Below are 261,726 nucleotides of genomic sequence, written 5' to 3' on the forward strand. Positions count from 1 at the left end.
AGAAATAGGTTGACTGGTCAGAGCCGATCACAGTGAAAACAGCTTAACCTAAGCCTGTACACACTGAAATAAATAACAGATACAAAAACATATGGGCTTTTTAGGCGTCAGTGGTCGGCACAGTATCAGGGTAAAAGAAAAAAAAGATATCTGTTCAAATCTGCACAGAGACTGAGCACCCAGAGCACTTCTGAAAGCCAGCCGACTGTGCTGTCTGCACACGCTGAAGGTTAATGTTGCTGTCTGGCTGCCGTCCAGTCCTTCCTGCCCTGTAGCTGGTTTCAACCGTACAGGAACGTTATTACGCTTAAAACTAAAGCACCTCATTTTTTTTCTCTGGCTGGGGAAAATGAGCTTCCTCCTGCCGCACCCCGCCTAACTAACCCCTGTGGACATGGAAGGTTATTTTGCTGCTTTTGTTTTCCATGATAACTTCATTTATGCACAAAGCACTTGTAATTTACAGCCTCCATCTGTGCTCGACCCACTTTAAACAGAAAAGGAGGAAGCGTGTGCAGCGTTGTACTGAAATAACAGCTTCCTTCAAGGAAAAAAAATCACAAAACACACATTTTGAAAGGCAGTGTATAAAACCCAATCTTTAAAAAAAAACAAAAAAAAACATTCAGGCATAAAAAAAGAAATGTAAATTGGGGGTTTTATGTGCTTAAACCGCAGTGTTTGTTCCAGCTGCATGAAGATAGTGACTCTTTTTAAAGTCCCTCTACAATCATCTTTTGATCTATTGTAAAAGCGTTCCCAGTGGTCTTTTAATTCTGATCATGCCGTTTTTAGCGGGTTCCTACCGCGGCTCTGTGTTCCAGCAGAGATGGCTGTACCGACAGGTCTTAAAAGTGTAGGGTGCTCTTAGAAGAGGTTTATTAACAAATAAAAAAGGCTTTGAATCGGTATAGCACAACTACATGCATGGGCGACACCTCTGGTGAGAATCAGTACAGAAATCAAGCAAAATCTAGTTTTTATTTTGATAGTCCATTTTATTTTGATGGTTCAATTGCATATTGGCTAAATATTTTGTTAAAAAGCCAAACATTTAGGTCCAAACTAAATAGCTAAAAAGCTAAACATTCCATTTGGACTTAAATATTTATTCAACAGAAAATTTTTAAGTTACAAAGCCTAAATGCTTAGTTTGGAAATATATATTTAGGTCTAAATATTTAAATTAAATATCAAAATATTGATTTTAAATTTACTGTATTTAAATTCCAAATAGCCAAAGTGTATATATAAATGTAATCTAATATTTCATTTGCAAACTACATTTTTAATTTTATAAAATTAAATATTTCTTTTGCAGACTAAACATTTGGTTGGTAAACCAAGTATATGATAATAAAAGAAAAATTTAGCTTGCTAACTAAATATTTAGTTAGTAAGTGTAACATTTATAAATACATAAATTAAAATGTGAAAAAATGAATTTGAAAATTGAAACCCGTTTTTTTGTCCTTAAACAGGCTACATAACTAAAAGTATGGCTGTTAATATTTGTCTGTGTAACTTTACAAATGACACCCCATAGATGCGCACGCAAATTAAACACGCCTAGAACACAATTTTGATCTGCTTGGGTCTTTAAGGACTGCATGTTTAAATAAAACGTGCGATTTCATCAGAAGATTCTTCAGTGTAAGTCCCCTGTCCAGGCTTCCCAGTCCACCCGACTCAACTTTTCAGCGAGCTCTGCAGAAGCTTGATAATATCACAGTCTTTTCAATTGTTTCAAAGCAGGGAAACATGGAGAACATGCAGCGGAGACCCAGAGTCAGAAGAAAAGCCTCTAAGATTCTCTTGAGCTCACAGCTCTGCTCACCGAACTCAGGAAACACAGGGTTTAGAGTGGCTGATGGGCTCTGTGTGAGCCTCATCACTGCCTTCAAGCAGAATATACAGTGAAAATGAGGTATCCTGTCACAATAACAGGCAATCAAAGACTGATGTTCCACTGAATCATAGATGACTACCTCAACCCTGTGATCACTGCCAAACTCTTAAAGAAGTTAACATCTCTGAAAACCCACAGAAATCCAGTTGATCCTAAATAGTAGTCAAGCTCACACGCTGTGCACAATCTCTGATGCTTCTTCCAGATCTTTTATCATGATCACAGTGATGCATGCAGCTTTAAAGCACCACCAAACTGCTCTGCAACACAAACAGCCTCACACACATTCACTCGAGGGTTTCACAGATATAATTCCATATTGACGGCCAGAGGACAAAGGCTTGTATCCTGTCTGGAGGATGTGTTGGGTCGCCTGATGTCTTCTGAGCCTGTCTGAGAACAAACTGCTTATAAATCGACACGAGAGGCGAGTATTCTGCTCAAACAATCACCATGAAGGCAGAGAGTGAGAGAAAGAGGAGACTCAGATTTTATTTGCTCTGACACTGCAGATCCATGATTATATCCTGTATCTGACAAATTGGAATTCTTCAATAGTGTTGATTCTTTAGATGTCATAATAGCACTTTTCTGTCTGTATAAACCAGGAATAATGTTTTTTTAGGGATGCATCAATTCACTTTCCCCAACATTTGGTTCAAACCTCAACTTTTGGGTCACAGTTTTGTTTCAGTTCAATGGAGTAACATATGGTTTGTGGCATCCTTAGATGTCACCATCAAAATGTTGTTGATTCGGTTTAAATCTCGATTTTTGGGTCACGGTTTTGTTTCAGTTCAATATATGATTTATGTATTACAAAAAATCAAAAATTTGGAAAAATCTACTTCTTTTAATTTGCTAATGAGCAAGTAACAATGAAGTCAGTACACTAAGCCTTGTGTGATGTAATAAAACAATAAATAATAAATCCCTCTTAAAATTAGCATAATTCGAAAACGCATGCAAACATTTGCAGTAGGGATGCAACGATTCATTTTCCCCTCAATTCGGTTTAGACATGTTAGAAATCACAAAAAGCACCAGAGTGTATAAATGAGGGTGTTGAGATTAATTGTAGAAAGTTCAGGCAATTGAAAAAGTCTGTAAAAATACATAATCTTATATTGACATTGAGTTAAAATATTTGCAGACCCACTTTGTATTTTAAAAGCTTCAGACATTCATTTCTTAGCCGAAGCAGTAAAACTGCCTCCATGGAAGAAAGTGGTCTTCTTTAACTCTGGTTCAGCGACTTATAAAAATAATTATGATTTTATCCTCAGCAGAGCAGTAGCCGTTTCTAAGGTAGGTAAACCCTCACTGATTGCTTGAAAATCAGACTGTGCAGTGCAGATCAATAAAAAAAGAATAAAATGCAAATGAAAGCTGGGGGCTTCATTTTTATGCAGATCGTCTACCAGCTTGTGTGTTTGTACAGACGGTGCACAACCACACTCATGCAGATGACATGATGTGTGAGTGATTAATGGGGGTTTTATTTTTAAACCTTTAGACTGTCATGAGCTTCGAGCGCCGAATAAAGCTTTACTTTATGATGGGACGCACTTTTATTCAAACTTGCAGTGTGAAAAAAAATGGACTGAAATGAATTTAAGGGGGTGTTTTTTGTGTGTTTTGCACCTTCCTGTTTATCTGGTTCGCTTTTACCACGTTAACCAACAGACACTGAGGTCGTACAGCAAAGCCCCGCTAACTGAGTCAAGCAGAAACCCACAGAGAGGCATCATGTCAGTATCATGAAAACCATCTTCGGAGCAGCCTGTCAGGCAGCCTGAGGGATGCAGAGAATGTTAAAACTTTCAGGAGCAACATTAAAACCCCCTTTTTTGATTTAGCTCAGTTTCCGTTTATATTATGTGTTTTAACTCCCATTTTACTCATTTCATTTAATATTTTAATCCCATCCTTTTTGTTTTATTTTATCCTTGAAGCTCAAATTTAATGTGTCGTTTGTTGTCTGTGGGTTGATATTTAAATACTTTGAATTTGTCTACCACCTTTTCTGGTAGGTTGACGCGTTGAGAGTTTATAGTTTTTTTCTTTGTGATGTCAAATTTGACTCAAAATACAAGTATCTTCATGTGAATTAATTAAATGTGTGTACTGACTTATAAAGTAAAAATCTCACATCTCAAATGACCTACAGTGCACATGGTTGCCATGGCGATGGTGTGCAGAGGGTGCTCTCATGAACCACATAGTAATCAGGGGTCATGACCACATTAAAGTGTTAATTATATCTCAGTTTGACATATGCATTTTTTAGCCTAATTTTCTTGAATTAACCACAAAGTTTCATGCTAAACCAAATTTGTAGAACAGTCCTGAACTCTGTGTTTCAAATTGGTTCAAAGAGGCTGATTAGAGAGAGGAGGTACTCTGTAAAACACAGAATGACTGTTATGCAACATGCATGAGAGAACACAGAGAGACTGAATTTTCCTGAAAAGGTCCAAGTGATAAGTAAGTGCCATTAAGGCCGTGTCACACAGCCACTATGTGCATTTTGTGCATTTTCCACGTATGAAATTTCGGTCTTTCGTGATACACGCGTGGTATACGTTGTTCATAAGTGTTTGTTGCGTTTGTCATTCGTCAATGTGTTCAGATGTTGGTCAAGGGCTTCAGCCGATGGGTCTTTACATGAATTCAGTTTTGAACAGTTTTTGGTTGGTTGAGAAGTTTTGCTGTTTAACCCTTGTACTATCCTATGACCCCACCCTTACTTTGACGTGTTATCCCTATCATGACAAAGGTGGATAAAAGTGGAAAGATTTCATGTAATCCATGGACACCAGTGAAGATCACAAATCATTGAAGAAAAAAGGTTCAGCACGCTGTCTAGTGGGTCTAGATGACCCAACTCCCAATGTTAAAGTGCAAAGGATAGCACAAGGGTTAAGTGTATTTTATATAGTTTATACGCAATTATTACATAATTCTTACGCAATTGTGCATGATTTTGCAAGATGCACACACAAATATGTGGCTTTTTACAACTGTTCCACATATGTCCAAGAGACTACATACAAATATATCACCAATGTATAACTTTTACATCACGTAAATAGCGCACATATCACGTTAAAATTACAGAATTGACGCATTGACGAATCACAAATGCATTGCATTTACACGCTGCAATAATCACGCATGGTTCATGTCCTGCATAGATTTAAGTGTTCTTTGCGTGGTTTATTCGTACTTTTTCCATGATTTTAACATGGTTCATTCATCTTTGAAACTTTCATGTTAAGATCGCAACTTTTCTCACTTTTTTTCATATTCACGTATGACCAGTTTTCCTCAGTGCATCATTTGCAAAATGTATGTAGTGGCTTTGTGGCACAGCCTTTAAATAACGGTGTTTTCTTTCATTATATACTATGTGTGTAACGATGAATCATTTTAACAACAAGTCAATTCATAATATAATTTGTGGTTGACGATTCAATTCATTGTCGAATTTTGTTCGATTCACTGACCTAAAATTGATCCAGGACATCATTAGCCAAGAATTCAACACGATTTGATTGACAACTTGCCTCAGACAGATCTGATTGGATTGTAGGAATATAAATCAATGCATCGATTAAGTCGATTAACCGTATACTCTCAACGTCTGTAACGGGTTCTGAGATCTCTTAGTCCTTTGGCTCAATCCATTGAATTGAATATTTTTTTGCCACACCTTCAAATCCCCTCAACATTGACAAAAACTAAACCTCCTGTAGGATTTTCTCTCACTGCAACTGGTGTCTCACAAGACTCGACCACCGTGTTGTTGACCTTAAAATTGCATTCTTGTAAAAGTGCTTGTACAGTGATCCTTTGCTTATTTAAAAGCCATAGTGGGATACAAGTTGCTTCCAAATGTAAGGGGAAAAAATTGTGTGTTCTACGTTGAAAACAAAAACATCACTCATAATAATTTCATCCAGTCTAAATAATAAAGTTTTAAAAAGTCTCTAAGTAAACTGTTTGCACTTCAACATAATTATAGGAACATGAGCGCTGGAGCTTTGCTTGCTCGGTAACTGCTCTATTATTTAGCAGAGTTTTCAAAGTCCGATAGAAAGTGGATTTAACTCCATAAATAATGAAGAACTCTTGCCTGTAATGTTTGGATTTTCTCTGTTCACCTTGAAACAGAAAAATGTGGAGTGTTGTGTATTATTTAGCCTGATTTTCATGAGATAAATGAGCCGGGTGTTAGAGGATGTTGCATGCTCTGGCACTTCGCACTGTGTATGAACTAACCAAAAAAAGACGCTCTCAGTGAGTAAGCAGAGATTCGTCTGATGGCCTCTGCTCAAGAAAATGCAGTTTTCTTGCCGCAGTAAAAGACCCATTCAAATAAAAATGGTCTTTTGGGTGTTTTTTAACAAGTTCTTGAGGCATTTTTTTTTTTAAATTGCATTTCTGAGTATTTCTTTATTCAAATTGCTGTGAATCAGGAGCAGACGAAAAATATAACAAAATAGATAACAATAATAGACTGAATAGATGTACGCTTCACTACTGTAAGACATTCATGCTTATTTATCATCATGAAACATAGGCGGAATCCAGTATACATGTGAACAAATATTCAGATAACCATAAAGAACATGCTAACAAGTCGACTAAACTCTTTATATCACTTCAAATCACCAAATCCATTCAATTCTTTATCTTCTGTGTTCCTTTGGAACAACTCTGTCAAGCCCGGCGTACGACTGAGCAGCACTTCTTCTTCTGTGTTTGCGTCAGTAGCAACAATTGATACACAAACCAACAGTGCCCTCCAGCAGTTGACTTTTAATAAATCACAACTAAAAGTTACACCCTTCGCCAAACTATGCAAAAGCAAAGTACTCAACCAAATAACCAAAATACTCTGAAAATACTAGAAGGCCCTGGTCCTTTCTGTGTGGAGTCTCCTTGTGTATGTGCACTCTAAAAAGAGAATTTGGGCTGTAGTTGGAAAGATTAACTTTTTTACTTTGATCTAATTTAATTATTTGGTTTGATGAAAATAAATCATTTTTTTAAATTCAATCAACGTAAAAATGACATAGTTATTTTACTTTCATTCAACTTAATTCAATTAAGTTAGTGTAACTTCTGTGTGAAGCTGTCAATGTGTCATGACGTCATAAAGCAGCACAAGGAATTGTGGGATATCATCCCCTTTGCCTGTCTGGGCAGATTGGGGTTTAAGTGTGAGTTTTTGTCTATGATTTTTTGTTGTCTAGCTGTTTTACTCTGTTTTAACTATCTAACCTATTTTGTTTATTTCTTTCTGTACCATGAGCTAGAGCGAGGGAGAGGATGATGACCAACCCCCTTGTGCTGAAAGATGTATTATCTAATATTAAAGACAGAATTCACAATAGCTGAACTCCTGCCAAGTCGTGCAAGACATTGCTGGGTCATTCATGTCTTTAATATTGAAATAACAAGGCCAGTTGGCCTAAACTCTAGCATATGTGAGTTCAATATAAGCATCGAATGAAAACATTTTTTTCTTCTTAAGAGTATGTGAGTTTTCTCCGGTTTCCTCCCACAGTCCAAAAACATGCTTTGTAAATTCATTGGTGACTCTAAATTGCCCCTGGGTGTGCATGTGATTGTGTGATTGTGTGGCCCTGCAACAAACTGCCGTATTGTTCACGGAGTACCCCGCCTTTAGCCATCAGTTGGGTTACCTCCAGAATTCCGTTACCCCAAAAGGGATTCAGCAGGTTAAGAAACTGGATGGATAGAAAAGGGGGATTGGGTCGTCACACAAACACACACATGGCCAACTGCTCTGTCATAAAAACAACAAATCTCTTCCAATTTTTTTTTTCTAAACAGTGTTGCAACAGTGTCGTGCTGCAGTGTCAGGCTGACGTCTCCAGGTGTTTCATTGGAAATGTGTTTTTCACTTCAGGCTTTTCCCTTCGATTAACAAGTTCAAACTGACTGTTTCTGCTGCAGTTGGCACACTCAGAAGATGCGACACATTAGACTGCCTCTGAACTGAAAAGCTCAGAGGCAGCGGTCGGGATGGGGCTTCCTCTTAGAGGGAAGCAGCCCGAGAACAGCACTTGTCCTTGGGAACATAATCCAGGAGGAGCAAAGTTAAACAAGAAAGAAGAGGAAAACTGAATTTTGTGGATAATAAGAACATGAATTGGTCCTGAATGACTTTACATTACGCAGAGCCTTCTAGTGTGGTCTCTCAGAACAGCTGGAGGCTTCGACTGCAATGGAAGGAAATGCTTAAAAAGAGGACACAGATTCCCACACAAAGAGACTCGTGTTGTTCTTTATCAGATGTTCTGCTTGTGATCTGTGTGCATTATGGATGGCTCATCCTCTTGAGTTTGGGTTTCCTCATCTGTGGACTGCGCTGCATCCTCCTGAGATGATAGCCTGACACCCTTTCTGACTTCTCCGTGCTTCGTACCCCCCGCAGGAGATGCATGGATGAGCAGGCTTCGTCTGCTCTTGGGGTTTTCTCCATGCATGAGCAAAGTTTAGATTCACATACTTGACTGATTCCTGCTCTGCAATGAAAGCGAGAATCAGCCTATGGGAGTTTCCGTGCCTTTCTTTGAGGAGCTGATTGATTTTTTTACAAACATAAACTCGGGCCCTCAAAAGACTTGATGTGGGTTTATTTTTATAGATATCCTGGCCTGGAGCGCGGCTGTCTACATCTGCGCTCTCGTTTTGTCACTTGTGCATGTTGTTATGAAGCCTCTACCAAAACACATGCATGAATTGTAAACTTTACATCCAAATAATTTACATTGACTTACTACAATCAGGTAAAAACTATGGATAAAGATTCACAAAATGCATTATTAAAGAATTGGAAATACAACAATCTCCTTAAAATATGACCAGCATTAGCATTGAGGTACAACAGCAATATTATTTTCTATTTAATTTGTTTTCTAAACAGGGTTTGGCAGCTGAGCGGCATGGATTTGGCTCCAAGCTCCTTTATATTGGTGATGTGGGAATTAATCTTTCACAATAAAACACTGTTTGGCTGTCAGCTGATATAAAAGACTGCAAAGAGTCAAACTGTAAAAGCTCCAGGTCTGCATTTATCAAGGATTTACAGGGAAGAGCAGCTTTTTTTCCCACGTCCTGCAGAAATGCCTTGTGTGTGTGAGAGGGGGGACTGCAATCTTACATCGGAAGATGAAATGGTCACATCGCCCCCTGGTGGACAAACGTGAACAAAAAAACGGTTCTGACTCAGATTTGAGATAAATGACCAGCAGTCTGTGACAAAGTCGCATCTAGAGGAAACAAAAGTTAAAAACATTTTCTTTGTCTGAGCATTTTTAAGTAGAAACAGGCCTCTTGTTTGGGTTGAATTGACATGATGTCTCCTCTAATAGGTCTGTAAAGCTCACTGGATCAGAGAATTGACAGAAAATTAAATTAAAAATGTTAGGTTAAGATGCAAACATATTGACATGAGTGTTCAGTAAGAAAGCACCCTATTTATGGGGTGTGACTTTATTATATATATTCGATTATGAATACAATTTGCACTCTTTCAATAAAACAAGTTGTCATTAAAATAATGAATAACAATAGACGTGTTATTCTCAACATAAAGTTTTAAAAATTAGCTAAACGTTTCCCACCAAATTGTTTTTGAAATTCCAGTTAATTTGAAATGAGGAGGAAAAGCTCTTCTAGTGGAATGATGATGAACTACAGGGCAGAAAACATGGACCAAGTTGTAAACTAGTTTTTTTTTAGGAAGGTTTGGATCATACTAATGATGAAATGCGTGTCTTTAATATGATACGACTGGTTATATTGGGCTATCTATCGGCAGACACTTATTTCCTCAAAATAGAAAAAATAGACACTAAGTGCTGAAAACTTTTAGAAGTACACTGTCTTCTTCTGAATCAGAGCTGTTTTCTTGATTACTTGGTTTTCCAATAATTGGCCCTTTTTTTAAACAAAACCTAAAGGTTTTTTTTGTTTTTTCCAAGCCTCCGGTGTTATCTCTTCTTGCATAAAAATCAGTTGGTTCTTTGTCCCTCTAGATCAAATGTGATAAAAAAAAAATATTATATTGATTTTCCTGTTTTGCACTTCTCTGCATTCTGAAAGGATGCCTGGACTTTATAACTCCATCCATCCATCCATCCATCCATTCATTTTCTAAACCCGTTATATCCCTTTCGGGCTCATGGGGTTTGTTGGGCCTGTCCCGGCTACTGATGGACGAAGGGGGGGAACACCCTGGAGTCGTCACCAGTCTGACGCAGGGCCACATTCAACTCAATAAGCTACAATTTCTGGTTGGCTCGCCACAATCATCCAGTAAAAAACCTGTTTTTTTAATTTACTTTTGTTTGTTTTTTAGTTTTCTCTTCAGGTGACTACCACTGACAACCTAAAAGAAGACAGGGGCGAACCACTGCAGAGATGCCACGTCTTTCACTGTGGACATTATTTTCAAAGGGATTTCTTTGGTTTATTTTGGATATGTAACCCTTGTGCTATCCTAGGCACTTTAACATTGGGAGTTGGGTCATCTAGACCCACTAGACAGTGCGCTGAACCTTTTTTCTTCAATGATTTGAGCTTGTGAATGCTGCAGCGGCTGGGCTGGTTCAGAATTCTTTCAAGCAGCCATAAAATAAACCCGTAGAGGCTTTTGAAACTGACAAAGAAAAGAAAGAAGAAAATGAAACATGGTGTTTTCTAAAAGAAGGCCAACTGAGTCTCACAAAAACTTTATCTCAATAACGCAAGGCTCTGAGAACAAAGAGTGGGAGACAGAAGAAAAGTACTTGGTGTTAAAGCCCAGGCACAACATTTAAACACAAACATTCTCTCTCTCAAGCACAGTCGTGGAGGAGTAAGGATTTGGGCTTGCTGTATTTGCAGAAGTGAGATGTGACGTTATTTGTTTACAAAAGAATTATGACATTCCTCAAGTGGAACTGTGTCGTCCAACAATGTCATTTCCCAAAACACAAAAGGTCGACATCAGAACAGGGAAGATGCATGTCTGAAGAGACGTGTGCATTAGCAAATGTTTAAAAAAACTGAATGAAGCGAGTCAAAGTGAAACTTTAATATATTATTCTTTCAAGTTACTGCTGGTAAATTGAATTTACAAGATGCTGAATCCTTAAAAATATTCATCATTGCCCATTTTTTTATTTTTTAAACCATATGTGATTGCTTTGTTTGTTTCATAACTTAATGAATTAACCAACTACAAGTTAGGATTTTATCTGGTGTAACCCCTTGTGCTATCCTGGGCACTTTACCATTGGGAGTTGGGTCATCTAGACCCACTAGACAGTGCTCTGAATCTTTTTTCTTCAATGATTTGTGATCTTCACTGGTGTTCATGGATTACATGAAATCCTCTTCACCTTTATCCACCTTTGTCATGGTAGGAATCACACATCAAAATAAGGGTGGGGTCATCTAAGACAGCACAAGGGTTAATTCGTACCTCATTGCTTTTGCAAAGTACTGATATTCTATTGTTAAAGCTAAATATAAACATTAAGACATATTTCCTTGTCCAAATCTATAAAAACTAATTTAAAATGGATGCCAACTGATAATTTTTTGATTCCAAAAAGGGATTTTGAAGGATGAAAAATAAAAAATTAAAAGCCGACATCTCAGTGGATTAACTCAGCATCTCCAGGAAAATGGCCTAATTTACAGATCCAGCTCACATGTGGCAGACAGAAGATACACAGTGAGGTGGATCTTATCATAGATGGAGCTGCCGATTCAAACTACAAGATCCTTACATGCAAATACTTAACAGCACTCTTCCCTGAGATCAGGTCAAACCACAGAGAAGTTTCTTTTTTTCTTTTTTTTAGCAGATCTGGACACCGCATGATTTTCTTTTAACTCATGGGGGTTTTCTGAACTTCTGCTTCCACTGAACATTGGACTCTCACTTGAAGCAGAAACTTCAGAGATAAATTTGACCTGTTTTGGGAACACGTGAAGCCCCTGCGTCAGAATGGATGTGAACCAATTCATTTATCAGAAGGTGTAAAGAGCAATTTCCGACCGTCCTTTGGATCATCCGAAGCCTTCCCTGCTAAAGGAACAGCAGCCGGATGAAAGCCGTGCTTCCTCACAACACCCACCAATCCTCCTCTTGACCCCCTCAGCTGCAGCATCCTTTAACTCCTTCCCATGAGTCACTAAAGGACTTGGTGAAGTCTGGCTTTACAACAGGACTACATCATGCTTTTTTTTTTTAACCACAATTCGAACATTTTCAGTTGAGAGTCCTGCTTTGAAATGGACAAACTTCCTTACACGCCCTTACACTAATGGGTTTGCATCAGTTTTGTGGTCATTTTAAAACCAAGTAGTTTCCAACCGCGTTGGCAGAAACATTAGTTGCACTCAAAATCTTTTTTTATGCTTTTTCTCTTCCCCCGAGTCTCTGTGAGCCAAAATCTAAGAGCAAACCAAATATAATTACATAGTTAAGTTCTGGGGCTTGGCTCACACTTAATCAAGTATTTCAAACCCTATTTGGCCGTGTTTGACCCTCTCATTATTTTCTCAGCAATAAAAGCATGTATTTTATCATAACTGACAGTTATTTACATGTTCTATGAAAAAAGGAGGTCCTGAAGAGTTAAGTTTGTGGTGTACAGATGAGTTCTTTAAACAATAACCCTGTTATAATGTAATGCTAAGGTCATAAATACAACTGCCATTGGGATGGGGAGGCATCAGCAGAATCTTCCAGATTATAATATATCTGCTGTTTTTAATAGCGCTATGGCAACAAGGTAATTCCACCTTTGTGGGATCAAAAAAGTTTTAATTAATTCTATTCTATACCAAAAAAAATACAATGTAACCCTTGTGCTATCCTAGGCACTTTAACATTGGGAGTTGGGTCATCTAGACCCACTAGACAGTGTGTTGAACCTCAATTTCTCCAATGATTTGTGATCTTCACTGGTGTCCATGGATTACATGAAATCTTTCCACCTTTATCCACCTTTGTCATGGTAGAGAGAACACATCAAAATAAGGGTGGGGTCATCTAAGATAACACAAGGGTTAAAACAAAAAAGTTCAATTTTGGCTCTTGCCTCACAGCAAGAAGGCCCCTGGTTCGAGTCCCGGCTGGGGGACCTGAAACAGAATATCAATGGGGGACCTTCCTGTGTGGAGTTTGTAAGTTCTCGCCGTACATGCATGGGTTTTCTGCGGGGACTTTAGCTTCCTCCCACCGTCCAAAAACATGCTTCATAGGTTAATCGGTCACTCTAAATTGTCTGTAGGTGTGAATGTGAGTGTGCATGGGTGTGTGATATGTGTGATCCTGCGACAGATGGGCAACCTGTCCAGGGTGTTCCCTGCCTTCACCCATAAGTGGCCGGGATAGGCTCCGGCAGCCTCGTGACCCCAAAAGGGACAAACGGAAGAAGATGAATGAATGAATGAATGAATGAATGAATGAATGAATGAATGAATGAATGAATGAATGAATGAATGAATGAATGAATGAATGAATGCTCAATTTAACCCTTGTGCTATCCTATGACCCCACCCTTACATTGACGTGTTATTCCTACCATGACAAAGGTGGATAAAGGTGGAAAGATTTCATGTAATCCATGGACACCAGTGAAGATCACAAATCATTGAAGAAAAAAGGTTCAGCGCACTGTTTAGTGGGTCTAGATCAGTGTTTTTCAACTAGTGTGCCGCGGCACACTAGTGTGCCGCGGCACACTAGTGTGCCGTGGGAGATGGTCAAGTGTGCCGTGGGAAATTGCCCTCATTAACTGATCTAAAAACATTTTTCATCTCCAGGAAATCAGCTCTTTGTTCATCCAAATAGGCCCTGATAAAACACTGAGTAGTTAGGAATATAAAAGATCTTAAAATTACTATTTCTTTGTGTTTATTTAATTCTATTAAAGACGTTTTGATAAGAATGACTGTACCGCGATTTACCTGCAGCTATGACAGTTTGCGGAAAAGTCCCGTCCCTTTAACCGTCTCCGCCAATCATTCTCGAAGGCTTAATCACATGTCATCAGTCTGACCAATCAGAAGTGCTTAAAGTCTTCACTTCCTTGTTCTTAATTCTGCTGATAAAGTCGCTCAGTTCTAACAAAAATACCAGCTAAAGCTCGTCTTTAGCGGTGTAGCTTTCCACAGAGTCCGGTGTCAGACCGTGGAACAAGTGAATAATAATAAGCTCAGAGACGCTAGTCTTTCTGCAAGTTTTCACACTACATCTCCCATGATGCATTGGCTTAAAGGGCCAGTGTCCCAGCGCACAATGAGTTGTCCTTGTGAAACGTCATGAAACCACAACAAACAGTTTCTAAATTTTCTAATTTAACTTTCATTTCATCTCTTTGAAAAAACAGCCTCAACTTCCTGCTTTTCCGGCCACAATTGTCACAAAAATGCACGTGAGATTGCGGGCGGGGGGGGGGGGGGGGGGGGGGGGCTGTCCATCAATACAGACCATGAATTTCTGCTTTTTTTTTTTTTTTTGGATGCCGGTGTGCCGCGCGATTTTTGTCAGGGTTAAAGTGTGCCGTGGCTCAAAAAAGGTTGAAAAACACTGGTCTAGATGACCCAACTCCCAATGTTAAAGTGCCTAGGATAAGCACAAGGGTTAAGTGCTGTCTCTGTTACACTTGATGTTAAAAGGAATGTGTGGAAACTGGTTTTAAAGTTTTAGAACCAAATGTACTCACAGGTGTTTTAAAAAAATGTAATATATTCTGTGAGACAAGATGCATTTGTGTTTAACCCCAGACTCTAACCCATTGTTACTGTAGTTATTACAAATTACAGTAACAAGATTTTTTTTCAGGGATTTGTTAATATGCAATGAAATACCCTGACAACACTTAGCTTTGAATGTTGCTATGTTAACTATGATGGGCTTCCATTGTAATTTCTTTTTACAAATATTTTGCAAAAATAATAAATCTCTAAAATACATTAAAACTTGTGATTGCAATTATAGTATAGGTTTTGCGTGTGGTAACGTTTTACAGTTAAGTAAATATGTTGTGAAAGTAATTAAAATGATATAGTGTTTTTTTTTTTAAACTATATTTTGGTTTCCGTAGTTTGTTTGAACGCATCATCAAAAAACGTCACGTTAGGGAGAATATTCGTGATTTATGCCTCAGATTTGACTCGCAGGCATACAAACTTTTTATACTTACATAACCAAGCGAAATTTGCCTACGTTTCCTTTTCTTGGTACATGTTTGTTTTACTACTAGATTATAGGCAACCAAAAGCATTTTGAAAAAATGCAATAAAAATACAATCTTCCATATACCAATACCCTTACCATAAAATCTCATCCCACCTGTAGAAGTATTTTAGCGACACATATATGAAACAATGAATCACATTAGGAGTTGGATAAAATATTTATTCTGGTTTGATTTGTTGATTTAATGTAAGTTTTTATTTTTGTAAAAATTAAATTAAAATGGGTTTTTTTTTCAACCTGCAAGACAAAACATTGGGATGAAAAAACCCCATCCTGGTCTCAGTGAGGCTTAGAAGCTAAGCTAACCGCTTGCCGCTTCCTCCACATGTTGACTCGGTGTTCAGCAAACTTGCTTCCACCATTGCGGCATTTCGAGCTCAAGCCGGCCCGTCTGCTTCACTGACATGTCCTGACCGCGCGCGTCTACCAGCTTTTGTCACAGAAGATCTGCGGAAAGGAGAGGCTTCCGGATGTCCACAAAACACAAGCTCCGGGTAGTCTTGACAACAGCTGCCTCCCGCCGTTGTTGCTAACTCAAGTTCCTGCTCCGCCCGCAGATGAGGCAGCCCGCCGGTTGATTCAACCCAATGTCCATTTCTCCACCACGAGGACACGCGCAAAGGGGGACATCTCGCTGTTCATGTTTCGCCAAGAAGTCAGTGTGGCGTCTTTCATTCCATCCTGTTCGTATCTTTTCCAACACGAGAAGATGAACGTGTCCAGATATAACGTATACAGCCTTCTGGATTGGGTCTACGGCGGGGTGGACCCCAAGTTTGCGGGGAACGGGGGCCCCGAGTGCGCAGCCTTCCTGACGCCCCAGCAGCGCGCCGGGGAGAGCCTGGTGATCATCCTCATCTCCATGCTGGAGATCTGGGCGTCTCTAAGGAAGGTCAACCCCTCCAGGGACTTCAGGGCCACCGGGAATGACTGCACAAGGGCGAAGGAGGACAGCCTGGGGAAGAACCTGCTGCTGGTTGCCCTCTGCATGACTTTTGGGGTAGAGGTTGGCTTCAAGTTTGCCACCAAGACTCTGATCTATCTGCTGAACCCTTGCCATGTGGTCACCATGGTTCAGGTGAGTGTAGATCTGCACAGAGTGGAAAGGTCATCAGAGACCCATCGGCTCCATTAGATGTTGGTTTCCTGCATGTCGGTTAATCTAAACACTCTCCTCCTGCACTTCCGCTGTCAGAACTTTTAGTTTCCTGTTTGCTTCTGCTTCCTTAAATCAAGCTTCAGCTCTTGTTTTCACTGATCTCCAAGCCGTAGTGGAAACCCAGCATGTAACATTTTGCAGAAGCATTTGCGTGCGGAACCAAACTGTGGGAATTCCGTTGGTTTTGTGTGTGAATCTTTATGCCTCAGTCACAACTGACCCTATACGGCAGAGAAATGGGCAAATCTGTTCAGGTGGCCCACCTGAAATACCAAGATCGTAGACCTCTGGATAAACACGCAGGTCGTCAACGCTCGTGCACATTTATTCTATGGGCACACTGCGACTGAAGGACACTTAAACAATGGGTGAAGTAGGTCAGAGACAGGCGCGTCGTACAGATCTTTTGTTTTTTCTACCGTACCCCAAACTCTGTGCACTGCACAATAAAATAACATGATAAGTATGCGCCGCTTGCTCACAGTCAGACTGTTGGAAATGAGGAAATTAAACAGTCAGAGCATAGTTTGTGTTTGCGTCCTACGGGCACTTGCACATCACATGCACACCCCTTTTATGCAGCAGGTGCGCGCGGTCAGTAAAGAAGCAGTACACGAGCTTTACTAACACCTTGAGTAAAGGCACCAAATTACTCATGTGTCATTAGTGTGTGGAACTTGCATGAGCCCTACAAATTATCCATAATAGACTGCCACACCCAAATCACGCTATGAAGCCCAATTGACTCTGCTGCCAGACTGCCACACCATAGGCCCAAATTGCCTAGAGCGTCCCCTGAGAACACATATTTAAGATGACCCTCCGCTGGCCCGGACAGCCCAGAAACCGGCAGCACGGGTCGACCTCCGTGCGCATGTGACTAAGATTTTCGGCTTGTTTCAACAAACCTAACCCCTCCTTGCCCTTCACTGCAGCAAGAGCTGGGTATCATCTCAGCCTGTGATCATTTAAAGGGGCATAAAGTCACGCTGGTCTTTACATCCGCGGTGAAGAGCTCTCAAAGATCAAAGAGTAGACGGTAAAATGAAGTTTTATGGTGTTTTACACACACGCCATGCTGACTCTCCGCTTCCTGGAGCATGATCTCATGCTGAACGCTACAGGAAACGGTCATCTCTTCATCACCAAAGCAGAGGATGACTGTCAGGAAGTGTACGCGGCTGATGGTTGTCTTGGAGTGACTCACGCAGAGATGTTGGCGTTTTAATCATAAGGAAACTAAACAAAGTGGCTTTGTGCGTCCCGGCATGCACGTTTCAGGCACGTTTCAGGCACGTTGGCGTGAAGCAACTCTTTGGATCAGGAGCTCAGGAGAGCCGTGAAGAGCTGCAGGCGTTTCATACCTGTGATGGTGCCACAGGCTTGTCAGAGCTTGACTTTGGTTGTCAGGAAAACTCTTACCTGGCTTAAGGGGCTGCGGCGACGACCCCTATGGTCGGGTTGGGCAGTGGAATTAAGGGATCCCCACTTTACTGTTTCTTCAGAGCTGCAGTTATTACATCTTTGTCCAGTTCTGTTGTAAGGCTTATAGTGGGGAAACTGGGTGGGTCGAGGGAGTGGTGCTAAATGTGTTTTAATGTCCCGTTTTCTTTGTATGAATTTGTTTTTAAAGATGGCCTTTTTAATGTGTATTTTATCTGCTTTTATGCAAAGAAAAAGTGACGCCCTATTTTCCATGTGTTGAATGTTCTGATGCTAGAAGAAATATACTGAAGATAGAGTCATCTTATAGTTTAAATATTGGAAATATATTTTACACACACATTGTTTTCATCTGCAGATCCTGATGCTCAATTTTCGCTTTAGCTGGGTGCTGACTCAGCAAGAGTGTCCTCTGTGACCCAAATCTGTATTTGTTTGTTTTCAGTCTGTCGGTGCTCATTACATAACTACAGCCAGATGTAAATATGCCACATCCGAAGGAATGCCATATATTGAGCTGCCATTGATATGAGCCAATGAGTCATAACTGACAGACCCGGTAAGGTGGAATATATGACCGTTATCAGTCGGAGTTTTATCAGACGTCGGAAGGAAAAAGGCCGGCCAGCATCGCACCGGAGAGGGTTAGAGAGGCCCACCATCGCTGGAGAGAAGGATGAGTGACGAGTGAGTCCTTCAAGCCTGACAGGATGACTGGCTGTCATTTTTTTCCCAGAGGCCAAACAAACATATTTAGTGAGGCGGGGATGTGTGTGTGTGTGTGAGTGATCGGTTTACCTTCACGCATTTCCACCTGAGTGCAGCTGATGTGGGCGGAGCTCCGTCAACAAACAAAGAGACAGCCACATGTCATTCATTGTGAATGTCACAGTAAGATGAGCTGAGGTGCGCTCTCAAGAAGTCCCGCCAAGCTTTTGGCGTTCCCGTTAAAAACAATCTGTGCTGCATAAAAAAAAACCGAACCCAGATATCCTGTCCGATCTAATCCTCATAATAGGACTGTTGTGATTCGGAGCTGCACCATGACTCAACTCCGATAAGTGATTGGACTTGTCATTCCCATAGAAACGCTCCTACTGGCACTGCTGTCTACATGGAAAGGTTAAGTCCAGGGTAAAACTCTGGAGGATTCTTTCCTCACATCAACCTTTTTAAGGTCCGGAGATAGGCGAGAACACCAGAATCTTAAGATGTTTTTACGTAACTACTCGGTCATTGCCCTGGCAAAATGTTTGGCATCACTGTAATGCTGGAAGGTCCAGCCACATTTCCTCTTCAAAGTTCTCACTAATGAAAAAAGGTTTTTCCCCAAAATCCCATCACACATGACCCCATTTATCCTATCTGTAGTACGGATCATTTGTCTCGAAAAACATCCCCAAACCATGATGTTTCTACCCCCATGCTTCACAATGTGTATGGAATCCTTTGGATGTAACTCAGCATTCTTCCTCCTCCAAACATGCTGTGTGGCGTTTATATCAAAGAGTTCCATTTTGGTTTCATCTGATCACATGACCTTCTCCCAGTCCTCCTCTGGATCATGCAGATGGTCTCTGGAGAATTTTAGACGGACACGGACTGATTTAAGCAGGGAAACTTTTGGAGAACTGCAGATTTCATTTACGACAAAGTGGTGTGTTACTATGGAAACTTTTGTTAATCTGGTACCAGCTCTCATCAGGTCCTCGAACCCTGTGTAGTTCTGGACTTTTTCGTTCTCCAGATCATTTGCTCCCGACAGGCGAGATCTTTGATGCAGCTCCAGGTGGAGGGAGACTGTCAGTGATCTTCTATGACTTCTATTTTCTAATATTTGCTCACACAGTGGATCTCTTCTCATCGAGCTGCTTGTCGTCGTTGATTGGTTCATCCCAGTCTTGTTCAGGTCTACAGTCTTGTCCTTGGTGTCGTCAGAAAGCTCTTTGGTCTTGGTATGGTGGAGGGGTTGCAGTCCAACTGTTTAAGGGTGTGGACGGGCGTCATTTATTCAGTTCAAGCAGGTGACATTAACAGAGGTATCGAGGATAGAGAAGAGCTTTTAAAAAATCAACTGATGTGATTTCCTGGATTCTTTTTTTTTCATTCCGCCTCTCACAGTCGAAGTGGATTACAGACCAAACTCACCTTTCTAAGTGAGACAACTTACAGAACCTGTGACTGACAAATACTTTTCACCCCGCTGTATGGACATGTTAAGAGGTTCAAATATTTACCATCAGTAACATATCCGCCTTTCTGTTAAATATTGACTCATTTACTTTATCAGATTCATGAAGTAGAACTAGCAGAACTGAGAAGTGACTGAATGCTTCAAATAAGATGTAAAAAAACACAACATTTGTCTCTTTTTTAATCCACTTGGTAAATGGTAAATAGTGTACACTTACGTAGCGTTTCTCTACCCTGCTTTAAGGCCCAAAGCGTTTCAGTCACATTTCCATTCCACCATTAACACACACATTTACACACTCATGGCGGCTCTGCTGCCAAACACTTATAACCACCAGGAGCAACGTAGGGTCCAGTCTTGCCCAAGGACACTTCAACACGTAACCGGGAACTGAACCTGCGAACTTCTAATCAGAGGTCAACCGTTCCACCTATGCACCATGGCCACACCATGTAAAAATGAAACGGTGTCCTGTTAGGTTTTTTTTTAAGCTTAAAAATAAATTCCTCATTTTGGAACTTTTTAAAACCATCAGATTGATTTTAAGGAAAGGTTTTTGTTAAAGGCCTGTTTTTATTTATTTAACTTTAAAAATATTCTCACAAACATGAATAATAAGTTCAGCTTTTACGTCATCCTCCTTTTTCTGAACTACTTCAGTTCAAAGCAGAAAGGCTTCAGGAAACAGATGGTGGAATTTTGTTACCTTCACTGCAGCTTATTTAACATTGTGTCAATAAAGTAGACGGACTACACCTTGAGAGATTGTTGAATTTTCTGCTTGATGCAGAAGATTTCAACCAAAACTGAAATGTCCAGATTCATTTAATCGATTCCCAACATTCTCCCTATGGGAATGTAAGGGTACAAATCGATGCAGACTCTTGACATGTTGCTCTTTTTTCATTCTGTTGCAAACAGTGTTGAGCCATGTGCAGTTTTGAGCATTGCAACAGGAAAGGAAGTGAGGTTTTTTTTGTATGTGCAGATATCATCGTTGAACAGTGTGTCATGCAGAAAAACATCCTACTTAATTTAGCAGAACTCTAAAGACGTTTTTACTTTGACCTGTGTGGTCCTCACCATAGTTTCCTGGATAGTTTCCTGGATCGTGCAGAAGTGAAAACTTTCAAACTCTGGTGTGAGACACAGTGTTGTTGTCTCCTCACAAGTGAAATGAAATGAAAACAAACTGACTTGTCAGGAGACCGAGGTGGAAATAAACTAAGAGGGAGATGTGTACGGGGGGGGGGGGGGGGGGGGGGGGGGGTCAATTTTGGGAAATCGACAGCCCAAAGAGCAAATCTAAAGCAGAGAGTCTCATTGTGGAAAATGCGATGTAGTGAGGGCGTGAAGGCATCCATCAGTACCATATTTTTTGGTATTTAAAGTCCTTTGTTTCAAACATCGGCAGTGTGTCTTATGCATGAATTCTGGTTGTGCTGACTGACCTCAAAGCGATTTTCTGTGGCTCAAAAATGTGTCAAACGTTTTGGTAGGACTTTGGTAAACTGCGAAGCCGCACTGCTTGATAGATTGTTGGAGCATAGAGGTACAGCAGTGGGGAAACTCGTCCAGTGATACGGTTTGCGCAATGCACCTTATAGCCAAAAAAAAGTCGGTAAACTCCTTCCCCACATACCCCCCCCCCCCCCCCAGCTATGAGTCATTTTGACCTACGGTGGTTAATGTTGGGTTCAGTCTTGTTCTGGCACATGTCAAGACATTACAAGATTGTGATATTTGAAAAAACGAGGTTATTGCTGCTCTGTACAGCGGTATTGAACAATGACATGTTTTAATGCCTGTTTGATACATTTTTTAAAAAGTTACAAATACAATTCTGCATGTATGAACTGTATTAAAGCGGCATGTCAGCTTTGTATTCATGACCACGCAATTCACCCGTCTTCTGCTTTATACATCAACGTCTGACAAGATATTGACCAATAATGTCTGTTTGTTCAGGAGCTGTCCTCCTTGTTCCATTTCTTGTTCCACCTCCTAGCCCTTCTTTTCAGGAGGCTAAGGTTTGAGCCAATAAGGAAGATCTTGCGATTCAGCCTTAATTCCACCTCTTGGACCTTCATTACAGCTTAGTCATTATTGAAATAAAGGACTAATGAGGTAAGGATGGAGGGATTTACGAAAGAAGAGATACTTTCACTTCAGGAAATGCTTATAATTTACAGCCGCAAAGCAAATGAGTCTTCAAGTTACCTCTAGTGTTTAACACATGAGACCTTTGAAACGGATGACAAACTGGAAGTACTTCTTTTTTGTTTCTAAATGTATCATCATGCACTTTAATACAATCATCTCCACCCTGAAGGAGAGGTTGATCCCAACATATGAAGGCAGAAGTAAAAGTATCAAGCATTCATGTTCCCAATAGGAAGAATCCGCTGGCTCCAAGAAGCCAAAATCCTATAGACTTCTATAGAAAAATAAAATAATTACTCAGTCATTTTTGTCAGAATAACCATCCTTGCTCTGCAACATTTTTCAGCATGTTCTTACTAAGCTTTTTTTTGTCATTGTATTTTTTCTTTATTGCAAGTTATTCAAGTTATAAACAGGCCAATCATATGCCTTAATAATAGTATGTGGTGGCTGCTGGTCCCCACGTTGAACATTCGAAAAGTTTGATTGATTTTATTCTCCTGATCTCGCTTTCGTGGTCTAGGGGTGTGGACTTCCGACTGTCCAGTGTAGTTGCCATAGAAATGTTGACTCAGACCAACTCGGACCAATCACTGCTTACTGATATCAACTAGCCCCAACATGGCGGCGTTGTATTGCAGGAAAGTGGTGACTGAATATACTTAATTTAGTTGGAAGTCGAAGGAAGACATTTCCCATGGGTGACGTCACACTCACTCGGTCCTGGTCAGTCAACGGCATCAAGCTTAATGGAAGAAGTGAGAGTCCTCCAAATATCTGCCAATATGCTTTCACACGTACACAGCAGAAGACCTCATGGTGATAATCGTTTGAGTTCAGCTTGGATCTGTGCCAACAGGCAGCCCTGACTTTAAACTCTGACAGTCATTTCAGTAAAGAGTCTGTTTTCAGGCGTCACCGCTGAGGCTTTGAATTTATGACGTCTCAACTTTAACAACTAGTTGCAGCCTTGTGTGAATTATATGTCAATTTGGTTGTTTTCTTTTGTCTTTGAGTTCATTTTAAGTCTCCATAACTTGACATGCTATGTTTTGCTTTTTGTAAGAACGTTTCAGAATCAGAAATACTTTATTGATCCCACACGTGGGAAATGTGTTCGTTACCGTAGCAATAAAAAAAGAATAGTAGACATGAGAGAAAATAGAATATAAAAAAAAAACAAAAAATGTAACATGAATGTGAACAAATAAGGTGATATAATTTAAAGACTATCTACAAACAGGAAACAATGTGCAAAATGTGCAAAAGTCATCTTTTACCCTGCAAATTATTGTACAGTATTATTGTGTTTGGTAAGAAGGATTTCTGATATCGGGCTGTTTGGAGCGGAGCTGTCTGAGCCTCTCAGAGAAGGAGCTCCGCTATTTGCAACATTTGCAAATTTGCAACTTTTGCACCTCCAGGGTTGAGCTTTCGTCTTCTGTTCCTTTAAAGGAAATCATCTCCAGAGTTTACATAACTGACTGAACCAGCACAATTGGTGACTGACTGAATACTTTTTTGCCCCACTGCAAGTCTTCCATCATCAGAAAAAATGCCACAAGAACATGCTTAAAACGGCAAACACACCATTTTCATCAGATTGGGTGTTTAATGTCATTTATAATTCCAAAAGTCTGCTCAGATTTCAATTTTTTAGCCATTTTAGTTTATATTATAATGGAGCATAATGCAATAAAGATAGATTTTTTGGTGTAAATGACTGTGGTTACATCAAACATCCTGCAGCCTGTTTAAGAAGTTTATTTTTCTATTTTCTTAAAGATCCACACCAATAAAAAATGTGTTTTTAACATGTTCTTGTTGAATTTTTCTTATGATGGAGGATACACGTAAAATAATTTAAGATTAAAATTGCATTTCTGAGTATTTGTATAATCAAATTGTGATGAATCAGGAGCGGACGATAAAATGCAGTTGTAGATGCTACATACTTAAAACGCAGGTTATATATTCTCCTAATTGTTTATGGCCTTAAACTGATAAGATAAAAATAATCTAGTTTATGTTTAACTCTGTAATCTGAAAGCGTTGTTTATTGGTAAAGTGTAGCTTCATAAAAGCACAGCTCAGCAGTGTTTTTGACTTGGACTGGTAAAACCTGCATGCAGCTGTCACGGCTGCTGAGAACTGGTTGGATAACACACAAGTCAAAGTGAACACAGTCGACTGCCACGCCCAAGCGCTGATCTAACAGATCATTCCAGCAGATATGAGTCAGCATCCGCCGCCTGCACAGTTTTCATCTTGTTAGGCCCAGTTATTGGTGCTGCAAACCAGATGTGCGGTCCGCAAATGTTAGTGACGGGACATATGCTCCCATTCCCCCTTTAGGTTTAACTTTCAACAGTCCGGAGTGGTGCAGAAATAGGATCTCTTTGCCGTTGTGGCAGAGTGCATGCTTGGCATGCAGAAGTCTCCGGATCAAGTCCTGGCCTCTCCACTAGCTGGTCATGATATTATGTTGAGGCCAGGGTTATCCATTAATATTGTAGTGTAGTGCTGAACAGACAAGAACGTAGAAAGATTTGTTATCAACTGACTTTCTACAAGTACAGTAAATGATTGGGAGACTAGAAATCCTCCTCCTAAAACAGGGGTGGGGACCACATTCCTGCTTGTTTTTTTTACAACATACTGGCATGTTCCAATTGGCTGGACACACCTGATCCACCTGTGAGCGGGGCAAGAATATCTGAAAAAACATGCAGACACACCAGCCTTGAAACCTGGAGCTGCCCACCCCTGACCTTAAAGATCCTCACATGGGGATCATCCTCGATGGGGAAAGTTCCCCATACATCTGGGAAGCAGGATCGTTCCCCTGTAAGCATTGAAATGCTTGGTGACGTAAGATAAAAATCCTCAGAAAACATGTAGAACAACTAATCAAAAGTTTGGTTGGTTCCATTTTGGCAGCAGCTCATCCCCACATCCAGAAACATAGGCTCACTGAAGGTGTGTTTCCTCTGGAAATCACACTAGCTGAAGTGGGAAATGAGCATTTCTGTAGCTGCCACTATGGGAAGCGGTAATCTTCATCAAAACCTCGTGTAGTCGTGTTTGGGCTGCAAGCTCTGATGATATTTTCCTGGAACACACAGAAGGCAAAGAGAATCTGCTGCCGAAAATAAGACGCCAGTTTGCTCATCCAACTATTACAAATGTGTGGAGTCAGACTGCTGATAACAGTAATCCATCTCTGCGGTCTGCACGCTCCGATATCCCGACTCCTCACTCTCACCTGTCACCCGTGACAAATACATTTTATTTTAGAAAACTACGATTCCTGTTTTGATCTTCTAATAAACAATTTTACAATGACGTTACACAAAAACTGCAAAAAACCCACAAAGTTAAGTAGAATAGATAGTGTTGGATTGGCAGCACATGCGTTCAGTGGTATATTTTTCAGCAGGCTGTTCCTGCGTTAAAGGTCAGCCCATTTACGGCCTTTGATTGGTTTTTCTGCCTTTTTGCAGCAAATCCAATTGTTTTGCTGTCAGATGCTGTTATGAAAGCGATTCATGAATGAATGCTACCCTCTCTGTGCCTTCAAACAATATGCCAACTGCTTCCTTTGAAGTCATTGTGCTGTTTTTATTGTAAATTAAGAAAAGTGAAAAACTTTATTTGGTATTCCAAAAATCAACGGAAACGCAAAAAATTTTTTTTAACAATAAAGATATTCGTGAACTAGTAACTTTTGTTGTATGTGAATAGGATCCTGGGCTAACTAATACAACTACAGTTATATTTTAGGTTGTACAACCAGTAAGTCTCTGAAATTAATGTCTCCTTTACTGTTAGTATAGTATTTGCTGAAGTAAATAAAATACTTCCATCTTTGTCAACATGAATGATTTCAATAATTATTCTGTTTATTAGAATTTTTCAGACACATTTCCTTGTTCTTGGAGAGCTTTGTTTTTTTCAGAAAATCTGTGTTGACTGTATATCAGAAATGGAATGAGTGGCCCCTCCCCCCTGGTGTTTCAAACAGGAAGTACCTGCTGGCTCCAAAAAGCCAAAATCCCATAGACATCTATTGAGAAATAAACAGCTATTACTCAGTCATCCTATTGGTCAGAATACCAATGCGTGTTCAAGTAGTAGGGGTGTGGACTCCCAACAGGCTCACTCCTGAATTAATTGGTATGTGTGGTTCCCATAGAAATGTTGATTCCTACTGATTTAGACTAATCACTGCTTACCGATGTCTGGCTCCAACATAGCGGCGTCCGTGTGGCGTAAATATGGCTACTGAATTGACTTTGGTTGGAGCTGGAAGTAAGACATTTTCTATGGGTGATGTCACACTGATTCAGTCCAGTTCTCATATACACTCAATGGTTGAGTCTGAGAAAACCTAACTCCAAACTAAATGTGTTGGCTGTGTGATTACTCATTATTCAGCCAACACTGCTCTGCAAACCAAACCAACTTGGAAAATACAAGGTAAGGTTGTTACTGTTATAGTGAGCCACGGTCCTGAAAAAGCCGGGCTAGTGGAACAACCACGCTCCATACTGAGTGGTGTGTTTACGCCCCTTGGTCTTAAAAGTCCCAAACAGGATTTCTGCAGCATCCTAACAGAGATTTAATGAAGTTGTAGAGCTTTTTTGGGAACTAGATTAACATCTTTTTAGGAGTGCATGTCATCGTTACTACAGTCGTCTAAACTTTAGGACAAAAAAGAACAGTCTTCATTTGAGGGATTTTCTTGAGATGTTTATCACAAGGAGCAATTTTTGAACACTTTTGAAAGTGTGACTTCTGAATCAGAAAAGTGAGTACAATTTTATTTTATCACATCATTCATAAGGTTTAATAAGCGACTCGTCGCATTTCGGGCAGACACTCGGCAGAATTGCAGGTTACTCCCCTAGGGCGGGTCTGTTAATTAACCCACCTGCTTAGCGTCCTATTTAAGTCAGGTGTACAATTGTTCATTCGCTCTTACCTTCAGCGCTCATTCTTTGCCCCTCCCTCCTCCCCGGCTTCCACCTGTGGGCTCCGTTACGGGGGTTGTTACCCGAAAGTGTATGGAAAAATAATTGTCTCAAGGAATTGAACGGAGCCTTATGCCAAAACGAAGTTGTGAATCAAATTGTGAATGTCATCCTAAAGATGTTGTGAAAACCTAAAGATGTCGTGAAATAAATGTTCTTCTGCAAGAGTTGTCTGACTGAAATGTTTCTGGGGTTTCTGTACTACAATTTGGGTTCTGACAGTAAATCAAACTAACAGGATACAAGTTTTTAAAAGATGTTGATTCAAAATAAACAATCTCAGTCCCTCATTGAAACATGTCCTTTAAGATCATTTTCTTTGGGAGTTTGGCAGATTCTAAATTTTAATGCCTTACTTGCTAGTAACATCGAGAAAAGTCTACAATTCTCATAAAGAAATATCCAACATTTGCTGCTTTGAACTGCAACTGAATCCAAATCAATGTTCTTAGATTTGATGAAAAGGGACTGCAGATGTAAACAGAGTTGGACGCTAGCCTGTAATTGTCTTTGCACAGACCATAATAGATGTTGCTATTATTTAAGCTGAAATAACCCCTGCAGAAAGTCCACAGATGAACGGACACAAGAAATGCACCTGTGGAATGATGTAATAAAATCAAAGCACTTCTGCTTCCATTCGGCTTGTTTTACAATGAAGTGGCCGCTTTTCCTTTTCCTAAATGCAGTAGTGAAAGCAGGAAGCTCTTCATTATCGCAGCTGTAATGGTTTATTGTAATAACCCTCTGTGGTTTCTCGTCCACAGATCTTCCTGCTGGCCTGTCCGCCATGTCAGGCGGCAATGGTTGTGTTCAGGTGAGCATATTAACATATTATGTCATCTGAGACGAACCTTTTTACAGTCTTATGAAGCTTTTAAAGCCTATTTGCATTAATTATGCATTCACAATAAACCGTTGAAAGAATCGTCTACTGAAAGTAAATTCTCAGTGTAAAATAAAAATGCAAGCACTCTATTCTGCAAAGTGTTTTTTTTTTCTTTTTTTTTTACCAACAAGAAACTTTAGCTTTGGAAGCATATCAAGGTTCTGGAGTGGCCTGGCCAGTCTCCAGACCTCAACCCAATAGAAAATCTTGGGAGGGTGCTCGAACTCTGTGGTTCTCAGCGACAGCTCAGAAACCTGATGATCTAGAGAAGATCTGTGTGGAGGAGTGGGCCAAAATCCCTCCTGCAGTGTGTGCACACCTGGTGGAAAACTACAGGAAACGTTTAAGCAGGTGTTCGACTACCTATTTGCAGCAATAGCATACAAATAAATTATTTTAAAAATGATAGAGATTTCCAGTTTATTTTTAGATTATATCCCTCACAACGGACATGCACCTAAGAGGATAATGTCGGAACCCTCCCTGATTTTTTAAGAGGGAGAACTTGCTGAATCACAGAGTGTTCAAATACTTATTTACCTATTTACCTGTATGAGGACTGTAAGTGGCTCCTCCCCCCTGGCGTTCCAAACACAAAGTAGTGATGGGTCCAAGAGGCCAAACTCCCATAGATTTCTATAGAGAAATAAACAGCGTTTACTCAGTCATTCTATTGGTCAAAATAACCATTCTTGCTCGGCACCTTTTTTAACCTGGTCTTGTTCATCCTGATTTTATTTTTCATGATGTGTTTTCAGGTTATTCAAGTTATGCTTGTTATTCAAGTTATAAACTGACAAATCGGAGACCGTGATAAAAGCATGTGGTGCCTGCTGGGCCCACGTTTGATCTTTTTGATTGACAGCTTTAGTGGTTGGCATAGAGACGTTGACTCACTCAGACCAATCACTGCTTACTGACGTCATCTCGCTTCAGCGCAATGGCGTCCACATCGTGAAAAAAATGTCGATTCAATTGACTTCATTTGGGAAGAGCGGGAAGTAAACCATCTTTTTATGGTTGGCGTCACACTCCAGTTCCAGGTCCAGTTCTGATATACAGTCAGTGCTGAGAACTCTGGTTGCCATGGAAATAATGAATTTGAGTCGTGGTAATCATTGCCGAACATTCACATTATAATACAAAGCTAACTTAAAACTATAAAAGTAGCACTTAACAAGCACCAAATAAAAACCATCTTGCATTCAGAAACCAGCAGATTGTTCTGGAATGCTGCTTGGAGCTTTAATAATTATTTAAATATGATTGTTATTTTTACTCCTTTATAATTCATTAGTCTCTTCAAATGTTAAAATGATTTTTTTTTTGGCCAAAAAGGTTTACATCAGCTCAAACTCACAGCGAGAGCCGTCCGTGGTTTGCATCAACAAACATGTCAAGTTCTGACCCGATCAACAGTGAAAACCGATTTCATGATCTGAGGTTACACTGCATCATGACCCTGAACTGCAAGAGAGCACATGAACATAGCAGCAAGTGGCCATGGAAACGACGCATGCAGGATCCATTTCAACAGTAGAACCTTAGAAGCTGACTTTAAGGCAGACATTAGCTCAAACCTTCAGCGCTCGCATCAATTTTCATGCCATCTTTCTTTTTGCGCGGCAACAAGAACCAAAAGCCCCATAACTGATTTAATGAGCCATTTGCAGGTTCCCCCCGCCTGCCGTGTGCGCTCAAACTGGGATGGTTTAATCTTTGAGACAAGCAAAGGCTGCTGGCAGCCTCCAGCAGGTACAGACGGCGCCTCTGGGGACGCGGCTGCCTCATTCACTAAATTGGCCACAGCTACGTTTTCATTCACGGCAGTAATCCAGCTATTGACCCGGTTCTAAAGCTTCCAGTTCTGCTGGGATTTGACGCAAAAAAAGGATAATTCATTGACTTGTTTATGTTACAGAGCAGAGTCAGATCGGTGATTCCCCGCCGTGCTTTATGTTAAATTCACCTTTGGATTCATTCTGTTTGTACCAAAGCGTGGAGCATTTCTCGCATTTCTGCCTCGTTTAATGGTTCAACATGGAGGCTGTAGAATTACAGAATTGTAGAATCCGGTCCCCAGCCCGGAAAAAATACAGGGTTGTACAAGGAAGGGTATCTGGCATAAAACTGTCAGCCAAATAAACACCTGTGCTTATCAGTGAAAGCTGAGTCGCTGTGGCGACCCCTGAAGGGATATGGTGAAAGGTGAACAGCAACAGCTTTATCAAGCAACTGCTGGAGAACTACAGCAAAATAACAATAAATAATAGTAAGTAAATCAATACTATAAGTTTAAATTTAATTTAAATTCATGTTAAAGCACTATTTTACAACAGAGTTGTTGTCTTACAAACAAATATTTTTTTTAATTACGACTTGAAAGCCATAAATTTACAAGAAAAAAGTGACCACTATTAAATTACAAGAATAAAGTCGTAAATTTACGACTTTAAAACACGTAGATTTACGAGGAAAATAAGTCATAAATGAATGAGAAAAAACCCCAAAGTTGTCTGTTTATCGTAGCTTTGCCTGAAGATGAAAGATGTGGAACCTTTTGTAAAGCTTTATTTCCTGATAGGTTTCAAAAATGAAGAAATTCTGAACCTTTTGGCGACTCAAAATCAGATTATTGTCAGTGGAGCCGGCTTTCTAGGGTTCGGTGTCGGTAAAATGGAGTTTCATATGTAAAATAAGGAGCTCAGATACACGTTTGGGTGTAAAGAACCACTACTGTATTCTCCCTTTTCATTTACATAACCAGAAGTCCATTTGTCTCCTCACGTCATGAACCTGTCAGTGGAAGGAAAACGGTGTTGCGTACATCCCCTTCTCCAGATGAAATGTCCAGTTTCAACATAAAACAAAGATGAAAATAGTCTTTTATTTTAGCATGAAAATGTTGAAAATGCCAAAAACTGGTCCTCTTCGGGCGGAAGCGTCACAGACTTAGAGATCTTGTCTTTGGTGGAGGAAGAACGGATTAAAGTGGACAGCTGCAGGGACACCGATGGCTTCATCAAGGGGCTGCAGAGATCCTGCAAGCTACCCATTAATAAATAAAACATTAATAAATCGTAAATCAAACGAATGAGCTTCCAAACATTTGGAACGTTATCAATAAACATTCAGCTCACCTGTTCAATTGAGTTTAGTCGGTCGGCTCTGCTGCTGTGCGGCGTTCACCTGCTGCTCTGTATGCTCACCTCAACTTTAAATCGCGTAATATTGTTATTTATTATTTATTTTTTGGTGGCCCTAAAACTTAGTTGTATTCTTTAACCTGACTGTACCTGTTTACTTTTTTACCATAAGGATAATAAAATGCAAATAAACACAAATGTACTTTTGGAAAAAACTAAACATGTTGGTAAGTAAAGTTTATATTGAAAAACTGCTACAATGAACTTGAGTTGGTTATCAAAATGTGTGTAAAAGCAAATCTAAACAGTGAAAATATTAAAGGTTTTCCACCAAAGCATCCCATAACTGTCCATAAAAGATGTATAAAGGCCTTTGGGATCCATTAACAGATGGTTTCTCTTCATGCTGTTGGGGATGTTTTTATTTTACCCAAATAAGGAGCCAAACCCTGAATGGAGCCACCAGTCAGCAGATGTCTTCTGGATGCAAATGTTGGTTTTGCACGTTAAGAATATTTACATAAATTCTTTCTAAAGATAAAATTTTGGAAATGTGACAGGTCCTCACAAATAACGGTAGCTGACTCATTTGAATGGCAGTTGTGAAAGTTGGAGAAGACAGAACGTCTTGTTCAGTGGAGCCGCATTTTTACTTGTGGTGTAAAAACAGGTTTTCAGGTTTGAACTTTTTGTATGGAGTGATATTCATGCCACCACGTTGCAAACAAATATTAAAGATTTGCTTTTAAAAACTTTTTCTTTGCTTTCAAATTTATTTATTTATTTTTGGCTTTTGAAAAACTTTCTTTTTTTCAAAAATGTATTTTTGAAGAAAGTAGGAATTATTTTTAAAATGATTAAAAATGAAAATTTCTTCAGCCAAAGAGACAAAACCGAGGACTTAAAGAGCTGGTTCAGCTTCTGAGCTTCAGTAGAAGACACCATGTTAGATAAACATGAGGATTTGATTGGTTGGAATCTGGACCAATCCGCAGCTGTTTGATGGCAGCTTTGTCACACTAAACTGAAACTTATGAGAGCAAAATCAAAGATAGGAAAAAAGCCAGATGAGACACAACGCTTGCGAAAACGTTTGTGTTGCAAATGCACAAAAAAAATTTTTTGAAAGCAAAGAAAAAGGTTTTGAAAGCAAATATTTAATAGTTTAATTTGCAACTTAGAAAGTTTTGTTTCGATCTTTAGAGATGTATTTCTCTAAAAAAACAAGCTCAAAATGGTCTTCCTAATGTTGCTGAGTTCAAATATGTAGGTGGGCTGTTAGACTCCACGCCTAACTCTAAAAATCCTGTTAAAAAGATGGGCAACGTTCTGAAATTTTACATCGCCAACGTTTCTGGAAAAACACAGAGTTTGGACATCCTGATCAGGTACTCTGACGTCCACCTGGTGCATAAACTTCTGCAGGACGCCGCCCCCACCTCTTCTTAAGAACTCTACAGCCCCTCTCTCAACTCCTGGGCAGAAGCTCTGAATCCAGAGGTGACTGCAGTGTCCCTAAAAGAAAGTCCACTTCCTCTCAGCGGCCGGCCTTTCACTTTAGAGCTGTCAAGGAATGGAATGGGCTTCCAGGGAATCTCCAGAGCATAACAGAGCTCTGCAGCCAAAAACTGGATTCTGGAGTGTCAGTTCTGCTCACATTGACATTTCGAGGCGGGTATTTCGCCGTCAGATGTCGGTATTATTTGATCAGAGAACCAGACCATTGGTGTAACTGTTTTATTTGAAATTGTAAACGTGTTCAAAGTTGTTTTGTGTCGTTTCTTTTTTAAATTCGTAAATGTGTTTTCTTTTTAAACTTCTTTTAAATTGCTAAATGTTTGTAATGTTTAGCCATAATGTATTGTTTTGTAAAGGGACTACAGACGGAAATGAACGACTAAGCTACAATCTACGCTGATAAATTATAAACTAAACTAAAAGACACAACGAAGATTTAAAAAAGAAAAGTTTGCAGAATCTTAAAATGGATTAAAGGTTGAATTTCTGTCCCTTTAGCCGTGATAGACGCAGCAGGCTGCGGTCTGCTCCTCTGAAGGTGCTGCTGAAACGCCGTCATTCCTTCACATCCACGCCTGTTTGGCTCTTTTGCTGGTCGGTCGGGGGGGTTTGATCCAAAGTCTCCTTTGAATCAACGAACAAAGCGACGCGTAGATCCTCCACAGGGATGGAGGAGACCAAAAGCATCCAATGTTTGTGCTGCTGAAGAAGAATCAGAGATACTTTATTGATCCCACACGTGGGAAATTTGTTTGTCACCATAGCAACTGACAGCAGAGGGAAAAAAAGACTTAGAATTAAGTTTAAAAAAAAGCAAGAACAAGAAAATGTGGCATAAATACAGACATCAAGGTTTTATAAGCCGTGTTTTTCCCTCCCGGTGTCTTCACTTTGATGGTTCTTTAACCCCAGAACACTTTCGCTAAAAAAGGTTACACCGTCACTTTGACAGTGTCATTTTTCCTCGATAAAATAAAAAGTACTTGAATGAATGAAAAAACAAATCAAAACATGACAACACGTCATGAATTAGAGTGGTTCTCTTTTCTTTTCAACTGTGGTAACAAAATGAAAAAGAAAAACATAGGAAGTTCCTAAGAACATGCTCAGAAATGACTAAAAAAATTGGAATTTGAGAACAAAACTTTCCTAAAATAATAATAGAATGAAACTAGAAACTTTGTCTGTGGTCCTCCCATTCCTGGCACATGTGAGACTTCCCTGGTGAAGGCACAGACTCTTGACACGCCACGTATTGAAATTCATGTAAACAGTTTTGTTCGGGTGAAAACCCCCCGGCGATGGTTTAAAAGCAGATTAAAAGCAGAGGATGATTTCTTCGTATGCAAATCATTCAAAGAGAAAAGCACATGTTCATGAAGAAAACAAATCCAAAGTCATAAGACCTGAAGTTTGATGGTCATGAGGAGTTGACCGCTGCGTGCCACAGCATTAGGGGCAGCTGATGGGGTATTCCTGTCCTATATGCATCAACTCCAGCTAACATGGTAGCAACACGCGTGAGGTCTGACCGTGTTCATGCACAGCAGCCTCATTTTGATCCTGTGTGTTTTCAGGCTCCAGGTCCACATGCTGAACGGAGCTTTTCTGGCTTTGATGTTCCCGGTGGTCAACACCAGACTGGTGAGTGATGTCATTCAATCAACGCTTTCACAACACTGGATAGCATGCAATTATTAAGCCTTTCAGAGTAAACTATATCAATATAGGTGATAATATGTGACCTTTGGCACATTCAAGAATATTTTTTCATATAGTTATTTTCGCAGCTCATTTTCCTACCTGAAAGTAAGACGACTCGATCTCTGAGGCTCCGCCTTTCTGTCTCACTCAGAATTGCATGAACGGATCAAAAGACTGCTATGGGGTTGTTTTTTGTGAGGAATTAATATTATAAAACAAAGGTATGACACTTTAGGAAATGTGATTCTGCAATATACCATAATTAGGGCTAGATATCACCATTAAAACAATGGTTTAGTTCATTTTATTATTCCATACAATGTCGTTAAATCAGTTAGTTTATTTTCAAATTTCCTTTTAAAACCAAATTTATTTGGTTTTACTTTGTGAGACAAACTGAACAAAAGTGGAACTTTTATTGTTTATTTTTTCTTTTTGTCCCCAAAAAATACAATAAAGTAAAATCCTTTAATATGAAATCCTTTAATTGTGAATCTCTTCACAATTAAATTCTCTTCTCGTTAGTCCGTTTTACGCTGGTTTGGGTTCTGTTTCACAACGCGAATGGAAGCGACCACTTCCATTAAAAGGTTATGGTAAAGTCATGTGTATGCATGCTTCAGGCTTACGGCTCAAACTCTTGCTTTCACGTGTCGTGATGCCAGTTTCACTCGTAAATCGTAGAAAAAGACAGTAGAAGCCCCTCCCTGCTCGTCCAACAGTCCTTTTCCGTTTGTTAGGCAGGTTTTCCAACACTTGGTGCAAATGCAGATGAATTTGCTCGTCGTGGCCATACAGTCGAATGACATGGCACCCCTTCCATTTTTAAAGCTGCTGCAAACCGGACGTCACATTTGTTGCTCTGTTTATTATTTGAAAAGATCCCCAATAGATGCTGGGATCCCCTCAAGCAGATCACTTTGTAGAAAAAAATTAAATGGCAAAAAAGTAAAATCCATCCTTTGTGATAATGTCTTTCCGGTTTGGTATTTTGAGCTCAAACGGTTTTATGTGCTTCCTTCTTCAGCTGCCATTTGAAAAGGAGATCTACTACATCCAGCACTTCATGCTGTACTTAGTGCCTCTTTATCTTTTCAGGAAAGGAGGTGGGTGTCAATCACGTTCACACATTACTGATAGCAGGACGTTTCTCCACGCATTGACTTCTCCTCTGCTTTTAGATGCTGCAGGAGGTTCTTTAGTAATAGCACTAATGCATCTGTTTATTCAGAAGCGGAAATGGAAAAAGCAACGAACAAAAAGCGTACATGCTGTAATTGTTTGCTGCTTCTGTGTCATAAGCAAACACCTGCTTCCCTCTGTTTTTTTTTTTTTTTTTTTTTTTCTCTTTTTTGTTGTAATTGCTAGATGAAAAGGTCGGAAAGCACTCTGAGTCTGCAGTGCAAAGATCGAGAGGCCCTTAGAGGAAAAACATGGGCTTATCTAAACTGCAGTGGAGTCCTGCTGGCTTTACTTCCTGGCCTCCATCAGGCAGGATGGAGGTCTGGTTCATGTCACGGGGATGAAAACCAGAGAAAAAGTAGTAAAATAATTCCATCGGGAAGCAGCACACAATTAAATCACATTCCTCAAAATAGATTAGTTTAGTTGTAGGAAAACAAGAAAAGCTGCTTTGATAAACATTCTGAAATTTTTTACCTTAGCAGTAATCATTTGCGGCTTGACAGGAAAGATGGATGTCCTGCCTTTGCTCCTCTTTGACCCCAAACTGTTATTCTTTTGGTGCAGGTGTGTACAAGCCGGAGCCTTTGGGGGACATGTGGTGGGCGCTGCTGGCCTCTGGCATGCTGTTCTTCTACCATTTCACCTTCCTGCAAGTGCTTGGCCTGGTAAGATGGAGCCCTCTGCTGGACATCTGTTGGTATTGCAGCAGCTTCCCCTTTAAAGAGCTGCAGTCAGCAGAAACGAATCACGTTTTTTCTCAGACACACTTCACATGTTCATTTGAATAAAGACATACTCAGAAATGCCATTCTGAGCTTAATTATTTTTTTTATTTATGTGCTCCATCATGAAAAAAAAGCAAGAACATGTTAAAAACACCATTTTTATTGGAATGGGTCACTAATCACAAGCAAACGCGTTTGTGTGATGAAGTTAAATCAGGTTTTAATCCTAACAGTTGGAGGCATAATTACGCTTTAATGACCACAGTGATTCATGAGGCCACATATAAATATTCAGTGGGCAAAAAATGAAAACTGATTGATCATAATACAGGGATTAATCTTTGAATGCTGCGCATCAGAAAATGTTGCCGTTCATGTGTGAGGTGCTCTGAGGCGCCTCTTTTACCCCATTAGCAGCTGGGAAGCCAATTAAACTGCAGTAAAAAGAGAAAATCTGCAGCGCTAACAAGATATGAATCAGTCTGCAGTTGAATGAGTGTCTGCCGTTAAATAATGAGGAGACGGAATTCCTGAGTCATCTCCTCAGAATGGTTACAAACCCACATTGGGCCCACAAGCTGATCATAATAATAATAATAATAATAATAATGGATTGGATTTATCTGCGCTTTTCAAGACACCCAAAGCGCTAACATTGTGTCCATTATTCATTCACTCCTCATTCATACTTGGTGATGGTAAGCTATGGTTGTAGCCACAGCTGCCCTGGGGCAGACTGACAGAGGCGTGGCTGCCAGTTCGCGCCTACAGCCCCTCTGACCATCACCGGGATCATTCATGCACATTCACACACCAGTGGAGCCACACTGATCAGGTCAAGATCTAGGATTTTTAGTCATTGTGAAGAGCCTACTATATAAATAATTTTTACTTTCTCTGTTCTCCAGTGGACCGAGGTCAACCTTAACAACATGCTGTGTCCGGCCGTGTCCGACCCGTTCTACGGGCCGTGGTACCGCGTGTGGGCCACGGGCCACCAGACCCTCCTGACTCTGATCCACGGGAAGCTCCTCACGCTCCTGTCGCAGCACCGCGGCTCCGCCTGCAGCCACCTGCTGGACGCGCTGCGCCTGCGCAGCAAGAAGGTGGACTGAGCGTTGGACAGGCTCACCCCAACAGCCGATGTTATTTTGACTTTTACTTTTTTAAATTTTTTTATAAGCGAGCGTTTTTAATGCATCTTTTAGAACCATTTAAAAAGAGGGACCATTCGAGGCAAGAATGCGACTCCCTGTGTGACTGCGCTGCAGCTGGCTTGCACATTTGCTCATCTGCATTGTAAAGCTGGTAATTGCCGTGTCGGAGGCTGCTTGGGTATGGCGTGGCGGTTTCCCGCGCCGCCTCCCTCTGGAGCGCGTTTTGAAGCACACTGCAAACGCCAGCTGTGGTTTCAAAGTTAGTTTTTAATGTGAAATCCATGTCATGACTGAAGAAAAAAATGTTGAGATTTGTGAAAACATTTTAGCCGCTTCTTCTTCATCTTCGTCTTCGTCTTCTTCTTCCACCAGTTTGCTCAGAACATTCCAGACCTGATCATCAGGATCCTTTTCTCTTGCTTTCGTCTGTTATTTAAAGACTTTGCTGGGTTCAGCTGTCATTTGTCAGCTCTGGATACAATGTGTTGGAAATCACTCCACAAATTTATATATAAAAAAAAAACATTCAATGTTGTGCATGAATTCACTTTGTTTTATTTATTCATTTATGTTTGAAAGTAAAAAAAAAGAAAATAGGAAAAGCTTCATAACTGAGGGGTCCATATTACTGTAGCATATCCTTTACTGTAAAGCAGGAAGAAAAGGAATTTTTGTATTTCTGTCTGTTCATGTCCATGTGCTGTAATGACAATTAAAGGGATTTTCCTTTCATTGGGTCATCCTGCTTTTTTTTCCTGACTCAAAAGAAATTCTGAGGTCCAGAAGAATGAGCTGTTGGTTGAAAAGATCTTCACTCTATAAGCAGAAAAATGTATTTTTAAATTAAAGACATTTCGCCTCAGCTCCTCCTGCTGCTCCTTTCACAGTTTTATGCATTTTTACTTTTTTTTTAATCCGTTATCCCTTCAAGGTTTTGTAGTACTTTACTTCAATCTTTGAAAGGCCTACAGGTAACACAAAAGTACAGTTGCCTTTCTTTACCTGTGCCTTAACCCTTGTGCTATCCTAGGCACTTTAACGTTGGGAGTTGGGTCATCTAGACCCACTAGACAGTGCGCTGAACCTTTTTTCTTCAATGATTTGTGAACCTCACTGGTGTCCATGGATGACATGAAATCTTTCCACCTTTATCCACCTTTGTCATGGTAGGGAGAACACGTCAATGTAAGGGTGGGGTCATCTAAGATAGCACAAGGGTTAAAGAAAAAAAAAAACAGGTATAGGCCAAAGTGGTAGGTGGCACCAAATGTGTGAAAATGTGTTCTTTTTGAGGAAAAAGTTAAGTTTGGAGCTAAAATCATAATTCTGTCAAGAGTTCAGAGTGGAGGTGGTAGTTTTATGGTAGGTGGGTTCCTTTTTTTTTCTAGGGAGGGTCTCTAGCAGCTCAGTCCTGTTGTTGACCATGTTTTCCCCTTTATTTTCCATCTCATAACAGCTACTTCCAAACCAAATGAAACTTTATTTATAAAGTTATTTTCATTCATACATAACCTAAAGTGTGTTATGTAATAAAAACATTTTTCGATTAAAAAATTAAAAGCAAAAACGACATTCACACACAAAAATACAGTGGGACGAAGTATTTATTCAGCCACCAATTGTGCAAGTTCTCCCACGTAACCCTTGCGCTATCCTAGGCACTTTGACATTGGGACATTGGCAACAGTGCACTGAACCTTTTTTCTTCAATGATTTGTGAACCTCACTGGTGTCCATGGATTACATGAAATCTTTCCACCTTTGTCATGGTAGAGAGAACACGTCAATGTAAGGGTGGGGTCATCTAAGATAGCACAAGGGCTAAAAAGATGAGAGAGGCCTGTCATTTATATCATAGGTAAACCTCAACCACAAGAGACGAAACACACACCCATAAAACAAAACGACACGTTTAATCCTTGTGTTATCTTAGATGACCCCACCCTTACATTGACGTGTTCTCCCTACCATGACAAAGGTGGATAAAGGTGGAAAGATTTCATGTAATCCATGGACACCAGTGAGGTTCACAAATCATTGAAGAAAAAAGGTTCAGAGCACTGTCTAGTGGGTCTAGATGACCCAACTCCCAATGTTAAAGTGCCTAGGATAGCACAAGAGTTAAAGAATCAAGGTGCTCAAATGAACCTGATGTGACCAAAAAAAAAAAAAAAAGACTCAAGAGTTTTGATGTAGATGTAAGAAAATGACACATCAGCTCTTCATCGGCATTTGTTTTTATTGAATAAATGATTTTAAAAGGTAATAACAAGGTTTAAAACTACATTTTCTTCACAGCCATTGCTTACATACTTAAATAATCCATCTATATAGATTTGTTTTCCATCCATTCCCACATTTTCATTTCAATTTTTTTTGCATTTTGCCCATTTTATTTTTTTTTGTAAATTCCTCGTTTTTTTTTCGTTGTTTTTCCCTCCATCCAGAGCCATATTAGAAAAAAATGCCCATTTTAAGTTCCAATACACTTACAGAAATTCAACAGGAAAGGGTTGAGGGCCTAGCTCTACAGGGTGTGGATGGAAAATTCCTGGTTAACATTACTTCCATCATTTTTTTCTGAGAAAACTGAATTTCAGCACAAAAAAAAAAAAGATCCAAGTAAAAGTTGGTATGAGGAGTTACACCAGGTAACCCTCCCAGCCCATTGGAGCACTGCAACAAAAAAAAATGTCTTTTTGTACAGTGACACTTCTTAGAAGTCAAGTGTCTCAAATATTCTTAACATAGAAAACCCCTAAAATAATTTTGAAACTAGATCCAAAATATTCCTTTGAAAAGAATTTATTTTGATGTACAAAAACAGTCTTTTTTGTTGTTTTTCTTTTTTTATAACAAAAGCTTTAAACACCATTTTATTGAAGTTCTTATTCATCATTATCATTATTACTATTGATTATTTTTTTATTTTTTTTATTCATCCATCAGTGCGATTGTATACCAGTGCAGCTACTGGGTCCAGAGTAAAGAAAACAGGCTTATTCTTTTTTACTTTTAATGGCATAAAAAATAAGGGAAACAAAATTCATCTTGTATACAAAGTATAACTGCTGGTCTTTGGGGAAAAAAAAACATTTATAAACCCACAAAGCTAGGAGGCACAACATGGGATTTTCTTTTTAATTATGAAAATTAGAGCAATAATAATCCTAATAATAACAAAACAAGTAACAAGTTGCAACCGTAATTCGCCGCCTTGATGCCAAGTTTGACCTTAAGACGGCATCAATGAATGACGTCATTGAATTACAGGGTTGCGTAACAAGACAGGTAATAACTCGCACAAAAACCAAAAAAAAGAAAAAAAAGAACACAGATTTAGTCAATAGCAGGGTTGGTTTTTGGAAGGACAGGAAGCCGGACCAGAAGAAGAGCAGCATCTGGGCGTGGCCGCTGGCATATTTGGTTCAGTCAAAGGTAGAAGTCGAGCGCTCCACCGATAAACAAGAGCGAGCGCGCAGGAAATGCCCGACTCACACCTGGCAACAACCCAAACACAGCATCTGCTACAACAGTCTAAACCCGTCGCTCCTGTTATCCCATGAGGTATCGATGCTTTACAAACATGTGCAGAACCAGAACGGCATCCTGCGCGCTCTACCCTTAAAACGCTAGATCTCCTTCGTCATGGTATAACAAAAATTAAAAAAAAAACAAGAGGCTGTCTTGCTCGTTCAGAGGTTAAATGATTCAGCAGCGAAAAGGAAAACCTGTTCTGTAAACCAATATGAGCACACAGCGTCCCATCTCCAGACGAGGATCGCTACTACCGTCCCAGATTCTCACGTCGACAAACCCGGCCATGACTTTGGGCCACAGTGAAACCGAGGAAGAGGGGATAACATATGACTTCGTGTCCTTTCAAACCTGCAGGGCTGTTGACTGATAGAGAAGAAAAACAAAAACAAAACAAAAAAAACACCTGTTGAACAGATCTGCATATATCAAGGAGAGTAAAAGTGAACACATGTAGGACTTTCTCTCCATGCATCACTGTGAAACGACACCAACCATCAACAGTACATTCTGTAGCCCCCTGTGCCGTCCTTCCTCAATTCGAATTAAGAATGTCTGGTTTTCCCACAGGGAATTGATCCCAAAAAGTCCACCACGTCCCACTCCGAAGCAGAGCTTTTCCGCATCAAAGAGGCTGATCCGTCGGTATGAAAATGTGCCGTCATGACTCCTTTCACAGCGACGCCTTTGAGAGAAAATCCTACATCTTTAAGTATGATATGATTAATGAGTCCGCATGACCAGTCATGAGCTGTGACCACCCCAATATGAGGTCCGATAGCACCATAGTTGTCTTTTTTTTTTAAAATCTCTTAATGGTTAATAAGAGTGTCTAAGCCACAGATCAAGCATATATCATGGATAAAACCATAGGTCTCATACTCATACATACATGCAACACAATACATTGCATGTGTATACAAAGACATATGTAAAAGAGCATGGTCAATTTGGTTTTGCAGCAGAGATACTCAGGTTGTGCTGTATTTAATGGGCCAGGAAATCCACGCCCGACTGTCCCTCGTTGTGTAGTGTCCATTTATTGTCGTTTTCTTTCATTAGGTCCCCACGGATTGTGGGACCAGAACCAGCCAAGTCTAAGTTTGCGTGTTTAGCTTCAAGGAAGCGTTGCGGTCCTCACAACAATTGGCGAGGAACAGTCACAGCGCCATCTGCTGGCCCACCGCTAAATAAATAATTTACTTAAGGCAACACAACTGAAGTCTGGATCATTTCGGGTGACTGTGGATGGAGTGCCGAAAGCCCTTGACGTTTTTGCATAAAGAAAAAAGAACCTGTCAGTTAGTAAAGGCTGTTACCACGAACGGTGTTGGTCAAGTAACGAGAACCTCTCAAAAAAAAAATGAACCTCCAGTTACAGCACAGACAGAAGCTCCAATCGCTACGGTTCAAACATTCGTTAAAGTTGAACAAGCCTAACGTACAGCCGCTCAGGTGTCGATGGCTTTTTTTCCCCCTACACACACAAGTTCAGGCAAAACACTCCAAGCCGCAGTTTTCTCGCTGCGTTTCCTGCTGCGCAACAGCTGACAAAACGGACTAACAATCATAACATTCTCTGCTGTAAGCACACGGGCTTGGGGGAGGGAGGGGGTCAGGGTCAAGGAGGAGGTGGTGCTTCAACAACTAAATCCATCACTGCTTCTATGCACTTCAAAAATGACACGAGCACGCCGACACCATCACCACCTTTGTGCGTCTGGAAGGAATCGTCATTCCAAGAGACCGGCTTTTTTCTTTTCCTTCTTAGTTTTCTAGAAATCCATCATCACATTGTGGACGAGTGACAATGGTTAGCTTTAATCTGAAAAGGCAAGACGACACGCCCAAGAGGGACATGACACGGGCCAGGTGACCCAGACTAGACCGGCCGCTGAAATCCACCTCAGGTTACCAACCGCAAACACCTAAAACCACAAGTGTTGGAATCAAGAGAATATGGCTTAAGTGGTTTCAGTTTCTCCCTGTCAAGAGATTCCCTGCGAAAAAACTCCAAGAGTCCGCAGGTTTTGAACTGGGGGGAGAAAAAACGATTTAGTGATCCTGTAATTTCATCTGAGCTCCCCCAGTCAACCCGGACAATCAGAAAATGAACAAACTCTGGGATCTTTGATTGGTTACTTTAAGCTTGCCAAAGTTTCCCCTGCAAAAATACACACCAAAATTCTCAATTTTCCTTTTTTTTTTTTTTACCGGTCTTCATCCTGTATTAATATCTATATCCACACACAGAAACCATAGTGATAATCAAAACACCCCACCAGCCAAGACTGGTTTCAATCCTATCTACACTTTGAAGTATACATATTCCATAACATTGTTCCTACATGGAGACTACTAGAGTTAAAACACTACAACAAGTCCAAAATTCTTCTTTTTTTTTTTTTCTTTCTTTTTTTGAGAGTCATCCGAGCCACACAGCCTTTGAGAAACTGCAGTTTTCTTGCTACATTACAAGTTTGGATGGTTAAGAGATAGAAACTGAAGGAAAAGCTTCTTCTTCTTCTGTTAAAGTGTAGCCAGAGTACCAGACTAATCCAATAGAAAGACTTCTTTCCATCCACAGAATCAAACACCTAATTGGGTTTGCTGAAAATACACAACATTAATATTATTCCATGTTGGTTTAATGTTTTGGATATATGAATGGGAGGGGGTTATTGTCATACATATGCTGCAAAAACTTAACCACAGGCAAAGGAGAAGAAATGCATGGATTTCTTGCCATAATCAAATGATGCTCTGTTGCCACCCGTTGCCATGTCAACGTCTGGGAGACGGCCAGCATGGCAACGGAAACTATCATCATAAAATGGAACAGTAGTAGAAATAGCTAGACCAGGAGGGGGCGGGCTCTCCTGGGAAAAGGTCCTCGGAGAGGTCCAATGATTGGTCATGCGGCTCGCTGTCAGGAATAATGGTTGTAGGGGGGTAGAGGGTGCCCAATGCCGTTCTGGTAGTGATGGTGCTGGCGGTGGGCGATGTACTCTGCATAACCCATTGTCATCTTTTCGCTACGGTACCTGGGAAGGAAAAAAAAAGGAGTGTTTGTAAAACCACACTAGATCTAAACGGGTGATACATCGTATATATATTTCTGTTATTTAAAGTCCCCCTCCAATGAAAATGATATTTTGGGAGTTTTTAACACGGCATTTTTCATGATGATGGAGAACATCTAAGCTTAAAATTGCATTTCTGAGTATTTCATTCAAATCTTTGTAAAATCAGGAGCAGATGAAAAAATGCTATTTGAAAAGGAGCTTATAGACAAACTTGTAGACGGCTAAATCAATGTAATTTATGTCTTTGCTTTCCTTGTCTGAGCTGGAATGTGGCTCAAAACTGTACGACCGGATAGCTCCAATATCGCTCGCCATCTTTTGTTACAGCAGAAATGTTAGTTTGGGGGTGTGAGGGGCTGTAAGCTAGCAGGTAACAGTGTAAACAGAGAGCTCTCTGCAACAAAGAAGGGAAAGAACAATGGTGATTTTCTAATGAACTCCTGCTGTTCTGCAGAAACTGTCCTAGAAAATGTCAGATTTTCTCATTTTTGTTCAAAATGGCATAATCATAATCAAAAGACGACCGGGAACAGTAAAACCAAATCAAAACATGACTTGACGCCATTTACCAATTAACCATGAATGAAAAAGCTCCATTTTAGTCTCATCTGTCCAAAAACGCTCTCTTAGAACCAACAACAGTCTGGCTTTTTTACGCAGTGATGTCCTCTCCTGGGTTTCCAACCACAGCATCAGTGTCCATTCCATCAGCTTGAACCTGTTTGGAAGGTAACTGCACAAGCTTTTCCTGTCATGTTTTATTTGTTCTACTCTTTTTTTTATGGGGTGGGCTATAAACCCCTTGCTGATATAGTAAACAGTTGAGCAGCTTTAAGCATTCATATTTTTCTCACAAATGCCCAGACTCCTTTTCACACCTTTATGTTTTCCTCATGCTTCTTCATGATACAAATTCTATCCTCCATTTGAAAAGGCTGCAGGTGTGATTCCTATATTGTCCACACCTGTTACTAACCACAGCTGTGTCTCCATACAAATTGCAGGAGCATAACATGCTTGAAAAGCAACCAATGTTCCAATAATTTTGTCTGTTCCTTTTTTTATTTATATGAATTGTTGTCAGCTTTGGTTTCTCCTCTCTGGTTTTATTTTGTTCCAAACAAAAACAATAAATAAAAAAATGTTGTAACTGGAACTATTTTCTGAAAAGTGTTTCTGGCAGAAATGGCCGTGGCTGTAGCAGGAAGTGGCAGTGCTCTGCACTCTCCATCCATTACTAATGTAACTCAGAGAAGTTGTGTAAATCAGCCAAATCACATTCAGCATTTCTACGTAAGGTTTTTAAGCTCGATAAATCACTGAACAATCGTGGATTTTAGGAGGTTCAAGGTGAGTTCACTTCAATTCAGCCGTTAAGCACAAAGAGTTTGTCACACAGGGTTAACGTTTGTGTGCTGAAACTGAAAAACCACAGCTGATAAAAAGGTCCGGGTATCAGCAATGATTCAATTCACCAGAGCCCGGATCTATTCCAGTCACAATTTTCTTTTTTCTTTGAATCCACTCGATTTGATTTAATTGAAATTTGAATTTACACATTTTTGTATAGAAATACAATGATATGTATTGAAGATATTCATATAAATCTGATACAGTTCACATGCTATAAAATGTATCAGTGAAATTATAAACCAGACAGATTGTTAACACCATACAGTGTTGAATGATTTCTCAAACGGAGAAGCTCCGACCAAAATGCCATGTAGGGATCTGCCCCCTCCCCCCAGGTGTGCCAGGGTCAGACCCAAGCCCCGAGTCAAACACCGGCGCCCGGACGAGAGGCACGCCACCGCCGGACGGTCCGGATTCACATAATATTTACAAGATATATCAATCTTCTGATCATAAAAAACTGTACAAATAATGCAAAGATATTTTTTTAATGAATCTGCTGTGATAAAGCCGAGTAGCATCCACTCAAATTTCAAGCTTAAATTTGTCAAGGTTCATAAATATATAAATAAATAATTGGTCCATTTTGGAAAAGTATGATTTAAAATAAACTTCAATCATTTTTTATTTTTGCTTTAATGACCTTTCAAAATAAAAACTCTATAACTAATATTTTAGGTTAGAACAAACAAACAAACAAAAGAAGCCAAACAAAGAACAGCGTTCTAAATTGAAGGATCAGGATTATCATTTAAAGAATAAATGTCTCTTTACCTGGTTAACTTAATAGTCTTCCTGAAGTCATTTGTAATGGGAGCTTTGTAACCTCCCTTTCGTAATAAGGAATCTATGGTTTGAATGTGGTCCCAACCTGTGAAGACAAACGACAGAAAAAGCCTCCATCATCATCATCATCTATCAGCTCGTCTTCACCTCACGTCACATTTGGAGGGGAAGCGTGTTCTCACCTTGCTCCTTAGCGACCTCTGGTAGGTAGGTGGCGGTGCGTTTTGATCCTTTTTCATTAAAGAACTCTATCCGTATACCATGAACACCCACCTGAGAACCAGAAACAAAAACACCATGAAAGAACAGACTTAAGCACAGACATTCCTTCTATTCAAGTGAATCAAAATCCCTCTTTGACTGACTTTTAAGGCAGGGGTTTTCATGCCTATTTTCTGAATAACTTCAATTCAGAATAACAAAGTCATGCCTTCCTTTGATTCACATATTATTCAGATTTAATTCAGAGTTTAAAAGTTTTTTAATCTAAATTTTCAACCTAAGACTGAAGTTTTGCTTATAGTCCCACTCCGATCATCTTTTGATCTATTTTTAAAGTGTTTCCAGTGGTCTTAATTATGAATATGCCGTTTTTAGCCTAAATCAATAAACCTGAGTCATTTTCTAGGACAGTTTCTGCAGAGAGGCAGGAGTTCATCAGAAATTCACCTCTGAGTTGTGGGCGGGACTGTTGGCATGAAGCAATCCCACCCCCTTCCACTCCCAGTTGTTGAGAGCTCTGTGTTTACACTCTGCCACTAGCTTACAGCTCCCAAAAACCCCAACCAAATATTACCAGTGCAACAAAAATGTCTTTGTCTGCTACTGATACACAACGATTGAAATAAACAAATACTCAGAAATGCTATTTTAAGCTTAATTTTCTTTATACATGTCCTCCATAACCAGAAAAATGCCACAAAAACATGTTAAAAACACCAAACTCACATAATTCATCGGAGTGGGTCTTTAAGTATCGGCGTTTTCATAGGAGTGATGCTTGAAACGAATCATCGCGTTAGAAAACAGTTTCCTGCTGCAGGGATCCAATAAAAACAAAGCACTGCTGAATCCACTAACAGAATTATAACGAGTAAAAATGATGTTTAAACTGCTTCCGTTTGTTTTGGTTAAAACGCAGAAAATTAATGAAACTACCAGAAGCAGCCTCAATTTTCAATTGTTCGTATTGACAGAAATCTGTTGTGGCAGAAACACAACAAACACAATCCTATTGGAGTGCACACACAAGCCTTAAATAAGACAAATATTTAGAGAAAACTTTTCAATAATAAACAAAATTCACTTTTGCATCAATACATTTTCTGTAGGGCTGTCACTAACGATTATTTCAGTAGTCGATTAGTCAACGATTATTTTATGTTTTTCGATTAATCCACGGTTGCTTGCATAAAGCGATTGGCCAATTTTATTTTTTTTTTTACAAAAAGTAGTAGTGCTGGTATTCGGTCTGTGGAGGTTCGCGTCATGTAAGGTACTGCGTTTGGTGCGTTCACAGAAATTGAAACTTTACATATACAGTTCACGAATTTCAATTCCCCCTTGTAAAAGATAGAGAAAGTTTAAGGTCCCTGGTCTGCTAAATGCTAGCACCACAAACGCCATGGGTTCCTGATCCCTGCACTAAATCATCGTCTAAACTTCCCATAGAAATAGTAAGCAAAACATATTTTTATGAACATGGGTTTTACTTTTGCAATTAGTGAACGGTAAAATATTCTCCAATCATTTTCCTCCATTAGTTTGCAAAAGTGACTAAGGTGGTAGCCAGGGTGCAGCACCCCACTCATGTCTAAATCCATCCTCTTCATCCAACAGGTCTCATTCCTTTCAGAAACACAACAAGGATGCTCTGTGTAAGTGTTGCAGCCATCTCTGGTGTGCATTGGCTCCTCCTCAGTCTACAGTAAATGGCGTAGACCAGAGTTTCAGGCTTCCGCGCCCAGAATGCCCGTGATTGCGTGTTGCTACGCAGGTTTTTTAGTCCGGTCGCGAGCTCTACGTAAAAACAGGCATTCATTGATCGAGGGTGGACAGTTCAACCGGTTGAACATTTTCACGCAGAATCGCAGTAACGTGACCAATCGGGGACTCGGATTTAGTGCCGTGTGGGTGGCATCCGCTTCAAAACACGGAAGTGCCAGCCGTTGTAAACATGATCACGAGGGAGACAATAATGATTGCGGTTTGTGTCCGGGCGGATTAATACGAAACCAAGATGGAAATTTATAGGAACAGAGCTGTGAAAACAAAATGTCTGGAGCAACATTTCCAGGATTTGCATCACTTTGACTTTGCCTTCCGAGCCACTTCCTATTATTGGTGGCGGACGAGTGCTAAGAAACAGTAAATACACAAAAGAAGAAGAATCTTCTCCCCGTTGCTACCAGTGTGTCTGGCGCTTCTCCAATGTGAACACAACCGGCTCTATGCGCGTTCATGAGACCGAAATGGAAAAAAAAAGAAAAAAGAAAATAGACGCATCGACAATACCGAATTAGCGTTGACGCTTTTTAATAGTCGATTAGTCGACAACGTCGACTAATCGTTGACAGCCCTAATTTCCTGCATCCAGAATTACCAATTCATGGCTCCTCTTGGGGCGCTGATCCCAAGGAGACATGTTGACCAAACATGCTGGAATGCAGACAGTTGACAGTAACAGCTGGAAACAACAGACCCCTGAAAAGAAAGTAAACCCTACAGCTGCGTTTTAGGTCTACGGTCCTTTAGAGACACTGATGTCGAGCGAGGACTGCCTCGCAAATGATCACTTATTGTGGAATTGTAGGCTGTGAGCTAAAAAGTGATGAGATTCCTCGTGATTTTCCCTCCTTACAGTTACAGAGCTTCAGGGTTCTGTAGTTAACAGCTTTTTTTCAACCCAACTAGAACTATTCTTGACAATTCCATGACAAACAGTATATGTGCAACAAAAATTACAATTTTTCTTTGGAAAAGATTAAAATATTTGAGACCAACAGCTTTTCCCTTTAAATATATCCCCTAAAATTTGATTTTGGTAATATCTAATCATTCTTTTTTGATCCTTTTGAATGCTGCTGTTTTTTAATGCCATATAATTTTCTCTTTGAGTTGAAGTGCTGTTTATTGTCCTGCAGAAACCCAGCAGAAGCAGAAGAGCTTTGCTCCGCTTCCAGGCTGCCCCTCTTCAGAGCTCCTCTCACCTCCCAGTCAAGGTAATCACCGACATCTTCAAAGTTGGTGAGAAGAGACACTGAGCAGAAGAGTCGAGGCAGCTCATCCCTTGTCATAGGGGGGAAGCGGCTGTCTTTAAGGGCACTGCAGACACAAAGGACAAGAAAAAAAACAACACTGACTAGAACCAGAGAAAGCTGTTAAAGGCTCCAATGGCTGGGTTTTTATAAAAAATGTCTGGAACATTTTTTTAAAACAATGCTGTCATGTTTGCTGAAAACTAAAACTGCACATATAGACATTCATTCTACAAAATCCACATCCTTTAATGACTAAGCATGTATTTCCCATATGCATTTACTTTATCCATTAAACTGAATTCTATGTTTTAAAGACCCACTCCGACGAAAATTGTGTTTTAACATGTTCTTGTGGCATTTTCTCATGATGGAAGACATTTATAAAGAAAATTCAGCCTAGAATTGCATTTCTGAGTATTAATTTATTCAAATCGATATGAATTAGGAGCAGATGACAAACCGCAGTTTGAAAAGGGGATTATTTGTGATGCAGAAAATAGGCTGGGAGGGCCTCAGCAACAGGGAGGGGATGGAGGGCAGGGTTGCTCGTGTTAATGGTCCCACCCAAAACTCAGAGGAGGATTTCTAATGAACTGCTGCTGCTCTGCAGAAACTAGAAAACGACAGGATTTTTGATTTTGCCTACAAACGCCACAATTATAATTAAAGACCACTAAGAACGATTTTAACAACAGATCAAAAGCTGATCGGAGTGGGTCTATAATCGGACCTGAATTCTTTGCAGTCGCACTATTCTTTGGAGTGGTTGCTTACCTGGTAAGGGTGTACTCCCTGAGTCCTGAGTGCAGATTCATGGCAGAAAATGTACCTATACAACCCCTCAACCGTTTGTCTCTGCCTATTTTCCAAGTGACAAACAGTGGACTGAAAGACAGGAAGGAAAAGCAGATCAGCGACAACGGGCTTCTTGCAGTTAGAGATGAGACTCCACGGCAAACTCCTTTAACTCCTTGAACTATTGTTACCGTCTCTTCATCAAGTAGAGTTGAATTAACTTATTCTCTTGCATTTTTACGTAGCTACACAGGTTTTCTTGTTTTAATGGAGGTGAGTTTCGGTGAAAAGCTAAGAATCTTCTATATGAACTGTAAGTGATCACTATCTCATGACAGCATCTAACCCGTCTAAGTGCTGCACTGAAACAAGCATCCTTTCACGTTTAGACGTTAGAAACAGAAATGTAGACAGCAGAGAAGGAGGCTAAGTTGAATATAATTAGTGTGTTAAAACTATAAACAATCTTTTTCACCTAATACAACCGCTTTGAACAAATGTCTCGAGTTATTACTTTTGCCTCTCCTTTAATATTCCATTGGTTTAGACCACTGAAATATAACTAAAGTTTTGCTTTATTGAAGCTGCTTTTAACCAGTAGCTCACATAGACAAAGAATCTGAGCCTAATGTAATAGAAAACACAATTCATTGTTTATTTGAACACACTTTATCCCTTAAACATGCATTGAAATTGACTTAAAGTCATTTATGTTACCTAAAAGGACACTGGACAGATTTTAGCCTTTACCTAAAGAAGGACTGCAGAGGTTTCATCTGGTTATTTATCTTTTCCAAGACAAATGGGAGGCAGCAGGCCAGTAAGCTTTGCCTTTACGCTTAGAAACCTGCAGCAATACTTTCTACTTCCTGCCGTCTGAAAGATTTATTTTGAAAATAAAGATTAGAGGCGTTAGTGACTTTAAATTGGCTGTTTGATAAAAAAAAAAAAAAAAAAAACAATGTCACCAACAGCCTAAATACAGCAAATTTAGAGAGTAGTATGCAAGCATCACCAGAGGAAAAAATGACTTCTGACAATCTGAAGCTTGTTTTTTTTTTATGAACTCATGCTAAAGAAGACTGTGTCTGTGACGGATGCCCGAGTTGGTTTTAGTGCTTCAATAATTCAATCTGACAATGCCCCCCAGTGAAGGACGTGTCGAGGACACTGCAGACCACAACTACCAATGTCTCAGACCTGACACAGTTTTCACATGAGCTTTCAACACTTCTCACCGTGTGGAGTCGATCCAGTCGATCCAGCCCCGACTACTTAGACAAAAATGTTGTCTGGAGTGCTGTGGTTTTCCCACAGAAGTTGACACTAATGTGGTTCTTCAGTAGGGTGCTGCACCCTAACTGTGACATGAAGTTATCCAAAATTTATAACATTTCTGTTACTACTTCAATATCCATAAAGAAGTACTTAGCTTGTTGTACTTTACTTTAAAATCTGCCCTAAAGATAAAAGACCACAGTTCGTGCTTTTCTTATTCATGAACCCATAATTATGTTGTTACTATATTTTTAAACGTTTTAAATGATCAATAAAGCATTATTTGAATCAAACTTTCCTTTTATAATCAATCTGGCAGCTGATATATTCAACTTTGAGCTTCTTGAGTGTTAAAAAAAAGACTCGTGGAGACCCAGTTGGGGACAAAATGTTTTACTAGAGAGGCCGGAACAACCGTTGAGAACAAAAGCCTCCACATGACTAAGAAGTTACTAAGAAGATGTCATGTATGTTACACAGATGGCGTCACAAACACCGCATGCTCCGTTTGAACAACGTTCCAATCACGCTTAGCTAAAAAACCCAATTGCATTAGGAGAGCTTAGAACTGCCAAGGATTTATTTAGCAAGTACCACCTTTTCTTTGTTGGCCAATGCTAGACTCAGCTGAAATTGTACCCCTCTGACTTCGACGACGAACTTGCCGAACCCAGATGAACCCTGAAAGTCTAAATTACTTTTTTTTTTTTTTGACAAATACATCAGAAGGACTTTGATGAAACCTGCTTACTAAGTGTAATAAACTACAAACTGGATTAGCTTTTACTTTAATGCTAGTTCGGCTTTTAGCTAACACTGAGGATAGCTTTGCACGATTAAAAAAAACACCCGGCTTAATTATTAAGATTAATTTTAGGTTGTTTTTTTTTATATTTATCGTGTTATGTTTACGTGTAAATGATAAATTAAAAGAAATGTTTGATGTTATTTTCGGTTTTCCTTTAGAGTTTATGGTGGGTAACCGATGCTAAACATTATGCTAAATAAGCAAAGCAAGAATTGTTCAATGGAATATTAAAATAAAGTCAACTTCTTTGACAAATTCTGACAATAATTTCAAAAATAATACTACGCGTAAGTCTGTAACACATTTTGCAAATGTGTTTGCATTGTTAAATAACGTGGAGCGCTTGTTTAGTTGTAGGCCTGAGCCATTACTTCGACTAGGCCCGGTTTCTAACTTAGCCCATTTAGGGAGCTTTTTAAGTTAAATTCACGAAAGTTAAATATAGTTTGGATGTGACAGTTTGTGCTTCCGAGACTTTAGAAGAACCAGAACCCAATTAGAACATGTACAAATAAAACTAGAGTTAGCTTTGGCATGCAGCTAAATGACAAAAGACAGAACAAATACTCACTAGGGATCATTTGTAAACCTGGGTGTTCTCGGAGGTTGGTATCCGTACAGATGGCAATAAAGCACGTCAAAACAGAAGCAGCACATCTCCGCCGAGACCACCATTTTTCTGCCGCCACTTCCTGAACCTGGTCCCGGGCTGAGATTCGGGGAGAGGCCGGATGTATTGTAACCGGCCGGGGCTGGAGACAGCGCGTTCGTGCCACCGCCGCTGCTGCCACAGCCACTACTGCCGCCGCCGCCGCTAACGGTTCCCCCCAGGCCGTTGACTCGGCTCAAGTTCGCCGTAGATGCAACAGTCGCGGAGGAGCCAATCCCCAACTCCGAACCGCAATGTCCGCTTCCTGCCACCCCGCTTCCCGCCCCCACCCCGGCGGGACCCCCCGACCCGGGAGATCCCGACAGTTTCTGCTTCTTCACCCCGCAGCACCCGGCCGCCATCTTGGAACAATCTGCACCGACACACCGCTTCCGACCCATAACCGTCACCGCGGGAAGGGTGGGGTGGGGTGGGGTGGGGGGGAACGCCGAGCAGACGTAGAAATCCCACTGCGTTGATTACGTTCGACGGACAAAACTCCACTTTCACCGGTTTATTTATGTGTTTATTTGTTTATTCAGACGATGGCTGCTGTGATGGGAAACTGCAGTGTCACTGGAGCGTTGTCTTTAAAAACAGACGTGATTTCACTACACAAAAGCCCATAGCAGGAGGAGCCGGTCAGGCTCTGAGCCGCCGCCACAACAGCAAGGCCGAGCCTAAATCTGTACCCCCTTATCCAAAACGACCCCTAGTCCGCGGCCTTGAAAGCACACGAGTTCAGGGAAAACACGGTCCAAACAGGCCGCAGATGACAGCACCCGCGCGGTCCAGATGTGAAGCCAACAGCCGGTGCGCCGTAGCCCCGCCGCAGCGCGCCTCTCCAAGTGGAAGCCGGGAGCTGAGAGCTCGAGTGCGCAGGACCCATAAGCTTCACAGATTGCGCGCAGTGTCTCAGACGGCGTCGCTTCTCATTGCGCCATTCTAGCAACTGCCTCGCCAACTTCTAATTATACAACAGGCCCAGAACGCCAGAGTTCCGGTTCCAGACGCTGAGGCAAACGCACGGGAAATGGCATCTGACTATCTATGCGGAGTTGGTATGGCACCATGCAGCGCGTCATCTCTGTGCCGTTAGCCCACAATCTGCACCTGCATCGTGACTGTTGCGTTTCAAATAATAACCAAAAAGCAGATCTCAATCACATCCCTCCCCTCTCCTCAAACGCAGAGCTGAAAGTTTTCGGGGCAGGTCTGGTTGGAGGCTGTCATCCGTCGGTGGGGATGCACACAGAGGAGCATTCTAGTCCCCGAACCGGCAGAAATCCGCTGGGTTTGGAACCACTCCTTCCGCATCCGTCTGTCAGCTGCTACAGTTCTGTGCTGTCCGGGTTTGGGGGGAAAAAAAAGAAAAGCCCTGCGATCAGGCTGTGGGCATCGGTGTCGTGTGCACGCCGGAGCCGGATTCTGAAACGGCTCTGCGCTCAGCTGCTACACATTATGCGTTGCTTTCAGGGGTATCAAGTTTGCAATTGTGGAGAAATCTACGGTGCAGTGGAAGGATGCGCGCCCGTGACGTCCTCGTGCGTACGCTGCGTGCATGGAAAAAGTAATGGGTCCCGCACTTCGTGAAGTGGGGAGAGGAGCCGGTAGGGGTTTCACTGACTGTGAAATGCGCCTCTCAGAGCATTGCACCGCTCTGTGATTTAGAGCTTCGATTACGCGCAGACTTCCACGAGATCATCAGAAAGGACTTTCTGCTTAGAGGCCAAAAAAATCTGTGCCGGTCTCAGGGAATGTGCAGAGCTATGGCCTCATGACCACATCTCATCTGGAATCATGCTGGGGCTGGACATAAATATCTTGGAAATTATTCTGCGGTTGATGCTTTGTAGGATCAAATACCTCCACCATCTAGGGTGCAGAGCTAACACAGTGTACATTAGACCCACTCCAATAAAAAAATGTGTTTTTGGTCTTTTTAACATGTTCTCGTGACACTTTTCTGGTGATGGAGGACAAATATAAAGAAAATTAAGCTTTAGAATGAGCATTTCTGAGTATTTCTTTGTTCAAATCATTTGGATTCAATAGCAGGTGAAAAGAAAAATCCAGCTTGAAAATGATTGTATTTGTGACAGAAAATACACTGGGTGGGCCACAAGGTCCCTGCTCCGCTCCATTCCAATGCTGTTTTCAGCGGGAATGTGACACGTCTGGCCCACGGTGTTCACACTGGACTGTCCCTATGGAAGCGCTTGCAAATCTAATGAATCTTGCTCCAGGCTATTTCTCTCACTGTTCCAATATATCAAAGACTTAATGTCACATTTTGGTAAAGAAGAAATTATTCATTTCTTCTCTACAATCAAAGTTTAAACAGTTGTCACTTCCATAAAATGAAATGGGATTCCATTCAATCACCACTACCACTGCTGACTGGTCAAAGTTCAACTTGGTTTAACTTGCAACACTCATTCAATGGATCCATGTTTTGTATGTAGAGCCCAAAAACGGTTGTAGATTCCTGCTTCAGGTGAACGTGAGAGTTTTGAACACAGAAACTCAAGACGCGCATTTATATTAACTCTTTATTGGAAGCTGTCAGTTGAACACGTGTTGCCGAGGAAAATGGGAATGTAGCTTGATGCCTCAACTTAGACGACTACACCCATGTACATCTTTGTTTTCATCATCCGAGCTGGCATCTGCCTCAAAAACTGTACGACTCCAATATTTCTCGTCATTAATGTTGTTAGGTTGGGGTTTGTGAGAAGCTGTAAGCTAGTGGGACAGCGTGTAAACAGAGAACTCTCAGTAACTCAGAGGCCTCAGCTTCTCCCAGCTGAGGCGGTTAACTAAGGTGAAAGGTGAAACCATTGTTATCCCAACAGTATTTTGAGACAGTAATCCATGCCTTCATCACATCATGCTTGATTACTGTAACTCACTTTGTTTCGGGGTCAACTAGTCGTCCCTCTCACGTCTGCAGCTTGTTCAAAACACAAGAGGGACCACATCACACTAATTCTGGCTTCCCTTCACTGGCTGCCTGTTCATTTTATAGCTCACTTTAAGATCCTCTTTTTTTTTTTTAATCTTTGAGTGATCTCGCTCCGCCTTATCCCGCTGAGCTTCTCTATCCCTCCAGTCCAGTCCAACCGGTGTCTCAGGTCAGCTGCTCAGCTTCTCCTGCAGGCACCGAGGTCTAAAAGGAAATGCAGGGAGGAAAGACAGGAAAGATCCTTTTCTATCTGTGCTCCGAAGTCTTGGAACACTGCTGCTAAATATTAAAAGAGCGCTTTCCCTGTCTATTTTCAAAACTTAACTTAAGTTTAATTTTCATAGCCAACCTTTTAGTCATATATGAGATTTTGCTCTGTTATTTTACACTCAAGTTTTTTTTATGTTTTATGCTTTTATCCTCAATGTTTTCTTTAACTATGTTCTTACCTTCTCATTTTGTTTTTATGTTTTTATTCATAGCTTATTCATAAAATTTGTTTTTATTATGTTTAGCTTTTAATGTACTGCTCTTTCTTTAATTTTAATTGTGTTAAAACGCTTTATAAACAAAGTTTTTGATGATGTCTGTTCTAAATCTGAGATGTGTCTACATTTTCTTTGGCAGTTGTGTATAATTTAACTTAGAATTCCAATGTTTAGGAAGCAAGGTGAATTTTGAAATAAGAGAGATCCTTTAGATGTTTGGCACTTGAGCTGGTTAGAATATTAATGACTTTAGTGGTTTACCTGTGAAGGTCGATGGAGGATGAATAGTGATGTGGGCCTTTTTTTCTCTCTAGGTTTGAGTCAGGCCCTTTAATTCCAATGAAATAATGTCGTAAAGCCTTTGTATGCCCAGACATCTGAGGAAATACTTTTTAAAATAAATGTTACAAACAAAGTGCAGAAAGAAAGATTTGCGATCCACACCCGACCTTAACTCCATCAAAGACATTTACGATGAAAGCTTAAGGGAAAGTAACAGTCTAAGTGCAGAGATGAATAAATGCTCTCCTGAGAAAACAACAGTGGCAACATGACCCAACACTTTTTGCCCACACAGTGTAACTCTCAGTTTACCATTAAAGCTTTGAATGCAAAAAAAATTCAACTTCAGTTTGGATTAAACAGGCAAAAGATCATGTCTTTAGTGTTTTTAACATGTTTCTGTGGCATTTTTCTGATGATGGAGGAGAAATATAAAGAATTTTAGCTCAAAATTGCATTTCTAAGTATTTCTTTATTCAAATCATTATGAATCAATGATGCTGTTTGAAAAAGGTTGTGGCAAACATAGAAAATGGACTGGGCGGGCCACAGTCTCCCTGCTCTGCTCCAGTCAAATCAAACTTTATTTATAAAGCACTTTTCATATAAAACTATAACACAAAGTGCTTTACATTAAGACAAAACAAAATACATAATATAAAAACAAGCATGAAAAGTAAAATAAAAAAGCACAAAATTAAAAAAAATAGGGCCCCCCTCCCCTTACCAACAGACAACCCCCCCACTTCTTTCACACCTCCCACCCCCCTAACTGATGGGGAAAGACAATGAGATAGGCTGAGCACAAAAACAAGATGTTGGAATAATTGGAACTTCCCTCTCTGTGAACAGCTGCATGACCAGCCAAATGCAGCATCACAGGCGGGGACCGCTCCACCACAGCTAAGAGGTGATGCAGGTCCCCATCCAGAGCTGCAGTGGCTGAACAGCAGCCGACCCAGAGGGAGAGGTTCCAGCTGAAGCACCGGAAATAAAAATGAGAATAAAAATGAGAATGAAAAAGTAAACATATTGATAAAAACAATAAAACATAAAGTAAATTAAAATTAAAATAAAACCTTGAAATTCTAGTGTAAGTTCATAAAACAAGATCTTTCTCTTTCGGCTTTTCCCATCAGGGGTCGCCACAGCGAATCATCCTTTTCCACCTCACTCTGTCATGGACATCTTCTACCCTAACATTAGCCAACTTCATGTCCTCTGTTAAGACATCCATATATCTCCTCTTTGGCCGTCCTCTTGCCCTCCTGCCAGGCAGCTCCATCTCCAACATCCTTCTACCAATATATCCACTATCCCTCCTCTGAACATGTCCAAACCATCTCAGTCTGGCTTCTCTGACTTTGTCGCTAACACAGGCAACATGAGCCGTCCCTCTGATGTACTCGTTCCTTATCCTGTCTAACCTGGTCACTCCTAAGGAGAACCTCAACATCTTCATCTCCGCTACCTCCATCTCAGCCTCTTGTCTCTGTCTCACTGCTACCGTCTCTAACCCATAGAGCAGAGCTGGTCTCACCACTGTCTTGTACACCTTTCCTTTGAGTCTTGCTGGCACTCTTCTGTCACACAACACTCCTGACACTTTCCTCCACCCGCTCCAACCTGCCTGCACTCGCCTCTTCACCTCTTTTCCACACTCCCCATCACACTGAACTGTTGACCCCAAGTACTTAAACTCCTGCACCTTCTTCACCTCAGCCCCCTGTAACCTAACGCTTCTACCTTGATCCCTCTCGTTCAGACACATGTATTCTGTCTTACTACGACTGACCTTCATGCCTCTTCTTTCCAGAGCAAACCTCCACCTCTCTAGCTGTTCCTCCACCTGCTCTCTACTCTCACTGCAAATTACAATGTCATCCGCAAACATCATTGTCCAGGGAGATTCCTGTCTTACCTCGTCTGTCAGCCTGTCCATCAGCATAGCAAACAAAAAGGGACTCAAAGCTGATCCTTGGTGTAGTCCCACCTCCACCTTGAACTCCTCTGTCTGACCTACAGCACATCTCACCACCGTCATACTTCTCTCATACATGTCCTGAACTACTCTGACATACTTCTCTGCCACTCCAGACGACCTCATACAGTACCACAGCTCCTCCCTCGGCACCCTGTCATACGCCTTCTCTAAATCTACGAACACACAATGCAGCTCCTTCTGACCTTCTCTGTACTTTTCCATCAACATTCTCAAAGCAAAAATGGCATCAGTGGTGCTCTTACGGGGCATGAAACCATACTGCTGCTCACAGATCTCCACCTTCTTCCTAAGCCTGGCTTCCACTACTCTTTCCCACAGCTTCATTGTGTGGCTCATCAACTTTATTCCTCTATAGTTGCTGCAGTTCTGCGTGTCACCCTTGTTCTTAAAGATCGGTACCAGAACGCTTCTCCTCCATTCCTCAGGCATCTTCTCACTCTCTAAAATCCTATTGAACAACCTCGTTAGAAATTCCACTGCTGTCTCTCCTAAGCACTTCCATACCTCCACAGGTACGTCATCAGGACCAACGGCCTTTCCGCTCTTCATCCTTTTCAGAGCTTTCCTAACCTCATCCTTTCCAATCTCTGCTACTTCCTGCTCCACAACAACCACATCTTCCTCCCTTCTTTCCCTGTCATTTTCCACGTTCATCAGCTCCTCGAAATACTCCTTCCATCTTTTCTGTACACTCTCCTGGGTTGTTAGCACCTTTCCATCTCTGTCCTTAATCACCCTTATCTGTTGCACGTCCTTCCCATCTCTGTCTCTCTGTCTGGCTAGCCTGTACAAGTCCTTTTCTCCTTCCTTTGTGTCTAACCTGTCATATAGCTCATCGTAAGCTTTCTGTTTGGCCTTTGCCACCTCTCTTTTCACTCTACGCTGCGCTTCCTTGTACTCCTGTCTACCTTCCTCAGTCCTTTCTACATCCCACTTCCTTTTAGCCAACCTCTTCCTCTGGACGCAGTCCTGTACTTCCTCATTCCACCACCAAGTGTTTTTACCGTCTTTCCTCTTTCCAGATGACACACCTAGCACCTTCCTACCTGTTTCCCTGATAATTTCTGCTGTAGTTTCCCAGTCATCTGGAACCTCATCCTGACCACCCAGGACCTGCCTCAACTTCTGCCTAAATTCCTCACAAGTTTCTTCATTCTGTAGCTTCCACCACTTGGTCTTCTTTTCTGTTTTCCCTCTCTTCTTCTTCCTGACCTCCAGAGTCATCTTACACACCACCATGCGGTGCTGTCTGGCTACACTCTCTCCTACCACCACTTTGCAGTCACTAACCTCTCTCAAATGGCCTCGTCTACATAGGATGTAGTCCACCTGAGTACTCCTACCTCCACTTCTGTATGTCACTCTATGTTCCTCTCTCTTCTGGAAGTAAGTGTTGACTACAGCCATTTCCATCCTCTTCGCAAAGTCCACCACCATCTGTCCCTCCAGATTCCTTTCCTTCACACCAAACCTGCCCATCACCTCCTCATCACCTCTGTTGCCCTCACCAACATGCCCATTAAAGTCTGCTCCAATAACAACTCTCTCTCCTCTGGGAAAACTCTCTATGACCTCATCCAACTCACTCCAGAATCTCTCCTTCACTTCTAACTCACAGCCAACCTGTGGCGCATACCCACTGACTACATTCACCATCACCCCTTCAATTTCTAACTTTAGGCTCATCATCCTGTCTGAGACTCTTTTCACCTCTAGAACACTGTTTACAAACTCCCCCTTCAGAATCACTCCTACCCCGTTTCTCTTCCTATCAACACCATGATAGAACAGTTTGTATCCTCCTCCAATACTACGTGCCTTGCTGCCCTTCCACCTTGTCTCCTGCACACACAGTACATCTACCTTCCTTCTCTCCATCATGTCTGCCAGCTCTCTGCCTTTCCCTGTCATTGTGCCAACGTTAAGAGTCCCTATTCTCAAACCTATGTTCCTGCCTTTTCCCTTCTCTCTCTGGCCCCGGACCCTTCTGCCTCCCCTCTTTCTTCGACCAACAGTAGTCAAATTTCCACCGACACCCTGTTGGTTAACAGCATCGGTGGCGGTCGTTGTTAACCCGGGCCTCGACCGATCCGGTATGTCTAAAGTGTTGTGGATGATTCGCATGGTTATTTTGGCAATTTTTACGCCGGATGCCCTTCCTGACGCAACCCTCTCTATTTATCCGGGCTTGGGACCGGCACAGAGGCAACTGGCTTGCAACCCCTGTGGCTAGATTAAGTTCATAAAACAAGATACAATGGATAAATAAATACATATAACTAACTAACTAAATAAATAAATAAAAGTAGTAAAAAATTTGCTGAAAGCCAGGTTAAAAAGATGAGTCTTTAGCCTTTTCTTAAAAGCATTAATGCTCTCTGCGGCTCTCAGGTCCTCTGGCAGACTGTTCCATAAACGGGGGCCATAGTGTTGAAACGCAGCTTCTCCGTAGGTTTTGATTTTTACAATTGGAATGGTTAACAGACCGGTGCCAGAGGATCTTAGGGTTCATACTTTACTAAAAGATCTGATAAATAAGAAGGCGCAAGACCGTTAAGACATTTAAAAACTGTTAAAAGTATCTTAAAATCAATAATGAAGCATTTGGGGAGCCAATGCAGGGATTTTAAAATTGGGGTGATGTGAGCCCGCCTCCTGGTCTTTGTAAGAACTCGTGCAGCAGAATTTTGGAGAAGCTGAAGTTTCCCTAAGGTTAGTTTTTGGAAGACCAGCAAGCAGGGCGTTACAAGAATCAATATGACTCATTATAAAAGCATGCATTAGCATCTCCATATTAGCAAGAGAGAGTAGTGGGCGGACCCTAGCCAGAGTTCTAAGATGATAAAAAACAGTTTTAACCACCTGTTTCATATGTGGGATAAAAGTTAGCTTACAATCGAAAATAACGCACAGGTTGACTGTTTCTGAATGGCTTAATGAAAGTTCTTTTAACTTCAGAAACTGTTTATCTCTCTTGGCTTCAGGACCGATTACATTCTGATGCACCCACCAGTAAACATACAGATCATGTACGTCTTTGTTTTCCTCGTCTGACCTGGAATCTGGATCTAAACTGTATTTCTGGATAACTCTAATATTACTCACCATTTGTGTTGCATCGGTGGTGTTCGGTTGGCAATGTGAGGGGCTGTAAGCCAGCAGGAGAGTGTATAAACAGATTGGTGATGGGGATGGGGGCGGGGTTCTCTACGTCAGCAGTCTTAATCTGAGGATTTCGATAGCTGAAAGGTTTTTAGGGAACATGGTTAAAAATGTCAGGAGTTCATTCTTAAATTATTATTGATTGCATGATTGAGCCATTAAAAAGATCCAGATAGTTGGAATGCACTTCGTGGCTGATATAGTGGGTCAGTTACTGAAGCCCATAGCCGGCTTCTGTCTGTGACTTAGCAATGCTGGATCTCCTTAAAACCCTTTCATGCAACCACATAAATTCAGCCAATGCTGGTGTCATTGTAATTCAATCCAGCACATTCACATTAACGCTTGAAGCTCCGGCAGGAAAGGCTGAAGCGGGATAAATTTCCTGTCCTTCCAGCTGTAACAAGGTCAAGGGAGTAGACATGCAGCTAGTGAGGCTGTCATTTTGTGTTAACATAAATTAACATAACTGATGTCTTTACGAACGCATTTGTGGGGAATAAATCCAGTCTTTCATTTACCTGTGATCTGTTCTATTTACCAGAACAGGGACGATTCAGCGTTTTGTTCCCAGACCTTAAAAGGGAATTTTCTGCAGCAACAAGACCTCATTGACCTCTGAAACAATGGCTGAATAAAGAGACACGCATGAAGATGACTCAGATTTACATTTATGTTTACGTTTGTGGTGGCTATTTAAAAACAGCCACAAATGACAAACATTTGAGCCAAATTTGAACCCAGATGCAATTATTTCTGGTGTCTGTGTCTGGTCTAAACTCGTGGTGTTGAATTAGAATATGTTTGGGCACCGGACCCAAATGCAAACCTATCAGTCAAGGTCCAAAACTCAATTTTCCTTTAGGCCTTTGGGCTAAAACTTGCTGTGATCCATCTCCCTGTCTTTCGTCCTTATAGAATAAATGCCAGGAGCAAAGCCAGACTTGCTTATGATATTTAATCCATGTTTGGAATACATACAACAGCAGAAACTCCAGTTTGCAGCATCTGTAGGGGATAGGCAGACATCTGTGAAGGGTGGGGTGGATAAGATTCACCCGTTTATTTATTTATTTATTTTTGGTCATACTCATTTTTCCCGTATATAGGACAAAGGCCAATGTACAGCTGAGAAATGAATGGATAGTTAACAGTCTAATTACAGGAGAACATCTTTGCCTAACTGTCTGTAACACCCATTGCATTTCATTACATTGAGCTTTATGCATACATAGTCAGATGCTTAGCCTGCTTCCTTGCAGAAACCTTGTCATCACTGTAACTGGAATCCGTTTTTGCCCCTCCAGCTCCCACTGTAATGACCTTTCTCTTCCAGCCAGAACAGAATCATTTCCAGTATTCTATTGAGGGCAGGAGACTCATCTAATCAAGAGGGAGGTCAATGTAACCCACTCAGCCTCCTCTGTTATCGCATGCTTTAGGGGAAAAAGTTTTGTCTTCTTAAAATAGCTCAACCCCTTACTGAGTTTTTAAATCACACTCATGCTGACCTTATGCTCCCTCTCACTTAAAGACTCACTCTAATGAAAACAGTTATTTTGTATGTGTTTTTAACATGTTCTTGTAGCATTTTCTCATGATGAAGGACACAAATAAAGAATTTAAGATTAAAACTGCATTTCTGAGATTTTCTTTGATCAAATTGTTATGAGTCAGGAGCATATAAAACCCGCCATTTGAAAAAGCTCCCATTTGTGACGATACATCCACTTACAGACACATTGATTCACTAACGCCTTCATAGCTCCAAATTTCTAACTGTTTATGTTGCACCACTAATGTTAACTTGGCGTCGTGAGGGGCTGTAAGCTTGTAGGAAATTTTGTAAATGAAGGGATGATGGGTCCCCCATCCCCCAGCGCAACAGTTTTTAAAACAACAGTTTTTAAAAACATATACATATTGGCTGAAAAGTGCAGAATCACAATTAAATGCCCACTTGGAACAATTTTACAAAAGAATAAAAAAAAAGTTGGAGAGGGACTTTTATCTTATTCGGTTGTAGTGTTATTTATTTATTGATTTATTTACTTATTTATTCCGTTGGAAGCCTTGAAGTGCATTTCTTCTTTTGTCCTGCAGAGGGCAGTTATCCTGATGATTCGCTTAGTCCCATATTTAATAAGAAGGAGAAGAAGAAGAAGAAGGCGGAGCTGCTCGTTTGAAAGTGGCGGGCCGTAACCCTCATACTGGGCAAAGCATTCGGACAAAGGACAAAAGCTTAACTAACTATTTCTAATATACGGAAACATTTTTGGAGTACTTTTTACAAGTAGACGTTTAGCATTCAGGCGAAAGCGCTTGCTGTCAAAAAAAAAACCTCCACTCAATGCGGCTATAATTTGTTGTGACATCACGGAGCAAACTGGAAACGGTATGTAACGGAAAGCTTTCAGGTTAACCAAACGATAACGCAATAAATAAGGGAGCGATTATTAAATTAAATCACTTCTGAAAACTACAGTTGTAACTTAAAATGGGTTACTAGTTTGTTCTGCATCTTTGCTGGTGGGGGTTGTTTGGTAGCTAGTTATTGGTGGTGAATCATGTAGTCCCGATAAAACACATTTTTCATTTATGTTTACATTTACATACATTTTATTCGAAACTCTGAAAAAAGAGTGACACCACTCATGTAGCACTTGCGTCAGCCTAGCTAATAAACTCACTTAAATATCTGTTGTAAAAATTAGCATCATTTTGCTGTTAGTGCGCATGCGCCTGTGCCCAGATTTGTCCAACAAGCCAAAACTGGACTAGTTGCCTCTTTCGGAATCCATTTTAACAAACTTTTGCAGCCAAGTGGATCTAAGAAGACAGTGCTTCCTAATAAATCCACGTTTGAATTGAATTAAATAACATTTTTAATTTGGGGAAAGTATTCCAAACATCTGTAGATCTCTTTTTCCTCCAGGATTATCTTGTTTACTATTAACGTAGCCCTAATGTCCTTTGTCTGCAATCAAGGTCTATCTGTATGTTTGTTTTTGGTTTAGTTATTCTCAGGAGACCCACATCATGACAAACGAGGATGCAAAAGTGATCCCAGTGCGGGTCGCTTTGCGCTGTCGCCCGCTGGTACCAAAAGAAATCAATGAAGGATGCCAGTGCTGCCTCGCATTTGTCCCTGGGGAGCCACAGGTAGTATTTTTAACACCAATCTCTCTCTCTCTCTCTCTCTCTATATATATATATCTGTCCTTTGGGAAGTCATGCCAACCCCAATGAGTGTGTCAAAATAAAAGCAGCCCAACTGTTTTCAGGTGATTGTCGGCACAGAGAAGGCTTTCACCTACGACTATGTGTTCGATCCCACTGCTGAACAAGAAGAAGTCTTCAGTTCTGCTGTGTCGCCTTTACTGCGCGGGCTTTTCAGAGGTTAACACGATTTGATGGTTTTCCTTGAGGTGGAAACCTCAGTATTTTTGATTGACATCATGTTTGCAACATGTTTTTATTGTGTTTATTTGAAATGCTATTTCAATCCTGCTAAAATTGTTCTGGTAGGCTACCACGCAACGGTTCTGGCGTACGGCCAGACGGGATCTGGGAAGACCTACTCCATGGGGGGCACATACACGTCGGCTCAGGAGAACGACCCGTCAGTTGGAGTTATTCCCAGAGTGATCAAGAAGATCTTTGAGGAGAGGGAGAAGAAAACGGACTCTGAATTCTCCCTTTCAATATCCTATCTGGAGGTTTTTCTTCAACGTTGTCTTTTTACCTCAGGGATAACTGCAAAAAGTACAGATTTTGATAGACTCTGTAACATCTAACATTCACATTTTAAATTGTGGTTGTAGATCTACAATGAAGACATCCTGGACTTGTTGTGTTCCTCTAAAGACAAGCCTTCTATCAGCATCCGAGAAGACCCTAAGGATGGGATTAAGGTGACAACAGCACGGCTCCCCGTTGTCAGGATTTGTGTATTTAGTTGCAGTTTTGATCCTTCTGTTTCTTTTCTCAGATTGTCGGATTGACTGAGCGGCAGGTGTTTTCTGCACAAGAGATGGTGAACTGTCTGGAGCTCGGAAATGCTGCCCGCACCGTTGGCTCCACAGCCATGAACGCAGCGTCTTCACGTTCCCACGCAATCTTTACCATCACTCTGGAGCAGCGCAAAGGCTTGAACAAGTCAGTGGGGTTTCTGTGGACTCTTTACATTTTCGCTTCAGTCAGAAATGTTTGTGTAACTTCAGTGAACTTCAGATCTTATGGGTGTTTTTTTAAATGAAAACTGCATTTTGTCCTCACCTGCAAATTCCTCATCTGAAAGTCAACATTTGACTTGGTCTTGTTGTCATCACTAGTCACAGAAAGAGTTGATGTTTTGGAGAAGAAATGTTTCATTTCAGTGCTGATGTTGGGTTTTCAAATGCTTTTTTTTGGCTTAAATCTGAGCTCAGAGAGGCTTTAGTCTGTTTCACACAGCTCTGTGTGGACAGTAAAGTCAATTGTCTGTCTCAGGGTGGACTCCATCGTCTCCAAGTTACACCTGGTGGACCTCGCTGGTTCTGAGAGACAAAAGAAAACCAAAGCAGAAGGAGATCGTCTGAAAGAAGGTAAAAATGTTTATTCTGTTTCTTACTTCCATGGTGTACAAAGACCCACTCTGATGAAAATGGTGTTTTCAACATCTTCTTGTGGAGTTTTTCTCACGATGGAGGACATGTGTATAAAGAAAATTAAGCTTAAAATTGCATTTCTGAGTATTTCTATATTTCAGTTGTTGTGAATCAGGAGCAGATGAAAAAATGCCGTTTGAAAAGAGCTTATTTGTTATGTAGAAAACAGGCTTGATGAACCAAAAGCTCCCTGCTCCTCTCCATTCTGATGCATCCACTTACAGACGAATAGATCTGTGTAGATCTTTGTTTTCCAAAACTGGAGAGCTCCAGTATTGCTCAACATTTTTGTTGCAGCTGTAAGTTGGGGGTGTGAGGGGCTTTAAGCTAGCGGGAGAGATTGTAAACAGAGAGCTCTCAGTTGAGTTCTCATGGTGGCTCGGCGCTAACAGTCCCATCCACAACTCTGAGGTGAATTTCTAATGAACCACTGCCACTCTGCAGAAACTATGACCTAGAAAACTACACAGGTTTTTTTGATTTTGGCTAAAAATGACATTCATCATTTAAAAAATCTGGGAACGCTTTGAGAATAGAGGAAAAGATGATTAGAGTGGGACTTTAAAAGGATTCTTGCTGATTTCTGGAAAACCTTTGTGCATCAAATTGGTTGTTCTGAGGCGTTTCTGCTCCTCAGTGTTTTTTGTTTTCTTTAGTCAAACTGCTTCATCTGGAACTTTGATCACACTTTTTCTTCTTGTTTGGTTTGTCCCATGAAAACCAGTAGACTAGAAGAACCACTAACTTGTCCGCAAAGTTACTCATTCAGTGTGAGAGTTGTTGTCGTCTCTGTCATCCAGACTTTTTGAGGGTGTCTCTTTGGTTCCAGGCTTGTGTTTCTGAATGAAGCTTTCTCCCGGTTTGTCTGCAGGCATCAGCATCAACCGCGGTCTCTTATGTCTGGGGAATGTGATCAGCGCTTTGGGCGACGAAAGCAAGAAGAACACCTTTGTTCCTTACAGGGACTCCAAGCTCACCCGTCTCCTTCAAGGTAAACTTTGATTTAAAGGGTTAAAAAAAGCATTAAATCAGGAGAAAGTTTTGCCCTATGTGGAGTATTGTCTTGAGTTTTGGAGAAATACGTAGAAATGTTCACGGGAACCTCAATACCTACTTCAAAATAAGGGCACAATGATTATTTGGAAACTTGTGGGATTACACAAACTCATCATTTATCTGGTCTAACTTGTTGACATTTTTTTTTTTATTTAGGGAATCAAAAATCAGGTTGCACAGTGGGCAGTGGTTAGCACTCTCGCCTCACAGGTTTGAATCCCAGCTGGAGCCTTCTTTGTGGAGTTGCATGTTCTCCTTTTTTTTTTTTGAGCTCTCCAGTTTACATCCACAGATGATGCCAGTGAGGCTAATTTGTTTTTCTAAATTGCCCATAGGTGTGAATGTGAGTCTGTTGTTGTGTAACAGACTGGCGACCTGTTCAGCGTGTACCCCGCCTTCACCTAGCAGTAGCCGGGCTAGGCGGCGGCAGCCCTGGAGCCCTGAATGGGAGCCACTGGGTTCTGAAAATGAACGGATCACAAATCCGCTGCAAAGTTAGAAAACGTTTTGTACTGGATGGAGTTCAAGCTCTGTTCAACAGAGAGAATGGAGAGAATACAGCAGAATGAGTCCCTTAAACCTGTGAAACATTTAAATAAATAACTAAAAAATTCTTTTGGATAGCAATAAAAAGGGTTAGATTATGGAACAAATAAAGATAGAAAATAAAGTGGTATAAGAACAGCAAAGAGTTTAAACAAAATGTCAAAAGAGCACTTGTATAAAGGTGTAAAGATTGGGCAGTATCAGGAAATTTACTTCAAGATTTGGGAGGATCTATAGACAAAAACTAAAAGTGAAGTGGAACGCCATATGTTTTATGTCAACAGTCTGACTGCGAACCAAGTGTGAAAACAGAAAAAGAGCAGAGGGTGGGACTGGAGAAGTAAATTAATGTTTCTTCAGGGAAGCTGGAACTTGTAGTTATTATGAAGTTCTTCAATCAATGGTTACAGAACGAGTAATGACATCTATAAGGGGAATTTACTTCTTATTAGTTTTTTTGTAATGCTCTGAAAATGGACTTTAGTTGTTTATTTATACATATGTTTCCTTTTTCCTTGTTCTATTTTAGCTTTTTAATGTAATTCATAATTTCTAACATGCTTAAAACATGAAGTCTTCAGGTCTGACCTTTTATTTTGCAGGGATTTTTTTCTTCTTCAAATAAATAAAAATCTTTATTTGTAGTGTTGTCTGTATCAGCTGGTAAAACACCTGCCTAGCTAATGCAGAGGTGGTGTTAAAGCTACAGTGTTATTTTTAAATGTCTGTGTTCAGATTCTCTGGGAGGAAACAGCCACACCTTGATGATCGCATGCATCAGCCCCGCAGACTCCAACATGGAGGAGACCATCAACACGCTGAGGTATGCGGACAGAGCTCGCAAGATCAAGAACAAACCCATCGTGAACATCGACCCCAGAGCAGCGGAGATGAACCGACTGAAGCAGCAGGTACGGCGGCCTTTTGCATTCAGCCCGGAATGAAAGCACGTCAATGATGGAGGTGTTTCATGTTTGTCAAATGTGTTCACACTTTGTAGGTTCAAGAGCTGCAGGTGATGCTCCTGCATGCTCGAGGAGGGGTGGCTCCGGTGCTTTCTGGGTAAGAAATGAGCAACGTTTCCCCTAAATACGTGGCTGTTGGCAGAATTTAGATCTAAAAGCTGCATCTCACAGGTCGGAGCCAGAAGACAACGTGAGCAAACTCGTGGAAAGGAACCGCGCTCTGCAGGACGAGAACAGCAAGCTCAGCAGAGAGCTGGGCGAGGCGGCCGGGCAGACGGCTCTCATGTTTGAGAAGATCATCATGGTGAGCCAGACGTCCCTTCATCTGATGGGCACGCCACACTTACAGACTGTTTACACGCTTACAGACTGTTTACACGCTTACAGACTGTTTACACGCTTACAGACTGTTTACACGCTTACAGTCTGTTTACACACTTGCCCTATTCTGAAACACGTTTTCTGGATACACTACAACAGAGAAATGTTCCATCCAGAACACATTTTTTGCATTTTTTTAGGTCGAATACTAAGCCCAGTCATGTCCTGCTGTTTAGGATCAATTTCTTCTCCGTCCTGCCTGCCAGTTTGATGAGTTAAACTTAGCTTAACGTCTCATTTCTCCTGGAGTGTTTGCATGAAAGGTGACGAGAGATAACCACAAAACCAGAGCTTGATCTACTTCCTCCAAAGCTCGTTCTTTTCCACAAAATGATCGAATGGTGGGAGCTAGTAGCAGACAGTGGCATTGTTTTTGAACGATTTGTTTATTCAGGTTAGCACACATGGAAACGGTCAGAGACCAGCTGAACTGGAGCTACTTAGAGCTTCGAAATCATGACTTTGTTTCTTGTTCTAAGACTTGGTTGCTGTTTTTTTTTTTTTTTTCTATTCACAGAGCGAACAGGCAAATGAGAGGCTACAGAGCAAACTGGAAGAGCTGCAGCACCACGCAGCGTAAGTCTCCTGAAGAAGAGAGTCAACAGAATTTGTTCCGAGTTTCTATTAAGCTCCAGACTCACCGGGCATTTAGCCCATGGTGTTCTTACTGGACAAGCAGGGAGGGGCTTCTTCTTCTTCTACTGTTTACTAGCGCATGTCCGCCACCTGCAGTCAGATGTCACAGCGGTGCAAATCTTGCTCCAGACTATTTCTTCCAGCCGGGCACAAACCTCAATTATTCATTCCTCCTCCATGATCAATTTCCAAACAGTTGGCTCTTCCGTGAATTAAAGGGGAAGTAAAACGCCACTGGCAAGTCAGAATCCCTGATTGATCAAGGTTAAGCCTGGTTTAATAGTGTTTTGTAAACACCCCGAGAATGGTGGTGCAAACTTGCATTAATATGGAGGAAAGTGAGAGTTTGGAACATGAACGCCTAAAGCCTGTTTTGTTTTTTATAAAACTATTTGCAGATGTACAGTTGATCTTGAAAAAGTTTTAGCGACGCTGGAGGATCAGGAGTTGAAGGAGAACGTGGAAGTGATGAAGAACCTGCAGGACTTGATTTTGGAACTAAAGGTCAGCTCCCTTATCGTAAAAGAATTGGAATCTTTTTTTTCTTTCTTTTATTTAAAGCATCTTAATTTCTTGAAAATCATACAAATTCATTTGGATGCTTTTAAATGCGGGCCTTGTATTTTTCTTTTTTAGAATGAGAGTGAAGGCATGGCCGCCTCCATCAACGCCATGACTGCAGGGGAGGAACCTCCTGAGGCTTCTGGGAACGGCCCCAAGAATTCAGCCGACACGTCCCCGACAGTAACCGGAGGCTTTTCTCAGGACACTTTGGGGAATTTTTTCCCCCTTTTTTTTTTTCAAAAACAAAGAAAAAAAACCATCTCCATTTTCTCACCAGGATGCTGCAGCCATGAGAGATTCTCCAGAAGCCTTCACGGCCCATCACGCTCTGCGCCAGGCTCAGCTCTCCAAGGAGCTGATCGAGCTCAACAAAGTGCTGAGCCTGAAAGAAGCTTTTGTGAGGAAGATGTGTGAGAACGACAGTCAGCTGGAGCCCATGCAGTCCAACCACCAGGTGAACATTTTCCCTATCAATATGAAACATTCATCAAAAAATTAAGTTTTCTGTCTGAAAATGAAAGAATCCACCTTAAATGTTCAATTACAATCTTTCAGTTGTGTATAAAACAGAAGCCTTTGAAATAAAGAATACTAAATTACATATCTACAATAATCCAAAGTGGATTAATCCCTGATTTAATGAGCTAATGGACTCATTTTGACCTTCAGAAAAATGTCCAGACTCTGCAGTCGGCAGTGGATTCCTTGCAGAAAGAAAAGGAGGATCTCATTTTAGCACTTCAGTCTGCAAAGAAAGACACCAACCAGGCCAAGTACGGCACCATTTTGGCCTAAAATCCTTAAAGTTCTGGTGGTAATTTCCTGAACCTGAACCTCATTTCTCTCACCTCCAACTTTGCTCAGGCTGAGCGAGCAGCGGAGAAAGAGGCTGCAGGAGCTGGAGCATCAGCTTGTGGACATGAAGAAGAAGCTGCTGGACCAGTCGAAGCTCCTCAAACTCAAAGAGTCCTCCGTGCAGAAAGTCAGCAAGCTCATGCAGGAGATACAGGTACTCCACACCAGAGCGGCAGCTCATTCTGATCTCAGAGCAGAGATTTCGATACTTTTGGTGACAAGTTCTCCTCTGCTGGGCTTTCCCATCATTTCTCTGTGCAAAACATGCTTTTTTTTATTCCTTTATGGTTTCCTTAACCCCTCATTGACTTGGTTATCTTCAGGTTTACTACCTGTGGAGTACGTGTGAACGTCCAGTATTGTACAAATAAAAGCTAGATCTTCTCCAATGTTGTAACAAGTATCAAAATATTTGTAATCGGTTCCTGAAAACTCGAGTATGAATATTAGCAACGTCCAAGATCGCTGATTCGCACTCTTTTTTTTTTTTAATTTAGTAAAAAAAACACTTCAGGTTATTTAACTTCTGTAACTGTTGCTTTAAAATTGCAGAATAATGTTGGATTTTAATTATATAAACTAAACAAACCGACTGCACTACTGTCACAGGAAGGAAACACATTTTCAAAGTAAAAGTATCAAGTGTTGTTCAGAGAAGGGGGGGAAAAAGGAAATTGAAGTTTAGCTAACTAAATAAATAAGTCTTGAAAATTTGGTTTTGTTTTAAATCTAGTCGAAACTTTAAATGAAAAAATAAAATCAATATAAAATCGAAAACATTACAAAAATCTCTGGGGAAGTCATATGACTGTCTGCTACAGGTGGACGATGTCCCTGAACGCGTCTGTGTTCATTTAAGGTTAGGGAGTTTATTGGTGTTTAAACCAAAGAGGAAAAAAAACAGTTTATAAAACACGTGTCTTAGAATAAATGAATGTGTGTTTTGAATTGGCTTTTTTTGGGGGTCTTCATTTAATATCTGCTAGTTTCAACCATAAGGAGGAACAAACTGAAGAACATTTTCAGGATTTGTTCTAAAATAATACAAAACAACATCGACATTTTTTTTTTTTTTTTTCAGTAGCGTTAACCAGGAAGTTGACAGAAACTAGTGACATTGCTTAAATTCATAAAAATCATTTCTTTTCTTTTTTAAGTCTTTGTGTTTTTATCTTTCATGTTTTGTTGATTCTGATGTATTGTTCTAAAGAAATAGAAGGTAATAAAAAAATTTCTAGAGACGATGTTTAGAACTTTGCTCGAGGGTTAGAGAAACCTAAACTATCCAGTTGTTTTCCAGGCGATGAAGAGTCAGCGCACGCAGCTGATGAGGCAGATGAGGGAGGACTCGGAGAAGTTCCGGCTCTGGAAGAGCAAGAAGGACAGGGAGGTCCTGCAGCTGAAGGAAAAGGTTTGTGGAAATCAGTCAGGAGAAATCGCTCCTAACAGGATAAAAATATCCTTTCTTTTAATTTAGTCTCTCTCTCTCTCAAGTTTACCAGCTAAGAAGTGTTACTGAGTTTACTGCCCTATGCTGTGTTTTTAGAGAATTTACTAACATAAAATGCTGACTTTTTTTTTCTTCCAAGCATTCCAAATAATTAAACATGTTTTTTCTCAATGTCTTACAGGATCGAAAAAGGCAGTACGAAATGATCAAACTTGAGAGGGATTTCCAGAAACAAGCAAACGTCCTGCGCCGTAAAACTGAAGAGGTGACATTGGAGTCTTTGTGGCTTTAAGCCCATTTCTTTGCACTTTTTAAAAATGTTATGAACAAATTGTTCCTAACGTCACTGCAGGCGGCAGCAGCAAACAAGAGGCTGAAAGATGCTCTGCAGAAGAGAAGCGAGGTGGTGGAGAAGCGTAAAGACGCCATGAGCAAAGGGATTGAAAGCGTTGCAGCACGAGTGAAGGTACCCAGAAATCTTCAAGGGTTTGGAAGAAACTGACATCAGAAACAAATGAATGGGATAAAAAACGCACAGAGACCTAAGGGAAGGAGTGTGATTTCTGTCTCCAGACGTGGCTTCTGAACGAGGTGGAGGTGATGGTGAGCACAGAGGAGGCCCGGCGTCACCTCAGTGACCTGCTGGAGGACAGAAAGGTCCTGGCGGAGGAGATCACCCACCTCAAGCAGCAGATCGAGGCTGGTGAGAAACCCGCCCCCAAGATTAGGGTAAGGCGAGCAATAAATGCCGATTCCAAACCCAATAGCACGGCCCTGTTTGTGACATTTGGTTTGTGTGCATTCATGCCTGCAGCGCCGCACTCTCATCATCTCTGAACTGGAGAGCCAGGGGGCGCTAGAGACCCCTCTGACCAAACAGGTGGAGAACCTGGAGACTGAAATGGGCCTCAGGTGAGTCACAGAAGTTGGACAGGATTTCTGCAGAAACTAGAACTTGACTGCAAGACAAGTTAACCGAAGCTAGATTTAGTGTTTCCCACATTTCTCAATGCGAAAAAACCTCAAATTAGTTTTTTTTTCGTTTTCTTTTGGATTATTTATTAAAATGTAGCTTCTTAAAACCCCAATTTAAGAACATGAAGGCTAAAAAAGCTTTTTTGCACAAGTTTTCTTTGTGCATTTTTTATTTGGATCCCTTTTAGGGTTTGGTGATTTAAAATGTTTTCAAAATAAACCAACATTTGACAATTTTCTGTTGTCATGTCATGACTTTGTATTTGTAATTTGTTTGGCTCGTTGAGTCGAGTTTGGCTCGTTGTGCTGAAGTTCTCTGCTCCTTCCGGGTTACAGGAATAAACATTACATTAAAAACCAAATCAGAAGCAGAATTTAAAAATAAACTTCCTGTTTTTAATTTAAAAATGAGCAGAAACAGGTAAGCAAGTAGAACTGTTGATCAGGAAGCAGCTTGGTGCAGAACAAAGAACAGAAGTTCACTTGCAGGTAAATGAAGTTCATGCAGCATCTGACATTTTGTTTTTATTGCTGTAATATTACCTTTTGATGTCCATCACTAAGCATTCCCCGTTTGCTGTGCAACAACGATTTTATGTTTTTATGACAACCAAAGACTTTAATCTTTGCTATTTGATAAATAATATGTACTTGGGCATTAACAAATCAGGGGTGGGCAAACTACGGCCCACAGGCTGGATCCGGCCCGCCTCCATGTTTGGCCCACTGAACATTATCGGAGACCCATGTTTTTATTTTTTTGTCTGGCTACACGATTAAGACCCGCATAAAACATTTTATTCCACCTTCTGCACTCTGTGCTCCAACCTGAAACCCTGTAAAATCCCTGTCAAATAGAACAGAAGACAGTCTTCCCTTTCTACATCGTAGCTCATTCTTTTAGAGCAATTATGCTGCTTTTTTAAACTGTGCATCCTGTTCTGTGTCCTGATTGGCTGGAGACCCTGTCAATCAATCTCCTCCCTGTGTCTCCTGTACAGAAACATGGAGGTCTTCAGATCAGAAATCTGTGATCGATCAGATCTTTTTTTTCATTCTAAGATCCGAGACCTAATTTTTATGAAGGGTTGAGAATTTAAACGAAAGAAAAGTGTGAAAATGTTCATGTCTGTCTGAGAAAAGTGTAAAGAGTGGGCAGTGTGGAGTTTTACTGCCATAAACGTCTGTAATCAGACTCCGTGGATTTCACAGACCACAGGTTCTTTTTTGAATGTAACTCCTGCAATAAACAGGGAACTCTGTACTGATGAAAAGGTAGCGCTGATATCTGCTTAGCTGCAGCAGAAGACATAGAAATGGGCTTTTTTCATTATTACTGGATGAGAAACAGACGTGCAGGACACAGCTGCTCAGTTTTAGCACAAACTGTGAGACGTGATGAGCTGCAGCCCTCAAAGTCCCACCAGGAAAATGACGGGAGATGATCCACTATTGAGTGTTTTTTCTTTTTTATTTATCAGTAAATCTTTTCCTGACTTTTTGTGTTTGAAAATCACAGAGTTATTAGGTCATTTTTTATTTCATAAATAGTGTTATTTATCTTATTAAAAGAATCATGGATTAATAAAACTTTATCATAGGGCTTTACAATAAAAGAAGTTTTAAAGAAAAAGAGTTATTGTTTCCCTAACAAGAAAACATTTGGGGACTCCGCTCCAGGATCCATGTGGTGCTGGAAGATTTGTTGTTTTTCATTCTTCCAATCATTCAAACACCACATGAAGGCAGCATTTCTCTAAGTTTTACATGAGGTCCATCAAGCTGTTGGTGCAATTGGCTCTAAATTGAGAACAAAGTTTGAACCCAAAAAACTCTAAAATGTAATTTTCATTCCAAATGTTTTCATTCAGATTCCATGGTATTTCTTTCTCACTCCACGCATCTGCTCCTGGTCCGGCCCCTCTATCCAATTTTAGAACCCTATGTGGCCCGCCAGTCAAAATAATTGCCCACCCCCACTTTAAATAGTAAGAACTGAATTAGAACTGGAGACTATTTATTAAGAAATATAAGTAAAACATACTGAGGGGGGGTCATAAGTCTTTGGCTTCCTTTCAGTATTCCTTTGCTATATCGCGGCCCACCTTTAGCGTTCTCACTGTTTGTCGTTCTTTTTACCCCCCCAGTTGTTGTGCATGCGTTTTTGGTGTGCATGTTCTGCGTCCTTATTGGCTGTATACCTTGTCAATCAATCCCATCCCTAGGGAGGGTCTGTACAGAATCTGTTCAGTTTTACAAATAAACATTAAACATTGATTTTGAACAAATCTGTTGTTTACATTCTATGATTCTGGATGTATTTATCTATAAATGTTTGAATATTTAGAATTTTAACGAGAGAGAAGAGTGTGAAAATGTTCAAGTCTGTCTGAGAAAAGTGTAGAAAGTGTGTAAGGAGGAGTTTTACAGCCTGAAAACATCTGTAATAATTGGAAAATATAGATTACTACTTCATAGATTTACCTATTGCTGGTCATTTGTAGAAGGGATAAACTTGGGAACCCTGTAATCAAACTTTACTGGCCAATCATATTTAATCAAATCAGTGTGAGATGTCTGTTCTGTACACACATGATTAGGAACAGTTATAATGTCAATGTCGTCATTTTTTTAAAATCAGTTTTTGAATAAAGTCTCAAATAGACTTTCTATATGTATATATGGTTTTATTTTTATTGTCTTTTTACCCCTTAAAAAAAAAACGATTCAAATAAACCAATCAATCAATTCCGTGGAGACACCGCAGTGATGCGAAAACCAGGAGAAATGAATCCAAAACAAGAGACCCTTAAGATGCTTCATGTTGTAAATGTTCTTTGTCTGTGAGTCCCAGATCTGTTCAGGCTTTCTGCTGTCGTTGATCTTCCCAGAAACGCCCAGATTGCTGACCTGCAGCAGAAAGTTCTGGCAGCAGACGGAGAGGTCCGCCTGAAGCAGCGTATAGATGGAATCACAAGCATAGTGGATGCAAAGTGCGCTCTCCGGCTGCTGATGTCCGAGGTAAAGACTGTCGGAGGTCTCTCATGGGTTGATTCATGCTCGTCTGGTAGTTTTGATTCTAAGAACTTGTTCATTTTTCCCCCCGAAATGCTTCCCCTTTTACTTCCCCTTTTTAAAAAAAAAATCAGATTGTTGGTCCTGTGGATCTGAAATGATGGAGCGGTGATCCGGCCCCACCACACGTCTGCTGAAGTTTACCTCTTCATCTTCATCCAATAACCTCATTTTTTCTCATCGTCTGTTTTTTTTTTTTTTTTTAGCTTGTTTCTGCTAAAACGGCGTGTGCAAAGCTGGAAAGTGAGCTGAAACAAGAAAAGGGGAATGCTCAGGACTTGAGGAAGATGATGGTGGAGGACAGAAACTTGATGTCCACCATGGACATGGAGCATCAGCAGCAGCTGGTGGAGCTGGAGCAGAGGCACCAGGAGAAGGTGCCTTTCTCAGAAATCCGCTCTGCATCTCTCATCCTGACCTGTTATCACCCACAGCTCTGCTTGCTTCCTGCAGGTTCTCTACCTGCTGGACCAGCTGCAGAACAAGCCGATATGCGAAGAGTCTGAAGACGTGAAGCAGAGAGATGAGGGACGTTCAAAGGAGAGGGAGCTGCTGCAGCGCCTCAGTGTCCAGGTGAGGATGCAAAAAAGGAAACCGTTATTCCGCTGAAACCGAAGAAACAAATCTCACTGTGATGTCATTATAGGAGGAGGAGCTTGAGAAATTGCGGGCCTTAAGCGAGCAGAACCAGACACTCGTGGAGCAGAATGAGCAGTTCAGACAGGTTATCTCCAATTTCTTTTTACTTTTTTTTTTAAATGAATTTAAAAATGTGAAATGGTGACGTTCACAGCTGAGCCAGCGTTATTTGTGAAAAGGTCTAGAAGTGCAAACCCCTCGAAAATAGAAGATTTAAATGTGTAAACAGGTTAAAAATCTGCATAAGAAAATCCTAAAAGCTAAAAAGAAGGAACAGCAGCTTCTTCCTGAACTAGACATTAGTTTTAGTTTCCTCTGGTGTTTCTAACACCCTTGTACCCGCTACATGTTCCGGCTAACTGTTGTATAAAATCTGTGTCAATACAGGTTGTTGTGTTTTTGCAAGACAACTGTGTTTAGTGAAAATGCTATCTTGTTTTTAGCATCTGAGTACAAATAACTAAACTTTTCAATTCAAACAAACAAACCATTAACAACACTTTAAATTGGACCTCTAAAGATGTGTTATTTTTCAAAAATGGACTGCTTTAGGCTTAATTTTAAACCTACGCTAACATAAAATGGTGTTCAAAATTGAAAGGTTGCCCCCTAGTGGTTGGTAAAAGACTGCAGGCATTAGACAAGTAGCTTTACTTTTCCATCTAAGACGACTTCCAACTGAACTTTGTAGGTATTTTAATAAATCTTAGATCAGTGGTCTGTTTTATTTCACATTTATTTTCATTGAAGTTCTCAGATTTCAGAATATCATTTATCAGCTCGGTTTGTTTTCCAACATTATCTCTTTTTTCATCAGCAGTGTGTGTGTGTTTTCTCTCTTCAGAAACTCTCCTTGCTTCACTTGGCCAGCGGGAAAAAGGTTCTCCTGCCTGCTATGACAAATGAGGAAAACCAGGAGGATTCGTTCGAGTACGTTCCTCCTAAGGTGGGTTCCAAACACAAGTTCTTGACTCCAACTGACAGAAGACATCCCAGCTGGACTCTAAATGCAGAGATTCTGTTGACTCTGTCTTTCTGTCGTTGGATCACCTCCGACAAAAGCCCAAACAGAAGCGGCTCACCACGGCTAAAGCCCATCTGAGCACGGCCATCAGCGTGGCAGAGCTGATCTCTCCCAGTGAGGACGAGAACGAAGAGGAAGACGAGGAGTGGAGACCCGAGAAACCTGAAGCAAGAATCAGACCCTTTAGAAAAACCAAACCCTCCGGAGTGAGAAAAAAATAACACTATTTGTTTTTAGCTTGAAAAGTAAAACACAAAGATCAGCTTTATTTTAAAATTATGTCCGCTGATGGGTAATATGTTTTGTGTGTTTGCAGTGCGCATGTAAAGGTCGCTGCAGCAACAAGCAATGCCGCTGCCGCAAAGGAAAGATGACGTGTGGGGAGAACTGTCTGTGCGATCACCAAAAATGCCGGAACATGGACACCCTGACTGAGGTTTGGCTCCGATCCTGCTTTTCCAGGTTTAGCGCTGATGTTTGTGCAGGATTTGAAACAAAACCACTTGTTTCTCCGACTGTAGGATCTGAGCCAGACAGAAAGTGTTTCCAGAGACTCTCCGTCCCTGCCGGACCCCACGTCCAGCAGCCCTGAAAACAGCACCTTCTTCAAGCCTCCATCCTGCACCCCCACCAAGAAGGTAAGCCCCACACAGGCCAGGAGGGCCCCCGTTCTCTGTTCTGATTTCTGCTGGAGGAGGACATACTTCAAACATTGTTTTTAGGTGCTGAAGGAGTTTGGGGACAGGGGCCTCAGCACTGCAGACCTGAAGCTGATCCGGAAACCCATCATGGCAGACGAGGAGGAGGAGGCGGAGGACAGCGTGGCTGACGACGACGACAGAGACAGAACAACGGTCAGCTTCCTCAAGAAGAAGAAGAGGATCCTAACCAGCTTCCAAAACAGTTTTTTCTCTGGCTGTACTCCGATTAAAGAGGAATCCTAATCGGGTCGTCTGGTTTTGGTTTGGCACGTTGTCTGTCCCCTTTTTTGTGTTCGTGGTCACACACTGTAACATTCGGAAACACTCGTTTGTAGTGTAGTGACTAACAAATGAGCTGAACTATAGCGGTTTTTATGGAAGAGCCTGTACATAAATGTCCTTTTGAAAACGATCACTGTAAACGGATCAGCTGACAGTTATTGTTTGAAGAGCAGTTTTAAAATGTGATTTCGGTGTTAGAGATAAATAAAGTCTTAAAGTCAGATTTGATTTTCCCATTTTGTTTGTCGTTTTGTTTGTTTGCTTCTTAATGTTCATTAAAGGCTCTATATCATGCCTTTTCTTAAGCCTTTCATAGTAAACTATATCCATATAAATTATTAAATAGTTTGTTACCATAAGGAACACATTTTTTATCATGTTTATTTTCTAAACACATTTTTCTTGATCTTTTAGTCTCCGCCTTTCTCTCCTTGTGGGTGTGGCCCATTTCATGACGACATTTTAGTCAGCTTTAGCAGTGTGTCTGCGTTTCTCCCATGAAAACAAACTTCTAAACTTTTTGCAAAGATGGACATGCAGATTGTTCATATAAAAGGAAAGAGTTTTTTTTCCAAACACAGCTAGCTTTGTGGAGAAAGTGGGTGTGTGTGTTAGCCTGGGGGTGGTGCTGACAGCCCAGACTGTACCTGGAAGGGGCTGTTCCTCACTTTATGATATCACAATGTGAGGACCCTCACTATTGTGGATCACGAGGGTCTGAAACTCAGGGAGCAGATTTTAGAGGGAAACAAAAATGCATGAATGGATCGAAATATTGCTTTGTTTTTTTTTTTTGTTAGGAATAAATGTCAAAATACACTTAAAAGCTAAAAAAATGTGATTTTGCATGATATATGCCCTTTTAAAGTTCATAATTTATTTTAGTCTCTGTAAAAACTACAACATTCTTCCTCTTGTGTTTGTGGTTTGGTTATATACTATTTATTTCTATTAGCCTTCTACAGTACAACCAAACTCAGCTGCAGTTCATTCTTTTAGCAGTAGAGGACAGTTGGTAACTTTCTTTAAAGGTGGATGCAAATCACAGTTCATTTTAGCACTAAAATGGACATTTGTGATCAAAACAGGTTGATAGATGACTAAATTATTGACTGAATGTATTTTTGAGTTCTTTTTTTTTAACAACCTCAGCTAATCAGTACAGCAAACAGGACATTTAAAGATTGTAATTGCTTTTTAATGAGTAGAACCTAAAATGAATTAAGTTTTTTAAGCTGCAAATATGAATGAAACAAAAAAAGTCAATTCCGATTTGTCGGCTAATCAACATTCAAGTAAACCAAGTTTTGTGATGAGACAATAAATATTTGATTAAATCATTGTGTTTGATGACAAATGCATACAAACAAAAAGACATTGTAGTCTGTACTGGTAAAACAGTAACTTTTATGGATTATCATTCTTGCAATAAATTCTTGTATTTCTAAAGTAGGAAAAACATAAATATGAAGCATTTCCACACAACATGTCCTAAAGGTTTCCATTATGATGCCCTCATAACAGAAAGTTGTCTTCACTGCTAAAGAGACATAAAAACTAAAGGACAGAACTTCAAATCAACAATTAGGACTTCACAAAGTCTGGGGGAACAGAGCTCTGAATAGAAGCAGTTGTAAATATGTGTTGTTTAATACTGAATATTGTAATCCTAATCTCATTTCTGTAAAACAAGGTTGGATTATCAGAAACAACTGTTGATATCATCCCATAAGGACTTTGCACCATATAATGATAGCCACTCTTAGATATGTCATGTAAAAAAAAAAATTTCCTCAATGAATGACTTATCACTTTTACTGCTCTGTTTGCCTCTCATACATCTTTAAAATCTATTAAATAGGAACTCATTTCAAATAAAATTATATTTGTTTTATGTTTCTCACTGTGTGCATTTATTTTAAATGATTGTTTATTGTATATACATATATATATATATATATATATATATATATATATATATATATATATATATATATTTTGTGCTGCAAGCAATTAATAGACATTTGAAATTAAACAAACAAACAGTGCTGAGTGTGTAAAAAAGTCTGTTCCTCTGAGACAGGAGTCTGCAGCCCTGAACGCTTGAAGAGCCATTTGTGCTGCTTCCCCACAAAGCCACAAAGTCTCCCTTCACCCTTTTAGATATAATTTGTGTATTATTGTGACTATTGTGCTCAATATAAATGAACTGCTGTTTTTTGGCATAAATAAAACATAAACATGACCATTTGTGGTGCATCTCAGCTAGAAGTTCATAAATCTAACTAACAGAAATTAAATAGAGCTAATTAAGTGACCCTTACTGTATTTTATGAACCACAACTTGCTCTCAAAATCCTTGAATTTGTTCAAAAATTAAAAAATTTACCCCAAAAGTCGGCATGCCATGATTCTGGTCGCTTACTGGCCTTCGATTAATTTTCTCTGTGGAACATGATCCTCAAAAATCAGTTAAAATGCTTTAGTTTGACTTGTGAAACGTACAGTCCAACAACTATTTTTGAATAAGTTGAATAAAGTTTAAGTTAGTTTACTTCACTTTTTTTAACTTTACCTTCCGGCCTCCTTTTTACTTTACAGTTACTTTTTAAAATTGTTATTTTTTCTTTGGCCAGGGAGCCCCGTGGAGTGGTAAAAACTTAAAATAATAAAAGTGGAAGGTTATTTTTTCCCTTTAGCTGAAACTCCCACCTGATGTTCAGCATCCGTTTCACAGGAGGTTTTTCTTTTTTAAACATTTTGAGCAACAAAGTCTTTCCTTTGAAAGCGAACTCTCTAAGCAAAACCGGAGGTGTTTCATATTTTCGTGCCCTCAAATAAAGGTTGCAAACTGCAACAACAGCATTACCAACCATAAAAGAGTCAATCATTCCTGGAGTGAGATCATAGCGCAGCTCCCAACGCTGAGGGCCGCATGTGACAACGTGCATGACTGTTCAACAAATTGATGCGGTTATCTGATCTAAATTGCGGCTTTAACTGTCGTGACCTTAGTCACTGTCAATTCAAAGGAATAAGGAACAGCTTTATCTGCACAGAAGATTAATGCTGAGGGCATATTCTCTCAGGAGACACTGGACTCTGCACTCCGCTGTACCAACTCCTTGAACTCCTGAGATAAGATAGCCCAAGTTTATGAATTAAAAGCAACTTTTTGAAAGAGCAATCCATAAAACTCACTTGTAATGTTGCTTTTGCTTTTGCCAGATAATGTCTTCCTAGAGCAAATGTATATAGAAGAAGATGAAACTATTTTTTAGGAATACTTTATTTTGATCAGAGTGTGACTTCGGCCTTTGAATTTCAGGCTGAAGGAGCAGAAATGTCCACGCCAAGGATCAAAGCTCTTCTTTAACGTCTTAGGACCTGAAGTCCACATGCGTGGACATCACATTTTGGGTTTTATTACAGTAGTTCATTCTATTTTACTGAGGCCATGTGACTACAAAATAAAGAAGGCATATCAAACAAAAGCTCGGGTCTCAAAGACCCACTCTAACGAAAATGGTGTTTTTAACATGATCTTGTGTCATTTTTCTGATGATGGAAGACTAATGAAAAAAAAAGCTCAGAATTGTATTCTTTTCTTTATTCTAATTGCGGTAAATCAAGAACAGACAAAAGAAAGCTACAAACTAAACAAAATATTGGATAGCTCCAATGTTGTTCACCAATTTGTTACATCCCTAGCTTAGGGTTGTGAGGGGCTGTAAGCTAGGGATGATGGGAAATGAGCGCAGGCTTACACCGCGCCAACAGTCCCATCCACAAGCAAGAGGTGAATTTCTAATGAACTCCTGCCGCTCTGCAGAAACTATGTCCCAAAAAACAATACTTGTTATTTGATTGATGCTAAAAACGGCGAAATCAGAATTAAACGACCCCTGGGAACGCTTTTAAAATTGATCAAAAGATGATTAAAGTGGGACTTCAAGAGGATTAAAAAAGGACATGACTGTACGTTTATTTTTGGTCATTGGTGTCACGTGTTGATGTATCAAATCAGAGGAGTGGCAGATTGATCATTAAGGAAAAAATTACGTCCAGCTTCAGTGTTTTATAATCTATCTCTACTATGGGTGGATGCGCGGGTCCTCTCACCACCTTTAACTCAGTCTTCCTTCATTCTCAAATGGTGTCGTCCTCCTGTGTTGCTTCGTGCTCTTATTTCTGTTATTTAATCTGCATTGAAATAAATGTAAAACGCTTAAACTTCCTGAGCTGATTTCTCTGAAATGTGTAATGCTGCACACAAACGTTCTGAAACAGACAAAAGAGATGTTCTTGAAGCAGGCCCTACCCTCCATGAGTGGAATCAGGATGTTGGACAGAGGGGCAGGGCGCTGGGCCTGTTAAATATTGACTGCAGGTGTAATCATTAACCTTCCACCAACTCCTGGTCTCTTAAACTGGCGGCTCTGCCTTGGTGCCATTGCCTCGCTGTCACCCCTGACGTTTGCGTCGAAAAATGCTCTTTTTTTCCCGCTCGCCGTCACCGCTCGTCTCTGCCTCCTCTGGTCCGCTTTTCGTGTGTTGAACCTTGTCTCAAACCTGCGTGACCTTCACGTGTCACAGCACGCCGCCGCTCTCCGAACCTTTGGCCTGGTGTGTGAACTCCAGGGATCCACGCTGCACCTGGAGGTGAGTAAAAGAAAAACATCAAAATTAACATCTTATAATTAAAAAAAAAAATGTATTTATTTTCTATACCTTTGCATGAATTTGTGAATGCTCCTGACTCAAACTGTGGTTTGTACGATACTGTAAGAACCCAGCAAGAGCACATTTGAGCGGATGAAACAACCTCTATCCATCATTTTTTCACTTTTTCTTCTTTGCGGGCTAAAGTTCACAGTTAAAAAAACAAACAAAAACATACTGGAGGGCTTTTGACATTTTTTCTATCAGACCTGAATCCTAAAGGTACTGACAGTGAAGTTAAGCTTTTAGTAAACGTGAAAACAAGAATGAACAAAAAGCTGAGGCCTTGCAGGTACATAGGTCGGACACACCCTTATGCTCGCCCTCATGTTGACAGCTGCCATAAAATCTGTGTTATCTCTGCAGGCCTTGGCCCTTTGGCCGCGCTGGATGAGGAGCAATGATGCCGTTTATGCTTCAAGCTGTAAAAACTGGGAGGGGGAAATTGCCGGGGCAAAGTCGATCACCGAGAGGAGTCTCCTTGTGTGTTAAAAACGCCCAGAGTTAACCTCTGCTGTCTTTGGTCTCCCTTCCTGCAACAAGAAGTCCTCACAAGTCGGCCATGGCCTTGCTGGTGTTTGCTGGATGTAACAGCAACTCCATGTGGAAGCTGTGTCTGTTCCAGTGGAGGTGCTGTTACCTGCAGAGACCACCGAACCCCGCTGGATGCCCGGGATTGATTGGAAAGCGTGGCGACGTTGCAGAAAAGCGTTTGGGCACAAGGTGATGACCTATGAATTGACAGCCAGTTACTTCTAACACCTGCCTGTCAGTTCTGTAGGCCACTGCTGCGTTTGTCCCCCTGAGCACGCTCAGATGCATACAAGAGCATTACGGAGTTCCCGCAAGAATGCATTAAAACAGACTTTATGTAGGAATTTTTCTGTACATAAAGACTGAAAACGTTGGTTTGTGACTCTCTTATTTACACATTTATATCCTAAATTTCTGTCTCACAGGATTTAAAAAAAAATGTGTTGGATGTGTCTTGGGTGAAAATTGATGATGATTTATGATCACAGCAGACTCTGAAGTATATTTCAATAAATACAAAGTGAGCATCCACAGCTGTTTATTCCTCACTTGACCAGCTTTAAATCGCTTTGATGGGATTTCCTGACAATGAAGCCGCATTAAAAAACCCTCTGAGGGTAAACACATGGGAGTCCATCGCATTTTTTACAAAATGCAAGAAAAAACATCAATGTATGAAACAGCAAAACAAAAGACCTTCACAGAAGCAAATCTGTTTATGCAAAATTTACATTATTCATGCGAACCATCATAATCCATCAAGTTATGACTCAGCTATTAATAATTGACTCTTACCAAAGATGCTTCTGCATTGGAGGGATCAGACGAACTCAGGATGAATCATAAACTGAACAATGACTTTCATCAGTTAGATTTCCCGCTCATGATGTTCAGTCTTGAAATATTTAAGAATGCGCAAATAATTCACGACAGAGTCTTGAAAATGTTTATTTATTAGCCAAAACTGACTACGTTTGCACAAAGAGGTGATGGTTACCATCAAACTGCTGTTTGCTTGGTGAAGGGTTTATTAAAATATTATTCAATCAAGAGGATTTCCTATGCAGTTAACATAAACAGACAGCAAAAGGGATGAAGCTTATTCTGAAAGCATAGTTGATGAGTCCACCAGCTAAATGTGGCACAAAAAGCAACTTATATGTTTTGTACAACAAAGTGAAAGTATATTTAGCTCAAAACTTGAGTTCTTAGTTGTTCTGAGTTGTTAAGTGTTGTAAAATACTAAACGTCAGCAAATATTTTTGACTGTGAAGCACGATAGAGTCTTTGTTATTTGTAAAGGATATTTCTATCTGGGACCCTGGATGAGAGGCTTTTTCCCATTAAGAGATCTGTCTGTGAAAGAATGTTTGGAAAACTTAGTATCAAACTGTAATAAACACAAAGATGTCACTAACAAATAAATGGATTTAACTGCAGGTTTGGGTTTTCTTTTCTGTAAGTACCAGGTCTGCAAAACCAGCCTCAACCTATCAGTCCTATGAACACGTCAACTTTTATACGATGTTGGATTAACGATTGTTGTTCTGTCCCTTTACAGTATATAGGTCAGGGGTCTGCAACCTGAGAATCCGGGGCCTCGTGGGGCTCTTTGACCCCCTCCTTTTAATAATTTGGAAAGTAGCATATTTTTAGGACTACACATGGCATCAAGGGAAACAAAAGAGTCTGATAAGTCAAACTTTATTCAACTCATTCACAAACAGTTGAAGTTTAGTACATATGACTCCACCAGGCTCCTGACTACAGCATCCATAATGCCCCAACAATCCATCACGCGATGGAGCTTTGCAGTTTACTAAAGTTGGACTTTTTAACAGATTTTTGAGCTAGGTGTTTCACAGGAAATGAAATTGAGGAATTCCCACATGAAAGTCATGTCACACAGCCTCTGTGTACATTTTGCGCATTTTCCACGTAAGAAATTTCAGTCTTTCATGATATATGCCTGATCTACGTAATTCATGAGTGTTTCCTGCGTTCGTCATTCGTCTCTCAGAAGCTGATGATACATGGCCCCATTCATTCTTTCCTTTACACGGATCAGTCGTCCTGGTCCCTTTGCTGAAAAACAGCTCCATATCATGATGTTTCCACCCCCATGCTTTACAGTAGCTATGGTGTTCTCTGGATGCAACTCAGCATTATTTATCCTCCAAACACAACGAGTAGAGTTCTAACCAAAAGGTTCTATTGTGGTTTCATCTGACCATAGGACATTATCCCAATCCTCTTCTGGATCATCCAAATGCTCTCTAGCAAACTTTAGACGGGCCTGCACATGTACTGGCTTTAGCAGGGGGACACGTCTGGGGCTGCAGGATTTAAGTCCCTGGTGGTGTAGTGTGTTACTGATGGTAGCCTTTGTTACTGTGGTCCCAACTCTCTGCAGGTCAGTCACTAGGTCCCCCATTTGGGTCTGGATTTGTGCTCACCGTTCTTGTGATCATTTTGACTCCATAGGGTGAGATCTTGTGGGGAGCCCCAGATGGAGGGAGATTATCGTGGTTTTGTTTGATTTCCATTTCCGAATAATTAATGTCTTCACACCAAGCTGCTTACCTATTGCAGATTTATTCTTCCCAGCCTGGTGCAGGTAAACTATTTAGTTTCTGGTGTCCTTAGACAGCTCCTTGGTCTTAGCCATTGTGGAGTTTGGAGTGTTAAAGGTTGTGGACTGGTGTCCAGTTTCTGGATTTTCTTTTTCTTTTTCTTTTTCTCATTTTGTCTGTCATTGTTGTAAGATGAAAATTAAAGGCCTCTATCACCTTTTTAAAAGGGAGAACTTGCAGAATTGGTGGCTGACTAAATACTTTTTTGCCCCATTGTAAATTAGGGGAGAGGTTGAACTGGCCAGGAGCCTGCTGAAAACATTTTTACTGCATTTGCTGCATTTTCACACATAAATTAATACATATGAGTACTGAAAATTACCAATTTTCATAGGTTTTATCAATTTAAAATGCTTTAATGACATGGGACTTCAAATCAGAGGAAATATCTGAAGCCATATAAGGAGTTGAATCGGTATGATGATTGTATGATTATACTGAATATTCATAATTGTATTTTAAACTTATATCTGAAATCTGTTATGTCCTTTGCATTGTACTGTGGTTTTGTTACATTTTGTGCTGCATTCATAAGTATATGAATGCAGCACATACAAAACAGCACATAATAGTACAAATACACACACGCACACACACACACACACACACACAATTGTCGTTGTTAATTGTAACGACTGTCAGTTTTGCTACTACTTTACGTTGTGAAGTGTAATTTCATGTAAGTAAATTTGTTAATACTTAATAAAGCTTTTTTTTTTTTTTTTAAAGTCAACAGGAGGAGAAACTCCAATGCGTTATTTTGCTAGAGGAGAAATCACGTGGTTCCTCATGGGAGGAGAGCACTGCCATCTTGGTGAGGTGGAGTCACTCTTGCAGTGCATGCATGTGAACACATTTTTTGCAAAATACCAGTTCATTGTGCAGATTTCAACAGCCAAAATTGGATAAATTAGTCCACGAAGGAGGAAAGGATAACATTTTACAGGTAAGTACTATATTTTTTTATTTTAATGCTTCAGGGGCTTCATTAATAGTACACATGTTGACATGCATGATGGTGCAGGGCTATTATCAACATGCTGCATGATCTATGTATAATTTGCTGACGACATAAATGTAAACTTTATTTTGTTAAACCTATATACAGTATATATATATATATACGAACAATAACGATGTAATCAATATTGCCTCGAAGATCAGTCACCATTGCCAAATATAAAATATTGACATAGAAAATAAAGAATAGAGGGGGAAAAAGAAACAATGAACATAACACACAAATAAATAAAAACATAAGTAAAATAAAATAAAGGAACAGAAAAAATCTAAGTAGTCTAATACTAGTTAAGTTAGGGGTACTCGTGAAGTTTGTATTTCTGAACAAAACTAAGCAATTTCAAGCCATTCTTCTTTTTCATATAATGAAGTGATTGAAAGCAAAAACAGAGCTCTTTATTAAATGTTATAAAAGTGATTTGGTCTTCAAAACTTGACCTCACCAAGATGGCGGTGCTCTCCTCCCATGAGGAACCACGTGATGTCTCCTCTAGTGATATAACTCATTTGAAGGACCCTGAAGGACCCCGAGAACATCCGGCAACCCGAGAACATCCGGTACCTACACCAGCACCATACTATCTGTGGTACACAAAATTGATCACTCAAATGAATAAGTAGGGTAAATCTATTGTTTTTTGTTCTTTTAGGGTAAATCTAGTTTTGACTTTTGGACTTATTGTTGACCTATTATTTATTGACTTATTATTGATTTATTATTATCTATTATAATTACTATTATTGACTGTCTGTTGGGCTTTTCTAAATAATTTAAATTACATGTTTAAATTATTTTCAATAATTTATTTTATTTGTAAGAAGTCCTGCAACTATGCATGTTTCATTAAAGTTTAAGATATATATATATATATATATATATATATATATATATATATATATATATATATATATATATATATATATATATATATATATATATATATATATAAAAGCTACTTATATGCCACTTGTCATGTGGGCGCCGACGACCTCACCAAGATGGCGTCGCGCTCCGCCACCGGTGGCCAGGCTTCTCAAGCGGGCGTGTCTCCTCTAGCGATATAACTCATTGAGAAACTCTGCCACCTATTGGTGACGCGGAGGAGTGACTTCCCGTGGCGCAGAGAACGCGGTAAAACGTTCTTCCGGTTTGCAGCAACAGGAGGAGGAGGGCCGCATGGCATCCGACAGCAGCATGGCTGACGTGAACGGACGGGAGTCCGTTTCTCTAAACGGGGAGCCGGTCGTGAAACGAGCGCGGGAGCACGTGCAGCTGAGCACCTCGCTGCGGATCCCGAAGGAGCCGCAGAACAAAGTGACCGTGGTGCTCGGAGCTCAGTGGGGCGACGAAGGCAAAGGAAAAGTTGTGGACTTGCTCGCTATGGATGCCGATATCGTCTGCAGGTGCCAGGTACTCACATTTAGGGGCCAATTACGAAAAATCTGTTATTTTTAAAAACTGTGACGAACGGAACCAGTGAAGGTGCAATCCATTGCGTATTCATGAGGAGTTTCTGACGTCATAATAAGCTCATTGCACCCGGATGTGAAGGTGCTACAAGGTCCTGGTTCCACTTCAACGCGACCTTTGTTTTTCTGTCTCGGTGAGTGACGGGTCATGACTGAACGCGGGAAATGACCTCCACAAACACGCGGGGCTCTTCTGTTAGGGTTATATAAAACATCGACCGCCTCTCTTTTCCCATCTGCCCTTGCGTCTCCTCACGGTCACCTCATTGACGTGTTAATAAAAAGATATTTTTCCCCCTGAACTCTCCCGCCTTTTCTCCATCCTCAGATGAAGGTTGCGTTAGTGGGGGGATGTGAAACTGAAAACTGACCTCCCAGTCAGTCAGCTCCATTGTTGTGTGAAAGCTGCAGTGCAGGAAGCTGAGTGTTGTGTTCCTGTTCCTTGCAGGGAGGCAACAATGCAGGTCACACCGTGGTGGTGGACTCGGTGGAGTACGACTTCCACCTGCTGCCCAGTGGGGTCCTCAACAAGAAGGCCACTTCCTTCATTGGTAGGAGACAAAGCCCACCTTATTTGAGAAAACCTACCGGGATAAAAGGGGGTCTTAAACAATCCTGGATTTAGCCAGCCCCACTATGGGATGCAGGTAGAATACATAGATGCGTCCATCTATCAAATAGACATACAGTGGGGCAAAAAAGTATTCAGTCAGCCACCAGTGTGCAATTTCTCTCACTTCAAAAGATGAGAGGCCTGTAATTTTCACTACACCACCAGGGACTCAAACCCTGCAGTGACATGTCCCCCTGCTAAAACCAGTACATGTGCAGGCCCGTCTAAAGTTGCTAGAGAGCATTTGGATGATCCAGAAGAGGATTGGGAGAATGTACTATGGTCAGATGAAACCAAAATAGAACTTTTTGGTAAAAACTCTACTCATCGTGTTTGGAGGACAAAGAATGCTGAGTTGCATCCAAAGAACACCATACCTACTGTAAAGCATGGAGGTGGAAACATCATGCTTTGGGGCTGTTTTTCAGCAAAAAGGCCAGGACGGCAGATCCATATAAAAGAAAGAATGAATTGGGCCATGTATCGTGAGATTCTGAGTGAAAACCTCCTCCCATCAGCAGGGGTATTGAAGATGAAACGTGGCTGGATCTCAGAATGACAACAATCCCAAACACACTGCCCGGGTAACGAAGGAGTGGCTTTATAAGAAGCATTTCAAGGTCCTGGAATGGCCTAGCCAGTCTCCAGATCTCAACCCCATAGAAAATCTTTGAGGTAGTTGAAAGTCTGTGTTGCCAAGCAACAGCCCCAAAACATCACTGCTCTAGAGGAGATCTGCATGGAAGAATGGGCCAAAATACCAGCAACAGTTAGTGAAAACCTTGTGAAGACTTGGAGAAAACATTTGACTGCTGTCATCACCAACAAAGGGTTTATAACAAAGTATTGAGCTGAACTTTTGTTATGGACCAAATACTTCTTTTCTACCATAGTTTGATTTTCTGGATTATTGTTTCTCATTTTGTCTCTCATAGTTGAGGTTTATCTATAATTAAAATTACAGTCCTCTCTCATCTTAAGTAGGAGAACTTGCAGAATTGCACTTTTTTTGGTCTGCTCCTAATTCATGATTTGCACAAAGAAATACTCAGGCTATTTTAAGCTGGATTTTCTTTATAAATGTCTTGAGAAAAAGACCACAAGAACATGTTAAAAACACTAAAAAGCAGCATTTGCATCAGACAGACAGTTGTATTTCTAAACACGGCGGCTCTAAGTAAACCCGTCTGTGGTGACTCCTCATAGAAACGTGGTTGCATTTATGGATTGTTGGAAAAAAGTGTTAACGTCTTACACAAACATGCTCTTTGGCCGATTTGGCCTGCTTCGATTCTACAGTGGAGATCAACAGCGTCGCTTCAAAGCCTCTAAGAAAAACCTCATTAAATGTTGGTGGATTATTATTCCTGATCAGAACTAAACCTTTTCTTTGGGCTCTTGGTGTGATGAATGTTTACGTCGCCAACTTCTCACCCGAACAAAAGTTTGTTTTCTGCAGGATGGATAGAGGTTGACCTGGTGGCTCCGGCACAAACCCCTTATTATTCAGCACACGTTAAACACTGTCATTCCATTTATAGAGAGAAATCAATTTAAAGCAAAACGTGTGTGTTTGATAATGGATTAGAATTCTGAGGGCACAGAAATTTTATAACCAGGGAAGAAATCTGAACAAATGAAACACAAGCGGGAAAAGCCACAAAAATTCCTTTACCTTTAAACCTGAATCCATTTGGATCAATTTCTTAACTCCTGAACTCTTTAGGTAAAGATACATTTTATAAATGTAGCTTTTTAAAATAAAAGCTGGCAACATGATTTGATCAAACAAAAGCTGCAAGAGAAAAAAACAATATTTATAGAAACATAAATTAGTTGAGTTTTTATGCTGGATAAATTATTAAAGAAAAATATCTTTAAATAAAGAATTTTAAAGCCAAAAAATTAGATGTTTTTTAAAGCTTTTTTTTAATTCAAATTTTTTTTTGGATAAAATGTGAAAAGTTCCTAAAAATTATGATTTAACTGTGTTTATTTTTTTCTTAAACGTTCTTTTTGTCTGCAGTTTTCTGTAATTTTGCATGCAAATGTAATTATATTAATTGGTGGACTTTTTTCTTCAATGTAATAAGAGTAAACGAACGCTGGAGTCCCTCTGTAGCTCCTGAGAAAATCAGCTTTACAGGATCGGATCAAGAGAAGTGGCTTCAAACCACAACGCGCTAAACCAGTTCCTGCTTTTATTTTGAAAGATTCTTTACATAACACAGTCATGGATGGCGTTTGCATTTTGTTTGGAGAGTGAAAGCCTCATTTCTCGTATCAGGGAACGGAGTGGTGATCCACCTTCCAGGCCTGTTCGAAGAGGCAGAGAAGAACCTCCAGAAAGGCAAAGGTCAGGGGTCGCTTGTGGCTTCAGTCCCACAGATATCTGACTTCCTGTTTTGTATGCCGGTGACTAAGATGCTGACGATCCCAGCAGGAAAACATTCCCTGAGTTTTTGGTTTTGCTGCAGGATTACAGGGATGGGAGGAGAGGCTGAAGATCTCTGAGCGCGCCCACATCGGTGAGTCCAGCTCCTTTTCCTCTTGCTTTTGAAGACGGCGTGGTCTTCTGTTGACGGTCCCCTCTGTCCGCCCCCAGTGTTCAACTTCCATCAAGCTGTTGATGGAATTCAAGAGCAGCAGCGGCAGCAGCAGGAAGGGAAAAAGTACATCCTCCCCCTGAACCGTCTACATAGCATTAAAAAGAGAAAAGTTTCTTTGTTTTCATTGACTTTGTGGTTTGGCTTGAAGGTCATTCCTGCTTTTGAATCTGTCTTTCAGTTTGGGAACAACTAAGAAAGGCATCGGACCCGCGTACTCCTCCAAAGCAGCCCGGAACGGTCTGCGGGTCTGCGACCTCGTCTCCGACTTCAGCGTTTTTGAGGACAAGTGCGTGTCTTTCTCCTTTTCATCATACAGAAGTTAGCGTTTGCTCCCAGATCCTCCTGACATGTCCTCACAGGGGTGAGGCGTGAAAAAAGAATACATGTTGTAGACTTGATGCATTTTTTGTTTTTGCAAATCTCCACTGCTGGCAATTATTTAAAGGAACTTCTGTCTGTTTTAGTTCCTGTTTGATGTTAAAATACAGTCTGCAGCCTCCAACGCTTAAAGACCCGTTTGGGTCCATTTCTCACAAAGTCTCACTTTAGAAACACGAGACACTAGGATTTGTAGGATGTTACTGTCACTATCATGATAAACATCAACTATTGTTCTTGGCATAATGCAGCCGTCTTTGTGGGACATTAGCAGTGATGTTTAATCCTTTTTTTAACATTAAATTGTCAGATTTGCTTGTCTAGAACCCAGTTTTGCTTTTATTTTGCCAAGTTTTTTCAGTTTTGACTTTTTATGTTTTGTTTAATGGAAGTGATTTTTTATTTTAAGCAATAGTGGTGTTTCTTTTAAACTTTTTTTCCCCTTTTCAAACACTTTCATCACCTTTAGTTTTATTGAGCTTTTATTTTAGCTCACCTGAAAGTTTAGCCCTAAACTGTTTAAAGTTTGTCTTAAAGAAGGAATTACAGGAAGTTTTTTTTTTTTTAAAACACCTTGACTTGGTTTGTTTGTTAATTTTAAATGATTTTCTCGTGTTTTTATTTTGAGAGAACTTCAGATCTGATTTCCACCTTGGGTGTTAGTATTTCTTACACCAGCAGGTGGCGACACATGCCTGCAGTGAAGTGTTTGAAGACTGTCATCGTTCTTTATTTAAAACCAATTCCTGTAGACTTTTGTAATGAAAGGCTTAGACATGATGGAACCAAAGTTCTGGCTCTGTTCTGCAGGTACCGGAAGCTGGCAGAACATTACAAGAGGATGTATCCCAAACTGAACATCAACATTGAAGAAGAGCTGGAGCAGCTGAAGGTGAGGAAGCAGCCGTGTCCGTCTCACTGGACTCAGGGGTGCTGCAGCTCTGATGGGGTTGTTTTCTTTTTCTCTTTTGTTCTGAAAGTCAAACACAACCTGGACCTGCATAAAAGCTGTGGGTTTTTCTTGAAAAGGCTCAGGAAACTTTTCTTCTCCTGCAGGGATTTGCAGAGAGACTGCGTCCTCTGGTCACCGATGGCGTGTACTTCATGCACAAAGCTCTGACCGGACCCAGTAAGAAGATCCTGGTGGAGGGGGCCAACGCTGCTCTCCTGGATATCGACTTTGGTGAGGACACGGATGTTTTGCTGGTCGGGATAAAGTCTGTTTATTAAAACGCTTCTCCCCCTCAGGGACGTATCCGTTTGTGACGTCCTCAAACTGCACTGTGGGCGGGGTCTGCACCGGCCTCGGCGTGCCTCCCTCCTATGTTGGTCGAGTCTACGGCGTGGTCAAAGCGTACACGACCCGGGTGGGCGTGGGGGCCTTCCCCACAGAGCAGGATAATGTGAGTGAAAATGTGCAGCTTATGTCTTCACTGCAGGCTGGGAGTCCTCGACCCGGGTCCTGTTCACACCGGGTCCAGAGGTTCTGGAGAATCTGGGTCAAGCAGAGGCGTCACAGGCTGTTTCTGCACTTCGTCTTTGCTTTGGTTTTGCTGACATCCTCTTCACCCACTCTCACCACTGTGGCGTCTCTTTTCATGACAGCATCTCTGACTGCTCAGGACCATTTCAGGAATTTTTAAACAATTTTAGCTCGTGGGATTTTAATGATTAGTTTTTATCTCAAGTTTCATAGAAACAATGATGGTGGTGCGTTGAATTACACAGACAGTCAGTTTAGTGTACTAATTATTGTGTCCACACGCTGTTATAAGTAATAATTTGTGGCACTGAAATATTCCGTCTATACTAGTCTTAAAACTTGATAATTCAGCTAAAGACCTGAAACTTTAAAGACTTTAGATCTCACTTGGACTTAAAGGAAATGACATGTGCCCCTCTAACAAAAATGAAACAGAAAATAAAAGTGGCGCCACATCAAGTTTGAAATGACAATATTACATCCTGAACCCAAGTCTAACAAGTGCAACGAAACGTGAAGAGAACAAAAATATATTTCTGTTTACATAGTTTTTATTTACCAAAAAAAAAAGTCAGATTTTTCTTGTACTTTCTCTGAAATGTGCATCTGAAAGGATTCCTGTTTACAGACATGCAATGTAAACCTTGTAATACTTCACTATCGCTTTACTAACGTTCAGTTAGTATTACTACTAACATTACGGGAATGTAAAGTTAGTAGCAGTTTAGTTACACTTTACTAATTTAAACTTAATGACAGTATTACACTTTACTAAAGTCAAGTCAGTAACTCTTTACCAAACTTTCCATCTCAGGGCAAAGCTGTTTTTCTCTGGAGCTCCTTGTATTTACTTCAACTGTGTAAATGGTCAACAAGCTGCGGTAGTTCAGAGTATTGAAAGGTTAAACCATCAAGCATGACAGTGGAGAGGTGATGATATGGGCCCGCTTTGCCGCTGTAAAACATGGACTCCACGCTGTCATGAATCATATTTGTGTTTGACCACGTGAGATGGCGTGACGTCAAAGTTGGCTATTTAAAGGAGTAAACCTCGTTCATGGTTTTAGGTGAACTTGACACACCCCCCCCCCGTTTGCTCTGCAGGACATTGGGGAGCTGCTCCAGTCCCGGGGGAGAGAGTTTGGCGTGACAACGGGTCGGAGGAGGCGGTGCGGCTGGTTGGACCTGGTTTTGGTCCGATACGCCCACATGGTCAACGGGTTCTCTGCGTAAGGAATCGCCGCAACAGCTTTCGACCCTTCTGATCACTTTGACTTCAGGGTACGCTTTCCTTTTGCAGCATCGCTCTGACAAAGCTGGACATTTTGGACACTTTACCTGAGATCAAAGTGGGCGTGGCCTATAAGGTTGACGGGGAGCCTCTGCCAAGTTTTCCAGGTGGGCTGAAATCCTTAATTGGCCTAGAAAGGAAGTCAGTCGTAGGATAAAAACTCAGTGTGTTGCTCTCTGCAGCAAACATGGACGTGTTGACGCGGGTGGTGGTGGACTACGAGACGCTGCCCGGCTGGTGCTGCAGCACGGAGACAGCCAGGAGCTTCGAGGACCTTCCTCCACAGGCACAAAATTACATTCGGTTCATCGAGGACTTCCTGCAAGTGCCAGGTCAGTAATAAGTTCCTCCACATTAGAGGAGAAACTGGAGCCAAGCAGCTTGTGGCTCCGCCAGAGCTGTCAGTCACGCCGCGCTCTTTCTCATTTCAGTCAAGTGGGTCGGAGTCGGCAAGTCCAGAGAAAGCATGATCAAACTGTTTTAAGCGGCGGCGACTCCTGACCAATCACCCGAAGTAGAAAACGCCTCCATGGGGCCGAGGAGCTTCACCGGCACCACCTGTGGACCCATAGCTGCTGGTTCTGTGTCCCGTTTGCAGATGTTCTGCAGACATTGCTGAAACTTCTTCACGCCAATTCCATATTTAAGAGGGTGTTGATTTTAAACCTCGTAGAAAGGGGCCAATAATTCCCATAATCCTCCACTGTAAAGCACAGTTTTAGTCTGGCATCATTCTGTTTTCTACTCTCGAGCCGCTGATGAACAGACCTGAACCCTTTTTTTGAGAGGACTTCATGCTGACCCACAACATTTCCAGCTTTTGTAACTTTGTGAAGAAAAACACTTTTATTGTTTGATTAAAAAAATGAACGCATCTCTCTTGTTGGTTAGATTGTAAAAAAAAAAAAGTGGAAGTGAATGAAAAACTCGTTTTAAAAAACCCAGAAAGCAGCAGGGAGAGCTGATGGTTTGTGTAAAGACAAGATGATGTAAAGAGTCCATCTTTTCTCCAACCTTTAACGCCAGTAACACACTTCCTCATCTTGCTTCTATGAATAAAACGATACCTTCTGAAGTGTTTCCTCGTTTTGGTTTTTATTTTCACAGCATTGTTTTGAGTCTGAAATGTCTTTTCAGACATTTCAGAGGGGCGACAGTGGCTCAGGTGGTTGAGCGGGTCGTCCAATGACCGAAGGGTTGGCGGTTCGATCCCTGCTCCCACCAGCCAAAAAATGTCGTTGTGTCCTTGGGCAAGACTCTTCACCCTCCTTGCCTCCAGTGTGGCTCCACTGGTGTGTGATTGTGTATGGATGATCCCAGTGATGGTCAGAGGGGCCATAGGCGCAAAATGGCAGCCACGCCTCTGTCAATCTGCCCCAGGGCAGCTGTGGCTAAACCAGTAGCTTACCGTCACCAAGTATGAATGAGGAGTGAATGAATAATGGACACAATGTAAGCGCTTTGAGTGTCTTGAAAAGTGCAGATAAATCCAATCCTTTATTTTATTTATTTTTCTCCACATTTTGGTAAAAGAGATTCCTGCTGCTAAAAACAAAGGAGCTGGAGTTGAGAGTTGACTTCCTGCACAGCACAAAAAAAAAAACCCACATTCACTCCAGTGTGACACATCCAGCAGGAAGACAAGTTTTCTTATTCTGTGAGGCCATATCTGGTTTGGGTGTGTCATTCATCTCCACTGTTCATGTTTCAGCGTTACCAGAACTGATATCAATGCAATGTGCAGGAACTGCTTCCAAAAGCATTCTGGGAAGTTAATGTCCAATTATATTTGGTGTAAGAACAACACTGCCCATTGACCACAGTGAAGCATGGTGGTGGCAGTATCATGATTTGAGTCATTAGCTGAAATTGAGGCCTTTTTGATCAATCCATTCATCTTCAGAACCCACTGAATTCCTTTCAGGGATTCCAGTTACTGTTTAGTGAAGGTGGGGGCACATTTTCTTGCACACAGTCACACCTAGGGGGCAATTAAGCGTCACATTTATACCTATGAAGCATGTTTTTTAACTGTGTGAGGAGAAAACCCACACATGCCTTAGGGGAACATGCAAACTCCACACAGTAAGGTCCCAGTCGGGATTTGAACCAGAGCCTCCTCATTGTTAACCACTGCACCATCATGCGACCCTAGGCTTTTTTTAAGTCGGGCAGATATGAACAGTTCTACCTGTGAGTGTTTGCTTCATCATTTCTGACTTTTACTCAGGACTAGTCTAAAGCGGAATTTTATCAGGGGTGAACACATGGAAATGCTCATACAAAAAACACCATCAGACCACAGTTTGTGTATTTATTCACATTTATACAAACAAACCTTCGATTCCCAGCCTCCAGTTTAACAATTAAGAATAAAGTTAAGGAAAACGTGATTCTATTGAAATGTCAAACCTGCTCAAACTGTCCTACATTTTTTTCTCTGAAGATAATTGTTAAACTATTTCTTGAAACCAAAATTATGGAAAATGAATATTTTTGGAAGAAAAGTCATTAAACTGAGAGAAAAGGTTGTTTGTATCTATTTGTAAAGCTTTAAAAAAAGACAGAAGGTTAGGGTTTGTGAACATAAGGCAACAAGAAAGCAAGTCAGGAGTACAGATGAGCAGAAATTAAAGATTTGAATTTGTTCTAAAAATATTCTAAGCTCTAAACAATCTGATAATGAAAAGTTTGGCAAAACAACAAACATGCAAATATGTCAATAGAGCATGCATCAGAGAAGCAGCTCATCTGCAGCTCATTCTGCACCATAAATCTGGTTATAGTGAGATTTTATCTGGAGTTATTTGCAGTTGTGTGGAAGACGTTGCAAAATAAGGACCAAAAAGCCACAAAAACTAGTGCTTTACATCCCTCTGAGCCTTACCCACAGGGAAACATGGTGGTGGCAGTATCATGCTGTGCGGATGTTTTTTCTAATGCTTGGGTGGGGAAGACCCACAGACCTTAGGAATATGGATGGAGGTCAATTCAGAACAATCCTGGTCAAAACATTTTGAAATTTGCAAAAAATCGGAGTTTAGCTTTTAATAGGGTAGAAAAGCAACCAGTTCAGATTGAGGAACAGAAATCCTTTTTAGATTTTAAAGAAACATTTTTTTTAAAGAAATTTGTTGTTAGAACTATTTTACACCTCGTGGTCACATAAATCCCAACAACATACATTTAGATTTGATGTTTTAAGGGGGGAAAATGCAGAAAACAATGCTGATGGATCAGGAAAGTTCAAGAAAAAAGTCAAAAAGAACATTTTTGGTGATCTTGTCAGTGAAAATGTTTGTTGGTGCATCTCCTTCTCATTGAAGGTGCGCTACCTCTCATGAAAGAAGTTGCAGACGTTTGCTAACCACTCAATTTCCAGTACAAGAAGCTCCTGTGTCATCAAAAACGGCTGAAAGTGAGCTTCTCGTGAACACAAGAAAACCTAATTGATGCTAAAGTGCTCATAATAGCTGCATCCTGTAGCTTCCACAGCCCCCCCCCTTTTACTCGTCCTTCATCAGCAGGTTAATCAGTCAGATGGTTCATCATCCTCCCTTCTTCCCGTGTTTCTCCTTTCCAGATGTTTGTTCCTGGTTAGATCTTTCCCAGGTGGAGAGACGTTAACGTTTATCCAAACCGCAACACCGACTGAAGAACTGAAACGTCACAAAAAGTAAGGAAAAGCTGCATTTTCACTTTTTAATTCTTTTTGTTTTTCCATATACATAATGAGCCAGGAAGAAATTTGTGGTTCTAACACTTACAGAGAGAAGGTGAGTAAAAGATTTTGCTCTTTCATTTCTGTGTCATGATGCAGTCTGAGGAGAAGACACCTTTATGCTCTGCGCTTGGACGGTGTTCAGTCCAACTGAGAACCAACAGACAGAAGCTCTCACACAGATTGAGTTGAAGCCCCTAACTGTATTTAGTCTTAGTTTATTTGGTGAGTGCATCAAATAAACGGATTTCTGCTTCTCAGCATCTGCAGACCAGTAAAAGTGAGTGTTTTTGCAGCCAAGGAAGAAGGAGGCTAAATGTGAGGTTTATTTTTGTTGCTCTTTTCTGATTACATTTGATTGGAACATTGCTGCAGTTTTACCTGCATAAATCTTTATTCCTAAAGCTCAGGATGCATCAGCATATTTGTGCATAGTCTATAAACACATTAAAAGATGGTTGCCACCATGAACTAATCTGAAATGCTGAAAGAATGGCATTTTCTGGGCTTTAGACAGATTTTCTTTAACCAGTTTATGGCCTAAAAATGGATTAAAAAAACTTCCTTTCTGTGTATCTCTATATTCTTCTTTGTTTAGCGTAAAGCAGTAATATTAGAATTAAGCTAAAATTTTGAGCTTAGAAATATTTATTTTCTTAGCAATTTAAAAAATGACAAATCTATTGACATAACGTTAAGAATGTTTTTTTCAATTATACCCTCAATTTAATAATTTGTGGCCACACATTTTTATTTTGTGCACACGAGTGAACATTTTGTGACCACAAACCAATATTTTATCAGCATTTTGCATTGTGTCTTCAATTCTATTCAAATCAATTTTATTTTTTAATAACATTTTATCAGCTACTTTATTTCCTGTAGTTTTTAATGGAGGGGTATATTATTGGCTCCTTCAGTCTCTTTAAAATATTCAGCTTTAAGCTAAATTTTTGCATGATTCTTCTTAAGTTTAGCAAGTTTGATTAATAATTTTGTAAAAAAAAAAATTGTATTTGTTAACAGTAATTGTTAGTGGGCTCAAATATATTGAATTTGTGTTGGTAGGGAACAGGAAAAATAAAAAAATTAAAAAATGTTGGAAACTTTTTACAAAAGTGATTTTTTGAAAAGTTTAGGATATGATACTAATCCAGTATAGTCCAGTGAGATAACTGTAGCTGATTTCTTCTTTGGGCTTTTTTCTTTGTTCTAAACTGCACTTTTTGGTGCAACAGTAGTGCACTAAGTGTCTGATGTTGCAGCATCTTAATTCGCCAAAAACTGCTTTTCCCCAACACTGACGTGTACTCTTTTATTCTGAACCCGGAGCGGTAGCTCCCGGGTTCAGCCAAGTGTGCAGAGTCTGCAAACCAGCTGCAATTAAAGCTCAATGACTCTGAAGAATTGATCTCACGGCTTCAATGATTGCTGCGCAAATGTGTTATGTGTCCCGTCCCCTCCGCTCTTTAACGCACACAGATTAACACGTGAACAGAGAAGAAGCAACATCAGGGACAAAGACACTCCTCTGCTGTAGTGAATCCTCTGCAATGTTTTTTTTATTTGTGGTTAACCACCAGCAGCAGGTCGGACTGGAGTCCAGCTCCATCACACCCTCCACTTTCCTTCACTGGGGCTTTCTCTTTAATTCCCTCCCTCACTCTGCATAAAGCCAGTTTGATTGAATACATTTGCCTCTGTTGCGCTCAGCACTAAACTCTTACTGGATGCTTGCTGCTCTGGATTCTTGGGGGTTCTGCCTTTGAGGTAAGCACACATGGGCTGGGGTGTCTGCAGCACGGGTCAGTACCTTGGGCTGATGGATCTGGAGGGACTCTTAAGTGGTAATAAAAGAGGATCTTTCTGCTGCTGCAGCACTGTTGGTGCTTCATCTTTGTAGAGTTTCTCTTTCTCCTGTGTCTCAGCGTCTGCGCTGCAATCTGAGGTGTGTATGAAGTGGGAAAAATACAGAGCAGTTACTGCAAAGTTTATGGAATGTTGCTTGTTTCTATTTCAGTTTTCAGTTTTATGAATAAACACATGTAACGTTTATTTTTTGTGCTGCTTTTATGCTAATGATTGATGAGTTACATGTTAATTCTGAGACTCAGGTTAGTGTCGTTTTCTCTGTTGGGAATTTGAGGTGTTTCATTTTGTAAGTGCACAGGATCTTTGTGCATCCCAGTCGCTATAAAACAGTGGAGTGCAGGAGTCTAGTTGGCTGTCAGCGTGTGACAGTTTATTGCACTACTTTTGGATCAGGACCAACAGATCTGCTGACTTAAAGGCTGAAATGTCCAAACTTTAGAAGATCAGAGCTTTTGCTCCTCCTTGAAAAAATATGCAATCATGCAAACTGAGCTGCTGTTGGCAGGCATACAGATTCAATCAGTTTATTTCAAAGTGGGCCAAATGTCAACAAAAAATGTCAAAGAAATTTCCAAAAGAGGTCAAAAAGTTCAAATTGCAAAAAAAAAATAATGTCAACAAAACGGTTAAAAAATTTCAAAAAGATGTCATAAATGTAAAGAAAATGTTAAATTGATCTCAAAAATATTAAAAAGATCTCAAAATGTCAAAAACTGTCAACAATCAAACAAACTATGGAAAGATGTAGAGTGTTGAAACTATCAATAAAGGCATTTGTTTTGCTGCCGAAGATGCAGGGGAATGCAGAATTTCTACCATTTGCTGACTCAAATTTTGGTTGGTTTTTAGATGAAATAAGGATTGAAGTTTTAAACAGTAAAGGCTGTGAACGTCTTTGTACCCAGTGTCCCCTGCTGCAGAGAGTGAAGGGGACGGGCTCCCCAGCGGCTACGGATCCAGAGACAGGATCATCAGAGACCACAAAAGACAAAGGCGAGGGCATCTCAGGCCGACTGACAGGTGAGGTGTTACATCTGTCACAAAATTCACGGCGCGTGATATTTATGATTCCTAGTGTCATCTGTTTGAGGCCGGTCTCACTGATGCCTTTTCATTGGATGTTGCATTTTCTGTGTCAGTACAGTAATGCCAGAGTTGATTTAAGGCCCAGTTCTGCGAATAAAAGCGGGCCTTGTATCAGGCATGTGAGCTGTGCACGTTTGCTGTGGTTGCTGATGTTTCAGCTGCAGCAGCTGGGATCCGGGCCGCAGCACCGCCTGGGCTGACACAGGGAAGCAGCGGCCAACGCCTGGACCGGGTGGAGGTGCAGCCATGCGCTGCTCTACCCTGCTAGCCATCTTTGTGGGGGTGCTTCTGTACTTGGTGCTGGGAGCCGTGGTGTTCCGCACCTTGGAGATTCCCAATGAAAGAAAAATCCAGGAGGAATCTGAGAAGCAATTGTCCAGAGTGCGGGAGCACTTTCTGGGGAATTTCTCCTGCGTGGAGCCAGAGAGCCTGCTGGATTTTTTACAGGTACAGCAGATCCATTCCTTGCAGCAATCATCTTACCATTATTTTGAAATGTTAAGGAAAAGCTTTTGTTGCTTAATCTTCCCATCACTGACCTTTATTTTGTTAAAACAAAAAAGGAAAAGCCCAAATCTACCTGTTTTAAAGTTGTTCAGTCAGCTAATATGTTTTCATTTACCTCTGGATGTCTCACAGTCAGTTTATGGTTTATGATTTTAAATTGTTAAACTGTTATTTTATTTTCAAAGGAAACATTTGGGACTTCTTTATGACTTGCGTTTTCTTTTTTTCATTCAATCAAACCTTTAATCATCTATTAATATCTTTTCACCTGTAATGAGAGATGTCAAAAATCTCTTTTTTCCTTTACAGTAAAATTCCTTTGTGCTGTATTTACTTTTCTGACTTTACACATGAAGCACTTAGCGATTTGTTGTCACATGTTATTTTTAACTGAACAAACTCCGAACAGGTGCTGATTCTTCGGGGGTGACTCCTGTAGCTCTTATGGGAAGTCTGCATGCTATAAATATTCGTTTGATACATAACTGGGTTCCGCTCTGGTTTTGGCTGCCTGAATCTAACTTCAGATTTGTGGCGGTTAGAAAGGCACGCAAACTTTTGACGCACCTAAGCGCAAGCGTGCAACAGGTGTGATCCGAGTAGCCATGAAAGCAGATCCATCCATAAACTGATGGATATGTGAGGACATGCCTGTCTTCACTCCAAAATGGGCCTTGTAAATTACTGTTTTATTTTGCAAAATGATCCTCAGATGCTGACATTCACAAAGAGGTAAAAGTGACTTCAGGATAGTGATCCCTGCTGACCTTTGAAGGAAAGTGGATCTAAACAAGGGTTCTAAGGGAAAATGTTCTGTAATTCGTGATTGAAATACCGTATGTGTGTTTTGGTGAAACAAAGATGAGAAATTATAATTTTATGTTAAATATCTATTATATTTTATGAGTTTTCTATTCTAAATGACATTTTGCTGTTTCTCTTCTGCTGTTGATCCTTCCTCCAGTTTTCAGATTCTGCAGAAATCTTATACCTTGTGTGTAAATCAAGCTACATTCCAGCTCACCACTGGTCTTGTTCCCACTCTCTTCAAACAGCAGCTGTCTCTCCACCACCATACAATACATGGCTGCTTCAAATCCCACCGACTTCAATTCCTCTTGTCCAATTTCCAACCTACCGTTCCTTTCCAAAATACTTCAGAGATTTGCTGCATCTCAACTTTGTTCTCACCCAACCAAAAATAACCTTTATGAGCAATTCCAGTCTGATTTTTGTCCTCATTGCGGTGTGCAAGCTATCATTCAAATCTCTAAAGACTTTCTCCAAGTAGATTCTGGTTCACCTGCCCTCCTCATTTCTATTTACTTGAGAGCTACTATTGCCCACTCTATCCTTCTTCATTACTTTTCCTCCTTTGGTGTTACTCACACCCATTTACAGATGTATTCAGTCAGCTTCTAAACCCATTTTTGTCCCTTTCGGGGTCACCGGGTTGCTGGAGCCTATCCACTCTATGTACCCTGCCTAGCTACTTGTGGGCGAAGGCAGGGCCACAATCACACAGCCATACACACTCAGATTCAAACCTACCTGCAATTTAGAGTAACCAATTAACCTATAAAGCATATTTTTGGATGGTGGGAGGAAGCCGGAGTCCCCGAAGAAACCCAAGCATGCACGGGGAGAACATACACTCCACACAGAAAAGTCCCCTAATGGGGGGTGCAGCCCCTGCACTGTGCAGTGGTCAGACTCACAGCAAGAAGACCGGTGGAGGTCCCGGCTGGGGGACCTGAAACAGAATCACCAATGAGGGGGGCCTTCTGTGTGGAACTCCCATGTCTGCCCGTGCATTCATGGGTTTTCTCCAGGGTTTATAGATTATCTAGCTAAAAAAATTTAAAACCTAGCCCTGCTCCACCATTTCAGGTGTGCCCCAAGGCTCTCTCCTGGGGTCCCTTCTCTTCATCATTGATGGTAACATCATCTGAAAACTGAATTTCATTTTAGCTGTTCTGCAGATGACAAACAAGCCTCCTTCAACCCTCCTCCTCTATCAACTGAAGTAGAAAGAAAAATGAAATTCTGATTGTCACCAAAAAATCCTCACATTGTAAGTCAAAAGTCTCCGTTGATATTGTTTCTTACTCATTCTCCCTGTTCCTTAAAGCTGATAAAGCTATAATGGGTCTCATCTTTGACACCACCCTGTCATTAAATCTCACATCTCATAACACTCTTATACAAAAAGTAGGTGGAGGAACAAGCAACATTTATGAAAGTAACTTTTCCCAAAAAAAGTTGTTTTTACTTTATTGTATTATTTACTTTAACTTTAGGAATTAAAGGATAAATGACACTTCTTTCACTCAGCTGGATTTGACTGTTAGCATCAGCAGATAATTGTAATAAAAATGCTAACTATCAGCATTTAAAGATTTATAACAGTAAATGTCACTAACATAGTTCAGCTTTGACTTTGCAGCCCTTCAGTGCTCCCAGCAAACTGTCTGTTTGCTAAAACAGCGGTGATGTGTTTCTGGCTTAAACAACATTTACTTAACAAACATATTATCTGCATATATTATCTGCATGGGGGTTAGCACTCTCACCTCACAGCGAGAAAGCCTGAAATTTCGTCATTTTGGATTTCTTAAGAAAACCTTCTATCCTTGGCCTTATTTTGTCATTGTTCAGTCAATTCATTCAGAATGATTGAAAATAGACTGTAAAAAAGAATGTTTTTGTTTTATTAATATTATTATATTTTTCATTACATTATATCAATCAATCAATCAATCAATCAATCAATCAATCAATCAATCAATCAATCAATCAATCAATCAATCAATCAATCAATCAATCAATCAATCATTCAATCGTTCAATCAATCAATCAAAGTCACTTATAAAAGCAGGAGCAACCAAAGAGCTGAACATTCATTTAAATATAAATAAAATAACTAAGCAAAAAATAGATTAAAATAAACAATAATAATAAAGGAATAAAACAACAAAACATTTAAACTATGTTCTATCCACTAATTTATTTTTATTTTTAACTCTTATTCGAGTAATTGTTTTGAGGATTACTTTTCACTTTTATGTAGGGAATTTCATTTTAAAGTACAGCTGCTCTAACTTGCATGAAATTACTGGACATTCGACAGTCTCTGCTCGGTTGGCAGATTTTCACCCCATAAAAATTCCATTCCTGCATTGATAAACTCTGTTTTTATCTCTTCTAGTTAGATTTCCCTATTGACTTGCCTACAAACAGTTGTTTCAGGTGACATAATTGTAGTTTTTTCTTTATTTGGCACAGTTAAAAGAGTGTACAAAAGCTTGTTACATTGTCTGGTTTGACTACATTTATGTAAGACAGTGGAATTTGTTGGGAATTCTTATATCTCCTGATACATCAGCGATATTACAAAACTGTTTTAAATTGGAGATGTTAAAGAAAGCAAAAATACTTCCTCTGGACCTTTAATGGATTATCATTGTTTTTAGGATTTAAAAATGCATACTTTTAATTATTTTTATTTATATAGTGTATGAATCTATTTTTGGAGAGTCTTTAAACAACATTCATACCTTATGTTCCATTACAGAAAGTGGAGGAAGTCATCGAAGGTTTGGGGTCCTCTTCCAACGAAACCTCATTCACCAAATGGGATCTTGCAAGTGCTTTTTTCTTCTCAGGGACAATCATTACAACCATCGGTGGGCATCCAGTCACACTTTTCTCATAAGAATACGTGCATGTTAAGTTTCTTCTGATCAGTTTCTCAGTCTTTCTTTGCATGTCCAGGGTTTGGGAACATCTCGCCACAGACTGATGGAGGGAAGCTGTTCTGCATTTTCTATGCTCTGGTGGGAATCCCCATGTTTGGTATCCTTCTCGCTGGGGTCGGGGACCATCTTGGTACTGTGCTGAGGAAAGCTATTGCCAAAATTGAGCTTCTCTTCTTGGTCAGATCCATAGACAGAGATGAAATGTCTTTACGTTTACCAGAAATTAGGTTTTTTCGTGCCAGCTGATTGTGTCTTCTTTTGCTAACAGAAATGGAAGGTTAGTCCCACCATTGTGCGCGTGATCTCGGCCATTCTGTCCATACTGCTGGGTTGCCTGGTCTTTGTTGCAGTGCCTATCCTTGTTTTCCAAGAGGTGGAGGGCTGGACTCTTCTGGATTCTGCCTACTTTGTGGTTATAACTTTGACCACAGTCGGCTTTGGCGACTATGTTGCAGGTTGAAAATAACTCACCTATGTTTTATTGTCCTTTGTGCACCTATGATGTAAAAATATGGGACTTTGTCTCAGAGGTCACTGTATGTTTCAAACTGTGTTGAAAAACACACAAGGCCTTTTAAATCTCCACATTTGTGTCCACATTTGTCCTTGCGACAAAAAGCACAGTTGTCAAAACATAGAAAACTAGTTTTTTCTTGCTTTGTGATGAGATGGATTAATTAGGAAAACAAACGTTCCTTCATAATTACATTTCAGCTTAGATTAATAAATCACACAAGAACAATAACCTGTGAAAGTGTCAGTTGGAGCAAAATGCCAGCTGAGTCTCATTCATAGCTGTGTGTGGGGAGGAGGAGAACCGGTTACTGCAACAAAAACTGCTGACTGGACCGCTCTGAAAGGCATGCATGGGAATAAATTTATGTATCAGACCATCACAGCTGACACATTGGAGGAAAGCAGAAAGCCTTAATGTCGCTGCCAACAAAAACATTACAGTTTTTGTTCGGCCTTGCCCACAGGAACCATGGTAACCATGGCATTTGCTTTCAAAGCCCCCTTTTGGGGGGAATTTAAAAAAAAAATTGTATTATTGTAAAACATTGATCAGCATATTTGTAGCTGGTGTGACTTAATTGGTCATCCATAAATACAACTGTCTGTTGTAAATGCATTAAGCTCAGGAAGAGCAGACAAAGTCATTCATTATTCAAGAGGATGTTAATGTGAGAAAGTATTTATTGATCATATTATCTCTTTTACAGAAACACCTGTGTAAAGAACTGTTGGTGAAGGGATGGATGGATGGATGGATGGATGGATGGATGGATGGATGGATGGATGGATGGATGGATGGATAGATGGATGTATGGATGGATGGATGGATGGATGCATATGCGGATGGATGGATAAGTGAATGGATGAATGGATGAAAACATAGCTGGGTAAAATGCATGGATGGATAAGGAATTTTTAGGTGGGTGGATAGTTGAATAGACAGGTGGATGAATAGATTTCTAGGTGGATTAGCTGATAGAGGGATATATGAATGGATGAACCAGAACAAATTAACAAAGCAATGGATGGATGGGTAAATAGATGGTTGGATGGATGGATGGATGTACAGTAATTGATAGATGTAGAGTAATGGATGGATGGATGAATAGATGGATGAATAGATGGATGGATGTACAGTAATAGATGGATTGCCTCTATTTTCTGCTCTGTTAAAGGGGACTCTGGAATAGCAGGGAGCCAGCATTGGTACAAGCCTTTGGTGTGGTTCTGGATCCTGGTGGGTCTGGCATACTTTGCATCAATCCTCACAATGATCGGTAACTGGCTCCGTGTTCTGTCAAAGAAAACCAGAGCTGAGGTGCTTCCTTCATTCTTCCTTCCTTCCTCTTCATTCCCCACCTTCACGGCTGCTACTTGTACATCGGTATAACTGTGTCAAACCTTCCTTCCAGATGGAGGAGCTGCGTGCTCATGCCACCGACTGGACTCAGAATATCCAGAACATGTCTGTGGACTTTCGCATTCCGGGAAAAATTGACGACCCCTTCAAACGGCGCAGACGAAGGCGCCGTCATGGCCCTCGCAGCCATGGTCACAGTGTATCGGCGACAGGGGCCCCTGCGGGCCAGGATGAACAAGAGGGGAGTCAGACAGAGACTGGATCTTACACGTCAACCTCCTCTTATGAGTCTGGATCCGGATCAGAAACAGACTCTCAGGCGACTCAGACCGACAGAGTTCCCGAAGACAAACCAGCCGAGTCTAAAAAGGAGGAGCCTCCATCTGATCCTCAACTGTCTCACTACTTTGGGGAGAACCTTGCCTTTATTGACGAGTCCTCAGACGCTCAGAGTGCCAAACTGAAAACGGACTCTCGCCATGGTCCGAATCAACCCAACTCTCGCCCGACAAAGAGGAGACGCCACCGACGGCATGTTCAGCGAAGAGGCTCAAGGACCAGTGATCACAACAGGAAGCAACCAAACGGAAACCCCAAACTAGCTCCAGATCTCAAGCCTCAGGAAGAGACGAACATCAATGTGTGACACAACAGAAGAGGTCAGAGGAGCTCTTGCTGGTGCAATGTGGGTAACCATCCCCCTCGGACACTTGAGATGAAAACGTGTTGCTGATGCAGTTTTCATTGAATTATTCCTGCAGCATGTCAGTGTGTTTGCCTGAGTCAGACATAAAGCCATTCTTTTCATGATTCTGTGTGGAGGTACCGCCCTCCACTGGCCTAAGGCTGTATTGCACTTTCACTCTGTCAATTGTTTCCACTCTACCAACCTGATCAAGCCTCAAACCACAGCCACTCCAGAATCCTGCCAACACACCAACATATTCTAAATATTCTCTCACTAGAACCTTTTTTTGGTATGAAAAACATTTTTATTAAATGATGTATAGTGTTCAAGCATATCCTTCGCATTTTGTCTTCCAATTGCATTAATGTTGCTCCAATGCACATGTGGAATAAATAAAAAGTTTTAAACAAATGTTTTAAAGTGTTTTACACTGTTTTCTTTGTCATTATGTTCAAACAAATTTCCAAAGTTTTTGTTTTAGTCTTGCTAAATCAACCTTAAAACTCATTGTTGTCTATAGTTTGACTCATATAAAAGTTCCATTAAGTTTGTAAATATTGTATCTCCAATTCATTTTGAAATTTTTTTACATAAAAAACTTTTTTTTAAACTGAAGGTTTTAAAATTAAGCAATTTTAGCCAATTGTTGTTTGAAACTTTGCAGATATTTGTATTTTTAACGTTCCACTTAAGCATTTAACTAAAATCAGAGTCATGACAGATTGAAACACATTCAATCTGTTCAGTCACGGATCTGCTGCAACATGGATCATCGCAGTCCCGTTTCTTCATCTCATTCACTTTAGTCGTATGACATATGCTTTCATTTTTTTATTAGGAAAAGATCTCTTGGACAGGGGTCTGCAACTTTAAAAGCTAAAAGAGCCATTTGGACCAGTTTCTTAATTACCAAAACCCACAGAGGGCCAAAAAGTCCCACCTCACTAATTGGAAAAATTCACTTAATTCACATTTTTGTGAATGTAGCTACAGTTTAAAAATGTGCTACACTAAATTATAACAATTTTATAATTTTCTTTATAGAACAATTTAAAAAACTATTTAATTTTGACAGCAGCACGTAGAAGTTTCTTTCAAATCAAAATACACCCTGTGTCAAATAAGATCCTCCTGCAGCAGATTTACTTGAATAAAAGTGCCCGAAAATTGAGTCAAACATGATATTTTCTGTCATTATGACTTTGATGCGACTTCATTCCTTTTCTCCTTTTAATATTGAATATAAAAAGCATAACACTGAAGAATCCAATAAAAAAACATTGTAGGCCTTTGTGCTTTGAGCTTATCCCAACAATAAAGCAGTCTGACAGTAAAATAAAAATGTTACCATCATTTTACTCAGTTATCTGACATGTTAGTAATCAAAAAATAAATGAATAAAATTGATTAACTAAAACAAATGAAACAAAACTACAAAAAACGTTATTTATTCAAATCGTTTACTTTTTTTTTCAAAGCCACAGGTTGCAGGCCCCCGGTCTGGGATCAATCAATCACTTTATTTGGATAAGAGTCTAAATGTCTTAACTCAAAGACCCACTCCAATGAAAATGACATCTTTTTTTCTTTTTAACATATTTACGACACACCAATTGTCCCGCCCACAACTATGAGGTGAATTTCTAATCAACTACTGCCGCTCTGCAGAAACGATGTCCTGGAAAACCAAATGTTTTATTTTGGCTAAAAACAGCAAAATCATAATTAGTAGACCACTGGGAACTCTTTGAAAATAGATCAAAAGATGATCAAAGTGGGACTTTAAACCAAGTCCAGATGCCTTTTTTTAACTTTTTCTACTATGAAACCATCCTGGATGAGTGAGGGTCTTCACAGATTCATTCATTTTCCACCGTTTTATCCCTTTCGGGGTCACGGGGCTGCTGGAGCCTATCCCGGCCACTTGTGGGCGAAGACAGGGTACACCCTGGACAGTTCGGCAGTCTGTCGCAGGGCCACAATCACACACCCATTCACTCTCACACTCACACCTATAGGGACAATTTAGAGTTGCCAATTGACCCATGAAGCATGTTTTTGGACAGATGCTTTTTCACAGATACCTGCTGGAAATGTGTTTGTGCAGATTTGATGCCTTTTCTTTTCACTCTGAAGTTTTGATCTTGACTTCAACGTCAGTACAAGTTCTCCACACATTGACATTTTTGTTTGAACACAACAGCTTTCATCTTTTACTCTTCTTTCTTTTTTATATTTAATTGGATTAGGGAATTGGGTTTCTTTTTTTTGCTACAGGGCATGATGACTGTAATGCCTGGGATTTGAACCCCCAACCTACCAGTTTCTCCAAGCATAACTTAGACTTTTTAGGTGATCACCAGCTTACAAATGCTAGTCCATGTCATCTGGAGTTTGGCTTTACAGTCTTCCTGAGATTAAACTCAGGAATTGTAGCTTTCTCAATGCATGATTCAAAACAAGAAACAGACTATAATTCTGCTTTACTTACTGATATTCCATCAATAGTTTGATCTGCAGCACCTCTACAATGCTTGAACTCTTAATTCTTCAATATTTAAGGTTGTGTTGGTTCCTTTACACATCAATTTAGCATTTTATTCAATTTAATCTATAAATATTGACATGCTGTAGTCTGCAGTCTGTTGTTGGTGGTTTTTCAGGCTTAGTAAAAATAATGATTTTTTAAGTCCAGACATAAATCTTTTTTTTTCCAAACAGAAAACTCTTAAAATTTGCAGCTCAGTCCTATTCACTTACGCAGGAGTTCTGCAGATGATCCATGTAAGTGATACTCAGCTGGAAACTTTAGCTTTTTCCCTCTGAAACCGGCACCGGAGACAAACACCGCAGCAGCACATTGAGGCTAGAGCTCTATTTCCGTCCTTTATCCCCGCTTCAGAATAAACGAAGGTTTTAAGGCTGACTGAAGCTGCCACTATTCAAAAAGAAATCTTTTTTCTTTTACTTTGAGTTCAACCAGCAGATGGCAGACAAATTCAGTGTCCATTTTTCTGTACTGTGAAACATCAAATATGACCATCTGAAAATTGATTTGCCAGTTTATTTAAAACTATTTGCATTTTTGAAAACCAGGTGGTTTCAATTCAATCTTTTTGCTTGTATTTCATCAGGATTATGCTGTAAGAAGGCAAAATATAGGTTTTTGTTTTGGAAAAGCAAAGACACAGGCGCTTTGGAAATCTGACACTTTCCTGCAGGAAATGTCCAGAGATAACGTCTCGCACCAAGATCAGCAAGTCAGGAAGGAGACGATGTGCAACGGCAGTGGGTGACCTTTTCCTGGAGGACACACACTCAGCTGCTATAACGTCATCGGCACTGCTGCTGCAGCCTCCTTGTGCTGCCACTAGAGGATCAATGGTGGGCAGCAGTGGCTGTCTGCACACTCCTGACCTGGATCCAAAGAGAAAAAATGAACAATTATTTCACAATGTCTTGAGATATTGCTACAAATATCGGCTTCTATTGGATTTTTTTTTTTTAATTTGCCTGACACCTTTATAGGTTTTAAATAAACACATATACGGACACACCTTTAAAGCTAAGACTACAACTTTGTTGAACTAGTGAAACAAAAGCCATGTAGACAATGTGGCATATTTAAAGAAGATAACATTAAATAAAAATATTATTTTGCACCTTTTTTGATTGATTAGTTTTTACACTTCTGAAAATTAAGATTACCAATTCCAACATCTCCCTATCTATAGCAGTTCTAATGATTCTATATTTTAGTGTGTTTTGTTGTGTAATCTGTGACTCACTTCTGCAGCACTACTTTTGTGCACTACAGGCACAATGAGCTGCTGTTATTTATGAAGGCTCCACCAGCCCACACCTGTCTGAGGTCACGACCTGCGTCAGGAGCACCCACAGAGACCCCAGCTGGCGCACACGCGCCCCTGAAAACGCGGACCGAAACACCCCCGTTATATAACCCAATAAACGGCTCCAAACGCGTCAAAACTCTCGTAGGTCTTCCCGCCTCCGTCGAATAACGCAGTCTGCAGCAGAAGGCTGTGATGCAGCCCCGCAGAGTTGCAGTGTCTGCAGCAGAGACTCGGTGCCCTTGCTTCAAGGTCGCAGTGACACCACCGTCACCGAGCGGGACCGCGGAGCTCCAGAGAGGGGCAAGCGAGGGCTGAGTTACGCACTCAAACCGACACCAACGCGCCAACTCTTTCCCCTGGCTTGAGTTTTGTACATAAATCACCTGATGGCCCTTTTTTTTAAAGTAAGAACTTCTCTCCTCGCTGCCAGCTGTTACTAGGCACGCGGGGGCAGACTATTTTGAGATGCGGAAGGTTACAAACTTATCACAAAATAACCGGGTTGTCAAAAGCCGTTAAGTATAATAATAATTCGGCTTCTTGATAAAGCCATGAATACATTTATTACTATGAATTCATAACAATTTATTATTTATTTCTGGAACACCTCGTGTTTCTTGATATTGCCCCCCGTACGTCCCATTGTAGTGAGCTCTTAAGCCTTTCCTCCTTGGCCTTTTTCCAGGCGGCGGAGTGCCGGACTGAGCCGCCGGGTCAGTGTCATAAGACCGGCAGCGTGACTGCATTTTCCATGGAGGTGTGCTGAAAGACCGGCAGCCGGTTATCCTGAGAGACTCAACTGACACAGTTTCAAAGAATGTCCACTGGATTGTCAGTTCTTCGGCTGAATATTAAACCAAGTCTTTATCTAAAAATATCTCATTTTTTAGTGTTTGAGCTATCACTTCTGGCACAGCACTTATTCCAAAAATAAACCCTTGATGGATTTAAGTGAATATAAATCGAATAAACTTTTATTTGAAAGAGTTGCAGAGCTTTCATTTAACGCTGATGACGGTGGTAGAAGTGTTGACGGACGTAACGGAGAAACAGTGGACGCAAATTGAAGCAGAGGGAGGAGCAAAGGCACGAGTTCGAGCGACGTCATTACATTTGTCAAGCACGTGTGATGCAACGACGAAGATACCGGAAGTGGTGGTTTTCTGTTTAAAAAAACAAATCCAAAAATGACTAAATTATCGATTAAGTTATGCCATTTTGTAAAACTAGAAACCACGTAAAAGGTTAAAGACGCAGACTGCATTTTTTTCACGATAGCGCTTATTTTACTTTTGAAAATTAGCAAACGTATGGCTTTAGGTGCGAAAACTTTTATTTTGTAAATTCCTAGTAGCGGAAGTCATATTCGTAATCCGGTAGCAAAAACGCTAGCGTCGAACTACAGCTGTAGTTGTAGAAGCCAAAACGGGAACAGAACCGAACAGCCGGACAAGACGCTTTGTAGACGGTCAGTCGGTCTCATTTTTGAGAGCAGTGGCGTCGGGAGACTCATGTGAGAAATCCCCGCGGGACTCAGTCGATGCCATCGAACCCATTTTTTTCACCGAGCCCGGACTTTGCTGCCGTTAAATTAAGCTCAAAGCCAAATGCAACGGTTTGACGTTTGCCAGTAAGTCAGTGTCTTTACCTAGCCTGCATTTCGGATGCTGCACCCCAATGGGTTTATGCTGTTGTTAATCTGGGTTGGGGACGTGCCAGGGTCTGACCGGCCGCCTGATGTGCACGCACGACTCGCCTGGCAGAGCTGGAAGTTCGCCTGGAAATTAATGAAGCCGCGGGTGGGTCGCAAGCTGCGTGTATTTTGATAGAATTCGCTTATTCTAATAATTGCTTATTCTTCTCCAAGACGCCCCATACCCACGTGCCACCTCTTTACAGATACATGCATGTTTTTTTAATTAGTTAAAAAAAACATAATCATGTCCATTACCGAGATGCATCTTTACTCCATAAATACATTATATTTAGAGTTAATTGGAGAGATGCAGCAGAAGCTATCCTGTAAAAACCATGTCTGAAGGCGACAGTACATGTGTAAATATCCACACTTCTAAAACTACCAGAACTTCAGCTATCTCTATATTTCTCTTCATTGGTGTTTTAATCTCCACAGTTATTATTACTCTCCATTTTAACACAGTGAACTGTGTAAGTCAGCGTGCCTGCTGGACCTGGATAGGGATCACTGATCTAAAGGCATAATCCACTTTGGCAATTAACCTTTCACCAGTCCGAGATCAGTAGGCAAGGTCACCCCAGGGTGCTTTTCAGGCTGTCTCCACACAGCGCCACCTTGAAAAAGCCTCAACAATATAGGCTGTGATGCGTTACCAACTACAGGGACCGCCATGACCCCTAATCAAAACTCTTTAGGAGCCAGTTGAAGTCTTTTTCCTCAGATGAAATAATACTTTTCTGCTAGTCATGTCATTCAGAAATGGTTGCATTTGATATAAACTCTGGGTTTTGTCTCTGCAAAATGGTTTTCCCCATGTAAATGTTAATGTCTTTGTGGTTGGAGTTGATTTAAAACTGCATTGCCACTTTTTGACACTGTAGTCTAAATCCTGTTGTATTTGAACTTCCATTGGGAATCAGTATGAAAAGTTGTTGTCTTTTATCTCCAAACTTCTCTTTTGGGAGTTTGCGGCAGTGAGGGCTAAGCTTTCTCTGTCCGTCCTTCAAGCATTCCTGTGACTGTGACCTTTGGAGCGTGTCACGCCGTGTTCAAGGGGGAGGGTAGTCAAGCAGCGTGAAGATCCTCTACAGATACCCCGGGCTGCAGATCTCCCGACAGAACGCCACTTTTGTGCAAATGTATCCCAATCCTGAAAAGAAAAGAAAAAGAGAGCTGACAACTGTTTTTTCTTTGAGGCAAATACCTTTAAAGATGATTTATTACCTCCATTTCACCAAAAACCTTTGCTGGATTTGCAGGTGTCCTGCTGAAAGAATTCAACCCACAGCGAGTCGCTGAGCTGCCATTAGGAGTGTGAGACATCTACATTTAAAGCTCCATTACACCGAAGAGGTAGGTTGTTTTCACTTGACCTTTTATGGCCATGAAATGTTCCATTGTAATTCTACAGGCATAATGGATGTCCATATGCTTCATCCTGGGAGGCTTTTCATATATAATTTTTGCAGAAAAGATTAAATATGAAAAAAAAAACGCAATGAAAGAGAGCAAAGGGACCCCCCCACACACACAATTTTCATGTCAAATCCAAATTATGAAGAGTTTCTAGTTATATAATTGATTCCATAGATGTTTGTCTGCATCATAACAGTGAAAGATAAAAGTCTGAGCATAAATAAATAAAAACAACAGGGATGAGATTGTATATTTGAATTGGAGAATAATGAAAAGAAAGTGTTGTGAGGAAAATACTGAATCCATTTGTTTTTGACTAATTTTTAATATTATTTCCAATTCAAAATCAATTCGTCTTTTTAATATAAAAAGACGACTTTATATATTTAAAGATTTTAACTGAAAAAAAGATGAAACTTTAGGATTGTTATTTGAAGACTAACTGAAATATTGTTTCAAGAAACCAGTTTAAAGCAGAACTGATCTGTGGATTTGAATAATTCATATTTTCAAGATCAATTAAATTCATATTTTTATTTAGAACTATAAAAAAAATTAGCAGTTTGTAAATCAACAAGAAGAAATTAAAATTCATAGCTAGAATTTCTTTTTTTTTCATCAACTCAAATAATTTGATTTGATTATTCTCAAGCATTAGTTGTAGTCAATGCAATAAAAAAAATCACCCAGATTTGTCAAAATTATTACAAAAATTATGAAATGCATAGATAAAATAGACAAACAAAACAAAGGCACTTAAGTCACATTTGAGTAATTAAATATGGTGATCATTAACTAAAGTCATGGAGAGCCTGATGTATTGCTTGAAAAGAAGTGGGAAGAAGCAAGCTTTTATAATTCCACTGAGTTAATTCATTTCATAGTTATACATATTTTTCGTTATCTGTTTCTGATCTGACAGATTCTTTTTTTAAGTTTATTGATGATTGATTATCTCCAGAAAACATTCATTCATGATTTCAGTCAACTGTAACGTGAATCACACACCACAGAACAGATATGTAAGACTTATTGATCAATGTTACTGAGAATACAACTTCTTATTAATCCAGATATCATTGCTATCATTATTGATCTAAAAGTTTTGAATAGAATAAAACTTTATTGATCCCACAAAGGGGAATTTACTTTGTTACCAGATCTCTGTTAAAACAGCAGATGGTTAACACATATCTAAAATATACAACAATAATAATAATAGTAATTAGTTATAATTAAACAGTAATAATTTAGATTACTTAAAAGTACAATTATTTTGGGATATATTTTTATATTCTTTATTTTCTTTTGTAAACGCCTGGATCAAACCACTTTGAATGCATAAGGAGTTAGCTGCCGTTAGAGGGGACTGGCTGAGGGCCGGCCCACCCAAACAAGCAGCAGCAGCAGCAGCAGCCAGTCGAAGCTAGCTTGGGAACAGGTTCCTTATCAAACCCGGGCTATAGGGGGTACTCTAATGGTCTCAGCCCGACGGTAAGACACAGACTCGTACGACATAGACTAGTGACAAAAGATAAATGTCTGTAGTGTAGGAGGAAACTGTTGTTCAGACGGGATTAACGTTAGCTAGCTAGCCTAGTTAGCCAAATCTAGTTTAGCTAACATAAAGTTGTGTGGAAGGCGTGTAACGCTAATGTTCATTTACAGTACAGGTTTCTGCCAACCTCACCTGACTTTAACTCGCACTTGTGGCGTTTTAATGAGACAAGTGACAGACGACGTAGCGCCTGATTATTAGCTCTGGAGTCCAACATTTCTAGAGCCAGTCTTGTGGCGTGAAGCACAGATGTCGAGTCGAGGCGTCCAGCTGTGCACACATGGTGGCGGATGTGTGGGTGAGCCGTTCAAGTCGGTCCAAGCCGGCTAAAAGTTGAACCGGCTGCTTTTGCTTTGACCCCGTTTCTGCTCAAACAGAGCTGGTTTCCACTGAGGGCAAACTCCACGCGGGGTGGCTGCCAGCAACCGCGGATGTGTGTGTGTCTCCCCCCATAAAAAACCGTAAACACTTTAGAAAGAATCCTGTCTCCTATCTGCGGCTGAATCCGAGTTATCTAGCGGGATTTGCACGATGTAAAGAAAATCACAGGTGTTTGTGGCTCTTGACCTGTTTGATTTGACTCTAAACATGTCTGGTGAACGTGACATTTCTCCTAACTGAATCTGCTGTGACTGACTGAGTGTAAATGTAAGTTATAGCTTGGCTGAGATGTTTGCATTCTTCATGTCATAAACTGCTGTGTGTTCATTCCATATTTGGTCCATGATGTTCCCTGAACTGCAGCAGAACGTGCTCTTTTCAGCAGTTTGCTCATTCAAAGGATGATAATCTGACTTGGGAAAACATTTAGTACACGTTGGTGCTGAGCTGGTATATATCAGTTTATTTTTGATCGTGTTTCTTTTAGGAGAAGATGGTGGGAAGCGAGTTTACTTATCTGTTCCTTCAAGCTTGCGACTGGGCTGGTTGGTGATTATTTAACAGCGCTGGCTGTGACTTTGCTGTGTGTTTGCAAGTGAAGCTCACAAGTCACTCTGAGTCTTAACTGGATTGAAGGTATTTAGGAAGCACAGGTGATCTATGAAGTGACAGGAGCTCAGTCTTTCAAGTAAGACAGCGTTTATGTTCTTGTTGATTTGAAACCTGGAAGCTGACTCGGTGCTCGTAAATAAAAAAAACATTTTTCCTGAGTTTTTTTTTAATACGTGAAATGTTTGTAAATCACTGTTAGACGTTACAGATTATTGCGTCTTCTGTGGGTTTTTAATACAGGAATGTGTTATTTAGCCTAATTTAGCCAGGTTTTGAACATCTACCCACCTGTCTGTTTATCCTCCATCCTGGTAGAAACAGAGGTACACATTGCTCTGATGTCAATAAACTGTGTGTCATAGAGCCCTCTTAGCATAACTGTCTTATTTAAAGTGGATGTCATTTTTTAGGAAAAGGCAAAAGTGGCTTGTTGTGCATTTAGATGCACTTCAATCCCTCTCTGCAGTTACACAAAGACAACCTCATGCCTTTTGAACTTCTTCACTGAATTTCCTTACACAATAATGCATGCAATACAATTATTTATTTTTAATCAGAGTCCCTGGAATTAAACCGACCCCCCCCCCCCATCTTTGTCATCCCTGCAGTTGACTGCAGAACCTTTACCATCTCTCTACAACATCATTCCTGCCTCTTGATCGATGGGAGTGCCTGCTGTTTACGAGTATCTCGACCTTCATCCCGCCACCTTGACTGTTTTAACTCCCAGAAATATCATGCACAGACTTCAGACAATGTGAAGGATCTGAGGAGCGTGTGCTTATATTTTAGTCTTAAAAGGTTTCTGTTTGGAGATTTTAAGGTGCTTGCTGGTATAGTAGAAGTGTAGCTGTGCAGGAAATGAACCCAAAACTGAAGAAATGCTGGTGTGTGTTTTCTTTTTTTTACTTTTGTCTTTGGATCTCGGCCCGCTGTTGTTGAAATCCGTTCGGTTTTCACAGCCTGCCTCTGGCTAACTCCAATGATTCATCATTTTTTTAGTGTTGTGGGATAAAAGTTGAGTCATAACGCGTTAGCCGTTGGATTAAGGCAGGATTTACTCTCCTCAGACTGAATGGGCTGGTTGCTTTCTGGTGGCCTATTTGTTCTGAAAACTCAGTTTACGTTCAAATTAACTGGAGTCCGGCTCATTAAAGCAAAGCTGGTGTAAACACTTGAAAACAAAGCCTTATGCATAATCTGTAATCTACGCCTGTAGGGAATAGTCCGGTATTCGCTCACATTTTTCATCTCTGGTTTGTATTCTTGTCTTAAACACAATCTTAAAAGTCAGATTGTGTTTTTGCCTGCTTTGTTTATGTCAGCTGTGTTGATGGGAGGTCTTTTGAATGTCAAAAGGTCATCCATCTTTTCCACTATAGCAGTATTCATCCTGACCTTTTGCTCTGTTTTGTATGTCCGCCTCTCAGACGACATGTCTTCCCGGGAGCGTCGCTCAGACGTATACATAAAGGCCGAACCTAGTAGTCCAGAGGGCGGTGGCGGGGGTCGGACCAGCCCCGGCGGGGCTTCCTCGGATTCCTCTCAGAGCGGAGGCGGCGGAACACGAGGAGACGGTGCCAAGCGTTACTCGCCACCACTCTACACGCCGGCCCTGCGTTGTCATTTCAAAGACGAGGCCGGCGAAGGAGCAGAGGAGAGCTCCACCGGGAACGGAGCGGGGCGCTGCAAGTACGCCCTGAGCACGCTGCCCAAAAGGCTCTGCCTCGTATGTGGGGATGTGGCGTCCGGGTATCACTATGGAGTGGCGTCATGTGAAGCCTGCAAAGCTTTCTTCAAGAGAACCATTCAAGGTGTCAACAAATAGTCCTGCAGACTTGTTTTTTCTGTGAAACATTTGCATGCATGTTTTCAGATTTACAGATTATGTTAGGATTATGTAAGAATGCAAAGAAAAGGGTGTTTACAGTAAAAAGAGTAACTTGAATGTAGCCAGCCTTGATCTGGTGTAAGTAACTCAGCTTAATCTTCTTAATGTGTTTTTGAAAAACTATGCAGCAGTTATTGCTCAGCCTTATGATCAGGTGGAGTGTAAACTTTGAAGATGTTTTTGTTTCTTTCAGTTTCTTTGTATTCATATTTGCATTGTGGATTCATACGGTTCTGTTTGATCCTGAAGGTAACATCGAGTACAGCTGTCCAGCATCAAACGAGTGCGAAATCACCAAAAGGCGCAGAAAGGCGTGCCAAGCATGCCGCTTCACCAAGTGCCTCAAAGTAGGCATGCTCAAGGAGGGTGAGCCTGTGGAGAGTTCATTCTGCGCTTTTAAGAAAAAAACCAGCAGTATTCCTGAGTTTAGGTTACATTTCAGGCTAAATGTATCTGTTCTGTCTGCAGGAGTGCGTCTAGATAGGGTCAGAGGAGGACGGCAGAAGTACAAACGGCGCCCGGAAGTCGAGAACGCCACATACCAGAGTGCCCCTCTACCACTGACCAAGGAGAGCGAAAAAGGTAGCAATAAAAAAAACAGTCTTTGAGAAAAATGTACATGGTCGTGAGCAAGTTTCACTGTTGAGGTTTTGGTCACTGACTGACTTTTATTACCTTGTTATTATTTTTAAATATTTTGCTGTGATGAATCCAATCCATTTAGATTCATAACTGTTTTTTTAAGTTGAAAAAAGCGACAGTCTCAGCTGTAACAAAGTCACTGCTGTGATTTCCCAGGGGAGAGGCTTTCACTACTTTGCTAAATGAAGTGCAGAAAAAGTTTTGTAAGTGAAATAATTAGTGCTGTCATCCGATTCGTTTTTTTGTGCGATTTCTTTAATCGGGACCTGTATTTAATTCATCTATTTTTAACCGCAATTATTTTTCACCTAATAAAGCCTCATTTGAAGACATTTTCATTTCAATTCATGACATTATGGCAGAGTAAAAGATCAAATCCCAACTGAAAAACTTTTTTTATTAGGTTTTCCTATTAAATAACAGCTTTCCAACCTTTATTTTTAAGGTTGGAATAAAATACAAGGAATGTTTTTTTTATCAATCTCTGAACAGTTGAGAAAAAATTAAACCAAACACAACAACAAAGCATCAGAGTGCTCTAACATAACACTAAAAGAGAGGGAACACTTTTCTGAGCCATCCAGAAAATATTGACCACAAAGTTAATACCATAATAAACACACAGACCTTATTCCACAGTTTACCGTCCCATGGCCTCCACTTACCCCGTTAATTTATGACAGCTGTGGCGTTGTGGGTTTGTTTTGCGTTAGTTCTGTGAAGAACTACAAAGTCGCTCATTGACGTCGTCACAGCAGCAACAGGACGCGTTCCGCATAAACACAGCTGTACACGGACGCCAAGACTGGGAGCAATGGAAGAGGCGCTTTCATCTGCGTTCAACTAAAATGTTCACCCAAGTACATAGTTGGACCCTTGTCTTTTGTATAGAAGACAACAACAATAGGTATAGATTAAAAATTAGATAATTATATTAATGTCTGTAATTAATTAATGGCGATTAAGGCGATAATTTGACACCCCCTATAAATAATACAAAGTCCCATGTTCATGTGTTATTGTTTTTGGTTTAGACATTGAAAAATATTTATGTTATGATGATTTAAACAAAAAAAAAAGGCTCAATAACAAATCTGACTTCCCTTGCTGGGAGTGTGAAAGGTCACCAACATACCTCATAAATGTGTCTGTCTTTTGAAAACGGTGTCACAATTGGTGGCTGACGGCTGACTAAATACTTCTTTGCTCCACTACACATACATTCTGTAAGTTATAAGTTCAGGTGATGAGACTTTAACGTCGATGTGTCTGTGACAGCAGCTGCAAATGATCCATTATTTTGTGTTTTGTGATGCAGGTGCCTCCAGTATCATTGTGTCCCACCTCCTGGTGGCAGAACCCGAGAAGCTCTTCGCCATGCCGGACCCGCTGCAGCCCGACACGGCCCAGCGCACGCTCACCACCCTGTGTGACCTCGCTGATCGCGAGCTGGTGGTGATCATCGGCTGGGCCAAGCACATTCCAGGTGAGTGAGAGAAGAGGAGGAGAGGAACCAACTGTTCCTGCTTCGACATCACTCGGACCACAGCTTTGATCAGAACGAAGAAGCTGTGAGGACGAGGGGTGGTCAGAAGAATCCCTTTGTGAACCCATGATTCAATAAAAGACTAGTTTATTTTTTAATTTTTCACAGCAAAATCCGCCTTTTAAATGCAGCTGTTGTGGAGGCTCTGTGGACACAGGAGGGCAGCGCTCTTTATAAGTGTGCGACTGAGACTAAGCTAATGGCAGCCTCCAAAAACCACCCAACCATGTTAACTTATCTGGTAGATTGTTTTGAACAACTCTCTTTGGAGTCTGAACTTCTCTGTGAGTTTTAGTTTGCCTGATTTTTTATTTATTTTTTGATCGGTTGTGTATTTTAAGCGAGGTCCCCGATTCAGCGAGCTTGTTGCATGTGCCGTTGCATCTGATTTTGATCCTCGACTGCCTGATAGTTGTGTCAGAGCCGTTGCTCTCACTGCCTCCTGACTGTAATGAAAAATAGAAAATCTCTGGAGCGACTCATGGAGAGCCAGCCAAAAAAAAGAAAGAAGTCTGTTATGAAACTGTTAAGAAAGGAAGCGAACACACTGATTTCTGGCTACAAACTGAAAATATCAATAATATGCTATATTAATTGAGTACTTTTTAAAACATTTTAGTGGATTTTTTTGTATTATATGGTATTTAAGAACAAATAAAGAAAAATAATCATATTTAAATAAATACAAATATTTTATGCTGGGAGTAAATTTTCCTTCCACAGATATCTCCCGATAGTTTCCAGTATTTATGAGTTTTCTCTGTGTCTCGTCTGCAGGCTTCCTGTCCCTGTCTCTAGCAGATCAGATGTCGGTGCTGCAGTCGGTGTGGTTGGAGGTGCTGGTTCTGGGCGTGGCGTACCGCTCGCTCGGCTGCGAGGACGAGGTGGTGTTCGCGGAGGATTTTGTCCTGGATGAGGACATGTCTCGAGCGGCGGGACTCACCGAGTTGAACGCAGCAATCAGTCAGCTGGCTCGCCGTTTCCGCACACTAAACCTGGACCGCGAGGAGTTCGTCATGCTGAAGGCCATCGCTCTCACAAACTCAGGTACTGAAAACATGAACACAGCTGACTGACACTCAGTTGACCATTTTAATGATGACATGTCAAAGCCTTTCCAATGATTGGGCTAAAACAAAAGCTAGTAGTGTGTGTTTTGTAAGCACTCCCATTCACAATGCTCCACATTTACCTTCATCCTCCCATGATGCATTTCCCATGATCCAAAAATGGATCCGTCCTTCTTCAGCTGTATCTTTATACACATTTCAGCACATATCTGTGGTTTGTCATTATTCAGGACAGCTGTGGATCTTCTCAGGAGATAAAAGTGGATTTAAAAGCTATTACCTTATTCTTTAGAAAGGACGTACCTCACAAAAGGAGAAAACTGCTGCAGTCATTATAAAGCATGGCAGTGGAAGGTTCAGGGTTTAGGCTTTTAGGTCAGAAACAACAATTAAACGTCTCTTAGTTTGTTTTTTCATTGAAGGTCCAGATATAATAAAGTAAAGCTGAGCTTTCAAAGAAAACAGGGACAGACTCCATTTCCTTTTTTGTGTAAAACACCCCCCATCACAACTCCAGCGGCTTCAAGGCATCAAAATGCTGTTAAATCATCATAATCGAATGAATTCCACTTAAACTATTTTATTAAAGCTTAGTGTAACTGACCAGCTTGTTGCATTTCCACTGTTCCATACTCATCCTACCTGCTGGGTTCAGATTCTGTGAGAGAAGGAGGAATCCGTCAGTAGAACCTTCTCAGTAAGGTGTGCTTTCTGCCTTAAGCCGTCTAGAGTTATGGAGCAGCAGATGGAAGCGATGCTGCACCAGCGGTCTGGAGTAAAGCATCTCTGGAGCAGACCTCAGCTCAAGCTTGAACGGAGCCGGTTAGGTCGACGCACCAAAAAAAAATCGTACATATGTGCTACAAGCACCAAATTTGCCAGGGATTTACTTTAGGTTAAGTAAAGCACATTTACCACGAGAAAAATCCCATTTGTAAAGATGGCGGGCAACACACCCAACTGTTACAAACATATTTGATTTCTGTTTGCCCCAGTCTCAACAATGTGGGCTGGTTATGCACAAAAATGAAGAGGTCTTTTAACTTGAGGGGTAGCAGCAGAATACTATTATGTATCTTTGATATTTTCATGGCAAAGGTACTTTTCTGTGGAAGGAGTCCTAAGGTACATCCATAGCTAAATGCACCGGCTCCATTCCCTAAGAGCCACCAAACTCACAACACGAGAATGTTTATGCACTGTGTAATGAGCAGTGACTGTATATGAGTGACCCCTCCCTCCTGGCGTTCCAAACAGGAAGTACCCACTGGTTCCAAGAAGCCAAAATCCCATAGACTTCTATTGAGAAATAAACAGCTATGACTCAGTCATTGTATTGGTCATAATAACGGTTCTTGCTCTGATTCCTATGTTCTTGATAATCCTCATTATTCTTTCATGATATATATAGCAACTTATTCGATTTATAAACTGACCAATCAAATGCCCCGATAACAAATGGTGAAGATCTTGTAATTGTTCTTCAGTAGATGAGCGATCATTCTACTTGGATTGTAGTCACTTTATTGAAACACATTTTTCAAAGCTACTATTTTGAGTTTTTTTTTCCAGGCAGACAGTATTTAGAGCTTTTTCAGTCCTCTGCCTAACCCCCCTCCCCTGCTGTTGTCAGACTCCATTTACATCGAGGACATGGAGGCGGTGCAGAAGCTGCGGGACCTCCTCCACCAGGCCCTGCTGGAGCTGGAATGCCAGCGGCGCCCGGACGACCCCCAGCGGGCCGGACGCCTCCTCTTAACGCTGCCCCTCCTCCGACAGACTGCCGGCCGTGCGCTCACCACCTTCTACAGCATCAAGACCCGCGGCGGCGTCCCCATGCACAAACTCTTCCTGGAGATGCTGGAGGCCATGATGGACTCTCCTTAGAGCGCCGCGGCGGCTGAAGGAAAGGACGGCCTCAGAAACGCAGCAGAGATTTAGTCTTCAGGAGCGGATTCTACAACAAAACAAAGGCTGCTTTTACTTTAGAGAATCATATAGGGAAATCACTTTATTCCTTTTTACTCGATGTGAAGGAACGTGTTGGAACCTTTTTTAACTTGCTTTTTTAGTGGAAACGACGATCTGCCAAACGTCAGCAAAACGCTCCAAGACTCTGAGGTGGACACGTGTAACATAAAGGCCAGAACTCCCGTCAGCTTTATAAACATCATCGCAGCAGAACTCTGAGGATCACCTTTTAGAGAACGCAGGCATAGACTGCAACCACATGGCTTTGGAACTGTTAAAGGTCACGCCACAGCTGCGAGTGAAAGCCATAACCTCACCTCTGGCTGACATTTCTTTACTGTTTAGCAGCCCGCTGTTGGCTAATCATGTGAATGACTTGCAATATGTTTGAAGCAATACGGTGTGATGTTTCAGTCACATTTAAAATGTGGATAAAAGGCTTGATTGGTATGTTTGTGTTAGCTGATCCCCAGATACTGAATACTAGTCAAATCTGGTTTATGAAACCTTTTGAGATGAAAACCGTCTGCAATAGAGAGAAGGGGGACGGACTGATGAAAAAAAGAACGAGTTATAGGATGACATGAATATAAAAAAGAAAATGTGCGTCTGTAAATTTCTCTGTTGGGCTTTCCAGCGTCCGTCTTTGTCGGTGCGAGTTACAGGAACGGTCGCCGCTCTTTCACTGTAAAAGCTCATGCAGCCACAGCGGCGGACACAAAGCAACGTGCCTCATCAGCTCTTTTCTACTCCACTCCCCTCCTCCTCCTCCTCCTCCACCGGAGCCACAGACTGACCTCCAAGTGTCCGCTGAAGGACGCCGGCTCCCGTTTCACGCCTGTCCTGAAACGCGTCTGCGAGTGATGCATGGAGCGATTCGGCTCTGAAATCCCCCTGAGATCCCGCCTCCTGTGGACGCACATCCGTGGAACTTAAACTCTTAAAAGCCCCCGGACGGGCTCAGGGCTACAAGAAGCGCAACTTATGCAACTCAGCTGTTTTTGGATGTTGAAACTTTGACTGATAAAATCCTGAAAGTCCTCCTCATTGTGACCGTTTTCAAAGGTCGCGAGCGTCACGTGGAACCCGACGGAGGAAGGTCTCATCCCAGTGGCCAACGGGGCGTTTCTCTTTCAGCCATGTATAGTTCCATCTGAATAAACAATGCAATTTATAGTGGAAGCCGATGAAGCCAGCAGATGTGGTACTACGTCCCCATTACTGTGCTACTTGTGCAGCTTAGTGTGCTCGTGTGTGTAAAGACATGAAACTGGCTTCTCCATGCATTTCTAGGAAATAAGGGCATTTTCAGTCGACATTGTGACACTTTTCCTTCTTTCCGAGGCCGTTTGCTGTTTTAGGGATCAACATTGCATGACTTTATAGGTGTGGCAGCACAGTGAGGCTACAAACGGCTACCTCAGGAGGCGGCATGAGCCTGACGGATGGCTGTGAAGGTGTCGTACTCAAAAAAAGAAAAAAACACCCCTTCTTTCAGTTGGGTTGACCTGAGGCCGGTTCAGAGGTCCAGCTCTGTTGCAGTGACAGATGTTTGGCAGAATGGTTTTCCTCACTACATTTCTAAAACACCTGGTGGAAAACACCAGGGTGCTTTTATTTTGAAATTTCCATCAGTTAGATTATTTCTCCTTTTTGTTGGTACAGTGGGTTATGGTGGAGGGTCACTGCAGCATTAAAGGTCGAGTTATCCTGTCGTGTCGGTCCTATTACTAATGTGCACATTATTATAAATGAGCAATACAATAAATTTACCAAACTTCATATTTCCTTGTATAGCCACAGTGTACATTCATGCCAGTTATAATTATAAATAGCAACTAAATGTTATTTAGGAGTTTGAATCAATGTTTGTATTTTGAAAGAATATTTAAATGATTAAATTCTATTTTTTACCCAATTTACTGTTTGTTGACACTGCTTTATTTTTTGTATGTGATATCAGCTGTGAATTTCTGTTTTTGTTTGTATGTTTCGATGAAATGGTTTGATGTCTTTGTCTAAATATGTCCACATTAAATTCACTGTGACGTCAAAAAAAAAAAAGAATCGAAAATGGTAATTGTGATCTCTTAACACGTCTCTGATGCAAACCGAAAGGGATTGTGTGGGATTTGTGATGTGAAATAAACGGACACACCACTACATTTTTACGCCTATCATCTGTGTGGCTGTTTACACACACTGTTTCAGTGCATCAACTAATGAATGCAGCTAAGATTTTTAGTTCATATTAACCCTTGTGCTATCTTAGATGACCCCACCCTTACATTGACGTGTTCTTCCTACCATGACAAAGGTGGATAAAGGTGGAAAGATTTCATGTAATCCATGGACACCAGTGAAGATCACAAATCATTGAAGAAAAAAGGTTCAGAGCACTGTCTAGTGGGTCTAGATGACCCAACTCCCAATGTTAAAGTGCCTAGGATAGTACAAGGGTTAAACCCTAAGAAGTCAAATCCCTAAAAGTTTTCTAATTTTTTTACCCTATGTGAGACAGTTGTGTGCATTCTGTTTTGCAGATTCCTAAATTGTGTGCTTGCTGTTGAAGAAAACACAAAGTGTATCCCCACGCCCCCCTGCATTGATGAGTAATATTCCACCTTAGATGTTTGGAAAACAAGCAGATTAAAGCCGTCATTTTACATAATTTACCTTTGGTTTTTGATCAATTTTAATAGTTTAGTATTAAACAAGTCAAATACTCAAAGGTATGGTTGTTGTTTGATTTTGTGTCATTAAAAGTTAATCAAGTTGGAGGAAATCACATATTTTGTAACACCACTAGAAATTAAAGGTAAAACTTCTTCCAGTGAGGGGCATGCGCCACTAGTGGGCAGTATAATCTGTCTGCCCCATGTCAATTTTTAAAAATTTGGCTTTACAAGAAAAATATTTTTAAAAATGTATATATATATATAGATATCTATATATCTATATCTATATATATATCTATATCTATATATATATATATATATATATCTATATATATATATATATATATCTCATATCTATATCTATTTCATAAATGAAAGTTCTAAAACTATTGAGTGTAGCCCAGTTGAATTATTTTCATGTTTAATTGAAGGGCCTGGAGGTTCCCTGCTCTTTTCAATACGAGCTGTAATTCATTTTGTTTGGATCTAAAACAGGTAAACATAGAATAATTGAGTTTAGTCCTCAAAAACTCAATCACTAATAAAATGTATGAACTTCATGTCATGATCTGTCCTCCGTTTGAACATTCTGAAAGTCTTCATTCTGCTCCTAAATACTAGTTCTTTTAAAGAATACATAAGGTTTGAAATCTCCTTGAGTTTTTACTCAGAACCTTTAAAGACCCACTCCAATGAAAATAATGTTTTTAAAGCATTATTATGGCATTTTTCTGATGATGGAATACGTATAAAGTTTACTTTAAAATTGCACTTTTTTCATATTTCTTTATCCAAATAATTGTGTATCAGAAACAGACGCAAAAATGCAATATGAAAAAATAGATTTTTGATGCAGAACATATGCTGGGCCGGTCACAAGCTCCCTCCACTGCTCCATTCTGATGCATCCGCTTGTTGACGACTAGATCTTTGTACAGTGAGGGGGGGGGGGGGGGTAATCAGCCACTGATTGTGAAATTCTGCAAGTTAAAAAGGTGAGAAAGGCCTGTAATTTTCATTATAGGTATACCTCAACTATGAGAGACAAAATAAAACAAATCACGAGATCTGATCTGATATTTAAAGAATTTCTTTGTAAATTTTCATGGAAAATAGGTATTTAGTCACCTACAAAAAGCAAAATTTCTGGCTCACAGACCTGTAACTTCTTCTGTAAGAGGGTCATCTGTTCTCCACTCGTTACCTGTATTAATGTTACCTGTTTGAACTGGTTATCTATATCAAAGACACCTGTCCACAACCTCAAACAGTCACACTCCAAACTCCACTATGGCCAAGAACAAAGAGCAGTCTAAGGACACCAGAAACTGAATAGTTGACCTGCACCAGGCTGGGAAGACTGAATCTGCAATAAGTAAGCAGCTTGGTGTGAAAAAATCAACTGTGGGAGCAATTTTTAGGAAATGGAAGACATACAAGACCACTGATAATCTCCCTCAATCAGGGGGACCTAGTGACTGACCTGCAAAGAGCTGGGACCACACAAAGGCTACCATCAGCAACACACTACACCACCAGGGACTCAAACCCTGCAGTGCCAGACGTGTCCCCCTGCTAAAACCAGTACATGTGCAGGCCCGTCTATAGTTGCTAGAGAGCATTTGGATGATCCAGAAGACGATTTGGAGAATGTACTATGGTCAGATGAAACCAAAATAGAACTTTTTGGTAAAAACTCTACCCATCATTTTGGAGGACAAAGAATGCTGAGTTGCATCCAAAGAACACCATATCTACTGTATAACATGGGGGTGGAAACATCATGATATGGGGCCGTTTTTCAGCAAAAGGACCAGGACGACTGATCCGTGTAAAGGAAAGAATGAATGGGGCCATGTATCATCAGATTCTGAGTGAAAACCTCCTCCCATCAGCAGGGGCATTGAAGATGAAACGTGGCTGGATCTCTCAGAATTACAACAATCCCAAACACACTGCCCGGGTAACGAAGGAGTACGTTTGTAAGAAGCATTTCAATGTCCTGGAGCGGCCTAGCCAGACTCCTGATCTCAATCCCATAGAAAATCTTTGAGGTAGTTGAAAGTCTGTGTTGCCAAGCAACAGCCCCAAAACATCACTGCTATAGAGGAGATCTGCATGGAGGAATGGGCCAAAATACCAGCAACAGTTAGTGAAAACCTTGTGTAGACTTAGAGAAAACATTTGACTGCTGTCATCGCCAACAAAGGGTTTATAACAAAGTATTGAGCTGAACTTTTGTTGGTGACTAAATACCGGTACTTATTTTTCACCATAATTTACAAATAAATTCTGTAAAAATCAGACAATGTGATTTCTGGATTTTTTCTTTCATTTTGTTTCTCATAGTTGAGGTATACCTATGATGAAAATTAAAGGCCTCTTTATTGTTTTAAGTGGGAGAAGTTGCAGAATTGATGGATGACTAAATACTTTTTTGCCCCATTGTACGTCTTTGTTTTCCTCGTTTGAGCTAACATAGCTGGCTATTTTTGTTGCAACAGTAATATTTGGTAGGGGGTGTGAGCTAGCGAGAAAGTGTGTAAACAGAGAGCTCTCATAACAGGGAGGAGAAGTGGGGCTGTGTTGCTCCACACCCTGTAGTCTTGACCACAACCCAGAACTGAATTTCTGAATTTCTAATGAACTACTGCCACTCTGCAGAAACTATGTCCTAGAAAGTGAACTACTGCCACTCTGCAGAAACTATGTCCTAGAAAGTGAACTACTGCCACTCTGCAGAAACTATGTCCTATGTCCAGAGGTTTTGTGATTTTTTTTTTCTAAAAACAGCTCAATCCTAATTTAAATACCACTGGGAATGCTTTGAAATAGATCACGCAATGATCCGAGTGGGACTGTAATGGTATTTTAGCTTGGTGATTAAATGTTCTTGCAACAATTCGTATTGATGTCTGTCATTTTGCACGCAAACCATCAATACAAGATAAGCGATCATGAAAACAAAAATCAGATTTCTTAGATTTAATTGTAATCAGATTTTAGGAATAATGGTGAGAGTCCAGGAGAAAATAGTTGTAAGAAAAAAATATCACATTCTTACAACCATTGACAAAAAAAGCAAGTGAATCAAAAATCTCCACACCAACTATGAAAGAAATGTGGAAAAGGTTCATGTAAATGTGTCCAATCGGATTGTTGCAGTAATTCAGCTTTCAAATTGTTGAGTCAGCAGGCTCTGCTTAAGTATTCAAATGTTTTGGCATCCCCTCAGATTTATTTAAACCACTTTTAAGTAGTTCCGACTAGCGTTCGGATTAAAGAGCTGTGCAGCCAGTTAGCTTGAAGCTATTTTCAGTCTTTACAGTAAAGTGGGTCGATCCCGTAAACCCGTTTGACTGGAGGAGCCCGTTCCAGCTCCGTTAGGAGCAGAAACCTTAGGCACTCCCGTCCCTGAGGGCTGCTCCCGCGTGAGCCCACTACCAGCGTCTCCGCGCGACGCGATGCTCTTCATTAGATCCAGTCCCATCAGGCACTGCGGGCTGCTGCTACACAGACTTCTCCACGGTTCTTCTATCTCCAGAATGCCGATTCAGGTACCAAACCTGCCGCTGTACACTCTACACCCGTAGAGACCGCCATGTGCGGATCTTATTATTGGATTGAGACCGCGGGATTTGGTTTTATTCCGTTTGTAGCCTAACATGCTAACGTGGCTAACACCAGCCGCTATATCAGGCGGAGCAAAAAGGGAGTTTCCTCCATTTCCAACCAAAACGCAGAAGTTTTTAGTGAACATTTAAACAGAATTTAAGCATTACGTATTTTGGAAGATAGCTTCTAGATATTTATTTAATGTGTATCTTTGGCAGCTTGGCCAACCTTTACCTAAAAGGTCATTTTTACTTGCCCCAAATGACCACTCGGATTTTGACGATTTTCGAAAGCTGATTTTTTTTTTGGTTTATAATTTGCGCTTTTCAGTTCTGTGCCCTTTCTTTTTAAACAAATGTGATCGTATCTCTGAATGAACCTTTTCTGTTTTTTCGATTTTTTTTGCAACCTGTTATTGTTAAAGTTGGTTTTCATAATCCCAAACGTCATAATATCTGTGTAATGGCGTACGTACATTATAATAAATAGCGATCTCCTGGTTTGTTGTTGACAATGAAACGTAAAAAATGTATTTTTAAGATGAAATATGCATCAACATTAATATTAAAAAACCTACATGGAAAATGATTAAACTGTCTTTTCTGAATTAGGTGATCTTTTTGTGATTTTGTCGCCCTCAAGTGGTCCTTAGTAGAAGTGCACAATCTTGTTTAGAAAACGCATTATTATTATTATTATTATTATTATTATTTATTTTATTATATTTTATTTTACCAGGAAATTCCATTGAGACTGCATCTCTTCTTCAAGGAAGACCTGGGCCAAAGGGCATCAATACAAAATAAATACAGTTAAAAAACAACTGAAATAAAATACATTACAAAATACAGATGCAATTAAAATTGAAATGAACAGTAGGGCAATGACTAATAGGATTAATTAAAAAGTGGTACAGATAGGTCAAGGGTGACATGTGCATGTTTCTTTTAAAAGCTCAGAAAGTTTTGCTTTAAAACAATTCAATGGAATAAGGTCATAAGGTATAAGGAATAAGAAGGAATAAGGTTATTATTCAGTAGAAAATGCCCATCACATTTTTAAAATGTGTGACTAATAAAATGTCTTTGTTTTGTTTAATTTTTGTTGTGTTACTTATTTCTTCTTTTTGTCATATCTAATTTACAATGATTAAATTTGCAGATTTATATCTATGTACAAGTAAAAAGCAAATTCTAGCACACGTTTGAGATAAAAAAAAGAGAAAATCATTTTTCTTTTATCAAAGTAACATTAATGATGTAAATAAATTAGGTGATAATGTAAAAACAACAATTCAAATGTTGTAGGTACGCTGTTATTTTCTTATTGTTAGAATATATGCACTCATTGTGGATTCATTAACAGGTTGGTGAACAGCTTCCAGCTGTGGCAGTTGATGAGGGGGAGCCAGGAAAAAAGGTGTCCATGGATCAGCTCTTTAAGGGGAAAAAGGGAGTCCTCTTTGCTGTTCCTGGAGCTTTCACTCCGGGCTGCTCTAAGGTAAAGCGTCAGTTGACCCTGGTTGTTCTTGATTTGCATGCAGTGATCTTTTGCCCGCTCATGATTTCCTCTCTTGTTGCTCCAGACTCACCTCCCAGGTTTTGTGCAGGAAGCTCAGAGCTTAAAAAGTAAAGGCATACATGAAGTGGCGTGCATCTCAGTCAACGATGCATTCGTCATGGCTGCATGGGGGAAGGAGCACGGAGCAGAGGGCAAAGTATGGATTCCTGTCTGCATTATACAGTCTGTATTGATAAAGACTGGAGGTTGAGCTTGCTTCCTCTTCTCCATTTGCAGGTCCGAATGTTGGCTGATCCGACTGGAGCATTTACAAAAGTAACAACATTTGCCGTACAGCAAGCAAACACAGTTTAACGTTGTCATTTTGCCTTCTGATCCGCCTTTCCTTTCTGGTTTACAGGCTGTTGACCTGTTACTAGACAGTGACCAGATAGTGCAGGTGCTGGGAAACAAACGTTCAAAGAGGTAACATTCATTTGTCCTTCATGCTCCTGCAGTCCTGATCACGGCGCTTGTGGTTTTCAAGCTGAAGCTAACTGCGGTTCTGACCCGTGCCTCAGGTATGTGATGTTGGTGGAGGACGGAGTGGTGAAGAAGATCAACGTGGAGCCGGATGGCACCGGGCTGACCTGCAGTCTGGCCTCTAACATCATGTCGGAGCTGTAGCTCCAAATGAGCGCACTGAAGCAAACCGTTAACCAACAGCTACTGTAAAAGTTGCACAAGGAGCATGGCGCTGACTTGCTCAGACTTCTCTCTTTTCCCAAAGTTTAATGCAATTGTAATGTGATCGCTTGCGACAGAGCCGGAACGCAAGTCATACGCACAATTATGACACAGGGAGCTTTTTCTAGACTGTTCTTTTGTTTAATCCTAGCAAATAAAATTCTCTCTAAAAGCAATAATCTGCTGTTTTTTTTGGATATATTTTTCTAGCTAGTGTGTTTACAAAGGCTAGTAATTATCCAAAATTACTCAAGTGAAAGTAGAATTACTTTGACATAATATTAGTAAAGCAATCATCAAAATGACTGGGTAAAGTCATTTATCAGAAGTACTCAAGTTAGAACTTCTGTAGGGTTTTGGTCAAAAACCTTACTTAACCCTTGTGCTATCCTAGGCACTTTAACGTTGGGAGTTGGGTCATCTAGACCCACTAGACCAGGGGTGGCGAACAAGTTTGTCACCAAGAGCCAAATTTTTTCGCTGTGAGAGTCAAAGAGCCACACCACACACTGACCTGCCAAAACGTACACACACACGCAATTAAAGCCGTATTACTTTCCATAACACACTCATCTCCCTACAACAGAACAGCAAGTTTTGTACTGATGTTTATTTCAAGGAAAGAATCCACCTTCAATACACACATCAATGCAGCTTAGCCAGAGTAAACACAGAGACTACCCTGGAGGTCAGAGACCCCCTCCACACACTCTCTCTCTCATCTCTCTCACACACACACACTCTCTCTCTCTCTCTCATCTCTCTCACACACACACACACTCTCTCTCTCTCTTTATCTCACTCTTTTGTCTGCCTCTCTCTGACACACACAACCACACAGTGACAGGCGGTGAGGTTGATGCTGGAGTGGCACTGACTCCTCTGAAGTCAGATTTACGATGATAAAACTGAATATTTCACCATTTATCCAACAGCATTTAACTGGTAATTCTTTGTGTCTCAACATTCCTCTTTCAATGACCCTTACACCAACAAATACACAAACATCTGGACAGAGCATCCTTCTGGTGTCTGAGTCATTCATATTCACAATAAACACATTAAATACATTACATGTCAGTTGTGTGCAACTTAAATTAATTTTGACCTTCATTAGAATATCTTGCTTTTATATGTTTTTTTAATTTAAAATTGAATGACTGACATCTGCATCAAAGGCAAATAACCTATTTAATAGTAATACATTGCAATGAGTCAGTTCGTACTTAAAAGGAATAGTCCAACAAGTTCTGAGTTTAAATTTAACTGGCTGCATTATCCACGCCTCTCCTTCCTGCTCATGTTTAGGAACCTGGTAACTTCTTTTCTCACTCACTCAGCCAAACGGCATGCAACTCAAATCTGCTAACAGCTACCTGGCTCACGGTTTTACACTGAAAATGTCCTACTTCCCATGACTCTTAGGGGCTGAAGGCGGGGCTAACCCCGAGTTCTCCACACCATAGATATGTGTGCGGGGTGGGCGGATTGGGCGGTTTTTCGCTGGGTCTGGCGGTTTTCTCGTGACTTTTGGGCTGGAAAACTGTGTCACTATCTGGCAACACTGATCAGCTCCTTTACCTGAGTGTCGGTCAGAACGGACCGATGTCTGTTCTCCTAATTATAACAGGGCCTTCTTTCAAAGAGATTTCTGCTCATTTATCTCTGGTTCTCTCGCTGCCTCATCAGTGACCAGCAGGGATCTCAGGCAGTCAGTCTCTGCATTAAAGGATCCATGAGAAAAGTGATCTGCGGTCGTTTCCGTCCAGTTGCGCAAGCAGCGTCACGTTCTGCGCCTCGTTCATTCTGATTGCAGCTTTCTGCTGTGAGCTCCACAAAGAAGGAAAGTGGGATGATGGCCGTTTAGAATGAGCACTTTGAAAAGCTTCAACTTGTTAATGAAGGAGACAATTTGTGTCAGATGATCAGGAAGAGTTTTTAATTTTCTCCGGGACACGTTCTGTTCCTTTCTGCCATGACCAATGTTACTGCTTCCTAAAGCTCATAATAATAAACATCGTGACTTTCCATTATGTTCAGTAAAAAAGAAAGAATCTTCCCGTTCTTCCGGACACGTCCTGTGTTTATCTTTATACTCTGAATTTCACCATTTTGACCATGAGGGTAACGGTCTGCAAGCACATCAAATCTATATCTGTGTTTCGACAGTGGGCGTAACCCGCGCAAATGATTGGCGGTCACGTATGTGTCGGGAGCAAAATCAAACACATACACACACACTGCCAAATCACTTTTATTATTAATTATTATTTATTTTTAATACCATCTGATGGTTGGAACATGGTTTAAGAGGGAAAAAAATATGAAATGAGGCACAGTATATATAAAATATGATGAGACGCAAAGAGCCGCACGCTCATTGGCCAAGAGCCGCATGCGGCTATGGAGTTATTTCAGTCTCAATAATCAGAAATGCACACAACCGGTTTTACAAATACACACGCTCCGATTCACAAATGTCATTTTATGCAAACGTGAAAAATAAATTCGGAAATACACACCCTGTGTTTCACAAACACACAGATTATGTTTCACAAATGCACACTAAATGTTTTACAAATGCACAATAAGTGTTTCTCACAAATGTGCACACTGTTTTTCACATAAACATTTTAGGAATTCACAATAAATGTATCAGAAATGCACAGTAAGTGCTTCACAAACGTGACTTTTAGGTACACATGTGATGTGAACTCACAGATCATTCGAACTGCAGACTGTGCATTCAAAATCCCGTTCTCGTTTGTGAATCTCCCCGTGTGTGTGAGAGATTTTTCTACGGTGAATATTGAGACTCATCTGACGGAGCGGGTCAACTAATGTCACCATTGGCTAGTGAATCTGTCAATCAAACTCATCGGCAAAGCAGGCGGGTTCGCTTTTAGCCAATCGAATGGCCCCTTACACTCTTCACTCTCAACTGACGAGGGAGGGAGCTGTTCAGCACGGCAGTTGGGAGGACGCGGGCGGCAAACATGGCGGAGAGGTCTTCAGAACGGGAACAGTCTCAGCCCGTAAGTAATGCACTTATTTTATCATTCCCTCGTTGTACATCTTGTAATGTTATTGAATACTAAGTTGAAGCGGTCTCCTTAGCCAAGTGACATGTGTGAATGCTTTATGAACACTGCAGCCGAGTCGTTTGCAGAGTACCCCCACCGCAAATTAGCTTAGCTTAGCCTGTGCGGTCATATTTTTTATGAAAGCGGGGGAGGACTTATGATGGTTTTGTCAAGTTTTATACTTGGCATACCAGCTCTTCACACAACACGAGTAACTACAACCAACCAGGGGCCTCGAAACTAGCCGGCTTTCGACTCAAATTGTGTCTGCCTGCCCTGTGTGAGTGTGAGGGAAGTTTAAGCTAGCGCGTCGGTTCAAGCTAGATATACAGCCAATCTGTAGGTTCTTAACATGATTCATAAGGAGCCAAGGGGAAAACATGCCGGATTTACAGCAGCACAGAAAGTTTAATAAAAAGTATTGATTTAGAGACGGGGATTTGTTTAAACACTGATGCTATGCTAACTAGCTAGTAAGTTAGCTGTCCCGTGTGCTGCCTTTATGTAAACGCGATCCGGGTTAAAGTTAGACAGTCTTTTCACAACCCAGACTTTAAGACGGGGTGGATATGTGCAACAAAGTTAATTCATATGACATTCATGAAAACGGCATTTTTTTAAACATAACATACATGAATCCACTGAGAATGAAAGAAGCCTCATTAACGTTTCTAACGTTAGAACCCGTATTCATTGTGATGACCAGCCCTATGAGATTGTGTCAGAGTGACAGCCACTAAATTCCCCGTATCTTTACTTCCAATGACAAAATGACAAGAATCCCAAACATTGTGTTTTTAGGCTGTTTTGTAGTCAATAAGTAGTCACAGAAAGGGCGGATGGGAGAAATCTGCTGTCAACAGTGATTTGAGTAGAAGTTACTGTAAGTATTACACACAGGCTTCCTGTGATCAGTGTCTTGTCTCTGATATTTTTTTAAAGCTGTTCTTTACTACAAGCTCAAGTTATCATAGCAAGAGTGTTTTAAAAAATTCCCCTTTCTAATATTTGAAAATTATGTAATTTAATCTCAGACAGCTAAATGATCCATCCATGTTTGTTGTGTTTTTATTTATTCTCTAAAAATTGCTGAAGCGTGACATCCTAAATACCTTTCTATTCTATTCTATTTCATATTTTATCATCCTATTGTATTACTGTTTTACCTGTCAATTGGGAATTTAGCATTTTTGCCCCTGTAAATATCTGTCAGTTGAAAGTATTTGTACTTGTATTCCATAGATCTTGTACCTGAGAAGATAGCAGAGAACAACTGTGCAGACACCCACTTGGCCTTCTTCAGTGACGCTGTGAACGTTTATGGCTTACCTCTGAGGTATTCATGTTTTTCATAAAGAAATCTTTTATTCACATATCAGGCAGTATAAGTACTTGGTTTTTTGTACAAAAATAAAATAACTTTTTTTAGACTCCTCTGAAAACAAAGCCAACTCTAAAACTTTCCCCTCGTGAATAACATTTTACCCCCCCTTAACAGTCTCTCTCACCTCATTTTTTTCCCCAGTGATACATGTAACCCACTCCTGCAATTTATCTAACCTAGAAATTCTACTTATTGGCATCATACATAAGAACATTACATTTTAAGTTGATGTGTACCGTATTGGCGATGCATTTGTAATTATGTGTTTGAGACATGATTTTCATGTTATTGTCAGGGTGAGAGGAGATCACGGAGGAGAAAACGTGGGCATAGCCGAGTTAATGCTCACAGTACGTACAACTGACACAAACGGCTTCATTGTGGGAAAAGTGTACACACAATCAACGGTGAGTTGAACCTAGTTTTAGATGCTTTAATATATACATAAAAGTGAATGATGTATTAAAAATAAATCTGACAATATAATATTTCTTTTTGCTTTTTTCCAAATACAGGATTGAGCTCCTCTGGTGTGATGTCTTCATGACTGTTACTGGTTTATATTACAACATCCTGCACTCTCCTGAGGACCAAGACTTGCTCAATATCAGTAACATCACGTATTCTGCTGCCATTACATCTTCCTACCACGCATTCAGGCCAGTTTGGATGTCTTTAGTGACGCGTGGGACAGCCATCCAATCATGACACCAAATCAGCTGTGGCATTTGGGCTTGACCCAGAACCCTGTTTCTGATCCCCGGGTAAGTGCTTTATTTCAGTGTTTTTCAACCTTTGTTCTCTTGTTCCACGGTCTGACACCGGACTCTGTGGAAAGTTACACCGCTAAAGACAAGCTTTAGCTGGTATTTTTGTTATAACTGAGCGACTTTATCAGCAGAATTAAAAACAAGGAAGTGAAAACTTTAACCACTTCTCATTGGTCAGACTGATGACATGTGATTAAGCCTTCAAGAATGATTGGTGGAGACAGTTAAAGGGGCGGGACTTTTCCTTACAAGGTTATAGCTGCAGCTAAATCACGGTACCGTCAACCTTATCAAAATGTATTTTATAGAATTAAATAAACACAAAGAAAAAGTCATTTTAAGATCTTTTATATTCCTAACTACTCAGTGTTTTATCAGTGCCTGTTTGGATTAACAAAGAGCTGATTTCCTGGAGATGGAAAATGATTTCAGATCAGTGAAGTAGGGCAATTCCCCACGGCACACTTGACCATCTCCCGCGGCACACACACTGGTTGAAAAACCCTGCTTTATTTAATCTCACTGTACTGGACAACTGATTTGTGTGCAGTTCGACTAAAGTGGAAAGTATCAAGAACAGTATGATGAAATCACAATGACTACAAGGAATTTTCATCAAAAATGAATGAAAAGTCTTATTGTTGTGTGGTGCAAACTATTTCCCTAAATTGTTTGGTTTTTTAAATCAAGTAGGAAGAATAGCACATCTGCAAGTTCAAAATGCATCACAATGTTTGGCATTATGAGCCATCAGCTGTACTAATCTCACTACTTTGTTAAGAGTCACTTATTTGCAAATTATAAACAGTTATGGAGATATTAGGTCTGCCTGCTAGAAACAATATAAGTCATTATTAGTGGGTCTCTGTTCCTACATAATCTAAAACATTAAAAAAAACAGTGCTGTTCATAAACAGTATCTTTTTTTTTTTTTTTTTTTTTGTCAGGGTATGCTGGTTCCAGAGATTGAATGGGAGGAGAGTGGATCCATGGCTGAACCTCATCCTGGGATCAATGTCCTGGAATGGGACAGTCACCTTTTGGGTCCACAAATGTTGGAACTGCAAGACGACATCAATCCATTGTTTAATTCAGACCGTGTGGGAGTGGACCTACATCTTTACTGTCCCGTTTGTTTAGAACTTAATTTAGGCGACATAATTACATACAGAAGAAGAGAGACTGAGGGGAGTAAGACAGAGTTCAAATCAATACTGCTGTATTGTTCAAGGGACTTCATTGTATGTAAGGAAGTTATGAAAATTAGTTCCACTTTAAATAAAATTCAAATCAGTAGAGATCCCACATTTGCTTAAATTTTGATGTTTTAATCTGTCCATGTTTTCACTGAATTTTACTCTGCAATAAAGGGTGAATGTTTGCACTTTGTTGTTCTATGACCATCTTTTGTTGTGTAGTATTTAACCAGCTATAAAACCCAGAGAGATGAGGATCTTTTTTGCAAGGGTGACCTGGCCAAGAGGTGTATATGTATATGGTTACAATATAAAATCAATGACATTTGAGTTATTAAAAAAATAAAATTAAGGTCCATCAAAGTGACTTTGGGCTGAGCAGGGGAGGTGTATATTGGGCGTCTGTGATTGACAGTGAGATGAACTTGAGGTAATGTAGTCCCACTGCGTGGTACGGAGCAAAGTGATGCCAGTTTCTCCACAAAACCTTCTGTGGAAGTTAAAGATTTTTCTCCTCCACCTTCAGATGATCACGACCGAAGGGAACTGTGTCTGAGTGTTGAAATGACGCTAGCATGAAAGCTAAGAGAATAACGTACAAACAATCCCGAGTGAAACATTCATTTTAAATCTCATGACCAGTACAGAGTTCGATGGATTCTATGTCAACTGCATTCAACCACTGTTGCCTTGCTCCCAGGTCCACTGAAAAGTTGCACAAGCCAGTAATTTTTGACAACCCAAGGCAAATAAACCGACAAGCCATGCTAAGGCTAACACGCTAACGACCGACTGGTACAGAATCAAATATGGGCGGAGCTTTTGCCACCTGCAGAAAGCGTAGAGAAAGTGTAAGGGGCCATTCGATTGGCTAAAAGCGAACCCGCCTGCTTTGCCGATGAGTTTGATTGACAGATTCACTAGCCAATGGTGACATTAGTTGACCCGCTCCGTCAGATGAGTCTCAATATTCACCGTAGAAAAATCTCTCACACACACGGGGAGATTCACAAACGAGAACGGGATTTTGAATGCACAGTCTGCAATTCGAATGATCTGTGAGTTCACATCACATGTGTAACTAAAAATCACGTTTGTGAAGCACTTACTGTGTATTTCTGATACATTTATTGTGAATTTCTAAAATGTTTTTGTGAAAAACAGTGTGCACATTTGTGAGAAACACTTATTGTGCATTTGTAAAACATTTAGTGTGCATTTGTGAAACACAATCTGTGTGTTTGTGAAACACAGGGTGTGTATTTCCGAATTTATTTTTCACGTTTGCATAAAATGACATTTGTGAATCGGAGCGTGTGTATTTGTAAAACCGGTTGTGTGCATTTCTGATTATTGAGACTGAAATAACTCCATATGCGGCTCGCGAGCCGCGTGTTCGCCACCCCTGCACTAGACAGTGCGCTGAACCTTTTTCTTCAATGATTTGTGATCTTCACTGGTGTCCATGATTACATGAAATCCTATTCCCCTTTATCCACCTTTGTCATGGTAGGGAGAACACGTCAATGTAAGGGTGGAGTCATCTAAGATAGCACACGGGTTGAAGAGAAATAAATTAAAACAAACATCCTCTTGTTTACATTCTTTGAAATGCTGCAAACACACATGGGCGGACATTTATGATGAAGCTTTATTTTTCTTTATCGGAGGAAAAACTTGCATCACATCACTGCTGCTAGAGAAACATTAAAAGATAGTTGTCTCTGAGATTTCCCCGCACGCACAGACTGTTAAAGTTTGTTGCACTGATGGCTTTACAGTGAAAGTTGAATTATTTACAAACCCCCCCCCCCCATCTTTTCACTTTAATGCAGTTATCTGCCATTGGTGTGTATCTCTGCAAAAACTGAATCTTAAGATGGCAAAAAGACCCGTGTTTCAAGATACTACTACTACTAAATGTCCCTTCTGGGATTAATAAAGTTGATCTTGAATAAAATGTATTATTTTCTTTCTTGCAAGAAAAATAACATGTCTCTGTGAGTAGAATTTTATCTCTTAAAATAAGAATTCCTAAGAATTTTTCTTACCCCATTTGCATGGCCTATTTAAAGAAAAATGTCGAAATGTCAAGAATTTCTGACTTATTTCTAGGGGGCCTGTTTCTGCAATGGTGATGCAAACGTTTCAAAGTTATAATTAGTCTGTAACAGCCCAGTGTTTCGTGAGAACTGGTTTGTCATCACGAATACAAGAGAAAAAGTCAAAAAGTAGTAGAATTACACCAAAAAAATACTTGAGTAAATATATTTTACTACCCACTTCTGGTCAGGAGTGAATTGATTTGGCTGATCTCCAACTTGTTCCTACAAGCTAATTTATTGCAACTTGCAGAAAATTCAACATAATGTACTTTTCCTGCTAAAAAGCACATCAAAAGCCTTTATAGGATATAATTATTGTTTTTCAGAAAACAAAGACATGATTACAAACAGCACTAGAGACGCAAACGTTAGGTATATTTGACAGGAAGTGGAAAATGTCGACATTCAATGCTGTGTTGGCTCAGGTGCTTCACCAGCCATCATGACCACATTCTACAGAGGAACCATCGAGAGCATCCTCTCCAGCTGCATCACTGTGTGGGGGGGCAGCTGTACACACAGCAACAGGAAAGCCCTGCAGCGCATAGTCAACACAGCCACGAGAATCATTGGAACACCACTCCTCTCCCTGCAGGACTTATACATCACCCGCCTCACCCGCAAAACACTAACAATAACCAAGGATGCACACCACCCTGCACACAACCTGTTCAGCCTTCTGCCCTCAGGGAGGAGGTACAGGAGCCTCTGCTCCCAGACCACTAGACTCAGAAACAGTTTCACACACCAGGCCATCAGGATGCTAAACACCCTCTCCCCTCTCCACCTACCCACCACCCATATCCCCCCATGAACAGTGCTCAAACGAACCCCCCCGCCTTGAGACACCGCCTTAAGTGCACTCGCACTTTTATAGCAAATTGCCTATGTTGTATATTGTAAATTGTATCTTTTTCTTTCTTTTTACTTATTTATTTTAAACGTATACTTTGTTTTTATTTTTCTTCCCCTGAACAGACACAAGAGAGTAAGAAACGGATTTTCGATTCATTGCATGTGATGCACATGTGAAGAATTGACAATAAAGTTGACTTTGACTTTTGACTTTGACTTTTGTGTTCAAAGGCAAAACAAGGCTGAAAAATCAACATCAGATGTGTCTGTAACTCGTGCTATCCTAGGCACTTTACCATTGGGAGTTGGGTCACCTAGACCCACTAGACAGTGCTGTGAACCTTTTTTCTTCAATGATTTGTGATCTTCACTGGTGTCCATGGTTTACATGAAATCTTTCCACCTTTGTCATGGTAGGGAGAACACTTCAATGTAAGGGTGGGGTCATCTAAGATAGCACAAGGGTTAACAGCCTGCTGTTAAAGACCTTTTTTAAGTCTAGGGGTGTCTAGAGGGGCATAACATAGAAGTAGCCGTTTTTCCCATTTTTAATTTACAAAACAAAAGTTTTTTCATCATACAAAGATTAACAAAAGGAATAAAAACCAACCAACAGGAACTAAAAGTGAAGCAAAAAAATAAAAAAGGACTTCAGGGTGAACCAAGGCCAAAATAACAAACCAATCTTACCTGAACCAAAGGAAAAGGGAAAACAAAGACAAACACTAATCTCCCTGGACTAACAAACATGAGAAAAGGAGTACTAAAGAAGATGGCAGTTCACCCCTACAGCTTCACTTAAAACATAACTACAAACTAAAAGACAACAGAGTGGACCTGAACACAAATCGACAAAGTTTAAAACAACCTACAAAGGACCACAAAAAACTACAACATGCGATAAAGTACAACAAAACAGGTGTCAAAGAGCACCAAGCTACAGTGGAGACACATTGGCACAGGGCTCCCTTCTCACAGACTGGAGGGCCACACTGTGCTTTTGAAGGCTGCCTTCATCAGTTTGGGTCCAACAGGAGCCACGCCTTCATGCACCACACCTGAAAATAATCAGACACAGGCAGACACAAAGATCCACAAAAACAACCAAGTCCCACTCTGATACAAAAAAATACACAAAAAACAGAACAGACAGAACAAAAAGAAATCCAAACCAAAATATGGCCACAGTTGTAACACTGCTCAACCAAACAGTGGAGCACATTTAGAAAACATATTATTAAAATCTTTGATTGTGTGCATAACTTCCCCAAGGCAATAGGCAGCAGAAAAAAAAAAACACTTTCTTAACCATATATATTCCTTTTGGAGTCACAGGGTTGCTGGAGCCTGTCCCAGCTGCTGTGGGGGAAGGCGGGGTGCATCATGGACAGGTCGCCAGTCTGTCACAGAGCACTCAATCAACTTTGAAAAAGTTCTATTTCAAAAATGAAAACCATATGCATATTGTTTTTGGCATTTACAAGTTTTCCAGAGTGTGACTGAAATCAAAAGACAAATGTTTCCACTGAGGGAAAGACAGAAAAGGTACACACATGACGTCATTTTCAAATTGATTAATTAGAAATTCACCTCTGAGTTGATGCTAATGTGACCCTCTGTTGAAATCCCCTCATCCCTTCATTTGCAAGCTCTGCTTCTAACTTACAGCCCCTAATTAAGATTGGCAACAAAAATGGAGAGCAGTATCAGAGCTGTCCAGCTGAACAGTTTAGATCCAGATTCCAGTTCAGACAAGGAAAGCAAAGACGTTCATGGATCTATTTGTCTGTAAGAGGATGTATCAGAATAGAGTGGAGCAGGGAGACCACAGCCATTTTAGTTTCTGCGTCACTGAAGAGAGCTTTTTCAAACACCTTTTTTTTTTGTCTGCTCTTGCATGATTTATATAAATAAGTAAACACAGTTTAAATCTTTATTCTTTTATATACGTCCTGCATCACCAGAAAAATGCTCCAAAAACACGTTAAAAACTCCAAAAACACCTATTTCATTGAGTGGGTCTTTAAAGTGCCAAAACAATTTTGAGTACTTTTTAAAAATAGTAATTTCTTTTGCTAATATATTAGCATTCTGCAGTGTTACTGACCTTTAATTACTATAGACATTGCTGTACCAAAAGTTTCATGATCTCTTATTTTAACTTTAAGAATTTCATTCTGAGTAATTCTTGTACTAATACTTGATTCTATTTTAGATCATATTTTTATTCAAAAATATTTTTTATCTTATTCATTCCCACCCTCAACTTCACTGTATTTTATTTGTACATTTTGACACATTAATTATGTATTCATTAGTCACACAAATATAAAAGAATTAAAGAAAAACAAAACAAAACAAAAAAGCATCAATGAAGTCATGATTGTCCGTAACACATTGTCACACAAGGCTTCTCATTTTCTAATGTATATATTTCCAAAGTTTTCCGTTTATTTATTTTTTTATTTAATACATTTTTTTTTAAATAAAGCTTCTCCATTCATGCTTTTAACTTCTCCTCCCCTCGCAGAACGTGCAACGCCCACTTTTACGTGATGACGCACCCGCGTTGCATTGTGGTCACCGGTGCTTAGCTTGAAACAGAAAGTCTCAGAGCTACGGGTTTTCATCCACTTTATCCGTATAGTTGTGACCGGGCAGCGAACGGTAGGATCGCATTAAGCCTTTTTGTTCTTTTAAATATTCTCTTATGTCTAAGTTTTGAATTACAATAAGCAATAAGAAGCTGGAATGTTTGCAATGTCGATACAGAGCTACATTAGGCTAGCATAAGCGCCTCAAATCCCCGGCCACAGGTCACTCTTAAGCGCTAATTTTAAACATTCTCTCTCTAAGAGGTTTAGTAAAGGTGAACAATAATTTGAAAATATAATAGGCTCAGTGTACGATAAATAAATGAAGTTGAAATAATGTATTTTTGAGCTTTTGCAGTTCAGATGTTTGTTGCTAAACCCGTTAGCTTGGACTCGTCTGGCGCGCAATTCAACACGGGGTACGGAGGGGCGGGGCTGGGGTTCAGTTATCTGACTCCGTTCGGTTAAACAAAGATCAAACGTTCTAGCAGAACCACAGGCACTTGTTTATGCTCTTTAGTCTCTTTTATTTCGTTCATGTGATACCAATCAGTATTTTCAAATTAAGTTTCTAATTTTTAATACCAGAATTGCATTAGGAGGACACGGTGACGGTTATTGCACCCAACCTTTGGTTAGCTAAGCTACGATCTATCTGCTGAGACGGGAAACTATTAAAAATCATAAGCGATCGCTATTCACTGAAGCCATCTCATCATTCTGATTTTTATGGATATTTAAAATAGATCTAAATTTCTTATAATTCAATATCTTAACCAAAATAACGCCCTAAACTAATATAGCGTCTTTTTAAAATTATCTTTCACAGCCATGTCGTCAACATCCCAAAAACACAAAGACTTTGTGGCTGAGCCCATGGGGGAGAAACCGGTGATGGCTCTAGCAGGAATCGGAGAAGTTCTGGGCAAAAGACTGGAGGAAAAAGGCTTTGATAAGGTATTTTTCTCCCTTTTCACACCTGAAGCGCTCTGTTGGCTAATGTACTCCCAGTACCGAGTACCAGCAGGATTCCTGTGGCTGTTGCACAATCATCTGCAGGGTTTGGGGGCAGCACTTTTTTTGGGTCTAAGCCGAACTGACTGGAAGTCATTTTCCGTGTGCTCTCCTCCGCAGGCGTACGTCGTCCTCGGCCAGTTTCTGGTGCTAAAGAAAGACGAGGAGCTCTTCCGGGACTGGCTGAAAGACACCTGCGGTGCAAATGCCAAGCAGCAGGGTGACTGCTATGGCTGCCTCAAAGAATGGTGTGACGCCTTCCTATAAACCTTCAGTCTTCTGTTTTCCCACCCTTGAGTTCCAAAATGTACAGCTTATCGGTGATTTGGACGTAATTCATCTGTGAGATCTGGCACTGAATACACTCTTTGAGCGTCTTGATTTACACTCTAAATAGTCATTTGGTCTCCTGGCTGCCAATTCTTGCATTTCCCACGTAACCTATGAATTTTGCAATCAAAGTTCAATTGCAATCACAAGCACGACTGTGACCGTAGATTTAAATGTGTAGCCTCAATAATGTAATTACACTTGTTTGACTTGCTAACCTTTTCACTTTCAGTTTTATCTCGCCTCGGATTGTTCTGTTCAAGGTAGAGCTTTTATCGCGGTGTGCTCGCCTGATGCTAAATCACTGAAATGGGCTTTCAAGATCTGTTTGAATGTTTTTAGGAAAACACTCGTTTGGGTGGAGATACTCGATCGACAGTAAAGGTCGTCAGAGGATTTGAGTTCAAACCTGTTCTCTGTACTGTAAATAACACGTTTTGTTTTTCCTGTGTGAAGGGATTTTGTTGTTTGAAAATGTAGCCGCTAAGTCATACAAGCTAAAGCTGGAGTGAGTTGAAAGCAGCTGTTAAAGGAAACCTCAGTCTGATTGGCTTCTAACTTCGTTTGACCCTGAAGCAAACGGGGAGTGCCGGTGCAAAACCCCTAAACGCTCGAGGCCATCTCAGACTGTCTTTATTTATTGCTGAAGTTGTCTTTTAAACAAGAGTGGCCTTAATGTGTGCTGGTGTGATCGCTTAAGGTCGATTCATTTTTAAATAGCTGTTAAACAATCTTTCATTCATGTCAGCAAACCAGCTGAGTTCAAACGACTGTTCTGTCATTTAACAGGAAATGCTTTTATATTGCTTTTATTATGAAACAATAAAAAGCGAGTTTGTGTCCTTTCGTGTGATTTGACTTTTTGTCTTAATGGAATGAAGTGACACAGGAGGCGGGACACCCTTGGGTGGCAGGTTTTTACTCTTTCTGCTTCTATGATGTCTGCAGGGTACATGGTTTTATGTCTTAAACAGTCCAGGACGAGGGTTAACAGAGTCATGAGTCCACATACACGTCCTTATTCATCTGAATGAAAGGTAATAGAATTGGAGAAATCTCACATCTGAACAGTTAACTCTAACACAGCCTGTAAAATAGCTCAAACTCTGAAGGGAAATGAGAAAATAAGCCACTCAACAGACGGCTAATCATGTAAGGAATGGGTTACCGTGTGCTTGAACTATAAAATCTGAATTCTTATTTTTAACAGTGGTTGGGTGCTTTTTGCTTAACCTGTAGCACCTGAACGCACACACGTCTACCTCCACACAAGTAAAGAAAGTGAGCAAAAAGCAGACGTCTTAATCAAACCCTGAAAGAAATCAGCCAATCCTCTATGTATAGGAAACAGAAAATATGAAATGCAGTGACAATCACAGAAAAAATACAAAAAATACCCCTTATTTTTCACATTAAATGACCTTAATTGTGCCTCTCATTGATCAGATCTGACTTGTTTGGGTGTTTTTATGAGAGCCAGACTTCCTGACCTGTCAGCAGCTGAACTGTGTAGCACCTCTGTCACTCACGGACCTCCTATGGAAACATGAAGTATCTTATTACTGCTGGAATAACTATGATCCTGGAAAATGAGACAAAAGCCGTTTAATCCCCAATATGCATTTTCAATTTAGTCAAATTTGAAGGTTCTTAAAGTTTTTGTTCTCTTTCATCTAAGTGTTCACAGCTCAAGACGATGTATGTCGTGTACTGTACATCGGCAGCTTTAATGCAAGGTTACTATAGTACATTGATGTCTTATCTCGATTGGAAGTACATGTACACACTGTACATACATAGTACATACTGTACAGCTGTACTCTTAATCCCAACAATCCCTGATGTGTCTCAAAGCAGAGCGCAGAAGAACTTCTTCTCCCTGAAGGGGTTCTCTGAGGTGGGCACGGGCGTGATCAAGGGGTCGTCGCAGGCGTGGGCGTCGCAGTACGCCATCAGGTCGGCCGCCGCCTTTGACACCTACGGGGGAGACAGTCGATGCTTGTTCATGAGATCCAGCCATGTCTTTGAGCTTCATATATCAGGGACAATTTTGTTATGATAGGTCAAAATAAAAAAGATCTTATAGCTGAGAGCAAAGTGGTGTCGAGAAAAGCCAATGTTAAAAAATCAAAATATAAATAATAAAAAAGTCACTATGTTAATATTTGAAAAACATCTGGGTAATTCAGTCCCAAAGTTTTACTCTGTTGCCTTAACCTGTAGCTAATTTGTCTTAAAACAGAAACAAAAATGTTTTTATAACCCTAAATTCAAACTGTCTAACAAGTTTTTTTGTGCTTGTGTGATTATTAGAAACTAAATGAAATTACAGAGGGAAAAAAAATGTTTGCATAAGTGAAGTATTAACAATACAAGAATATGTATTTTCTGTCTTTTGGTTGCTCATTTAAGGGGCACCACATGAAATCCTCCACCTCTTTCTAACCCCATCTTCATCCTTGTCCTCATTCCCACCAACCACCCTCATTACATCCATCAACCTCCTTCCTGGTAGCTCCAACCTCAGCATCCATTTACCCACATCCTCCCTATGTGTCCAACCATCTCCACCTGCTTCCCTCCATTTAGCTCCATCTACCATGATCTGTTCCTCTGATGGACTTATTCCTGATCGTAGCTCAGCGTCTTCATCTCTACTTCCTCCAGCTCTGCCTCCTGTCTCTCATCCAACAACATGGCTGCTTTCACCACAGTCTTCCACACCTTTCCTTTCATTCTTGCTGACACTCTTTGGTCACACATCACACCTGAATCCTTCCTCCACCTGTTCCAACCTGCTTCTACACACCTCTTCACCTCTTTTCCTCACTGTTTGTCTGGACTGTTGACCCCACCTGTAAGTATTTCAAGTCCTCCACCTTCTCCACCTCTCCTCCTAGTAGCTTCACACACTTAAGTGAACTCGAATAGTTGTAAAATTTTTCAAATTGTTTATGATTTCAGCTTAAATTGGTTGAACACATTGTGTTTTTAAAAAAACAAAATTTAGTCAACCATTCTCTTAATCATGAGGTGTGTTCCTGCTGTCCAAATTCCAAACTGAAGCGTTTTTGTCTTCATGACAATAAAGGGTAAATATCCTGATATCAGCAGAAAGCTGAAACATAAATACAGCTGAAGCATCTTTGAACACCAGGCTAAATTAAAAAAAAGTTTTGTTTCATCTGTGTGAAGCACATTTTCCCTGAAGCTCTGGATCTGTTCAGTTTTTCTCCTTTTTCTTCATGGTTTGGTTTCTCCCATGAAGTTCACTTTGGCTCAAAAACCACTTTTGTTAGTGTGATCTGCATGTCTTTGATAGCCGTTAGCATCACTCCTCTCTTTAGTTGTCATCAGTCCACAGAGGTTCAGTCCTGTAGACCTTCTGAATAAACTGTGCAGCTGTTGTCATGGAAACGTCAAATTGCAGAGAGAGGCTCTCATCATTTTTACCTTCAACCCGTTCATCTGGAGTTCCTTTCTAATCTTCATAGGAAACTCTCTTCTCCTGTTCCTGTGCTCCATGTTCAACACAGCATGTCAGCAAACAGCCTCTAAATAAACACACTGATCACAGGATGGAAGATCCCTGTGATTGGAGGACACACCTCAGTGTGACCTCATTTTCAGTCTTTTCTAGTTATTAAAAAAATGTATTTAACTAATTATTACTTTTGTTGATTTCAAATGTTCATGCCGAATGACGCTAATTCGCGACACAATTCCAGGACTCCACTTAACCCTTGTGCTATCCTAGGCACAAGTTGGGTCATCTAGACCCACCACACAGTGCTCTGAACTTTTTTTCTTCAATGATATGTGAACCTCACTGGTGTCCATGGATTACATGAAATCGTTCCACCTTTATCCACCTTTGTCATGGTAGGGAGAACACGTCAATGTAAGGGTGGGGACATCTAAGATAGCACAAGAGTTAATTTAGCATCACTTTCCATGAAAAAAAAGGAAGAATTTTTTTATGTAACTGGAAATAAAGTCAGGCATGGAGGGGTTAATCCAGCGAACATTGTGAGCGGTTTTGAATCAACAGAAGGGTGTTATCACCTTGTGAGGAAATCTTAAAGTTTCTGTATTAACACATCACGTGTGAGGTCAGGAGTCATCTTTAAGGTCATTGTTAGATGTTGTAGTTTAAGTGGGTTCAGAATAAAAATAAATGACTAAATCATCCAACATTTAAAATCTATAAATTAGTTTGAAACAGGAAAACATACTTCAATTATTCATCTGCTGTAGATATTGATTGATTCCATCAATATTATCAGGGTTTTTCTTTTTTTTTTGGCAAAACCCTGAAGAACCCAAGAACAATTTCTTATAGACTTTTAAATACATTTTTTTTCTTTGTGAATTTTGGTAGCAGTAATTAACAGCAGTCAATAAAATAAAATAGAATAAAAAAAACAACAGCCAAATTTGACCACTGTGGAATCTCCAGGGCTGTCATTAAACCCAAAATTGCAAAATATAACCAAAACTCTGTGGCTCAGATAGAAGCCCAGGCTGTTTTCATAGATGCCTTCAACACCAGCAGATGACCTGGCTACTTTAACCACCACAGACTGAAAAAATGTCACATCTTACCATAAGAAACTTTTCAAAACAAATCTAAAATGACGTCTTTAACCCACCTAAAAGGTTTCTGAAATCATCTACTTCAAAAGTGGATCGACACAAAGGATGCAACTGATGAGGTCCAAGTTCTTGTAAATCTCCAAGTTCTTACATCTCAAAGCTGCTTGAATTTATGCTGCTTCAGCACATTTTCCTTCCGCTTTCCATTCATGTGCTCGACGACAGATCTGTGAACAACCAGCTTTCTTAACACAAACCATTTACCCTCATTGCACAGAATGTCTGAGATCATTTTCTGCAGTCTGCAGTCTTCCTCATGGCGGTGTGACCCACTGATGCACAGCAACGGACTAATTAAAGAGCCGGAACACATTTACAGGAGTTTTGAGTTAATTATCTAATTGGAGTAGCACCAGAAGTCTCCAACACTAAAACATTTTTGAAATATTCAAGCTCTCTGAGAAAATGCATGTTAATAAGTCAGGGTGTGATCAGAACATTTGAGGGTTTTGCTCAGGCAAAGAATAATGTGAGGTGATACCATTCAAGGACAAAATCAAACCAAGACCATCTGGAAATGTTTCCATTGAAGATGGAACTGAATGAAAAGGCTAAGTTTACACATAAAAAAGGGACTTTTGTTCGAGACGTTCAGCTCGCCTTACTTTTATCCTGCAGAAACTGGCCTCGATCTTCAGCTGCTCCACCAGCTTCCTGGCTTGGCCCACACTCATGGTGCTGTTCACTGGGGTGTCTCCTTTCATCCTGGCCACAAAGACATCAGCAATCACCATCATGAAGGACACGCATGCTTTTCAAATCCATGCCTCTTTAAAAAAAAAAAAAAAATCGATCTAATGGTTTAGCCAACATTTCTAGATTTGTAGGAGGAAAATTCATTTTTTTCGCTAATAAAACCCCCAAAAATATAAAATGACGAGTACAATAAAACATAAAACAACACGTCTGTCAAAAGCTCATCAGACTATTTTATTTAGGTGCTTATTTCCACTAAACCTGCAAAGCGAGCTTGAATTTTAGTCTCTAGTAATAAAGAATGAATATGTGTCAGCAGAGACCTAATCATTTTATGTAACGTGTGGAAACATGCTGTGCATTTTTCTGGATAAACGAAAGAAATAGGGCCGGTTCTATTCAGCAGGGCCCACCATGAGCTCGAAAAGCAACAGAAATCTCTCTTTTATACTGAACCACTGCAGCCATCCAGACATTCATGGAACCATGACTCAATATTCACATGATGTAATCAGTAAACCAATCTGTCACAAACTGAAATTATTCCGGTAAACTATCAAGATAGAGAAGAAGAGGGGGAAGAAAGCAGAGCAGAAAAGCAAATCTATTTCATTCTGGACCTTTCCTCATTGTCTTCCTCCGTCTCTCCCCATCCATCCACCCCCTTTTCTCCTTACCCGTATTAGATTCCTCTTCAGGTGCTGTCTTCCCCCCTCTTCACTCTTTCCCCGTCTTTTTCCACCTCGCCGCGTCCCTCTCTGAGCTTGTGTTTGGTGGTATCAGCAGCTGGACCCCACCCCTCACAGACAGCCTGGATGGTACCCTGTTCTGTACAGTCCAGTGCACTGAAATTCTACCACAATGAGCACTAGATTTGTGGTGGATGGATGGGATCACCCCTTTGACAGCAAATGGTATCTGCCAGTTGAAGGGAGGGAGAGACGGTTCCCCCATGTGGATGGGATGTACCATATCTGGATTTGGGAAATTGGGGTCAATTAGACTGTTTCAGGTTTCAACCTCTGACATAAACCAGAATACTTGGGCAGGTTACATGTTCAAGGCTGAAAGGTTATTTAGATGTAAGGAAATGAGCACCATGGGTTTGGATTATGGGGTGGCTGAGATATACATCCTCTCCTCTGTTGCTATGGGGACTGCTGCAGCCCTGACTTAGAGCTTTACATCCCTCTCATAATGTTGAGATGTAAGCCTCACTTTAAATGTTAAATTCTATAAATTATTAATCTAATTCTGTGAATATAAAAGTGGCAGATACATGAAAAGTCATTTTATATTGATTGAGCAGCGGCCTCGGTGATGCTGTCCGACCAAACACCCTATGGAGGAAAAGGCAGCTCAGACATGTTGCTTAGCTGCTTCTGTAACTTTCGACGCTGCGTTAAAATGATTTTTATTTTTTCAGTTTAGTGACGGATTCGCTAAAATACGACCAAACACGGTAGTATTTATAAAGGCAAAAGATAGCTCCGAAACAACACGAGAAACGATAACGCGACGCCACACATGCTAAGCTAACCCTCTCTCGGCTTGAATGGCGTTTTGCTGCTCTAACGGAGGCTTCGCGTTTTAGCAGTTTGTCCAACTTGCTTTCCGTATTTCTTAATCACAAAAAATACCGTTAAGTATTAAGTCATTTTTTCCTGGAAGTTTAACAGAAACGATAACATTTATAAACTGTAGAACTAAGTAGACAGAAACAGTTTAGAAATGTTAGAAAATGATACAAAAATATACATAAATAAAAACTCTTAGTGATCTGCAACATGTTTGAGGGCTTTCTGGGATCACAGGTTTGAAAATTGATTTATGTCAAGCAATCGGGGAAAAAAAATCCCACTGAAATAGCCATTCAGGTTGATTTCTCACTGACAACCCAGTAAAAACCACACTCTTACTTTACCGTTGAGAAAAATAAGACACTGATTTGTGTTTATGTAATTGTTGCAATTGTTCCTTTTTATTATTATTATAGAACTATGGCTTTTTTTGGTGCAAGATTAAAACATAATTATATAAAGAACATAGCCTTTTTGTCCAAAATATGAAATAGTTAATAACTTTTGATAGCAGAGGTTCTTATGAATTTCTTTCAAAATAAAAAACGCCCTGTGTCACATTCCATCATCTCAATGCAGCAATAAAGGGCCATTTTAAAAAAATATTTTTCTAATCATAAAGTGCACTTCATCTCTTTAAATTAATTAAACATCTAAAAAAATCCGCTTTATAATCCAGCACACCCTAATTCTGGTTGTGGTCAGTAACCTCCAGTTGATTTTTTGTAGTAAACGGCGCTCAAAAATCTGTTAATGTTTTTGTTTAAGTTATGACACATGTTTTACTGATGTTCAACGTTTTGTTAATGAGTTTAGCATATTTTAAATCACTTAATTTTTCTATTTTTTTACTTTTCAAAATGTAAACCATTTTCTTTTTTTTTTTTAACCAGAGCTGCTATAGACGGGTCAAAGAGCTACATGTGGCTCTGAAGTCACGGGCTCCATTCCCCTGATACACAGATATATAATCTCTGGATGATAAATTGGGAGTTTCTTAGAAAACGAAAAGATCAAAAGGGAAAGATGGTTCATTCACTCATATACATCCTTATATAAATGTCAAGGATGCCATACATACATACATTTCCACACAAGTGGAGTCATAAATAGACATATTTGCATTTATACCCACATTACATGTCACATTGAATCCATTCAATGTGACATTTGTCAAAATTATTTAATTGTTTGCTTGAAAGTGAGTGGGAGGAAGCCAACTTTACAGAATATTAATATTCTTACTATGAATTCCCTTCAAAGGAGAAGAAGACCTGATGCATGTTAAGGACTCCCTCTGCTGGATGTTGCTGACAGATTAGCCTTGATGCTGTGCATAAAAAAAAAAACCCATCAGATTTTATAGCAGTTGGAGATAAAACTATACAGGCTTTTTGCTTCATTTCCAGTAAAATTGTTGCAGGTCCACAGAAACAGGTTGCATAAAAACACTCCAGGCTTCTTCGCAAATCTCTTATTTTTTGCTGCAAGTTGTGTAATGCATCAGATCAATAAAAAAGGCACAGATTAGTCACACAGTATTTTATTTTATCAGAACAAATACATTTAAATTTCCACTGACAATTATATTTATAAAGGTATAGTTAATTACATTTCCTTGCATTTTTCTCCAAACCTAATTAGATTTTAATTAAGCTGAAGATAATTACACTACCTCGGCACACGGGGACAGACGAGTCTGGGAACATTAAAGTGGAGAAACCATACATTTAATATGTTTAAAAATAAAATTTGAATTATCACTTGAAAGATGTCAAACTGTTTCATATGAACTAGAGCAGTGCCGAGGCTTGTGGTCAATGTCAATAAATATTGAAATGTTGTAGGATGAAAGAGTTTTGTTTCAAGCCATTTGGGTCATTGATTTCCCGATGGGACTCAATGGCTGACAGAGCAGCTGGGTTTCAGGCTCAAATAACAAATAAGTGTTAATATTGAAAAGCAAAATGCATCCAGCATATCGACAAGAGGAGTTTAAAATACGTGTTGCTATTTTTGGTCAGGCCAGTGCGGACAGTTCATTTTATAAATATGTATATGTATATATAAATATGTAGAGTAGAGGTTTAAAATCAGAAACATGTTGGTAATATAATAGGAGGATTTATGATCTAGATTCCTCTATAAAAAACAAATGAAATAAAATGACTAGTCAGCAAAATCAGTGAATTCTAGTTGCAACTGCAGACAGATGTTGAGATTGCTTAACCTTCCTCTCCCTCAGATCAATCTTCCCCTCGAGCACAGCATCACTTTGCTGCGAATCCAGGATTATGTAATAGTCAGGATGAGCAAAGCAGAGGTATCTGAACCATTGATTGGGATTGTTCTTTTTTTTCAACAGTAGTCCAACAGCTCGAAACTTTCCAAACATACACTTCATTAAGAGTGGGAGTGATCATCAAAAAAATTCAAAACTAACTACTCAGGTCACCTCAACTAATCAAAAATGTATATTTTTTGCTGCTTTTTGAGATAGAAAGACATTTGCATCTTCCTTTAAAATTTAAAAAACTTTAAAAAGAATGTTTTTTTCAAATTATTTTTTCATGCAATTTATTTTTAAATTTAATTATTTTCTTAATTCTTAAGATGAAAACGTTACAACACAATACAAGATTGTTTTAAACACACACACACACACACACACACACACAAACAAGATTTAAGCAGAAAAGCATTCCCAGAAATATTTTACAAAAAAATAAGTCTTCAATTTTTCCTACATTTTTGGAAGTGGAATCATCATTTTGTCTGAATTGTTTTTTTAATCGTCAGTTTGTATAATTCATGAATCAAATACATTTATAAATACTTAGATCCCACTGTAAGAATCCCATATAGTAAAAAAGCAAAATCAATTCAATTCTTAAATAAATATGTCTTTTACAAATAGCATAGAAATGTTAAAAGAAGTTTTCACTTTGAGCTTTCACTCAAAGTGAAACTTTCCTGTGAGGTAAAAAAAAGTCTTGGCATTTTCAACTGTTAACCCTTAAATGCTAATATTTAAAGTTTTATGTATAAACTTTTATCCAAAGTAAAAAACAAAAAAACAATTATCTTTATCACGTTTTTATTTGTAAAGCTAAAATGCCCAAACTTATCCTTAAATAAGCTTTAAAAAAGCCAACATGCTAATGGCTATGCTACTTAAATGAATAGCCCACAGAGTTCATATTATCATAACTTCGAAGAAATATAAGATGAAGGCTTTTTTGTGTGTTAGACTTTTGTGTGTTAGATTTTTTTTTCACTTTTACTCATTGATTCATTTACTTTTGTTGCAGTTGTTGCTGTTTTTACAATTTGTACAATTTAAAAAAAAAAAAAAATGACAACGGCATCGGGCAAGGAATCGAGCATTTGCAGTTGACCACATATTTTTTGTATATATTTTATTTTTATTATTGTGATTATTATTATTATTGTTATTATTATTATTAGTAGTGTTTAATATTTATTTATTTATTATGAACCTCATTTTCGATAATAGTTTCAATAATCATTGTAATTATAATTTTTTTAATTTAATATTCTTAATTATTTAATATGAATGTCATTTTTTATGTCCTTTTTTGATGTTATATAGATTATTTCTGAATGTCGTTTTTTGCTGCCACAGATATATGAAATTTTCCCCATTGTGGGATTAATAAAGTCATCATCTATCTATCTATTCACAAACTGGCAGTGACAACAGTGGATGCTTGTAATTAAATCTCAAACAAAGTTACCAAAAAAAAACATGCACAAACGTGTTTTTTTTAAGGTTGTTTTCAGACTGGAAAAATCTATTGGTCCGGACCGAGTCCACTTAATTTTTGTCTGGATCGAGTCCAGAACCTTGCATTTAAACTGTATTCAGACTACCGTCAACTGGAGATTGTCACAAAACCATGTGACTAGAGATGTGACTAAAAAAAATTTGATTTAAAACAGGTGGATTTTAGCTGGAAGTCTGCAACATTGCAGTTCAAATCAGAATTTCTCCAAGTTTTGATTTTTATATTGGAAGAAAACATGGTCATGATTTTTATCTGTAGTCATGCTGACTTTGTGTTGCACAAATGTCTAACTGACCTTCAGCAACGGTTTGGTTGAGATTTGCAAACAATCTGGGGACTACAGATTAAAATTAACCTTTGGTTAATTCTGGCTTTTTAAAAACATGTTTAATCATGTGTATTTTGAAATTGCGCGTATCCCTAAACTATCATTAGCTGCCTCGGATCCACCAAACGCCAGATTCTCAGTTTTGTCTCTTTTTGGTCATAATTTACCTTTATTGTTTGCTAACCTTTTACAAGCATCAGGGGAAACATGTAGCATCCCTCTTTCTTCATCACGCTTGAAGAGGAAGACTCTGAAATGATGGTTGGACAATGAATTGAAGTATCCAAGCCCACTCTGTTTCGGTTCAGTTTAGTTTGCTCAGGCTTTAATTCAGCTCAAAAATGATGGACAGAAGTCTTTGTGATATAGCAGCATTGTGTTTGTCACAGTGTACCTCAAAGATTTCTGAAGAGTACAGTCAGTACATGAAGGTAAAAACATCTAAATACATAGATTTTACAATATGAAAAGATTACAACTGAGAAAGAGTCAGTTATGGAAATGGAAGTGGGAACAGCGAGGCATCACAGGTCCAATAACATTAGTTTCTAGGTCTCTGGAAGAGGGGGACAGGAAAACAGCACAGCATTACTATAATTCATCATACCTGAAGAGTTCTCACTTTTTTAAAGGTAGAAAGGAAGCGGTCTTTTTCATTTGAGCTAGCTAGCTCATTCTCTAAGAATCAACATCCCTAAATTCAATATTTGGTACAGGAAATGACACTATGGCTATGTCCAAATTCCCTCACCACTCCCTAACCTCTAAAAGACCATATAGGGCAGTACTATATAGTGCCCTGGATTTGAATGTGAATGTGATTTGGACACATGCTTGCTAATCACCCTTCCAGTCTCAGGGCGAACACTCTACCACAAGGCCACTGAGCTTGTTTGCTGACGTAAAAAACAACAAATAATAACATTTTACTCATACTTTATGAATCCACTGTGCTCTGATGTTCAAAATTTGGATGATTTATTGAAAATAAACTAAAATAGTTTTTTCACAAACAACAGTTTGTTTGCATTGTGGTCTATATTTGCTAATCTAGTGAGCCTCACACCACTGGATTTTGGAATTGTAGGTTTGGACCCAATATAGTACACTAAGCAGGGAGTAGTAGGGAGTTCGGACACAACCAATGTTTTAAAATGAGTTCCTGTTCATAAGCAAAGCATAAATATACACAGTTTTCAAAAAGTTTATCATACAAACACCGACTTCAGCTTTTCAAGTTCAACACACTAACAGAAGACTTGTACACACACACACACCGACACACACACACAAACGAAACACACGCTGGCCCTTCGCTTCTTCAAGGGACATTTTGAATTCCCTTTGGAGGTTTTCCAGTACAAATGTCTGAGGTCAGCAGTCACAGCACTGCGATGAGAGTCTGCACAGCGTGGCCTTGAAGAAATCGCTCCGGCAGTCTTTTTGCATATAAAGTCTGTAGAAAAATCCATAAGCCACAGGCCTTCTTCACATGTTTAATGCTACACTTTCTGCAGCCTGGAAGGTTCGGGTGGAGGACGGGAGCAGCTTGTTTGGCCGCACTTTTTCTTCTTCAGCTGATAGAATGGCGAGAGGTAAAAACGGGTTCACGGCATGAGGACCTCAGTTTCCTGAGGTCTGATAAAAGCGGAGGTGTTAACTGAAGATCCACCGTGTCCCAGTGGAGCATGCCATTCTATCAGACAGCCTTGTACCATAAAAAAGCCATGTAACAATGAAAAAAAACCAAACAAAAAAACAAACAGAATCACCTCTTTACCCAACATAATGAAGAATTATAAAAATATAAAGTCCATATCAAAGTTTTCAGCCAAAAATCCAACAAGCAAATCAGGTCACCAAGTCTTGACAGCAACAGAGGAGCGTCTTAACAAGGCAAAGCTCAAGGCATTTTGGTTTTAGAGGAAACTTAGCAAGAAGTTGTGTTTGTGTGGACAAAGGGGCAATAAAAACAGATTACAGGGGTTGGTGGCTTCATGGATTCAAAATGTGTTTTTAAGCTCAATCAATGCTTTTCTGTTTAACGCCTGATGTTTATGCACTGATATGAGTACTGTTACCAATTAGTACACACAGTATAATAAGAGTCACTGCTTTTTTCCTCAGACAGACTAAGAAAAAAGACAGAGTTTCCTAAAAATTATTTTCTTCAGTTTTAAATTTTCAAAAGCTATAAAAGTTGTCAGGTCAGGCTGACTCAAAATGGTTGCTGAAAACAAAGGCTTGAACTTCGTGGACATGGGGACCTTTAGGGTCCTCCATTAATCCCTGCTTTTAGTATAAAATCAAAATAAATGCTTGTCCAGCAGGTTTTTAATTGAGCGACAATTTTAGAAGACTATCATCCCTTATTTATACAACACCAAATATCAGTCCTATAAAAATAAGGGCAAAAAAGAAAATAAAAAGCCTGTGGACAGTACTGATTACCATCACGTTCACATCGCCCTTGGCAACGCGCTTTCAAGATTTCTGTCTATGTAAACGCGTAAGTGTGCGTTTCGGGCTTTCCTGTTCCAAACCCTCATGCAAAGCTTTGAAGATCTTTAAGACCATTTTGGAGATTTATGTACAACTTGTGTTGGAAGTTAAACCAGGTTGAACTTTGTCCAATCAGGGACTCGCATTTGGTAGTTACGATCGGATGGGGTCCCTTTGAATTCACGGTAGTGGCAGTTGTTTGAAAATTGATAATGGAGGAGAAATGAATAATTCCATCTTATTGACAAACATAAATAGTTACAGGTATTAAAAATATGAAACAGCTTCATAACAAACTCACTAGTATGGGTTAATCTAAAATGCGTTTGTGGCATCACTTTAAAAAAAAAGTGCAAACTAAAGAACTTATATCTGCTTGAATTTGCTATTAAGTCTTAGTAGTGTGTCTAAACTTCAAATGTTGCAGCAGGCTGATCAGCCACTTGTGGGCAAAGTAGTTCTGTAATCATGCACAAATTCCACCATGTTTGTCCACTTCAGAGTCGCTCTGCAGGACAGTCTCATCTCAGATGTGATGTAGAAAGAGGGGCTCACAGTGAATCACATAACCACACCAAAAAAACGACTCATTTTAGAAATGATGCATAGGCATTAGCGACACAGTTAACCATGTGGCCTCATCATGGAGTTTGGAGAGAATCATTTTATCAGTAATACCAAAAAGGTTTTGGCCTTGGAAAGGTGTAAACATACAAGTGAAATTTTTTGACTGCAGAAAAGCAAATTTAAAAACACAATTGTACTAAGTCTGAAGTGCAACCACATTTAATATTAGGATGTTTCTAAACCAATAAAAAAACAAAAACTTAAATAATTAGATGTATGGCTCTGTGTCCAGCAACAATTGAACCTTCTGCACAGGAGTGCATGACTTTTATAGCACTACAAAACACTAGATGTCACTCACGGGCATTCATTTTTACTCTTATTATTATTTATTATTTTCTTCTCTTCTTCTGTTTTCATGGAGGTAATGCCTTTATGTCTTGCAATGAAAAGTTTGAAAACTAGAGGAACTGGAGACAAAAGAAAGTAGTCCCTTCTTCAAAATAAAATACTTTTTTTTTACATAAATAAAACAGTTTCCGTGTGGTTTAAATAACTTATCTGCCTTTGAGGGTAGATTGTTTATGTATCACAACTATAACTTACTCAGTTGGGTCGCCTTTCAGCCAATTAGTCGATTCAAGCTTTAGGCTCAGACAGGTATTTTGTGACCCACTCCGATGGAAATAGTGCTTTTAACATGTTCTTGTGGCATTTTTCTGACGATAGAGGACATGTAGAAATAAGATTAAGCTTAAAATTGCATTTCTGAGTATGTCTTCATTTCAATTGTTGTGACTCAAGGGCAGATGAAAAAATTATGCTTGATGCGAAAAAATTACAATAGGCAGGTCACAAGCTCCCTACCCGAGAGTTCGGCAATGGGAATGGGTAGGGGGGCGGGGTTGCTCTGTGCGAACACACTCAGAGGGGGATTTCTAATGAACTACTGTTACTCTGCAGAAACTATGTCCAACAAAACAACAGATTTTTTCTTTGATTTCGGCTAAAAATGGCATACCGTATACCTTCCAAAAGTAACCCCGCCGGCCCAGTGTTTATTAGAGACAGGCGTCTATTGGAAATCGGTGTTTATCCCTCCACCTTGCTTCATTTTAAAAAATGTGCACAAACGGGAGGGGGTGTCTTATAACTGGTAGGAGATTTTCTGATCCAACAATAGTCCAACTGTCAGGTTTGTCAAGCCATTTCACTCTTTTTTGACAGTTGGTTTGGTAACATTTGAATCAATTTAAGATGGCAACAAGAAGAAGCTGTCTTAAATCAGCTCAGCAGAAAAGATTGGATCATGAAGCCACAACCATTGTTTTATTAGGTATGTGAACAATCAAAAGGTTAGCGATAACCACAAATTACTAAAAGGGTGGCTTAAAGTGCTTACCTGCAAACACAATGCTGCCAAATAAATCAACAAAAGTCAATGAGAGGAATATTGAGAGATGTTACTCCATGGCCGCAACCAGCCTTAGACTCTTGGTCGCTCTAAATGGAAAACCATTGATTAGCAGACAGAAATCTCTGACCTCACCAATCAAATTCTGAAAATTGTGAAAATTCTAAAAAAAAAATCAAGCCTGAATTAGCAGGCACAGTGACGAGAATTTGCTCTTCTCACATCAACTAAGTAAATTGACTTTTGTTGGATATTCCCAATCTACCAATCAAAAGAACACACCTCTAAAATGCACATATTTAGGCTTATATAAATGAAAAAAAGGCAAATTTTAAAAAAGTGCCTACACTGGTCAGTTGAGCAACTGCAGCATTATGCAAATTCTAATTACCTCAAAATTTCGGAACACAGAACCATAAATCTAATATTAGATTACAAAATCCTATCTTTTTTTTATAAACAAAATAAAGTAAATTTTGAACCAAAGAGTTTCATCAGGTTGATTGTTGCGGTTTTATGTTAAATCAAGTGACAGTGTGCTCTTCCAAAGATCAAATATTAACCAAAGCAGCAGAAATGCTGCACTCTAACTTTAAGAAGAATTTTCTGAAAATTAATTTAAAAACTTGTTTTGTCATTTAAACTCAGCAGTGTTTTATAGAGAATGAATTAATTCATCCAAATATTCACATAAATATCTTACCAGGGTTTATACCATGGTCCGGGTGAATTGTCAAATCTGATTGGCTGCTGGTTGTGCATTAAAAAGTGATAACGCACAGGAATAATGCACACCTACAAAAGAAGTTCCGGTCACATAGCTTAAATGTTCTATATCACTGCGCTGGCTTCTTTAAAACAAACTTCATCTGGACAAAAACAAGCGGTAAAAGGTGAACTTTCTCTCTGAACTGATGCTTTATTTAACACATTGTGATGACCAGCAAATATATCGGCTTCCTTTGCCGCTGCAGTCGAGGTCTGCACCGGCTCAGCCAGCTAAGCGGCGCGTTGTCACGGTAAAATAACAAAAACGTAACAAATAGTGCCATTAACTTTTACTAATGACATATGCTCTTATATTAATGAGTCTGCAGAGCATAATTAAAACCATTTCTTCTGTGATAGGCAGGTTTATCTTGCTGCACATTTCCTAAATCATAAAACAAAACAGCACATTATTTGCATATATATTTATACATGGAAGAGTAACTAAAGTCTGTTCTCGTTTCTGATAATAAGTGGAAGCGTGGCGAGTAAAGTGCTTTGCGAGGATCTGTGTGCTGCTACATTTGGTAAAAACGACAGTGTTGTTGTGGATGAAGAGATGGATGAACCGTTGCGTTCACATTCTGCATGCTTTTATGATCCATTGCAAAAAAAGCAGCCTTTCTGTGTATGTCTGAGAATGTAAACAATAGAAGTTAGACGGAAGAGGTATTTGAGAAAACACAAAAAAAGAAAATTCTGTGTAATGTTTGAGCTATACAAAATTTTGGCACATACCATTTTAGTATAAACGGTACACAGTATGGAAAACAGGCTGTCTAAGATTTACAGCTAAAACAAATGGACCATCCAGTCCCAGATTTCATGTTTCACAGTATTCAAAGTGCTCTTTTTGTTCAACACACCAGTGTTTGCTAGGTTGACTGTTTCTAATCACTTAATTTTTTTTAAATGTAACGCACACACTTTTTTCATGCCACAGTTATGCTACGATGACCCCTCTCAAACCTGTGTCTCCACACCATTTAGTCTAGGCATCAAGATCCGAGGAGTCAAGCCGGAGTTGAGGTCCCTCTCGAACTCCAAAAGCTGACCCATGAAATTAAGGTTGGGCGACACAACAGGGCGCCGGCTCCTCACGTATTTGTAGGCGTCGGTCATGGTCATGAGGGTATGTTTCATAAGGTAGGCAATGACGATGGTTGCAGAGCGGGACACGCCCGCCTGGCAGTGCACCAGCACTCCCTGTCCACTCTGATACGCCTCCTCTGTGGATACAAGAAAACACATCAGGCCAGTTCTCGATTTGAGGAGAAAAAAATTGACTTTGCTTCATGTTTTTTAAAATTTGTGACTGAGCAAATCAGCAATGGACATTGGGTACTGTACATTTTTTGTAGAATTACTTGGGATTCAACTGAACCGCACCCTGTTGTGGATTTAACCTGGACCTACTCAGGAGCAATGTGTTTAAAAAAAAAGGCTCAAATAATCTTTTTTTTCTCATTAACAACTGGTTCTCCGTTAGCTGTCATTTTCTGCTAACAACCTCTAGCCCTTGTGCTATCCTATGGGGTCAAGATGACCATCGACGTGTTATCCCTACCATGACAAAGGTAGATAAAGGTGGAGAGGATTTCATGTAATCCATGGAAACCAGTGAAGATCACAAATCATTGAAGAAAAAATTTTCAGCGCACTGTCTAGTGGGTCTAGATGACCCAACTCCCAATGTTAAAGTGCCTTGGATAGCACAAGGGCTAGAGGGCACTGTTGGTGTGTGTAGCATTATTTGCTACTGACAGAAGATGCAGAAGAAGCACCATCCAAAACAAACATGGAGGAGAATCTGATGTCCTCCTTTATGATATCACTTTATGATATTTTTCTTATTTGCATCGAGACTTAATCATTATTGTTTTTATTTTTTCCTTATACTGACTAAAACAGAACAGCAAGTCATCAAACTGGGTTACAGAGACACGGAAGTACCGCTGAAAGCGCCGTCATTCAGATACAGATCCTGCAGTAGACCGAAAAAGAAAAAAAAAAAAGACTGGAGACGAGACCAGACATGGAGACGTTTTTACCTATGCTTTTGTGGAGCTCTTAGAAATTAAAAAATCTGATCTTTCACAGTCATCCGTGGCTTCCATTCATTGTAAATGAGATACAGCCAGTGATGGCGCTAAAAACCTAATGATAGCTTCTCCCTCAAGTGGCGGGAGTTTTTGATTTATGAAGACATTTTAGACAAGCATTGAGCATCAAATTTGATGTGCGTCGAAAAAGAGGCAGCGGACACAAATCTGACGTATGAATTGTCTTCATCATTAATGCAGCATTACGCCAGGCTTGGCGTAAAAGTGCCACTTATATAAGATTTTTTTTCTTTTTAACCAAACAATTTTTGAGAGCGGCGATTTATACTTTGGAGCGACTTATACTCAGAAAAAAACGGTAAATGTGTAATAACAAAATGTAGCTTCAGCAGTTTATGGCCCTAGAGTAAATATTGCAGGGCCCCCTAGAACCACTTTGTTTAACATTACAGTAAATGTAAAAATGTTCTTTCACAAAACTAGGTCCCTACTATTTCATTTAGACAAGAACAGATGAAATCTTTTTCTTTGTTTCTGGTTTTAGTTTTCCAGCATAGGTCATACATGATCTGATGATGGATTAGCTCGTTTTTACTGAACTCGTTTGCTTGAAAGTTTTCGTTTGGTTGTTTATCGTCTCCATACCTATTTTCCTTCAATGACAAACCCACAGTTTATTCCATAAAAGCATATTCAGAATTTTCGAACTAAATTGTGCAATAAAAACTAGAAGTTGTGGTAAAGTTTAAACCTTTTTCCTTTGACTGATGGTTGGGTTACCTTTGAATACTTATCAATTAAAAACCTTAACTAAGGCTCCATAAGATTTGATGAAACTCTTTCTTTTTAAAAAAAACAAAGCAAAAACTTAGAGGTTGTGAAACACATTAACTTTGAATACATGGGTAAGACTCAGATCATGCCCATTAAAAAAAAAGTGGAAAATTCTGAGGTTTTGAGTTGCCAGCAGTTGACATAAAGATGTAAGTTAAAATAGTAACTCCCAACCATTCAATGAATCTGTCACTTTTTAGTCTCTAATCTGAATTTCATCATCATTTGTTCAAGTTCTGACCATGATATTAAAGGAAAAATGAAGAAATAAAGTCACATTATAGCTCTATGTTTACTCAGATTTGTGCATAGGGATGTTCTTTTTCATGCTTCTTGAGATGCATGGAACTGATGCCATTTACACCTTGTAGTTTACTCAAGTGGAAATAGTCCATGAACTGGACCATTTATACTCAAGTGAACCACAACCAAGTTTATTTACTTGTAGACAGAGCGATTTCTTCTCAAATAAATCGGGGCTCACTTGTTTGCTTCACACCAGAGGTCAGGTGAGCTTTCACATCCTAAAGGAAAGAGGACAATCCAACAAAAAGCACCTTTTGTGGATCTAACACTCTTAGTTACTAAATGACTCAAAAGAAACCAAAAAGAAATGTTATAATGTGAATAATGTGTCAGTTAGGACATGGTCAACTGCTGCTGGACCAAAGCTCAGCTCAGGACATAGATAAAGAATATTAAAATTTTTGAGTATTTCTTTATTCAAGTTGTGGTGAATGAGGAGCAGACAGAAAAATGCTGTTTAAAAAAGCTTGTAGTTGTTGCGTAAAATCTACAATCGGTGGGGTACAAGCTCCCTGTTTCTATTCTATTCAGATTCATCCACTTGTAGATGACTAGATCCTGGTGCATCTTGGTTTTTCCTCGTCCGAGCTATCATTTGTCTCAAAACTGTATGGCTGGATAGCGCCAATAATGCTCGCCATTTTCGTTGCACAGCTAATGGTAGGTTAGGTGTGTGAGGGGCTGTAAGCTTGCGGGAGAGTGTGTAAACAAAGGGTGGATGGGACGTGTAAGGAGGCTCACTTCATGCCAACGATCCTGCCTACAACTCAGAGGCTAATATCTGATGAACTCCTGAAAAAACATTGTCCTAGAAAATGACAAGTTTAATTTTGGCTAAAAACGGCATAATCATAATTCAAAGACCACAGGGAGCACTTTGAAAAAAGATCAAAAGAGGATCAGAGTGGGTCTTTAATGGTACGTCACAAATAAGCAACATAGGACGTGAAGGGGTTAATGGTTGGGGTCCCAATGACCAAAAGAAAAAGAACATGCAGAAAACGTTAACTTATAAAACTGACGACATTATTGTATGATCTGCTTTAAATGTAGGACATTATCAATATGAGTTTCTCTAACCCAAATAAGTATTAATACCCCTTCCATACTCAGAATTCTTTCTTACCGATGAACTCAAAAACCTCCTCAAAGTACTGCCGCAGGTTTTGCTTGCTGTTGTCGGTGGCTGGGAGCCTTTTGTAGCGCAGTCCAGAGTTGATGTGGTAGAGCGGTAGGTGTGTTGTCACGTTGACCACATAGCCGATGTTGAGTCGCAACAGCAAGTCCAGGTCCTGAGCATCCCTCTCATTTCCCAGGAACAGGAAGGGCAGTATCGGACTGATGACCGCGTTCTCTGCATCAGGAGTCATCACGGTCTCATCGGACAACGAAGCTGGCAAAGACGAGGAAAGAGGAAGGGAGAGGCGCACTGTAGGAAAACAAAGAAAAAATAACCAAGTGATGTTTTCAAAAATGCCATAAAAACTAAATCAGAAAACCTTTACATTTTGATAGATTAGACATAATATCATTTAGCAACAAAAAGAAACTAGCTAACTATCAAACAAACAAACAAACGTGACATGTAAGGGGATTAAACAATTGCTAGACTAGTGACATTACTCTACATCAGAGGTGCCCAAATTCAGGCCTCGAGGGCCAGTCTCCTGTTAGTTTTCAAAAACCCTGCCTTATCTGCTGCTGATTACCTGGATCAGGTGTGTCTAGCCACATTGGAGCTTCAATGGCAGGTTGGTTGTAAAAAATGTAGGACACCGGCCCTCGAAGCCTGGATTTGGGCACCCCTGGTCTACATTAACCCTCTACAAATAGAACTTACTCCGATTGTTCTCTTCATCTTGCTCCCGGTTCAGGGAGTTCAGGGCCAGGTGAAGTGACTGAGCCGATGGTAACGAGTGTCCTCCATCCCTGTCTCTCTGCCAAGGCTTGGGTTTGATAAGTGTGCTCGGAGCGGAGGGTGGGGGAGAAAATGAAACGGGTGATGGCAGGGACACTGAGCGGGGGGATGGAGATCTGTGATATGGCGTTGTTTCATCTTGGTCAGGGCCATCGCTAAAGCCTGCTTCTTCCCCTTTTGTCAAAAGCCTCTTGAGCGAACTGCGCCCTTCGTCATACCTCAATCCAAACCTGGAGCCCACAAAATCAATTGTTGACATTTTGCCTTGCTGAAACTGCCTTCGGCCAGCCAGGTCTATAAAATGCTTCTGTGCATAATCTTGGAGGTTCTGACAGTCCAGGAGGACTGGGCTTGTCCCGTTGCTACCGCCCTGGCTCTGGACTGCACAGCTCTTTCCAAGTCCTGCTCCTAAACCTGAATTGGTCTTTTGGCCTTTAGATTGGGTCATCTTGTTGGCGAGTTCTTCGGGCCATTTACTGCGTGCACTGTAGTCATCACCGTTGGGGTGGAACATAGCCATTGGATGAGGGGCTCCAATGCTTCTTCCTGGGGGTTTGCCACGACGAGGGTTGTATGTCACCACTATGGGGTCACTGCTGCAGTAGCTGCAGGTGGAACTGCCTGTCTGAGAGGCTTTGGGGTTGCAACCTGTGACGCAGCTCTGTATTGCCCGCAGTGGGGCTGTGGAGGACAAAGGAGTGCAAGGTAAGCATCCTCCTACTAATTTTTTGCGAAGGACTGCAGGACTCTCAAAGTTTCTGGCCTCACCTGAACAAGAGGCACATCGGAGAGGTTTGAACAGGTTTGCTCGACAGTCGGACACAGTGCTGTTGGACGAAGATGTGTTGGATGTGGATGTGGTGGAAAGACACCCACCCAGATTTCTTAGGCTCATTTCCTTGCTGCCTCCTCTAACTGCTTCAACATTAGGACCACAGGAAAATGAGGTGGAGGTGCTTCCTCCCCGCCCTCGGAAACTAGAGGAATCTCCTTTACATGCCCCGCATCTCACCAGCCTCAAGCAACCACAAATAAAAGGATGCCTACAGTCAATGGTGCAAGTGTGGTCAGGGCTGGGGAACCCTCCAGCATTGGAGGAGCAAGGGGAGAGGGGAAGCCCATGAAAAATATGAGGGCGCTGATCCCTGGAGCGAGGCCGCTGAGCCTGCTGGGTCGAGGCTGGGACATGTGAGGACTGGGCGGAAAAAGACGAAGGATGGTTTGAGTTTAAGATGGCAGCATGGGGCACAGGGACTGAGTTGTGCTGGAAGGGCAGACTGTGGCTGTTATGGCTCTGATGGGCAGTTCCCAGCTTGGACGTCTTCTTGTGACTCAAAGAGGGAATTTTCTGCTCGCTTCTGTTTTGAAAGCTAGCGTTTTCCTTTTCTTTTTCACCTCGGAAATTATACTGCTGTGCCTGAGCGGGAACAAACTGAAGGACCCCTCCTGGGCCGGACGACAGCTGGCGTATTCGCTGTGACTTGTGTTCCACTCCCCTTGGCCTCTCTGTGCTTTCAGTTCTTCTTTCACACTGTCCTTGATCCAGCTGACTGAAGACACCTTTCCCTTTGCCACCCTTTAAACTTCCACCACGCCCTAACGAGTTGCTGGGTACTCCTCTCCCACCTTTGTCCACTTTCACCTTGATATCAATGGTATGTGTGTGGGAGGGCAGCCGTGGGCCCAGCGTTACTGTGCCATTGCTGTGGCAGTGGCTTGGGATGTGTCTAACAACTGGCGGGATGACGGGGTGTTCGCCCTTGCACTTTTGCACTCGGGAGGACCTGCGCTTGCATTCCACACTTTGAGACTTGTAGGAGGGTAAATAACACTGGGACTGAGACGGTTGGACATGAGGATGATGAGAACTGTGTCCATTAGAAGAGGAGGTAATGTGAGACGGGTGTTGGGAGATGGTTTCCGGGGATGCTTCACAAAAAGCTAGGTTTTTTGGGCGCTGAATGACCACTATGCGCTCGTCAAGAGGGAGGGGAGGCATCTGGGTTTATGCAAAGCTGTCCAATGAGACAAAAACACAGAAAAGTAAAAAAAAATATTAGGATCAAATGCTGAAAGTTTGAGACTCACTTTGTCAGTTTTAGAGGAAAAATCTTTTCATGACTATTCATGAAATTCTTTGAAAAAGAATTTTATTTCATGAAATTCTTTCATATTTCTACAAGTCACTATTAAAGCCATCTTGTGAATAACAAACAAAAATGTTAGAACCATAATAATGTGTCACACATTGAATGTATATGAGAAATGGACTGAGGGACCCCTCCCCCTTAGCAACACAAATAGGAAGTACCTGCTGGTTCTAACAAGTCAAAATCAAATTTCGTATGTCTGAATTCCTCCCCAACTAAAAAACTATATAGTTTAGGATTATCTAGTGGCCTGGATTTTAAAAGAAATTTGAACACTATACTCACTACTATTTTATAATGACAAATATGACATCACGAATTTACAAAGTAAAAAGTAATAAGTACGAGCATTTTACATTTATGAATCCACTTTGTTCTGATGATGAAAATGTGGATGGTTTGTGAAAAAATGAATGAAAATCCTTATTTATATTACAAAACTGTTCCACGCAATGAATTGTGGTCTACTGTAATCTAGTGTAATTAATCAATTAACTGTAATAGACTTTGCCACAACGCAACATGGCTGATTTGTTTTGTTTGTTTTTCCTTCAAGCTATGCTAAAATTGTGGGTACCCTAGAAATTTCCCAGAAGTCTCAGCAGTATTTTTAGGGCCCTTGATTTTGGAATTGTACATTCAGAAAGCACAACAAAATGGTGAATGCACTGTATAGTGCACTATGTAGTGAGTGGTGAAGGAATTTAGCCTTTAACTGAGAATTAATTTTTCAAATTAATAATTCTTGGTCTGCTACCTGTTTTTAAAATGTTCTTGTTTTTTTCACATTAATTTTTTAGTATTGTAAATTTAATGAATGTGTGGTTCCCACTGGCCCCCACACGGAACATTCAAAAATTTTAACAGATTTTAATGCAGCCTACTTTCAACTGGTAGGAGTGTGGACAAGCTCACTCCCTATTGGCGAAAAGGGTTGCCACAAAAACGTTAACTCGGACCAACTTGGACTAATTACTGACTTACTGATGATTTCTGGTTCCAACATGGCAACATCCATAGTATGAAAAAATGGCGACTGAATTGACTTCATTTTGTCGGAGCTGGAAGTAAGTCATTTTCTTTGAGTAATGTCACACTCACTCAGTCCAGTTCTTGTATACAGTCAAATGCGTCACATAGTTCTTCTGAATATTTGCTGTAGCAAGGAGGTAAACACTCCAAAAACAAGGAGGTGCATGATGCACTGGAATGGATTTGCATCCTTTTCCTCATGCATTCAACACCTGTTAACACCACGGCCGCAGGTCAGACAGTTAAAAACTCGTCTGATTTCAAAGGAATTTGGTAAAACAAGTGTTTGCCTAGCAGACCATCATCTGACCCTGATGACCACACTGGCTCTTTCTGCATAGAGATTTGGAACTTTAGTCTAATCAATCGTCATTTTTACAAATGTATTCGTGGGAAATAACACTGTAGCATAAAGTACTACAGCAATGTGTGGCAAATATACATTTATTTATTCTAAAATAAATGTATATTTGTACTGCTGACTTTGCAGTTACCAGCAGTTACAGTTACAGTTACAGTGACAGTTACAGTGGCAATTTGTCTTTTTGTAGACTTTTCTGTTCAGAGGAGGCGTATGAGTTTCTGAAATAAAAACCCGGATATAATCCAAATTAACCAGGTGCTTTAGGGCTAATTAGAGACCAACACTTGTTCAGGCCATGGTATGAACAGAAGGTCACCACATACACAGTAACACAACTCAGCTGGAGAGGAAATCTTCACACCATGACTCAGCAGAAAGACATCACACAGGTTTAACCGTAGTATAAAAAAGTCCAAGCACTGTAATAAAACGTCTGTAATTAAATTATTTTAAAAATATAAACATGTGTCCATATTTGATCATAAAGTATAATGTTCATGTTACTTTGTTGTTGCATTAAGGGTTCACTCTGAATCATAGATGGTTTTGAGAATCCACCCTCACATGCTGGTAAATACAGTTTCTGCTTAAATGTCCTTTTACTTTAGGTTTACAGCAAAAAAGAAGTTTTGTTTGAAAGAACGCGACAGTAAGATGTTTTTGTATTTTGGGGGTTTTTAAAGAATAGTATATTGACGAAAACATTTGGTCTCAATCCTGCCAACAGAAATGTGCCTGACTTTCTGTTGAAACTGTAAAAACTTTCCATATTTCTTGAAATAATTTGGTCTTTTTTATTTCAAAGAACCCCTGTTAGATTTTGACAGTTTAAACTCAGAAAATGCCTGATTTTTCAATCTGGATTTGAGTTTATCTCAAAGGAGCTGTTACAGTCTCACTCCAATCAACTTTTGATCCGTTTTCAAAGCGTTCCCAGTGATCTTTTAATAATGATGATTCTGTTTTTAGACAAAAAACAAAAACCTGTGTTGTATTTTCCACGTCACAAATAGCTCTTTTTCAAATTACATTTTTGTGTCTCCACCTGATTTACAACGATTGGAATAAAGGTTTACCGGTACTCAGAAATACAAATTTAAGCTTAATTTACATCTATATATCTAGATATATAAATATATCTAGATATATATATCTATAGGATTATATGAGCTGATACTGTGTTTTGTAGATGAAAATTCAAATAGATTAATGAAAACCAGTCTTTCTGTATTCAAATAGAGCTAAAATTTTGAACTAATTAACCAAAACTATTTGATCCATTCCTATAGACTGTCCATTGCAAGTGCTGATTGATTATTGGGTGTGTCACAAAGAGTATTAATTTGTTTTAAACCAATTTGAAACCAGAGTTTCAGCTTTGTACCTTCTTTATTGTAGCCAAATGTGGTGTTTTCACACCCTGGCCTTTGCAAACAACAAGCTGATAGGAGCAGAGTAAACGAGGAAACGGGAATACCTCCATAGAGGGAAAGGCTACAAAAGTTTTTTTTGCAAAACTTATTTTGTCATTAAAGACCCACTCCAAAGAAGATCAAGTTTTAGTTTTAATAACATGTTCTTCTGGCATTTCTATAATGATGGAGGACTTTTATAAAGTAAAATTAATCGTAACCCTTGTGCTATCCTAGGCACTTTAACATTGGGAGTTGGGTCATCAAGACCCACTAGACAGTGCGCTGAACCTTTTTTCTTCAATTATTTGTGATCTTCACTGGTTTCCATAGATTACATGAAATCATTTTCACCTTTATCCACCTTTGTCATGGTAGGAATAACATGTCAATGTAAGGGTTGGGTCATAGGATAGCACAATGGTTAAAATCGCATGAGGAGCAGATGAATAATGGCTTGTAGTTAAGTAAAATCTACACTGGCTTCCTGCTCTGCTCCAATCTGATGCATCCACTTGTAGACGAATAGATCCATGTACGTCTTTGTTTTTTTTTGGTCTGAGGTGGCATCTGGGTCTAAATTCTACGGCTGGATAGATGGTGTGAGGGGCTGTAAGCTGGCGGGAGAGAGTGTAAACAAAGTGATGATGGGAAATGAGGACAGGCTCACTCCGCACAAACAGCCCACCCACTACTCAGGTGAATTTTTGATTATCCCCTGTTGTTCTGCAGACACTATGTCCTTGAAAACAGCACAGGTTTCTTGATTTTGGGTAAAACCAGCATACTCATAGTTAAAAGACCACTGGGAACGCACTGAATATACACGATGATAATAAAAGACAGTTGGAGTGGGACATTTTCTTTGATGCGAATGGGGACGGACTTGGTCGTGTTACAAGCCACCAAGCAGTAATTGGGGAAAACTGACCGGACCCCAGGTACTTTCATTTGAACCCAACTACAAACAGGAAGTCAGAAGGAAAAACTGGTCTAAACTCGTATGGTGGAATTTGACCAGATGGGAAACATTTGACATCAATTTCAAAATGTGTGCATCTTGTTCTGTGGCTTTATGTGATCTTTTCCTTAGTAAATCTGTGCATGTTGTTCTTTTCATTCAGTCTTACAATTGCTAATAAACAACAAAGACAAATTTCTGCAAAAAGAGACTGGCATGGTAGTCAGATTGAAACCTTTATAAATGTAAAGGTGTTTCATACTTTATCCATATCAGCCGTATTTTAAATAAGAAAAACATAACTGAAGAATTTAAGGGTACTTTTAATGGAGATTTCTTAAGCTGGAATCTTTTCTTTCAGTCTGCTGGGGTGGATTTTCCTTTAACAGGAATATTTTCAAAGCTACACTTTGAAAGTCAGTGAGGGGGAGCACAGGAAGGATCAGATAGTCATGACAACACTGGCTCATGGAAACAACAGCGGGCAGAATACAGGGATCCAGATTATAGCAGTGTAAAGCACAGACATACAGAGGAGGGAAGAACACGTCAAAACAATCTCGGGATGTCTTCAGTCCCACAACGACACGATTACCAACCCATGGAGAGAGCAAAGCACGCTCCAGCGTCCCCATGCTTAAATCCGTGCACAGATTCTGGTGATGGTGTCCTCAGCTCTCTTTTTTTTGTTCCCTTTTCCAGCCTTGCCTGTGGTGGAGGGGGTGGGGGTTACATTGACCCAGTTTAATCATGGTGGAAGTCACTATCACTCTGATCACTTTTCGCTCATACACAGAGTGGGCCACAAAAATGCAGACATTTCCACAATCCTGCAGACTGGTTAACTTTAACGTGACATTTATGCGTCAAGCAAACAAAGGAAAGCGGGCAGCATTACAGTGCATTATGGGTATAATATTCAAGCTCCTCATTTCTCCTCATTTTCCTCTGTGATGTGCATGGTCCCTATTAAAAACTATCAAAACAGTTTTTTTAATCTCACACTTGGGCAATCTAAACCTACAAAAATTATAATTCATAAACTTATTCTCTTTTTTATAAGAAAAAAACCTTTTCGAGCAGTGGTCTCCAATATTTTTCAGGCCACAGACCGGTTTAACGTCAGACAACATTTTCACAGATCGGTCTTTATGAGGCTAAAGTTGGCGTGCAATTTTTTTTAAGTGTCATGTTTCCCTTTTGAAGGTAAAGTCCATCTTCATCTTCTGTGAAAAATCATCAGCTGCTTTAAACTTTCTAGATTGCGTGTAGCAACCAATAAAATGTCATAAAGATTTTCAATCCACCCATAACAAACAAACAAAAGAAATTGAACGCCAACTTCTGCGTCGTCAAACTTTTCAGATGCGGTAGATAAATAATTTGTCTGATGTGCAATGTCACAACAGAAACACTGGGGTGACCGTGCTTTTTCCATTTCTGACCCTCAGTTATGGAATAACATTCCTGCAGAACTGCGCGTGATATCTGACCATAACAACTTTAAATGTCAATTAAAAACCCACCTTTTTAGAATCACTTTATGGCTTTGAAGTCTGTGTCATTTTATTTTACATTTTTTTAATTTGTTTCTTTGCATTCTTATTTATCTTTTATGTATTTTATTGCTGACTGCTATTAGTAATTTCATGCTGTTTTCAATTTTCAACCCATTTGGCTAATTTTAAATTTTCTCCTGAATAAACTTGAATCCACCTTTTGACCAACTTTATTATGACTTTATTAGCAACATTAACATGAGTATTCTGCATTATTATCAAAGTCTGTGGGAACAACTGTCACAATAAATCCATATGTAGAGTCAAGACTCCTGGTTTTTGTCTGTGAAATTCAGCTTTCTTTTATTTTGTAGTCAAAGGCTCTTCTTTGTTTCCTCGCTGAGTCTTTTTTGTGAAAAAAATGTTCCAAATACGTTTGTCTTTTTCTAACTTTGCTTGGTGGTTTTCATTTAGCGGTCGGTGCAGCCACTTTAAGAAAGTAATGGATGGATTTGTGACCTAGCGGCTTGACATAGGGACAGAATGAGTTGGAAAGAACCCAGTAGTTTTTCAAAATAAAACTTCTCTCAGAGTGAGATTATGAATATAATGTGGGACGTGTTTTTTCTCTGTGGCCCGGTACCAACCGTCCCACGGATCAGTACCAGTCTGGTGAACGATAGTTGGGCACCACTATTTCAGATAATAAAAATTGTATTCTCATTTAAGGTTTATAATTCACCAAAGAGAGATTCTCTGAAAATCATATGCGGAAAAAACAACAACCCTTTAATAAGTCTAATCACATGTCTGATTAGAAAATGAATTAGAATTGTGTAAATGGTTCACTGTGCTTTTAGGAAGCCACTCCAGCTGGCAGTTCTCAATGAAATCAATAAACAAATGAAAACAAACTGTGCGCCACCTGATCTGCCTGGGCACCGGCGTGTTTGCATCACACCGCTTCATGCTGCGGCGTCTGCCAAACCGCAGAGTGTCAGATGAGGACGCTCAGATGATCAAACAGTCGCCTTCTCAGTTTTATCTGACAGTTTTTCTGCCACTTTTTAACAGTACAAGATGCCAAATACCAGATCTTCTCAGAGGTGGCGGCTAAATAAAGAAAATACACAATTACAACATTTTAAAGACTCTGAACTTAAGGAAAATCATTGAAAAGTGGGAGTGGGAATTCTATTTGAATATTAAAGGATGGTCATGCCTTTTTGTGGAATAATAGAGGATAATTATAATGATTTGGGAAAACAAAATGTTGGTTTGTGCAGTGGAAGCCTGCAGAGGCGATCATAACGCCTCCTCTCTACTCACCAGCAGAGATAACAGCCTCAACAAGCTGCAGGAAAAAAAACAAAAAAAAAACACCCCACCATTTTATTCATAAACACCTGATCATAAATCATTGTTGTACACTCAACAGCAAAAGCGATTACACACAAAAACGAGGCTGAGAGAAGTCTGGTCTCCCTGCAGGAATCAGGTCCTGCTCTCTGTGAGCAGGCTGGTGTTTCTGAAAACATGTGGTTATCTTCAGCTGCGCAGAATTGATGGCGATGCCTCCGCCCGCTTTTATGCGGCTCCTTCATCAAGAGGCACCTGACAGCCGAACGCCCACGCAGCAGAGTGGACATTGCCGGAGCAGAGCCCAGGCAAGATGCTCAACCCCCTGCTGCGTCAAATTGTTCGAGGAGGGAGAATCTATTCTTCTGTTGCAGGGGGGGGGAAAGAAGCCGTCCTGCAACAGGAAGGGGTTCCCATGTGAGTGGATGGCAGGAAAATGAGTCATGAGTCACTTGTTTCCAGCGGCCGATGAGCCGGCTGTGGATCATCAGCATCTCCTCGCTTTTATATTTGTGCTCAGGTTTGAGGTTGAGTGAGAGATCTGCTCTCTTTGATCTAATTCAGACTCACATAAACAAAAAGAAGCAGCGTGTTAGGGGTTTCATTAAAATTAGCTGAAGCCTTCAGTGATCAAACGCTTCTCTGATGATGCTGCAGTTCAGGTCTAGTCTGAACAGTGATGGGGTGGTTTCAGTTCAAACGCACTCAGATTTAAAAAGAAAATGTATTTTTATGTATTTTTGATGCCTATACCAAAAAATATTTAGATTATTTTGCTGTTTTTATATTTTAGTTTACATTAACAGGAATGATAATCATTTTTTATGGAAATTTACAATCCTTTCAAGGTAGCAGAGTGTTTTTGCAACAAGGAAAATACCACAAAAACTGTTAAGAAAACAACAAAAAACCTGTGTAAGTGAAAAAGTGTTCAGATATTGACATAAAAGAAAAACCCAGTTCAGGAAAATGTGTGGTTTAGATTTTCCAGAATTAAAAAGGCTAGGATTGCAAGTTTCAAACTGAAAAAACTTGCAACTAAAAAAAACTACACTTGGCTGACCTTCACAGCTCAGGGTTACTTGTGAGGAAAACAGAAACTCAGCACAGCTTCAGGGTGAGCCTTGACACTCCTGTCACATCCCTTGGGGGGGAATGTTAATTGTGACCACGGCTGGGGTGGTGCAGATAAACGGAGACAGCAGGGAGGAATGCATTTCCTGCAGTGTACTTATAACAGCATTGAAAAAAGATGCATTAAAAATTCCTCAAATGAAATAAAAAACATAAAATAAATTGATGTTCATTGTCAAACAACAGAGGATCCAGTTTAAACAAGGATTAAATAAGTTATTTACATATCTTGCAAATCCTAATCTTGATCAATTTGTATCTAATTTGTTAACACCTTATTTTTTTTTTAAGAAACGGAACATCTTTGAAAAATCAGGAGGTCTTATTTCTATGAAAATCCCTCCACTGAAACATTGGTCGTCCTCTGGAACCTCCACCTTGCTGGTTTTACTGCTTCCTCTGTCAGGATCAGGAGAATCCAAGTCAGGATTAACTAAACAATCCTGCTCCAGGCCATCATTGGGGCAGGATCAGTTTGGAAACAACCACAGTGGAAGATCGTAAGGACCACAATATGCCACTTAAAAAAAAAGAAAGAAAAACTGCCATTGTGACATAGACACAATGGTAGACCTCTTTCTAGCCTGTGACAGACGTAGGGCTGGGCGATATGGCCTTAAAATAAAATCTCATCTCTTATAAAAAAAATTTTTATTCGATTTCCGATTTTTTTCACGCTCCCCCCCACACACACACACACACTTAGGGAAACCAATAAGAACAAACGGCAGACAACTTAAAGGAAATTTTGCTTTTATTTACGCAAGCGCAAGACAAAAGTAACACCCATTTATGGGATGAATAATAAATAAATGAACACACTCTTGGAATCAAAGTTAAGTTTAAGATTTTTCTTCTCACTCCTTTTTGGGCTTGTGTTGTTTATAAAAATTTTTTTAGTATAATTCTCTTGTTTTATATAATTGTTGTCTTGTTTTTGTCTCATTTTGTTATTCTACACTTTCACGTGTCCAAAATAAAAAGGTTACTTACTTAAAGTCCCAGCTGTGTTTTGAGTACCACTTTGTAGTCTAGACTAAAAGAAGACAGACATTCACCTTGAGAGTAGCAACATTTTCTAAAGGATTAACAATACAGCTCATATCTGGGGTCTAAGGTTTTAATTAAATCAAGAAACCCTGTCTTCTCCACAGAGAAGATGATGAAGTAGCAGGAGTCGCGGTCAACCCGCCCCGCCTCCGGACAAAAAATCCTCTGGCGGCCGCGTCGCAAATGAATACCGGTATAGGTAATAATTACAACGCAGTATTCTTTAATAACAGATAACAGTAACAACTAACTATCTAAATAATTAACTAACTATATATAAGTTGTAGAATGAGTATGTGTGTCTGGGTGCTGACTGTGTAAAGAGGACTGAGCACGTGCCATGCTAGAGCGAGTGAGAGCCTTTGACTGTGATGGGCTTTAGGCAAATGTTGCAGCATGGGGTGTCTTCCTCCACGTCTGTGGCAGCAAACCCATACCAGTTCCAAACAACAGAGGATTTTATTCCTTTCTTGGGAACAAACTTCCCACTCTCACTGGTCGCCATATTGCCACTTGCTGTTTCGTGTGTGCTATGATGTTGTTGTTTGGCGCTTGCCATACTGCCATGTGAAACTAATGCTACGGAAGCTCTGGGGTGCCAAAAATGCAACATTACACAAAAACTCGATTTAGTTATTTTTGAAATCGCCCGTAACAAAAAATTAATTCATTCAATCGATTTTGTGCCCGGGCCTAGACAGACGTCCATCGTATTTTGGCTGACAGATTGTCTGGACTTGTTTCTGAATGGTCTGAAAGAAGTTTTGCTGCTTATGCACATGGAATATTTCATCTGGAGCACCTCAAGGTTTAAATCTAGGACTCTTCTACTTTTTCTTATATCCTTCCTTTGGTGAAGATAAAGAGTCATTAATAATCTATGAAAAGTGAAAAACAGCCTCTGAGAGGAAGAGTAATAATCTTTTAAGGTATTGTTCTTACTACTGCTGGACGTGGGACATTCCGTAGATTCATAGTGGCCTATAACGATACCTATCACAGGTGCCCAGGTGGTAAAGAGCCAGTTAGCTGTTTGTGGATGCTCACATCCCCACCTGTGAGGCACTACTACGTCATTTTACCTACAGACTCATGGAGCGCCTGGACAAGTCTAAAAATGCAATTATAAAGTCTTTGACTGATCCCCGAAGAAGCTCATGCTGCTACACCTCTGCCCTGAGGAAGCACTGGACACAGAGATTATACTCTGTTTGAATGGTTGTAAATTGTAGTTCTCTTTTTGTATGTTCTGTTTGTCTGTCTTCTTTTATGGACCGCATCTCAGTCTGAAACAAATTGAATTTATTATCACTACTTCAGTAGTGTGATCCACGTTACATTCAAATGTAAGTAATGCCTTTTAGTTTTAACATGACTTTTTAAAGTTATAAAACCAATGTTGTTACAACATTTTTTTCCAACTGGCATCTTGTGAGCGACAGGTCTTAGTGGACACTTGTACAACACATAAGTGTAAGTAAGGGCGAATTAAGTGAGACATAGGCATGTTGTAGGCACTTTGTTTTGACCCCCCAAATACTGTACAAATCACAAGAGGCCCATTAGTACTGTTCACGTGATAAGTGGATATTTCTTAACAGACAGTTAGAGATGAAGAAATTACAATAACAAACTAAAATAAGAATGTAGTTTGTATGGACATTCTATGGGCGTCTATACTGGCACTGACATGATAACTACACACTCCGTGTGTGCAGCTTTGCAAGCCCTAAGGGGCCAGAACGTGCACTTTACTAACGAATAGAGTGTGGCGTAAGGGCACCGTGCGACAGCATCACCCATACGTCTAAAGTCCGATCAGCTGCAGTGCACCGTCATGTAAAAAAAGCATCTTGGCCACATTAAAGCGCTCTCCTTCACCCTGCCATGTTGCCTCATCACACTTTGTTTCTCGAAAGAATTGGTGTTTTTTTCCCCATACAAGCACCTTTCAGGCTCCTGAACCGTTTAAAAATATTGGAGAAGCTATATTAAGCAATATTGAAAATAAACAGCATTTTATTTACTCAATCATACTCTTAGATCATTGTTGGTTCAGGCACATTCAGTCTATCTTTTTTTTCTTATACTGAAAAATATTTTGTTGTGGAAATCAGACAATGTTGACTATTCCTTTTAAGAAAAAAGAAACATTTTAAGTTACCACAATAAAAGCACTCTGAATTTTCTTGGGTAAAAGCAACTTGTAAATGAACAGTTGCAGTGCTTAACATTGTGATCATTAAATAAAAGGAATTTGACCATTTTATTTCAATGATTGGCATATTAATGTTCAGGTAGAGTTTTTTCTAAGTCATACCCTTAAAAAACGAAAAGTGTTTCGGTAAAATGTAAAGATATGCAGATATTGGTTGTGCATCAGCAGACTCTTGCTGATACACACCCCTACATGTGACTATCTTGTTTTGACCTAGCATGCCCCCCCAAAATAGCAGAGATTATTGCTGCCCCAGAGGATGCATTTAAAGAGGTCAAACAAAACCGAGTGATTTAGCCAGTGACTAGCACCAAGAACTTCAGAGGATGTTTTTTTATAAACTAAACCCATTAAACATCTGGCATCTAAACGAACATCTCTAACCCCAGTACATGATAAATTTCGGACGATAATCTAAACTCTTGTTTTTTTGCTATAAATCTATTGTATCAGCTTGTTCACAAGTCTGTTTATTGGCTTCTGCTTAACGACGGAATTAAAATTCTGGTCCTGCCTTCAGGAGCCCAACCCAACAATATCAGGTTCCTCCTGATATCGCAGGTTTGATCCAGCCCAATATCCTTTCTAGCAGCGCTCATTAGATAAAAATCTGCTGATGGTCCTGAGCTTCCACAGGGAAGGAGACATCTTTTCTAGCAGGACTTTATGACAGCTGGCTGATAACACCCCCCCCCCCCCCCCCACTCTATGAACAGCAACAATAACTAAACATGACTTACAAGCAAGCAGGATGTTTATGCATCAACATAAAGCATCTAAGTTGATTTGAGGCAATATAAACTTGCACAGAAGGAGAACTGTTAAATCTGCCACAGACATCACACCAAGCAGACGTCAATTTCAGATGCACTTAGAGTAACTTTGACACGCCACATAAAGAAAAGGATTTGATGTTTAGCAGCATGTGCTGACCCAGGTGACTTGGTAGTTTGTGAGCTGATTTGTCAACAGCGAGGGTGCAATGAGAATTTCTTTTAGCTATAAAAAGTAACTTCTCTGTCAAAACAGACTTTTTTTCACTTGCATGTAAACCCTGGTGCGGTTTATTGATGTGAACGCATAGAGGGTATCCAGCAAAGTAAATAAAGGGAATAGAAAATTCTAGGGATGTAAAGGATATAGATGCGTATTAAAAATTTGATGTAGTTTATAAGCTATGGACATCACGGGCATGTGATGCGCTTTCAAGAATGCGCCAAGTACACATTCTTGAACATGCATGTAGCCCACAGTGTTTACACTGGACAAACGGAAGGGGCTTCTTCTTTTTCTACTATTGACTAGCGCGCGTCTGCCATGAACAGTTGGAAGAGGCTTGGGGCAAAATATCAAAGCGGTGGAAATCTCGTAAATCTTGCTCCAGACTTTTTCTTTTTCAGCTCTATTCCAATATATGAAAGACTTGGTGTCACATAATTCCAGCTAAGCTCAAAAAGCAGTTATTAATTTCTCCTTCATGATCAATTTTCAAATAGTTGACACTTCCGTGAATTCAAAAGGATGCCATCCCTATGTCACTATAAAATCCGAGTCCACGATTGGTCAAAGTTTGGCCTGGTTTAGCCCTTGCAATGTGCATCAGCTGGCCACGCGTTTTTCATGAAGAGCCTGAAAACGATTGTAGAAACTTGTCTAGCTATGAGTGAACGTTAGAGTACTGAATGCGGAAGTCTGAAACGCACCTTTAAGTACGTTCAATTTGTACATTTCATTAAAAGTGGCCAATTGAATGCACCTTTCAGAGGGCAGTATGAACGTAGCTTAAGAGTAACAGCTGTGTTGGTTGAAAGCAACAGATACAAAGGAAATTATGTTGGTAAAAAGGTAGAAAATTGATTAGGAAGTACCGGTAAATAATAAATTTCTGGCAAACTGTCAGTTTCTCTTCCTGTTGTGTTTCTACTGTCTTTATGTTTTTATGAACATGTGATGCAAACAAAAAGATGTCCAATCACAAGGTCGCTTCGATCAAGTCAGGTAAATCCCAACTGGCTGAAGGTGAACCACAGTGAGGGATGTGTTTTAAAAATATGATGACCCCTTTTTTCACAGCACTGCAAACCATACCTGAACAAATTAACGTGACACGTTGTTTTATACACAAAGAACAAAACAGTCTAACGGACCCAAAATGTCAAGTTTTCAAGCTGTTTGTAACTTAAAATAAAAAGTGGCCATAAGAAAAACAAGAGTTTCTCTGCTAAAGGGCACTTTCATTTCTGAGGGTTTCGAGCAAAAAATCAGTGTAATGTGTGTGATGGTGATTACATGATTTCAACCAATACTTTCCACTCTGAAGAGTGCAGTGTGAAACTGAAGCAAATCAAATGAAGGAGTAACTTTGTGGACCATTCTCCAATTAATCAAACTCAGTTATCTTGGTCTGAAAGCACCAATGGCAACTAGAGGTCACAGACGACCCAGGTAGGTTAAACTGCAGGGTTACACGCAGGTCTAAACCAAAGAATGTCCTTTAATATGCATGTGAAAGCACCTGAAGAAATTAGTAGTTTTTAATATTCTTTTTATTGGCAAGTCGACTATTCAAGAATTCACCACTACTAGTCTCAAAAAATAAAGTTCGTAAATTGTGCTAAATTTGGCCGTTTTCTCAATAGTTTTTAGTTTTGAAGGCAGAAACACTTGCTATTTGATGCAGTTCAAACAGAATAAAATGTTAAATGTTTTTACATTACCTTCCCATTGAAACTGAACTAAAACCATATTTTTGTCCGTCTAAGCCTTTTGTTGGAATTTGCTCTTCACCAGAACGTCTCATCAGAGCTCACACCCCAGCCTACGTCAGAATAATCACATCACACAACCTCCCCAGTCAGCAGAGAAACTTCTGCGCACACTGTCCAATCAGAGAGTGGCGCCGTTTCTGCTCCCTTTCACCCTTCAGTCAATCTGATTATGGACAAAGATGGAACGGACCACATCTGCCACTAGGAGGAAGACTGAAAAATGGACACGGTTATGATTCAGCAGAATAACCTTTTAACCACGAGCAGACCAATACTGAAAAACAACATATTTCATCTGTGAAGTTTCATCAGGAGCCTGAAACCTGAAAAACCCTAATAGGAAAGTAAGAATAGAAGGAGACCAAAGCAGCTCAGATTTGGATTTGTGCCTGGTTGAGATTTGAGCTTTCTGTTGGGTATAGATGAAAGAAACGCTGTAATCTGCTATGAATATATTTAAATGAAATCTCCTTAAAGGCACACTGACTTGATGGCTTTGAAGCTGCAGTCAGCATCACTTCAATTACTTATCTACGTTGATGTTCAGGAGCTTCGAAACCTTAGGTGTCTTAGGATTTGGTGTTGAGCTGGCCTTTGCCCCCCAGAAAAGAACCACTACAACATAAAAAGAATGACATGTTGACACAAAGCTGCTCTACTCGTAGAAGAGTCAGAAACAGGATCTGTTCATGCTAGTAGAACAACAGTGTGCTTGTGTTTCCCCTCTGGGTATTTTATTTTATTTTTTTCCGCCTGCTCATCTTTTCCCTGGATGACAACAAAGGAGTATGTGTGACAACAAGAGAGCTGGACGCCCTGCAGAGCCTCTGTCAGCATCCGAGCAGGCCTGCAGCATCAACACTTACAACAACTTAATGACTTCATCATTATTCACGGAGGGAGGGAGTTTTCAGTCTAAAAGCTCATTTTGATGCATCCATTTACTGTTGAAAACCAGTGTCGACATTCAAGATGCGTCTCACCGATCAGCATTGTTGCTCTTCCTTAAGAAAACACTGGCCGGCTCTGCTATCGGGGGACAAACTAAATGCAATTTCAACCTAAAGGTAAAGATTAGTACTTGATGGAGATTTCCTTAATCAAATGTGTTAAATCCATCAGTTGACTGTGAGGACCAAAGGGATGCAGGGCCCTATGACGTAATTGGAAAACGGTCTACCTGCATGTTTTAGTGTTTGGCCATTTCCAGAATCAATCGGTGGCGCCCGCAGCAGTGCTGCATTACTGCTTCTTGTCTGAGCTCCAGGCATAGTTGGAGTTTTCCTACAGTCTTCCAGGGATTTGAACCATTTTCTTAGCAGAGGGATTTGATGGTGACATCAGAATACTCTGCAGAAACACGTTCCTATTCATTACCCTATTTTTCTGAGTATAAGTAACATTTCTTTCTGCAACTTAAGCTATGGACACACCAGGCATGTGACGAGGGTTCAAGAACCTGCGAAACGTGGGTTCCTGAACGCACATTTAGCCCATGGTGTTCACACTGCAGGCAGGCGGCTTCTTCTTTTTCTACCATTTACTGTCGCATGTTTGCCATCTACAGTTGGTAGAGGCTTGGTATGAAATGTCAAAGTGGTAGAAATCTCATGAAACTTTCTCCAGACTTTTTTCTTTCGCCGCTCTACTCTGATAAATGAAAGACTTGGTGTCATATCATTTCAGCCGGGCACAAACCACAATTACTAGTCTCTCCTCCATGATCAATTTTCAATCTAATGGCACTTCCGTAAATTAAAGGGGACGCCATCCATACGTCACTGCCAAATCCAAGTCCCTGATTGGTCAAAGTTCAACCTGGTTTACTCTTGCAATGTGCATTCAGCGGATGAGAGTTTTGTTCGTAGAGCCCAAAAATGGTTGTAGAAACTCGCGTAGCTTTGTGTGAACTCAAGAGTACTGAGAACAGGGAAGCCTGAAACATAAATGTACGCCGGCTGGTCACTTGAACGCGGGTTGCTGAGGACGGTGTGAACATAGCTTAAGCCAGGCTTGATGGCGTTGTTTCAAAGTGACGGAGGATAAAGAATTCGACAAATTGAGTGATTTGAAGTGATATAAAGAGTTTGGTTGACATGCTAGTATGTTCTACATGGTTATCTGAATAATTGTTCCCATTTTGCGCTAATATACTAGATTCCTCCTGTGTTTCATGCAGCTAAATGAGAATCAAGGAGTTAAAGCAGTGAAGCGTACAGATATTCAGTCTATTATTGTCATCTATTCTATTATTATGACTTGCTTTTCAAGATCAAATAGCAATTTTTTGCTCCTGTATTTTGTTCATTCAATTTCTCCCAAAAGAGATACATATGATTTTTCTTCTTCTTTATCATGCATTTTTTGACTGCTGCAACTTATAGTCAGAAAACTATATGGTTCATCTGCTGATTCCCTCTAATGCGCTGCTTTTGATGAGTAAGTTTGTTTTGACAGTGAGGTCTAAGTTTATTCCACGATCCCATCCTTGACTGCACTGCGCCTGTCCGACGTTTGCTCACAGCTCGGGAGTCGGATCCCGCTCTGAACCTGCCATCAGCACTGGAAAGGACTGCCTGAGGCTTTTATGTAAGCCAACCCTATAGGCAGGTTCAGACGGAGCAGCACGGCAGAATGATGGCTCTCAACGGGGTGATCAATCCAAATGATCCAGTCCCATTAAAGACTCATATTAGCAAAATAAAATAGTGCCAGCAGGAAGTGCATGAAGCCGGCCTGTGCCTGCATCACTTGACCTCAGGGCTGCAGGGGTTGCAGTGTTTAAAACACAGTTTGAGTTGATTCTACGTCTTCACTTGTTTTGCTTTTGGTTGTTGCGTTTCAAGATGAGTAAATCAGCAAGAAATAACGTCTTTCTGCTTTGTTGTTTATGAGTCTATTCTGCAAGCCAGCCATGGAAAATCCAATAAGTCCTATTTTTAGATTCGCTAGGTGGCGCACTGCCTAAATTCTCAGATAAAGCATCTTCATAACAGTGTTAAGATTTCTGTTTAGGTTCTAAACTTTAGAACCTCAACCCATGAGGAGGATAGGGCAGACGTGCACGCCGGGATCTGCAGGCGTCCCTGCAGATCCCGGCGTGGATGCTCTGCCTTCACATGGCTGCATGTTTACCTCTGACTCTCCCACGCAGTCAGAGGCGCACGCATCCATGCGGCAGCGGCTTTGAGCAGGTCTGCTCCAACTGACCGTCACGGGCTGCGGGTGGACAAACAGAAACACTTACATCAAGGCAGGCAGTTCCGAGGCGCGTTCACCATTCCTGCGCGGACGGACTAGTGCTCGCGTGGTGACCCGAACCGACGTGTTGGTCCGGGAGTGAAGCGGCTTCCGCGTCTGCTGGTTTCGTAGAATAAAACAAAAACAAAACAAAACACTGGGAGGTTAAAGAGGAGCCGCAGCTCTCAGCGGACGGACACACAGACGGATGTCATCAGGAGCGCTGCCGTCACAAGTGTGTGTCACTCCGAGGAGGCGGGCTCTATTGTCTTCACTCCGACGATGACATCATCACAGACCAATGGCTACGTGCATGAGACGGAGGGCTCAGGCGCGAGCACGCAGCACGTGCGAGCTGGTGGGGGAGGTGGGAAAAACAATCAGCAAAACAAACATCAGAAGAAACTAAAAAATGACCCTCCACCAGGTGTTCTAATAATTCAAATAAAAATTGCCATAAAAAAATAATCTCGTGAAACAAAATTTATTGTACAATAAAAAGAGAACGAAAACGAATATTCTCTTCTTGACTACAGGATTTTTCATCCATCCACCCATCCATCCATCCATCCATCCATCCATCCATCCATCCCGGCCACTGTTGGACAGGGTGGATTGCTCCAATATTGCTCACCATGTTTGTTGCACCTGTAATGTTAAGTTGGGGTTGTGAGTGGCTGTGAATAGATGGATGACGGGAAGTAGGAGTGGGCTTTTCCTCGTCTTCAGAAACAGTTAGTAGACTGTGTTTTATTGCATAACATGAAGTACTCTCAGACTTACAGAAGTGCAGCAGAGGATTGGATGCATCTGAGTGTATTTCTCTGTTCTCTGTCAAAGCTCGTTCAGGTTTTATTTTTCATCTGCTCTCTAAGCTGACAGTAAGCTCCTTAAACCACACAATGACATTTCCGCCAAGTTTTTAACCTTTCATTTTTGAGATGTTGTTTGACAAACATTCACTGTAGAAAACTAATTTATCTCTCTTGAAGTTTGATTGACAGAAGCTGTTTTCATAAATCTTCTCAAGACAACACATCAGATATGCCGGATCTGTCTTTCTTTAAAAACTATCTGCATCCCTTTGGCTGTATTAATAATAGTAATCAAAATAAAGAAATATGAATAATTAAAATGCATTTTAACATATTCATGTTGTAGATTAATCTGTCCTTTAGGAAATTGCAACCAGTAATTTCACATGAATCAGGAGCACAAAGAAGTCTCATTGGTCCCTCTGTCAGCAAAGGAATTCATCCTCTCTGCTGTAAAATCACACGGAAGAATAAAGCTGCCAGTTCCACCATCATTTTAGTTGTTAATGCAATTTTATTCTTCACATTCACTGTAAAATTTTATAACAGCACATGTTCAGCTTAAACAGAAGTTGAACTGTCAGAATAAGCTGAAGATTGCCTGGATTTGTCTTCATTCTTGACCTTCTCTGCTCCATCTAGTGCCTCTTGAATAATATTTCCCCGGCTATGCCTGTTTTTGTATAGAAAAAAATCACTCCATTAGATTTCCTATTAAAAAAAAACTTTATTCATTAAACCTATGCCACCTAATTATATCAACTGACAAGCCCTTTGTTTTTATTTATCTTTTGCATTTTGCGAACAAAAACATGTGGCTTGAAACATGTTAAAAAATGTTCAAGCAGAAAGATGCATCAGCTGTCATCACTGGGATTACTTTGCAACAACCACATTTGTCAGTCTCAACTGTAACTTTAAAGGGTGATTTTTTTTATAGCTCCCTAAACTACAAATACATAGTTGATAGTTTCAGCCCTTAATGCCCAACCACTGATGTGAAATTTGCATCCATCCATCCATCCATCCATCCATCCATCCATCCATCCATCCATCCATCCATCCATCCATCCATCCATCCATCCATCCATCCATCCATCCATCCATCCATCCATCAGAACCAGATGATTCTCTTTTAAGGTCACGAGGTTGCTGGAGCCAATCCATCTACTGATGGGCGATAGCAGGATACACCCTGAATAAGTCACCAGTCTGCTGCAGGGCCCTTGTGCTATCCTAGGCACTTTAACATTGGGAGTGGGGTCATCTAGACCCCACAAGACAGTGCGCTGACCCTTTTTCTTCAATGATCCTCTTCACCTGTATATCCACCTTAGTCATGGTAGGGATAACACGTCAATGCAAGGGTGGGGTCATAGGATACTCACACCTAGGGACAATTTAGAGAGCCAGGAGAAAATGCAAGGAGAACGTGCAAACTCCACACAGAAAGGTCCCAACTGGAGTTTGAATCAGGGCCTCCTCATTGTAAGGTGACTACACCACCATACAAATGATTTCATCCACATGTTTGGATTCACATTTCAAGCCTAGAGAGATTATTTTTTTAATTAAAAAAATATACTAAAAAAATGTAAATAAACTCTCAGGCTAAACTGTTAGAAGAAGTTTTATTGTTGCAAAATAGATTTCAGCTTAACTGAAAACTGGCTTTTTTTTAAATTGAAGTTCCAAGATTTCATATATTTTCAATTGTGAAACATGTGAAAGTTGGAGTCAAAACATCTTGTTTTTTCCTTGGGACTAGATGTTATTGTTCTGACAAGTGTTTTTGGTATAACTTAAAAAAATGAGTAGAGAAAAAGAAAAATGTTGCTTTTCTTGGAGTCAAGACCACAATTTTTCCAGGAAAATTACAGATTTTTAATGAAATATTTCACAAGCATAATGATTTGCAACAATTGTTCAATCATACAGAAAAAACTCTTAAAAGTGGAATATTTATCATAAGAAGACTTAAAATTTCAATATAAATTTGTCTTTTGTTTACAAGAAAAGAATGCACTTAATGATTTTCAAATTAATGGGAACAATAATTTAAGTGATGATGAAAAATAAATGTAAAAAGTTACGAAAGAAAAGTATATACTAATGAAATAAAATCAAATTATACAATTTATAATAAACATTTTTATCCACCTCCCATGCATGATGATAAAATACAACTTAGCTATAGAAAGAGTTAAATGACATTACATTTAAATGAAGAGACACATTTTGAGTAGTTTTAGGCTTTTTTTTAATCACAGCTTTTTTTTTAAAACAATCCCTAACAGTAATTTAAAGCAGAATCTTTAGAATTTTAATATTGAGGACAAAGTGAAACCTTTATTTCACAGTTTTTACCACCTGATGTCCTTCAAGCTCCACAAACTCCTGAGAGATTTTTTCCCATCTCATTTACTAAACTGTGGGTTAATCTGTGCCTCTGCTTTATTTTTTCGTTCTTATTGCTTCTTAGGGGTTGAAAGATGACCCAGCATGGGTTTGGCAACAAGAGCTAAACCCATTTAGCTTTCATTTGTTTCCGTGTATTAAGACCATGCCTCATTTCTTGCTTAATACAGCAAAACAGCAGAGCTGGAAAATATGGACGCTAACAATTAATGCAATATTTGTAAGCTTTCAGGTATAAAATGCATTTCCAAATGAGCTTTTGCAACAAAAAAAACAAAAAAAATCACGCATTTGGGGAAACTGAGATTTTAATAAACAAATCTTGTTGAATTGTTTCTATAAGGAGTTTGTTTGAAAGGCTCTGCAATAGCATTTTTTTAAAACATCATATTTAAATAGGCATGAACAGTATGCTCCATCATGGTTAGTCCTAGACCTTCATTATAAAAGCAATACATAATCTGAAAAGTATAAAAAAAAGTCTTTAACACAGAAAGTTATCACCCTCCAAACAGAAAGTTCTCACAAAAAGTAATAATCTTTCTTGCTCCACCAGGGGTTCATTCACCCAGTTAATGTGTTTGCAATTAGTATATCTTATGCCTGCAATAAAAAAGACAGTTATTAGGACATAGATGTCTCTGCAGCAGTGAATGTGATGAGATTGTTTTTATATACAAAACCATTTTCCCTTCTCTTTTATGCATTTTTCTGCTGTTTCTTCGCTTTTGCTGTGCTCAGCAACAACCAAGACGAGAGCTCAACCACACCCCTCACTGATTATGTAGTGTAAAGTACTGCTTTATTTTATTTATTTTTAGCAACAAAACATCTTTTATGAAGGTGAGCTCCAATGGATGCAATGCTCTGATACTTTACCAACCTCTTTTACTCTTTTACAAATCTTCAAATGAACCAACAACACATTTTTTGATGAATTTGATTAAATTGAGCTTTTCTGGACAAAAATTTACAGCAATATTAAACATTAAATGGAGGGGGAGGGGGATTTCAGGTTTTCTGCCCTTAATGGTTCCCTGTGTAACAGGATGAATTGCCTCAGGTGTAGCAGGGAGGATAAGTGCAGGCAGCGGCCCCATGGGACGCTTTTAAAAGGCCAAGGTGTCCACAGGCTGACATGGGCATCATTCGGCCACTGGGACCGCCCACTTCTTGGTTGGACACTTCCGGGTAGCTTTGCAGGTAATGTAGCAGTGGTAACCTGTCTACAGGACGTTGTTCGCTAGCATCATGACTCTATACTGTTGTTTTTATCTCTGGATAACTTCAGGCATTGAACTGAGCTTAATTATAACCCCTGATGTTGAGTGCTGAGTAGGTACCAAAACCTACAATACCTTTTTTTAGACTTTATTGACAAACAACATAATACAAAAACAGGGTGAATTTCTCAGGGGGAATTGAAATGTGTACAAATTGCAGAAAAAGAAAAAAAACAATATTTGATTTTGATTTGAAATGGTTTATTTCAAACAATCAAAGCAAGAATAATGCACAAAACATAACAATTAGCAGTTATAAATTCATACAAAGACGTGTCAAACTTAGGATAATTAGACATTATTTATATACATACATACATATACAATATCCTTTGGGGTTTTTCGGCCTACAATAAATGTTCGGGGGCCTGACACTGAAGATGACGTCACGCTACGGTGCCAAACTACCTAGTGTCGAGATCAGCTTTGGCTCCATATTTTCATTTCACGTTTCCTTTTGTAACCTAAAATTCTTTTCACACATAACTAATAATGGCATTTTGAATTTCAAGAAATGTGTGACATAATTGTTTGTCACATCAAATGTATATTATACTTCAATGCATTGAAGTAACGTATCTTCATACTGATAATACGCAGACAAATTGGCAATGTAAATGTATTTTTCCAAGGTGAGTAAATGAAGCACTGTATGAAAAATAATATATTTATTTATGGTGTGCAGTTTGGTGAATTAGCCTAAATGTCAGTTTCCTTTTTTTTCTTTCAGAAAAATACATGATCGTATTGATAACTTTAATCAAAGACCTCCTGTTCTAAACATTAATCAAACACCTCACAATGGAATTACAGAACCTCATCATATTAAACAGTAATCATTGCATTGTTTATGTTTCCCTTTTAAAACATGTTGAAAACATTAATACACTAAGTGCAAAAAAAGCACGGACTTTACTTTTTTGTTAAAATTTATACTTTTTATTCAAGTTTAATCAAAACAAACAAACAACCAAAAAACCAAAGCATTAACGCAATCCTAAAACAGATGCTGAAGTGTTAAACCAAATCTCTGCTTGTCTCCACAACAGGCCACAGACTGTTGTGGCAGCTCCTCAAAATCTCATGAACCTGGGCTTGAAACCTGACCAAGTGCAGGTTGCCCTGACGGTTGTAATACAGCTGCTCATCTAAAACACCAGGAAAAGAGAACATTATAGTATCTGTGTCATGACTAATAATTATACTGGTAATACATTTACCTTCAAAACAGTGGCATCTACGTGTTACAAACGTGAATTGAATAGAAGTCTCACACACATCAAGTCACAATGGTACTTACTTTTAATTGTGTAATTCTTTGATGTTCTTTGAATGGTAGCCTTTCTGCTATCAGGATTTATGAATTGAGTGTGAGGCTACAGTAAGTCCCTTGTGATATACAGTATACCGGTAGTGGGAAATTTTGATGTAAAAGTCATCCATGTTTCTCACGAAAACCGGCATTTGCGTGTAAACAATCGTACCACAATTTGTCCGGACCAATCGTTATCTTAGACGTCATTGGACCAACGTACAGCCAATCAAATAGTGTGACGTCATCATTGGTCGCAGGCCCCCGAACAGTTTTGGTTCCTACACCGTCGCGATCTCGTCCCTCCCAGGTGATGAACAGAGTCTGTCTGTTAAGTCGACGATGCAAGCCCTGCACAAGCCTTTATGCCATCCTTTATTTTGGCTAATGCTTGTCTTCAATCGCCAGGGACTTACTGACGCTCTCAGTCAGAAAGAAACAGCTGCTGCTTTACTTATCCCTTGTGCTATCTTAGATGACCCCACACTTACATTGACGTGTTATTCCTACCATGACAAAGGTGGATAAAGGTGGAAAGATTTCATGTGATCCATGGACACCAGTGAAGATCACAAATCATTGAAGAAAAAAGGTTCAGTGCACTGTCTAGTGGGTCTAGATGGCCCAACTCTCAACGTTAAAGTGCCTAGGATAGCACAAAGGTTACACTGATTTTCCTGACAACTTAAATTTCCTGTCACTGCTTGTGTGTGCCTGATCACTTAGACTACTGAAGAGGGTTCTACTGGGGTGCTCGCCAGCTGCTATAGCCAAAGGAGAGGTAAGGAGGCGTAAGGAGGACTGATTTTTGTAGCTGATCTGTATGTAATGAGTGGATGAATGTGTGTATGCGGTGAGTGAGTTTTCTTGTATTGTAGGCTTTGATTTTTTTTTATGTTGATGACCGCAGCTCGGGGAACTGATGGGAATCGCCCCTTTAGGATTGCCTTTTGCCTGTTTTCCCTTTCTTTATATATGATTCTTTTTCGTGGGAATTTTATTAATCCTTCTTTGTTTGCCCCCCTCCCTCAGGGCTGAGGACCCAGGTGTCAGTTTTGCGCTTAAGGTGGAGGCCTTCCCTGGTTTGGAGTGACGCGTCCTTGAGTTTAATGGTTACCGAGAGTGTGTGTGATCTACATCACGTAAGTGGGGTGATTTATACTTTTGTGTTCTTTGGGAGCTTCCACCTCCCTTAGCCAGTCTGGTCCTCAGCATACTGAACTTTTTTCTTCATTTTAGGTGTGAATGTTAACTGTTCATTAATAGTTAATGAACTTTTTTAGAGTTTAGCTTTAAATAATAAGTTGACGTTTCCATAAACAAAACCACTGAAGGGAAGCATTGATAGATGAAGACTTTGTATGGTATTATAAATCGGAACCATTTATTTCCACTATTTATACATTAAACGTGCATACCAATAAAGTAAAATAGATCATAGAAATAACTCTACTGTAATACAGTTACAACTAATATGGCTATACAGACTCCAGCTTACTTACAAAAAAAACTGCAGTATCACCCACTGTGGGACACAAGGAGACACTGGAAGAAATGAATAACAAATATTTTGCATTTGCAGGTCCAATGATGTGATTGTGCTGTGATAAAGAATCTCCCTGTTCTTATGTTTAAAATGTAAATATTAAAAATTTTGAAAAACAGTTGGTTAGCATAGAGGAGTAAACTTCTTTTTCATACCGATACAGACTATTTTACCATTTTGTACCATTTGTGAAATCAAAGACAAAGTTGTGCTTCACAGACTCGTTGTGCACACTCATTTTACACACACACACACATCAAGTTCATTATTTTGTAATCAAAGAATTTTGTACAGCTTAAAGCAGGAGCTCTGGTTCAGGATAATTTCTGATGAGAAAAAAACAAAATCAAATTTTTTTTTTGTCTGATGGAGAACGCTTTGTTGAGAGGGGAGCCAGGCAGTGAAGAAAGTATGATACAGCTGTGATTCACGTGTACAGGAACACATCTACAGTTCAAAAACCTTGTCAAAATATTACAGCACTAAAAAAAAAAAAGAGTTCACCAAGAAGCTGTTCATCTGATACCGTGCAAAATTAAAAAGAAAAAAAAAAACATCTTATACAAAACTCCCACGCACATAGTTCATCATGTACATGATCACAATGAATAATTCATGTTTAAATTTAACACGCAATATCACATTTTTTGTAACCTTTCATCTTCTCGTGTATGTAAATACATAGGGTCACACCATGCACCGTATTTAATTGTATTCCACTTTAACATTATCCACCAAATGCAAAGGTTGTTCATCTAAAAACATCAATATTGCACTTTGAGCAAAAAAAGGTGAATTTGTCAAAAATGGATTTGATGCGAATTATACAGATAAAAAATACATGTCTGTAACAGTATTAAGAAATGTGAAAACAAAGCCGAAAAGTTACAAATTTGAATGGCTGAAGCTAGAATTTCACAGTTAAACAGTGGTAACAAAATTGCAAGTCCTTGGATTCATTGTCAGTGAGATATTGTGCAGTATTAGTAGTAAGTAATGATACAAATAGTTACAAACCTTTGAGAAAATAGACATAAACAGAGAAAAACATGTTCAACAGAGTGTAAAAACAAGGAGAAAAGTCACGTCTGTGCTTTTCTCTTGGTCTCAGAAGCCAGGCACATGGCAGTATGCCTCCAAGGAGGCCAGCAGGATGTAGATGAACCAGAGGGAGAGGAACAGGAAGAAGGTGAGGAGCTTGGCTGTCCGTGGGCCCCCAAGCTCTCCACCTGACACGCTGGAACGTCTGCGGTAGAGCAGGACCATCACACACACCAGAGCCATGATGGTGAAGAGGGTGACTGAGAAGGCCAGGGAGCCTGGGTTCACTTTGAATGCCTTTCCTTTGGTGTGCCAGTAAATGGCTGCAATGGTCCACGCCACCCCAATGCCCAGGAACACGTTCACGGCGTTGCTGCCCGTCACATTCCCGATCGAGGCATCGGCATATTGGTCCTGGATGGCAGCCACCTTACTTGCAAATGTGTCTGTAACAGGAGCAGGGGGGTTGTTAAAATATCCATCCATCCATTTTTAGAACCCCACTGAACCCCTTTTGGGGTCTCAGGGTTGCTAGAGCCAGCCCAGCTACAGTTGGGTGAAAGTGAGGTACACCGTAACCCTTGTGCTATCCTAGGCACTTTAACATTGGGAGTTGGGTCATCTAGACCCACTAGACAGTGCGCTGAACCTTTTTTCTTCAATGATTGTGATCTTCACTGGTGTCCATGGATTACATGAAATCTTTCCACCTTTATCCACTTTTGTCATGGTAGGAATAACACGTCAAAGTAAAGGTGGGGTCATCTAAGATAGCACAAGGGTTCAACAGGTAACTAACTTATTGCAGCGCCACAAACACACACACACACACACACACACACATCCCCACTTCTGCAATCGCATGCACACCTGGGTACAACTAATGCTACGTTCACACCGGGCTTGGAAACACATTCTGATGAAGAGTCTATATAAATGCTCATAAATGCACATGTCAGGCTGTCATGTTCATAACGCTCATGTTTACACATCACTACGCACGTGTTTAAGTCAATTTCTAGGCTCTACGTACAAAACGTGTGGCCATTGGATTCGCGCTGAAAGTTAAACCAGGTTGAATTGGGACCAATCAGGGACTTGGATTTTATAGTGATGTATGGGCAGCATCCATTTCAATACATGGTTGTGCCAATTGATATTGGAGTCATTATGTGACACCAAGTCTTTCATATAAGAACAGTTTCTTTCCCTCTGCAGTCAGACTCATGAACACTTTTTAATTCCTCCCCCCTTAAATGTACATGTCCAGTTACCAGTCCAATAAATAGAAGTACAATAGTGCAAAAGGTGCAAACAGAGGATGAAGAAGGTGCAGGTAATGGTCTGACTATTGTGGTTTTTTCTTTTGCTTACTGTTGTTTTATTTTTTTATTCTGAAGTATTTTATGTGGCACATTGGCACCGCAGCAAATTCCTAGTCTGTGAAACTGCTTTGTTCACTGACAATGGCAATAAAAACTCCTTGAATCCTTGAATATTGGAATAGAGCTGTGAAAGAAAATGCCTAGGGCAAGATTTGCAAGATTTGCACTACTTTAACATTTTGCACCAACCCTCCTCTAACTGTGAGTACAAACGCTAGTATCGGGTAGCAACAGACCACCGTGGACTTAATAAAGAGTACCTACAAATGCCCGTGTTCAGCGCATTCTTGAACGCGGCACATACGTAGCATCAGAGTTACCAAATGCCCTACGAAGCCTGTTTTTAGGCTGTGTTAGGAGCCTGGAGTGCCCGGAGAAAACCAACTCATGCACGAGGAGAACATGCGAGCCCTACACAGACAGGAGTGTTGAAGATCACAATCACAAAGGTTACAGGAAATGCTTGCAATTCAAAGACGAACTCTGATGAAAATCGTATTTGCGGTGTTTTTCACATGTTCACAGCATTTTTCTGATGATGTTCACCATTTTTGTTGCACCTGTAATGTTAGGTTGGGGTTGTGACGGGCTGTAAGCCAGCAGCAGAGAGTGCAAACAGATGGGTGACGGTAGGTGGGGGCATGCTCTGCATCGATGGTCCTGCCCACAACTTGAAGGTGACTATATAATGTACTACTGCTGCTCTGCAGAAACTTTGTCCTATTAAACAACTTGGGTTTATTGATTTAGGCTAAAAACGGCATAAAGACAACTGGGAACGCTTTTACAAAAGATCAAAAGATGATCGGAGTGAGAAAAAGTTTAAAGATTATCTATCATCTGTAAGAACATTTTCTTTTGTGGCGTTTTCACTTCTCCACAGTTTCTCACAGCTTTAACTGGGTTGGGAGCTGTAGACTGTGAAGGCCACAGCATTAAATTCAAAGTACCTTCAAACTCTTCAAAGGATTCAGACTGTGGCGGCATACTGATGGGCCCACTGTCATCCAGGGAACAATCACTTTCATCGTGATAGAAATGCCTCCTTAGTATGGTTGGGCTTTGCTCCGAACAGCTTCTGACTTTAACTAACTGTTCATTGTAAGCAGACAAGTAAGTCTGAAGGTTGCCAAAGGTCTGTTAATGAAGACATGATGTCGAGTCTGTTTAGTGTTGTTTACATGTATTTATTTTACAACACAGCTCAATTTAAAACTGGTTCATACTGTAAATGTGTTGCATCTGGCAGGTCTGCTGGTACAAGAACAACTTTCTTTCTGTTCAGGAGAGATAAAAACTCCTGAGTGATCTATTTTGCTGAACTACAACAAAATAAAAATACAGCATTCTAGGGACAAAAAATGACTGCAGCACATTTTGAGTAGAAAACAAACTTGTCTTATTTTGATTCTGTGAGTATTAAAAAAGATTTCCGACACATTTTGTTTGACAATAATTAAATTGTGATGGCCAAGAGGATGTGGTATATTTCTTAGACTCCACTTCAGCACATGCTGCAGTGAATAGTTTCCCAAATCAATCTCTATGTATTTACTTTGTAACTGTGAAAAATGGAGGAGACATACTGTCATGATCCGTGGCTTCTGAAAGCATGTGATTCTTACACAATTCATAATGTGTAAGATTATGTGTTTATGTGTGCATGTATAAATCATGCAGAAGCTTAAATGCGTCTATAGCCAAGCTTAAACCTGTCAAGACTTAATTTATATTCTTTCTCTGGTAGTTTTAGGGATGTAGTGAAATAGGAATACAGGTTTCTGCTGGAGACTTGTTATTGTGTGAGACAAGAGCTGTAGGGAAAATTCTCCTGACATCCCAGGAGGACTAAAAAGGTCACACAAGCCTCCCCATTCAGCTTCACAAGCAAACCCCAGAGGTAAACTGGGGCAAATCTACTGTTAGAGCCGACCTGCTGCAAAACACCCACCTGGAATGGAGGTGCCCAGAGCCACGAACACCACAGCGGTGACAGAGTCTTTGAGGCCGACGGTGCAGCCAAAGTGTGAGGCCAAGTCTCCGGTCACAGCTGTGAGAGCGCCAATGAGGGAGATGGAGACAAAGAAGCAGGCCCAGCCATTCCAGTACTCAGTCGGAGGGACAAAAGCAAAGAGAACTTTCCAGAAAACCGTCAGGAAGTGCATGATGTAATCAAAGCAGGACGGCAGTCGTTCTTCACCGCTCTCCTCCTCATCATCGTCACCTGAAAATAAAGTATTTTGTTTTGAACAACGCTATATTTTTTTCTTTATTCATACAGTAAAAATTTTAAGATGTGTTTTTCTTGTTGAAATTTATTTTTGCTTAGAGCTTCCAAAACCAATTTGATTCACTAGAACCTCCAGATCGATTTAATTTAAGATTTATTTTTCCAATTCTTTCGATCCACTTGATTCTATTCGATTTTGAATTTACACAGTATACACATTTCAGGCTCATATTTGTGTACAAATACATTAATAATCTATAAAGGTTTTAAATATATTTATATTAATCTGATGCAGTTCACACACTGTAAAATGTATGAGTGAAAAAATAAACCAGTGAGATTGTTAACACCAAACGTATTACATGATTTCTCAAATGGAGACGCTCCAACAAAAATGTGCAGATCTTTAACATTGTAAAGGCTCTAAAGTGGCTCACATTACAACATACAGTGGTGGACAAAATTGTTGGTACCCCTCAGTTAAAGACCGAAAGTCCACAATGCTCACTGAAATGACTTGAAATGCTCAAAAGTAACAATAAGTTAAAATGTATTGAAAATTAAATAATCAAAATCAGCCATTACTTCTGAGTTGTTAATTAACAGAATTATTTGAAAAAAAAAACTAATGAAATAGTGCTGGACAAAAATGATGATACCCATAACTTAATATTTTGTTGCACAATCTTTTGAGGCAATCCCTGCTATGAAACGGTTTCTGTATTTGTCAATGAGCCTTCCGCACCTGTCCACAGGTGTTTTGGCCCACTCCTCATAAGCAAACTGCTCCAGTTGTCTCAGGTTTGACGGGTGTCTTCTCCAAATGGCATGTTTCAGCTCCGTCCACAGATGTTCAATGGGATTCAGATCTGGGCTCATAGAAGGCCACTTCAGAATAGTCCAACGCTTTTCTCTTAGCCATTCTTGAATGTTTTTGGCTGTGTGTTTTGGATCGTTGTCATGTTGGAAGACCCCTGACCTGCGACTGAGACCAAGCTTTCTGACACTAGGCAGCACATTTCTATCCAGAATGCCTTGATAATCTTGAGATTTCATTTTACCTTGCACAATTTCAAGACACCCTGTGCCAGATGCAGCAGAGCAGCCCCAAAACAGAACTGAGCCTCCTCCATGTTTCACAGTAGGGACAGTGTTCTTTTGGTTGTATGCTTAATTTTTGAGTCTACGAACATAGAGCTGATGTGCCTTACCAAAAAGCTCCAGTTTTGTCTCATCTGTTCCCAGAAGCTTTGTGGCTTCTCAACATGCATTTTTGCAAATTCCAGTCTGGCCTGTTTATGATTTACTTTCAACAGTGGTGTCCTCCTTGAACGTCTCCCATGAAGTCCACTCTGGCTCAAACAACAACGAATGGTGCGATCTGACACTGATGTACCTTGATCTAGGAGTTCACCTCTAATGTCTTTGGAGGTTGTTCTGGGCTCTTTGGATACAGTTCCAACTATCCGTCTCCTCAATTTGTCATCAATTTTCCTCTTCCGGCCACGTCCAGGGAGGTTGGCTACTGTCCCGTGGGTCTTAAACTTCTGAATAATATGTGCCACTGTCGTCACAGGAACTTCAAGCTGTTTATAGATGGTTTTATAGCCTTTACCTTTAAGATGTTTGTCTATAATTTTGCTTCTAATGTCCTGGGACAATTCTCTCCTTCGCTTTCTGTTGTCCATGTTCAGTGTGGTACACACCTTTTCCCCAAACAGCAACGTGACTATTTGTCTCCCTTGAAATAGGCAGTCTGACTGATTTTGGGTTTGAAAACAGCTGTGATATCAATTAAAGGACATACCTGAGTTCATCATGACCCCCTGGGCAATTAGTTCTCAGTCTTTTATGGAGGTACCATCATTTTTATCATGTCCCATTTCATTAATTTGTTTTTTTAAATACTTCTGTTAATCAACAACTCAAACGTAATGGCTGATTTTGATTTTGAACAAATTTTAATTTATTGTTACTTTTGAACGTTTCAAGTCATTTCAGTGAGCATTGTGGACTTTCTTTCTTTAACTGAGGGGTACCAACAATTTTGTCCACCACTGTAAATGTTCAGCCTCTCCTGGAGGGCGTTTCAGTTTGGCCACTAGGTGGGGCTAGCGCAGTGCTTTAAACCACTTTTTTTTACCTTTAAAATGTTTCCGTTTAGAGATTGGAAAATACATGCCTGTGAATATATACAGCTATTCATTTAGTCAGTAATGTATGTTTGAACGAGTGTTAGCATTAGCTGTCCAATGGAAGGTTCCAGTATACGTTACCATCAAGCTAGTGGACTTTGGCTTTCGATGCTATTAGGCGTTAGATCACCGGAAAAAGAAAGACATGAAAGACAGATCTCTAATTTTATGGATCCATCATTGATCAATCAAGCTTGGATCAATTCCGATTGATTAATCGATTTTCTCAATCCAGCCCTATTTTTGCTAATTAGAATTTATTCAAAAAAGATGCCGTCACAGTCGATCATATTATGATGATATCCAAAACAATTTATAGATCCCAATGATACATATTAAAAATAGTTTTGAAATGTTTTTTACATGTTGTTTCTGAATTTTGACTTTATGTTGTTAAAGCTCGTCTCTTGCCTTATTCTTGAGGTTTGCATCATGTAAGTCTTGAAAAGGCAGGAAACCATCATGTCCACATTTGTAAGCGTGAGCGTATTCTCTCTTTTTAAAAGTCAAGCCAGAGTTTCAAGAAAAGAGTTTGGATTTGTCCTTCTCAAAAACAGCAGAAGCTGCGAAAGAGAGGTAATTCATTTATTTTTAAGCAGTAACAGAGGGTTAGCTCCAGGACAAATCTTTGATTTTTTTTTTTTTTGTGTCTCAGGTAGATAAAACTGACAAAGACAAAATCACAGAAAACCCTTTCGTTGTATTCCCCTAAGAAGGAAACAAAGAAACCACTACAAACTGTTCTTTTAAATATTAAAAGAACAGTTTGCATGTTCTCCACAGCTACATTTTGCTCAATGACAGTTTAATGGTGACTGTTTTGACATAAATGACCCCTAAAAACCTGACCTATAATTCCTAAGCAGGAGTTAATCTCATTAGAAATTGAGAACATGGTGGCATTACAAGCCAAACAGACCCTTTTATCCACTGTTGACTGACGTACAGTGCTGCTGTCAGCTTTTATTGCTCCCAGAAGTGCACAGATTGTAAACAAATAACCATTTTAAATGATCACATCAGTAGAAAATGCCCCACTTTCTACTAATGTGTACATTTGCATGCAAATGTGAAAGACTTTAAACAGATCGAGAAGGAACCAAAGCGAGCAGGAGTTTAGTGGACGGCACACGGACGGTATTTTTGCGTCTGTGCTGCTTCACGCACTGCTGCAGATCTAAAAGGTTCACCAAGCCAAGCAAATTAGCCTCAAAAGGGCAAAACAGAAAGGTCAAAGCAGGACATGACACCCGCATCAATTGCTTAGGAGCTTTAATTGTTTCGGCCAGTTCCCTTTCTATGGAGAGCCTTAGGAGGAATTCACCACTTCATGCATTTTTTATGGACTGTCTGGATTAAACAGATGCAGCAAATAAGCCCAGAATCACCAAATATAGTTAAATGAGGCTTTTAAAAAGCTCAGTCTTTCCCTCTATGATGCTGTTAGCCTTTTCAAATAAAATTGGCAGACTTTTTTTTATTTTTATTGAGACACACCTGATACTTAGGCCTACCAGGCAACTGGTGGAGCAGGTCCAGGCAGCCTGTCCAGGTCTGCCTTTAAAGAGCTGAACAGACGAGACATGAATGCATGCTGCAGCTCACCTGCACTGACAGTGACAGCACTAACAAACTGCTCCCTCCAGCTGCTGCTGCCCACCACCAGAGCCAGGTTGGTCTTCTTGATCAGCTTGTCCACTGTGCTCTGCAGACGAAAGACAGGGAAACCGAGGGCGCATGTAGTTACTGTGGAGACTGAAGCTGGAATTCCAGATTCAATATAGCAGCTTTTTCTTCTCCGACTGTGGGGCAAATAGACTCCCAAAAACAGATGGGAGGCAGCTTGAATCACTGTTATCCCTCAGGTATGAGGCTTTTTTTCTACCACCTTAAAGCTGTTTTACAACAACCAATTAACAACAGGAAACTGTTTTTGTAGGATCATTTTGCACCTTAAAGGTGCTTAAATTGACTTAGAGAGAAATGTGACCCAATTTTCCCTCTCTCCTGAGGAGGACTGCAACACAAACCTGTGGAGACAGAGTTTTCCAATAATTTCTGCACATTAAAAAATAAGAGACTTTCAAATTGTTTTCATTATGCAGTTTGATTTTTCTTTTCATTTTAAGTTTTTCTGCTTGTTCTGCAGCAATCGTGTGCATTTTTATTCAATTATTTCCAAAGAAATAATTGCTTTAATGATGCAAATATCAGCAAATGTTTAAATATTTAGTCTGGATAAAAAGCTGAATTGTAAACTATATTGACAGAGGCTTTAGTTGAACAAGCTTAACACTTACTCTAACACATAATTTAACAAACATCTTTGAAAAAGTTAAATATTTATGTTGAAGACTCAAAGAGAAATTACTATGACGAAACGAAAACTGGGTCAAGATTTTATTCCTAGAATGACTCAAGTTTTGAGTGTAATTCTGTGTGATCCCCTGGAATCAGTTTGTAAGAAATGTTACATTAAGAAGCAATCATAGACATTGTTGCTTATAAAAAGATGCTAGACAGTGAAGCACAACAGACAAAATGAAACACTGACTGAAAAATAAGGAAAATAGTTGCTTAAAAAGTTCTTTCTCTTTGAGAAAATCACTCAAAGAGTAAAAAAAATATGCTCCATCACTTTTAAAAAAAGAAAAAAAGCCAATTTTTAGCTACCAAGATGTTAGGAATCTGAAATTTCCGTTTAAGTTCTGAAATGAAGTGGGCTGTCTTAGCAACATGAGCCTGAAACATATACCGTAAATAAATGAATGCATAAATATGTAGAATATGTTTAAGACAGACATTTATTGATAATTGATAACTCTTCTTTAATAAACAAATTGTGATTTTGTGAACAGATTGAACCATATTTACAACAAGCAGTTTGTTTTGTTTTTTTTGGTTAAAAAGGTTAAAAAAAGATTAATTTGCCACTTATAATATTAAAATAAAACTTTAGAACTTTGTTCTTTTAGATTAATAAATTAGATTTAACAACAATAGTGCCCAAAGATTCCAAAGTATACAAGTTTGGTTAGACAAATACACTGATATTTCAAAGGCTAACTTGAATGGAACTATCTAGAGCAACAATCATGAATTGATTGCAATTAAACAAACCTTTAGATTAGAAAAGGTCTAACAGATATCATCAACATAAAATGACACATCTCTGCTTGATTACTGTAATAATCTTCTGAAAAACGTAAATCATGTATCTATGAAGAACTTCTTTCTGTCAAGCGAGAGTGCTAACCATGACACCGCTGTGCACCCCAGGAGGTAACATATAAAAATTAAACAAAGCAGGACCCAGAGATGATCCCTGTGGAACACCAGAATGATTAGAGAGTTGGGGGAGCAGAAAATAGCGATAAAGAGCCGTTATAGAAAGAACTCATGAGCACGGTTTAGTGTTTTCTATTGCTCAGATGTGAAGAATTAACTCAGTTTTTTGTTTCATCATATAAAAAAACCTCAATAATGTAAAAGTTTGGATTTAAGGCAAAAAGCTGCTTTTCCTGTTACCTTGAACTCATAGGACTCCTCAATGACCACCTCCAGTTTAGTGTGCTCCCCCAGGATGGGGCAACCCATCTTTGACACGTCCTCCGGCCCCACCGCCGTCTTGTTGTCATTGGTGTCTCCTGCACAGCGGAACAGATGGAAAAACTGTCAAGCCTTCCACCAAAATGCAGAGGAAGACAGCTGCTGGCTAATGGGATCGAGAATTGAATTACAATGTAAACCAGCCTTCCAGGCGTGATGCAATCTGCTGGTCTCACTCGATTTCTTTTTGAATTAATCTCCTTTGAGTGGCATGGCAGCCTCCTATAATTGCAAGTTCTCCCCCAGAGATTCAACTGACAACCTTGGCTGGTAACATGAGCAAAGCATCATTTATAGTCATTAGCAATGTATTTTTAAAAGGTACAGTTACATTTTAAAGGACAATGAATTACAGCAGTAAAAGAATGTGGGCACAAACTGTTTGTTTGGGAATCTTTTATAAAGATTAATAAGAAATTTTTTTAGAAAATAATATACTGCTTAACTAGAAAGAAATATGCGATCATGAAAAAAAACATTATTTTTGGAAACATCCAAGTGATATTACTAATAATAAATCAGCTCACCATGTCTCTGTCCCACTTCCAGCAGAATGGGCTCCTCCAGTACTACTGTGAAGATCTTGTTTTTCTCGTACTCCTCATCATCAATGATCTTCACATTTAGCAGCTTCCTGATGGTAGAAGAGTGACAATATAAAGAGAGGGTGGAACTAAGTACACCACCAAGAAAAGAAATTACAAAATAAAGTAACCAGAGACCCTGCATGAACTTGTTTCATTTAATAAAACTATCCCGTTAGGTGAGATGACAAGCTTAATTAATAAAAATGAAGAAAACAAATTATGTAATTTATGTTTACACACCCGTCCACTAGAGGGCAGTCTTCTCCATCCTTCAAATTAAAATACTGAATCAACATCCAGCTTAGAAATGGACCTCTGGGCTTCTATGAGACCATACAGGTTCAGTCAGACTCTGAATTCTCTTTGAGTTTTGCAGTCTGATCGCTGCAACACCGCATCAAGCTGCAGCGTCAAACAGTGAACGGCAGATTTCCTTCAGCTCTCCTCCACTGCCACAATCAGCATCTCTAACCCCCCTCTCTTCCTCCGTCTCCCTAATGATATGTGGGTGGTTGTCTATTTCCGTCTACACGTATACTCTCAGGATTCGACAACATGCAGGGAGAGCATTTGCGAGCAGAAATGTATTTTAAACGCCGATGATACGTCATTCCATGTCTAATGTCAGGAGGAGTCATACCAGTGGGAGCAAAGTGAATAGCGGCACAGCCTGGAGTCCTCGCAATGTAGTTTTGAAACAAAGGAGCTTGTGCTTTTGCTCAGCTGACTTTGAAGCTTTCTGGTCGCTTCTTTAAATAAAAAAAATGCGAAGATGGAGTTGTTTGTGAAGCTGTAGCCTTCGAAGATGAACACTAAATATACACATTTGTCAAAATCCTCAGAAAATGAAATAAAAGGCTTTCATACAACCTCAAAGAATTTGACTCAAATGTAAAATGTAGGTAATTTTCAAAATGTTACATTTTATGCATATTTGTGGAGAAGGAAAATGCAGCTCGAAAAAAAAAAAACATTTTGAAAACGTGAAGATTTGGCACAGAGGAAAGTTCCCAGGAAAACAAAACAAAACAAAACAAAAAAGGTCATTGAGCTGCACAAGCTAACAAACTACAGGAAATAGAATACCATATTTTGCAAATCTCATATTTCTTCAAGTTGTAATCATTGACTGTAAATGAGAACTGGACCAAGTGAGTGTGATGTTGTTAATAGAAATTGGTTTACTTCCAGCTCCAACCAAATGAAGTCAATTCAGTCGCCATTTTTTTTTTACGGTGGTCACCATGATGGAGCCAGATTGCGTCAGTAAGCAGTTATTGCAAGTCGGTCTGAGCCAACGTTTCTATGACAACAACTCCCACCAATCAGAAGTGAGCTCGTTGGATGTCCACACTCCTACTACTTAAAAGCGGACTTGAGGGAATCTGTCAATCAAAGTTTTCGAACATTTGACATGAGAGTGCACGTTTTTATTGAAGCATTTCATTAGTCAGCTTCTAACTTGAAAAACTTGTAGAAAAAAATATCATGAAAAAATTAGGAAAGAATGGTTATTCTGACAAATAGAATGACTGAGTAATAGCTGTTTATTTCTCCATTGAAGTCTATGGGAATTTGGATTCCTGGAACCAGTGGGTACTTTCCTGTTTGGAACGCCAGCGAGGAGAAGTCACTCAGTCCAGTTATCATATTCAGTCAATGGGTTTAATGTATGATTAACCTTCTTTTTAACCTGTTACCAGGCAGTGGTCCACTTGTGGGCTCCTTGACCTTTGGGATGGTTTGGTTTTGGTTGGGAAAACTCCACTAAACTCACATCATCGTTTTGTTCATCACTGAGCTGAAAAAACAACTCACAGCTACCTGCTAGTTTGGGAAAAACACCTACTATTAAGAAAAACAGTATGAAGGAGAAACCCTGACTGGTTCTACTGATTTTCTGACAAGTGCTTTCCTCTCCTTCACCTCCTCTCTACCCTTCAATTATTTCTGATTTGTGTTCTTAAGATTCACACTGTAAGCTGCTGTTCCTTTGTGTTTTACTCTAAATGCAGAGCGCTGAAGCCACCTTCTCACTGTGATTTTCCCACTGATGGTTAAAATTAGTGGGTATTGTAGAAAAATGTCTCCCTTCCTTGTTGGGTTTGATTTCACACACTGAATGATCCTATATAACCATTCATTTCATATGTGATACACACATTTCTGAGGCCCATATCTCATTAGCATGATCCAAACTTTCCTAAAAACCTTTTGTATATAACTTAGTCCATGCTTTCTGCCCTGTAGTTTATCATCATTCCACTAGAGGCAGTAGAGGGGCTTTGTTTGCTCATTTAAGAATGGCAGCCTTCACGGAATCTCAAACACTTTTGGCGGGAAACGTTCTGTTAAAGGTTATAATAACTTTTCTATTTTTAAAAAAAAACTACTTGCTGCATTGAAAAACAGCAAAATTTGTTAAGTAATTCTATATAATACAGTAACACCATGTTAAAAAAGTGTGGATCAAATTTGAGACAGTTGGTAGAAAAGGTGCTCTTTTTCCAGAACATTCATGTCAACATTTTTGCATCTTAAACTAATATTGCTGTGAGCAATGCCTCATGCCGGACGCCCTTCTTGACACAACCCTGTGTTTTCAAGGCACAGGGAGACTGAGATATGCAGCAGCGCGACGGGTCTTGCCTCAGAACTCACACTGGATTTTTAGCTCATTACACTCCCAGGGAATAGAACCAAGGTTTCCTGCGTGCAAAACGGTTTTGTGGGAAAAATCATCTTAATTATAGGATGTGGTGTGCTTTCCAGGGTTACCGGTAAATATGTTCGTTAACCAACAGCACATCTTCAAATCGGACTAGAAGCTGTCAGCGCTTTGATTTTATCTAAACTAGACTATAAGTGAGATTGTCCACCTGTCTAATGATCTGGACTCTCTCAGGAAATAAACTCTTGTTCAAACCAAACAGCTCAGTGTGAAAGCATCTTTGGATTTGAATGTAACGTTGTTGTTTTTTTAAATAAATTCCCCTCCTCCCAGGATGCTTTCAGGTTAATTTTCATTGCGTCTTGTTGATTTTTCTTGACTTCTTAAAGATACTTTTGAGATTTAAAGCAGGACACACCCACGAAAGAGTAAAAAACATCACTATCATAATATTACCTTATTGGACCTAACAATAAGGGAAACTTTCCTCTAAGGCCTCATTTAGATGTAATTTTGCATTAATATTGAATTTTGATTTGTTTACTGTAATTACGAAGCTGTCTCTGAAGATATGGTTACATCAGATTTGGCCATTATATTTGCACAAGAACTGGAACACTGAGGAGGGAAAACGCATGATCTGTGCCAGATGAAAGACAAAAAATATTTTGACTAATTCTCCTTTAAAAAATACTGAACCAGAATGCAAAAGCAGTGTATGTTAATCTAAGAAGTAGAATCTGAGATTATTTATAAATGCCAATACTAATCTCTCCTTGTGTTTTAATTAAATCTTGAGTCAATTCTCTGAATATATGCTGCTTCACTTTTTCGACCATACTGTTTTAATGTCCCTCATACTTGAGTTAAATCTGGACTAATGTCTAGATGTGTAGATTCACTCCAATGAAAATAGCATTTTTGATGTTTTTAACATGTTTTTGGAGCATTTTTCTCATGATGGAGGACATATATAAAAAAATTTAGCTAAAATGAAATGCTCAGAAATGCTATTTTTAGGTTAACGTGGTTTATACACGTTTGTGGGGTTAAATTCGTAAAAAAATCAGATTGTGAATTTCAAAAATTGACATCAGAAAATTGGAGGAAAAAAAACATTAAATTTGAAAGAAGTTCTTGTTTTTTTGTTATCATCATTTGTAATTAATAAACGCTGGAAGATAATCTCATGTCACTAATAGTAACCAGTTATTGCTCATTCAAACCATGTCCTTTACTCCTTCTTTTACTGTTGGACGTAGCTGTTGCACAAGTTTGCTTCTTCCCCCAAATGGCTGCATCACTTTAGTTTGTCTCCATTTTTTGAGGCAGTAATCAGACCTCTAACAGCGTTTAGAACACTTGTTTTTCTTCCTGTCTTTCAGATGCTGGCAATCTTGTTTCATAGTTGTTGCTTGTAGTTGGGATGTGTTAAAGGAAACAGAAGTGTGTGCGTGGCTGGTTTGCTTTAGTTTATTTCTTCAAAGCTCCTTGTTCTTCTGTGTAAAACCTTTTTGAAAATACAGTTTCATCTGATATTTGTTCCCAGTGGTTCTTTATTAATGATTGCGGTATGTTGTTGCCAGCCAAAAAAAACACAAAACGTGTTATTCCTTGGACTTAGAAACTCTGAGTTGTGGACCGAACTGTTAGCTGGGAGTGAGCCTTCCTTCATTTCCCATCATCCCTTTGTTAAGACTTTCTCTCATTAGCTGAAAGCCCCTCACACCCCCAAACTAACATTATTGATGCATCAAAATGGGGAGCAATATTGGAGCTCTTCATTCATACAGTTTAGATCCAGATTCCAGCACAGACAAGGACAAAAATGTAAATGGATATAGTCATCTACAAGTGGATGCATCAGAATGGAGTGAAGCAGGGAGCTAGTAGTCTGCTGATTTTAGATTTTACGTAACTACAAGCTTTTTCCAACAGCACTTTTTGTCTGCTCCTGCACGACGATTTGAGTAAAGAAATGCTTTAAAAAAAACATTTTTAATCTTAATTTTCTTATATTTCCATTATGAGTAGGACATATTTAGAAATGCAACAAGAACGTGTTCAAAAACACTAAAAACATCGTTTTAATTAGAGTGGATCTTTTAGCATCCAAAACAAGCAAAGACAATAAACAAAACAAAAATGCAGACTGGAGACCATCCTAAATGATGCTGTGCTTTGATGCATCATAATCTGAATTATTTCTTATTTTAAAAAAGTGTTTCAGGATCATTTTAAACTCACAAGCTTCTTCTAACCCGTATAGTGCCACATCTGGAGGGAAGAAGCTGTTTAACATCTGTTGCTAAAACAGCTGCTCTGAATGCCCTCAGTAGGCCTGCTATTGGATTTTTTCTCTTTTCCTCAAAGTGCATTGAAGTGGTTAAAAACAAAAAAAACAAAGCCTTACTTTTCTCTTTGAGTCCAAAAGCCTTCAAGCTGCTCACAAGTCTGAAAATGACAGACTTTTAAGACTCCACTTATTTATGCTGCAAGACAGGAAATTTAGTTCACTGCATGAGAGCGTATCCAGAATAAGAGGTTGGTCAAAGTTTTATGACTTAACCCTGGACTGCTGTTTTGTTAGAGGGCCATCGAGTCTGCAAGTGTATATCTTCTGTGCTGAGGTGTCCCTGAGCCTGACATCGAATCTCTGTCAGCTCCAGGGAGGCTGTGGGGAGGCCAAGTGCACCATGAACACAGCAGCTTCACTGCACAGAAATGTGCTTCTGACTTCTTCAAGGGTAAAACAAGGACAAGAAAATGTCAGCTCCTTGTTGTTTTTGGTGTTTTTAAAATGTTCTTCTGGCATTTTTCTGACAATGGAGGACATATATATGAAGAAAATTAAACTCAAAATTACCTCTCTGAGTATTTCTTTTTTCAAATTGTTGTGAATCAGGAGAAGAAGAAAATATAGAGTTTGAAAAAGATCGTAGATCTGAAGTCAAGGCTACTACAGTAAGCCACAAGCTCCCTGCTCCGTTTCATTCTGATGCATCCACTTACAGACAAATAGATCCATATACGTCTTTGTTTTCCTCGTCTGAGCTGGAATCTGGATCTAAACTGTACGGCTGGATAGCTCCCATATTGCTCGTCATTTTTGTTGCACCACTGATGCTAAGTTGGGGGTGTGAGAGGCTGCAAGGTGGCAAGAGGGCATGTAACTGAAGAACGCCCGGCAACAGAGAGGGGAAGGTGGGGCAGGGCTGCTCAGCGTCAACTGTCTCGCAACCTAGAGGCAAATTTCTAATAAACTACTGTCGCTCTGCAGAAAGTATGTCCAGAAACTATGTCCATGAAAGGACACAGGGAGTAGATTTTTGGCTTAAAAAAATGCATATTCCTAATTAAAAGATCACTGGGAAGGCTTTTACAATACATCAAAAGATGATAAGAGTGGGACTCTTCAAAAAATTATGTTGGTTTACGAGATTTATTATGCTCTAAAAAATGTTCACAGTGGAATAAAGAACGATTTCGTCATCATAGTTTTAGGCAGTGGTGGTGTGGGGGAAGGGGGGCATAAAGGCTTGAAATTACTGGTTGCTGCAACAGAAACATTTAAGTCCGCAGAAATGCCGAGCTGGATGCAAATTCATTTAGATGTTAAAACAAATACAAAAAAAGGGTAAAATGATTGCAGGTGCGATGTTTGGTGTTAACTAGGCCTTCACAATAAATCGCAATTTTATCGTCGTCCCGATATCAAGCTGTGCAATCTGCATATTGCAGAAGACGACGAAAATTGCAATAAATGGTTACCTTAAATGTGTCAAGACAATCTTTTGGCACCTTGAAGTATTTAACGAATCAAATAAATCCATTTACGCATTTGACCAATCAGATGAAGCCCTTTTATGTTAGATGTTTGCCTGTTATGTAGACAAGGGTCATTTGGAGTAAGGTTTAAGTTATGTTGACTCTTATTTAAATCAAACTGTTGCAGTGAAATGGAAAGGATACTTTTTGGTTGTTTTGTTCTTTGTTCATGTATCGCAAATTACATTGTTATCGCAATATTGATCACTAATATCACAAGTTTCTCTCATATTGTGCAGCTGTAGTGTTAAAGAAATAAAGTAAAAAACTGACCATTTTTCTTTGTTTTTGCATGTCTATAAATGCTCTCAGACTTTTTTTGTAGGTCCACAGAGGGTTAATGGTGTATTCCAATGGGCTGGACTGCAACAACGAATTGAAAACGGTTATGAGGGAGTTTCCGAAATGTCCTAAAACATTGGGAGGTCCTTAGTTCCACACGTGAGTCGTGTGCTTGTACAGCTATCCCATAAATGTCATATGAGTGTGGTGCATGTGTGCGGAACAGTTATGCCCAGAGGTGCAGTGCTGTTTGAAAGTGCTGGAGTGCACCTACATGCACATGTGCACTACCCACTCTGCACAAGCACATGCACAAAGCCCGGCTTTGAATGCCACAAACTCACCCTTAAATAAGGCGCTATAAAGACCAGCAGTCCAGTGTGAGTAATATATGCAGTCTTTCAGTCACAAGAAAAATAGAAAGGTTTAATGTTTTTTTTTTATTGCTTGAAAGCCGTTATAAATAAATTGAACACACTGAACTAAAGATTTTCACAGCTGGTGTACCTCTATTCTCCCAGAGGAACTTACAGAATGTATTGTTTTAACCTATGCATTGTTTTAAGTGGAAGCTTTGACATTAATAGGTTTGGTTGAGAATAAAACACTGAAAACTGTCAGTAAATTTGCTTTCTCACTGCACTCTTGATGGCAGACCTGGAAATATGAAATAGCTACTATAGCTGCTCAGTTATTTATTGCTTAAACCAAACATTAAATTAAAAAGGAATAAAAACCTGTTCCAGCTGTTCTGCTCACCGTCAATGATCGATAAGTGTGTTCACCTCTTGACGACTCCATGTTCACTGACAAAACAGTTTTCTGCTTGCCCAGTTCTAACAGTAAAATATGTCTAACACAAAAGACTTTCAGCTCTCATCTGTTTGCTCAGCTGTTGGACAGGACAAGTAAAAAAAGAAAAAAAAGTACTGCAGTTTTAGTATCAATAACAATAATAAACCTGTTTCAAATACGTATATTGGTTGAACCTTTCATTTGTAAGGGACGTCCATACTGCTGTTCTCATTGGCCACCCTTCCAAAGTCTTCTTCCCCCCTCCCGGCCCCCCATTTAACATTTTTCTTTGTGGTTAACCCTCCCAAATCCTACGCACTGCTGAAAGAGCCCGTAAGTGCTCTTCACAGGATAAGTGTGTGATACTTACATGTTCCTTGTTCAGCATGACTGTTAGAAATGAGGAAATTAGACTATCAGGGCTTAGTTTGTGTGGGGGTCCTACGGGGATCTTACACGGACCTATATATATATATCTTGAACACCCCGTGCGTGCAGCATTTGCCGACAGTCAATACAAGACACTACACGTACCTCATTAACAACTGGAGTGCAGTGTGAGGGCACTGTACGACAACATTGTGTAACTTATATTATTATTAAAAAATACTTCACAATACAATTACCACTCTCACGACAATGGTACGTTCCATTTTTATGATGTCCCTCAAGGTCGCCAAGCCACAAGGGACCTGCAGGACACACCTGCGCTCCCCTTAAGATGCTGCCGCTCTTGTCTACGACCCTCCACGGGCCTGGACAACCCAAAAAGCCCACAGCACCTGTATGGGTCACCCCCCCCTTCCCTAAGCTCTTAAAACATTCCAGGTTCTGCCACGAATCCCAGCCTTTGTTATTTTTCCAAGTCAATCAAATTCAGAGCTAAACCTGCATTTTTGTATGGCTAGCCTGAACTACGGAGTGCCTCACACTGTCGCTGCTTAAATGAAACAAACCCTCCTGTTTGATTGGTGAGCTGAAACTGCTGTTTTGAATTATTTCTTTTCAGTGGGTTGAAACGATCCGGCTGCAGGTGTGAAGACAGAATCCAGTTTTTTTTTTTTTTCAGCTTCACATTCCCAGGTCCTTGGTAAGTCCCTTGAATCAATTTTTAGCTCAACTAGTGCACATGGCCACACATTTTGAGGCACTGACAAAAACAAGCTTATGCTACACAACTAAGACTTTGTGCAGATCTTTTTTCTAATCTATGAACACAAAGCGCAAAATGGTTTTCAATGTCAGCCTGTTTATTTTGGCTCAGAGGTTTGTGTCAGTACATCACCGTACCGCTGCACCAAATTTAGAAAGTAAATTATTACTCATCTGCACTCGGAGATTTGAAACTGTTCCTCTTGGCTTTGTGTCAAACTCTGGAAAACTTCCTCCCAAATATCTCTTCAGATTATGGAAACAGAAACAAAAGACTCTCAAAGCAACAGACACTGTAACTAACACACATGCGGGCGGGGGTGCCTGGAGACCTGCTGCCAAGTGTCAGCTCTTTGTCTTGTTTACCCAGAAAGGCACTTGGATAAGGAAAGCCAATACTGTGTGAAAGATGAACTTTGGCAGCCTGCGGAGCAGCCAGGAGCACAGACAGCACTTTAAGTGTCAGAAAGTTCACAAGCTCAAAGCTGGAAAGCCTGAAAAGAAATATTTGCTGGACTTTGACGAGCATCCGTCTACAGGGCTCACAGAACGATTCAAATTCAATAGTGCCATGAAAATTTAATTCTCACTTCAGGTTCTGAGTAAAGGGAAACACAGCACAAAATAAGTGATTTGAATCAATTTAGATTATAAGTTTATGATTCTATTGAATATAATTTGATTAAAAATTGATTGGTTTGGCTGATTTCTGTCTAAAATCTACTTGTGTTTTATTATGCAAAACAGTTTTTACATAACTAGGAATATAAATTAAAAAAAGCTTTCATTAGTTCATTTATAATTTAATACATGGAAACAATAGAAGGAAAAGCTGTTTTTTGACTCAAGAAAATACAATAAATGTCTTTTAAAAATGCATCTATTAGACAGTATTGTACATTTATTTAATTAAAATTTATTTGATTTTCCCCCTTGAAATTTACAACAAATGTGTTAAATTTATATTACTTGAAATAAAAAGACATTTACCCTCTTAAAGACCCACTACGATCATCCTATGATCTTTTACAAGAGTGTTACCAGTGGTCTTTCACAAATCTAATGTCATTTTCTGGGTTAAAGTTTCTGCAGAGCGGCAGGAGTTCACTTCTGAGTTGAGGGAGAAGTCCCTATTTCCCATCATCCACCTGTTTATACTCTCTCCCGCTGGTATATACCGGTAACCTAACATTACCGGTGCAACAGGAATATCAAAGCTATCCAGCAGTACAGTTTTGCGTCAGATGCCAGCTCAGATGAGGAAAACGAAGATGTAGATGGATCTGGCCATCTATAGTGGATGCATCAGAATGGAGCAGGGAGCATTTGGCTCCACCCAGCCTATTTTCAACATCAAAACTACAAGCTTTTTCCAACAATATTCTTTTGTCTGGTCCTGATTCACAACAATTTGAATGAAGAAATATTCAGAAATGCAATTTTCAGCTTAATTTTCTTTATATGTGTCCTCCAACAGCAGAAAAATGCCAAAGAACATGTTAAAAACACAATTTTCATCAGAGTGGGACATTCTGCCTGGAGTTCATGTGCTTTTTTTCTTCAGGCCATGCCATTTAATCCAAGGAGTGCCCAAGAAGCTGAGCAAAGCTAAGATGCTGCATTTTCATCTTCCATGTTTCTGTCCTTTTGTGGCAACAAAGTGCCATTTCCTGTTGGAAGCTGCTCACCACTGTCTTTACTTTCTCGTTGTTAAAAAAAAAAAGCCTCCACATCAAGTGTGCAGATGTTTCTGTCGCTGTGGGCTGGCGTCACTCTGATCAGCCAGCTTTTGGCTCAGAATTTAGCGGACTTTTTCATCTTCTCTTGAGAGCAGATATTAGTTTCCTTCTTCTCATCTAACATTCTCATAAACTGGTGACTAATCATCTCCAGCTTCAGTGCGTCTCTGCAGAGAATGTTCACAGCTCTATTCACTCCTTTACATCAAATTTATATCAAAAAGGCCCTTATCTGTCTCAAATGGATACAACTTCTAAATTAAACCCAGTTGATGGTGTGAATAGCAGCGAAATGCTAAAATCAAAATGGCTAAACAGACAACCTTAACTCCACGACAAATAGAGAAACCAGGAGAGCTGATTTCTCTTTGACACCATGTATTCACCTGCCTTCCCTCCCACTCAGCCAGCCCGCACATAACACCTACACACAGCCCCTGAAATACTCCTGCAGCAGACAGATCCCTCTGACATGGTTCGTCCTTTGTCTTCCTTTTGTGAGCGTATAATCGTTCTAGTGGATCGGTCTCTGACTAGTTTTTGAGGGCATTTTTCAAAGCGTTGTGGGTAACTGTTAGGGTCCATTCTTGAAGCAGGCAGATGGCAAACACATCCTCATCACCCCGCCACAAAAGAGCAAGAGTAAAGCTGGAAAACGTTGCTCTCTCTCTGTGCTCCCTCTGAGCACTCCGCCTCCTTGATCATCTCATCTATCTGCCTCTCTGCTGGAGCATCCATGAACTCTTTGGTTAAAACAATGGCACGAGCTGCATCTCATGCACCATATTTCACAAACCATGCCTCCGGTTAGATGGTTGCTCTTTTGGGCATCCTCCCTACATGCACCTTCTTTATATTTTGTCGCCTCACATGACAACCTCAGCAAAAACCTCCGACTGACTTTCAGCTCCAGTTCATTCAGAGTCTTCTTTTGCATCAGACTCAATGTGTCACCGTCTTCTACACAATTATATCCTGTCATCCTCCAACGTCATCTCCTGGAAGATCTAAACTTCTTTGAGTAAAGGTGACTCATAACAATAGTCTTCATCCATTACCAGAATAGAACATGCACAGCAATCTAGCAGGACTGTTTGACATAACCAGTGTGTGGGCTGTAATAATTAAGCCAGTTAAGAGAAGCTACAAGAAAGCATAGAGAAGGGATCTTACATAGTTTCATCGTTCTGGAACTCCAGCTTCCCCGACACGTCTTCGTAGTCCTCCCCGGCTTTGGCCGTGCCTTCCACAGTGTGGTACGGCACGGCCACCTTCCCCCTCGCCCCGGATGTCCGGTGAACCTTAACCTGCATGTTGCCCACGCTCTCGCTGACCCTCATGGACTTGCTCTCAAAGGTGAATATGCCGGCGTGGTCGTCGTCGTAGATTGTCACCGTGGCGACAGGGTCTTTCCCCAGGGCTGCTTTTGGAGGGATGTGGGAGGAGATGCCCACCATGCTGTTGCTGGAGGTGATGGAGCTTGGCTCCAGGATGGACACCTCGGCTCGGTGAACGATGCGCGGGTTGCTCAGGCGGACGTAGAAATGCTCGTCTTCTTCGAAAATGTCATCGTCGATGACGCCCACCGTGAACTCTTTGGTGGTTTCACCTGGCTTGAAGACCAGAGTGCCCTCAGCAAACTCATAATCGGAGCCGGCGTTGGCAGTTCCATCCTCCGTCCGGTAATCCACCTGTGTGGCACAGGGAGTCAAACTTCATCAAATATTCAGTGTGGAGTCATGATAAAATGCAGAACTGTTAATATTTTATGCTTAAAACGCTTTAAAGTTTATTATAAATTCAACCTCACAGTTTTATGACTTATTCTCTCACCTTAACAGTGCAGCCACTTTCTCCTCCATGCCGGCTCACTGAAAGCTTCAATGAGCCACAGTTCTCGAAGCACTGATAGTGAGAGGGGTCAAACTGCAGGTAGATGGTATTGGGATCCTCCTCCTGGCCGCTGGCTTCATGACAGCTCACCACCTTCCTGGCCTGGTCAGCAGCATGCTTCTTCAGGATATTTCCGGCCCCGATCATCATGCGTGTGGCCTGAATGCGATAGAAGGCGCGACTCTTCTGCTGCTGGACCAGCACCTGGTAGTTGGCCATCTCAATCAGCTGTTCCATGTCTTTCTCCGGATGTTTCTGTTTTAACTCTTTCAAGGTGCGAGCCATGTCCCGACGGGCCTCTTCCTCTTGGTCCTGCTCTGGGCTCATCCCTCCACCTTCCTCCACCCCTTCCAACATCCCATCCAGAGCCTCTTTGGGGTGAACATGGGAGTTTGCACCCTCCCCATCCATCTCCAAGTCCATCTTAGTGAACATGGCGTCTCCTTCTGATTCGATGATGATGCCACGGGTTTTGTCAGCACGATACCTCTTGTTGACATACTTGTAGAAGAGCAGGCGGCGATCTGCGATCCAAGCTTGCACCACACAGAGGGGGAAGAAGAGGAAGGTGAGGACTGCCTCCCAAACTTCCACCTCTCCAGGGGAGAACACAGACAGGATGAGGTACAGCCAGATGTAGGCAAATATGCTCCAGGCGGCAGTGACAAAAAACACCCGCAGGTGCTTTATCTTACGAGTTTCACTTTCTGGCACCACGTAGACACAGATAGCAATTATGATGAACATGTTGAAAGCAGCGCTGCCCACAATTGTGCTGGGCCCCAGAGCTCCAGCTTCGAAGTTGTGACCCACCACTTCAATGACAGAGAGGAGGATCTCTGGTGCCGATGAGCCCAGAGCCATCAGGGTCAGGTTGGACACAGTCTCGTTCCAGATTCTCACAGTTGTGGTTGTCGTCTCACCATTTGGCTTCTTGATGGTGATCTCCTTTTCCTGAGAAGTGATGACTTCAATCGATGACATGAAACGATCCGCGATGATGGACATGCCCAGGAACATGTATATTAGAGCTGCAAAGTAAACAATGGCACGCGCCACCTTATCACCCACAGCGGGATTCTGGGGGTTCCACATTGGCAGCACCACACCGTCGGAACAGTTATCCTCACTTGAACAGTTGCTCGGGGCGCTGCTGTTGCCTTCATGTGTGCTGCCGGCGTGGGAAAATCTAGTTGCTCCCGGGAGAAGGATCAGCAAAAGGGAGATGAGCAAATAAGGGTTGACAGGTTGAGGGTATTTTAAGATGCGCTTGAGCGGAATCATGGCTGAGTGACGATGTAGGGTCTGGAGATTAAACTGTGTTGCATTTGAAGGGTCACCTCTGAAAAACAGGAGAAAAAGAAGATCAGGTGTTGCCTTCCCTACAAAAACATTAGGGAAACAGAGGTTAATACCACAAACAAGCAAAGAGTCATGCTGTTATACATGCAAATGATGTGGGATCTGAGGGTTCGGTCGATTTGAGTTTGTGGAGCCAGAAATATTGGCACCTACGTATGGTTGAGTCACAGCCGTTGAGCAATGTGGTTCAACTCCCACACATGTGGTCATTGTGTGCTGCGCAGCGCTAAAAATGTTACCTCTGCACCTGTGGAATAGAGGGAGGACTCCACTAATAATAATGATTTCGGGGGGGGGGGCAAATTTAACATGTTCCCAAAAAAACTACAATTCTCACTTCTAAAATGCTGTAAAAACTTTTGTTTTGGCACTCCGAATGAGGCCCAACAACGGACAACTTAAATGAATTCCTCCTCAAGCTTTGCTGGCTGCAAACAATCCAGACTCCAACAGGTAATAAATCCAAAAACTTAGTTGTTGAAATTGCAGGACAATCCACATCTGACAAAAGGCGTTGTGTAAACAGCAGGGAAGACGTGATAATGCTCCATGTCCAGCTCTCATTGACATGCAGCAGAGCAGAGCTACATCTGACCTGCAGAAATGAGACAGAACGCTTTTTGCTGCTGCGTTGTTTCAGTGGCATTAAAGTCCAACAGATGAAGGAATCAACTTTTTGTGTTCTCATGAATAAATGATTAAGGAAGAAATTTGCTCGACAGCCTATCAGGCGACAACATCAGCACCACGGACAGCGACACAAGCAGCCCAACAGAAATATATGACCCACTCCAGGGTATAGATAGATGCTGCTGCAAATTGCACGGCAGTTGGCTATAAAGTGAGAAAAATAAAACCCAAGCACTGTCATTTGGCACACAGCCCTGTACAAATGTGTGAGTGGGTGATGTTTCTATGGCAAAAGTGGGCTCTCCAAGTGGTGGAAAAGCAGGAACGAAACATCTCCTTTGCTGTCCAACACTTGGTGAAATCACCAGGCAGCAGCAGACATTTGAACCACGTTTGCTTCCTTTAAGTATAATCAAATTCTCCACAGTTTGTTCTTTCATAATGTCGACCTTAAGTCTACAAGCTTAAGACACCTCTCAAAACACAACCTCTAAGCAGAAATTCGGCTGACCTACATTATGGGATAATGATATAGTTATAAAGCATGTTCCTGTTTGCTGAGCAGAGGTCGAAGGTTAACAATAAACACTTGTCTCCCCATAAAAGAGGCCAGTAAATGAAATTTCATTAAGGATCTAAAAAACAATGTGATGTTTGTTGTTCATGAAAATGGGACGTTTTGAATTTTTGCAGTCAAGATATTAGATAGATATTATCTCCAAAAATTACATATAATACTCTATTTTTTTATATTGTAAACCATAATTACTCACCTGTGTGCAGCTGTGTGTGAGTCAGCCCGGTGTGGATGTTGTGACCTCAGGAGAGTAACTGAACTCTCACATTGCTCTGTGGGAAAATGGTTATCACTAATTACCCATGCATACGCAGAATGTAGTTTTAACAACTTATTCATATGTTTTTGAATCAATCCACAGAACATTTAGCATCGGGGCTTAAAACGTGAATCAGACAAATAATAAGGCTTCAGAAACTCGTTTAAAGATGCTGGTTCCTGGATTTGGTGCGTTCGGTGCGCACACCGATCTCAGATACTCACAGAAAGCCCGGAGTCTCAGCTGGATGGTGGTCACAGCGTGCCCCCCTTGCACCAGATTAACAGAGGAAGACACCCCCTGTGCCATCCACACAGCAGGCTGGCGCCGTGCTCCCTGCTTGTTGCGCGAAATGACACGTATGTTTTCTGACCGCCAATAACAAACTCAGTCCGGTCACTTATCCTGACTGGACCTCCTCTGTGGGATCAGCGCGACGCCTCTCCTCAAAGCAGGGCAGGTTTTCCCCCAAAGCCTCAAAGCCTCACAGCTCCAGATCCGTGCAGCTGTGGTGCGTAAAATAATAAAATAATTGGCTGTCTCTATCTTGATTCGACCCGCTCGAATCAGCCACAAATTCCTCACATCTATAAATCAATAAAATTACTGAAGGTGCTCCTTTAGTGCCAGAAAAGAAAAAGCTGAGCACAGAAATGGCACTGCTCCTCAGTTTGAGGTGTGGAACGCAAAGAAGCAAGGACTGCAAATGAGAGTAGGCGGGAATGAATTGAGAGCGGGCAGCGCGCGGATCAGGACAAAGATGGACATCAAGCCCAGGAATCAGGCGAACGGGGAGAAAAGGAGCGTGCTGCTGCGCAAACGTGAGTCCCGTCCTGCTCCTGCGGTGTGGGCAGCGTTGGCACAACGCGCGATGAGCGGGAGGGAAAAACAGTAACACTGCAGAAACAGGGGAGGAGACGTTCAGAAGCAGCGCTGTGCGCACGGCTGGTCCTCCTGACTGCGCATCAGGACTCCAGCATGAATGAAGGCTCCAAATGCTGAGAATGTCACTTACTCCTTAGGATGCAGGAGATCCCAGATGTTGGAGCCCTGAGGTCTGCTGGGGGGGTGCAGGTTGTGGTCTTGAGGGATACATTTAGAAAGGGGGAAAAACGCTCCTCAGTCTCACCCCATAAACAGAGTATGCATTTATGCATGATTTGGTTTATAAAAGTAGATTTCATAAATTAGGTCATGGAAATAAATGACTAAAATTACAGATGGAGATTTCTTGCCTTTCGTGTTATTTAAACAGATTCACAAAAATTGATTAAAGATAACCTCAGCAAAAAAAGAAATTAAAAAGCACAACCTCCCGACAAAGCTCACCCATCAACATGCTGAGAAGAAAACATCAAGAGGTTTTGGGGAAATTACTCCTGCTGCACACAGAGTACATAAAAACATCTCCAAAAGCCTCCTGCCTTCAAGCAGCATGGAGGAAACGGAGGTAATGGTGGACCCAAATCCATTTTGCTTGGCAAAAGCAAGGTTAAAAACAAACGTGACCCTGAAACATGATTGTGTGTCTGAACACACTTTGTGTGTGTCAAGTGTGTCACACAGTGTCTGACAAACTCAAAACGAGAGCTCTTGCAAGTACTGAGGGCATTTAATTAACACCAAACAGATACATTGACAAGCAACTAAAATCTCTGCTGACATGTCTTCACCTAAAAATACTAAACAAGAAAAACTTCTTCAAAGGAGCTTCAATCAGGTCTCCAAAGAAGCAGACCTAATATTCCAACAATGGTTAATCAACTCCTCTTAATTTTGGAAATTTAACTTGAAAGCTTCAGGCTGAATGAGACAGCTCCAGAATTAACTGATGTTAAAATAAAATATTTATTTAAAACAAATAAATTGCAAAATTTCACTAATTATCTTCTCATTTGAAGATACTGTAATGTATTTTTGGAAAATGAACAGGCACCAAAACAAAACTGTCAGTCAAATATTCTGTTAGTTACAAACATGAGTTGAGTTTGTAATGTTCATCATAGATACACTTAAATGCAGATCTCCTCTTGAGCCATGATATTTTTGGGGCTGTCGCTGCGGAAACATGGACTTCCTTCATAGATTCTCTTTTGGAGTTAGGTCCAGAGATTGGCTAGACCACTCACAAATCCTGAAATTCTTTTTCCATAACCACGTCTTTGCCTGGGCGATGTGTTTGGGATAATTGTCATACTGGAAGATCCATGTTTCATCCTTAAAATTCTCACTGTTGAATTGAAGGAGGATACCACATCACCATACTAGGATCCCTTCGTTCTTTCTTTAATACCGATCAGGCGCCCTGTCCTTTATGCAGAAAAACTGCCCCACATCATGATGCTTCCACTCCCATGATTCACAGTAAGAATAATAATGGATTAGATTTATCTGTGCTTTTTCTTGTTGCTCAAAGCGCTTACATTGTGTCCATTATTCTTTCACTCCTCATTCATACTTGGTGATAGTACAGTAGCTACTGTTGTGGCCACAGCTGCCCTGGGGCAGACTGACAGAGGCGTGGCTGCCAGTTTGCGCCTATGGCCCCTCTGACCATCAGCAGGACATTCATACACATTCACACACATTCACACACCAGTGGAGCCACACTGGAGGCAAGGAGGGTGAAGTGTCTTGCCCAAGGACATAACAGCAGCTGGCTGGGGGGAGCGGGGATCGAACCGCCGACCCTTCGGTCATTGGACGACCTGCTCTACCACCTGAGCCCCTGAAGCGGTACAGTGGGTCTTGCCTTTTTGGCATGTTGGTTGAATCATCCGTATGGTCTCTAGAGAACTTTAGACGACCTGGATGTGTGCTGGTTCAGGAAGGAGGACCTTTGGTGAGCTGCAGGATTTGAATCTATGATGACGTTATGTGTTACTTTAGTGACCGTGACCTTTGTCAAAGTGGTTCTAGCTTTTTTCAAGTTATTGATCTGCTCCCCTGTATAGTTCTGGGTTGTTTCCTGTTCTTACAATAATTTGTTTCCACCGGGTGGGATCTTGGGTGGAGGCAGATTGTCAGTGATCTTGTGTTTCTTCTAATTTTTAATAATTTCTCCAACAGTTGATCTCTTCTCACCAAGCTGCTTCCTACATTTGTTCATTCCAGTCTTGGTCAGGTTTACAATTTTGTCTCTGGTTTCCAGTGACAGCTCTTTGATCTTTGGTCATGGTGGACAGGTTGCAGCCTGACTGTTTAAGAGTGTGGACATGTGCCTTTTATACAAATAACCAGTTCTAACAAGTGACTTAATATGGGTTACCAGTGGAGGATAGAGGAAAGAAGAAATAGCAGGTCTGTGAGGACAAGGAATTAAATCCTTATCTTCTGCTCTATTATACAAACAAATGATTAAAAAATCAAGCGATGTGACTTCCTAGATCCTACGTTCTGTGTCTCATAGCTAAAATGTATTGATAATAAACACTACAGACCAAGCTCGTGTTCCTAAGTTGGACAACTTGTAAAAGTGAGATCAGTTCTTTTAAACGCTTAACAGAAGGATGAGCATCAATGGAGGTAATAAAAATAGACTAGCAGAATGTTTTATTGGGCTAGATTGTATTTTAGAACACTATAGAGACGAATTTGGTCATAAGGGTCATTATAGTATGATGAGAAAGCTGACTGCACTATAACAACTACATTGAGAGATTTATCGGTACTCCACTAGTTGCCAGACCAGTTGAGAGTCAGTTTGAAAATGTTGGTGCAAAATTGTTTTTGCTTCTTTTTCTGCATGAAGCAAATTCAATAAATCCATAAAAATATAAGTTCAGGACCCTTTAAAGATTGGCTTGAAGGAAAAAGACATCTGATTTTCATTGCTTCTTTTTTATATTTCTGCTCTTTCATCAATGTTTTGTGACACAATTCATATTATTAATTTAAGTGCTGCACTTCCTGATATACACTTGTGTCAAGGTCAATATAAAAACAGTGCAAATGTAAATACGTATCATAATCAGTTTATGTACAGCTTCCAGCCATTCACTTTAGTATATCAATGAAACCAAGTAGCAACCAGTTCCATTTGTGAGCAATTATTCAGGATGAAATAAATTGTCAAAATTAATCAGTTAAATATATATTTTCCTTTAAGATACACAATAGCCCAAAACATGAGAAATGACGGAGAAAAAAAATTATGTTGAGTGCAAAGAAATGCACAAAATCCTCATCCTGCTGCTCCATTTCTGCATGTGAGAAATCTCTCTCTGCTAGTAAATTGTTGATTAAAGATGAATGATTTATTTGTGAAAACACATGCTCTGAGCAGGAAAATCCAAAATTAAAGAGAGTGGGGGATTATCAGCTGTTTGTACAGGGGCTTGACATTTACATGCATTGTGTTTGTGTGTTCTGCTGTCACATGAAGGGCTTACCTCCTCATAAAGCTGATCAATGACTTATGATCAATTATCTGTTCAAAACATTGGAGAAGATAAGAGAGAGAGTGCACAGATGTGAGCTCCTTCAGGAACATACACAAGAGGCTGAAAGTAGTAATCAAATGAAAAATTAGCTGTTTGCTGTTCAAAATAACTAGATAAGCTAATGCTTGCTAGTTAGAAGATACAGCATATGAACTCTCTGTTTGGAGAGTTGAGGAGCCTCCTGTCAATAATTGATCGCAAATTTGCCTCTTGTCCATACAATTACCCGTCACTCATTTGTTTAGTTGCCTTCCCGCTAGCATACAGCCCCTCACACCCTCAACCTAACATTGTGCAACAAAATGGCGAGCAATATTGGAGCTATCCAGTTGTACAGTTTTGATCCAGATGCCAGCTCAGACGAGGAAAACAAAGACATACGTGTATTTGTTCACAAGCGGATGCATCAGAATGGACCGGGGCAGGGTGATTGTGGCACACCCATCTTATTTTCTTATTTTTTGTACTTGTCCTGTCCAGCTTCTGAGAAAACAGATAAGAGCTGGAAAGGACCCAGCCAGGATTGGAACCAGGGCCATCACACTGTGAGGTGAAAACACTAGTGCCACTGTGCAGCCCACATGACAAAGACAAACACAGAGAAATACAGGAACATCTTGAATAAGAACAAGGAGGTTAGTATAAATGCTGTTTAATAGTTAAATTTAGTAGGAGACTGAACTCTAGTTGAACAATTAATGAATCAGTTAGCATTAAATGGTAAATGGCGTATACTTATATAGCGCCTTTCTTCCTACAAGGACAAAGCGCTTTACAGTCACAGACCCATTCACCCAGTCACACACACATTCACACACACAGTCACACACTGGTGGTCGCTCCGCTGCCAAACACAGGCGCCCGCCTACCACCAGAGGCAAGGTGGGGTTCAGTGTCTTGCCCAAGGACACTTCGACTCATGGGCGTGCAAGGCGGGAATCGAACCTGCAACCTTACGATCATGGGACGACCGCCCTACCGCTGCACCACGGCCGCCCCAAAAAAAATGTTTAGGTATGTAAACTGGTCATCTAGTGGTAATCTTGATTGAAATTTGTGCACCAAGTTTGATTAGGGCCACAAAGGAAATTTTCTTTACTTTACATAATGTTTTTTTTTTTTTTTTGCTAATCTATTAGTTACTATAATACATTGAAAGGAATTAAATCATCCCTGCAACAGACTGGCAACCTGTCCAGGGCGTCCCCTGCCTTCGCCCATAAGTGGCCGGGGTTGGCCCCGGCAGCCCCGTGACCCCGAAAGGGACAAACGGAATAGAAAATGAAAGAATGAATGAATTAAATCATGAAACATGTTTATAATTCTAAACAGACTGGGAATAAGGCTCACAGGTTAAAGAGACTAAATACAACCCAGAGGAATGAAAGAAACTTGGAATATAGTGCTGGATAAAAGGTAGAAAACTGTCATAAGTTTAATAGAGATGCAGTAAATTAATAGCATTAGGAGGATCCAGACAAATGGTGGGGAAAAAAGACAGTAAAATATCTACTGATTTGACAAAAGTAATTACATTTGATGAAGGCAAGTGCCAAGTTGAATTCTTTCCATCGTTTGTCACAATTTAATCATTGTTTACAGAACAAATGTAACCTTTATCATGTCAGAAAAATAGATACCGGTAAAAGGTTAAAAAATGACAGGAACAAACATAGCTGCACGGTAGTGTGCTGGTTAAATTGTTGCTCATAGCCAAATATTTGGTTCTGGTTCAGGCCTCTTTGTTTGGAATGCAATGTCCTTCCTGTGCGTGAGGGTTTTCTCCAGGCATTCTTTAGCTATGTATAAAAGTACCAGTATATATATGACACGCATTCAAGAACATGCTAAAGGCCCATAGTGTTTTTAGCCCATGGTGTTCACACTAATCAAGCAGGGAGGGGCTTCTTCTTTTGCTACTGTTTACTAGCGCACGTCCACAACCTACAGTTGGAAGAAGCTTGGCGTGAAAAGTTGAAGTGTTTCAAACCTCGTAAATCTTACTCCAGGCTTTTAACTGGATGGGTTGCCAACAAGAATTAAAGTCCTGCCCCAGACGCCTGGCCCAAGCCCCCTGCACCAGACTCTGTGCCCGAGCCGCCCGCCGTTTGCTGGCCGGACACACCAGGTCGGACAGCGTGGCCTCCCGGCCGTCCTCCGGACCCGCTTCGCCAAACAGTGCGGTTTCCCATGTTGGCCCTTAACTGTTCGTCTTTCGGGCCCCCTCCTCCTTGACTATGTGGAACCTCTGTGCGGTTCCTTGGGGGAGGGGGGTAATGTAAGGGTTTCAGTTGCTTTTCCTTTGTGTTTTGGTCCTTTGTTGTTCTCTCTTGGTTGAGTCAACTTCCTGTTTTATTTTACATCCTCCTCTCTGCACCTGGGTACTTCCTCATTCCCTCTTCCGTAACACGTAGAGCCTTAAAACGGTCGTAAAAACATGTATAGCTGACTTTTCATTGGAATTGGCTGCTTAAACATGTGTTGCTGAGGGCGGTGTGAATGTAGCCTTAGTGTTTCAAACATTTCAAAGGTTAATTTAGGACTCTAATTTCCTTCTTGAGTGTGTATGACCCTTTAGTGGTCAGCAGACCTGTCCAGTGTGCACTCATTCTTTACCACAGGACAGGGATTTCAGCAATAACCCCATGATCCCAGTGAGAACAAAGTGGGTACAGATGTTTGACAAAATTACTTTCACTAATTAGAGTGACTGAAAATGTGAACATTTAAAATACAGGAGAGAAAACATACCAAAAAACCCAATATGCAATGAACATGTCTGTTCAGATTCTCCTTCATTCAAGTTGATTTAATCAAAGTACATGTTTAAAAACCAATCAACTTTACATGGTTTGTTTTTCATTATTGAAGTTGCTGCATGTCTTCTCAAAAAGTCTTATTTCTTTTCAACAAATAATTGATTACATTTTATTTAAAATAATATTTCTGATTTTAGAAATTCTTCTGAGGAAATTCATCCCTGCACCTCTCAGCTAATGTGAGAAAATATGATTGGCTGCCATGTGCAGCAGAATCTTTTGAATTTTCAAACAAATTAAGCCTTTTATAAAATAAAATTCTTTGAGAAATTGTATGGAGAAGAAAACACATACATAACAACTGCAGCTGCATGATGGAGCAGACACTAAGATAGACAAAGATTTTCCACAGCGTCAGGAAAGAAAGGTTTTTTTAGTGACATTAAATGCGGTAAATGGAAGATGGTAATGACATGGTTTTAAGTGCCCATAACTTTTTCTGATTATGTTAACGCTTTGTAGCACTGTCGAGTTATTTCTTTTCATTTTCAATGCTGCCCAACTCGAATGGCTCAGGAGACGACGGAGGACGCTGGACACTTCCACTCATTTTAACTTCTTTTTATTTTCAACAAAGATGATGAGAGTTTGACAACCTTGAAAGAAAACAGAAAATAATTAAACAGATATCAGAAATGTTTGTCAGAAATGTACTGTTATTTTAAACTTTTGCAAATATTGTACCATTTAATTATTTCACTTGCTGAATAATGTTCCCACAAATATCAGACTATAAATGAAATAGAAATAAACATACCAATGGCGTCACCAAAGTCATCCAAGCATTGAAACGTTTGTTGCTCAGCTCACCATGACTGCCAGACAAAACCCCCACCTGCACACTGTCACCTATTTAAATACCTCTTCCCATCTACCTACCTGGTAGATTAGGATTCACGTTTTCCTTATACTGCCCCCTGCAGCTATGGAGTTGATCCTACCTGGAACAATCCTCCAAATCAATGTTCAGGAGCAAAATAAAGAAAATAGACAATAAGGCGGAATAAACAAATCTTAACAAGCACTGAGCCATTTAATGTTAGGATAACGTTGATACAAAATCAATATTAGCAGAAAATTGCAAGAAAATATAAATATTGCGTTTACCCAGTGAACACTTCTGCTATTGGGTCTGTTTCGATTCCATGATCGGATACCCTTAATGTGAAAGAAGGGGTATTATAAAACCCCAGAGGCAAATCATTATTTATTCAAAATAAGGAGAAACTTGGTGTTCAGCCTCCAGCACAGTGTTTCCCCGTATTTGTGGGGATTAGGGACCAGAGACCCCTGCAAATACAAAGAACCCCCCCCCCCAACGTCATGGCCGAAGAAATGTCCGTAACCGATCCTTACTCTTCAAAAACCTTCTGAAGCGTTTCTGATGCTTTGTGAAACTTTCATTGAAGAACATTGGAATATTGCTCAACATATACAGTTTTTTTTTGTCTGTTATTCAGAGCAAAAGACTGTACTATTGCAAACTTCGTAACGCACATTTGGAGTGTCAACGATCCAGGAACCGGTGGAAATAGCTATTAAATATTATTTAGCAGCCCGCAAGGAAGCCGGCGGGCCTGGGTGCTCTTCATCTCTGCTCCCCACCTCCCCGCAGCACCTCTTTGGATGTAAAAGTCTCAAACAAGCGTCCTGAGATACGTTTTTGTAAACTGAAGGAGTGGCGTGACTGAAAACAAATCTGCAAACTGGTGAAAAAGCAAATAGCGCAACATGAATTCGCAGGGAAACAATGTACTTCAATATTGCATATCTGTGAGTGATCAACTTGTGTTTACAAATGTCAGCCCATTAGTATCAAAACAAAGGGAAGTTCCTTTTAAATTTATTTGATTCATATTTTTAATTTAATATCTTAAAAAATACTCTGACTTAATGTCAAAAGTCAGTGAAAAGTGCAGGATCCTGAGTGGCATCAGAAACTATTGATACAGTTAAAGGGTTTATATCATGCAAAATCAACTTTTATTTTAGCTTTTTAAGTGTGTTATAAGGTTCATTTTCCAAAACAACAACAACAACAACCCCAAAGCTGCATTTTGATCCATTCACTCATCTCTGGGTATTCTTCTAAAAACCTGCTGTCTGAGCACGTGCACCGGCACGATATGCACATCCATCTCTGCAAAGGTTTGGATGTTGTTTGTTTTCTTGGGCAAAGTGCAGACCCAGCAGAAGCCTGCTCTAAGATGTCATAAAATGACACAAGGAGCGAAAGGCAGTGCCTGTTGGGCAAAAGTAGGGTACACCCTGGTACCACAGTCTGCTGCAGAGCCACACACTCACATTCCCAACTATGGGACAATTTATGCCACCAATTAATCTATGAAGCATGCAAACATCACACAGAAAGGACCCAGCTGGGATTTGAACCAGGTCCCTCTTGCTGTGAGATAAAAATGATGACGGCTATACCATTGTGTAGCCCACTTTGATTAATTAACCTAACTAACTTTAACACCAGGGATGTTGCCAACAACACCTAAATAACACACGCTCTTTGACGTACCATAAATCTTTGGCAGTTCAGTCAATCAACGTGAATCAACGTGAAACGTCTTTTCATATTAATTCTGCACCGACAGGCAACACTTCCGTAAAAGGTAATGCATGCCAGCACAAGGCTGCTGTTCTTTTCTGGAATTACACTAATTGGGTCTACGGTTGTCCAAAGAATGTCAACACTGGAGCTAAAGCTCTGCTGTTAAAGGGTTAAACAATGACTATCAGTGACCGACAGCTCTCTACAGCTTTGTTTACTCTACCCAACTATTTAGATTTTCCACACAAATGATGAGATTCCCCTTAATCGTGAGGCGACTCTGTCTCAGTTGAAAAATACAGACTTGGTAACACTGAAGACCCCAACTTTTGATGTATTTGAAGCTGTGAGCAGGTAAATGAAAAATCTGCTGCTACTCTACGGGGCTTTCACTTTTTGTAGTTCATATTTCGGCATGTCCCATCAGGGGTCGTCACAGCAAATCAACTTCCACTGATTTGCACAGGTGGTTTGACAGAGGTTTTAATGCCAGATGCCCTTCATGAACATCCTTGTATTTTTTCCGGGCTGACGACCAGCACAGGGGGATCCAGACTTCTCAAGTTAGAGAGTATTGTGAATGGTCTTGTCTACAGAACCCACATTGGATGAAGCTCATTGTGCTCCTGGGAAGCAAACCCTGGTTTCCTGCACACCAGTCTTACACCAAACCAACTGAGCCATCCATTCACTTAAAGCCTATGATTTGAACCCATACTGCTTTTCTTATGTATTAAATCAGGGTCAGCCTGTCATTTCCTGCAATTCAGGGTCCTCAGTTTAATATCAGCAAAAAAAATCAAGGCAGAAAAATTTAAAGCTAAAAAATCAAGGCAGACATCCATTTCTCATTAATTAAGCCAACAATAGCTGCATTTACATGAACCAAAGTAACCTGAATGAATGCCTGATCGGAAGAAAAATGCCTCATGTACACGCCGTTTGGAATAGTCTGCCCCGATCAGACTCGTTCAGATCAGAATTTCTTTCCGATCGAGATACGTGGGTTATTCCGACTATTGATCCGATCTAGGGTCATGTAAACAGTTTATTCCGATCGTGTGTCACTACTGCTCTGGGTTTACGTCGTGCATAGACGTTGTGGTGCTCCAGAGAAAGTTTTGGAGTGCAAACAGGACCGACCGGCTGCTCCGTGAGTGTGAACCGTGTCTGTGAGCAGAACACATAGCTTTGTGTTTGCGGGCGGGGGGTGCGCTTTGTCTCTGGGTGCCGCACTCAGAAGCAGAAATGCTGCTCAGACCTTAGAAACCGTTCAAACAATCTACGTGGATTTGTGTTTTCAGTCGTGTCCCGACAAAATAAAGGCTGATGTTATTCCCACATATTTACGTGCAGCCAAGCTGCAAATTGTGGCATTTCCTGCATGGATTTTATGTTTATCCAAGGCTAAATGTTGTTAGCGAGTGTTAGCCTTCTCCTTACCTTCTTCCTGCTCCGTTCCACCATAAAAAAAGCATGACCCCACGGAATGAAAATAAAATGATGAGCGTTATAATAACCAAAACATTAATAAAAGCACATTTAGAAGATCATTTCGTATATAAAATTCCTTTTTTAATGAACTAACAAATCTATCAGTGTGTATTTTAATTCAGGCATATTTATATGTTCTGACTTTTTTCAAATATTTAATCTCTAACAGAACTTTTTATACATTTTTACATTTCAGCAGTTTTGAAATAAGTTTGAAAATGAAAGGTATTTGAAGTTTAATGAATCGTTTTAACAACGATTCGATTTGATTTGATATTTTTGGTTGCCAAGTTGATTCACCTTAAATTTGAGCTAATTTTAAATAATCTGATTTGATCCATTTCACTGACCCAAAATTAATCCAGAACTCTTCTTCTTTCTCTTTCGGCTTTTCCCATCAGGGGTCGCCACAGCGAATCATCCTTTTCCACCTCACTCTATCATGAACATCTTCTACCCTAACGTTAGCCAACTTCATGTCCTCTGTTAAGACATCCATATATCTCCTCTTTGGCCGTCCTCTTGCCCTCCGGCCAGGCAGCTCCATCTCCAACATCCTTCTACCAATATATCCACTATCCCTCCTCTGAACATGTCCAAACCATCTCAGTCTGGCTTCTCTGACTTTGTCGCTAACACAGGCAACATGAGCCGTCCCTCTGATGTACTCGTTCCTTATCCTGTCTAACCTGGTCACTCCTAAGGAGAACCTCAACATCTTCATCTCCGCTACCTCCATCTCAGCCTCTTGTCTCTGTCTCACTGCTACCGTCTCTAACCCATAGAGCAGAGCTGGTCTCACCACTGTCTTGTACACCTTTCCTTTGAGTCTTGCTGGCACTCTTCTGTCACACAACACTCCTGACACTTTCCTCCACCCGCTCCAACCTGCTTGCACTCGCCTCTTCACCTCTTTTCCACAATCCCCATCACACTGAACTGTTGACCCCAAGTACTTAAACTCCTGCACCTTCTTCACCTCAGCCCCCTGTAACCTAACGCTTCTACCTTGATCCCTCTCGTTCAGACACATGTATTCTGTCTTACTACGACTGACCTTCATGCCTCTTCTTTCCAGAGCAAACCTCCACCTCTCTAGCTGTTCCTCCACCTGCTCTCTACTCTCACTGCAAATTACAATGTCATCCGCAAACATCATTGTCCAGGGAGATTCCTGTCTTACCTCGTCTGTCAGCCTGTCCATCAGCATAGCAAACAAAAAAGGACTCAAAGCTGATCCTTGGTGTAGTCCCACCTCCACCTTGAACTCCTCTGTCTGACCTACAGCACATCTCACCACCGTCATACTTCTCTCATACATGTCCTGAACTACTCTGACATACTTCTCTGCCACTCCAGACAATCTCATACAGTACCACAGCTCCTCCCTCGGCACCCTGTCATACGCCTTCTCTAAATCTACGAACACACAATGCAGCTCCTTCTGACCTTCTCTGTACTTTTCCATCAACATTCTCAAAGCAAAAATGGCATCAGTGGTGCTCTTACGGGGCATGAAACCATACTGCTGCTCACAAATCTCCACCTTCTTCCTAAGCCTGGCTTCCACTACTCTTTCCCACAGCTTCATTGTGTGGCTCATCAACTTTATTCCTCTATAGTTGCTGCAGTTCTGCATGTCACCCTTGTTCTTAAAGATCGGGACCAGAACGCTTCTCCTCCATTCCTCAGGCATCTTCTCACTCTCTAAAATCCTATTGAACAACCTCGTTAGAAATTCCACTGCTGTCTCTCCTAAGCACTTCCATACCTCCACAGGTACGTCATCAGGACCAACGGCCTTTCCGCTCTTCATCCTTTTCAGAGCCTTCCTAACCTCATCCTTTCCAATCTCTGCTACTTCCTGCTCCACAACAACCACATCTTCCTCCCTTCTTTCCCTGTCATTTTCCACGTTCATCAGCTCCTCAAAATACTCCTTCCATCTTTTCTGTACACTCTCTTGGGTTGTTAGCACCTTTCCATCTCTGTCCTTAATCACCCTTATCTGTTGCACGTCCTTCCCATCTCTGTCTCTCTGTCTGGCTAGCCTGTACAAGTCCTTCTCTCCTTCCTTTGTGTCTAACCTGTCATAAAGCTCATCGTAAGCTTTCTGTTTGGCCTTTGCCACCTCTCTCTTCACTCTACGCTGCACTTCCTTGTACTCCTGTCTACCTTCCTCAGTCCTTTCTACATCCCACTTCCTTTTAGCCAACCTCTTCCTCTGGACGCATTCCTGTACTTCCTCATTCCACCACCAAGTCTCTTTACCGTCTTTCCTCTTTCCAGATGACACACCTAGCACCTTCCTACCTGTTTCCCTGATAATCTCTGCTGTAGTTTCCCAGTCCTCTGGAAGCTCATCCTGACCACCCAGGACCTGCCTCAACTTCTGCCTAAATTCCTCACAAGTTTCTTCATTCTGTAGCTTCCACCACTTGGTCTTCTTTTCTGTTTTCCCTATCTTCTTCTTCCTGACCTCCAGAGTCATCTTACACACCACCATGCGGTGCTGTCTGGCTACACTCTCTCCTACCACCACTTTGCAGTCATTAACCTCTCTCAAATGACCTCGTCTACATAGGATGTAGTCCACCTGAGTACTCCTACCTCCACTTCTGTATGTCACTCTATGTTCCTCTCTCTTCTGGAAGTAAGTGTTGACTACAGCCATTTCCATCCTCTTCGCAAAGTCCACCACCATCTGTCCCTCCAGATTCCTTTCCTTCACACCAAACCTGCCCATCACCTCCTCATCACCTCTGTTGCCCTCACCAACATGCCCATTAAAGTCTGCTCCAATAACAACTCTCTCTCCTCTGGGAAAACTCTCTATGACCTCATCCAACTCACTCCAGAATCTCTCCCTCACTTCTAACTCACAGCCAACCTGTGGCGCATACCCACTGACTACATTCACCATCACCCCTTCAATTTCTAACTTTAGGCTCATCATCCTGTCTGAGACTCTTTTCACCTCTAGAACACTGTTTACAAACTCCCCCTTCAGAATCACTCCTACCCCGTTTCTCTTCCTATCAACACCATGATAGAAAAATTTGTATCCTCCTCCAATACTACGTGCCTTGCTGCCCTTCCACCTTGTCTCCTGCACACACAGTACATCTACCTTCCTTCTCTCCATCATGTCTGCCAGCTCTCTGCCTTTCCCTGTCATTGTGCCAACGTTAATAGTCCCTATTCTCAAACCTATGTTCCTGCCTTTTCCCTTCTCTCTCTGGCAACGGACCCTTCTGCCTCCCCTCTTTCTTCCACCAACAGTAGTCAAATTTCCACCGACACCCTGTAGGTTAACAGCATCGGTGGCGGTCGTTGTTAACCCGGGCCTCCACCGATCCGGTATGTCTAAAGTGTTGTGGATGATTCGCATGGTTATTTTGGCAATTTTTACGCCGGATGCCCTTCCTGACGCAACCCTCTCTATTTATCCGGGCTTGGGACCGGCACAGAAGTTACTGGCTTGCAACCCCTGTGGCTAGATTACAACCCCTGTGGCTAGATTCCAAAATTAATCCAGAACATCGTTAGTTAAAAATTCCACCAGTGTGACTCAGAGATAAATACCTGGTACAGAACAGTGCAGGTGAAGTTTTCCAGATTCCTTGTATTTCTTCAAGATAATCAAGAACATTCTAGCACACTGTATGGTCACATGTCTTTGCTAAATTCAAAGTGTTTCCACATATTGGACTGGAATGATGGACTGCTGCATCACGTGTTTGTTGTCTGCTGTGATGCACTTGGTTGTTTTTTACATTATAGTAAAATTTTGATTTGATTACTGATTTATTTCATTTTGAAATGTTTTAATCATTGGTATTGGCCAATTCGATTCGATTCTGCCTCAGACAGATCGATCTGCTTTCACCCTAGAAATGGAAATCGATTAATCATTTTATTGATTGATTGTACCACACCTTCAATGTATCATTAGATCAAGCAATTTTTGGTTCAATTTTCCACAATTCTGCATCACTACTCTAAATACAGTGAACACAACCATACTTTATGTGTCAAATCTAAAATCTAAAATGGAAATGATCTGACTTCATAGCATTCACGGTCGTTCAATACAACTTACTTCTGACTCACAAAAAATATTTTTTGAATTAGAAGGAAAAGACAGATAAGGGAACCACGAACTTCACAACATAGGAACTTAAAACAAATTTAATAAATATTCTGCATCACAGTCAGTGTATTGTGGAATGAACTACATATGAACTAAAACAATGCCCAAACACTCGTCAGTTTAAGAATAAATAAAAAATAAATTATTTTTAATCTTTACATCCAAACTTAGTAGATAATAGTGATGTGGTCAGTCTGTTGTTGTTTTTACATCATGCTCAGACTAGACTAGACTAGAATAGATAATGCTGATTGTTGCAGAAAATACTTTTTTTAAAGTTACCTTCATCACAAGCAGGATAGAATTAAATGTTCTTTTAAGATTTTCATGATTGTGGCTTTTGCATCATTTCTGGCAGCACATTTGGTAGACAGGTGGCTGGTTACCATGGTTACCTATATTAGATTAGATTAAAACCAAATTTAGCTTTAATTATTTCAAATAAATAAAAAAAACTGTGAAAAATTATACTGAAAATAAAGGACTGTATGAGCTCTTTTTTTGGACATCATTACTTTAAAACACAGACTGACGACTTGTCCAGGGTGTACCCCACCTTCACCCAACAGTAGCTGGGATAGGCTCCAGCAATCCCATTAACCAAAAAGGGACATAGAAGGTTAAGAAAATTGATGAATTGATTATTTTACTAATTAGCCTTGATAGATCTTAAGACAGTTTGCAGCCATCAGTTGTCACATTGAAATGTGGCTGTTGTTTACTCAGTTGTCATTGCAAAACCCCTCCCACACATGGATCTACACCTGCTTTAGATCTTCAAGAACTGTACCAATGCATTTCTTTGCATGCCCTTTAATTCTTTTTCTATGTTTTACTGACAGAAATTTAAAGTCTAAGCTGACACGTCTATTAAAATAATTTGGGTGCCTTAATGCAAAACGCTGCTGAAAAGGCAGAAAATCCTGTGTTCATGCATATTTTAAGCTTGACAGTGGAAGAAGGCTGTATTAGGAGAAACTTTTAAACAGACAAAACTAGGCCTAATTTTGACATAACAGAAGTCCACAACAGGCAACAGACTGGTGATCTGCTGAGGGTGTACCCTGCCTTTGCCTGATAGTAGCTGGGTTGGCTCCAGAAAGGAATACAACAGGTTCTGAAAATGAATAAATGGATGGATGGATGGATGGATGGATGGATTGATGAAATTCCACACTGCCAACGTCTGTTTAAGACTGAGACATGTTTTCGTGACAACAACAACAAAAAAGTAAAAACCTGAGCTGTTAAAGCAAACTATAAAATTGTTTTCCTTTTGATTTTACAAATCTCCAAAGGAAGGATCAGACCAGAGTTCTGCAGCTGGACTGGAGTCATTTGGTTTTACTGCTCCTTGGTTGCCTCTTTATGGATGTAATAAACAAGCAGCCCAGGAGCTTTGTGGAAACTGGGAAGAGAAATAATATTAGAGTTGAGATGTGGGGGACGGAAAGTTCCAGAAGAAGAGCTCAACACCACAAAGAGGAGCAGCACACTCCTCTGGAAGGAAAAGTGTTTCTATCCGAAGGCTGAAACCGGGGGAATCTAGTGGAGATGCTTCTTTTTCAAAGCTATGGCTTTGAATCTCTGGCACACAAGTACATTATTTTTCATATGTGTTTTTTTTTTTTTTTTTGGGGGGGGGGGCTGTATTAAAATAGAACAGCTGTCAGCAAGGGTAATTTTTTTTTAAATTTGCTTATGTGAAACAAAATTTAAAATGTTGAAGTGTGAACATTTTAGCCAATGACTTTCTTTTCTTTTCATAGGTAAAAAACCTCAGGACCTTATCTTAACGATTCATGTTGTGTGATTAGAATGGCTTTACACAGTAGCCTGTGTGGTCCTGTGATGAACTGATGGGGTGTCCTGCTGGGGTGTACCCAGTCAGTGGATGGATGCAGTTGCTGTATGAGGGGATACGATTGTTCAATTCTTACTGTAATGGTGGGAAAAGCAGTTTATCCAACCACAAGTAGAAAAGGGTGTCTACGGTCTAATAACCAAAGCTGTGATGGGTAATGAGAAGAACATTCTGCGGTCCGACATATGCAGTCCCTCATCTCCCTTTACCAGACGCAAGTTAGGATAAATGAATGAATAGAACTCCATTAATCCCACAATGTGGAAATTGTTACCACAGCTCTCTAAAAACACCAGATAATGAATAATACTAACCATAAATAACACAATCAAAAATAAGTATCTAGAAACTAGGTGTAATAGCTGACGGGAGGAAAGATCTGTGAAGGCGCTCCTTCCTGCAGTGAGGTGTTAAAGTCTTTGAAGGAGTTCATCGGCGTCAGTGCACCCAAAGTCTCATGTTGAGGATGAGAAGGAGGATTGTCCATGATGGACTACAGTTTCTGTTGCGGAGTCCTAAAAACTCTGGAAGACCCCAGTCTCCTATATAATCTACACAGATATTGCATGCTGTCTGGCTGTGGTCATGAGGTAGATTATTCAACCCCTGATGGGAAAGCTGCAGGTTTGTTTGTCGCCTGGCCTTGCCATGTGTCGAAGTGTTCTTGTGCAAGATATTGAACCCCAAATTGCTCATGGTGGTTAGAGGTTGCAGCCGTGCGTGGGAGCATTGCTAGCATTGTGTGAATGGGACTGTAGGAGCTAAAGGCCTAGAAACTATTTAACTAAGTTCTAGCTCCTTTGATACACTGAGATGTGCGACGCCAGAGTTGATTGACGCGCCAAGCGGGCTTTTGTTTCCTTATACGACGAAGAAAAATGAGTCTTTTACTCCGATCAACTTTGCATTACTTTGTTTCTTTTATTAATTTACACTACTGAACGGATTGGACTACTCTTTTGCTTCATTTCCCGCACAAGCGGTCAAAAACCATTTCTCCATCTGGCTCATGCACACCTGTGTGTGGTCAGATCATCAACCAATATATCATTGACAGCAAAACATGAAAAACAGCGACACCCACAGGACATGTTTCTCAATATGGCTCCTACACACCGGCCCCTAAATTGTTATACAATTGAATAACAATTTACAAATACCTCACAAAAAGGAGCCAAACATAGTTCACACTTCTTGTAACAAACAAAGTTTTGATATGGGCGTGTTGATTACATTAGATTTAGTTTGTAGTTTCACAGATCGTACAAGTCCCCTTTTGTCTGAATAAACTTCCAAGACTTTGCCAAGTAACCAGGAACCACGGGGAGCTGATGAGTCCATGATTACAACTATATCCCCGACTAACAAATTCCTCTTCCTTTGATTCCATTTCTGTCTCTCTTGGAGTAAAGGCAAATATTCCCGTATCCACCTTTTCCAGAAAAGATCAGCAAGATATTGTACTTGCTTCCAGCGTTTTCTAACATACTGGTCCTGCGGGTCAAATATTCCAGGGGGTAGAGCAGGTTTCCTCATGAGAAGAAGAAGATGGTTTGGTGTAAGAGGTTCCAAGTCATTTGGATCATCAGACATCTTCGTGAGTGGACGATCATTTAGAATTGCTTCTATTTCACAGAGTACTGTGGACAGTCCATCATCATCCAGTTGCTGCTGCTGTAGAACTGAACAAAGAACCTTACGAATTAGGCGGATTAAACGCTCCCATACGCCTCCAAAATGTGAAGCTCCTGGTGGGTTAAAACTCCACTGTATTCCGGCTTGTGTCATAACTTTTGCAATTTTGTCTTGGTTTATTGCAGACAACGCTCTTTTTAGTTCTTTATTGGCACCGATGAAATTTGTGCCATTATCAGATCTTAGTTGCTTCACTTGTCCTGGGAGCCGGTTTAGCTCGTGCTGGTTTGCGGCGCCTTCCGTCCGTGAAACCAGGGTTCGACTCCGGGCTGCTCCCTGTTCCCTTCTCTACCTCTGTGCCGGTTCCAAGCCCGGTTTGAGAAGGTTGCGTCAGGAAGGGCATCCGGCGTAAAACATTGCCAAATTTACCATGCGACTTGTTCGCTGTGGCGACCCCTGATGGGAGAAGCCGAAAGTGGAAGAAGAAGTTGCTTCACTTGTCCTCTTCTGCTAATGAAGCGACGCAAAGCATTTATGCATGAATCTGTATCCAGAGACGTTGCAACCTCCAAATGCACGGCTCGGCTAGCCATACAAGTGAAGATGACCCCATAGCGTTTACAGGTTCCTCTTCCTCTTTTCACTTCCACTGGACCAAAGTAATCAACACCTGTGTTGGTGAATGGAGGCAGATCAGGAAGGATTCGTTCTTTTGGAAGATCAGACATTTTTTGTGTCACTGATCTCCCATGAAACCGTCGACAAAATAGACACTCTGAAATTACTCGCCTCACCGCAGAGTTGGCATTTGTAATCCAAAATCTTTGTCATACTTTGGAGAGTGTATAAGCCCGACCGCCATGACCAAGACGTTGATGTATGTGTTTCAGAATGAGCATAGAGATATGCTGGTCCTTAGAAAGGAAGAGGATGCTTGCTTTCTTCGGGCATTGCTCCTTTGCACAGTCTTCCACCTACTCTCAGAAGTCCATCATCCATGATGGGATCTAATTTGTAGATCGAACTTTGTTTACTCACACTTGAGTTTGACATCAGTGCATGAATTTCTTTCATAAATCGCTGCTGCTGACAATAGCGTATGATGGCCAATTCAGCTTCCTTCACATCACTCAGTGTTAAGAAGTCAACCTTGCCAAATGTTGCGTCTGTTGCAGGTGTGACATTTTTCTGCTTTGTCCTTGTGGTTTCATCCTGTACGGTTTTCAACTGCTTTCTCTGTCGACCCTTTTCCAACAGTATGGATTTCAGTCTAAGGATCCAGGCAACCGCAGTCGTTAACTTGCTCCAGTCTGAGAAATATGCAATCAACTTCTCTGTAGGGTTAGAAGCATCACAGCCACTGATTGCATTTACAGTTTCTTCTTTTCTGACCTCTTTGTCATTAGGATCAACTGAAAACTCCGTGAATGATGTTGGCTCTTCACATTCATGTGTCCAAAGAAATTCAGGTCCTTTAAGCCATACGCTGTCCTTTAGGAAGCTTGAAGCCTTCATTCCTCTTGAGGCTTTGTCAGCTGGATTATCTTTGGAGCAAACGTGTCTCCATTGTGAGGGTTCAGATGCTTCTCTTATAGAAGAGATTCTGTTTGCTACGAACGTGTGAAAGCGCTTGTTTTCATTCAACACGGAAGTACTGTCAGTCCAAAATACAGAACTTTCCAGTGAGATCTCTAGTTCTGTTTTTAGCATTGCATCCAGTCTAACAGCAAGAACAGCTGCTGTTAGTTCTAATCTGGGAATTGTTATAGGTTTTAAAGGTGTTACTCTGGCTTTGCCAAGCAAAATGGCTACGTGAATGTGATCATTCTGGTTTACCAGTCTGATGTAGGTTACTGTCCCATATCCACATTCACTGGCATCTGCAAAATGGTGCAATTGTGCACATTTGATTTTTCCAAATCCCACTGGCTTGATGCACCTTCTCACTTCAAATGTGGACAGTAGAGCTAATTCTTCAAGCCATTTTTTCCACTGGGACCGAAGGTCTTGTGGTAAAGTGTCATCCCATCCACATTTTCTTCTGCATAACTCCTGTTGAATCATCTTGGCACACAATGTGACTGGTGCAAGAAAACCTAAAGGGTCGTAGATCGAGCAGGTGACTGACAAAACACCACGTCTGGTGAGGGGCTTTTCTTTTATCTCCATTTTAAACATGAACACATCAGTCTCTGCACACCATTGCAGTCCCAAAGCCCTTTCTACTGGAAGTTTATCACAATCTAAATCCAGCTTCTTCAGGTCCTTGGCTCTTTGACTAGAAGTGATAGCTTCCAAAACGGCTCGACTGTTACTGATCCACTTCTCCAAAATGAACCCTCCTTTGGCGCACATAAAAATGAGATCCTTCATCATTTTTACTGCCGTCTCCTCCGTGGGCGAGCTCTTCAAGCAGTCATCAACATAGAAGTTTTTCTTGACTGTTTGACAAACCTCTGATTTGAATTCAGATTTGTTGTCATCTGCTGTTTTCTGGAGAGCGAAGCATGCACAGCTTGGTGATGAAACGGCACCAAACAGATGCACAGTCATCCTATACTCTTCAGGCTCTTTAGCAAAATCTCCACCTGGCCACCATAGAAATCGCAGAAAGTCTCTATGTTCTTCCATTACCTTCACTTGGTGGAACATTGCCTGGATATCACCCATGAAAGCCACAGGTTCCTGTCTGAATCTTGTAAGAACTCCCAGCAATGAACTTGTTAGATTGGGGCCTTGCATGAGCTCTCCATTTAATGACACTCCTTTGAAGGTGGCTCCACAATCGAAAACAACTCGCAGGGATTTTTTCCTTGGATGTTGAACACCATGATGAGGGATGTACCAGACCTTTCCTTCCCTCCCCTTTATCTGCTGTTTAGGGACCCTTTCAGCATAAGATTTCTTGAAAAGTTCATTCATGTATCTTGAATACTCCTCTTGCCAAGCTTTATCATGAATAAATCTCTTCTTTAAACTTTGAAGTCTTTGCTTAGCCACACTGTAGTTGTTTGGAAAATGAACCTCAGGATTTCTAAAGGGTAAGTTCATGCAGTACTGTCCGCCAATCAACATTACTGAATTTTCCAATGTATTTAGAAACTTTACATCTTCTCTTGACATCTCTTTGTCTTTTGAAACCTTTTCATTAAACTCATAGCTGTACTGACTGGACAGCAATTCCTCAAGTTTATTCACAGAGATCCTGTTCACTGTAGCAGAGTGGGGGCACTCCTCCAAAACACCACTGTTTCCATTCAGTGGACCATTGACTACCCATCCCAACACTGTCTTAACGGCATATGGTCCATTTCCATTGCTGTTAATAACTTCCCAAGGCTCCAGTAGCTGGGGGGCGTTGGTACCTATTAATAGGTCGACTTCTGCATTTATTTTTGGCATGTGAATTTTAGACAAGTGAGGATGTTTCTTCAGATGTTCAGATGTTGCCATGCTCTCAGTTGAAACTGGCATTTTCCTTTGTGTCAATACTTCTGGCAGAGGATAAAAATTATGGTCTTCTACACCAGACACTTCTAGACCAATCAAAGAGTAGGCTGGAACAACAGTCTCCTGTCCCATTGTACGCAAGAGAAATGAAGTTCTTCTACCAGTAACATTCAGCTTTTGCATAAGATGTTCTGAGCAAAAAGTTGCTGAACTCCCAGGGTCCAAAAATGCGTGTGTTTTGATGACACAATTTCCCTTTTTTGCCTTGATCTTCACAGGAAGTATAGATAGGGCACAGTAATCCACTCCGGCCCCTGTATGTCCACATGTTGTCTGTAAGGTTGGTTTATTCTCTATGGACTCCTTTGACTGCTCTGCAGCTAGGGGCTGTCTTTTAATGTTGAGCACGGTAGGGTGCATTTGACTACAGGCCTCACATTTTAGCCGCTGCTCGCAGATGCGACTCACGTGACCAGTGCTTAAACATGCAAAACAGAATTGTCTTTCTTTAAGCCACTGAATCTTGTCTTTATGTTTCATTATTGTAAAGGCTTTGCAGTTTTCCAATAGATGGCCTTTTGCACAAAAAACACAGTTAGGAAACTCTTTGTTGTTGCTGGGTTTTTTAAATACACCTGATGTTACTGTAGTGGCCACAGTGTTTCCTTTGAATCCAAATTTAGGAAATGACTTGGGTCTTATAAAGGATTTTGCATGAGAATTGTTTGATAAAGGATCTTGTATGTTGCCAAATAGAGGATCTGAAAGAATTTTTACATGTCGTTCAATGAAAGCGACAAGATCAATGAAATGAGCTCTGTTGTTGGTTCTTTCCATAACTTCATGTGCTGTGACTCTCCAATGTTCTCTCATTTTGTATGGCAACTTTGAGATTATAGCTTTCATGTTTGCAGGCATGTCAAGTTCTTGCATGTGCTGAAGCTCCGTCATAACATTACAACAGGAACGAAGGAATAAAGAAAATGCTTTTAGAGCTTTAACATCCTCAGCTTTTATTGTTTGCCAAGCCAACGCCTTTTCATTGTAAGCTGTTGCTATTCTATAAGGATTTCCAAAGTGGTACTGAAGAAGATCCTTGGCCACTGCATAGCCATGTTCAGGAGTCATATGTTGACAGCTACGCACCAGTTCTTGTGGTTGTCCCCTTGTAAACTGTTCCAAGTAGTATAAGCAATCGGCTTTTCCTGTTTTTGCTTCCACTCCTTGCTCAAAAGCCTTGATAAAACTTCTATATTCCAGAGGATCCCCTTCGAAGATGGAAATAGTTCGTGGTGGTAGAGATGTTGAAAGCTGCTGTTGCACAAGTGCTGATGTTATTTCATTTTGCTTCTCCATTATGTTAATTATGCGGTCATTTGGTGAGTTCCCAGTCTGTTCTTGTTGGTTATTGCTGGAATAATGGTAGTTAGTTAATTGCCTTGTGTGATCACTTAAAACTAGAACTGATGAATGAGATTGAGTTTGTTGAACCGTTTTTTGCTTGTTGTGCTCTGGTTGTAGACTTATGCTGTGTTGATACTTGACAGCTGACTCCATTTGTTTGGTTTCCTTTGGTATTGCATCCATAGTCGGTTGTTGTCCCTTTGAAGTATTTTGATAGGCTAATTTCCATGTTTCTGGTTTGTATTCCTCCGCTGAAGGATTTAATGGTGTTTTAGACTCCATTTGATGCCTTTGCTTCTCAAAGTAAGAATTCATTCCATCGGCTTCATTTTCATACTCTTCATCTGCAGCTCGCAGTACAGCAAGCTTAGCTGTGTAAGCTGCTATTTCAGCCTCCAAGTCCAGTTCTTCCTTTTTCCTCTTGATTTGCAGTTCTTGTTCCTTCAGAGCATGTCTTTGTTTTAGTGCAGCCATACGAGCAATCAATGCAGCTTTGTCTGCTTGAGCTTTAATTCTTGAAGATGATGTTCCGCTTGATTTACTTCTCAGACTAGGCTTACTTTCAACATTAGAAATACTGTCATTTGGACCAATGTCATCTTCAGCATTCTCATTTTTAAACACATTTTCCTCATTCACAGAAATCCATGTTGTACCCTCAGAAATACATTCATTATTGAACAACATTTTGGCTTTAAACCATGTTTCATGTTTTTCACATTCATCGGATGGCAATAAACCCAACAAAGATTCATGCATACATGTGGCATCATTACAAACCTCAACAAGTTTATCAAGAGCTATTTGAACCTTTGTTTTATCACCTTTAACCATTAAACTTTGCAGTGATTTCCTAATGTTGCTTGCTTTATTTAATTTCAGTTTTCTGTTATTTTGTAGCCTGTCCAGTTTATCAGCGAGAGCTTTTGCTGTCAGTCTAACCACTCGCTTTTCAGCATGTATTTCACTGCCAGTCAAACTATTAGTTCTGTTCGCGGTGCACGCTGCAGTTCCCACTGTTACGTCTGACGTTGCGTCGCGCGTCTCCATGCCAACGCAGTCTTTTATTCAACAAGTTTTAAAGCGCTTATTGAGCAGTCTCGTCAATCAGTCAACCAATGCATTGGATTTTATGTTCAGTTATGTGTGCACACTTTTTAAATGGCCATTGAAGGTGTAGCGCTACTCATACCTCTGGGTTTTAGAAGTGTTGGGCGCCGAAGGCAGAGCTGAACTTCACGGACTGCTTCAGTTGTCGGCTCTCTTCCTTGTCCAAATCCACGAATTATTCCAAATGTCCACTCCAATATCCCGATCGGATTCCAACAGAATCGTAGGCTGCCCTGGGTCTTGCTGATCTTCTCGCTGTCAGCACTGGGTCCAGCTGGTTCGATCACTCAAACAATCCAGCGATGCTCCGAACTGGCTTCCGAATCCCGAGATTTCCATCAATCCATCCAAAGAAAGGAGAGGTTTTTGACTAATAAGTGTAGGAGCTAAAGGCCTAGAAACTATTTAACTAAGTTCTAGCTCCTTTGATACACTGAGATGTGCGACGCCAGAGTTGATTGACGCGCCAAGCGGACTTTTGTTTCCTTATACGACGAAGAAAAATGAGTCTTTTACTCCGATCAACTTTGCATTACTTTGTTTCTTTTATTAATTTACACTACTGAACGGATTGGACTACTCTTTTGCTTCATTTCCCGCACAAGCGGTCAAAAACTACGGAGCCCGTGTCCTGACATTAAGATATAAAAATATATCTTGTTCCCACAGATTAATATCTTGTTCCCACAGGTTATTATGTCGTTCGCACAAAATACTATTCCGTTCCCACAAGATACTATTGCGTTCCCTCAAAATACTATTCCGTTCCCTCGAAATGATTAACTCGTGCGAACGCAATAATTATGTCATTCGAACGCAATAATTAATCCGTTCGAACGCAATAATTATTCACGTCATAAGTCATTCACGCGGATATGCTCTCTGTACGCCGGCAAAAGCCGCTTTCAGCGGTAACTTCCGTGTTTCTGTGACCCATATTCGTTCAAAAAAGGAATATGAAAAAAAAAAAAGATCACTTTATTACCGTCTCAATGAATATAAGAAAAATATCAAAAGATTTATGATAACTAGGCTGCTTTGTCATACGATAGGTCCTGCTAGGCTACTACTAGCTCCGCCGCAGAGCTCTCTGATCATGTATGCCGGCATTTGGGCAACTGGCTGGTCTGTTGTCAGACAGCTGATATTGTAGTTTAGGGTCGAATAGGAATAATAATATTCAGGACTTGTCTTTTATTAACTTTAGCAGTCAGTATCTTTACATTCGAAGGCTATTAGGCTACATGCTAACTGACTAGCCGATCATTTCCTGTTATTAATTTACGTCATAGATTTACAGCAGATACCTTCACATTTCTGTCTGTGTGTGTCTCATTACATTGCATTGAAGACACGGAGGATGTTTAGAGAACAGATTTATTTATTTCAAAAAGCACAAAAGCATCCATCGTATTCACGTTCATTCATGATGATGATCAATCACTGGCCAATCATTGGTCTTGTTGTTAGACCTTGGTCACAGGGACACGGTGATTGGCCAGTGATTGGCAGCACAGCACGCTGGGAAACGGGACGTACTGCTATTGTTGTTATGCTACAAGCTAAAGGTAAGTGCTTTAGGCGAAGCATCCAGCTTAATATGATATTTTCAGATTTTCATCGAGAAAATAACAGATCGACCATTCTTGCTTTTATTTTTACCCCTATTGAATGCTCACAGAGACACGGAAGTAGCGGCAGGAAGCGGCTTTTGCAGCAAGATGACTGAGGGCGTACCAGATCATCATCATGTGAATGAACGTGAATACGATGGATGCTTTTGTGCTTTTTGAAATAAATAAATCTGTTCTCTAAACATCCTCCGTGTCTTCAATGCAATGTAATGAGACACACACAGACAGAAATGTGAAGGTATCTGCTGTAAATCTATGACGTAAATTAATAACATGAAATGATCGGCTAGTCAGTTAGCATGTAGCCTAATAGCCTTCGTATGTAAAGATACTGACTGCTAAAGTTAATAAAAGACAAGTCCTGAATATTATTATTCCTATTAGACCCTAAACTACAATATCAGCTGTCTGACAACAGACCAGCCAGTTGCCCAAATGCCGGCATACATGATCAGAGAGCTCTGCGGCGGAGCTAGTAGTAGCCTAGCAGGAGCTATCGTATGACAAAGCAGCCTAGTTATCATAAATCTTTTGATATTTTTCTTATATTCATTGAGACGGTAATAAAGTGATCATTTTTGTTTTTCATGTTCCTTTTTTGAACGAATATGGGTCACAGAGACACGGAAGTTACCGCTGAAAGCGGCTTTTGCCGGCGTACAGAGAGCATATCTGCGTGAATGACTTATGACGTGAATAATTATTGCGTTCGAACGGATTAATTATTGCGTTCGAACGACATAATTATTGCGTTCGCACGAGTTAATCATTTCGAGGGAACGGAATAGTATTTTGAGGGAACGCAATAGTATCTTGTGGGAACGGAAAAGTATCTTTTGGGAACGGAATAGTATTTCGTGCGAACGACATAATAACCTGTGGGAACAAGATATTAATCTGTGGGAACAAGATATATTTTTATATCTTAATGTCAGGACACGGGCTCCGTAAAAAACCATTTCTCCATCTGGCTCATGCACACCTGTGTGTGGTCAGATCATCAACCAATTGACAGCAAAACATGAAAAACAGCGACACCCACAGGACATGTTTCTCAATATGGCTCCTACAGGGACAGTGACTGTAAAACAGTTAATCTAGTTAGAATAGCTCTCTAAATATGGTCAATAAATACAAACATCCATTATTTGGTTTCTCTTATTATAAATGGGTCTACAAGAAAAGAAATACCCCAAACAGGCTACATAAACGTATTTGAGTCATAAAAACAAGAACTCAATTTTAACAAAGATGTTTTTACTGTGACATGGGTATTTGACTAACACAGGTGTTTCTTTTGCCAATTTTGTTGGTAAGATAGCTAAAGTGCCTGTTTTATTTTGTGTTTGGCTTTGAGCACACCACAGCTGTGCCCTAATATGAATAATATTTCTCAAAATATCAACCCCTTTGATGCAATCCAATTATCTATGACCACATGCAAATGTCAGTAATTCAATTTAAGAGCCAGTCACCTTACATCTGAGATGTGGTATTAGGTGCCTTTGCACACATAACAAGCTTGTGTTTGGAGGTGTTCAAAAAATGAATATTGCACTGCACTCCATAGGAAAAGTCAACAAAAACAACAACAGTTGAAAGAGAAAAATCTGAAATGAAGTAAAGTTGAAATTGCAAATGGTGCACTGGGATTGAGTAGCTGTGTGTTCTGCAAAAGTAGCTTCTCGGTTCAGTTTTTCACACTTGTTTAAAAGGATGCTTAAGACTGGACGCATTCATGTCTCAGTGTCTATGTGTGCACAAACGCACACTTGTGCTCTGGCACTGTTTTAAATGTGATGCAACTAAAACAAATTTAGCTTTACATCAGTAAGTCAATCCAAGTTTATTATTCAAACAGCCATTAACACATGACGTAACTTAATGCATGAGCAGCACCACCTTTCCATAGCACGCCTTCGTGTTGGGAGTAGACGGTCAGATGTTGCAGGTGAACTTGCCTCAAAGTGTCATCAGCAGACTCACATCAAGACACAGAACTACTGGCAGCGTTTGTGACAGATCCAGGAGTGGCGCTCCGCCAGTGACAGACCACAACCATGACCAATACCTAAGGACTTTAACTGCGCCGTAGACATTGGGCCTCGCCAAATTTCCAACTGTGTGTGAGCCTGGTCGGGCCATGCTTTACAACACTTACTGTGGACCCTCCCTTCTCCTGGGTGCCCTCCTCCTGGGCGGGGATGGCTGGCCCCTGCCTTGCTCTCTCCTGAACCAACCGTGGACCGGGTGGGTGGCTGCCTGGAGCGCGGGGCGGCTCTCCCTTGGGGGAACCTGACTCATACCTGGGGTTGGGGTGGGGGGGTTCCCAGAACTCCTGGGTGGTGATGAGGTGCTCGTCTGGGGCTCTAGGTGCTCTTCTAGGTCCTGCATTGGGCCCTCCCGGCGCAGTGGGGGGGACTGCTCTCCTGGTTGGGCTGGAGCTGCACTCTCTGTCCCCCCATGCCTCCCTGCTCTCTGGCTCTGGGGGCCCCTGTAGTGGTCCTGCTGGCCCTGGCCTGGGTGGCGGATGTGGTCGCCCGGGGGGCGGTTGTTCTCTATCTGCTGCAGTGCGGGCGTTGGGGGGTTCTGGCTGCCGCTGCTGCAGCAGCGGGGGTCTTGGTGTGTGGATGACTGGGCACTCTCCCTCCTTCTTTTTACATTTCATCATCCATTTTAGAAGAACATGAAAACTCACTTGAGCACAGGTGTTAGCTCACCGTTGCACAAAAACTTTGCGTGATTGAATGAAATATTTCACACTAGTTGGTTTGAATGCATAAGTATTAGTGTATGAACATTATTTGTATTGTGTACATGTGAACATGTGAACATTTTTTGGAGCAAACAGGTATGTTTATAACATTTGAGTGTGTGTGCGTGGACAGTGTGTGTGTGTTGAGTCTAACCATCCAGAAACTTGTTGCTTTATCCTGCTTCATGGTTTCAACCCCCCCCCCCCCCCTTCCACAATCACCCTCCTACCCCCCCCCCCCCCCCCCCCCCCCAACATCCCTCTCTCTTCTTCCATCCTTTCCTTTTCCGTCCGGCCCAACACAAAAGATTTTCAAACGATTAAAATGAATAAAGTTTGTTCTTGATTACAAAAGGGGTTTATTCAGACATACCTCTGGTATATCAGAAGATTCATAACCCCTGTTGCTAAAGGAAAATATGTCCAACACAAGAGGCCTTCAGCTCTCATCTGTTTTCCCAGCTGTTGGACAGGACAAGTTTTAAATAAATAAATAAATAAATAAATAAATAAATAAATAAATAAATAAATAAATAAATAAATAAACAAATGAAATAAAATAAAACAAAATTCCGACCAAATGGAAAAGCACTCGCGCACATGACAACATCCTTAACTTATTGTGAGTAGTATAAAACTGGTCAAAGTTGTCATCCAAGAAATAATTGGATACAACTTTTTACCATTTGAGGAATGCCCCATGTAGTGCTGATCCAGAATCATGTTTAAATAGGTTTCTTGTATTTTTGTTTTTGAATATTTTTCGGTCAGATTAATGAGTAATGGATCTTAAAAGGGCGGCAGTGGCTCAGGCGGTTGAGCGGGTCGTCCAATGATCGAAGGGTCAGCGGTGTCCTTGGGCAAGACACTTCACCCTCCTTGCCTCCAGTGTGGCTCCACTGGTGTGTGAATGCGTATGAATGATCCCGGTGATGGTCAGAGGGGCGGTAGGCGCGAACTGGCAGCCACGCCTCTGTCAGTCTGCCCCAGGGCAGCTGTGGCTACATCAGTAGCTACTGTACCATGGCCAAGTATGAATGAGGAGTGATTGAATAATGGACACAATGTAAGCGCTTTGAGTGACTTGAAAAGCGCAAATAAATCCAATCCATTATTATTATTATTAAAAGTAGGTTAAGCTGCTAAACAAAGCTTTGCTTTATAGACACTTTTACAGAAAAATCATACTATCCAGGTGAAGTTTTAGTTTCGTCTTCACTGATTCTCACTCTCCCATTTTTTTGCTAGTCTGTGGTGGATGGATTATGACAAAACAATGGACAACACTATTTCCATTCCATTTTAGAATCACAACGTGCCAAATCAAATGCAACCAGCTCAATTTTAACAGCTTTTAACATGTAGGCAATGTTCGGCCAACAGGCAGCAACCCAAGCAAACAAAAAAACATGACTTTCCCCTTTAGAGTTCAATTTGCAGCCTGTTGGAAAAATGTGGAGACAAAGTGTGTAACGGGAAATGTAAAATTCTGATTTTAAAGTGTTTTGCCCACAAAGCTGCTCCAATTGTGCAAATGGTTTTTTATGATTTTCACAACAATTGTTAATGCCTAGGGGTGTAATGATTAATTTTAACAAAGATTCAATTTGATATCTGTGGATGCCGATTTGATTCACTTTTGATTTTGGTTCATTTTAAACGATCCAATTCACTGACCTGAAATAAATCCAGAGTATCTTTTTAGCCAAAACTTCAGCCAGTGTGACTCAGAGAGAAAAACCTGGTACTGAACAGTGCAGGTGAAGTTTTCCAGATTCCTTGGATTTCTTGCAAGATGCTCAAGTGTGTTAAGATGCACTTGGTCATTTTTTACCTAAACCTACGGTGTCTCAATAAATCATATTCCCCCAATATTGATTATCATTACCATTATTGATCTATCTCATTTTGAAACTTTTTTTGGTATTTGTCGATTCTTTTCTGCCTCAGACACATCAATCTGGTCAGATTGTAGGAAAAGGAATCTATTAATTGCTACTCTCTTATTAATGTCTGATAACACAAAAAGGACTTTAGACTTCCAAATGAGAGAATCGTCTTACATTTTTGTTGGAAGGATCTTTTTTTTTTTTTTTTTTTGTTTCCCTTTTTGAGGGTCAAGCTAACCCCAACTCTTGCATGCAGATCTTAACTGTCATACTAGCTGTATTCATTCAGCACCATGACATGAACTATGAAATAACAATTCTAGAATCAAGATAATATATTATTTGTTATGGCTTCAAAAATTGGTATTTGAAGTTTAGCCATATAAAGAGGGCTTATGAGATATTTAAATGTCATTGTTTCCCCACCTAAACTGTGTCCATACAGTTTTTTATTTATGGTAAAAATTTCATCTGCTATATTTTTGTAGTATTCTTTTGTTTTTGACATGAGGATACAGTTTAAACAAATTGTTTTTAAAGAGGCTGTAGCCATCTTTTTCTGCATTTATTACCCACACATCACATTTATGAATAATATATGTTTCTTCTACAGGCAAAGCTGGATAATTGATTTGAGCTGGGTCTGCATGGTTGCAAAACCTTCAACACCCCCCTGAGACAACTAAATATTAATGCTAAAAGAATTAGCTATACTGTACCAAACTTTCACTTATTTGTTTGAGGTTGAAAATTTGTGATGCAGAAGTTTTCACAACAGGTAAAGAGGAAAAATCCAAAATATCCACTTCATTTTGTGTTTTTTTTCATTTGGTCCATGCAGATTCTAACGTGGCCAATCTAACGTGTAAAACATTTAATTGTGTTCTAAAGTTCAAAGCTAAGATTGGTTACATTTTATGCTTTCAGTCATCAGTTATCTTTACACTCGCATTACGCTTTTTGCTAAAACCAAAAGCTGACATTAAGACAAATACAGGTCAGATAAATGTAACTTGTTCCTAAACACATCAACCAGTTCATATTTTCAGGAAAAAGTATAGAATATTTAGTAAACTAAAAACTCCACTTCTTCTGGACTTTTTAAACAGCTACAGCTGGATAATGTATTAATTGGTGGTTTTCCTTTTAATAAAACTGCCCAAAAATGTCTGCCAGACTATTTTTTTTGCTTTTTTATAATATTGTTAGATGCTACTTAGGAAATATACAGTGAATGGATTCAAAAAACAGGAGACGAGTATTTGCTGTGTGAATAGAGACTAAAAAAGGAACTGTGGAGGGGTTTGTTTCTGTTGCTGTGGCAACTGTTACTGCTTCTGTGCGTCTGTGTCTGTTAAAGACTTGTTCAAGACTGTATCCATGCTGAGCTGTTCTTTGGCAAACGCATATCTTTTCAAATAAACTGAATTAATACGTCCGTTTAGTTATTCTCAGGAGTTTTGCAGCTGAGTTGTGCTGCAGTCGTTTTTTGTATTTGACACAACAAAGCAACGTAGGACCTGCTGAGCTGGACACTCTGTCTTTACTGTTTCATTTGGATTCTTGGAGGCTTTGCTGCATCATCTTTGATAAGAGTGACCTGTGTTTGGCAGAATCCCTGTGATAGATGCTTTATCTGTTTCCAAAACATGAGGCTTTGCAGTTAAATGCATCAAATCCCTACCAGTGTTGCTCTTAGATTTCTTTCTTGGAATATGAAATATATGCAGCTGCTAAATAAGACATTATCCAAGCATCAGAAGGTCAGGGGTCAGAGAATTGTTCTTTCTACGTTGGATAATCTCCACACCTGCAGGTCTCTTGATCTTTATGGCCAACAGTTTCCTACAAAAAGCTGAAACTATAGTGTGACACAAAAAAAGGAAAGAGGTAAATAGCTCGGGGTTAAAGGGTTATCTTTTCAATTTCCAACCATAAAATCGCTTCTGTAAATCAAACTGCAAACAAAAAGAAGGAGAGTTCTTTCTAGATCTACCAGTGTGGATACTTCATCTCCAGTTCACACGCTAGAAATAAAATAAAAAAATTATCTGGCATGTGCAGAAAAATAATTGCTTTATATGAAACTGATTAGACAACCATCTGCTGGTGCCGCTGCCTCTCATGTGTTGCCATCTTGTGGAGGATTTTAAATTTGTTAGTCTTTATGTGTGAAACCACCTGGCAGCACAGATGCACAGGAATCTGAAATAGAGATAGTTTGATGAAAACTCATTTTGGCTCGCCTAAAGTCTAGCAAACATTGACAGTTTTCCAAGTATATAATTATGAAGCCCATTAAGATAACTGTTGGGATATTGGGCTATATAAATATAAATAGATTGAAATTGAATTTTATGTCTTGCAAAAACTTTAGTTTTGATCATTGTTTTCTTTTCTTTTTTTTTTGCAGAATTGTTTTTAATAAAAGTTTATATTAATGTTCTCAAATATTTCTGCATATAAACAAATCAATCAATTACATTTCTACCAAAAATGTTGGAACGTGTCTTGAAACTTAAAATTTCTCAACAGATTCTGCATGTGATGCATCATAAATGAAGCTCATCAGTGTGAGTTTAGGTGAAATCTTTGATTAAGTTTGAGTTGGTTTTAAGCCCATTCTCATTTCAGAACCTAATTTCATAACAGTTACTGTTAAAAGCAAGGACCAAATGATGTGGCTGAAGGCATGGAGGCAGATTTTTCTGTGAAGCTTTAGCGGGATTGAGACGACACGCTGCAGTCATTAATTATTGCCACTAGTGGGAAGCCTAAAGCCGCTAATGAGGCTATGAGCCCATCTGATGTGAGCAGCAGGTCAAACAGGAATCTTTAGAGAACCACCCTCTACATTTCTAAACCTGTTAGATAAATAAAGTGTCAATGAATCAATGCATTTCATCAATGAGATTAAACGGAAATCTTCCGTCTCATCATTTGGAATCATTTAGAAACAGATTTTTTTAATTTATTGTTTTTGGAGAATTGATATGCATCAGACCACCAAGTGGTTCATGGGTGTGGCTGCGTTTGCAGCTCACTGCTCCCCCACAGGACAGGAGACGAATGCAGAAAATACATTCACAGACCTAGGAGCGTGACAATGAAAGGGACTTAACTAGACTTTAACTTTATACAAACACTTCTAGTTTTATGTGCACTATGTGTTTCTCTCGTAGGTCTGGAAACTATTTACGATATTCAGTATTTTTGATTTAGGATAAAAATAAATGTAAACATAAAGACAAGTCCTTTAAATTCAAATATTGTCAAGTTAACAGAAGACATTTGAAAATTGCATGTCTGCACTTCTGGACTAAGAGAAAAAACAGAGGAAAAAAACAAAATGATTCCACAGAAAGAACGACAGGTAAATGACTCCCTTCAGCCACAGCCTGGAACAGATTTTAAAAAATGCATTCTCCAGAAATTCTCCGGGGACTCCAGCTTCCTCCCACCATCCAAAAATCATGCTTCATAGGTTAATTGGTTACTCTAAATTGTTCCCTAGGTGTGAACATGGGTGTGTGATTGTGGCCCTACGACAGACTGGCGACCTGTCCAGGGTGTCCCCTGCCTTCCCCCACGAGGGGCCGCGATAGGCTCCAGCAGCCCCGTGACCCCGAAAGGGACAAAGCGGGTTTAGAAAATGAATGAATGTATTCTCTAGAGAAGCATTTGTCAAAGAAATTTTAGATTTTTCATTTGTAGATATTGAAGTGAAGAACCATAGTTTAACAAGACATGGTCCCTTCATTGCTTAGTTTCTGTTCAATATGGTTCTTAAAAATATAAAGAATTCTCACTTTGAGGCAATTTTCTGGAAGAGTTTTGTTTGAGTTCATCACAAATAAGAAATGTCTAATTTTCTGTTTGACAAGTGAAACTAGAGAAAGTTAACAGGACAGATGTCAGTTACGTAAATGAAAGGATCACATGTTCCAGCTGCACTAAAGTCTCTCTCCAATGATCCTTTGAAGTGTTTTAAAAGTGTTCCCAGTGGTCTTTTAATCACAATGATGCAGTTTTTAGTCAAAAACTAAAAACCTGTATTGTTTTCTAGGACAGAGTGTCTGCAGATGGGCAGGACTTCATTAGAAATTCACCTCTGAGTTGTGGGCGACACTGTTGGTGCAGTAAACAATCACAGCGAGTGGTTTTCAGCTATCCAGCCATACAGTTTAGATCCAGACGTCAGCTCAGACGAGGAAAATAAAGACGTACATGGATCTATTTGTCTAAAAGTGGATGCATCAGAATGGAACGAAGCAATTACAATATTTTTAAACAGTATTTTATCATCTGTTCCTGATATACAACATTATGAAAAAGAAATATTCAAAAATTTAACTTTGACCCTAATTTTCTTTATGTGCTTTATGTCCTCCATCATGAAATAAAAATGCTGCAAGAACATTTTTAAAAAGCAAAAACACCATTTTCATTGCAGTAGGTCTATAAAGTTTAAACTCATTAGGGCTTTAATTTTACTTATGTCTAACAGGAATAATTTCTAACCGATCAAATCATTTCTGTAAGGTCATGAATAAATGTTTTAAATTAAACAAAAATACACACTTGAAATCTTTTCTGTGATTTCTGACACAGAAAGCAAAGAGTTTTAGGCTCCTGGCTCAAGATGGAGCCAAAGCTTCAGTCCAAGGCAGACTGTCAGTTTTTAACAGCATTAGTCACTGTAACAGCACCAGCAGATATTTTTTTTAGCAGAACAAAAAAAACTGGTTCAGTTATAAAACAATTTTCTTCATCCACCTGAACAAGAAACGCATCAAAAGGAACAAAGACTAAAAAAAGCAGTTAGAGACGAAATGTCCAGGAAAAGCCCCAAACTCCCGATGTCACACAGAACCAAACACTTGAGCAGACTCTGCATATCTGCACTCCTCCAGCTTTGCTAACCATTTGACTGCTGTGCAACCTGAATTGCTTTTGCGTTTTGGTGGCATCTGTCACCTATAAGCCAAATGTCCTTTCACCAGCAGCACTCGCTAATATTGAAATCCACTTTCCTTTGTGAAACTCACAGAAAGAGAGCCAGGTGATGTCTGCACACAGGCTTTGTAAAGTCAATTATGAATCCCCTACTTGTTAATGTCATTGCTTTTAGTCAGTTCTTTAAACCATCTCTCATTTTGAAATGCAAAATCATGATAAAAATGAGTGGTAAAAAAATGCTGCTTTGATGAAAAGCTTTGGCAGTGACATGTATTCTTCTGTGATTAATTCCTAAACTCTGCTGCCTTGGATACTAAAAATGTTTTGGAGCAGCACAATGACAGAACCTTGAATTAAACATTTTGACATGTTTTTCACCTAAAGGAACTAAATGCACATTTCTCTATGTGAAATCAATTTGGTGTTGCAATGAATGAAATATGTTCAACATCTTTATCTAGTCCATCCAATTTGACACATTATCAAAATGAATCTCGACTAACCATTTATAGTCCTGATTGAGAAACGGATAAATCGTTCTGCTTCTCCGCCATTTAGTGGAACGATTTCTCGCCTTGAAGCCTTGCATCGTGATAAGCCTTTGAGCAGGACTACTTAAACCAATCAGTCTCCTAGAGTGTTTCAAACAACCACCTTTGACGACATGGAGACAATGCACTTTAATGATCTCCACAAAAAAAACTCTATTGGCTAACAAAACACGAGGCGACACTGCATGATGCAGGAACGGTGCTCCAAACTTAGCATTTTGCAGGAGCCTGCAACACTATGCATGGGCCAACTGGACACCAAATTATGGGATGGATGTTAAAGGGTATGGACATTGGGCAATTTGTAGAAATATGTTGTTTAGCTCATTATATAGTGATATTGGTCATTTGTTTCTCCCCAAAACATGGTGAAAAAAACCCTTTCAAACAATTATAACGGCAGCTTACACATTGGGTAAACACAGGTCTCATCAAGGTGAAAACCTGTTCAAAGTTAAACACACAAAAATAGCACAGACTGAAAGAAAAATGATGCAGCAACAAGGCAATTCATGCACAAGCTCACTGTTTCTAGAAATGCAAAATGTAATACTGTTGCCATGGACCAATTACATTTTATGGAAGTTGCCTTTTAAATGAAAATTGTGACTTAAGTGACACTTGACCCATGACTTAATGGTACGATTTATGGAGTCATCCTGAAAGCAGCATTTTCTCAGTAGTTTTAAAAGTTGGATACAAAACTGGATGTTCAGGTATAGAGATGGGATAAAAACAAGTGGTTAATGAGCCACTCTGATAATCCTTTGACCTATTTTCAAAGCGTTCCCAGTTGTTTTCTTTTTTGATATGTTTATGCCAGTTTAGCCAAAATAAAAATTTAAAAAGCTGTTGTTTTTTAGGTTACAGTTTTTGCAGGAAATTTGCCTCTAAGTTGAGGGCGGGGTTAACAGTTTTGAGGTAGATATCGGATCAGACGAGGAAAACAAAGACATACACGGATCTATTTGTCTGCAAGTGGATGCATCATAATGTAGCAGAGCAGGGAGCTGGTGTATTTTCTATGTTACAAATAAGCTCTAATTTAAACAGCCTTTCTCCGTCTGCTTCAGACGCACAACAATTTGAATAAATAAATACTAATATAATACTAATGCAATTTTGAGCTTAATTTTCTTTATATGTATAGATATAAATATGCCAAAAAAACATGTTAAATTTTCATTTGAAAAGGTCTTTAAATAAAAATGTTGACTAAGTAAAGTAAACTAACGCAAGTTATTATGAAAGCAGCATTTTCTCATTGGTTTAGTTGGATATACAATTGGAGTTAAACAGTTAGATAAAAAAATAATGGTTAAGATGTGTTTGAGTATCTTCAAGAGTTGTGCTCTTGTTTGGTTTGTTTCCTACTGTGTTTTCCTGACTCCACATCTTCTGTTTTCAGGGTTTGTTCCTCCTGTCCATCACACCAAGTTCAAGTTTCTAATTATCCACAGCTTTTCTTGTTTCATGATTTTTTTATGGTTGGGTTTTGTCAAATGAAAAACAAAACAGCTTTCACTTTGTTGGCTTCTTCTTCTTCTGACACATGTAACCTCTGATACACTAGTTGTTTTATGTGTTTGACTAATTATTAGAAGTTTTTTCCACCCTCTAAATGTTTAAAAATCCTTAAAACGTTCAACCTGACAGAATTAAGGTTGACCTTAGGAATAATTTGTTGAGATAATGAATGGAAATATTTAATTGGTATAAGAACATTTAAAAAAATGTGAAGATAGTTCATGATAGAAAGAAAGACAATAAAATAGAACATTTGAAGAATGTTTTTATGAAATTAGAAGGAATATCAAAAAACAAAAAAAACACACTATAGCTGCTTTGAAGATGTTCAGTCAGGGTTCAGGCCACACCACAGCACTGAAACTGCACTAGTTAGAGTTTCTAATGACTTGTTATTTGCTTCACAAAAGGCCTGTATGAGAAACATCGAGACTTGGATGACAATGAATTACCTCCTCCTGAACCCAGAAAAAGCTGATTATACTAGGTCCTAAAGATGTAAGAGATGCTCTGTCTGATCAGATAGTCTCCTTGGATGGTGTATTTGACCACGATTGATTATTTAAGGCTCACATATTACAGGCTTGTGAACCGGCATTTTTTCTTGAACGCAACATATCTAGTATCAGAAATA

At 40.2% G+C, this 261,726-nt stretch overlaps 11 protein-coding genes, 3 long non-coding RNA genes and 2 other non-coding genes across 26 annotated transcripts; 11 read left to right on the plus strand and 5 right to left on the minus strand.

Moving 5' to 3' along the window:
* The first annotated feature begins 15,450 nt into the window (after nt 1-15,450).
* On the plus strand, nt 15,451-38,257 carry tmem164 (transmembrane protein 164). The gene is made up of 6 exons (XM_004076579.5): nt 15,451-16,287; nt 27,969-28,018; nt 34,332-34,398; nt 35,486-35,564; nt 36,208-36,308; nt 37,277-38,257. Exons 1-6 carry the CDS (start codon nt 15,850-15,852, stop codon nt 37,481-37,483), a joined length of 942 nt encoding a protein of 313 aa, XP_004076627.1. The 5' UTR covers nt 15,451-15,849; the 3' UTR covers nt 37,484-38,257.
* Nucleotides 32,960-36,251, minus strand: LOC144983575 (uncharacterized). The gene is made up of 2 exons (XR_013647309.1): nt 36,118-36,251; nt 32,960-33,456 (listed from the first exon to the last, which is right to left on the minus strand). It is a non-coding gene; the product is annotated as an uncharacterized LOC144983575 (long non-coding RNA).
* A 1,489-nt stretch (nt 38,258-39,746) lies between the features above and the next one.
* ammecr1 (AMMECR nuclear protein 1) lies at nt 39,747-54,654 on the minus strand. 4 transcript variants are annotated; one of them, XR_013647308.1, is made up of 7 exons: nt 53,060-54,622; nt 50,382-50,492; nt 49,557-49,671; nt 48,950-49,050; nt 46,530-46,620; nt 46,336-46,432; nt 40,525-44,106 (listed from the first exon to the last, which is right to left on the minus strand). XR_013647308.1 is itself a non-coding variant. In XM_023962852.2 (6 exons), the coding sequence occupies exons 1-6, from the start codon at nt 53,536-53,538 to the stop codon at nt 43,992-43,994; spliced, it is 1,008 nt and encodes a 335-aa protein (XP_023818620.1). In that variant the 5' UTR covers nt 53,539-54,654; the 3' UTR covers nt 39,747-43,991. The 4 variants fall into 4 exon arrangements, 3 of the variants coding, with proteins under 3 accessions (XP_023818620.1, XP_078786454.1, XP_078786453.1); XM_023962852.2 differs by lacking the exon at nt 48,950-49,050 and having other exon boundaries at nt 39,747-44,106; nt 53,060-54,654; XM_078930328.1 differs by lacking the exons at nt 40,525-44,106; nt 46,336-46,432 and adding an exon at nt 47,296-47,383 and having other exon boundaries at nt 48,950-49,005.
* A 9,487-nt stretch (nt 54,655-64,141) lies between these two features.
* On the plus strand, nt 64,142-80,065 carry kif4 (kinesin family member 4). Its single transcript, XM_011483705.3, has 31 exons — nt 64,142-64,434; nt 65,057-65,201; nt 65,324-65,438; nt 65,568-65,758; nt 65,864-65,953; nt 66,031-66,197; nt 66,531-66,625; nt 67,560-67,679; nt 69,026-69,201; nt 69,291-69,352; nt 69,427-69,559; nt 70,154-70,212; nt 70,671-70,776; nt 70,909-71,016; nt 71,114-71,290; nt 71,506-71,609; nt 71,701-71,845; nt 72,992-73,102; nt 73,323-73,406; nt 73,494-73,607; nt 73,715-73,870; nt 73,956-74,053; nt 77,008-77,137; nt 77,398-77,568; nt 77,645-77,764; nt 77,838-77,915; nt 78,675-78,776; nt 78,893-79,060; nt 79,171-79,290; nt 79,376-79,492; nt 79,577-80,065. Exons 2-31 carry the CDS (start codon nt 65,079-65,081, stop codon nt 79,796-79,798), a joined length of 3,762 nt encoding a protein of 1,253 aa, XP_011482007.1. The 5' UTR covers nt 64,142-64,434; nt 65,057-65,078; the 3' UTR covers nt 79,799-80,065.
* Nucleotides 80,066-84,358: 4,293 nt separating this feature from the next.
* LOC144983576 (uncharacterized) lies at nt 84,359-86,532 on the plus strand. The gene is made up of 2 exons (XR_013647310.1): nt 84,359-84,499; nt 84,926-86,532. It is a non-coding gene; the product is annotated as an uncharacterized LOC144983576 (long non-coding RNA).
* mir194 (microRNA mir-194) lies at nt 85,116-85,225 on the plus strand. Its single transcript, NR_107163.1, has one exon. It is a non-coding gene; the product is annotated as a microRNA mir-194 (primary transcript).
* Nucleotides 85,266-85,363, plus strand: mir192 (microRNA mir-192). The gene has a single exon (NR_107164.1). It is a non-coding gene; the product is annotated as a microRNA mir-192 (primary transcript).
* Nucleotides 86,533-89,742: 3,210 nt separating the features above from the next.
* Nucleotides 89,743-97,665, plus strand: adssl (adenylosuccinate synthase, like). Its single transcript, XM_023962324.2, has 13 exons — nt 89,743-90,157; nt 90,665-90,767; nt 93,117-93,185; nt 93,307-93,357; nt 93,435-93,501; nt 93,617-93,724; nt 94,627-94,708; nt 94,873-94,999; nt 95,065-95,219; nt 96,404-96,528; nt 96,600-96,697; nt 96,773-96,922; nt 97,022-97,665. Exons 1-13 carry the CDS (start codon nt 89,924-89,926, stop codon nt 97,072-97,074), a joined length of 1,422 nt encoding a protein of 473 aa, XP_023818092.1. The 5' UTR covers nt 89,743-89,923; the 3' UTR covers nt 97,075-97,665.
* A 4,213-nt stretch (nt 97,666-101,878) lies between these two features.
* kcnk4b (potassium channel, subfamily K, member 4b) lies at nt 101,879-110,509 on the plus strand. Of its 2 annotated transcripts, none has more exons than XM_023962757.2 (8): nt 101,879-102,081; nt 103,089-103,203; nt 103,428-103,716; nt 107,351-107,462; nt 107,551-107,711; nt 107,803-107,989; nt 109,226-109,368; nt 109,463-110,509. In XM_023962757.2, exons 3-8 carry the CDS (start codon nt 103,516-103,518, stop codon nt 110,054-110,056), a joined length of 1,398 nt encoding a protein of 465 aa, XP_023818525.1. In that variant the 5' UTR covers nt 101,879-102,081; nt 103,089-103,203; nt 103,428-103,515; the 3' UTR covers nt 110,057-110,509. The 2 variants fall into 2 exon arrangements, with proteins under 2 accessions (XP_023818525.1, XP_078786456.1); XM_078930330.1 differs by lacking the exon at nt 101,879-102,081 and adding an exon at nt 102,123-102,259.
* Nucleotides 110,510-113,147: 2,638 nt separating this feature from the next.
* LOC144983577 (uncharacterized) lies at nt 113,148-115,738 on the minus strand. Its single transcript, XR_013647311.1, has 2 exons — nt 115,601-115,738; nt 113,148-113,515 (listed from the first exon to the last, which is right to left on the minus strand). It is a non-coding gene; the product is annotated as an uncharacterized LOC144983577 (long non-coding RNA).
* esrra (estrogen-related receptor alpha) lies at nt 115,302-128,903 on the plus strand. Of its 5 annotated transcripts, none has more exons than XM_011483691.4 (8): nt 115,302-115,582; nt 116,911-117,004; nt 121,049-121,432; nt 121,759-121,875; nt 121,978-122,091; nt 123,470-123,637; nt 124,475-124,744; nt 126,401-128,903. In XM_011483691.4, exons 3-8 carry the CDS (start codon nt 121,054-121,056, stop codon nt 126,652-126,654), a joined length of 1,302 nt encoding a protein of 433 aa, XP_011481993.1. In that variant the 5' UTR covers nt 115,302-115,582; nt 116,911-117,004; nt 121,049-121,053; the 3' UTR covers nt 126,655-128,903. The 5 variants fall into 5 exon arrangements, with proteins under 5 accessions (XP_011481993.1, XP_020564267.1, XP_020564268.1 ...); XM_020708608.3 differs by having other exon boundaries at nt 115,325-115,420; XM_020708609.3 differs by having other exon boundaries at nt 115,354-115,751.
* A 3,797-nt stretch (nt 128,904-132,700) lies between these two features.
* On the plus strand, nt 132,701-135,457 carry prdx5 (peroxiredoxin 5). Its single transcript, XM_004076582.5, has 6 exons — nt 132,701-132,973; nt 134,397-134,531; nt 134,617-134,748; nt 134,829-134,867; nt 134,953-135,017; nt 135,113-135,457. The coding sequence occupies exons 1-6, from the start codon at nt 132,881-132,883 to the stop codon at nt 135,216-135,218; spliced, it is 570 nt and encodes a 189-aa protein (XP_004076630.2). The 5' UTR covers nt 132,701-132,880; the 3' UTR covers nt 135,219-135,457.
* Nucleotides 135,458-138,076: 2,619 nt separating this feature from the next.
* Nucleotides 138,077-141,899, plus strand: LOC144983578 (uncharacterized). Its single transcript, XM_078930331.1, has 5 exons — nt 138,077-138,313; nt 139,604-139,697; nt 140,041-140,152; nt 140,261-140,509; nt 141,463-141,899. Exons 1-4 carry the CDS (start codon nt 138,193-138,195, stop codon nt 140,264-140,266), a joined length of 333 nt encoding a protein of 110 aa, XP_078786457.1. The 5' UTR covers nt 138,077-138,192; the 3' UTR covers nt 140,267-140,509; nt 141,463-141,899.
* Nucleotides 141,900-147,196: 5,297 nt separating this feature from the next.
* Nucleotides 147,197-149,455, plus strand: banf1 (barrier to autointegration nuclear assembly factor 1). Its single transcript, XM_020709019.3, has 3 exons — nt 147,197-147,338; nt 148,095-148,222; nt 148,400-149,455. Exons 2-3 carry the CDS (start codon nt 148,097-148,099, stop codon nt 148,544-148,546), a joined length of 273 nt encoding a protein of 90 aa, XP_020564678.1. The 5' UTR covers nt 147,197-147,338; nt 148,095-148,096; the 3' UTR covers nt 148,547-149,455.
* A 60-nt stretch (nt 149,456-149,515) lies between these two features.
* Nucleotides 149,516-189,481, minus strand: si:dkey-175m17.7 (uncharacterized). Its single transcript, XM_004076687.4, has 6 exons — nt 189,245-189,481; nt 169,973-172,065; nt 169,259-169,561; nt 165,894-166,158; nt 153,871-153,970; nt 149,516-150,586 (listed from the first exon to the last, which is right to left on the minus strand). The coding sequence occupies exons 2-6, from the start codon at nt 172,047-172,049 to the stop codon at nt 150,458-150,460; spliced, it is 2,874 nt and encodes a 957-aa protein (XP_004076735.2). The 5' UTR covers nt 172,050-172,065; nt 189,245-189,481; the 3' UTR covers nt 149,516-150,457.
* A 6,940-nt stretch (nt 189,482-196,421) lies between these two features.
* Nucleotides 196,422-223,898, minus strand: slc8a4a (solute carrier family 8 member 4a). Of its 3 annotated transcripts, XM_078930332.1 has the most exons (11): nt 223,071-223,821; nt 222,784-222,859; nt 221,718-221,975; nt 221,534-221,627; nt 219,959-221,360; nt 219,299-219,816; nt 207,599-207,705; nt 206,991-207,109; nt 205,068-205,167; nt 200,989-201,261; nt 196,422-198,098 (listed from the first exon to the last, which is right to left on the minus strand). In XM_078930332.1, the coding sequence occupies exons 5-11, from the start codon at nt 221,300-221,302 to the stop codon at nt 197,719-197,721; spliced, it is 2,841 nt and encodes a 946-aa protein (XP_078786458.1). In that variant the 5' UTR covers nt 221,303-221,360; nt 221,534-221,627; nt 221,718-221,975; nt 222,784-222,859; nt 223,071-223,821; the 3' UTR covers nt 196,422-197,718. The 3 variants fall into 3 exon arrangements, with proteins under 3 accessions (XP_078786458.1, XP_011482011.1, XP_004076736.1); XM_011483709.4 differs by lacking the exon at nt 221,718-221,975 and having other exon boundaries at nt 223,071-223,818; XM_004076688.5 differs by lacking the exons at nt 221,534-221,627; nt 221,718-221,975 and having other exon boundaries at nt 223,071-223,898.
* Between the last annotated feature and the right edge of the window lie 37,828 nt (nt 223,899-261,726).

This window comes from Oryzias latipes, chromosome 14 (genome assembly GCF_053564925.1).
Source record: "Oryzias latipes strain Hd-rR chromosome 14, Olatipes_Hd-rR_3.1".
In the NCBI taxonomy this organism is placed as follows: domain Eukaryota; kingdom Metazoa; phylum Chordata; class Actinopteri; order Beloniformes; family Adrianichthyidae; genus Oryzias; species Oryzias latipes.

What these genes read in the sequence shown, in the direction of transcription:
- si:dkey-175m17.7 (XM_004076687.4), bottom strand. Translation starts at nt 172,049, where the DNA reads ATGCCTCCCCTCCCTCTTGACGAGCGCATAGTGGTCATTCAGCGCCCA. An exon ending in AGATGAAGAGAACAATCGGA is followed by an intron (nt 169,562 to 169,972) that starts GTAAGTTCTATT and finishes GTTTTCCTACAG; the next exon opens with TGCGCCTCTCCCTTCCTCTT. An exon ending in GGAGGTTTTTGAGTTCATCG is followed by an intron (nt 166,159 to 169,258) that starts GTAAGAAAGAAT and finishes TTGTATCCACAG; the next exon opens with AGGAGGCGTATCAGAGTGGA.
- ammecr1 (XM_023962852.2), bottom strand. Translation starts at nt 53,538, where the DNA reads ATGGGTCGGAAGCGGTGTGTCGGTGCAGATTGTTCCAAGATGGCGGCC. An exon ending in AGGTTTACAAATGATCCCTA is followed by an intron (nt 50,493 to 53,059) that starts GTGAGTATTTGT and finishes CCTGTCTTTCAG; the next exon opens with TCCACTGTTTGTCACTTGGA. An exon ending in AGAGGTCGCTAAGGAGCAAG is followed by an intron (nt 46,433 to 46,529) that starts GTGAGAACACGC and finishes TTGTCTTCACAG; the next exon opens with GTTGGGACCACATTCAAACC.
- kif4 (XM_011483705.3), top strand. Translation starts at nt 65,079, where the DNA reads ATGACAAACGAGGATGCAAAAGTGATCCCAGTGCGGGTCGCTTTGCGC. An exon ending in AGGAGATCGTCTGAAAGAAG is followed by an intron (nt 66,626 to 67,559) that starts GTAAAAATGTTT and finishes GTTTGTCTGCAG; the next exon opens with GCATCAGCATCAACCGCGGT. An exon ending in GAAAAACCAAACCCTCCGGA is followed by an intron (nt 79,061 to 79,170) that starts GTGAGAAAAAAA and finishes GTGTGTTTGCAG; the next exon opens with TGCGCATGTAAAGGTCGCTG.
- kcnk4b (XM_023962757.2), top strand. Translation starts at nt 103,516, where the DNA reads ATGCGCTGCTCTACCCTGCTAGCCATCTTTGTGGGGGTGCTTCTGTAC. An exon ending in GCCTGCTGGATTTTTTACAG is followed by an intron (nt 103,717 to 107,350) that starts GTACAGCAGATC and finishes GTTCCATTACAG; the next exon opens with AAAGTGGAGGAAGTCATCGA. An exon ending in GACAATCATTACAACCATCG is followed by an intron (nt 107,463 to 107,550) that starts GTGGGCATCCAG and finishes TTGCATGTCCAG; the next exon opens with GGTTTGGGAACATCTCGCCA.
- banf1 (XM_020709019.3), top strand. Translation starts at nt 148,097, where the DNA reads ATGTCGTCAACATCCCAAAAACACAAAGACTTTGTGGCTGAGCCCATG. An exon ending in AGGAAAAAGGCTTTGATAAG is followed by an intron (nt 148,223 to 148,399) that starts GTATTTTTCTCC and finishes TCTCCTCCGCAG; the next exon opens with GCGTACGTCGTCCTCGGCCA.
- tmem164 (XM_004076579.5), top strand. Translation starts at nt 15,850, where the DNA reads ATGTTTCGCCAAGAAGTCAGTGTGGCGTCTTTCATTCCATCCTGTTCG. An exon ending in ATGTGGTCACCATGGTTCAG is followed by an intron (nt 16,288 to 27,968) that starts GTGAGTGTAGAT and finishes TCTCGTCCACAG; the next exon opens with ATCTTCCTGCTGGCCTGTCC. An exon ending in TCCTGCAAGTGCTTGGCCTG is followed by an intron (nt 36,309 to 37,276) that starts GTAAGATGGAGC and finishes TCTGTTCTCCAG; the next exon opens with TGGACCGAGGTCAACCTTAA.
- adssl (XM_023962324.2), top strand. Translation starts at nt 89,924, where the DNA reads ATGGCATCCGACAGCAGCATGGCTGACGTGAACGGACGGGAGTCCGTT. An exon ending in GAAGGCCACTTCCTTCATTG is followed by an intron (nt 90,768 to 93,116) that starts GTAGGAGACAAA and finishes TTCTCGTATCAG; the next exon opens with GGAACGGAGTGGTGATCCAC. An exon ending in GAACCTCCAGAAAGGCAAAG is followed by an intron (nt 93,186 to 93,306) that starts GTCAGGGGTCGC and finishes GTTTTGCTGCAG; the next exon opens with GATTACAGGGATGGGAGGAG.
- esrra (XM_011483691.4), top strand. Translation starts at nt 121,054, where the DNA reads ATGTCTTCCCGGGAGCGTCGCTCAGACGTATACATAAAGGCCGAACCT. An exon ending in AGTAGGCATGCTCAAGGAGG is followed by an intron (nt 121,876 to 121,977) that starts GTGAGCCTGTGG and finishes TTCTGTCTGCAG; the next exon opens with GAGTGCGTCTAGATAGGGTC. An exon ending in CTGGGCCAAGCACATTCCAG is followed by an intron (nt 123,638 to 124,474) that starts GTGAGTGAGAGA and finishes TCTCGTCTGCAG; the next exon opens with GCTTCCTGTCCCTGTCTCTA.
- LOC144983578 (XM_078930331.1), top strand. Translation starts at nt 138,193, where the DNA reads ATGGCCCCTTACACTCTTCACTCTCAACTGACGAGGGAGGGAGCTGTT. An exon ending in AACGGGAACAGTCTCAGCCC is followed by an intron (nt 138,314 to 139,603) that starts GTAAGTAATGCA and finishes TGTATTCCATAG; the next exon opens with ATCTTGTACCTGAGAAGATA. An exon ending in GTTTATGGCTTACCTCTGAG is followed by an intron (nt 139,698 to 140,040) that starts GTATTCATGTTT and finishes TGTTATTGTCAG; the next exon opens with GGTGAGAGGAGATCACGGAG.
- prdx5 (XM_004076582.5), top strand. Translation starts at nt 132,881, where the DNA reads ATGCTCTTCATTAGATCCAGTCCCATCAGGCACTGCGGGCTGCTGCTA. An exon ending in TCACTCCGGGCTGCTCTAAG is followed by an intron (nt 134,532 to 134,616) that starts GTAAAGCGTCAG and finishes TTGTTGCTCCAG; the next exon opens with ACTCACCTCCCAGGTTTTGT. An exon ending in AGCACGGAGCAGAGGGCAAA is followed by an intron (nt 134,749 to 134,828) that starts GTATGGATTCCT and finishes CTCCATTTGCAG; the next exon opens with GTCCGAATGTTGGCTGATCC.
- slc8a4a (XM_004076688.5), bottom strand. Translation starts at nt 221,302, where the DNA reads ATGATTCCGCTCAAGCGCATCTTAAAATACCCTCAACCTGTCAACCCT. An exon ending in AAAGTGGCTGCACTGTTAAG is followed by an intron (nt 219,817 to 219,958) that starts GTGAGAGAATAA and finishes TGTGCCACACAG; the next exon opens with GTGGATTACCGGACGGAGGA. An exon ending in TTCCAGAACGATGAAACTAT is followed by an intron (nt 207,706 to 219,298) that starts GTAAGATCCCTT and finishes TTCTACCATCAG; the next exon opens with GAAGCTGCTAAATGTGAAGA.